A 276,343-nucleotide genomic window follows, 5' to 3' on the forward strand; every position below is an offset into this window, starting at 1 on the left:
AGGGATGGTGCCAAGGAAAAAGCTGTGAAAGCTGCCATGTTGTTGCACTTTTGTACTCCCCTTGGGATGCCTTGAACAGCTGCAGTGTGCCTGGAGCCCAGGGCTTCCTAGTTTTAAAAATCCTAGCCCTAGGCCTAAGCCTAACAGTAACCCTGGGAAGGTAAATCAGCCTGGTGTTAGGCTTCTTGCCAAGGAAAAAGCCGTGAAAGCAGCCATGTTGTGGCACTTTTGCACTCCCTTTTGGATGCCTTTCACAGCTGCAGTGTGCCTGGAACTCAGGGCTTCCTGATTTTAAAAATCCTAGCCCTAGGCCGAACCCCAACCCTAAGACGAGAAAGGCAAATCAGCCAGGAATTAGGCATGTCCCCAAGGAAAAAGCTGTGGAGGCAGGCATGTTGTGGTACTTTTGCGCTCTTCTTGGCTAGTCCTTCGCAGCTGCTGTGTTCTTGGAACTCAGGGCTTTCTGGTTAATAGAGCCCTTACCCTAGGCGTAACTCAAACCTTAAGCCTAGGAAGGAAAATCAGCCTATGGTTCGGGATGGTCTCATGGAAATATCAGTGGTGGCAGCCAAGTTGCGTCACTTTTGCGCTCCCCTTGGGATGCCTTTCGCAGCTGCAGTGTGCCTGGAGCCCAGGGCTTCCTGGTTTTAAAAGTCCTAGGCCTAAGCCTAACAGTAACCCTAGGAAGGTAAATCAGCCGGGTATTAGGGTTCTTCCTAAGGGAAAAGCCGTGAAAGCAGCCATGTTGTGGCACTTCTGCACTCCCTTTGGGATGCCTTTGGCAGATGAAGTAAGCCTGGAACTCAGGGCTTCCTGGTTAAAAAACTCCAAACCTAGGCTGAACCCTAACCCTAACCCTAGGCAGATAAATCAGCCTAGGTATAGGGATGGTGCCAAGGAAAAAGCTGTGAAAGCTGCCATGTTGTAGCACTTTTGTACTCCCCTTGGGATGCCTTGAACAGCTGCAGTGTGCCTGGAGCCCAGGGCTTCCTAGTTTTAAAAATCCTAGCCCTAGGCCTAAGCCTAGCAGTAACCCTGGGAAGGCAAATCAGCCTGGTGTTAGGCTTCTTGCCAAGGAAAAAGCCGTGAAAGCAGCCATGTTGTGGCACTTTTGCACTCCCTTTTGGATGCCTTTCACAGCTGCAGTGTGCCTGGAACTCAGGGCTTCCTGATTTTAAAAATCCTAGCCCTAGGCCGAACCCCAACCCTAAGACGAGAAAGGCAAATCAGCCAGGAATTAGGCATGTCCCCAAGGAAAAAGCTGTGGAGGCAGGCATGTTGTGGTACTTTTGCGCTCTTCTTGGCTAGTCCTTCGCAGCTGCTGTGTTCTTGGAACTCAGGGCTTTCCTTTCTGGTTAATAGACCCTTACCCTAGGCGTAACTCAAACCTTAACCCTAGGAAGGAAAATCAGCCTATGGTTCGGGATGGTCTCATGGAAATATCAGTGGTGGCAGCCAAGTTGCGTCACTTTTGCGCTCCCCTTGGGATGCCTTTCGCAGCTGCAGTGTGCCTGGAGCCCAGGGCTTCCTGGTTTTAAAAGTCCTAGGCCTAAGCCTAACAGTAACCCTAGGAAGGTAAATCAGCCGGGTATTAGGGTTCTTCCTAAGGGAAAAGCCGTGAAAGCAGCCATGTTGTGGCACTTCTGCACTCCCTTTGGGATGCCTTTGGCAGATGAAGTAAGCCTGGAACTCAGGGCTTCCTGGTTAAAGAAATCCGAGCCCTAGGCTGGACCCTAACCCTAACCCTAGGCAGATAAATCAGCCTAGGTATAGGGATGGTGCCAAGGAAAAAGCTGTGAAAGCTGCCATGTTGTAGCACTTTTGTACTCCCCTTGGGATGCCTTGAACAGCTGCAGTGTGCCTGGAGCCCAGGGCTTCCTAGTTTTAAAAATCCTAGCCCTAGGCCTAAGCCTAACAGTAACCCTGGGAAGGTAAATCAGCCTGGTGTTAGGCTTCTTGCCAAGGAAAAAGCCGTGAAAGCAGCCATGTTGTGGCACTTTTGCACTCCCTTTTGGATGCCTTTCACAGCTGCAGTGTGCCTGGAACTCAGGGCTTCCTGATTTTAAAAATCCTAGCCCTAGGCCGAACCCCAACCCTAAGACGAGAAAGGCAAATCAGCCAGGAATTAGGCATGTCCCCAAGGAAAAAGCTGTGGAGGCAGGCATGTTGTGGTACTTTTGCGCTCTTCTTGGCTAGTCCTTCGCAGCTGCTGTGTTCTTGGAACTCAGGGCTTTCTGGTTAATAGAGCCCTTACCCTAGGCGTAACTCAAACCTTAACCCTAGGAAGGAAAATCAACCTATGGTTCGGGATGGTCTCATGGAAATATCAGTGGTGGCAGCCAAGTTGCGTCACTTTTGCGCTCCCCTTGGGATGCCTTTCGCAGCTGCAGTGTGCCTGGAGCCCAGGGCTTCCTGGTTTTAAAAGTCCTAGGCCTAAGCCTAACAGTAACCCTAGGAAGGTAAATCAGCCGGGTATTAGGGTTCTTCCTAAGGGAAAAGCCGTGAAAGCAGCCATGTTGTGGCACTTCTGCACTCCCTTTGGGATGCCTTTGGCAGATGAAGTAAGCCTGGAACTCAGGGCTTCCTGGTTAAAGAAATCCAAGCCCTAGGCTGAACCCTAACCCTAACACTAGGCAGATAAATCAGCCTAGGTATAGGGATGGTGCCAAGGAAAAAGCTGTGAAAGCTGCCATGTTGTTGCACTTTTGTACTCCCCTTGGGATGCCTTGAACAGCTGCAGTGTGCCTGGAGCCCAGGGCTTCCTAGTTTTAAAAATCCTAGCCCTAGGCCTAAGCCTAACAGTAACCCTGGGAAGGTAAATCAGCCTGGTGTTAGGCTTCTTGCCAAGGAAAAAGCCGTGAAAGCAGCCATGTTGTGGCACTTTTGCACTCCCTTTTGGATGCCTTTCACAGCTGCAGTGTGCCTGGAACTCAGGGCTTCCTGATTTTAAAAATCCTAGCCCTAGGCCGAACCCCAACCCTAAGACGAGAAAGGCAAATCAGCCAGGAATTAGGCATGTCCCCAAGGAAAAAGCTGTGGAGGCAGGCATGTTGTGGTACTTTTGCACTCTTCTTGGCTAGTCCTTCGCAGCTGCTGTGTTCTTGGAACTCAGGGCTTTCTGGTTAATAGAGCCCTTACCCTAGGCGTAACTCAAACCTTAACCCTAGGAAGGAAAATCAGCCTATGGTTCGGGATGCTCTCATGGAAATATCAGTGGTGGCAGCCAAGTTGCGTCACTTTTGCGCTCCCCTTGGGATGCCTTTCGCAGCTGCAGTGTGCCTGGAGCCCAGGGCTTCCTGGTTTTAAAAGTCCTAGGCCTAAGCCTAACAGTAACCCTAGGAAGGTAAATCAGCCGGGTATTAGGGTTCTTCCTAAGGGAAAAGCCGTGAAAGCAGCCATGTTGTGGCACTTCTGCACTCCCTTTGGGATGCCTTTGGCAGATGAAGTAAGCCTGGAACTCAGGGCTTCCTGGTTAAAGAAATCCGAGCCCTAGGCTGAACCCTAACCCTAACCCTAGGCAGATAAATCAGCCTAGGTATAGGGATGGTGCCAAGGAAAAAGCTGTGAAAGCTGCCATGTTGTTGCACTTTTGTACTCCCCTTGGGATGCCTTGAACAGCTGCAGTGTGCCTGGAGCCCAGGGCTTCCTAGTTTTAAAAATCCTAGCCCTAGGCCTAAGCCTAACAGTAACCCTGGGAAGGTAAATCAGCCTGGTGTTAGGCTTCTTGCCAAGGAAAAAGCCGTGAAAGCAGCCATGTTGTGGCACTTTTGCACTCCCTTTTGGATGCCTTTCACAGCTGCAGTGTGCCTGGAACTCAGGGCTTCCTGATTTTAAAAATCCTAGCCCTAGGCCGAACCCCAACCCTAAGACGAGAAAGGCAAATCAGCCAGGAATTAGGCATGTCCCCAAGGAAAAAGCTGTGGAGGCAGGCATGTTGTGGTACTTTTGCGCTCTTCTTGGCTAGTCCTTCGCAGCTGCTGTGTTCTTGGAACTCAGGGCTTTCTGGTTAATAGAGCCCTTACCCTAGGCGTAACTCAAACCTTAAGCCTAGGAAGGAAAATCAGCCTATGGTTCGGGATGGTCTCATGGAAATATCAGTGGTGGCAGCCAAGTTGCGTCACTTTTGCGCTCCCCTTGGGATGCCTTTCGCAGCTGCAGTGTGCCTGGAGCCCAGGGCTTCCTGGTTTTAAAAGTCCTAGGCCTAAGCCTAACAGTAACCCTAGGAAGGTAAATCAGCCGGGTATTAGGGTTCTTCCTAAGGGAAAAGCCGTGAAAGCAGCCATGTTGTGGCACTTCTGCACTCCCTTTGGGATGCCTTTGGCAGATGAAGTAAGCCTGGAACTCAGGGCTTCCTGGTTAAAGAAATCCGAGCCCTAGGCTGAACCCTAACCCTAACCCTAGGCAGATAAATCAGCCTAGGTATAGGGATGGTGCCAAGGAAAAAGCTGTGAAAGCTGCCATGTTGTTGCACTTTTGTACTCCCCTTGGGATGCCTTGAACAGCTGCAGTGTGCCTGGAGCCCAGGGCTTCCTAGTTTTAAAAATCCTAGCCCTAGGCCTAAGCCTAACAGTAACCCTGGGAAGGTAAATCAGCCTGGTGTTAGGCTTCTTGCCAAGGAAAAAGCCGTGAAAGCAGCCATGTTGTGGCACTTTTGCACTCCCTTTTGGATGCCTTTCACAGCTGCAGTGTGCCTGGAACTCAGGGCTTCCTGATTTTAAAAATCCTAGCCCTAGGCCGAACCCCAACCCTAAGACGAGAAAGGCAAATCAGCCAGGAATTAGGCATGTCCCCAAGGAAAAAGCTGTGGAGGCAGGCATGTTGTGGTACTTTTGCGCTCTTCTTGGCTAGTCCTTCGCAGCTGCTGTGTTCTTGGAACTCAGGGCTTTCTGGTTAATAGAGCCCTTACCCTAGGCGTAACTCAAACCTTAAGCCTAGGAAGGAAAATCAGCCTATGGTTCGGGATGGTCTCATGGAAATATCAGTGGTGGCAGCCAAGTTGCGTCACTTTTGCGCTCCCCTTGGGATGCCTTTCGCAGCTGCAGTGTGCCTGGAGCCCAGGGCTTCCTGGTTTTAAAAGTCCTAGGCCTAAGCCTAACAGTAACCCTAGGAAGGTAAATCAGCCGGGTATTAGGGTTCTTCCTAAGGGAAAAGCCGTGAAAGCAGCCATGTTGTGGCACTTCTGCACTCCCTTTGGGATGCCTTTGGCAGATGAAGTAAGCCTGGAACTCAGGGCTTCCTGGTTAAAGAAATCCGAGCCCTAGGCTGAACCCTAACCCTAACCCTAGGCAGATAAATCAGCCTAGGTATAGGGATGGTGCCAAGGAAAAAGCTTTGAAAGCTGCCATGTTGTTGCACTTTTGTACTCCCCTTGGGATGCCTTGAACAGCTGCAGTGTGCCTGGAGCCCAGGGCTTCCTAGTTTTAAAAATCCTAGCCCTAGGCCTAAGCCTAACAGTAACCCTGGGAAGGTAAATCAGCCTGGTGTTAGGCTTCTTGCCAAGGAAAAAGCCGTGAAAGCAGCCATGTTGTGGCACTTTTGCACTCCCTTTAGGATGCCTTTCACAGCTGCAGTGTGCCTGGAACTCAGGGCTTCCTGATTTTAAAAATCCTAGCCCTAGGCCGAACCCCAACCCTAAGACGAGAAAGGCAAATCAGCCAGGAATTAGGCATGTCCCCAAGGAAAAAGCTGTGGAGGCAGGCATGTTGTGGTACTTTGGCGCTCTTCTTGGCTAGTCCTTCGCAGCTGCTGTGTTCTTGGAACTCAGGGCTTTCTGGTTAATAGAACACTTACCCTAGGCGTAACTCAAACCTTAAGCCTAGGAAGGAAAATCAGCCTATGGTTCGGGATGGTCTCATGGAAATATCAGTGGTGGCAGCCAAGTTGCGTCACTTTTGCGCTCCCCTTGGGATGCCTTTCGCAGCTGCAGTGTGCCTGGAGCCCAGGGCTTCCTGGTTTTAAAAGTCCTAGGCCTAAGCCTAACAGTAACCCTAGGAAGGTAAATCAGCCGGGTATTAGGGTTCTTCCTAAGGGAAAAGCCGTGAAAGCAGCCATGTTGTGGCACTTCTGCACTCCCTTTGGGATGCCTTTGGCAGATGAAGTAAGCCTGGAACTCAGGGCTTCCTGGTTAAAGAAATCCAAGCCCTAGGCTGAACCCTAACCCTAACCCTAGGCAGATAAATCAGCCTAGGTATAGGGATGGTGCCAAGGAAAAAGCTGTGAAAGCTGCCATGTTGTAGCACTTTTGTACTCCCCTTGGGATGCCTTGAACAGCTGCAGTGTGTCTGGAGCCCAGGGCTTCCTAGTTTTAAAAATCCTAGCCCTAGACCTAAGCCTAGCAGTAACCCTGGGAAGGCAAATCAGCCTGGTGTTAGGCTTCTTGCCAAGGAAAAAGCCGTGAAAGCAGCCATGTTGTGGCACTTTTGCACTCCCTTTTGGATGCCTTTCACAGCTGCAGTGTGCCTGGAACTCAGGGCTTCCTGATTTTAAAAATCCTAGCCCTAGGCCGAACCCCAACCCTAAGACGAGAAAGGCAAATCAGCCAGGAATTAGGCATGTCCCCAAGGAAAAAGCTGTGGAGGCAGGCATGTTGTGGTACTTTTGCGCTCTTCTTGGCTAGTCCTTCGCAGCTGCTGTGTTCTTGGAACTCAGGGCTTTCTTTTCTGGTTAATAGACCCTTACCCTAGGCGTAACTCAAACCTTAACCCTAGGAAGGAAAATCAGCCTATGGTTCGGGATGGTCTCATGGAAATATCAGTGGTGGCAGCCAAGTTGCGTCACTTTTGCGCTCCCCTTGGGATGCCTTTCGCAGCTGCAGTGTGCCTGGAGCCCAGGGCTTCCTGGTTTTAAAAGTCCTAGGCCTAAGCCTAACAGTAACCCTAGGAAGGTAAATCAGCTGGGTATTAGGGTTCTTCCTAAGGGAAAAGCCGTGAAAGCAGCCATGTTGTGGCACTTCTGCACTCCCTTTGGGATGCCTTTGGCAGATGAAGTAAGCCTGGAACTCAGGGCTTCCTGGTTAAAGAAATCCAAGCCCTAGGCTGAACCCTAACCCTAACCCTAGGCAGATAAATCAGCCTAGGTATAGGGATGGTGCCAAGGAAAAAGCTGTGAAAGCTGCCATGTTGTTGCACTTTTGTACTCCCCTTGGGATGCCTTGAACAGCTGCAGTGTGCCTGGAGCCAAGGGCTTCCTAGTTTTAAAAATCCTAGCCCTAGGCCTAAGCCTAACAGTAACCCTGGGAAGGTAAATCAGCCTGGTGTTAGGCTTCTTGCCAAGGAAAAAGCCGTGAAAGCAGCCATGTTGTGGCACTTTTGCACTCCCTTTTGGATGCCTTTCACAGCTGCAGTGTGCCTGGAACTCAGGGCTTCCTGATTTTAAAAATCCTAGCCCTAGGCCGAACCCCAACCCTAAGACGAGAAAGGCAAATCAGCCAGGAATTAGGCATGTCCCCAAGGAAAAAGCTGTGGAGGCAGGCATGTTGTGGTACTTTTGCGCTCTTCTTGGCTAGTCCTTCGCAGCTGCTGTGTTCTTGGAACTCAGGGCTTTCTGGTTAATAGAGCCCTTACCCTAGGCGTAACTCAAACCTTAAGCCTAGGAAGGAAAATCAACCTATGGTTCGGGATGGTCTCATGGAAATATCAGTGGTGGCAGCCAAGTTGCGTCACTTTTGCGCTCCCCTTGGGATGCCTTTCGCAGCTGCAGTGTGCCTGGAGCCCAGGGCTTCCTGGTTTTAAAAGTCCTAGGCCTAAGCCTAACAGTAACCCTAGGAAGGTAAATCAGCCGGGTATTAGGGTTCTTCCTAAGGGAAAAGCCGTGAAAGCAGCCATGTTGTGGCACTTCTGCACTCCCTTTGGGATGCCTTTGGCAGATGAAGTAAGCCTGGAACTCAGGGCTTCCTGGTTAAAGAAATCCGAGCCCTAGGCTGAACCCTAACCCTAACCCTAGGCAGATAAATCAGCCTAGGTATAGGGATGGTGCCAAGGAAAAAGCTGTGAAAGCTGCCATGTTGTAGCACTTTTGTACTCCCCTTGGGATGCCTTGAACAGCTGCAGTGTGCCTGGAGCCCAGGGCTTCCTAGTTTTAAAAATCCTAGCCCTAGGCCTAAGCCTAACAGTAACCCTGGGAAGGTAAATCAGCCTGGTGTTAGGCTTCTTGCCAAGGAAAAAGCCGTGAAAGCAGCCATGTTGTGGCACTTTTGCACTCCCTTTTGGATGCCTTTCACAGCTCCAGTGTGCCTGGAACTCAGGGCTTCCTAATTTTAAAAATCCTAGCCCTAGGCCGAACCCCAACCCTAAGACGAGAAAGGCAAATCAGCCAGGAATTAGGCATGTCCCCAAGGAAAAAGCTGTGGAGGCAGGCATGTTGTGCTACTTTTGCGCTCTTCTTGGCTAGTCCTTCGCAGCTGCTGTGTTCTTGGAACTCAGGGCTTTCTGGTTAATAGAGCCCTTACCCTAGGCGTAACTCAAACCTTAAGCCTAGGAAGGAAAATCAGCCTATGGTTCGGGATGGTCTCATGGAAATATCAGTGGTGGCAGCCAAGTTGCGTCACTTTTGCGCTCCCCTTGGGATGCCTTTCGCAGCTGCAGTGTGCCTGGAGCCCAGGGCTTCCTGGTTTTAAAAGTCCTAGGCCTAAGCCTAACAGTAACCCTAGGAAGGTAAATCAGCCGGGTATTAGGGTTCTTCCTAAGGGAAAAGCCGTGAAAGCAGCCATGTTGTGGCACTTCTGCACTCCCTTTGGGATGCCTTTGGCAGATGAAGTAAGCCTGGAACTCAGGGCTTCCTGGTTAAAGAAATCCGAGCCCTAGGCTGAAGCCTAACCCTAACCCTAGGCAGATAAATCAGCCTAGGTATAGGGATGGTGCCAAGGAAAAAGCTTTGAAAGCTGCCATGTTGTTGCACTTTTGTACTCCCCTTGGGATGCCTTGAACAGCTGCAGTGTGCCTGGAGCCAAGGGCTTCCTAGTTTTAAAAATCCTAGCCCTAGGCCTAAGCCTAACAGTAACCCTGGGAAGGTAAATCAGCCTGGTGTTAGGCTTCTTGCCAAGGAAAAAGCCGTGAAAGCAGCCATGTTGTGGCACTTTTGCACTCCCTTTTGGATGCCTTTCACAGCTGCAGTGTGCCTGGAACTCAGGGCTTCCTGATTTTAAAAATCCTAGCCCTAGGCCGAACCCCAACCCTAAGACGAGAAAGGCAAATCAGCCAGGAATTAGGCATGTCCCCAAGGAAAAAGCTGTGGAGGCAGGCATGTTGTGGTACTTTTGCGCTCTTCTTGGCTAGTCCTTCGCAGCTGCTGTGTTCTTGGAACTCAGGGCTTTCTGGTTAATAGAGCCCTTACCCTAGGCGTAACTCAAACCTTAACACTAGGAAGGAAAATCAACCTATGGTTCGGGATGGTCTCATGGAAATATCAGTGGTGGCAGCCAAGTTGCGTCACTTTTGCGCTCCCCTTGGGATTCCTTTCGCAGCTGCAGTGTGCCTGGAGCCCAGGGCTTCCTGGTTTTAAAAGTCCTAGGCCTAAGCCTAACAGTAACCCTAGGAAGGTAAATCAGCCGGGTATTAGGGTTCTTCCTAAGGGAAAAGCCGTGAAAGCAGCCATGTTGTGGCACTTCTGCACTCCCTTTGGGATGCCTTTGGCAGATGAAGTAAGCCTGGAACTCAGGGCTTCCTGGTTAAAGAAATCCAAGCCCTAGGCTGAAGCCTAACCCTAACCCTAGGCAGATAAATCAGCCTAGGTATAGGGATGGTGCCAAGGAAAAAGCTGTGAAAGCTGCCATGTTGTTGCACTTTTGTACTCCCCTTGGGATGCCTTGAACAGCTGCAGTGTGCCTGGAGCCCAGGGCTTCCTAGTTTTAAAAATCCTTGCCCTAGGCCTAAGCCTAACAGTAACCCTGGGAAGGTAAATCAGCCTGGTGTTAGGCTTCTTGCCAAGGAAAAAGCCGTGAAAGCAGCCATGTTGTGGCACTTTTGCACTCCCTTTTGGATGCCTTTCACAGCTGCAGTGTGCCTGGAACTCAGGGCTTCCTGATTTTAAAAATCCTAGCCCTAGGCCGAACCCCAACCCTAAGACGAGAAAGGCAAATCAGCCAGGAATTAGGCATGTCCCCAAGGAAAAAGCTGTGGAGGCAGGCATGTTGTGGTACTTTTGCGCTCTTCTTGGCTAGTCCTTCGCAGCTGCTGTGTTCTTGGAACTCAGGGCTTTCTGGTTAATAGAGCCCTTACCCTAGGCGTAACTCAAACCTTAACCCTAGGAAGGAAAATCAGCCTATGGTTCGGGATGGTCTCATGGAAATATCAGTGGTGGCAGCCAAGTTGCGTCACTTTTGCGCTCCCCTTGGGATGCCTTTCGCAGCTGCAGTGTGCCTGGAGCCCAGGGCTTCCTGGTTTTAAAAGTCCTAGGCCTAAGCCTAACAGTAACCCTAGGAAGGTAAATCAGCCGGGTATTAGGGTTCTTCCTAAGGGAAAAGCCGTGAAAGCAGCCATGTTGTGGCACTTCTGCACTCCCTTTGGGATGCCTTTGGCAGATGAAGTAAGCCTGGAACTCAGGGCTTCCTGGTTAAAGAAATCCAAGCCCTAGGCTGAACCCTAACCCTAACCCTAGGCAGATAAATCAGCCTAGGTATATGGATGGTGCCAAGGAAAAAGCTGTGAAAGCTGCCATGTTGTTGCACTTTTGTACTCCCCTTGGGATGCCTTGAACAGCTGCAGTGTGCCTGGAGCCCAGGGCTTCCTAGTTTTAAAAATCCTAGCCCTAGGCCTAAGCCTAACAGTAACCCTGGGAAGGCAAATCAGCCTGGTGTTAGGCTTCTTGCCAAGGAAAAAGCCGTGAAAGCAGCCATGTTGTGGCACTTTTGCACTCCCTTTTGGATGCCTTTCACAGCTGCAGTGTGCCTGGAACTCAGGGCTTCCTGATTTTAAAAATCCTAGCCCTAGGCCGAACCCCAACCCTAAGACGAGAAAGGCAAATCAGCCAGGAATTAGGCATGTCCCCAAGGAAAAAGCTGTGGAGGCAGGCATGTTGTGGTACTTTTGCGCTCTTCTTGGCTAGTCCTTCGCAGCTGCTGTGTTCTTGGAACTCAGGGCTTTCTGGATAATGGAGCCCTTACCCTAGGCGTAACTCAAACCTTAACCCTAGGAAGGAAAATTAGCCTATGGTTCGGGATGGTCTCATGGAAATATCAGTGGTGGCAGCCAAGTTGCGTCACTTTTGCGCTCCCCTTGGGATGCCTTTCGCAGCTGCAGTGTGCCTGGAGCCCAGGGCTTCCTGGTTTTAAAAGTCCTAGGCCTAAGCCTAACAGTAACCCTGGGAAGGTAAATCAGCCGGGTATTAGGGCTCTTCCTAAGGGAAAAGCCGTGAAAGCAGCCATGTTGTGGCACTTCTGCACTCCCTTTGGGATGCCTTTGGCAGATGAAGTAAGCCTGGAACTCAGGGCTTCCTGGTTAAAGAAATCACAGCCCTAGGCTGAAGCCTAACCCTAACCCTAGGCAGATAAATCAGCCTAGGTATAGGGATGGTGCCAAGGAAAAAGCTGTGAAAGCTGCCATGTTGTAGCACTTTTGTACTCCCCTTGGGATGCCTTGAACAGCTGCAGTGTGCCTGGAGCCCAGGGCTTCCTAGTTTTAAAAATCCTAGCCCTAGGCCTAAGCCTAACAGTAACCCTGGGAAGGTAAATCAGCCTGGTGTTAGGCTTCTTGCCAAGGAAAAAGCCGTGAAAGCAGCCATGTTGTGGCACTTTTGCACTCCCTTTTGGATGCCTTTCACAGCTGCAGTGTGCCTGGAACTCAGGGCTTCCTGATTTTAAAAATCCTAGCCCTAGGCCGAACCCCAACCCTAAGACGAGAAAGGCAAATCAGCCAGGAATTAGGCATGTCCCCAAGGAAAAAGCTGTGGAGGCAGGCATGTTGTGGTACTTTTGCGCTCTTCTTGGCTAGTCCTTCGCAGCTGCTGTGTTCTTGGAACTCAGGGCTTTCTGGTTAATAGAGCCCTTACCCTAGGCGTAACTCAAACCTTAACCCTAGGAAGGAAAATCAGCCTATGGTTCGGGATGGTCTCATGGAAATATCAGTGGTGGCAGCCAAGTTGCGTCACTTTTGCGCTCCCCTTGGGATGCCTTTCGCAGCTGCAGTGTGCCTGGAGCCCAGGGCTTCCTGGTTTTAAAAGTCCTAGGCCTAAGCCTAACAGTAACCCTAGGAAGGTAAATCAGCCGGGTATTAGGGTTCTTCCTAAGGGAAAAGCCGTGAAAGCAGCCATGTTGTGGCACTTCTGCACTCCCTTTGGGATGCCTTTGGCAGATGAAGTAAGCCTGGAACTCAGGGCTTCCTGGTTAAAGAAATCCAAGCCCTAGGCTGAACCCTAACCCTAACCCTAGGCAGATAAATCAGCCTAGGTATAGGGATGGTGCCAAGGAAAAAGCTGTGAAAGCTGCCATGTTGTTGCACTTTTGTACTCCCCTTGGGATGCCTTGAACAGCTGCAGTGTGCCTGGAGCCCAGGGCTTCCTAGTTTTAAAAATCCTAGCCCTAGGCCTAAGCCTAACAGTAACCCTGGGAAGGGAAATCAGCCTGGTGTTAGGCTTCTTGCCAAGGAAAAAGCCGTGAAAGCAGCCATGTTGTGGCACTTTTGCACTCCCTTTTGGATGCCTTTCACAGCTGCAGTGTGCCTGGAACTCAGGGCTTCCTGATTTTAAAAATCCTAGCCCTAGGCCGAACCCCAACCCTAAGACGAGAAAGGCAAATCAGCCAGGAATTAGGCATGTCCCCAAGGAAAAAGCTGTGGAGGCAGACATGTTGTGGTACTTTTGCGCTCTTCTTGGCTAGTCCTTCGCAGCTGCTGTGTTCTTGGAACTCAGGGCTTTCTGGTTAATGGAGCCCTTACCCTAGGCGTAACTCAAACCTTAACCCTAGGAAGGAAAATTAGCCTATGGTTCGGGATGGTCTCATGGAAATATCAGTGGTGGCAGCCAAGTTGCGTCACTTTTGCGCTCCCCTTGGGATGCCTTTCGCAGCTGCAGTGTGCCTGGAGCCCAGGGCTTCCTGGTTTTAAAAGTCCTAGGCCTAAGCCTAACAGTAACCCTGGGAAGGTATATCAGCCGGGTATTAGGGTTCTTCCTAAGGGAAAAGCCGTGAAAGCAGCCATGTTGTGGCACTTCTGCACTCCCTTTGGGATGCCTTTGGCAGATGAAGTAAGCCTGGAACTCAGGGCTTCCTGGTCAAAGAAATCCAAGCCCTAGGCTGAAGCCTAACCCTAACCCTAGGCAGATAAATCAGCCTAGGTATAGGGATGGTGCCAAGGAAAAAGCTGTGAAAGCTGCCATGTTGTAGCACTTTTGTACTCCCCTTGGGATGCCTTGAACAGCTGCAGTGTGCCTGGAGCCCAGGGCTTCCTAGTTTTAAAAATCCTAGCCCTAGGCCTAAGCCTAACAGTAACCCTGGGAAGGTAAATCAGCCTGGTGTTAGGCTTCTTGCCAAGGAAAAAGCCGTGAAAGCAGCCATGTTGTGCCACTTTTGCACTCCCTTTTGGATGCCTTTCACAGCTGCAGTGTGCCTGGAACTCAGGGCTTCCTGATTTTAAAAATCCTAGCCCTAGGCCGAACCCCAACCCTAAGACGAGAAAGGCAAATCAGCCAGGAATTAGGCATGTCCCCAAGGAAAAAGCTGTGGAGGCAGGCATGTTGTGGTACTTTTGCGCTCTTCTTGGCTAGTCCTTCGCAGCTGCTGTGTTCTTGGAACTCAGGGCTTTCTGGTTAATAGAGCCCTTACCCTAGGCGTAACTCAAACCTTAACCCTAGGAAGGAAAATCAACCTATGGTTCGGGATGGTCTCATGGAAATATCAGTGGTGGCAGCCAAGTTGCGTCACTTTTGCGCTCCCCTTGGGATGCCTTTCGCAGCTGCAGTGTGCCTGGAGCCCAGGGCTTCCTGGTTTTAAAAGTCCTAGGCCTAAGCCTAACAGTAACCCTAGGAAGGTAAATCAGCCGGGTATTAGGGTTCTTCCTAAGGGAAAAGCCGTGAAAGCAGCCATGTTGTGGCACTTCTGCACTCCCTTTGGGATGCCTTTGGCAGATGAAGTAAGCCTGGAACTCAGGGCTTCCTGGTTAAAGAAATCCAAGCCCTAGGCTGAACCCTAACCCTAACCCTAGGCAGATAAATCAGCCTAGGTATAGGGATGGTGCCAAGGAAAAAGCTGTGAAAGCTGCCATGTTGTTGCACTTTTGTACTCCCCTTGGGATGCCTTGAACAGCTGCAGTGTGCCTGGAGCCCAGGGCTTCCTAGTTTTAAAAATCCTAGCCCTAGGCCTAAGCCTAACAGTAACCCTGGGAAGGCAAATCAGCCTGGTGTTAGGCTTCTTGCCAAGGAAAAAGCCGTGAAAGCAGCCATGTTGTGGCACTTTTGCACTCCCTTTTGGATGCCTTTCACAGCTGCAGTGTGCCTGGAACTCAGGGCTTCCTGATTTTAAAAATCCTAGCCCTAGGCCGAACCCCAACCCTAAGACGAGAAAGGCAAATCAGCCAGGAATTAGGCATGTCCCCAAGGAAAAAGCTGTGGAGGCAGGCATGTTGTGGTACTTTTGCGCTCTTCTTGGCTAGTCCTTCGCAGCTGCTGTGTTCTTGGAACTCAGGGCTTTCTGGATAATGGAGCCCTTACCCTAGGCGTAACTCAAACCTTAACCCTAGGAAGGAAAATTAGCCTATGGTTCGGGATGGTCTCATGGAAATATCAGTGGTGGCAGCCAAGTTGCGTCACTTTTGCGCTCCCCTTGGGATGCCTTTCGCAGCTGCAGTGTGCCTGGAGCCCAGGGCTTCCTGGTTTTAAAAGTCCTAGGCCTAAGCCTAACAGTAACCCTGGGAAGGTAAATCAGCCGGGTATTAGGGTTCTTCCTAAGGGAAAAGCCGTGAAAGCAGCCATGTTGTGGCACTTCTGCACTCCCTTTGGGATGCCTTTGGCAGATGAAGTAAGCCTGGAACTCAGGGCTTCCTGGTTAAAGAAATCACAGCCCTAGGCTGAACCCTAACCCTAACCCTAGGCAGATAAATCAGCCTAGGTATAGGGATGGTGCCAAGGAAAAAGCTGTGAAAGCTGCCATGTTGTAGCACTTTTGTACTCCCCTTGGGATGCCTTGAACAGCTGCAGTGTGCCTGGAGCCCAGGGCTTCCTAGTTTTAAAAATCCTAGCCCTAGGCCTAAGCCTAACAGTAACCCTGGGAAGGTAAATCAGCCTGGTGTTAGGCTTCTTGCCAAGGAAAAAGCCGTGAAAGCAGCCATGTTGTGGCACTTTTGCACTCCCTTTTGGATGCCTTTCACAGCTGCAGTGTGCCTGGAACTCAGGGCTTCCTGATTTTAAAAATCCTAGCCCTAGGCCGAACCCCAACCCTAAGACGAGAAAGGCAAATCAGCCAGGAATTAGGCATGTCCCCAAGGAAAAAGCTGTGGAGGCAGGCATGTTGTGGTACTTTTGCGCTCTTCTTGGCTAGTCCTTCGCAGCTGCTGTGTTCTTGGAACTCAGGGCTTTCTGGTTAATAGAGCCCTTACCCTAGGCGTAACTCAAACCTTAACCCTAGGAAGGAAAATCAGCCTATGGTTCGGGATGGTCTCATGGAAATATCAGTGGTGGCAGCCAAGTTGCGTCACTTTTGCGCTCCCCTTGGGATGCCTTTCGCAGCTGCAGTGTGCCTGGAGCCCAGGGCTTCCTGGTTTTAAAAGTCCTAGGCCTAAGCCTAACAGTAACCCTAGGAAGGTAAATCAGCCGGGTATTAGGGTTCTTCCTAAGGGAAAAGCCGTGAAAGCAGCCATGTTGTGGCACTTCTGCACTCCCTTTGGGATGCCTTTGGCAGATGAAGTAAGCCTGGAACTCAGGGCTTCCTGGTTAAAGAAATCCAAGCCCTAGGCTGAACCCTAACCCTAACCCTAGGCAGATAAATCAGCCTAGGTATATGGATGGTGCCAAGGAAAAAGCTTTGAAAGCTGCCATGTTGTTGCACTTTTGTACTCCCCTTGGGATGCCTTGAACAGCTGCAGTGTGCCTGGAGCCCAGGGCTTCCTAGTTTTAAAAATCCTAGCCCTAGGCCTAAGCCTAACAGTAACCCTGGGAAGGGAAATCAGCCTGGTGTTAGGCTTCTTGCCAAGGAAAAAGCCGTGAAAGCAGCCATGTTGTGGCACTTTTGCACTCCCTTTTGGATGCCTTTCACAGCTGCAGTGTGCCTGGAACTCAGGGCTTCCTGATTTTAAAAATCCTAGCCCTAGGCCGAACCCCAACCCTAAGACGAGAAAGGCAAATCAGCCAGGAATTAGGCATGTCCCCAAGGAAAAAGCTGTGGAGGCAGACATGTTGTGGTACTTTTGCGCTCTTCTTGGCTAGTCCTTCGCAGCTGCTGTGTTCTTGGAACTCAGGGCTTTCTGGTTAATGGAGCCCTTACCCTAGGCGTAACTCAAACCTTAACCCTAGGAAGGAAAATTAGCCTATGGTTCGGGATGGTCTCATGGAAATATCAGTGGTGGCAGCCAAGTTGCGTCACTTTTGCGCTCCCCTTGGGATGCCTTTCGCAGCTGCAGTGTGCCTGGAGCCCAGGGCTTCCTGGTTTTAAAAGTCCTAGGCCTAAGCCTAACAGTAACCCTGGGAAGGTATATCAGCCGGGTATTAGGGTTCTTCCTAAGGGAAAAGCCGTGAAAGCAGCCATGTTGTGGCACTTCTGCACTCCCTTTGGGATGCCTTTGGCAGATGAAGTAAGCCTGGAACTCAGGGCTTCCTGGTTAAAGAAATCACAGCCCTAGGCTGAAGCCTAACCCTAACCCTAGGCAGATAAATCAGCCTAGGTATAGGGATGGTGCCAAGGAAAAAGCTGTGAAAGCTGCCATGTTGTAGCACTTTTGTACTCCCCTTGGGATGCCTTGAACAGCTGCAGTGTGCCTGGAGCCCAGGGCTTCCTAGTTTTAAAAATCCTAGCCCTAGGCCTAAGCCTAACAGTAACCCTGGGAAGGGAAATCAGCCTGGTGTTAGGCTTCTTGCCAAGGAAAAAGCCGTGAAAGCAGCCATGTTGTGCCACTTTTGCACTCCCTTTTGGATGCCTTTCACAGCTGCAGTGTGCCTGGAACTCAGGGCTTCCTGATTTTAAAAATCCTAGCCCTAGGCCGAACCCCAACCCTAAGACGAGAAAGGCAAATCAGCCAGGAATTAGGCATGTCCCCAAGGAAAAAGCTGTGGAGGCAGGCATGTTGTGGTACTTTTGCGCTCTTCTTGGCTAGTCCTTCGCAGCTGCTGTGTTCTTGGAACTCAGGGCTTTCTGGTTAATAGAGCCCTTACCCTAGGCGTAACTCAAACCTTAACCCTAGGAAGGAAAATCAACCTATGGTTCGGGATGGTCTCATGGAAATATCAGTGGTGGCAGCCAAGTTGCGTCACTTTTGCGCTCCCCTTGGGATGCCTTTCGCAGCTGCAGTGTGCCTGGAGCCCAGGGCTTCCTGGTTTTAAAAGTCCTAGGCCTAAGCCTAACAGTAACCCTAGGAAGGTAAATCAGCCGGGTATTAGGGTTCTTCCTAAGGGAAAAGCCGTGAAAGCAGCCATGTTGTGGCACTTCTGCACTCCCTTTGGGATGCCTTTGGCAGATGAAGTAAGCCTGGAACTCAGGGCTTCCTGGTTAAAGAAATCCAAGCCCTAGGCTGAACCCTAACCCTAACACTAGGCAGATAAATCAGCCTAGGTATAGGGATGGTGCCAAGGAAAAAGCTGTGAAAGCTGCCATGTTGTTGCACTTTTGTACTCCCCTTGGGATGCCTTGAACAGCTGCAGTGTGCCTGGAGCCCAGGGCTTCCTAGTTTTAAAAATCCTAGCCCTAGGCCTAAGCCTAACAGTAACCCTGGGAAGGTAAATCAGCCTGGTGTTAGGCTTCTTGCCAAGGAAAAAGCCGTGAAAGCAGCCATGTTGTGGCACTTTTGCACTCCCTTTTGGATGCCTTTCACAGCTGCAGTGTGCCTGGAACTCAGGGCTTCCTGATTTTAAAAATCCTAGCCCTAGGCCGAACCCCAACCCTAAGACGAGAAAGGCAAATCAGCCAGGAATTAGGCATGTCCCCAAGGAAAAAGCTGTGGAGGCAGGCATGTTGTGGTACTTTTGCGCTCTTCTTGGCTAGTCCTTCGCAGCTGCTGTGTTCTTGGAACTCAGGGCTTTCTGGTTAATAGAGCCCTTACCCTAGGCGTAACTCAAACCTTAACCCTAGGAAGGAAAATCAGCCTATGGTTCGGGATGCTCTCATGGAAATATCAGTGGTGGCAGCCAAGTTGCGTCACTTTTGCGCTCCCCTTGGGATGCCTTTCGCAGCTGCAGTGTGCCTGGAGCCCAGGGCTTCCTGGTTTTAAAAGTCCTAGGCCTAAGCCTAACAGTAACCCTAGGAAGGTAAATCAGCCGGGTATTAGGGTTCTTCCTAAGGGAAAAGCCGTGAAAGCAGCCATGTTGTGGCACTTCTGCACTCCCTTTGGGATGCCTTTGGCAGATGAAGTAAGCCTGGAACTCAGGGCTTCCTGGTTAAAGAAATCCAAGCCCTAGGCTGAACCCAAACCCTAACACTAGGCAGATAAATCAGCCTAGGTATATGGATGGTGCCAAGGAAAAAGCTGTGAAAGCTGCCATGTTGTTGCACTTTTGTACTCCCCTTGGGATGCCTTGAACAGCTGCAGTGTGCCTGGAGCCCAGGGCTTCCTAGTTTTAAAAATCCTAGCCCTAGGCCTAAGCCTAACAGTAACCCTGGGAAGGGAAATCAGCCTGGTGTTAGGCTTCTTGCCAAGGAAAAAGCCGTGAAAGCAGCCATGTTGTGGCACTTTTGCACTCCCTTTTGGATGCCTTTCACAGCTGCAGTGTGCCTGGAACTCAGGGCTTCCTGATTTTAAAAATCCTAGCCCTAGGCCGAACCCCAACCCTAAGACGAGAAAGGCAAATCAGCCAGGAATTAGGCATGTCCCCAAGGAAAAAGCTGTGGAGGCAGACATGTTGTGGTACTTTTGCGCTCTTCTTGGCTAGTCCTTCGCAGCTGCTGTGTTCTTGGAACTCAGGGCTTTCTGGTTAATAGAGCCCTTACCCTAGGCGTAACTCAAACCTTAACCCTAGGAAGGAAAATTAGCCTATGGTTCGGGATGGTCTCATGGAAATATCAGTGGTGGCAGCCAAGTTGCGTCACTTTTGCGCTCCCCTTGGGATGCCTTTCGCAGCTGCAGTGTGCCTGGAGCCCAGGGCTTCCTGGTTTTAAAAGTCCTAGGCCTAAGCCTAACAGTAACCCTAGGAAGGTAAATCAGCCGGGTATTAGGGTTCTTCCTAAGGGAAAAGCCGTGAAAGCAGCCATGTTGTGGCACTTCTGCACTCCCTTTGGGATGCCTTTGGCAGATGAAGTAAGCCTGGAACTCAGGGCTTCCTGGTTAAAGAAATCCAAGCCCTAGGCTGAAGCCTAACCCTAACCCTAGGCAGATAAATCAGCCTAGGTATAGGGATGGTGCCAAGGAAAAAGCTGTGAAAGCTGCCATGTTGTTGCACTTTTGTACTCCCCTTGGGATGCCTTGAACAGCTGCAGTGTGCCTGGAGCCCAGGGCTTCCTAGTTTTAAAAATCCTAGCCCTAGGCCTAAGCCTAACAGTAACCCTGGGAAGGTAAATCAGCCTGGTGTTAGGCTTCTTGCCAAGGAAAAAGCCGTGAAAGCAGCCATGTTGTGGCACTTTTGCACTCCCTTTTGGATGCCTTTCACAGCTGCAGTGTGCCTGGAACTCAGGGCTTCCTGATTTTAAAAATCCTAGCCCTAGGCCGAACCCCAACCCTAAGACGAGAAAGGCAAATCAGCCAGGAATTAGGCATGTCCCCAAGGAAAAAGCTGTGGAGGCAGGCATGTTGTGGTACTTTTGCGCTCTTCTTGGCTAGTCCTTCGCAGCTGCTGTGTTCTTGGAACTCAGGGCTTTCTGGTTAATAGAGCCCTTACCCTAGGCGTAACTCAAACCTTAAGCCTAGGAAGGAAAATCAACCTATGGTTCGGGATGGTCTCATGGAAATATCAGTGGTGGCAGCCAAGTTGCGTCACTTTTGCGCTCCCCTTGGGATGCCTTTCGCAGCTGCAGTGTGCCTGGAGCCCAGGGCTTCCTGGTTTTAAAAGTCCTAGGCCTAAGCCTAACAGTAACCCTAGGAAGGTAAATCAGCCGGGTATTAGGGTTCTTCCTAAGGGAAAAGCCGTGAAAGCAGCCATGTTGTGGCACTTCTGCACTCCCTTTGGGATGCCTTTGGCAGATGAAGTAAGCCTGGAACTCAGGGCTTCCTGGTTAAAGAAATCCAAGCCCTAGGCTGAACCCTAACCCTAACACTAGGCAGATAAATCAGCCTAGGTATAGGGATGGTGCCAAGGAAAAAGCTGTGAAAGCTGCCATGTTGTTGCACTTTTGTACTCCCCTTGGGATGCCTTGAACAGCTGCAGTGTGCCTGGAGCCCAGGGCTTCCTAGTTTTAAAAATCCTAGCCCTAGGCCTAAGCCTAACAGTAACCCTGGGAAGGTAAATCAGCCTGGTGTTAGGCTTCTTGCCAAGGAAAAAGCCGTGAAAGCAGCCATGTTGTGGCACTTTTGCACTCCCTTTTGGATGCCTTTCACAGCTGCAGTGTGCCTGGAACTCAGGGCTTCCTGATTTTAAAAATCCTAGCCCTAGGCCGAACCCCAACCCTAAGACGAGAAAGGCAAATCAGCCAGGAATTAGGCATGTCCCCAAGGAAAAAGCTGTGGAGGCAGGCATGTTGTGGTACTTTTGCGCTCTTCTTGGCTAGTCCTTCGCAGCTGCTGTGTTCTTGGAACTCAGGGCTTTCTGGTTAATAGAGCCCTTACCCTAGGCGTAACTCAAACCTTAAGCCTAGGAAGGAAAATCAGCCTATGGTTCGGGATGGTCTCATGGAAATATCAGTGGTGGCAGCCAAGTTGCGTCACTTTTGCGCTCCCCTTGGGATGCCTTTCGCAGCTGCAGTGTGCCTGGAGCCCAGGGCTTCCTGGTTTTAAAAGTCCTAGGCCTAAGCCTAACAGTAACCCTAGGAAGGTAAATCAGCCGGGTATTAGGGTTCTTCCTAAAAGAAAAGCCGTGAAAGCAGCCATGTTGTAGCACTTTTGTACTCCCCTTGGGATGCCTTGAGCAGCTGCAGTGTGCCTGGAGCCCAGGGCTTCCTAGTTTTAAAAATCCTAGCCCTAGGCCTAAGCCTAACAGTAACCCTGGGAAGGTAAATCAGCCTGGTGTTAGGCTTCTTGCCAAGGAAAAAGCCGTGAAAGCAGCCATGTTGTGGCACTTTTGCACTCCCTTTTGGATGCCTTTCACAGCTGCAGTGTGCCTGGAACTCAGGGCTTCCTGATTTTAAAAATCCTAGCCCTAGGCCGAACCCCAACCCTAAGACGAGAAAGGCAAATCAGCCAGGAATTAGGCATGTCCCCAAGGAAAAAGCTGTGGAGGCAGGCATGTTGTGGTACTTTTGCGCTCTTCTTGGCTAGTCCTTCGCAGCTGCTGTGTTCTTGGAACTCAGGGCTTTCTGGTTAATAGAGCCCTTACCCTAGGCGTAACTCAAACCTTAAGCCTAGGAAGGAAAATCAACATATGGTTCGGGATGGTCTCATGGAAATATCAGTGGTGGCAGCCAAGTTGCGTCACTTTTGCGCTCCCCTTGGGATGCCTTTCGCAGCTGCAGTGTGCCTGGAGCCCAGGGCTTCCTGGTTTTAAAAGTCCTAGGCCTAAGCCTAACAGTAACCCTAGGAAGGTAAATCAGCCGGGTATTAGGGTTCTTCCTAAGGGAAAAGCTGTGAAAGCAGCCATGTTGTGGCACTTCTGCACTCCCTTTGGGATGCCTTTGGCAGATGAAGTAAGCCTGGAACTCAGGGCTTCCTGGTTAAAGAAATCCAAGCCCTAGGCTGAACCCTAACCCTAACCCTAGGCAGATAAATCAGCCTAGGTATAGGGATGGTGCCAAGGAAAAAGCTGTGAAAGCTGCCATGTTGTTGCACTTTTGTACTCCCCTTGGGATGCCTTGAACAGCTGCAGTGTTCCTGGAGCCAAGGGCTTCCTAGTTTTAAAAATCCTAGCCCTAGGCCTAAGCCTAACAGTAACCCTGGGAAGGTAAATCAGCCTGGTGTTAGGCTTCTTGCCAAGGAAAAAGCCGTGAAAGCAGCCATGTTGTGGCACTTTTGCACTCCCTTTTGGATGCCTTTCACAGCTGCAGTGTGCCTGGAACTCAGGGCTTCCTGATTTTAAAAATCCTAGCCCTAGGCCGAACCCCAACCCTAAGACGAGAAAGGCAAATCAGCCAGGAATTAGGCATGTCCCCAAGGAAAAAGCTGTGGAGGCAGGCATGTTGTGGTACTTTTGCGCTCTTCTTGGCTAGTCCTTCGCAGCTGCTGTGTTCTTGGAACTAAGGGCTTTCAGGTTAATAGAGCCCTTACCCTAGGCGTAACTCAAACCTTAACCCTAGGAAGGAAAATCAGCCTATGGTTCGGGATGCTCTCATGGAAATATCAGTGTTGGCAGCCAAGTTGCGTCCCTTTTGCGCTCCCCTTGGGATGCCTTTCGCAGCTGCAGTGTGCCTGGAGCCCAGGGCTTCCTGGTTTTAAAAGTCCTAGGCCTAAGCCTAACAGTAACCCTAGGAAGGTAAATCAGCCGGGTATTAGGGTTCTTCCTAAGGGAAAAGCCGTGAAAGCAGCCATGTTGTGGCACTTCTGCACTCCCTTTGGGATGCCTTTGGCAGATGAAGTAAGCCTGGAACTCAGGGCTTCCTGGTTAAAGAAATCCAAGCCCTAGGCTGAACCCTAACCCTAACCCTAGGCAGATAAATCAGCCTAGGTATAGGGATGGTGCCAAGGAAAAAGCTGTGAAAGCTGCCATGTTGTTGCACTTTTGTACTCCCCTTGGGATGCCTTGAAGACCTGCAGTGTGTCTGGAGCCCAGGGCTTCCTAGTTTTAAAAATCCTAGCCCTAGGCCTAAGCCTAACAGTAACCCTGGGAAGGCAAATCAGCCTGGTGTTAGGCTTCTTGCCAAGGAAAAAGCCGTGAAAGCAGCCATGTTGTGGCACTTTTGCACTCCCTTTTGGATGCCTTTCACAGCTCCAGTGTGCCTGGAACTCAGGGCTTCCTGATTTTAAAAATCCTAGCCCTAGGCCGAACCCCAACCCTAAGACGAGAAAGGCAAATCAGCCAGGAATTAGGCATGTCCCCAAGGAAAAAGCTGTGGAGGCAGGCATGTTGTGGTACTTTTGCGCTCTTCTTGGCTAGTCCTTCGCAGCTGCTGTGTTCTTGGAACTCAGGGCTTTCTGGTTAATAGAGCCCTTACCCTAGGCGTAACTCAAACCTTAACCCTAGGAAGGAAAATCAGCCTATGGTTCGGGATGGTCTCATGGAAATATCAGTGGTGGCAGCCAAGTTGCGTCACTTTTGCGCTCCCCTTGGGATGCCTTTCGCAGCTGCAGTGTGCCTGGAGCCCAGGGCTTCCTGGTTTTAAAAGTCCTAGGCCTAAGCCTAACAGTAACCCTAGGAAGGTAAATCAGCCAGGTATTAGGGTTCTTCCTAAGGGAAAAGCCGTGAAAGCAGCCATGTTGTGGCACTTCTGCACTCCCTTTGGGATGCCTTTGGCAGATGAAGTAAGCCTGGAACTCAGGGCTTCCTGGTTAAAGAAATCCAAGCCCTAGGCTGAAGCCTAACCCTAACCCTAGGCAGATAAATCAGCCTAGGTATAGGGATGGTGCCAAGGAAAAAGCTGTGAAAGCTGCCATGTTGTAGCACTTTTGTACTCCCCTTGGGATGCCTTGAACAGCTGCAGTGTGCCCGGAGCCCAGGGCTTCCTAGTTTTAAAAATCCTAGCCCTAGGCCTAAGCCTAACAGTAACCCTGGGAAGGTAAATCAGCCTGGTGTTAGGCTTCTTGCCAAGGAAAAAGCCGTGAAAGCAGCCATGTTGTGGCACTTTTGCACTCCCTTTTGGATGCCTTTCACAGCTCCAGTGTGCCTGGAACTCAGGGCTTCCTGATTTTAAAAATCCTAGCCCTAGGCCGAACCCCAACCCTAAGACGAGAAAGGCAAATCAGCCAGGAATTAGGCATGTCCCCAAGGAAAAAGCTGTGGAGGCAGGCATGTTGTGCTACTTTTGCGTTCTTCTTGGCTAGTCCTTCGCAGCTGCTGTGTTCTTGGAACTCAGGGCATCTGGTTAATAGAGCCCTTACCCTAGGCGTAACTCAAACCTTAACCCTAGGAAGGAAAATCAGCCTATGGTTCGGGATGGTCTCATGGAAATATCAGTGGTGGCAGCCAAGTTGCGTCACTTTTGCGCTCCCCTTGGGATGCCTTTCGCAGCTGCAGTGTGCCTGGAGCCCAGGGCTTCCTGGTTTTAAAAGTCCTAGACCTAAGCCTAACAGTAACCCTAGGAAGGTAAATCAGCCGGGTATTAGGGTTCTTCCTAAGGGAAAAGCCGTGAAAGCAGCCATGTTGTGGCACTTCTGCACTCCCTTTGGGATGCCTTTGGCAGATGAAGTAAGCCTGGAACTCAGGGCTTCCTGGTTAAAGAAATCCAAGCCCTAGGCTGAAGCCTAACCCTAACCCTAGGCAGATAAATCAGCCTAGGTATAGGGATGGTGCCAAGGAAAAAGCTGTGAAAGCTGCCATGTTGTTGCACTTTTGTACTCCCCTTGGGATGCCTTGAACAGCTGCAGTGTGCCTGGAGCCCAGGGCTTCCTAGTTTTAAAAATCCTAGCCCTAGGCCTAAGCCTAACAGTAACCCTGGGAAGGTAAATCAGCCTGGTGTTAGGCTTCTTGCCAAGGAAAAAGCCGTGAAAGCAGCCATGTTGTGGCACTTTTGCACTCCCTTTTGGATGCCTTTCACAGCTGCAGTGTGCCTGGAACTCAGGGCTTCCTGATTTTAAAAATCCTAGCCCTAGGCCGAACCCCAACCCTAAGACGAGAAAGGCAAATCAGCCAGGAATTAGGCATGTCCCCAAGGAAAAAGCTGTGGAGGCAGGCATGTTGTGGTACTTTTGCGCTCTTCTTGGCTAGTCCTTCGCAGCTGCTGTGTTCTTGGAACTCAGGGCTTTCTGGTTAATAGAGCCCTTACCCTAGGCGTAACTCAAACCTTAACCCTAGGAAGGAAAATCAGCCTATGGTTCGGGATGGTCTCATGGAAATATCAGTGGTGGCAGCCAAGTTGCGTCACTTTTGCGCTCCCCTTGGGATGCCTTTCGCAGCTGCAGTGTGCCTGGAGCCCAGGGCTTCCTGGTTTTAAAAGTCCTAGGCCTAAGCCTAACAGTAACCCTAGGAAGGTAAATCAGCCGGGTATTAGGGTTCTTCCTAAGGGAAAAGCCGTGAAAGCAGCCATGTTGTGGCACTTCTGCACTCCCTTTGGGATGCCTTTGGCAGATGAAGTAAGCCTGGAACTCAGGGCTTCCTGGTTAAAGAAATCCAAGCCCTAGGCTGAAGCCTAACCCTAACCCTAGGCAGATAAATCAGCCTAGGTATAGGGATGGTGCCAAGGAAAAAGCTGTGAAAGCTGCCATGTTGTTGCACTTTTGTACTCCCCTTGGGATGCCTTGAACAGCTGCAGTGTGCCTGGAGCCCAGGGCTTCCTAGTTTTAAAAATCCTAGCCCTAGGCCTAAGCCTAACAGTAACCCTGGGAAGGTAAATCAGCCTGGTGTTAGGCTTCTTGCCAAGGAAAAAGCCGTGAAAGCAGCCATGTTGTGGCACTTTTGCACTCCCTTTTGGATGCCTTTCACAGCTGCAGTGTGCCTGGAACTCAGGGCTTCCTGATTTTAAAAATCCTAGCCCTAGGCCGAACCCCAACCCTAAGACGAGAAAGGCAAATCAGCCAGGAATTAGGCATGTCCCCAAGGAAAAAGCTGTGGAGGCAGGCATGTTGTGGTACTTTTGCGCTCTTCTTGGCTAGTCCTTCGCAGCTGCTGTGTTCTTGGAACTCAGGGCTTTCTGGTTAATAGACCCTTACCCTAGGCGTAACTCAAACCTTAACCCTAGGAAGGAAAATCAGCCTATGGTTCGGGATGGTCTCATGGAAATATCAGTGGTGGCAGCCAAGTTGCGTCACTTTTGCGCTCCCCTTGGGATGCCTTTTGCAGCTGCAGTGTGCCTGGAGCCCAGGGCTTCCTGGTTTTAAAAGTCCTAGGCCTAAGCCTAACAGTAACCCTAGGAAGGTAAATCAGCCGGGTATTAGGGTTCTTCCTAAGGGAAAAGCCGTGAAAGCAGCCATGTTGTGGCACTTCTGCACTCCCTTTGGGATGCCTTTGGCAGATGAAGTAAGCCTGGAACTCAGGGCTTCCTGGTTAAAAAACTCCAAGCCCTAGGCTGAACCCTAACCCTAACCCTAGGCAGATAAATCAGCCTAGGTATAGGGATGGTGCCAAGGAAAAAGCTGTGAGAGCTGCCATGTTGTAGCACTTTTGTACTCCCCTTGGGATGCCTTGAACAGCTGCAGTGTGCCTGGAGCCCAGGGCTTCCTAGTTTTAAAAATCCTAGCCCTAGGCCTAAGCCTAACAGTAACCCTGGGAAGGGAAATCAGCCTGGTGTTAGGCTTCTTGCCAAGGAAAAAGCCGTGAAAGCAGCCATGTTGTGGCACTTTTGCACTCCCTTTTGGATGCCTTTCACAGCTGCAGTGTGCCTGGAACTCAGGGCTTCCTGATTTTAAAAATCCTAGCCCTAGGCCGAACCCCAACCCTAAGACGAGAAAGGCAAATCAGCCAGGAATTAGGCATGTCCCCAAGGAAAAAGCTGTGGAGGCAGGCATGTTGTGGTACTTTTGCGCTCTTCTTGGCTAGTCCTTCGCAGCTGCTGTGTTCTTGGAACTCAGGGCTTTCTGGTTAATAGAGCCCTTACCCTAGGCGTAACTCAAACCTTAAGCCTAGGAAGGAAAATCAGCCTATGGTTCGGGATGGTCTCATGGAAATATCAGTGGTGGCAGCCAAGTTGCGTCACTTTTGCGCTCCCCTTGGGATGCCTTTCGCAGCTGCAGTGTGCCTGGAGCCCAGGGCTTCCTGGTTTTAAAAGTCCTAGGCCTAAGCCTAACAGTAACCCTAGGAAGGTAAATCAGCCGGGTATTAGGGTTCTTCCTAAGGGAAAAGCCGTGAAAGCAGCCATGTTGTGGCACTTCTGCACTCCCTTTGGGATGCCTTTGGCAGATGAAGTAAGCCTGGAACTCAGGGCTTCCTGGTTAAAGAAATCACAGCCCTAGGCTGAACCCTAACCCTAACCCTAGGCAGATAAATCAGCCTAGGTATAGGGATGGTGCCAAGGAAAAAGCTGTGAAAGCTGCCATGTTGTTGCACTTTTGTACTCCCCTTGGGATGCCTTGAACAGCTGCAGTGTGCCTGGAGCCCAGGGCTTCCTAGTTTTAAAAATCCTAGCCCTAGGCCTAAGCCTAACAGTAACCCTGGGAAGGTAAATCAGCCTGGTGTTAGGCTTCTTGCCAAGGAAAAAGCCGTGAAAGCAGCCATGTTGTGGCACTTTTGCACTCCCTTTTGGATGCCTTTCACAGCTGCAGTGTGCCTGGAACTCAGGGCTTCCTGATTTTAAAAATCCTAGCCCTAGGCCGAACCCCAACCCTAAGACGAGAAAGGCAAATCAGCCAGGAATTAGGCATGTCCCCAAGGAAAAAGCTGTGGAGGCAGGCATGTTGTGGTACTTTTGCGCTCTTCTTGGCTAGTCCTTCGCAGCTGCTGTGTTCTTGGAACTCAGGGCTTTCTGGTTAATAGACCCTTACCCTAGGCGTAACTCAAACCTTAACCCTAGGAAGGAAAATCAGCCTATGGTTCGGGATGGTCTCATGGAAATATCAGTGGTGGCAGCCAAGTTGCGTCACTTTTGCGCTCCCCTTGGGATGCCTTTCGCAGCTGCAGTGTGCCTGGAGCCCAGGGCTTCCTGGTTTTAAAAGTCCTAGGCCTAAGCCTAACAGTAACCCTAGGAAGGTAAATCAGCCGGGTATTAGGGTTCTTCCTAAGGGAAAAGCCGTGAAAGCAGCCATGTTGTGGCACTTCTGCACTCCCTTTGGGATGCCTTTGGCAGATGAAGTAAGCCTGGAACTCAGGGCTTCCTGGTTAAAAAACTCCAAACCTAGGCTGAACCCTAACCCTAACCCTAGGCAGATAAATCAGCCTAGGTATAGGGATGGTGCCAAGGAAAAAGCTGTGAAAGCTGCCATGTTGTAGCACTTTTGTACTCCCCTTGGGATGCCTTGAACAGCTGCAGTGTGCCTGGAGCCCAGGGCTTCCTAGTTTTAAAAATCCTAGCCCTAGGCCTAAGCCTAGCAGTAACCCTGGGAAGGCAAATCAGCCTGGTGTTAGGCTTCTTGCCAAGGAAAAAGCCGTGAAAGCAGCCATGTTGTGGCACTTTTGCACTCCCTTTTGGATGCCTTTCACAGCTGCAGTGTGCCTGGAACTCAGGGCTTCCTGATTTTAAAAATCCTAGCCCTAGGCCGAACCCCAACCCTAAGACGAGAAAGGCAAATCAGCCAGGAATTAGGCATGTCCCCAAGGAAAAAGCTGTGGAGGCAGGCATGTTGTGGTACTTTTGCGCTCTTCTTGGCTAGTCCTTCGCAGCTGCTGTGTTCTTGGAACTCAGGGCTTTCCTTTCTGGTTAATAGACCCTTACCCTAGGCGTAACTCAAACCTTAACCCTAGGAAGGAAAATCAGCCTATGGTTCGGGATGGTCTCATGGAAATATCAGTGGTGGCAGCCAAGTTGCGTCACTTTTGCGCTCCCCTTGGGATGCCTTTCGCAGCTGCAGTGTGCCTGGAGCCCAGGGCTTCCTGGTTTTAAAAGTCCTAGGCCTAAGCCTAACAGTAACCCTAGGAAGGTAAATCAGCCGGGTATTAGGGTTCTTCCTAAGGGAAAAGCCGTGAAAGCAGCCATGTTGTGGCACTTCTGCACTCCCTTTGGGATGCCTTTGGCAGATGAAGTAAGCCTGGAACTCAGGGCTTCCTGGTTAAAGAAATCCGAGCCCTAGGCTGGACCCTAACCCTAACCCTAGGCAGATAAATCAGCCTAGGTATAGGGATGGTGCCAAGGAAAAAGCTGTGAAAGCTGCCATGTTGTAGCACTTTTGTACTCCCCTTGGGATGCCTTGAACAGCTGCAGTGTGCCTGGAGCCCAGGGCTTCCTAGTTTTAAAAATCCTAGCCCTAGGCCTAAGCCTAACAGTAACCCTGGGAAGGTAAATCAGCCTGGTGTTAGGCTTCTTGCCAAGGAAAAAGCCGTGAAAGCAGCCATGTTGTGGCACTTTTGCACTCCCTTTTGGATGCCTTTCACAGCTGCAGTGTGCCTGGAACTCAGGGCTTCCTGATTTTAAAAATCCTAGCCCTAGGCCGAACCCCAACCCTAAGACGAGAAAGGCAAATCAGCCAGGAATTAGGCATGTCCCCAAGGAAAAAGCTGTGGAGGCAGGCATGTTGTGGTACTTTTGCGCTCTTCTTGGCTAGTCCTTCGCAGCTGCTGTGTTCTTGGAACTCAGGGCTTTCTGGTTAATAGAGCCCTTACCCTAGGCGTAACTCAAACCTTAAGCCTAGGAAGGAAAATCAGCCTATGGTTCGGGATGGTCTCATGGAAATATCAGTGGTGGCAGCCAAGTTGCGTCACTTTTGCGCTCCCCTTGGGATGCCTTTCGCAGCTGCAGTGTGCCTGGAGCCCAGGGCTTCCTGGTTTTAAAAGTCCTAGGCCTAAGCCTAACAGTAACCCTAGGAAGGTAAATCAGCCGGGTATTAGGGTTCTTCCTAAGGGAAAAGCCGTGAAAGCAGCCATGTTGTGGCACTTCTGCACTCCCTTTGGGATGCCTTTGGCAGATGAAGTAAGCCTGGAACTCAGGGCTTCCTGGTTAAAGAAATCCGAGCCCTAGGCTGAACCCTAACCCTAACCCTAGGCAGATAAATCAGCCTAGGTATAGGGATGGTGCCAAGGAAAAAGCTGTGAAAGCTGCCATGTTGTTGCACTTTTGTACTCCCCTTGGGATGCCTTGAACAGCTGCAGTGTGCCTGGAGCCCAGGGCTTCCTAGTTTTAAAAATCCTAGCCCTAGGCCTAAGCCTAACAGTAACCCTGGGAAGGTAAATCAGCCTGGTGTTAGGCTTCTTGCCAAGGAAAAAGCCGTGAAAGCAGCCATGTTGTGGCACTTTTGCACTCCCTTTTGGATGCCTTTCACAGCTGCAGTGTGCCTGGAACTCAGGGCTTCCTGATTTTAAAAATCCTAGCCCTAGGCCGAACCCCAACCCTAAGACGAGAAAGGCAAATCAGCCAGGAATTAGGCATGTCCCCAAGGAAAAAGCTGTGGAGGCAGGCATGTTGTGGTACTTTTGCGCTCTTCTTGGCTAGTCCTTCGCAGCTGCTGTGTTCTTGGAACTCAGGGCTTTCTGGTTAATAGAGCCCTTACCCTAGGCGTAACTCAAACCTTAAGCCTAGGAAGGAAAATCAGCCTATGGTTCGGGATGGTCTCATGGAAATATCAGTGGTGGCAGCCAAGTTGCGTCACTTTTGCGCTCCCCTTGGGATGCCTTTCGCAGCTGCAGTGTGCCTGGAGCCCAGGGCTTCCTGGTTTTAAAAGTCCTAGGCCTAAGCCTAACAGTAACCCTAGGAAGGTAAATCAGCCGGGTATTAGGGTTCTTCCTAAGGGAAAAGCCGTGAAAGCAGCCATGTTGTGGCACTTCTGCACTCCCTTTGGGATGCCTTTGGCAGATGAAGTAAGCCTGGAACTCAGGGCTTCCTGGTTAAAGAAATCCGAGCCCTAGGCTGAACCCTAACCCTAACCCTAGGCAGATAAATCAGCCTAGGTATAGGGATGGTGCCAAGGAAAAAGCTGTGAAAGCTGCCATGTTGTTGCACTTTTGTACTCCCCTTGGGATGCCTTGAACAGCTGCAGTGTGCCTGGAGCCCAGGGCTTCCTAGTTTTAAAAATCCTAGCCCTAGGCCTAAGCCTAACAGTAACCCTGGGAAGGTAAATCAGCCTGGTGTTAGGCTTCTTGCCAAGGAAAAAGCCGTGAAAGCAGCCATGTTGTGGCACTTTTGCACTCCCTTTTGGATGCCTTTCACAGCTGCAGTGTGCCTGGAACTCAGGGCTTCCTGATTTTAAAAATCCTAGCCCTAGGCCGAACCCCAACCCTAAGACGAGAAAGGCAAATCAGCCAGGAATTAGGCATGTCCCCAAGGAAAAAGCTGTGGAGGCAGGCATGTTGTGGTACTTTTGCGCTCTTCTTGGCTAGTCCTTCGCAGCTGCTGTGTTCTTGGAACTCAGGGCTTTCTGGTTAATAGAGCCCTTACCCTAGGCGTAACTCAAACCTTAAGCCTAGGAAGGAAAATCAGCCTATGGTTCGGGATGGTCTCATGGAAATATCAGTGGTGGCAGCCAAGTTGCGTCACTTTTGCGCTCCCCTTGGGATGCCTTTCGCAGCTGCAGTGTGCCTGGAGCCCAGGGCTTCCTGGTTTTAAAAGTCCTAGGCCTAAGCCTAACAGTAACCCTAGGAAGGTAAATCAGCCGGGTATTAGGGTTCTTCCTAAGGGAAAAGCCGTGAAAGCAGCCATGTTGTGGCACTTCTGCACTCCCTTTGGGATGCCTTTGGCAGATGAAGTAAGCCTGGAACTCAGGGCTTCCTGGTTAAAGAAATCCGAGCCCTAGGCTGAACCCTAACCCTAACCCTAGGCAGATAAATCAGCCTAGGTATAGGGATGGTGCCAAGGAAAAAGCTGTGAAAGCTGCCATGTTGTTGCACTTTTGTACTCCCCTTGGGATGCCTTGAACAGCTGCAGTGTGCCTGGAGCCCAGGGCTTCCTAGTTTTAAAAATCCTAGCCCTAGGCCTAAGCCTAACAGTAACCCTGGGAAGGTAAATCAGCCTGGTGTTAGGCTTCTTGCCAAGGAAAAAGCCGTGAAAGCAGCCATGTTGTGGCACTTTTGCACTCCCTTTTGGATGCCTTTCACAGCTGCAGTGTGCCTGGAACTCAGGGCTTCCTGATTTTAAAAATCCTAGCCCTAGGCCGAACCCCAACCCTAAGACGAGAAAGGCAAATCAGCCAGGAATTAGGCATGTCCCCAAGGAAAAAGCTGTGGAGGCAGGCATGTTGTGGTACTTTTGCGCTCTTCTTGGCTAGTCCTTCGCAGCTGCTGTGTTCTTGGAACTCAGGGCTTTCTGGTTAATAGAGCCCTTACCCTAGGCGTAACTCAAACCTTAAGCCTAGGAAGGAAAATCAGCCTATGGTTCGGGATGGTCTCATGGAAATATCAGTGGTGGCAGCCAAGTTGCGTCACTTTTGCGCTCCCCTTGGGATGCCTTTCGCAGCTGCAGTGTGCCTGGAGCCCAGGGCTTCCTGGTTTTAAAAGTCCTAGGCCTAAGCCTAACAGTAACCCTAGGAAGGTAAATCAGCCGGGTATTAGGGTTCTTCCTAAGGGAAAAGCCGTGAAAGCAGCCATGTTGTGGCACTTCTGCACTCCCTTTGGGATGCCTTTGGCAGATGAAGTAAGCCTGGAACTCAGGGCTTCCTGGTTAAAAAACTCCAAACCTAGGCTGAACCCTAACCCTAACCCTAGGCAGATAAATCAGCCTAGGTATAGGGATGGTGCCAAGGAAAAAGCTGTGAAAGCTGCCATGTTGTAGCACTTTTGTACTCCCCTTGGGATGCCTTGAACAGCTGCAGTGTGCCTGGAGCCCAGGGCTTCCTAGTTTTAAAAATCCTAGCCCTAGGCCTAAGCCTAGCAGTAACCCTGGGAAGGCAAATCAGCCTGGTGTTAGGCTTCTTGCCAAGGAAAAAGCCGTGAAAGCAGCCATGTTGTGGCACTTTTGCACTCCCTTTTGGATGCCTTTCACAGCTGCAGTGTGCCTGGAACTCAGGGCTTCCTGATTTTAAAAATCCTAGCCCTAGGCCGAACCCCAACCCTAAGACGAGAAAGGCAAATCAGCCAGGAATTAGGCATGTCCCCAAGGAAAAAGCTGTGGAGGCAGGCATGTTGTGGTACTTTTGCGCTCTTCTTGGCTAGTCCTTCGCAGCTGCTGTGTTCTTGGAACTCAGAGCTTTCCTTTCTGGTTAATAGACCCTTACCCTAGGCGTAACTCAAACCTTAACCCTAGGAAGGAAAATCAGCCTATGGTTCGGGATGGTCTCATGGAAATATCAGTGGTGGCAGCCAAGTTGCGTCACTTTTGCGCTCCCCTTGGGATGCCTTTCGCAGCTGCAGTGTGCCTGGAGCCCAGGGCTTCCTGGTTTTAAAAGTCCTAGGCCTAAGCCTAACAGTAACCCTAGGAAGGTAAATCAGCCGGGTATTAGGGTTCTTCCTAAGGGAAAAGCCGTGAAAGCAGCCATGTTGTGGCACTTCTGCACTCCCTTTGGGATGCCTTTGGCAGATGAAGTAAGCCTGGAACTCAGGGCTTCCTGGTTAAAGAAATCCGAGCCCTAGGCTGGACCCTAACCCTAACCCTAGGCAGATAAATCAGCCTAGGTATAGGGATGGTGCCAAGGAAAAAGCTGTGAAAGCTGCCATGTTGTAGCACTTTTGTACTCCCCTTGGGATGCCTTGAACAGCTGCAGTGTGCCTGGAGCCCAGGGCTTCCTAGTTTTAAAAATCCTAGCCCTAGGCCTAAGCCTAACAGTAACCCTGGGAAGGTAAATCAGCCTGGTGTTAGGCTTCTTGCCAAGGAAAAAGCCGTGAAAGCAGCCATGTTGTGGCACTTTTGCACTCCCTTTTGGATGCCTTTCACAGCTGCAGTGTGCCTGGAACTCAGGGCTTCCTGATTTTAAAAATCCTAGCCCTAGGCCGAACCCCAACCCTAAGACGAGAAAGGCAAATCAGCCAGGAATTAGGCATGTCCCCAAGGAAAAAGCTGTGGAGGCAGGCATGTTGTGGTACTTTTGCGCTCTTCTTGGCTAGTCCTTCGCAGCTGCTGTGTTCTTGGAACTCAGGGCTTTCTGGTTAATAGAGCCCTTACCCTAGGCGTAACTCAAACCTTAAGCCTAGGAAGGAAAATCAGCCTATGGTTCGGGATGGTCTCATGGAAATATCAGTGGTGGCAGCCAAGTTGCGTCACTTTTGCGCTCCCCTTGGGATGCCTTTCGCAGCTGCAGTGTGCCTGGAGCCCAGGGCTTCCTGGTTTTAAAAGTCCTAGGCCTAAGCCTAACAGTAACCCTAGGAAGGTAAATCAGCCGGGTATTAGGGTTCTTCCTAAGGGAAAAGCCGTGAAAGCAGCCATGTTGTGGCACTTCTGCACTCCCTTTGGGATGCCTTTGGCAGATGAAGTAAGCCTGGAACTCAGGGCTTCCTGGTTAAAGAAATCCGAGCCCTAGGCTGAACCCTAACCCTAACCCTAGGCAGATAAATCAGCCTAGGTATAGGGATGGTGCCAAGGAAAAAGCTGTGAAAGCTGCCATGTTGTTGCACTTTTGTACTCCCCTTGAGATGCCTTGAACAGCTGCAGTGTGCCTGGAGCCCAGGGCTTCCTAGTTTTAAAAATCCTAGCCCTAGGCCTAAGCCTAACAGTAACCCTGGGAAGGTAAATCAGCCTGGTGTTAGGCTTCTTGCCAAGGAAAAAGCCGTGAAAGCAGCCATGTTGTGGCACTTTTGCACTCCCTTTTGGATGCCTTTCACAGCTGCAGTGTGCCTGGAACTCAGGGCTTCCTGATTTTAAAAATCCTAGCCCTAGGCCGAACCCCAACCCTAAGACGAGAAAGGCAAATCAGCCAGGAATTAGGCATGTCCCCAAGGAAAAAGCTGTGGAGGCAGGCATGTTGTGGTACTTTTGCGCTCTTCTTGGCTAGTCCTTCGCAGCTGCTGTGTTCTTGGAACTCAGGGCTTTCTGGTTAATAGAGCCCTTACCCTAGGCGTAACTCAAACCTTAAGCCTAGGAAGGAAAATCAGCCTATGGTTCGGGATGGTCTCATGGAAATATCAGTGGTGGCAGCCAAGTTGCGTCACTTTTGCGCTCCCCTTGGGATGCCTTTCGCAGCTGCAGTGTGCCTGGAGCCCAGGGCTTCCTGGTTTTAAAAGTCCTAGGCCTAAGCCTAACAGTAACCCTAGGAAGGTAAATCAGCCGGGTATTAGGGTTCTTCCTAAGGGAAAAGCCGTGAAAGCAGCCATGTTGTGGCACTTCTGCACTCCCTTTGGGATGCCTTTGGCAGATGAAGTAAGCCTGGAACTCAGGGCTTCCTGGTTAAAGAAATCCGAGCCCTAGGCTGAACCCTAACCCTAACCCTAGGCAGATAAATCAGCCTAGGTATAGGGATGGTGCCAAGGAAAAAGCTGTGAAAGCTGCCATGTTGTTGCACTTTTGTACTCCCCTTGGGATGCCTTGAACAGCTGCAGTGTGCCTGGAGCCCAGGGCTTCCTAGTTTTAAAAATCCTAGCCCTAGGCCTAAGCCTAACAGTAACCCTGGGAAGGTAAATCAGCCTGGTGTTAGGCTTCTTGCCAAGGAAAAAGCCGTGAAAGCAGCCATGTTGTGGCACTTTTGCACTCCCTTTTGGATGCCTTTCACAGCTGCAGTGTGCCTGGAACTCAGGGCTTCCTGATTTTAAAAATCCTAGCCCTAGGCCGAACCCCAACCCTAAGACGAGAAAGGCAAATCAGCCAGGAATTAGGCATGTCCCCAAGGAAAAAGCTGTGGAGGCAGGCATGTTGTGGTACTTTTGCGCTCTTCTTGGCTAGTCCTTCGCAGCTGCTGTGTTCTTGGAACTCAGGGCTTTCTGGTTAATAGAGCCCTTACCCTAGGCGTAACTCAAACCTTAAGCCTAGGAAGGAAAATCAGCCTATGGTTCGGGATGGTCTCATGGAAATATCAGTGGTGGCAGCCAAGTTGCGTCACTTTTGCGCTCCCCTTGGGATGCCTTTCGCAGCTGCAGTGTGCCTGGAGCCCAGGGCTTCCTGGTTTTAAAAGTCCTAGGCCTAAGCCTAACAGTAACCCTAGGAAGGTAAATCAGCCGGGTATTAGGGTTCTTCCTAAGGGAAAAGCCGTGAAAGCAGCCATGTTGTGGCACTTCTGCACTCCCTTTGGGATGCCTTTGGCAGATGAAGTAAGCCTGGAACTCAGGGCTTCCTGGTTAAAGAAATCCGAGCCCTAGGCTGAACCCTAACCCTAACCCTAGGCAGATAAATCAGCCTAGGTATAGGGATGGTGCCAAGGAAAAAGCTGTGAAAGCTGCCATGTTGTTGCACTTTTGTACTCCCCTTGGGATGCCTTGAACAGCTGCAGTGTGCCTGGAGCCCAGGGCTTCCTAGTTTTAAAAATCCTAGCCCTAGGCCTAAGCCTAACAGTAACCCTGGGAAGGTAAATCAGCCTGGTGTTAGGCTTCTTGCCAAGGAAAAAGCCGTGAAAGCAGCCATGTTGTGGCACTTTTGCACTCCCTTTTGGATGCCTTTCACAGCTGCAGTGTGCCTGGAACTCAGGGCTTCCTGATTTTAAAAATCCTAGCCCTAGGCCGAACCCCAACCCTAAGACGAGAAAGGCAAATCAGCCAGGAATTAGGCATGTCCCCAAGGAAAAAGCTGTGGAGGCAGGCATGTTGTGGTACTTTTGCGCTCTTCTTGGCTAGTCCTTCGCAGCTGCTGTGTTCTTGGAACTCAGGGCTTTCTGGTTAATAGAGCCCTTACCCTAGGCGTAACTCAAACCTTAAGCCTAGGAAGGAAAATCAGCCTATGGTTCGGGATGGTCTCATGGAAATATCAGTGGTGGCAGCCAAGTTGCGTCACTTTTGCGCTCCCCTTGGGATGCCTTTCGCAGCTGCAGTGTGCCTGGAGCCCAGGGCTTCCTGGTTTTAAAAGTCCTAGGCCTAAGCCTAACAGTAACCCTAGGAAGGTAAATCAGCCGGGTATTAGGGTTCTTCCTAAGGGAAAAGCCGTGAAAGCAGCCATGTTGTGGCACTTCTGCACTCCCTTTGGGATGCCTTTGGCAGATGAAGTAAGCCTGGAACTCAGGGCTTCCTGGTTAAAGAAATCCGAGCCCTAGGCTGAACCCTAACCCTAACCCTAGGCAGATAAATCAGCCTAGGTATAGGGATGGTGCCAAGGAAAAAGCTGTGAAAGCTGCCATGTTGTTGCACTTTTGTACTCCCCTTGGGATGCCTTGAACAGCTGCAGTGTGCCTGGAGCCCAGGGCTTCCTAGTTTTAAAAATCCTAGCCCTAGGCCTAAGCCTAACAGTAACCCTGGGAAGGTAAATCAGCCTGGTGTTAGGCTTCTTGCCAAGGAAAAAGCCGTGAAAGCAGCCATGTTGTGGCACTTTTGCACTCCCTTTTGGATGCCTTTCACAGCTGCAGTGTGCCTGGAACTCAGGGCTTCCTGATTTTTAAAATCCTAGCCCTAGGCCGAACCCCAACCCTAAGACGAGAAAGGCAAATCAGCCAGGAATTAGGCATGTCCCCAAGGAAAAAGCTGTGGAGGCAGGCATGTTGTGGTACTTTTGCGCTCTTCTTGGCTAGTCCTTCGCAGCTGCTGTGTTCTTGGAACTCAGGGCTTTCTGGTTAATAGAGCCCTTACCCTAGGCGTAACTCAAACCTTAAGCCTAGGAAGGAAAATCAGCCTATGGTTCGGGATGGTCTCATGGAAATATCAGTGGTGGCAGCCAAGTTGCGTCACTTTTGCGCTCCCCTTGGGATGCCTTTCGCAGCTGCAGTGTGCCTGGAGCCCAGGGCTTCCTGGTTTTAAAAGTCCTAGGCCTAAGCCTAACAGTAACCCTAGGAAGGTAAATCAGCCGGGTATTAGGGTTCTTCCTAAGGGAAAAGCCGTGAAAGCAGCCATGTTGTGGCACTTCTGCACTCCCTTTGGGATGCCTTTGGCAGATGAAGTAAGCCTGGAACTCAGGGCTTCCTGGTTAAAGAAATCCAAGCCCTAGGCTGAAGCCTAACCCTAACCCTAGGCAGATAAATCAGCCTAGGTATAGGGATGGTGCCAAGGAAAAAGCTGTGAAAGCTGCCATGTTGTAGCACTTTTGTACTCCCCTTGGGATGCCTTGAACAGCTGCAGTGTGCCTGGAGCCCAGGGCTTCCTAGTTTTAAAAATCCTAGCCCTAGGCCTAAGCCTAACAGTAACCCTGGGAAGGTAAATCAGCCTGGTGTTAGGCTTCTTGCCAAGGAAAAAGCCGTGAAAGCAGCCATGTTGTGGCACTTTTGCACTCCCTTTTGGATGCCTTTCACAGCTGCAGTGTGCCTGGAACTCAGGGCTTCCTGATTTTAAAAATCCTAGCCCTAGGCCGAACCCCAACCCTAAGACGAGAAAGGCAAATCAGCCAGGAATTAGGCATGTCCCCAAGGAAAAAGCTGTGGAGGCAGGCATGTTGTGGTACTTTTGCGCTCTTCTTGGCTAGTCCTTCGCAGCTGCTGTGTTCTTGGAACTCAGGGCTTTCTGGTTAATAGAGCCCTTACCCTAGGCGTAACTCAAACCTTAAGCCTAGGAAGGAAAATCAGCCTATGGTTCGGGATGGTCTCATGGAAATATCAGTGGTGGCAGCCAAGTTGCGTCACTTTTGCGCTCCCCTTGGGATGCCTTTCGCAGCTGCAGTGTGCCTGGAGCCCAGGGCTTCCTGGTTTTAAAAGTCCTAGGCCTAAGCCTAACAGTAACCCTAGGAAGGTAAATCAGCCGGGTATTAGGGTTCTTCCTAAGGGAAAAGCCGTGAAAGCAGCCATGTTGTGGCACTTCTGCACTCCCTTTGGGATGCCTTTGGCAGATGAAGTAAGCCTGGAACTCAGGGCTTCCTGGTTAAAGAAATCCGAGCCCTAGGCTGAACCCTAACCCTAACCCTAGGCAGATAAATCAGCCTAGGTATAGGGATGGTGCCAAGGAAAAAGCTGTGAAAGCTGCCATGTTGTTGCACTTTTGTACTCCCCTTGGGATGCCTTGAACAGCTGCAGTGTGCCTGGAGCCCAGGGCTTCCTAGTTTTAAAAATCCTAGCCCTAGGCCTAAGCCTAACAGTAACCCTGGGAAGGTAAATCAGCCTGGTGTTAGGCTTCTTGCCAAGGAAAAAGCCGTGAAAGCAGCCATGTTGTGGCACTTTTGCACTCCCTTTTGGATGCCTTTCACAGCTGCAGTGTGCCTGGAACTCAGGGCTTCCTGATTTTAAAAATCCTAGCCCTAGGCCGAACCCCAACCCTAAGACGAGAAAGGCAAATCAGCCAGGAATTAGGCATGTCCCCAAGGAAAAAGCTGTGGAGGCAGGCATGTTGTGGTACTTTTGCGCTCTTCTTGGCTAGTCCTTCGCAGCTGCTGTGTTCTTGGAACTCAGGGCTTTCTGGTTAATAGAGCCCTTACCCTAGGCGTAACTCAAACCTTAAGCCTAGGAAGGAAAATCAGCCTATGGTTCGGGATGGTCTCATGGAAATATCAGTGGTGGCAGCCAAGTTGCGTCACTTTTGCGCTCCCCTTGGGATGCCTTTCGCAGCTGCAGTGTGCCTGGAGCCCAGGGCTTCCTGGTTTTAAAAGTCCTAGGCCTAAGCCTAACAGTAACCCTAGGAAGGTAAATCAGCCGGGTATTAGGGTTCTTCCTAAGGGAAAAGCCGTGAAAGCAGCCATGTTGTGGCACTTCTGCACTCCCTTTGGGATGCCTTTGGCAGATGAAGTAAGCCTGGAACTCAGGGCTTCCTGGTTAAAGAAATCCGAGCCCTAGGCTGAACCCTAACCCTAACCCTAGGCAGATAAATCAGCCTAGGTATAGGGATGGTGCCAAGGAAAAAGCTGTGAAAGCTGCCATGTTGTTGCACTTTTGTACTCCCCTTGGGATGCCTTGAACAGCTGCAGTGTGCCTGGAGCCCAGGGCTTCCTAGTTTTAAAAATCCTAGCCCTAGGCCTAAGCCTAACAGTAACCCTGGGAAGGTAAATCAGCCTGGTGTTAGGCTTCTTGCCAAGGAAAAAGCCGTGAAAGCAGCCATGTTGTGGCACTTTTGCACTCCCTTTTGGATGCCTTTCACAGCTGCAGTGTGCCTGGAACTCAGGGCTTCCTGATTTTAAAAATCCTAGCCCTAGGCCGAACCCCAACCCTAAGACGAGAAAGGCAAATCAGCCAGGAATTAGGCATGTCCCCAAGGAAAAAGCTGTGGAGGCAGGCATGTTGTGGTACTTTTGCGCTCTTCTTGGCTAGTCCTTCGCAGCTGCTGTGTTCTTGGAACTCAGGGCTTTCTGGTTAATAGAGCCCTTACCCTAGGCGTAACTCAAACCTTAAGCCTAGGAAGGAAAATCAGCCTATGGTTCGGGATGGTCTCATGGAAATATCAGTGGTGGCAGCCAAGTTGCGTCACTTTTGCGCTCCCCTTGGGATGCCTTTCGCAGCTGCAGTGTGCCTGGAGCCCAGGGCTTCCTGGTTTTAAAAGTCCTAGGCCTAAGCCTAACAGTAACCCTAGGAAGGTAAATCAGCCGGGTATTAGGGTTCTTCCTAAGGGAAAAGCCGTGAAAGCAGCCATGTTGTGGCACTTCTGCACTCCCTTTGGGATGCCTTTGGCAGATGAAGTAAGCCTGGAACTCAGGGCTTCCTGGTTAAAGAAATCCGAGCCCTAGGCTGAACCCTAACCCTAACCCTAGGCAGATAAATCAGCCTAGGTATAGGGATGGTGCCAAGGAAAAAGCTGTGAAAGCTGCCATGTTGTTGCACTTTTGTACTCCCCTTGGGATGCCTTGAACAGCTGCAGTGTGCCTGGAGCCCAGGGCTTCCTAGTTTTAAAAATCCTAGCCCTAGGCCTAAGCCTAACAGTAACCCTGGGAAGGTAAATCAGCCTGGTGTTAGGCTTCTTGCCAAGGAAAAAGCCGTGAAAGCAGCCATGTTGTGGCACTTTTGCACTCCCTTTTGGATGCCTTTCACAGCTGCAGTGTGCCTGGAACTCAGGGCTTCCTGATTTTAAAAATCCTAGCCCTAGGCCGAACCCCAACCCTAAGACGAGAAAGGCAAATCAGCCAGGAATTAGGCATGTCCCCAAGGAAAAAGCTGTGGAGGCAGGCATGTTGTGGTACTTTTGCGCTCTTCTTGGCTAGTCCTTCGCAGCTGCTGTGTTCTTGGAACTCAGGGCTTTCTGGTTAATAGAGCCCTTACCCTAGGCGTAACTCAAACCTTAAGCCTAGGAAGGAAAATCAGCCTATGGTTCGGGATGGTCTCATGGAAATATCAGTGGTGGCAGCCAAGTTGCGTCACTTTTGCGCTCCCCTTGGGATGCCTTTCGCAGCTGCAGTGTGCCTGGAGCCCAGGGCTTCCTGGTTTTAAAAGTCCTAGGCCTAAGCCTAACAGTAACCCTAGGAAGGTAAATCAGCCGGGTATTAGGGTTCTTCCTAAGGGAAAAGCCGTGAAAGCAGCCATGTTGTGGCACTTCTGCACTCCCTTTGGGATGCCTTTGGCAGATGAAGTAAGCCTGGAACTCAGGGCTTCCTGGTTAAAGAAATCCGAGCCCTAGGCTGAACCCTAACCCTAACCCTAGGCAGATAAATCAGCCTAGGTATAGGGATGGTGCCAAGGAAAAAGCTGTGAAAGCTGCCATGTTGTTGCACTTTTGTACTCCCCTTGGGATGCCTTGAACAGCTGCAGTGTGCCTGGAGCCCAGGGCTTCCTAGTTTTAAAAATCCTAGCCCTAGGCCTAAGCCTAACAGTAACCCTGGGAAGGTAAATCAGCCTGGTGTTAGGCTTCTTGCCAAGGAAAAAGCCGTGAAAGCAGCCATGTTGTGGCACTTTTGCACTCCCTTTTGGATGCCTTTCACAGCTGCAGTGTGCCTGGAACTCAGGGCTTCCTGATTTTAAAAATCCTAGCCCTAGGCCGAACCCCAACCCTAAGACGAGAAAGGCAAATCAGCCAGGAATTAGGCATGTCCCCAAGGAAAAAGCTGTGGAGGCAGGCATGTTGTGGTACTTTTGCGCTCTTCTTGGCTAGTCCTTCGCAGCTGCTGTGTTCTTGGAACTCAGGGCTTTCTGGTTAATAGAGCCCTTACCCTAGGCGTAACTCAAACCTTAAGCCTAGGAAGGAAAATCAGCCTATGGTTCGGGATGGTCTCATGGAAATATCAGTGGTGGCAGCCAAGTTGCGTCACTTTTGCGCTCCCCTTGGGATGCCTTTCGCAGCTGCAGTGTGCCTGGAGCCCAGGGCTTCCTGGTTTTAAAAGTCCTAGGCCTAAGCCTAACAGTAACCCTAGGAAGGTAAATCAGCCGGGTATTAGGGTTCTTCCTAAGGGAAAAGCCGTGAAAGCAGCCATGTTGTGGCACTTCTGCACTCCCTTTGGGATGCCTTTGGCAGATGAAGTAAGCCTGGAACTCAGGGCTTCCTGGTTAAAGAAATCCGAGCCCTAGGCTGAACCCTAACCCTAACCCTAGGCAGATAAATCAGCCTAGGTATAGGGATGGTGCCAAGGAAAAAGCTTTGAAAGCTGCCATGTTGTTGCACTTTTGTACTCCCCTTGGGATGCCTTGAACAGCTGCAGTGTGCCTGGAGCCCAGGGCTTCCTAGTTTTAAAAATCCTAGCCCTAGGCCTAAGCCTAACAGTAACCCTGGGAAGGTAAATCAGCCTGGTGTTAGGCTTCTTGCCAAGGAAAAAGCCGTGAAAGCAGCCATGTTGTGGCACTTTTGCACTCCCTTTAGGATGCCTTTCACAGCTGCAGTGTGCCTGGAACTCAGGGCTTCCTGATTTTAAAAATCCTAGCCCTAGGCCGAACCCCAACCCTAAGACGAGAAAGGCAAATCAGCCAGGAATTAGGCATGTCCCCAAGGAAAAAGCTGTGGAGGCAGGCATGTTGTGGTACTTTGGCGCTCTTCTTGGCTAGTCCTTCGCAGCTGCTGTGTTCTTGGAACTCAGGGCTTTCTGGTTAATAGAACACTTACCCTAGGCGTAACTCAAACCTTAAGCCTAGGAAGGAAAATCAGCCTATGGTTCGGGATGGTCTCATGGAAATATCAGTGGTGGCAGCCAAGTTGCGTCACTTTTGCGCTCCCCTTGGGATGCCTTTCGCAGCTGCAGTGTGCCTGGAGCCCAGGGCTTCCTGGTTTTAAAAGTCCTAGGCCTAAGCCTAACAGTAACCCTAGGAAGGTAAATCAGCCGGGTATTAGGGTTCTTCCTAAGGGAAAAGCCGTGAAAGCAGCCATGTTGTGGCACTTCTGCACTCCCTTTGGGATGCCTTTGGCAGATGAAGTAAGCCTGGAACTCAGGGCTTCCTGGTTAAAGAAATCCAAGCCCTAGGCTGAACCCTAACCCTAACCCTAGGCAGATAAATCAGCCTAGGTATAGGGATGGTGCCAAGGAAAAAGCTGTGAAAGCTGCCATGTTGTAGCACTTTTGTACTCCCCTTGGGATGCCTTGAACAGCTGCAGTGTGTCTGGAGCCCAGGGCTTCCTAGTTTTAAAAATCCTAGCCCTAGACCTAAGCCTAGCAGTAACCCTGGGAAGGCAAATCAGCCTGGTGTTAGGCTTCTTGCCAAGGAAAAAGCCGTGAAAGCAGCCATGTTGTGGCACTTTTGCACTCCCTTTTGGATGCCTTTCACAGCTGCAGTGTGCCTGGAACTCAGGGCTTCCTGATTTTAAAAATCCTAGCCCTAGGCCGAACCCCAACCCTAAGACGAGAAAGGCAAATCAGCCAGGAATTAGGCATGTCCCCAAGGAAAAAGCTGTGGAGGCAGGCATGTTGTGGTACTTTTGCGCTCTTCTTGGCTAGTCCTTCGCAGCTGCTGTGTTCTTGGAACTCAGGGCTTTCTTTTCTGGTTAATAGACCCTTACCCTAGGCGTAACTCAAACCTTAACCCTAGGAAGGAAAATCAGCCTATGGTTCGGGATGGTCTCATGGAAATATCAGTGGTGGCAGCCAAGTTGCGTCACTTTTGCGCTCCCCTTGGGATGCCTTTCGCAGCTGCAGTGTGCCTGGAGCCCAGGGCTTCCTGGTTTTAAAAGTCCTAGGCCTAAGCCTAACAGTAACCCTAGGAAGGTAAATCAGCTGGGTATTAGGGTTCTTCCTAAGGGAAAAGCCGTGAAAGCAGCCATGTTGTGGCACTTCTGCACTCCCTTTGGGATGCCTTTGGCAGATGAAGTAAGCCTGGAACTCAGGGCTTCCTGGTTAAAGAAATCCAAGCCCTAGGCTGAACCCTAACCCTAACCCTAGGCAGATAAATCAGCCTAGGTATAGGGATGGTGCCAAGGAAAAAGCTGTGAAAGCTGCCATGTTGTTGCACTTTTGTACTCCCCTTGGGATGCCTTGAACAGCTGCAGTGTGCCTGGAGCCCAGGGCTTCCTAGTTTTAAAAATCCTAGCCCTAGGCCTAAGCCTAACAGTAACCCTGGGAAGGTAAATCAGCCTGGTGTTAGGCTTCTTGCCAAGGAAAAAGCCGTGAAAGCAGCCATGTTGTGGCACTTTTGCACTCCCTTTTGGATGCCTTTCACAGCTGCAGTGTGCCTGGAACTCAGGGCTTCCTGATTTTAAAAATCCTAGCCCTAGGCCGAACCCCAACCCTAAGACGAGAAAGGCAAATCAGCCAGGAATTAGGCATGTCCCCAAGGAAAAAGCTGTGGAGGCAGGCATGTTGTGGTACTTTTGCGCTCTTCTTGGCTAGTCCTTCGCAGCTGCTGTGTTCTTGGAACTCAGGGCTTTCTGGTTAATAGAGCCCTTACCCTAGGCGTAACTCAAACCTTAAGCCTAGGAAGGAAAATCAGCCTATGGTTCGGGATGGTCTCATGGAAATATCAGTGGTGGCAGCCAAGTTGCGTCACTTTTGCGCTCCCCTTGGGATGCCTTTCGCAGCTGCAGTGTGCCTGGAGCCCAGGGCTTCCTGGTTTTAAAAGTCCTAGGCCTAAGCCTAACAGTAACCCTAGGAAGGTAAATCAGCCGGGTATTAGGGTTCTTCCTAAGGGAAAAGCCGTGAAAGCAGCCATGTTGTGGCACTTCTGCACTCCCTTTGGGATGCCTTTGGCAGATGAAGTAAGCCTGGAACTCAGGGCTTCCTGGTTAAAGAAATCCGAGCCCTAGGCTGAACCCTAACCCTAACCCTAGGCAGATAAATCAGCCTAGGTATAGGGATGGTGCCAAGGAAAAAGCTTTGAAAGCTGCCATGTTGTTGCACTTTTGTACTCCCCTTGGGATGCCTTGAACAGCTGCAGTGTGCCTGGAGCCCAGGGCTTCCTAGTTTTAAAAATCCTAGCCCTAGGCCTAAGCCTAACAGTAACCCTGGGAAGGTAAATCAGCCTGGTGTTAGGCTTCTTGCCAAGGAAAAAGCCGTGAAAGCAGCCATGTTGTGGCACTTTTGCACTCCCTTTAGGATGCCTTTCACAGCTGCAGTGTGCCTGGAACTCAGGGCTTCCTAATTTTAAAAATCCTAGCCCTAGGCCGAACCCCAACCCTAAGACGAGAAAGGCAAATCAGCCAGGAATTAGGCATGTCCCCAAGGAAAAAGCTGTGGAGGCAGGCATGTTGTGGTACTTTGGCGCTCTTCTTGGCTAGTCCTTCGCAGCTGCTGTGTTCTTGGAACTCAGGGCTTTCTGGTTAATAGAACACTTACCCTAGGCGTAACTCAAACCTTAAGCCTAGGAAGGAAAATCAGCCTATGGTTCGGGATGGTCTCATGGAAATATCAGTGGTGGCAGCCAAGTTGCGTCACTTTTGCGCTCCCCTTGGGATGCCTTTCGCAGCTGCAGTGTGCCTGGAGCCCAGGGCTTCCTGGTTTTAAAAGTCCTAGGCCTAAGCCTAACAGTAACCCTAGGAAGGTAAATCAGCCGGGTATTAGGGTTCTTCCTAAGGGAAAAGCCGTGAAAGCAGCCATGTTGTGGCACTTCTGCACTCCCTTTGGGATGCCTTTGGCAGATGAAGTAAGCCTGGAACTCAGGGCTTCCTGGTTAAAGAAATCCAAGCCCTAGGCTGAACCCTAACCCTAACCCTAGGCAGATAAATCAGCCTAGGTATAGGGATGGTGCCAAGGAAAAAGCTGTGAAAGCTGCCATGTTGTAGCACTTTTGTACTCCCCTTGGGATGCCTTGAACAGCTGCAGTGTGCCTGGAGCCAAGGGCTTCCTAGTTTTAAAAATCCTAGCCCTAGGCCTAAGCCTAACAGTAACCCTGGGAAGGTAAATCAGCCTGGTGTTAGGCTTCTTGCCAAGGAAAAAGCCGTGAAAGCAGCCATGTTGTGGCACTTTTGCACTCCCTTTTGGATGCCTTTCACAGCTGCAGTGTGCCTGGAACTCAGGGCTTCCTGATTTTAAAAATCCTAGCCCTAGGCCGAACCCCAACCTTAAGACGAGAAAGGCAAATCAGCCAGGAATTAGGCATGTCCCCAAGGAAAAAGCTGTGGAGGCAGGCATGTTGTGGTACTTTGGCGCTCTTCTTGGCTAGTCCTTCGCAGCTGCTGTGTTCTTGGAACTCAGGGCTTTCTGGTTAATAGAGCCCTTACCCTAGGCGTAACTCAAACCTTAAGCCTAGGAAGGAAAATCAGCCTATGGTTCGGGATGGTCTCATGGAAATATCAGTGGTGGCAGCCAAGTTGCGTCACTTTTGCGCTCCCCTTGGGATGCCTTTCGCAGCTGCAGTGTGCCTGGAGCCCAGGGCTTCCTGGTTTTAAAAGTCCTAGGCCTAAGCCTAACAGTAACCCTAGGAAGGTAAATCAGCCGGGTATTAGGGTTCTTCCTAAGGGAAAAGCCGTGAAAGCAGCCATGTTGTGGCACTTCTGCACTCCCTTTGGGATGCCTTTGGCAGATGAAGTAAGCCTGGAACTCAGGGCTTCCTGGTTAAAGAAATCCGAGCCCTAGGCTGAACCCTAACCCTAACCCTAGGCAGATAAATCAGCCTAGGTATAGGGATGGTGCCAAGGAAAAAGCTGTGAAAGCTGCCATGTTGTAGCACTTTTGTACTCCCCTTGGGATGCCTTGAACAGCTGCAGTGTGCCTGGAGCCCAGGGCTTCCTAGTTTTAAAAATCCTAGCCCTAGGCCTAAGCCTAACAGTAACCCTGGGAAGGTAAATCAGCCTGGTGTTAGGCTTCTTGCCAAGGAAAAAGCCGTGAAAGCAGCCATGTTGTGGCACTTTTGCACTCCCTTTTGGATGCCTTTCACAGCTGCAGTGTGCCTGGAACTCAGGGCTTCCTGATTTTAAAAATCCTAGCCCTAGGCCGAACCCCAACCCTAAGACGAGAAAGGCAAATCAGCCAGGAATTAGGCATGTCCCCAAGGAAAAAGCTGTGGAGGCAGGCATGTTGTGGTACTTTTGCGCTCTTCTTGGCTAGTCCTTCGCAGCTGCTGTGTTCTTGGAACTCAGGGCTTTCTGGTTAATAGAGCCCTTACCCTAGGCGTAACTCATACCTTAAGCCTAGGAAGGAAAATCAGCCTATGGTTCGGGATGGTCTCATGGAAATATCAGTGGTGGCAGCCAAGTTGCGTCACTTTTGCGCTCCCCTTGGGATGCCTTTCGCAGCTGCAGTGTGCCTGGAGCCCAGGGCTTCCTGGTTTTAAAAGTCCTAGGCCTAAGCCTAACAGTAACCCTAGGAAGGTAAATCAGCCGGGTATTAGGGTTCTTCCTAAGGGAAAAGCCGTGAAAGCAGCCATGTTGTGGCACTTCTGCACTCCCTTTGGGATGCCTTTGGCAGATGAAGTAAGCCTGGAACTCAGGGCTTCCTGGTTAAAGAAATCCAAGCCCTAGGCTGAAGCCTAACCCTAACCCTAGGCAGATAAATCAGCCTAGGTATAGGGATGGTGCCAAGGAAAAAGCTGTGAAAGCTGCCATGTTGTAGCACTTTTGTACTCCCCTTGGGATGCCTTGAACAGCTGCAGTGTGCCTGGAGCCCAGGGCTTCCTAGTTTTAAAAATCCTAGCCCTAGGCCTAAGCCTAACAGTAACCCTGGGAAGGGAAATCAGCCTGGTGTTAGGCTTCTTGCCAAGGAAAAAGCCGTGAAAGCAGCCATGTTGTGGCACTTTTGCACTCCCTTTTGGATGCCTTTCACAGCTGCAGTGTGCCTGGAACTCAGGGCTTCCTGATTTTAAAAATCCTAGCCCTAGGCCGAACCCCAACCCTAAGACGACAAAGGCAAATCAGCCAGGAATTAGGCATGTCCCCAAGGAAAAAGCTGTGGAGGCAGGCATGTTGTGGTACTTTTGCGCTCTTCTTGGCTAGTCCTTCGCAGCTGCTGTGTTCTTGGAACTCAGGGCTTTCTGGTTAATAGAGCCCTTACCCTAGGCGTAACTCAAACCTTAAGCCTAGGAAGGAAAATCAGCCTATGGTTCGGGATGGTCTCATGGAAATATCAGTGGTGGCAGCCAAGTTGCGTCACTTTTGCGCTCCCCTTGGGATGCCTTTCGCAGCTGCAGTGTGCCTGGAGCCCAGGGCTTCCTGGTTTTAAAAGTCCTAGGCCTAAGCCTAACAGTAACCCTAGGAAGGTAAATCAGCCGGGTATTAGGGTTCTTCCTAAGGGAAAAGCCGTGAAAGCAGCCATGTTGTGGCACTTCTGCACTCCCTTTGGGATGCCTTTGGCAGATGAAGTAAGCCTGGAACTCAGGGCTTCCTGGTTAAAGAAATCCAAGCCCTAGGCTGAAGCCTAACCCTAACCCTAGGCAGATAAATCAGCCTAGGTATAGGGATGGTGCCAAGGAAAAAGCTGTGAAAGCTGCCATGTTGTAGCACTTTTGTACTCCCCTTGGGATGCCTTGAACAGCTGCAGTGTGCCTGGAGCCCAGGGCTTCCTAGTTTTAAAAATCCTAGCCCTAGGCCTAAGCCTAACAGTAACCCTGGGAAGGTAAATCAGCCTGGTGTTAGGCTTCTTGCCAAGGAAAAAGCCGTGAAAGCAGCCATGTTGTGGCACTTTTGCACTCCCTTTTGGATGCCTTTCACAGCTGCAGTGTGCCTGGAACTCAGGGCTTCCTGATTTTAAAAATCCTAGCCCTAGGCCGAACCCCAACCTTAAGACGAGAAAGGCAAATCAGCCAGGAATTAGGCATGTCCCCAAGGAAAAAGCTGTGGAGGCAGGCATGTTGTGGTACTTTGGCGCTCTTCTTGGCTAGTCCTTCGCAGCTGCTGTGTTCTTGGAACTCAGGGCTTTCTGGTTAATAGAGCCCTTACCCTAGGCGTAACTCAAACCTTAAGCCTAGGAAGGAAAATCAGCCTATGGTTCGGGATGGTCTCATGGAAATATCAGTGGTGGCAGCCAAGTTGCGTCACTTTTGCGCTCCCCTTGGGATGCCTTTCGCAGCTGCAGTGTGCCTGGAGCCCAGGGCTTCCTGGTTTTAAAAGTCCTAGGCCTAAGCCTAACAGTAACCCTAGGAAGGTAAATCAGCCGGGTATTAGGGTTCTTCCTAAGGGAAAAGCCGTGAAAGCAGCCATGTTGTGGCACTTCTGCACTCCCTTTGGGATGCCTTTGGCAGATGAAGTAAGCCTGGAACTCAGGGCTTCCTGGTTAAAGAAATCCGAGCCCTAGGCTGAACCCTAACCCTAACCCTAGGCAGATAAATCAGCCTAGGTATAGGGATGGTGCCAAGGAAAAAGCTGTGAAAGCTGCCATGTTGTAGCACTTTTGTACTCCCCTTGGGATGCCTTGAACAGCTGCAGTGTGCCTGGAGCCCAGGGCTTCCTAGTTTTAAAAATCCTAGCCCTAGGCCTAAGCCTAACAGTAACCCTGGGAAGGTAAATCAGCCTGGTGTTAGGCTTCTTGCCAAGGAAAAAGCCGTGAAAGCAGCCATGTTGTGGCACTTTTGCACTCCCTTTTGGATGCCTTTCACAGCTGCAGTGTGCCTGGAACTCAGGGCTTCCTGATTTTAAAAATCCTAGCCCTAGGCCGAACCCCAACCCTAAGACGAGAAAGGCAAATCAGCCAGGAATTAGGCATGTCCCCAAGGAAAAAGCTGTGGAGGCAGGCATGTTGTGGTACTTTTGCGCTCTTCTTGGCTAGTCCTTCGCAGCTGCTGTGTTCTTGGAACTCAGGGCTTTCTGGTTAATAGAGCCCTTACCCTAGGCGTAACTCATACCTTAAGCCTAGGAAGGAAAATCAGCCTATGGTTCGGGATGGTCTCATGGAAATATCAGTGGTGGCAGCCAAGTTGCGTCACTTTTGCGCTCCCCTTGGGATGCCTTTCGCAGCTGCAGTGTGCCTGGAGCCCAGGGCTTCCTGGTTTTAAAAGTCCTAGGCCTAAGCCTAACAGTAACCCTAGGAAGGTAAATCAGCCGGGTATTAGGGTTCTTCCTAAGGGAAAAGCCGTGAAAGCAGCCATGTTGTGGCACTTCTGCACTCCCTTTGGGATGCCTTTGGCAGATGAAGTAAGCCTGGAACTCAGGGCTTCCTGGTTAAAGAAATCCGAGCCCTAGGCTGAAGCCTAACCCTAACCCTAGGCAGATAAATCAGCCTAGGTATAGGGATGGTGCCAAGGAAAAAGCTGTGAAAGCTGCCATGTTGTAGCACTTTTGTACTCCCCTTGGGATGCCTTGAACAGCTGCAGTGTGCCTGGAGCCCAGGGCTTCCTAGTTTTAAAAATCCTAGCCCTAGGCCTAAGCCTAACAGTAACCCTGGGAAGGGAAATCAGCCTGGTGTTAGGCTTCTTGCCAAGGAAAAAGCCGTGAAAGCAGCCATGTTGTGGCACTTTTGCACTCCCTTTTGGATGCCTTTCACAGCTGCAGTGTGCCTGGAACTCAGGGCTTCCTGATTTTAAAAATCCTAGCCCTAGGCCGAACCCCAACCCTAAGACGACAAAGGCAAATCAGCCAGGAATTAGGCATGTCCCCAAGGAAAAAGCTGTGGAGGCAGGCATGTTGTGGTACTTTTGCGCTCTTCTTGGCTAGTCCTTCGCAGCTGCTGTGTTCTTGGAACTCAGGGCTTTCTGGTTAATAGAGCCCTTACCCTAGGCGTAACTCAAACCTTAACCCTAGGAAGGAAAATCAGCCTATGGTTCGGGATGGTCTCATGGAAATATCAGTGGTGGCAGCCAAGTTGCGTCACTTTTGCGCTCCCCTTGGGATGCCTTTCGCAGCTGCAGTGTGCCTGGAGCCCAGGGCTTCCTGGTTTTAAAAGTCCTAGGCCTAAGCCTAACAGTAACCCTAGGAAGGTAAATCAGCCGGGTATTAGGGTTCTTCCTAAGGGAAAAGCCGTGAAAGCAGCCATGTTGTGGCACTTCTGCACTCCCTTTGGGATGCCTTTGGCAGATGAAGTAAGCCTGGAACTCAGGGCTTCCTGGTTAAAGAAATCCGAGCCCTAGGCTGAAGCCTAACCCTAACCCTAGGCAGATAAATCAGCCTAGGTATAGGGATGGTGCCAAGGAAAAAGCTGTGAAAGCTGCCATGTTGTAGCACTTTTGTACTCCCCTTGGGATGCCTTGAACAGCTGCAGTGTGCCTGGAGCCCAGGGCTTCCTAGTTTTAAAAATCCTAGCCCTAGGCCTAAGCCTAACAGTAACCCTGGGAAGGTAAATCAGCCTGGTGTTAGGCTTCTTGCCAAGGAAAAAGCCGTGAAAGCAGCCATGTTGTGGCACTTTTGCACTCCCTTTTGGATGCCTTTCACAGCTGCAGTGTGCCTGGAACTCAGGGCTTCCTGATTTTAAAAATCCTAGCCCTAGGCCGAACCCCAACCTTAAGACGAGAAAGGCAAATCAGCCAGGAATTAGGCATGTCCCCAAGGAAAAAGCTGTGGAGGCAGGCATGTTGTGGTACTTTGGCGCTCTTCTTGGCTAGTCCTTCGCAGCTGCTGTGTTCTTGGAACTCAGGGCTTTCTGGTTAATAGAGCCCTTACCCTAGGCGTAACTCAAACCTTAAGCCTAGGAAGGAAAATCAGCCTATGGTTCGGGATGGTCTCATGGAAATATCAGTGGTGGCAGCCAAGTTGCGTCACTTTTGCGCTCCCCTTGGGATGCCTTTCGCAGCTGCAGTGTGCCTGGAGCCCAGGGCTTCCTGGTTTTAAAAGTCCTAGGCCTAAGCCTAACAGTAACCCTAGGAAGGTAAATCAGCCGGGTATTAGGGTTCTTCCTAAGGGAAAAGCCGTGAAAGCAGCCATGTTGTGGCACTTCTGCACTCCCTTTGGGATGCCTTTGGCAGATGAAGTAAGCCTGGAACTCAGGGCTTCCTGGTTAAAGAAATCCGAGCCCTAGGCTGAACCCTAACCCTAACCCTAGGCAGATAAATCAGCCTAGGTATAGGGATGGTGCCAAGGAAAAAGCTGTGAAAGCTGCCATGTTGTAGCACTTTTGTACTCCCCTTGGGATGCCTTGAACAGCTGCAGTGTGCCTGGAGCCCAGGGCTTCCTAGTTTTAAAAATCCTAGCCCTAGGCCTAAGCCTAACAGTAACCCTGGGAAGGTAAATCAGCCTGGTGTTAGGCTTCTTGCCAAGGAAAAAGCCGTGAAAGCAGCCATGTTGTGGCACTTTTGCACTCCCTTTTGGATGCCTTTCACAGCTGCAGTGTGCCTGGAACTCAGGGCTTCCTGATTTTAAAAATCCTAGCCCTAGGCCGAACCCCAACCCTAAGACGAGAAAGGCAAATCAGCCAGGAATTAGGCATGTCCCCAAGGAAAAAGCTGTGGAGGCAGGCATGTTGTGGTACTTTTGCGCTCTTCTTGGCTAGTCCTTCGCAGCTGCTGTGTTCTTGGAACTCAGGGCTTTCTGGTTAATAGAGCCCTTACCCTAGGCGTAACTCATACCTTAAGCCTAGGAAGGAAAATCAGCCTATGGTTCGGGATGGTCTCATGGAAATATCAGTGGTGGCAGCCAAGTTGCGTCACTTTTGCGCTCCCCTTGGGATGCCTTTCGCAGCTGCAGTGTGCCTGGAGCCCAGGGCTTCCTGGTTTTAAAAGTCCTAGGCCTAAGCCTAACAGTAACCCTAGGAAGGTAAATCAGCCGGGTATTAGGGTTCTTCCTAAGGGAAAAGCCGTGAAAGCAGCCATGTTGTGGCACTTCTGCACTCCCTTTGGGATGCCTTTGGCAGATGAAGTAAGCCTGGAACTCAGGGCTTCCTGGTTAAAGAAATCCAAGCCCTAGGCTGAAGCCTAACCCTAACCCTAGGCAGATAAATCAGCCTAGGTATAGGGATGGTGCCAAGGAAAAAGCTGTGAAAGCTGCCATGTTGTAGCACTTTTGTACTCCCCTTGGGATGCCTTGAACAGCTGCAGTGTGCCTGGAGCCCAGGGCTTCCTAGTTTTAAAAATCCTAGCCCTAGGCCTAAGCCTAACAGTAACCCTGGGAAGGGAAATCAGCCTGGTGTTAGGCTTCTTGCCAAGGAAAAAGCCGTGAAAGCAGCCATGTTGTGGCACTTTTGCACTCCCTTTTGGATGCCTTTCACAGCTGCAGTGTGCCTGGAACTCAGGGCTTCCTGATTTTAAAAATCCTAGCCCTAGGCCGAACCCCAACCCTAAGACGACAAAGGCAAATCAGCCAGGAATTAGGCATGTCCCCAAGGAAAAAGCTGTGGAGGCAGGCATGTTGTGGTACTTTTGCGCTCTTCTTGGCTAGTCCTTCGCAGCTGCTGTGTTCTTGGAACTCAGGGCTTTCTGGTTAATAGAGCCCTTACCCTAGGCGTAACTCAAACCTTAACCCTAGGAAGGAAAATCAGCCTATGGTTCGGGATGGTCTCATGGAAATATCAGTGGTGGCAGCCAAGTTGCGTCACTTTTGCGCTCCCCTTGGGATGCCTTTCGCAGCTGCAGTGTGCCTGGAGCCCAGGGCTTCCTGGTTTTAAAAGTCCTAGGCCTAAGCCTAACAGTAACCCTAGGAAGGTAAATCAGCCGGGTATTAGGGTTCTTCCTAAGGGAAAAGCCGTGAAAGCAGCCATGTTGTGGCACTTCTGCACTCCCTTTGGGATGCCTTTGGCAGATGAAGTAAGCCTGGAACTCAGGGCTTCCTGGTTAAAGAAATCCAAGCCCTAGGCTGAAGCCTAACCCTAACCCTAGGCAGATAAATCAGCCTAGGTATAGGGATGGTGCCAAGGAAAAAGCTGTGAAAGCTGCCATGTTGTAGCACTTTTGTACTCCCCTTGGGATGCCTTGAACAGCTGCAGTGTGCCTGGAGCCCAGGGCTTCCTAGTTTTAAAAATCCTAGCCCTAGGCCTAAGCCTAACAGTAACCCTGGGAAGGTAAATCAGCCTGGTGTTAGGCTTCTTGCCAAGGAAAAAGCCGTGAAAGCAGCCATGTTGTGGCACTTTTGCACTCCCTTTTGGATGCCTTTCACAGCTGCAGTGTGCCTGGAACTCAGGGCTTCCTGATTTTAAAAATCCTAGCCCTAGGCCGAACCCCAACCCTAAGACGAGAAAGGCAAATCAGCCAGGAATTAGGCATGTCCCCAAGGAAAAAGCTGTGGAGGCAGGCATGTTGTGCTACTTTTGCGCTCTTCTTGGCTAGTCCTTCGCAGCTGCTGTGTTCTTGGAACTCAGGGCTTTCTGGTTAATAGAGCCCTTACCCTAGGCGTAACTCAAACCTTAACCCTAGGAAGGAAAATCAGCCTATGGTTCGGGATGGTCTCATGGAAATATCAGTGGTGGCAGCCAAGTTGCGTCACTTTTGCGCTCCCCTTGGGATGCCTTTCGCAGCTGCAGTGTGCCTGGAGCCCAGGGCTTCCTGGTTTTAAAAGTCCTAGGCCTAAGCCTAACAGTAACCCTAGGAAGGTAAATCAGCCGGGTATTAGGGTTCTTCCTAAGGGAAAAGCCGTGAAAGCAGCCATGTTGTGGCACTTCTGCACTCCCTTTGGGATGCCTTTGGCAGATGAAGTAAGCCTGGAACTCAGGGCTTCCTGGTTAAAGAAATCCAAGCCCTAGGCTGAAGCCTAACCCTAACCCTAGGCAGATAAATCAGCCTAGGTATAGGGATGGTGCCAAGGAAAAAGCTGTGAAAGCTGCCATGTTGTAGCACTTTTGTACTCCCCTTGGGATGCCTTGAACAGCTGCAGTGTGCCTGGAGCCCAGGGCTTCCTAGTTTTAAAAATCCTAGCCCTAGGCCTAAGCCTAACAGTAACCCTGGGAAGGGAAATCAGCCTGGTGTTAGGCTTCTTGCCAAGGAAAAAGCCGTGAAAGCAGCCATGTTGTGGCACTGTTGCACTCCCTTTTGGATGCCTTTCACAGCTGCAGTGTGCCTGGAACTCAGGGCTTCCTGATTTTAAAAATCCCAGCCCTAGGCCGAACCCCAACCCTAAGACGAGAAAGGCAAATCAGCCAGGAATTAGGTATGTCCCCAAGGAAAAAGCTGTGGAGGCAGGCATGTTGTGGTACTTTTGCGCTCTTCTTGGCTAGTCCTTCGCAGCTGCTGTGTTCTTGGAACTCAGGGCTTTCTGGTTAATAGAGCCCTTACCCTAGGCGTAACTCAAACCTTAACCCTAGGAAGGAAAATCAGCCTATGGTTCGGGATGGTCTCATGGAAATATCAGTGGTGGCAGCCAAGTTGCGTCACTTTTGCGCTCCCCTTGGGATGCCTTTCGCAGCTGCAGTGTGCCTGGAGCCCAGGGCTTCCTGGTTTTAAAAGTCCTAGGCCTAAGCCTAACAGTAACCCTAGGAAGGTAAATCAGCCGGGTATTAGGGTTCTTCCTAAGGGAAAAGCCGTGAAAGCAGCCATGTTGTGGCACTTCTGCACTCCCTTTGGGATGCCTTTGGCAGATGAAGTAAGCCTGGAACTCAGGGCTTCCTGGTTAAAGAAATCCAAGCCCTAGGCTGAAGCCTAACCCTAACCCTAGGCAGATAAATCAGCCTAGGTATAGGGATGGTGCCAAGGAAAAAGCTGTGAAAGCTGCCATGTTGTAGCACTTTTGTACTCCCCTTGGGATGCCTTGAACAGCTGCAGTGTGCCTGGAGCCCAGGGCTTCCTAGTTTTAAAAATCCTAGCCCTAGGCCTAAGCCTAACAGTAACCCTGGGAAGGTAAATCAGCCTGGTGTTAGGCTTCTTGCCAAGGAAAAAGCCGTGAAAGCAGCCATGTTGTGGCACTTTTGCACTCCCTTTTGGATGCCTTTCACAGCTGCAGTGTGCCTGGAACTCAGGGCTTCCTGATTTTAAAAATCCTAGCCCTAGGCCGAACCCCAACCCTAAGACGAGAAAGGCAAATCAGCCAGGAATTAGGCATGTCCCCAAGGAAAAAGCTGTGGAGGCAGGCATGTTGTGCTACTTTTGCGCTCTTCTTGGCTAGTCCTTCGCAGCTGCTGTGTTCTTGGAACTCAGGGCTTTCTGGTTAATAGAGCCCTTACCCTAGGCGTAACTCAAACCTTAACCCTAGGAAGGAAAATCAGCCTATGGTTCGGGATGATCTCATGGAAATATCATTGGTGGCAGCCAAGTTGCGTCACTTTTGCGCTCCCCTTGGGATGCCTTTCGCAGCTGCAGTGTGCCTGGAGCCCAGGGCTTCCTGGTTTTAAAAGTCCTAGGCCTAAGCCTAACAGTAACCCTAGGAAGGTAAATCAGCCGGGTATTAGGGTTCTTCCTAAGGGAAAAGCCGTGAAAGCAGCCATGTTGTGGCACTTCTGCACTCCCTTTGGGATGCCTTTGGCAGATGAAGTAAGCCTGGAACTCAGGGCTTCCTGGTTAAAGAAATCCAAGCCCTAGGCTGAAGCCTAACCCTAACCCTAGGCAGATAAATCAGCCTAGGTATAGGGATGGTGCCAAGGAAAAAGCTGTGAAAGCTGCCATGTTGTAGCACTTTTGTACTCCCCTTGGGATGCCTTGAACAGCTGCAGTGTGCCTGGAGCCAAGGGCTTCCTAGTTTTAAAAATCCTAGCCCTAGGCCTAAGCCTAACAGTAACCCTGGGAAGGGAAATCAGCCTGGTGTTAGGCTTCTTGCCAAGGAAAAAGCCGTGAAAGCAGCCATGTTGTGGCACTTTTGCACTCCCTTTTGGATGCCTTTCACAGCTGCAGTGTGCCTGGAACTCAGGGCTTCCTGATTTTAAAAATCCTAGCCCTAGGCCGAACCCCAACCCTAAGACGAGAAAGGCAAATCAGCCAGGAATTAGGCATGTCCCCAAGGAAAAAGCTGTGGAGGCAGGCATGTTGTGGTACTTTTGCGCTCTTCTTGGCTAGTCCTTCGCAGCTGCTGTGTTCTTGGAACTCAGGGCTTTCTGGTTAATAGAGCCCTTACCCTAGGCGTAACTCAAACTTTAAGCCTAGGAAGGAAAATCAGCCTATGGTTCGGGATGGTCTCATGGAAATATCAGTGGTGGCAGCCAAGTTGCGTCACTTTTGCGCTCCCCTTGGGATGCCTTTCGCAGCTGCAGTGTGCCTGGAGCCCAGGGCTTCCTGGTTTTAAAAGTCCTAGGCCTAAGCCTAACAGTAACCCTAGGAAGGTAAATCAGCCGGGTATTAGGGTTCTTCCTAAGGGAAAAGCCGTGAAAGCAGCCATGTTGTGGCACTTCTGCACTCCCTTTGGGATGCCTTTGGCAGATGAAGTAAGCCTGGAACTCAGGGCTTCCTGGTTAAAGAAATCCAAGCCCTAGGCTGAAGCCTAACCCTAACCCTAGGCAGATAAATCAGCCTAGGTATAGGGATGGTGCCAAGGAAAAAGCTGTGAAAGCTGCCATGTTGTAGCACTTTTGTACTCCCCTTGGGATGCCTTGAACAGCTGCAGTGTGCCTGGAGCCCAGGGCTTCCTAGTTTTAAAAATCCTAGCCCTAGGCCTAAGCCTAACAGTAACCCTGGGAAGGTAAATCAGCCTGGTGTTAGGCTTCTTGCCAAGGAAAAAGCCGTGAAAGCAGCCATGTTGTGGCACTTTTGCACTCCCCTTGGGATGCCTTGAACAGCTGCAGTGTCCCTGGAGCCCAGGGCTTCCTAGTTTTAAAAATCCTAGCCCTAGGCCTAAGCCTAACAGTAACCCTGGGAAGGTAAATCAGCCTGGTGTTAGGCTTCTTGCCAAGGAAAAAGCCGTGAAAGCAGCCATGTTGTGGTACTTTTGCACTCTCTTTTGGACGCCTTTCACAGCTGCAGTGTGCCTGGAACTCAGGGCTTCCTGATTTTAAAAATCCTAGCCCTAGGCCGAACCCCAACCCTAAGACGAGAAAGGCAAATCAGCCAGGAATTAGGCATGTCCCCAAGGAAAAAGCTGTGGAGGCAGGCATGTTGTGGTACTTTTGCGCTCTTCTTGGCTAGTCCTTCGCAGCTGCTGTGTTCTTGGAACTCAGGGCTTTCTGGTTAATAGAGCCCTTACCCTAGGCGTAACTCAAACCTTAAGCCTAGGAAGGAAAATCAGCCTATGGTTCGGGATGGTCTCATGGAAATATCAGTGGTGGCAGCCAAGTTGCGTCACTTTTGCGCTCCCCTTGGGATGCCTTTCGCAGCTGCAGTGTGCCTGGAGCCCAGGGCTTCCTGGTTTTAAAAGTCCTAGGCCTAAGCCTAACAGTAACCCTAGGAAGGTAAATCAGCCGGGTATTAGGGTTCTTCCTAAGGGAAAAGCCGTGAAAGCAGCCATGTTGTGGCACTTCTGCACTCCCTTTGGGATGCCTTTGGCAGATGAAGTAAGCCTGGAACTCAGGGCTTCCTGGTTAAAGAAATCCAAGCCCTAGGCTGAACCCTAACCCTAACCCTAGGCAGATAAATCAGCCTAGGTATAGGGATGGTGCCAAGGAAAAAGCTGTGAAAGCTGCCATGTTGTAGCACTTTTGTACTCCCCTTGGGATGCCTTGAACAGCTGCAGTGTGCCTGGAGCCCAGGGCTTCCTAGTTTTAAAAATCCTAGCCCTAGGCCTAAGCCTAACAGTAACCCTGGGAAGGTAAATCAGCCTGGTGTTAGGCTTCTTGCCAAGGAAAAAGCCATGAAAGCAGCCATGTTGTGGCACTTTTGCACTCCCTTTTGGATGCCTTTCACAGCTGCAGTGTGCCTGGAACTCAGGGCTTCCTGATTTTAAAAATCCTAGCCCTAGGCCGAACCCCAACCCTAAGACGAGAAAGGCAAATCAGCCAGGAATTAGGCATGTCCCCAAGGAAAAAGCTGTGGAGGCAGGCATGTTGTGGTACTTTTGCGCTCTTCTTGGCTAGTCCTTCGCAGCTGCTGTGTTCTTGGAACTCAGGGCTTTCTGGTTAATAGAGCCCTTACCCTAGGCGTAACTCAAACCTTAACCCTAGGAAGGAAAATCAGCCTATGGTTTGGGATGGTCTCATGGAAATATCAGTGGTGGCAGCCAAGTTGCGTCACTTTTGCGCTCCCCTTGGGATGCCTTTCGCAGCTGCAGTGTGCCTGGAGCCCAGGGCTTCCTGGTTTTAAAAGTCCTAGGCCTAAGCCTAACAGTAACCCTAGGAAGGTAAATCAGCCGGGTATTAGGGTTCTTCCTAAGGGAAAAGCCGTGAAAGCAGCCATGTTGTGGCACTTCTGCACTCCCTTTGGGATGCCTTTGGCAGATGAAGTAAGCCTGGAACTCAGGGCTTCCTGGTTAAAGAAATCCAAGCCCTAGGCTGAAGCCTAACCCTAACCCTAGGCAGATAAATCAGCCTAGGTATAGGGATGGTGCCAAGGAAAAAGCTGTGAAAGCTGCCATGTTGTAGCACTTTTGTACTCCCCTTGGGATGCCTTGAACAGCTGCAGTGTGCCTGGAGCCCAGGGCTTCCTAGTTTTAAAAATCCTAGCCCTAGGCCTAAGCCTAACAGTAACCCTGGGAAGGTAAATCAGCCTGGTGTTAGGCTTCTTGCCAAGGAAAAAGCCGTGAAAGCAGCCATGTTGTGGCACTTTTGCACTCCCCTTGGGATGCCTTGAACAGCTGCAGTGTGCCTGGAGCCCAGGGCTTCCTAGTTTTAAAAATCCTAGCCCTAGGCCTAAGCCTAACAGTAACCCTGGGAAGGTAAATCAGCCTGGTGTTAGGCTTCTTGCCAAGGAAAAAGCCGTGAAAGCAGCCATGTTGTGGCACTTTTGCACTCCCTTTTGGACGCCTTTCACAGCTCCAGTGTGCCTGGAACTCAGGGCTTCCTGATTTTAAAAATCCTAGCCCTAGGCCGAACCCCAACCCTAAGACGAGAAAGGCAAATCAGCCAGGAATTAGGCATGTCCCCAAGGAAAAAGCTGTGGAGGCAGGCATGTTGTGGTACTTTTGCGCTCTTCTTGGCTAGTCCTTCGCAGCTGCTGTGTTCTTGGAACTCAGGGCTTTCTGGTTAATAGAGCCCTTACCCTAGGCGTAACTCAAACCTTAAGCCTAGGAAGGAAAATCAGCCTATGGTTCGGGATGGTCTCATGGAAATATCAGTGGTGGCAGCCAAGTTGCGTCACTTTTGCGCTCCCCTTGGGATGCCTTTCGCAGCTGCAGTGTGCCTGGAGCCCAGGGCTTCCTGGTTTTAAAAGTCCTAGGCCTAAGCCTAACAGTAACCCTAGGAAGGTAAATCAGCCGGGTATTAGGGTTCTTCCTAAGGGAAAAGCCGTGAAAGCAGCCATGTTGTGGCACTTCTGCACTCCCTTTGGGATGCCTTTGGCAGATGAAGTAAGCCTGGAACTCAGGGCTTCCTGGTTAAAGAAATCCAAGCCCTAGGCTGAAGCCTAACCCTAACCCTAGGCAGATAAATCAGCCTAGGTATAGGGATGGTGCCAAGGAAAAAGCTGTGAAAGCTGCCATGTTGTAGCACTTTTGTACTCCCCTTGGGATGCCTTGAACAGCTGCAGTGTGCCTGGAGCCCAGGGCTTCCTAGTTTTAAAAATCCTAGCCCTAGGCCTAAGCCTAACAGTAACCCTGGGAAGGTAAATCAGCCTGGTGTTAGGCTTCTTGCCAAGGAAAAAGCCGTGAAAGCAGCCATGTTGTGGCACTTTTGCACTCCCTTTTGGATGCCTTTCACAGCTGCAGTGTGCCTGGAACTCAGGGCTTCCTGATTTTAAAAATCCTAGCCCTAGGCCGAACCCCAACCCTAAGACGAGAAAGGCAAATCAGCCAGGAATTAGGCATGTCCCCAAGGAAAAAGCTGTGGAGGCAGGCATGTTGTGGTACTTTTGCGCTCTTCTTGGCTAGTCCTTCGCAGCTGCTGTGTTCTTGGAACTCAGGGCTTCCTGATTTTAAAAATCCTAGCCCTAGGCCGAACCCCAACCCTAAGACGAGAAAGGCAAATCAGCCAGGAATTAGGCATGTCCCCAAGGAAAAAGCTGTGGAGGCAGGCATGTTGTGCTACTTTTGCGCTCTTCTTGGCTAGTCCTTCGCAGCTGCTGTGTTCTTGGAACTCAGGGCTTTCTGGTTAATAGAGCCCTTACCCTAGGCGTAACTCAAACCTTAACCCTAGGAAGGAAAATCAGCCTATGGTTCGGGATGGTCTCATGGAAATATCAGTGGTGGCAGCCAAGTTGCGTCACTTTTGCGCTCCCCTTGGGATGCCTTTCGCAGCTGCAGTGTGCCTGGAGCCCAGGGCTTCCTGGTTTTAAAAGTCCTAGGCCTAAGCCTAACAGTAACCCTAGGAAGGTAAATCAGCCGGGTATTAGGGTTCTTCCTAAGGGAAAAGCCGTGAAAGCAGCCATGTTGTGGCACTTCTGCACTCCCTTTGGGATGCCTTTGGCAGATGAAGTAAGCCTAGAACTCAGGGCTTCCTGGTTAAAGAAATCCAAGCCCTAGGCTGAAGCCTAACCCTAACCCTAGGCAGATAAATCAGCCTAGGTATAGGGATGGTGCCAAGGAAAAAGCTGTGAAAGCTGCCATGTTGTAGCACTTTTGTACTCCCCTTGGGATGCCTTGAACAGCTGCAGTGTGCCTGGAGCCCAGGGCTTCCTAGTTTTAAAAATCCTAGCCCTAGGCCTAAGCCTAACAGTAACCCTGGGAAGGTAAATCAGCCTGGTGTTAGGCTTCTTGCCAAGGAAAAAGCCGTGAAAGCAGCCATGTTGTGGCACTTTTGCACTCCCTTTTGGATGCCTTTCACAGCTGCAGTGTGCCTGGAACTCAGGGCTTCCTGATTTTAAAAATCCTAGCCCTAGGCCGAACCCCAACCCTAAGACGAGAAAGGCAAATCAGCCAGGAATTAGGCATGTCCCCAAGGAAAAAGCTGTGGAGGCAGGCATGTTGTGGTACTTTTGCGCTCTTCTTGGCTAGTCCTTCGCAGCTGCTGTGTTCTTGGAACTCAGGGCTTTCTGGTTAATAGAGCCCTTACCCTAGGCGTAACTCAAACCTTAAGCCTAGGAAGGAAAATCAGCCTATGGTTCGGGATGGTCTCATGGAAATATCAGTGGTGGCAGCCAAGTTGCGTCACTTTTGCGCTCCCCTTGGGATGCCTTTCGCAGCTGCAGTGTGCCTGGAGCCCAGGGCTTCCTGGTTTTAAAAGTCCTAGGCCTAAGCCTAACAGTAACCCTAGGAAGGTAAATCAGCCGGGTATTAGGGTTCTTCCTAAGGGAAAAGCCGTGAAAGCAGCCATGTTGTGGCACTTCTGCACTCCCTTTGGGATGCCTTTGGCAGATGAAGTAAGCCTGGAACTCAGGGCTTCCTGGTTAAAGAAATCCAAGCCCTAGGCTGAAGCCTAACCCTAACCCTAGGCAGATAAATCAGCCTAGGTATAGGGATGGTGCCAAGGAAAAAGCTGTGAAAGCTGCCATGTTGTAGCACTTTTGTACTCCCCTTGGGATGCCTTGAACAGCTGCAGTGTGCCTGGAGCTAAGGGCTTCCTAGTTTTAAAAATCCTAGCCCTAGGCCTAAGCCTAACAGTAACCCTGGGAAGGTAAATCAGCCTGGTGTTAGGCTTCTTGCCAAGGAAAAAGCCGTGAAAGCAGCCATGTTGTGGCACTTTTGCACTCCCTTTTGGATGCCTTTCACAGCTGCAGTGTGCCTGGAACTCAGGGCTTCCTGATTTTAAAAATCCTAGCCCTAGGCCGAACCCCAACCCTAAGACGAGAAAGGCAAATCAGCCAGGAATTAGGCATGTCCCCAAGGAAAAAGCTGTGGAGGCAGGCATGTTGTGGTACTTTTGCGCTCTTCTTGGGTAGTCCTTCGCAGCTGCTGTGTTCTTGGAACTCAGGGCTTCCTGATTTTAAAAATCCTAGCCCTAGGCCGAACCCCAACCCTAAGACGAGAAAGGCAAATCAGCCAGGAATTAGGCATATCCCCAAGGAAAAAGCTGTGGAGGCAGGCATGTTGTGGTACTTTTGCGCTCTTCTTGGCTAGTCCTTCGCAGCTGCTGTGTTCTTGGAACTCAGGGCTTTCTGGTTAATAGAGCCCTTACCCTAGGCGTAACTCAAACCTTAAGCCTAGGAAGGAAAATCAGCCTATGGTTCGGGATGGTCTCATGGAAATATCAGTGGTGGCAGCCAAGTTGCGTCACTTTTGCGCTCCCCTTGGGATGCCTTTCGCAGCTGCAGTGTGCCTGGAGCCCAGGGCTTCCTGGTTTTAAAAGTCCTAGGCCTAAGCCTAACAGTAACCCTAGGAAGGTAAATCAGCCGGGTATTAGGGTTCTTCCTAAGGGAAAAGCCGTGAAAGCAGCCATGTTGTGGCACTTCTGCACTCCCTTTGGGATGCCTTTGGCAGATGAAGTAAGCCTGGAACTCAGGGCTTCCTGGTTAAAGAAATCCAAGCCCTAGGCTGAAGCCTAACCCTAACCCTAGGCAGATAAATCAGCCTAGGTATAGGGATGGTGCCAAGGAAAAAGCTGTGAAAGCTGCCATGTTGTAGCACTTTTGTACTCCCCTTGGGATGCCTTGAACAGCTGCAGTGTGCCTGGAGCCCAGGGCTTCCTAGTTTTAAAAATCCTAGCCCTAGGCCTAAGCCTAACAGTAGCCCTGGGAAGGTAAATCAGCCTGGTGTTAGGCTTCTTGCCAAGGAAAAAGCCGTGAAAGCAGCCATGTTGTGGCACTTTTGCACTCCCTTTTGGATGCCTTTCACAGCTGCAGTGTGCCTGGAACTCAGGGCTTCCTGATTTTAAAAATCCTAGCCCTAGGCCGAACCCCAACCCTAAGACGAGAAAGGCAAATCAGCCAGGAATTAGGCATGTCCCCAAGGAAAAAGCTGTGGAGGCAGGCATGTTGTGCTACTTTTGCGCTCTTCTTGGCTAGTCCTTCGCAGCTGCTGTGTTCTTGGAACTCAGGGCTTTCTGGTTAATAGAGCCCTTACCCTAGGCGTAACTCAAACCTTAACCCTAGGAAGGAAAATCAGCCTATGGTTCGGGATGGTCTCATGGAAATATCAGTGGTGGCAGCCAAGTTGCATCACTTTTGCGCTCCCCTTGGGATGCCTTTCGCAGCTGCAGTGTGCCTGGAGCCCAGGGCTTCCTGGTTTTAAAAGTCCTAGGCCTAAGCCTAACAGTAACCCTAGGAAGGTAAATCAGCCGGGTATTAGGGTTCTTCCTAAGGGAAAAGCCATGAAAGCAGCCATGTTGTGGCACTTCTGCACTCCCTTTGGGATGCCTTTGGCAGATGAAGTAAGCCTGGAACTCAGGGCTTCCTGGTTAAAGAAATCCAAGCCCTAGGCTGAAGCCTAACCCTAACCCTAGGCAGATAAATCAGCCTAGGTATAGGGATGGTGCCAAGGAAAAAGCTGTGAAAGCTGCCATGTTGTAGCACTTTTGTACTCCCCTTGGGATGCCTTGAACAGCTGCAGTGTGTCTGGAGCCCAGGGCTTCCTAGTTTTAAAAATCCTAGCCCTAGGCCTAAGCCTAACAGTAACCCTGGGAAGGCAAATCAGCCTGGTGTTAGGCTTCTTGCCAAGGAAAAAGCCGTGAAAGCAGCCATGTTGTGGCACTTTTGCACTCCCTTTTGGATGCCTTTCACAGCTGCAGTGTGCCTGGAACTCAGGGCTTCCTGATTTTAAAAATCCTAGCCCTAGGCCGAACCCCAACCCTAAGACGAGAAAGGCAAATCAGCCAGGAATTAGGCATGTCCCCAAGGAAAAAGCTGTGGAGGCAGGCATGTTGTGGTACTTTTGCGCTCTTCTTGGCTAGTCCTTCGCAGCTGCTGTGTTCTTGGAACTCAGGGCTTTCTGGTTAATAGAGCCCTTACCCTAGGCGTAACTCAAACCTTAAGCCTAGGAAGGAAAATCAGCCTATGGTTCGGGATGGTCTCATGGAAATATCAGTGGTGGCAGCCAAGTTGCGTCACTTTTGCGCTCCCCTTGGGATGCCTTTCGCAGCTGCAGTGTGCCTGGAGCCCAGGGCTTCCTGGTTTTAAAAGTCCTAGGCCTAAGCCTAACAGTAACCCTAGGAAGGTAAATCAGCCGGGTATTAGGGTTCTTCCTAAGGGAAAAGCCGTGAAAGCAGCCATGTTGTGGCACTTCTGCACTCCCTTTGGGATGCCTTTGGCAGATGAAGTAAGCCTGGAACTCAGGGCTTCCTGGTTAAAGAAATCCAAGCCCTAGGCTGAAGCCTAACCCTAACCCTAGGCAGATAAATCAGCCTAGGTATAGGGATGGTGCCAAGGAAAAAGCTGTGAAAGCTGCCATGTTGTAGCACTTTTGTACTCCCCTTGGGATGCCTTGAACAGCTGCAGTGTGCCTGGAGCTAAGGGCTTCCTAGTTTTAAAAATCCTAGCCCTAGGCCTAAGCCTAACAGTAACCCTGGGAAGGTAAATCAGCCTGGTGTTAGGCTTCTTGCCAAGGAAAAAGCCGTGAAAGCAGCCATGTTGTGGCACTTTTGCACTCCCTTTTGGATGCCTTTCACAGCTGCAGTGTGCCTGGAACTCAGGGCTTCCTGATTTTAAAAATCCTAGCCCTAGGCCGAACCCCAACCCTAAGACGAGAAAGGCAAATCAGCCAGGAATTAGGCATGTCCCCAAGGAAAAAGCTGTGGAGGCAGGCATGTTGTGGTACTTTTGCGCTCTTCTTGGCTAGTCCTTCGCAGCTGCTGTGTTCTTGGAACTCAGGGCTTTCTGGTTAATAGAGCCCTTACCCTAGGCGTAACTCAAACCTTAAGCCTAGGAAGGAAAATCAGCCTATGGTTCGGGATGGTCTCATGGAAATATCAGTGGTGGCAGCCAAGTTGCGTCACTTTTGCGCTCCCCTTGGGATGCCTTTCGCAGCTGCAGTGTGCCTGGAGCCCAGGGCTTCCTGGTTTTAAAAGTCCTAGGCCTAAGCCTAACAGTAACCCTAGGAAGGTAAATCAGCCGGGTATTAGGGTTCTTCCTAAGGGAAAAGCCGTGAAAGCAGCCATGTTGTGGCACTTCTGCACTCCCTTTGGGATGCCTTTGGCAGATGAAGTAAGCCTGGAACTCAGGGCTTCCTGGTTAAAGAAATCCAAGCCCTAGGCTGAACCCTAACCCTAACCCTAGGCAGATAAATCAGCCTAGGTATAGGGATGGTGCCAAGGAAAAAGCTGTGAAAGCTGCCATGTTGTTGCACTTTTGTACTCCCCTTGGGATGCCTTGAACAGCTGCAGTGTGCCTGGAGCCCAGGGCTTCCTAGTTTTAAAAATCCTAGCCCTAGGCCTAAGCCTAACAGTAACCCTGGGAAGGTAAATCAGCCTGGTGTTAGGCTTCTTGCCAAGGAAAAAGCCGTGAAAGCAGCCATGTTGTGGCACTTTTGCACTCCCTTTTGGATGCCTTTCACAGCTGCAGTGTGCCTGGAACTCAGGGCTTCCTGATTTTAAAAATCCTAGCCCTAGGCCGAACCCCAACCCTAAGACGAGAAAGGCAAATCAGCCAGGAATTAGGCATGTCCCCAAGGAAAAAGCTGTGGAGGCAGGCATGTTGTGCTACTTTTGCGCTCTTCTTGGCTAGTCCTTCGCAGCTGCTGTGTTCTTGGAACTCAGGGCTTTCTGGTTAATAGAGCCCTTACCCTAGGCGTAACTCAAACCTTAAGCCTAGGAAGGAAAATCAGCCTATGGTTCGGGATGGTCTCATGGAAATATCAGTGGTGGCAGCCAAGTTGCGTCACTTTTGCGCTCCCCTTGGGATGCCTTTCGCAGCTGCAGTGTGCCTGGAGCCCAGGGCTTCCTGGTTTTAAAAGTCCTAGGCCTAAGCCTAACAGTAACCCTAGGAAGGTAAATCAGCCGGGTATTAGGGTTCTTCCTAAGGGAAAAGCCGTGAAAGCAGCCATGTTGTGGCACTTCTGCACTCCCTTTGGGATGCCTTTGGCAGATGAAGTAAGCCTGGAACTCAGGGCTTCCTGGTTAAAGAAATCCAAGCCCTAGGCTGAAGCCTAACCCTAACCCTAGGCAGATAAATCAGCCTAGGTATAGGGATGGTGCCAAGGAAAAAGCTGTGAAAGCTGCCATGTTGTTGCACTTTTGTACTCCCCTTGGGATGCCTTGAACAGCTGCAGTGTGCCTGGAGCCCAGGGCTTCCTAGTTTTAAAAATCCTAGCCCTAGGCCTAAGCCTAACAGTAACCCTGGGAAGGTAAATCAGCCTGGTGTTAGGCTTCTTGCCAAGGAAAAAGCCGTGAAAGCAGCCATGTTGTGGCACTTTTGCACTCCCTTTTGGATGCCTTTCACAGCTCCAGTGTGCCTGGAACTCAGGGCTTCCTGATTTTAAAAATCCTAGCCCTAGGCCGAACCCCAACCCTAAGACGAGAAAGGCAAATCAGCCAGGAATTAGGCATGTCCCCAAGGAAAAAGCTGTGGAGGCAGGCATGTTGTGGTACTTTTGCGCTCTTCTTGGCTAGTCCTTCGCAGCTGCTGTGTTCTTGGAACTCAGGGCTTTCTGGTTAATAGAGCCCTTACCCTAGGCGTAACTCAAACCTTAAGCCTAGGAAGGAAAATCAGCCTATGGTTCGGGATGGTCTCATGGAAATATCAGTGGTGGCAGCCAAGTTGCGTCACTTTTGCGCTCCCCTTGGGATGCCTTTCGCAGCTGCAGTGTGCCTGGAGCCCAGGGCTTCCTGGTTTTAAAAGTCCTAGGCCTAAGCCTAACAGTAACCCTAGGAAGGTAAATCAGCCGGGTATTAGGGTTCTTCCTAAGGGAAAAGCCGTGAAAGCAGCCATGTTGTGGCACTTCTGCACTCCCTTTGGGATGCCTTTGGCAGATGAAGTAAGCCTGGAACTCAGGGCTTCCTGGTTAAAGAAATCCAAGCCCTAGGCTGAAGCCTAACCCTAACCCTAGGCAGATAAATCAGCCTAGGTATAGGGATGGTGCCAAGGAAAAAGCTGTGAAAGCTGCCATGTTGTAGCACTTTTGTACTCCCCTTGGGATGCCTTGAACAGCTGCAGTGTGCCTGGAGCCCAGGGCTTCCTAGTTTTAAAAATCCTAGCCCTAGGCCTAAGCCTAACAGTAACCCTGGGAAGGTAAATCAGCCTGGTGTTAGGCTTCTTGCCAAGGAAAAAGCCGTGAAAGCAGCCATGTTGTGGCACTTTTGCACTCCCTTTTGGATGCCTTTCACAGCTGCAGTGTGCCTGGAACTCAGGGCTTCCTGATTTTAAAAATCCTAGCCCTAGGCCGAACCCCAACCCTAAGACGAGAAAGGCAAATCAGCCAGGAATTAGGCATGTCCCCAAGGAAAAAGCTGTGGAGGCAGGCATGTTGTGCTACTTTTGCGCTCTTCTTGGCTAGTCCTTCGCAGCTGCTGTGTTCTTGGAACTCAGGGCTTTCTGGTTAATAGAGCCCTTACCCTAGGCGTAACTCAAACCTTAACCCTAGGAAGGAAAATCAGCCTATGGTTCGGGATGGTCTCATGGAAATATCAGTGGTGGCAGCCAAGTTGCGTCACTTTTGCGCTCCCCTTGGGATGCCTTTCGCAGCTGCAGTGTGCCTGGAGCCCAGGGCTTCCTGGTTTTAAAAGTCCTAGGCCTAAGCCTAACAGTAACCCTAGGAAGGTAAATCAGCCGGGTATTAGGGTTCTTCCTAAGGGAAAAGCCGTGAAAGCAGCCATGTTGTGGCACTTCTGCACTCCCTTTGGGATGCCTTTGGCAGATGAAGTAAGCCTGGAACTCAGGGCTTCCTGGTTAAAAAACTCCAAGCCCTAGGCTGAACCCTAACCCTAACCCTAGGCAGATAAATCAGCCTAGGTATAGGGATGGTGCCAAGGAAAAAGCTGTGAGAGCTGCCATGTTGTAGCACTTTTGTACTCCCCTTGGGATGCCTTGAACAGCTGCAGTGTGCCTGGAGCCCAGGGCTTCCTAGTTTTAAAAATCCTAGCCCTAGGCCTAAGCCTAACAGTAACCCTGGGAAGGGAAATCAGCCTGGTGTTAGGCTTCTTGCCAAGGAAAAAGCCGTGAAAGCAGCCATGTTGTGGCACTTTTGCACTCCCTTTTGGATGCCTTTCACAGCTGCAGTGTGCCTGGAACTCAGGGCTTCCTGATTTTAAAAATCCTAGCCCTAGGCCGAACCCCAACCCTAAGACGAGAAAGGCAAATCAGCCAGGAATTAGGCATGTCCCCAAGGAAAAAGCTGTGGAGGCAGGCATGTTGTGGTACTTTTGCGCTCTTCTTGGCTAGTCCTTCGCAGCTGCTGTGTTCTTGGAACTCAGGGCTTTCTGGTTAATAGAGCCCTTACCCTAGGCGTAACTCAAACCTTAAGCCTAGGAAGGAAAATCAGCCTATGGTTCGGGATGGTCTCATGGAAATATCAGTGGTGGCAGCCAAGTTGCGTCACTTTTGCGCTCCCCTTGGGATGCCTTTCGCAGCTGCAGTGTGCCTGGAGCCCAGGGCTTCCTGGTTTTAAAAGTCCTAGGCCTAAGCCTAACAGTAACCCTAGGAAGGTAAATCAGCCGGGTATTAGGGTTCTTCCTAAGGGAAAAGCCGTGAAAGCAGCCATGTTGTGGCACTTCTGCACTCCCTTTGGGATGCCTTTGGCAGATGAAGTAAGCCTGGAACTCAGGGCTTCCTGGTTAAAGAAATCACAGCCCTAGGCTGAACCCTAACCCTAACCCTAGGCAGATAAATCAGCCTAGGTATAGGGATGGTGCCAAGGAAAAAGCTGTGAAAGCTGCCATGTTGTTGCACTTTTGTACTCCCCTTGGGATGCCTTGAACAGCTGCAGTGTGCCTGGAGCCCAGGGCTTCCTAGTTTTAAAAATCCTAGCCCTAGGCCTAAGCCTAACAGTAACCCTGGGAAGGTAAATCAGCCTGGTGTTAGGCTTCTTGCCAAGGAAAAAGCCGTGAAAGCAGCCATGTTGTGGCACTTTTGCACTCCCTTTTGGATGCCTTTCACAGCTGCAGTGTGCCTGGAACTCAGGGCTTCCTGATTTTAAAAATCCTAGCCCTAGGCCGAACCCCAACCCTAAGACGAGAAAGGCAAATCAGCCAGGAATTAGGCATGTCCCCAAGGAAAAAGCTGTGGAGGCAGGCATGTTGTGGTACTTTTGCGCTCTTCTTGGCTAGTCCTTCGCAGCTGCTGTGTTCTTGGAACTCAGGGCTTTCTGGTTAATAGAGCCCTTACCCTAGGCGTAACTCAAACCTTAAGCCTAGGAAGGAAAATCAGCCTATGGTTCGGGATGGTCTCATGGAAATATCAGTGGTGGCAGCCAAGTTGCGTCACTTTTGCGCTCCCCTTGGGATGCCTTTCGCAGCTGCAGTGTGCCTGGAGCCCAGGGCTTCCTGGTTTTAAAAGTCCTAGGCCTAAGCCTAACAGTAACCCTAGGAAGGTAAATCAGCCGGGTATTAGGGTTCTTCCTAAGGGAAAAGCCGTGAAAGCAGCCATGTTGTGGCACTTCTGCACTCCCTTTGGGATGCCTTTGGCAGATGAAGTAAGCCTGGAACTCAGGGCTTCCTGGTTAAAGAAATCCAAGCCCTAGGCTGAAGCCTAACCCTAACCCTAGGCAGATAAATCAGCCTAGGTATAGGGATGGTGCCAAGGAAAAAGCTGTGAAAGCTGCCATGTTGTAGCACTTTTGTACTCCCCTTGGGATGCCTTGAACAGCTGCAGTGTGCCTGGAGCCCAGGGCTTCCTAGTTTTAAAAATCCTAGCCCTAGGCCTAAGCCTAACAGTAACCCTGGGAAGGTAAATCAGCCTGGTGTTAGGCTTCTTGCCAAGGAAAAAGCCGTGAAAGCAGCCATGTTGTGGCACTTTTGCACTCCCTTTTGGATGCCTTTCACAGCTGCAGTGTGCCTGGAACTCAGGGCTTCCTGATTTTAAAAATCCTAGCCCTAGGCCGAACCCCAACCCTAAGACGAGAAAGGCAAATCAGCCAGGAATTAGGCATGTCCCCAAGGAAAAAGCTGTGGAGGCAGGCATGTTGTGCTACTTTTGCGCTCTTCTTGGCTAGTCCTTCGCAGCTGCTGTGTTCTTGGAACTCAGGGCTTTCTGGTTAATAGAGCCCTTACCCTAGGCGTAACTCAAACCTTAACCCTAGGAAGGAAAATCAGCCTATGGTTCGGGATGGTCTCATGGAAATATCAGTGGTGGCAGCCAAGTTGCGTCACTTTTGCGCTCCCCTTGGGATGCCTTTCGCAGCTGCAGTGTGCCTGGAGCCCAGGGCTTCCTGGTTTTAAAAGTCCTAGGCCTAAGCCTAACAGTAACCCTAGGAAGGTAAATCAGCCGGGTATTAGGGTTCTTCCTAAGGGAAAAGCCGTGAAAGCAGCCATGTTGTGGCACTTCTGCACTCCCTTTGGGATGCCTTTGGCAGATGAAGTAAGCCTGGAACTCAGGGCTTCCTGGTTAAAAAACTCCAAGCCCTAGGCTGAACCCTAACCCTAACCCTAGGCAGATAAATCAGCCTAGGTATAGGGATGGTGCCAAGGAAAAAGCTGTGAGAGCTGCCATGTTGTAGCACTTTTGTACTCCCCTTGGGATGCCTTGAACAGCTGCAGTGTGCCTGGAGCCCAGGGCTTCCTAGTTTTAAAAATCCTAGCCCTAGGCCTAAGCCTAACAGTAACCCTGGGAAGGGAAATCAGCCTGGTGTTAGGCTTCTTGCCAAGGAAAAAGCCGTGAAAGCAGCCATGTTGTGGCACTTTTGCACTCCCTTTTGGATGCCTTTCACAGCTGCAGTGTGCCTGGAACTCAGGGCTTCCTGATTTTAAAAATCCTAGCCCTAGGCCGAACCCCAACCCTAAGACGAGAAAGGCAAATCAGCCAGGAATTAGGCATGTCCCCAAGGAAAAAGCTGTGGAGGCAGGCATGTTGTGGTACTTTTGCGCTCTTCTTGGCTAGTCCTTCGCAGCTGCTGTGTTCTTGGAACTCAGGGCTTTCTGGTTAATAGAGCCCTTACCCTAGGCGTAACTCAAACCTTAAGCCTAGGAAGGAAAATCAGCCTATGGTTCGGGATGGTCTCATGGAAATATCAGTGGTGGCAGCCAAGTTGCGTCACTTTTGCGCTCCCCTTGGGATGCCTTTCGCAGCTGCAGTGTGCCTGGAGCCCAGGGCTTCCTGGTTTTAAAAGTCCTAGGCCTAAGCCTAACAGTAACCCTAGGAAGGTAAATCAGCCGGGTATTAGGGTTCTTCCTAAGGGAAAAGCCGTGAAAGCAGCCATGTTGTGGCACTTCTGCACTCCCTTTGGGATGCCTTTGGCAGATGAAGTAAGCCTGGAACTCAGGGCTTCCTGGTTAAAGAAATCACAGCCCTAGGCTGAACCCTAACCCTAACCCTAGGCAGATAAATCAGCCTAGGTATAGGGATGGTGCCAAGGAAAAAGCTGTGAAAGCTGCCATGTTGTTGCACTTTTGTACTCCCCTTGGGATGCCTTGAACAGCTGCAGTGTGCCTGGAGCCCAGGGCTTCCTAGTTTTAAAAATCCTAGCCCTAGGCCTAAGCCTAACAGTAACCCTGGGAAGGTAAATCAGCCTGGTGTTAGGCTTCTTGCCAAGGAAAAAGCCGTGAAAGCAGCCATGTTGTGGCACTTTTGCACTCCCTTTTGGATGCCTTTCACAGCTGCAGTGTGCCTGGAACTCAGGGCTTCCTGATTTTAAAAATCCTAGCCCTAGGCCGAACCCCAACCCTAAGACGAGAAAGGCAAATCAGCCAGGAATTAGGCATGTCCCCAAGGAAAAAGCTGTGGAGGCAGGCATGTTGTGGTACTTTTGCGCTCTTCTTGGCTAGTCCTTCGCAGCTGCTGTGTTCTTGGAACTCAGGGCTTTCTGGTTAATAGACCCTTACCCTAGGCGTAACTCAAACCTTAAGCCTAGGAAGGAAAATCAGCCTATGGTTCGGGATGGTCTCATGGAAATATCAGTGGTGGCAGCCAAGTTGCGTCACTTTTGCGCTCCCCTTGGGATGCCTTTCGCAGCTGCAGTGTGCCTGGAGCCCAGGGCTTCCTGGTTTTAAAAGTCCTAGGCCTAAGCCTAACAGTAACCCTAGGAAGGTAAATCAGCCGGGTATTAGGGTTCTTCCTAAGGGAAAAGCCGTGAAAGCAGCCATGTTGTGGCACTTCTGCACTCCCTTTGGGATGCCTTTGGCAGATGAAGTAAGCCTGGAACTCAGGGCTTCCTGGTTAAAGAAATCCAAGCCCTAGGCTGAAGCCTAACCCTAACCCTAGGCAGATAAATCAGCCTAGGTATAGGGATGGTGCCAAGGAAAAAGCTGTGAAAGCTGCCATGTTGTAGCACTTTTGTACTCCCCTTGGGATGCCTTGAACAGCTGCAGTGTGCCTGGAGCCCAGGGCTTCCTAGTTTTAAAAATCCTAGCCCTAGGCCTAAGCCTAACAGTAACCCTGGGAAGGTAAATCAGCCTGGTGTTAGGCTTCTTGCCAAGGAAAAAGCCGTGAAAGCAGCCATGTTGTGGCACTTTTGCACTCCCTTTTGGATGCCTTTCACAGCTGCAGTGTGCCTGGAACTCAGGGCTTCCTGATTTTAAAAATCCTAGCCCTAGGCCGAACCCCAACCCTAAGACGAGAAAGGCAAATCAGCCAGGAATTAGGCATGTCCCCAAGGAAAAAGCTGTGGAGGCAGGCATGTTGTGGTACTTTTGCGCTCTTCTTGGCTAGTCCTTCGCAGCTGCTGTGTTCTTGGAACTCAGGGCTTTCTGGTTAATAGAGCCCTTACCCTAGGCGTAACTCAAACCTTAACCCTAGGAAGGAAAATCAACCTATGGTTCGGGATGGTCTCATGGAAATATCAGTGGTGGCAGCCAAGTTGCGTCACTTTTGCGCTCCCCTTGGGATGCCTTTCGCAGCTGCAGTGTGCCTGGAGCCCAGGGCTTCCTGGTTTTAAAAGTCCTAGGCCTAAGCCTAACAGTAACCCTAGGAAGGTAAATCAGCCGGGTATTAGGGTTCTTCCTAAGGGAAAAGCCGTGAAAGCAGCCATGTTGTGGCACTTCTGCACTCCCTTTGGGATGCCTTTGGCAGATGAAGTAAGCCTGGAACTCAGGGCTTCCTGGTTAAAGAAATCCAAGCCCTAGGCTGAACCCTAACCCTAACCCTAGGCAGATAAATCAGCCTAGGTATAGGGATGGTGCCAAGGAAAAAGCTGTGAAAGCTGCCATGTTGTTGCACTTTTGTACTCCCCTTGGGATGCCTTGAACAGCTGCAGTGTGCCTGGAGCCCAGGGCTTCCTAGTTTTAAAAATCCTAGCCCTAGGCTTAAGCCTAACAGTAACCCTGGGAAGGTAAATCAGCCTGGTGTTAGGCTTCTTGCCAAGGAAAAAGCCGTGAAAGCAGCCATGTTGTGGCACTTTTGCACTCCCTTTTGGACGCCTTTCACAGCTCCAGTGTGCCTGGAACTCAGGGCTTCCTGATTTTAAAAATCCTAGCCCTAGGCCGAACCCCAACCCTAAGACGAGAAAGGCAAATCAGCCAGGAATTAGGCATGTCCCCAAGGAAAAAGCTGTGGAGGCAGGCATGTTGTGGTACTTTTGCGCTCTTCTTGGCTAGTCCTTCGCAGCTGCTGTGTTCTTGGAACTCAGGGCTTTCTGGTTAATAGAGCCCTTACCCTAGGCGTAACTCAAACCTTAACCCTAGGAAGGAAAATCAGCCTATGGTTCGGGATGGTCTCATGGAAATATCAGTGGTGGCAGCCAAGTTGCGTCACTTTTGCGCTCCCCTTGGGATGCCTTTCGCAGCTGCAGTGTGCCTGGAGCCCAGGGCTTCCTGGTTTTAAAAGTCCTAGGCCTAAGCCTAACAGTAACCCTAGGAAGGTAAATCAGCCGGGTATTAGGGTTCTTCCTAAGGGAAAAGCCGTGAAAGCAGCCATGTTGTGGCACTTCTGCACTCCCTTTGGGATGCCTTTGGCAGATGAAGTAAGCCTGGAACTCAGGGCTTCCTGGTTAAAGAAATCCAAGCCCTAGGCTGAACCCTAACCCTAACCCTAGGCAGATAAATCAGCCTAGGTATAGGGATGGTGCCAAGGAAAAAGCTGTGAAAGCTGCCATGTTGTAGCACTTTTGTACTCCCCTTGGGATGCCTTGAACAGCTGCAGTGTGCCTGGAGCCCAGGGCTTCCTAGTTTTAAAAATCCTAGCCCTAGGCCTAAGCCTAACAGTAACCCTGGGAAGGTAAATCAGCCTGGTGTTAGGCTTCTTGCCAAGGAAAAAGCCGTGAAAGCAGCCATGTTGTGGCACTTTTGCACTCCCCTTGGGATGCCTTGAACAGCTGCAGTGTGCCTGGAGCCCAGGGCTTCCTAGTTTTAAAAATCCTAGCCCTAGGCCTAAGCCTAACAGTAACCCTGGGAAGGTAAATCAGCCTGGTGTTAGGCTTCTTGCCAAGGAAAAAGCCGTGAAAGCAGCCATGTTGTGGCACTTTTGCACTCCCTTTTGGATGCCTTTCACAGCTGCAGTGTGCCTGGAACTCAGGGCTTCCTGATTTTAAAAATCCTAGCCCTAGGCCGAACCCCAACCCTAAGACGAGAAAGGCAAATCAGCCAGGAATTAGGCATGTCCCCAAGGAAAAAGCTGTGGAGGCAGGCATGTTGTGGTACTTTTGCGCTCTTCTTGGCTAGTCCTTCGCAGCTGCTGTGTTCTTGGAACTCAGGGCTTTCTGGTTAATAGAGCCCTTACCCTAGGCGTAACTCAAACCTTAAGCCTAGGAAGGAAAATCAGCCTATGGTTCGGGATGGTCTCATGGAAATATCAGTGGTGGCAGCCAAGTTGCGTCACTTTTGCGCTCCCCTTGGGATGCCTTTCGCAGCTGCAGTGTGCCTGGAGCCCAGGGCTTCCTGGTTTTAAAAGTCCTAGGCCTAAGCCTAACAGTAACCCTAGGAAGGTAAATCAGCCGGGTATTAGGGTTCTTCCTAAGGGAAAAGCCGTGAAAGCAGCCATGTTGTGGCACTTCTGCACTCCCTTTGGGATGCCTTTGGCAGATGAAGTAAGCCTGGAACTCAGGGCTTCCTGGTTAAAGAAATCCAAGCCCTAGGCTGAACCCTAACCCTAACCCTAGGCAGATAAATCAGCCTAGGTATAGGGATGGTGCCAAGGAAAAAGCTGTGAAAGCTGCCATGTTGTAGCACTTTTGTACTCCCCTTGGGATGCCTTGAACAGCTGCAGTGTGCCTGGAGCCCAGGGCTTCCTAGTTTTAAAAATCCTAGCCCTAGGCCTAAGCCTAACAGTAACCCTGGGAAGGGAAATCAGCCTGGTGTTAGGCTTCTTGCCAAGGAAAAAGCCGTGAAAGCAGCCATGTTGTGGCACTTTTGCACTCCCCTTGGGATGCCTTGAACAGCTGCAGTGTGCCTGGAGCCCAGGGCTTCCTAGTTTTAAAAATCCTAGCCCTAGGCCTAAGCCTAACAGTAACCCTGGGAAGGTAAATCAGCCTGGTGTTAGGCTTCTTGCCAAGGAAAAAGCCGTGAAAGCAGCCATGTTGTGGCACTTTTGCACTCCCTTTTGGACGCCTTTCACAGCTGCAGTGTGCCTGGAACTCAGGGCTTCCTGATTTTAAAAATCCTAGCCCTAGGCCGAACCCCAACCCTAAGACGAGAAAGGCAAATCAGCCAGGAATTAGGCATGTCCCCAAGGAAAAAGCTGTGGAGGCAGGCATGTTGTGGTACTTTTGCGCTCTTCTTGGCTAGTCCTTCGCAGCTGCTGTGTTCTTGGAACTCAGGGCTTTCTGGTTAATAGAGCCCTTACCCTAGGCGTAACTCAAACCTTAACCCTAGGAAGGAAAATCAGCCTATGGTTCGGGATGGTCTCATGGAAATATCAGTGGTGGCAGCCAAGTTGCGTCACTTTTGCGCTCCCCTTGGGATGCCTTTCGCAGCTGCAGTGTGCCTGGAGCCCAGGGCTTCCTGGTTTTAAAAGTCCTAGGCCTAAGCCTAACAGTAACCCTAGGAAGGTAAATCAGCCGGGTATTAGGGTTCTTCCTAAGGGAAAAGCCGTGAAAGCAGCCATGTTGTGGCACTTCTGCACTCCCTTTGGGATGCCTTTGGCAGATGAAGTAAGCCTGGAACTCAGGGCTTCCTGGTTAAAGAAATCCAAGCCCTAGGCTGAAGCCTAACCCTAACCCTAGGCAGATAAATCAGCCTAGGTATAGGGATGGTGCCAAGGAAAAAGCTGTGAAAGCTGCCATGTTGTAGCACTTTTGTACTCCCCTTGGGATGCCTTGAACAGCTGCAGTGTGCCTGGAGCCCAGGGCTTCCTAGTTTTAAAAATCGTAGCCCTAGGCCTAAGCCTAACAGTAACCCTGGGAAGGTAAATCAGCCTGGTGTTAGGCTTCTTGCCAAGGAAAAAGCCGTGAAAGCAGCCATGTTGTGGCACTTTTGCACTCCCTTTTGGATGCCTTTCACAGCTGCAGTGTGCCTGGAACTCAGGGCTTCCTGATTTTAAAAATCCTAGCCCTAGGCCGAACCCCAACCCTAAGACGAGAAAGGCAAATCAGCCAGGAATTAGGCATGTCCCCAAGGAAAAAGCTGTGGAGGCAGGCATGTTGTGGTACTTTTGCGCTCTTCTTGGCTAGTCCTTCGCAGCTGCTGTGTTCTTGCAACTCAGGGCTTTCTGGTTAATAGAGCCCTTACCCTAGGCGTAACTCAAACCTTAAGCCTAGGAAGGAAAATCAGCCTATGGTTCGGGATGGTCTCATGGAAATATCAGTGGTGGCAGCCAAGTTGCGTCACTTTTGCGCTCCCCTTGGGATGCCTTTCGCAGCTGCAGTGTGCCTGGAGCCCAGGGCTTCCTGGTTTTAAAAGTCCTAGGCCTAAGCCTAACAGTAACCCTAGGAAGGTAAATCAGCCGGGTATTAGGGTTCTTCCTAAGGGAAAAGCCGTGAAAGCAGCCATGTTGTGGCACTTCTGCACTCCCTTTGGGATGCCTTTGGCAGATGAAGTAAGCCTGGAACTCAGGGCTTCCTGGTTAAAGAAATCCAAGCCCTAGGCTGAACCCTAACCCTAACCCTAGGCAGATAAATCAGCCTAGGTATAGGGATGGTGCCAAGGAAAAAGCTGTGAAAGCTGCCATGTTGTAGCACTTTTGTACTCCCCTTGGGATGCCTTGAACAGCTGCAGTGTGCCTGGAGCCCAGGGCTTCCTAGTTTTAAAAATCCTAGCCCTAGGCCTAAGCCTAACAGTAACCCTGGGAAGGTAAATCAGCCTGGTGTTAGGCTTCTTGCCAAGGAAAAAGCCGTGAAAGCAGCCATGTTGTGGCACTTTTGCACTCCCTTTTGGATGCCTTTCACAGCTGCAGTGTGCCTGGAACTCAGGGCTTCCTGATTTTAAAAATCCTAGCCCTAGGCCGAACCCCAACCCTAAGACGAGAAAGGCAAATCAGCCAGGAATTAGGCATGTCCCCAAGGAAAAAGCTGTGGAGGCAGGCATGTTGTGGTACTTTTGCGCTCTTCTTGGCTAGTCCTTCGCAGCTGCTGTGTTCTTGCAACTCAGGGCTTTCTGGTTAATAGAGCCCTTACCCTAGGCGTAACTCAAACCTTAAGCCTAGGAAGGAAAATCAGCCTATGGTTCGGGATGGTCTCATGGAAATATCAGTGGTGGCAGCCAAGTTGCGTCACTTTTGCGCTCCCCTTGGGATGCCTTTCGCAGCTGCAGTGTGCCTGGAGCCCAGGGCTTCCTGGTTTTAAAAGTCCTAGGCCTAAGCCTAACAGTAACCCTAGGAAGGTAAATCAGCCGGGTATTAGGGTTCTTCCTAAGGGAAAAGCCGTGAAAGCAGCCATGTTGTGGCACTTCTGCACTCCCTTTGGGATGCCTTTGGCAGATGAAGTAAGCCTGGAACTCAGGGCTTCCTGGTTAAAGAAATCCAAGCCCTAGGCTGAAGCCTAACCCTAACCCTAGGCAGATAAATCAGCCTAGGTATAGGGATGGTGCCAAGGAAAAAGCTGTGAAAGCTGCCATGTTGTAGCACTTTTGTACTCCCCTTGGGATGCCTTGAACAGCTGCAGTGTGCCTGGAGCCCAGGGCTTCCTAGTTTTAAAAATCCTAGCCCTAGGCCTAAGCCTAACAGTAACCCTGGGAAGGGAAATCAGCCTGGTGTTAGGCTTCTTGCCAAGGAAAAAGCCGTGAAAGCAGCCATGTTGTGGCACTTTTGCACTCCCTTTTGGATGCCTTTCACAGCTGCAGTGTGCCTGGAACTCAGGGCTTCCTGATTTTAAAAATCCTAGCCCTAGGCCGAACCCCAACCCTAAGACGAGAAAGGCAAATCAGCCAGGAATTAGGCATGTCCCCAAGGAAAAAGCTGTGGAGGCAGGCATGTTGTGGTACTTTTGCGCTCTTCTTGGCTAGTCCTTCGCAGCTGCTGTGTTCTTGGAACTCAGGGCTTTCTGGTTAATAGAGCCCTTACCCTAGGCGTAACTCAAACCTTAAGCCTAGGAAGGAAAATCAGCCTATGGTTCGGGATGGTCTCATGGAAATATCAGTGGTGGCAGCCAAGTTGCGTCACTTTTGCGCTCCCCTTGGGATGCCTTTCGCAGCTGCAGTGTGCCTGGAGCCCAGGGCTTCCTGGTTTTAAAAGTCCTAGGCCTAAGCCTAACAGTAACCCTAGGAAGGTAAATCAGCCGGGTATTAGGGTTCTTCCTAAGGGAAAAGCCGTGAAAGCAGCCATGTTGTGGCACTTCTGCACTCCCTTTGGGATGCCTTTGGCAGATGAAGTAAGCCTGGAACTCAGGGCTTCCTGGTTAAAGAAATCCAAGCCCTAGGCTGAAGCCTAACCCTAACCCTAGGCAGATAAATCAGCCTAGGTATAGGGATGGTGCCAAGGAAAAAGCTGTGAAAGCTGCCATGTTGTAGCACTTTTGTACTCCCCTTGGGATGCCTTGAACAGCTGCAGTGTGCCTGGAGCCCAGGGCTTCCTAGTTTTAAAAATCCTAGCCCTAGGCCTAAGCCTAACAGTAACCCTGGGAAGGTAAATCAGCCTGGTGTTAGGCTTCTTGCCAAGGAAAAAGCCGTGAAAGCAGCCATGTTGTGGCACTTTTGCACTCCCCTTGGGATGCCTTGAACAGCTGCAGTGTGCCTGGAGCCCAGGGCTTCCTAGTTTTAAAAATCCTAGCCCTAGGCCTAAGCCTAACAGTAACCCTGGGAAGGTAAATCAGCCTGGTGTTAGGCTTCTTGCCAAGGAAAAAGCCGTGAAAGCAGCCATGTTGTGGCACTTTTGCACTCCCTTTTGGATGCCTTTCACAGCTCCAGTGTGCCTGGAACTCAGGGCTTCCTGATTTTAAAAATCCTAGCCCTAGGCCGAACCCCAACCCTAAGACGAGAAAGGCAAATCAGCCAGGAATTAGGCATGTCCCCAAGGAAAAAGCTGTGGAGGCAGACATGTTGTGGTACTTTTGCGCTCTTCTTGGCTAGTCCTTCGCAGCTGCTGTGTTCTTGGAACTCAGGGCTTTCTGGTTAATAGAGCCCTTACCCTAGGCGTAACTCAAACCTTAAGCCTAGGAAGGAAAATCAGCCTATGGTTCGGGATGGTCTCATGGAAATATCAGTGGTGGCAGCCAAGTTGCGTCACTTTTGCGCTCCCCTTGGGATGCCTTTCGCAGCTGCAGTGTGCCTGGAGCCCAGGGCTTCCTGGTTTTAAAAGTCCTAGGCCTAAGCCTAACAGTAACCCTAGGAAGGTAAATCAGCCGGGTATTAGGGTTCTTCCTAAGGGAAAAGCCGTGAAAGCAGCCATGTTGTGGCACTTCTGCACTCCCTTTGGGATGCCTTTGGCAGATGAAGTAAGCCTGGAACTCAGGGCTTCCTGGTTAAAGAAATCCAAGCCCTAGGCTGAAGCCTAACCCTAACCCTAGGCAGATAAATCAGCCTAGGTATAGGGATGGTGCCAAGGAAAAAGCTGTGAAAGCTGCCATGTTGTAGCACTTTTGTACTCCCCTTGGGATGCCTTGAACAGCTGCAGTGTGCCTGGAGCCCAGGGCTTCCTAGTTTTAAAAATCCTAGCCCTAGGCCTAAGCCTAACAGTAACCCTGGGAAGGTAAATCAGCCTGGTGTTAGGCTTCTTGCCAAGGAAAAAGCCGTGAAAGCAGCCATGTTGTGGCACTTTTGCACTCCCTTTTGGATGCCTTTCACAGCTCCAGTGTGCCTGGAACTCAGGGCTTCCTGATTTTAAAAATCCTAGCCCTAGGCCGAACCCCAACCCTAAGACGAGAAAGGCAAATCAGCCAGGAATTAGGCATGTCCCCAAGGAAAAAGCTGTGGAGGCAGGCATGTTGTGGTACTTTTGCGCTCTTCTTGGGTAGTCCTTCGCAGCTGCTGTGTTCTTGGAACTCAGGGCTTTCTGGTTAATAGAGCCCTTACCCTAGGCGTAACTCAAACCTTAACCCTAGGAAGGAAAATCAGCCTATGGTTCGGGATGGTCTCATGGAAATATCAGTGGTGGCAGCCAAGTTGCGTCACTTTTGCGCTCCCCTTGGGATGCCTTTCGCAGCTGCAGTGTGCCTGGAGCCCAGGGCTTCCTGGTTTTAAAAGTCCTAGGCCTAAGCCTAACAGTAACCCTAGGAAGGTAAATCAGCCGGGTATTAGGGTTCTTCCTAAGGGAAAAGCCGTGAAAGCAGCCATGTTGTGGCACTTCTGCACTCCCTTTGGGATGCCTTTGGCAGATGAAGTAAGCCTGGAACTCAGGGCTTCCTGGTTAAAGAAATCCAAGCCCTAGGCTGAAGCCTAACCCTAACCCTAGGCAGATAAATCAGCCTAGGTATAGGGATGGTGCCAAGGAAAAAGCTGTGAAAGCTGCCATGTTGTAGCACTTTTGTACTCCCCTTGGGATGCCTTGAACAGCTGCAGTGTGCCTGGAGCCCAGGGCTTCCTAGTTTTAAAAATCCTAGCCCTAGGCCTAAGCCTAACAGTAACCCTGGGAAGGGAAATCAGCCTGGTGTTAGGCTTCTTGCCAAGGAAAAAGCCGTGAAAGCAGCCATGTTGTGGCACTTTTGCACTCCCTTTTGGATGCCTTTCACAGCTGCAGTGTGCCTGGAACTCAGGGCTTCCTGATTTTAAAAATCCTAGCCCTAGGCCGAACCCCAACCCTAAGACGAGAAAGGCAAATCAGCCAGGAATTAGGCATGTCCCCAAGGAAAAAGCTGTGGAGGCAGGCATGTTGTGGTACTTTTGCGCTCTTCTTGGCTAGTCCTTCGCAGCTGCTGTGTTCTTGGAACTCAGGGCTTTCTGGTTAATAGAGCCCTTACCCTAGGCGTAACTCAAACCTTAAGCCTAGGAAGGAAAATCAGCCTATGGTTCGGGATGGTCTCATGGAAATATCAGTGGTGGCAGCCAAGTTGCGTCACTTTTGCGCTCCCCTTGGGATGCCTTTCGCAGCTGCAGTGTGCCTGGAGCCCAGGGCTTCCTGGTTTTAAAAGTCCTAGGCCTAAGCCTAACAGTAACCCTAGGAAGGTAAATCAGCCGGGTATTAGGGTTCTTCCTAAGGGAAAAGCCGTGAAAGCAGCCATGTTGTGGCACTTCTGCACTCCCTTTGGGATGCCTTTGGCAGATGAAGTAAGCCTGGAACTCAGGGCTTCCTGGTTAAAGAAATCCAAGCCCTAGGCTGAAGCCTAACCCTAACCCTAGGCAGATAAATCAGCCTAGGTATAGGGATGGTGCCAAGGAAAAAGCTGTGAAAGCTGCCATGTTGTAGCACTTTTGTACTCCCCTTGGGATGCCTTGAACAGCTGCAGTGTGCCTGGAGCCCAGGGCTTCCTAGTTTTAAAAATCCTAGCCCTAGGCCTAAGCCTAACAGTAACCCTGGGAAGGTAAATCAGCCTGGTGTTAGGCTTCTTGCCAAGGAAAAAGCCGTGAAAGCAGCCATGTTGTGGCACTTTTGCACTCCCTTTTGGATGCCTTTCACAGCTGCAGTGTGCCTGGAACTCAGGGCTTCCTGATTTTAAAAATCCTAGCCCTAGGCCGAACCCCAACCCTAAGACGAGAAAGGCAAATCAGCCAGGAATTAGGCATGTCACCAAGGAAAAAGCTGTGGAGGCAGGCATGTTGTGGTACTTTTGCGCTCTTCTTGGCTAGTCCTTCGCAGCTGCTGTGTTCTTGGAACTCAGGGCTTTCTGGTTAATAGAGCCCTTACCCTAGGCGTAACTCAAACCTTAAGCCTAGGAAGGAAAATCAGCCTATGGTTCGGGATGGTCTCATGGAAATATCAGTGGTGGCAGCCAAGTTGCGTCACTTTTGCGCTCCCCTTGGGATGCCTTTCGCAGCTGCAGTGTGCCTGGAGCCCAGGGCTTCCTGGTTTTAAAAGTCCTAGGCCTAAGCCTAACAGTAACCCTAGGAAGGTAAATCAGCCGGGTATTAGGGTTCTTCCTAAGGGAAAAGCCGTGAAAGCAGCCATGTTGTGGCACTTCTGCACTCCCTTTGGGATGCCTTTGGCAGATGAAGTAAGCCTGGAACTCAGGGCTTCCTGGTTAAAGAAATCCAAGCCCTAGGCTGAAGCCTAACCCTAACCCTAGGCAGATAAATCAGCCTAGGTATAGGGATGGTGCCAAGGAAAAAGCTGTGAAAGCTGCCATGTTGTAGCACTTTTGTACTCCCCTTGGGATGCCTTGAACAGCTGCAGTGTGCCTGGAGCCCAGGGCTTCCTAGTTTTAAAAATCCTAGCCCTAGGCCTAAGCCTAACAGTAACCCTGGGAAGGTAAATCAGCCTGGTGTTAGGCTTCTTGCCAAGGAAAAAGCCGTGAAAGCAGCCATGTTGTGGCACTTTTGCACTCCCTTTTGGATGCCTTTCACAGCTGCAGTGTGCCTGGAACTCAGGGCTTCCTGATTTTAAAAATCCTAGCCCTAGGCCGAACCCCAACCCTAAGACGAGAAAGGCAAATCAGCCAGGAATTAGGCATGTCCCCAAGGAAAAAGCTGTGGAGGCAGGCATGTTGTGGTACTTTTGCGCTCTTCTTGGCTAGTCCTTCGCAGCTGCTGTGTTCTTGGAACTCAGGGCTTTCTGGTTAATAGAGCCCTTACCCTAGGCGTAACTCAAACCTTAAGCCTAGGAAGGAAAATCAACCTATGGTTCGGGATGGTCTCATGGAAATATCAGTGGTGGCAGCCAAGTTGCGTCACTTCTGCGCTCCCCTTGGGATGCCTTTCGCAGCTGCAGTGTGCCTGGAGCCCAGGGCTTCCTGGTTTTAAAAGTCCTAGGCCTAAGCCTAACAGTAACCCTAGGAAGGTAAATCAGCCGGGTATTAGGGTTTTTCCTAAGGGAAAAGCCGTGAAAGCAGCCATGTTGTGGCACTTCTGCACTCCCTTTGGGATGCCTTTGGCAGATGAAGTAAGCCTGGAACTCAGGGCTTCCTGGTTAAAGAAATCCAAGCCCTAGGCTGAACCCTAACCCTAACCCTAGGCAGATAAATCAGCCTAGGTATAGGGATGGTGCCAAGGAAAAAGCTGTGAAAGCTGCCATGTTGTTGCACTTTTGTACTCCCCTTGGGATGCCTTGAACAGCTGCAGTGTGCCTGGAGCCCAGGGCTTCCTAGTTTTAAAAATCCTAGCCCTAGGCCTAAGCCTAACAGTAACCCTGGGAAGGTAAATCAGCCTGGTGTTAGACTTCTTGCCAAGGAAAAAGCCGTGAAAGCAGCCATGTTGTGGCACTTTTGCACTCCCTTTTGGATGCCTTTCACAGCTGCAGTGTGCCTGGAACTCAGGGCTTCCTGATTTTAAAAATCCTAGCCCTAGGCCGAACCCCAACCCTAAGACGAGAAAGGCAAATCAGCCAGGAATTAGGCATGTCCCCAAGGAAAAAGCTGTGGAGGCAGGCATGTTGTGGTACTTTTGCGCTCTTCTTGGCTAGTCCTTCGCAGCTGCTGTGTTCTTGGAACTCAGGGCTTTCTGGTTAATAGAGCCCTTACCCTAGGCGTAACTCAAACCTTAACCCTAGGAAGGAAAATCAGCCTATGGTTCGGGATGGTCTCATGGAAATATCAGTGGTGGCAGCCAAGTTGCGTCACTTTTGCGCTCCCCTTGGGATGCCTTTCGCAGCTGCAGTGTGCCTGGAGCCCAGGGCTTCCTGGTTTTAAAAGTCCTAGGCCTAAGCCTAACAGTAACCCTAGGAAGGTAAATCAGCCGGGTATTAGGGTTCTTCCTAAGGGAAAAGCCGTGAAAGCAGCCATGTTGTGGCACTTCTGCACTCCCTTTGGGATGCCTTTGGCAGATGAAGTAAGCCTGGAACTAAGGGCTTCCTGGTTAAAGAAATCCAAGCCCTAGGCTGAAGCCTAACCCTAACCCTAGGCAGATAAATCAGCCTAGGTATAGGGATGGTGCCAAGGAAAAAGCTGTGAAAGCTGCCATGTTGTAGCACTTTTGTACTCCCCTTGGGATGCCTTGAACAGCTGCAGTGTGCCTGGAGCCCAGGGCTTCCTAGTTTTAAAAATCCTAGCCCTAGGCCTAAGCCTAACAGTAACCCTGGGAAGGTAAATCAGCCTGGTGTTAGGCTTCTTGCCAAGGAAAAAGCCGTGAAAGCAGCCATGTTGTGGCACTTTTGCACTCCCTTTTGGATGCCTTTCACAGCTGCAGTGTGCCTGGAACTCAGGGCTTCCTGATTTTAAAAATCCTAGCCCTAGGCCGAACCCCAACCCTAAGACGAGAAAGGCAAATCAGCCAGGAATTAGGCATGTCACCAAGGAAAAAGCTGTGGAGGCAGGCATGTTGTGGTACTTTTGCGCTCTTCTTGGCTAGTCCTTCGCAGCTGCTGTGTTCTTGGAACTCAGGGCTTTCTGGTTAATAGAGCCCTTACCCTAGGCGTAACTCAAACCTTAAGCCTAGGAAGGAAAATCAGCCTATGGTTCGGGATGGTCTCATGGAAATATCAGTGGTGGCAGCCAAGTTGCGTCACTTTTGCGCTCCCCTTGGGATGCCTTTCGCAGCTGCAGTGTGCCTGGAGCCCAGGGCTTCCTGGTTTTAAAAGTCCTAGGCCTAAGCCTAAGAGTAACCCTAGGAAGGTAAATCAGCCGGGTATTAGGGTTCTTCCTAAGGGAAAAGCCGTGAAAGCAGCCATGTTGTGGCACTTCTGCACTCCCTTTGGGATGCCTTTGGCAGATGAAGTAAGCCTGGAACTCAGGGCTTCCTGGTTAAAGAAATCCAAGCCCTAGGCTGAAGCCTAACCCTAACCCTAGGCAGATAAATCAGCCTAGGTATAGGGATGGTGCCAAGGAAAAAGCTGTGAAAGCTGCCATGTTGTTGCACTTTTGTACTCCCCTTGGGATGCCTTGAACAGCTGCAGTGTGCCTGGAGCCCAGGGCTTCCTAGTTTTAAAAATCCTAGCCCTAAGCCTAAGCCTAACAGTAACCCTGGGAAGGTAAATCAGCCTGGTGTTAGACTTCTTGCCAAGGAAAAAGCCGTGAAAGCAGCCATGTTGTGCCACTTTTGCACTCCCTTTTGGATGCCTTTCACAGCTGCAGTGTGCCTGGAACTCAGGGCTTCCTGATTTTAAAAATCCTAGCCCTAGGCCGAACCCCAACCCTAAGACGAGAAAGGCAAATCAGCCAGGAATTAGGCATGTCCCCAAGGAAAAAGCTGTGGAGGCAGGCATGTTGTGGTACTTTTGCGCTCTTCTTGGCTAGTCCTTCGCAGCTGCTGTGTTCTTGGAACTCAGGGCTTTCTGGTTAATAGAGCCCTTACCCTAGGCGTAACTCAAACCTTAACCCTAGGAAGGAAAATCAGCCTATGGTTCGGGATGGTCTCATGGAAATATCAGTGGTGGCAGCCAAGTTGCGTCACTTTTGCGCTCCCCTTGGGATGCCTTTCGCAGCTGCAGTGTGCCTGGAGCCCAGGGCTTCCTGGTTTTAAAAGTCCTAGGCCTAAGCCTAACAGTAACCCTAGGAAGGTAAATCAGCCGGGTATTAGGGTTCTTCCTAAGGGAAAAGCCGTGAAAGCAGCCATGTTGTGGCACTTCTGCACTCCCTTTGGGATGCCTTTGGCAGATGAAGTAAGCCTGGAACTCAGGGCTTCCTGGTTAAAGAAATCCAAGCCCTAGGCTGAACCCTAACCCTAACCCTAGGCAGATAAATCAGCCTAGGTATAGGGATGGTGCCAAGGAAAAAGCTGTGAAAGCGTCCATGTTGTTGCACTTTTGTACTCCCCTTGGGATGCCTTGAACAGCTGCAGTGTGCCTGGAGCTAAGGGCTTCCTAGTTTTAAAAATCCTAGCCCTAGGCCTAAGCCTAACAGTAACCCTGGGAAGGGAAATCAGCCTGGTGTTAGGCTTCTTGCCAAGGAAAAAGCCGTGAAAGCAGCCATGTTGTGGCACTTTTGCACTCCCTTTTGGATGCCTTTCACAGCTGCAGTGTGCCTGGAACTCAGGGCTTCCTGATTTTAAAAATCCTAGCCCTAGGCCGAACCCCAACCCTAAGACGAGAAAGGCAAATCAGCCAGGAATTAGGCATGTCCCCAAGGAAAAAGCTGTGGAGGCAGGCATGTTGTGGTACTTTTGCGCTCTTCTTGGCTAGTCCTTCGCAGCTGCTGTGTTCTTGCAACTCAGGGCTTTCTGGTTAATAGAGCCCTTACCCTAGGCGTAACTCAAACCTTAAGCCTAGGAAGGAAAATCAGCCTATGGTTCGGGATGGTCTCATGGAAATATCAGTGGTGGCAGCCAAGTTGCGTCACTTTGCGCTCCCCTTGGGATGCCTTTCGCAGCTGCAGTGTGCCTGGAGCCCAGGGCTTACTGGTTTTAAAAGTCCTAGGCCTAAGCCTAACAGTAACCCTAGGAAGGTAAATCAGCCGGGTATTAGGGTTCTTCCTAAGGGAAAAGCCGTGAAAGCAGCCATGTTGTGGCACTTCTGCACTCCCTTTGGGATGCCTTTGGCAGATGAAGTAAGCCTGGAACTCAGGGCTTCCTGGTTAAAGAAATCCAAGCCCTAGGCTGAAGCCTAACCCTAACCCTAGGCAGATAAATCAGCCTAGGTATAGGGATGGTGCCAAGGAAAAAGCTGTGAAAGCTGCCATGTTGTTGCACTTTTGTACTCCCCTTGGGATGCCTTGAACAGCTGCAGTGTGCCTGGAGCTAAGGGCTTCCTAGTTTTAAAAATCCTAGCCCTAGGCCTAAGCCTAACAGTAACCCTGGGAAGGTAAATCAGCCTGGTGTTAGGCTTCTTGCCAAGGAAAAAGCCGTGAAAGCAGCCATGTTGTGGCACTTTTGCACTCCCTTTTGGATGCCTTTCACAGCTCCAGTGTGCCTGGAACTCAGGGCTTCCTGATTTTAAAAATCCTAGCCCTAGGCCGAACCCCAACCCTAAGACGAGAAAGGCAAATCAGCCAGGAATTAGGCATGTCCCCAAGGAAAAAGCTGTGGAGGCAGGCATGTTGTGGTACTTTTGCGCTCTTCTTGGCTAGTCCTTCGCAGCTGCTGTGTTCTTGGAACTCAGGGCTTTCTGGTTAATAGAGCCCTTACCCTAGGCGTAACTCAAACCTTAACCCTAGGAAGGAAAATCAGCCTATGGTTCGGGATGGTCTCATGGAAATATCAGTGGTGGCAGCCAAGTTGCGTCACTTTTGCGCTCCCCTTGGGATGCCTTTCGCAGCTGCAGTGTGCCTGGAGCCCAGGGCTTCCTGGTTTTAAAAGTCCTAGGCCTAAGCCTAACAGTAACCCTAGGAAGGTAAATCAGCCGGGTATTAGGGTTCTTCCTAAGGGAAAAGCCGTGAAAGCAGCCATGTTGTGGCACTTCTGCACTCCCTTTGGGATGCCTTTGGCAGATGAAGTAAGCCTGGAACTCAGGGCTTCCTGGTTAAAGAAATCCAAGCCCTAGGCTGAACCCTAACCCTAACCCTAGGCAGATAAATCAGCCTAGGTATAGGGATGGTGCCAAGGAAAAAGCTGTGAAAGCGTCCATGTTGTTGCACTTTTGTACTCCCCTTGGGATGCCTTGAACAGCTGCAGTGTGCCTGGAGCTAAGGGCTTCCTAGTTTTAAAAATCCTAGCCCTAGGCCTAAGCCTAACAGTAACCCTGGGAAGGTAAATCAGCCTGGTGTTAGGCTTCTTGCCAAGGAAAAAGCCGTGAAAGCAGCCATGTTGTGGCACTTTTGCACTCCCTTTTGGATGCCTTTCACAGCTGCAGTGTGCCTGGAACTCAGGGCTTCCTGATTTTAAAAATCCTAGCCCTAGGCCGAACCCCAACCCTAAGACGAGAAAGGCAAATCAGCCAGGAATTAGGCATGTCCCCAAGGAAAAAGCTGTGGAGGCAGGCATGTTGTGGTACTTTTGCGCTCTTCTTGGCTAGTCCTTCGCAGCTGCTGTGTTCTTGGAACTCAGGGCTTTCTGGTTAATAGAGCCCTTACCCTAGGCGTAACTCAAACCTTAAGCCTAGGAAGGAAAATCAGCCTATGGTTCGGGATGGTCTCATGGAAATATCAGTGGTGGCAGCCAAGTTGCGTCACTTTGCGCTCCCCTTGGGATGCCTTTCGCAGCTGCAGTGTGCCTGGAGCCCAGGGCTTCCTGGTTTTAAAAGTCCTAGGCCTAAGCCTAACAGTAACCCTAGGAAGGTAAATCAGCCGGGTATTAGGGTTCTTCCTAAGGGAAAAGCCGTGAAAGCAGCCATGTTGTGGCACTTCTGCACTCCCTTTGGGATGCCTTTGGCAGATGAAGTAAGCCTGGAACTCAGGGCTTCCTGGTTAAAGAAATCCAAGCCCTAGGCTGAAGCCTAACCCTAACCCTAGGCAGATAAATCAGCCTAGGTATAGGGATGGTGCCAAGGAAAAAGCTGTGAAAGCTGCCATGTTGTTGCACTTTTGTACTCCCCTTGGGATGCCTTGAACAGCTGCAGTGTGCCTGGAGCTAAGGGCTTCCTAGTTTTAAAAATCCTAGCCCTAGGCCTAAGCCTAACAGTAACCCTGGGAAGGTAAATCAGCCTGGTGTTAGGCTTCTTGCCAAGGAAAAAGCCGTGAAAGCAGCCATGTTGTGGCACTTTTGCACTCCCTTTTGGATGCCTTTCACAGCTGCAGTGTGCCTGGAACTCAGGGCTTCCTGATTTTAAAAATCCTAGCCCTAGGCCGAACCCCAACCCTAAGACGAGAAAGGCAAATCAGCCAGGAATTAGGCATGTCCCCAAGGAAAAAGCTGTGGAGGCAGGCATGTTGTGGTACTTTGGCGCTCTTCTTGGCTAGTCCTTCGCAGCTGCTGTTTTCTTGGAACTCAGGGCTTTCTGGTTAATAGAGCCCTTACCCTAGGCGTAACTCAAACCTTAACCCTAGGAAGGAAAATCAGCCTATGGTTCGGGATGGTCTCATGGAAATATCAGTGGTGGCAGCCAAGTTGCGTCACTTTTGCGCTCCCCTTGGGATGCCTTTCGCAGCTGCAGTGTGCCTGGAGCCCAGGGCTTCCTGGTTTTAAAAGTCCTAGGCCTAAGCCTAACAGTAACCCTAGGAAGGTAAATCAGCCGGGTATTAGGGTTCTTCCTAAGGGAAAAGCCGTGAAAGCAGCCATGTTGTGGCACTTCTGCACTCCCTTTGGGATGCCTTTGGCAGATGAAGTAAGCCTGGAACTCAGGGCTTCCTGGTTAAAGAAATCCAAGCCCTAGGCTGAAGCCTAACCCTAACCCTAGGCAGATAAATCAGCCTAGGTATAGGGATGGTGCCAAGGAAAAAGCTGTGAAAGCTGCCATGTTGTAGCACTTTTGTACTCCCCTTGGGATGCCTTGAACAGCTGCAGTGTGCCTGGAGCTAAGGGCTTCCTAGTTTTAAAAATCCTAGCCCTAGGCCTAAGCCTAACAGTAACCCTGGGAAGGGAAATCAGCCTGGTGTTAGGCTTCTTGCCAAGGAAAAAGCCGTGAAAGCAGCCATGTTGTGGCACTTTTGCACTCCCTTTTGGATGCCTTTCACAGCTCCAGTGTGCCTGGAACTCAGGGCTTCCTGATTTTAAAAATCCTAGCCCTAGGCCGAACCCCAACCCTAAGACGAGAAAGGCAAATCAGCCAGGAATTAGGCATGTCCCCAAGGAAAAAGCTGTGGAGGCAGGCATGTTGTGGTACTTTTGCGCTCTTCTTGGCTAGTCCTTCGCAGCTGCTGTGTTCTTGGAACTCAGGGCTTTCTGGTTAATAGAGCCCTTACCCTAGGCGTAACTCAAACCTTAAGCCTAGGAAGGAAAATCAGCCTATGGTTCGGGATGGTCTCATGGAAATATCAGTGGTGGCAGCCAAGTTGCGTCACTTTTGCGCTCCCCTTGGGATGCCTTTCGCAGCTGCAGTGTGCCTGGAGCCCAGGGCTTCCTGGTTTTAAAAGTCCTAGGCCTAAGCCTAACAGTAACCCTAGGAAGGTAAATCAGCCGGGTATTAGGGTTCTTCCTAAGGGAAAAGCCGTGAAAGCAGCCATGTTGTGGCACTTCTGCACTCCCTTTGGGATGCCTTTGGCAGATGAAGTAAGCCTGGAACTCAGGGCTTCCTGGTCAAAGAAATCCAAGCCCTAGGCTGAAGCCTAACCCTAACCCTAGGCAGATAAATCAGCCTAGGTATAGGGATGGTGCCAAGGAAAAAGCTGTGAAAGCTGCCATGTTGTAGCACTTTTGTACTCCCCTTGGGATGCCTTGAACAGCTGCAGTGTGCCTGGAGCCCAGGGCTTCCTAGTTTTAAAAATCCTAGCCCTAGGCCTAAGCCTAACAGTAACCCTGGGAAGGTAAATCAGCCTGGTGTTAGGCTTCTTGCCAAGGAAAAAGCCGTGAAAGCAGCCATGTTGTGGCACTTTTGCACTCCCTTTTGGATGCCTTTCACAGCTGCAGTGTGCCTGGAACTCAGGGCTTCCTGATTTTAAAAATCCTAGCCCTAGGCCGAACCCCAACCCTAAGACGAGAAAGGCAAATCAGCCAGGAATTAGGCATGTCCCCAAGGAAAAAGCTGTGGAGGCAGGCATGTTGTGGTACTTTTGCGCTCTTCTTGGCTAGTCCTTCGCAGCTGCTGTGTTCTTGGAACTCAGGGCTTTCTGGTTAATAGAGCCCTTACCCTAGGCGTAACTCAAACCTTAAGCCTAGGAAGGAAAATCAGCCTATGGTTCGGGATGGTCTCATGGAAATATCAGTGGTGGCAGCCAAGTTGCGTCACTTTTGCGCTCCCCTTGGGATGCCTTTCGCAGCTGCAGTGTGCCTGGAGCCCAGGGCTTCCTGGTTTTAAAAGTCCTAGGCCTAAGCCTAACAGTAACCCTAGGAAGGTAAATCAGCCGGGTATTAGGGTTCTTCCTAAGGGAAAAGCCGTGAAAGCAGCCATGTTGTGGCACTTCTGCACTCCCTTTGGGATGCCTTTGGCAGATGAAGTAAGCCTGGAACTCAGGGCTTCCTGGTTAAAGAAATCCAAGCCCTAGGCTGAACCCTAACCCTAACCCTAGGCAGATAAATCAGCCTAGGTATAGGGATGGTGCCAAGGAAAAAGCTGTGAAAGCTGCCATGTTGTAGCACTTTTGTACTCCCCTTGGGATGCCTTGAACAGCTGCAGTGTGTCTGGAGCCCAGGGCTTCCTAGTTTTAAAAATCCTAGCCCTAGGCCTAAGCCTAACAGTAACCCTGGGAAGGGAAATCAGCCTGGTGTTAGGCTTCTTGCCAAGGAAAAAGCCGTGAAAGCAGCCATGTTGTGGCACTTTTGCACTCCCTTTTGGATGCCTTTCACAGCTGCAGTGTGCCTGGAACTCAGGGCTTCCTGATTTTAAAAATCCTAGCCCTAGGCCGAACCCCAACCCTAAGACGAGAAAGGCAAATCAGCCAGGAATTAGGCATGTCCCCAAGGAAAAAGCTGTGGAGGCAGGCATGTTGTGGTACTTTTGCGCTCTTCTTGGCTAGTCCTTCGCAGCTGCTGTGTTCTTGGAACTCAGGGCTTTCTGGTTAATAGAGCCCTTACCCTAGGCGTAACTCAAACCTTAAGCCTAGTAAGGAAAATCAACCTATGGTTCGGGATGGTCTCATGGAAATATCAGTGGTGGCAGCCAAGTTGCGACACTTTTGCGCTCCCCTTGGGATGCCTTTTGCAGCTGCAGTGTGCCTGGAGCCCAGGGCTTCCTGGTTTTAAAAGTCCTAGGCCTAAGCCTAACAGTAACCCTAGGAAGGTAAATCAGCCGGGTATTAGGGTTCTTCCTAAGGGAAAAGCCGTGAAAGCAGCCATGTTGTGGCACTTCTGCACTCCCTTTGGGATGCCTTTGGCAGATGAAGTAAGCCTGGAACTCAGGGCTTCCTGGTTAAAGAAATCCAAGCCCTAGGCTGAACCCTAACCCTAACCCTAGGCAGATAAATCAGCCTAGGTATAGGGATGGTGCCAAGGAAAAAGCTATGAAAGCTGCCATGTTGTAGCACTTTTGTACTCCCCTTGGGATGCCTTGAACAGCTGCAGTGTGCCTGGAGCCAAGGGCTTCCTAGTTTTAAAAATCCTAGCCCTAGGCCTAAGCCTAACAGTAACCCTGGGAAGGCAAATCAGCCTGGTGTTAGGCTTCTTGCCAAGGAAAAAGCCGTGAAAGCAGCCATGTTGTGGCACTTTTGCACTCCCTTTTGGATGCCTTTCACAGCTGCAGTGTGCCTGGAACTCAGGGCTTCCTGATTTTAAAAATCCTAGCCCTAGGCCGAACCCCAACCCTAAGACGAGAAAGGCAAATCAGCCAGGAATTAGGCATGTCCCCAAGGAAAAAGCTGTGGAGGCAGGCATGTTGTGGTACTTTTGCGCTCTTCTTGGCTAGTCCTTCGCAGCTGCTGTGTTCTTGGAACTCAGGGCTTTCTGGTTAATAGAGCCCTTACCCTAGGCGTAACTCAAACCTTAACCCTAGGAAGGAAAATCAGCCTATGGTTCGGGATGGTCTCATGGAAATATCAGTGGTGGCAGCCAAGTTGCGTCACTTTTGCGCTCCCCTTGGGATGCCTTTTGCAGCTGCAGTGTGCCTGGAGCCCAGGGCTTCCTGGTTTTAAAAGTCCTAGGCCTAAGCCTAACAGTAACCCTAGGAAGGTAAATCAGCCGGGTATTAGGGTTCTTCCTAAGGGAAAAGCCGTGAAAGCAGCCATGTTGTGGCACTTCTGCACTCCCTTTGGGATGCCTTTGGCAGATGAAGTAAGCCTGGAACTCAGGGCTTCCTGGTTAAAGAAATCCAAGCCCTAGGCTGAACCCTAACCCTAACCCTAGGCAGATAAATCAGCCTAGGTATAGGGATGGTGCCAAGGAAAAAGCTATGAAAGCTGCCATGTTGTAGCACTTTTGTACTCCCCTTGGGATGCCTTGAACAGCTGCAGTGTGCCTGGAGCCAAGGGCTTCCTAGTTTTAAAAATCCTAGCCCTAGGCCTAAGCCTAACAGTAACCCTGGGAAGGCAAATCAGCCTGGTGTTAGGCTTCTTGCCAAGGAAAAAGCCGTGAAAGCAGCCATGTTGTGGCACTTTTGCACTCCCTTTTGGATGCCTTTCACAGCTGCAGTGTGCCTGGAACTCAGGGCTTCCTGATTTTAAAAATCCTAGCCCTAGGCCGAACCCCAACCCTAAGACGAGAAAGGCAAATCAGCCAGGAATTAGGCATGTCCCCAAGGAAAAAGCTGTGGAGGCAGGCATGTTGTGGTACTTTTGCGCTCTTCTTGGCTAGTCCTTCGCAGCTGCTGTGTTCTTGGAACTCAGGGCTTTCTGGTTAATAGAGCCCTTACCCTAGGCGTAACTCAAACCTTAACCCTAGGAAGGAAAATCAACCTATGGTTCGGGATGGTCTCATGGAAATATCAGTGGTGGCAGCCAAGTTGCGTCACTTTTGCGCTCCCCTTGGGATGCCTTTCGCAGCTGCAGTGTGCCTGGAGCCCAGGGCTTCCTGGTTTTAAAAGTCCTAGGCCTAAGCCTAACAGTAACCCTAGGAAGGTAAATCAGCCGGGTATTAGGGTTCTTCCTAAGGGAAAAGCCGTGAAAGCAGCCATGTTGTGGCACTTCTGCACTCCCTTTGGGATGCCTTTGGCAGATGAAGTAAGCCTGGAACTCAGGGCTTCCTGGTTAAAGAAATCCGAGCCCTAGGCTGAAGCCTAACCCTAACCCTAGGCAGATATATCAGCCTAGGTATAGGGATGGTGCCAAGGAAAAAGCTGTGAAAGCTGCCATGTTGTAGCACTTTTGTACTCCCCTTGGGATGCCTTGAACAGCTGCAGTGTGCCTGGAGCCCAGGGCTTCCTAGTTTTAAAAATCCTAGCCCTAGGCCTAAGCCTAACAGTAACCCTGGGAAGGTAAATCAGCCTGGTGTTAGGCTTCTTGCCAAGGAAAAAGCCGTGAAAGCAGCCATGTTGTGGCACTTTTGCACTCCCTTTTGGATGCCTTTCACAGCTGCAGTGTGCCTGGAACTCAGGGCTTCCTGATTTTAAAAATCCTAGCCCTAGGCCGAACCCCAACCCTAAGACGAGAAAGGCAAATCAGCCAGGAATTAGGCATGTCCCCAAGGAAAAAGCTGTGGAGGCAGGCATGTTGTGGTACTTTTGCGCTCTTCTTGTCTAGTCCTTCGCAGCTGCTGTGTTCTTGGAACTCAGGGCTTTCTGGTTAATAGAGCCCTTACCCTAGGCGTAACTCAAACCTTAACCCTAGGAAGGAAAATCAACCTATGGTTCGGGATGGTCTCATGGAAATATCAGTGGTGGCAGCCAAGTTGCGTCACTTTTGCGCTCCCCTTGGGATGCCTTTCGCAGCTGCAGTGTGCCTGGAGCCCAGGGCTTCCTGGTTTTAAAAGTCCTAGACCTAAGCCTAACAGTAACCCTAGGAAGGTAAATCAGCCGGGTATTAGGGTTCTTCGTAAGGGAAAAGCCGTGAAAGCAGCCATGTTGTGGCACTTCTGCACTCCCTTTGGGATGCCTTTGGCAGATGAAGTAAGCCTGGAACTCAGGGCTTCCTGGTTAAAAAACTCCAAGCCCTAGGCTGAACCCTAACCCTAACCCTAGGCAGATAAATCAGCCTAGGTATAGGGATGGTGCCAAGGAAAAAGCTGTGAAAGCTGCCATGTTGTAGCACTTTTGTACTCCCCTTGGGATGCCTTGAACAGCTGCAGTGTGTCTGGAGCCCAGGGCTTCCTAGTTTTAAAAATCCTAGCCCTAGGCCTAAGCCTAACAGTAACCCTGGGAAGGTAAATCAGCTTGGTGTTAGGCTTCTTGCCAAGGAAAAAGCCGTGAAAGCAGCCATGTTGTGGCACTTTTGCACTCCCTTTTGGATGCCTTTCACAGCTGCAGTGTGCCTGGAACTCAGGGCTTCCTGATTTTAAAAATCCTAGCCCTAGGCCGAACCCCAACCCTAAGACGAGAAAGGCAAATCAGCCAGGAATTAGGCATGTCCCCAAGGAAAAAGCTGTGGAGGCAGGCATGTTGTGGTACTTTTGCGCTCTTCTTGGCTAGTCCTTCGCAGCTGCTGTGTTCTTGGAACTCAGGGCTTTCTGGTTAATAGACCCTTACCCTAGGCGTAACTCAAACCTTAACCCTAGGAAGGAAAATCAGCCTATGGTTCGGGATGGTCTCATGGAAATATCAGTGGTGGCAGCCAAGTTGCGTCACTTTTGCGCTCCCCTTGGGATGCCTTTTGCAGCTGCAGTGTGCCTGGAGCCCAGGGCTTCCTGGTTTTAAAAGTCCTAGGCCTAAGGCTAACAGTAACCCTAGGAAGGTAAATCAGCCGGGTATTAGGGTTCTTCCTAAGGGAAAAGCCGTGAAAGCAGCCATGTTGTGGCACTTCTGCACTCCCTTTGGGATGCCTTTGGCAGATGAAGTAAGCCTGGAACTCAGGGCTTCCTGGTTAAAGAAATCCAAGCCCTAGGCTGAAGCCTAACCCTAACCCTAGGCAGATAAATCAGCCTAGGTATAGGGATGGTGCCAAGGAAAAAGCTGTGAAAGCTGCCATGTTGTAGCACTTTTGTACTCCCCTTGGGATGCCTTGAACAGCTGCAGTGTGCCTGGAGCCCAGGGCTTCCTAGTTTTAAAAATCCTAGCCCTAGGCCTAAGCCTAACAGTAACCCTGGGAAGGTAAATCAGCCTGGTGTTAGGCTTCTTGCCAAGGAAAAAGCCGTGAAAGCAGCCATGTTGTGGCACTTTTGCACTCCCTTTTGGATGCCTTTCACAGCTGCAGTGTGCCTGGAACTCAGGGCTTCCTGATTTTAAAAATCCTAGCCCTAGGCCGAACCCCAACCCTAAGACGAGAAAGGCAAATCAGCCAGGAATTAGGCATGTCCCCAAGGAAAAAGCTGTGGAGGCAGACATGTTGTGGTACTTTTGCGCTCTTCTTGGCTAGTCCTTCGCAGCTGCTGTGTTCTTGGAACTCAGGGCTTTCTGGTTAATAGAGCCCTTACCCTAGGCATAACTCAAACCTTAACCCTAGGAAGGAAAATCAACCTATGGTTCGGGATGGTCTCATGGAAATATCAGTGGTGGCAGCCAAGTTGCGTCACTTTTGCGCTCCCCTTGGGATGCCTTTCGCAGCTGCAGTGTGCCTGGAGCCCAGGGCTTCCTGGTTTTAAAAGTCCTAGGCCTAAGCCTAACAGTAACCCTAGGAAGGTAAATCAGCCGGGTATTAGGGTTCTTCCTAAGGGAAAAGCCGTGAAAGCAGCCATGTTGTGGCACTTCTGCACTCCCTTTGGGATGCCTTTGGCAGATGAAGTAAGCCTGGAACTCAGGGCTTCCTGGTTAAAGAAATCCAAGCCCTAGGCTGAACCCTAACCCTAACCCTAGGCAGATAAATCAGCCTAGGTATATGGATGGTGCAAAGGAAAAAGCTGTGAAAGCTGCCATGTTGTAGCACTTTTGTACTCCCCTTGGGATGCCTTGAACAGCTGCAGTGTGCCTGGAGCCCAGGGCTTCCTAGTTTTAAAAATCCTAGCCCTAGGCCTAAGCCTAACAGTAACCCTGGGAAGGTAAATCAGCCTGGTGTTAGGCTTCTTGCCAAGGAAAAAGCCGTGAAAGCAGCCATGTTGTGGCACTTTTGCACTCCCTTTTGGATGCCTTTCACAGCTGCAGTGTGCCTGGAACTCAGGGCTTCCTGATTTTAAAAATCCTAGCCCTAGGCCGAACCACAACCCTAAGACGAGAAAGGCAAATCAGCCAGGAATTAGGCATGTCCCCAAGGAAAAGCTGTGGAGGCAGGCATGTTGTGGTACTTTTGCGCTCTTCTTGGCTAGTCCTTCGCAGCTGCTGTGTTCTTGCAACTCAGGGCTTTCTGGTTAATAGAGCCCTTACCCTAGGCGTAACTCAAACCTTAAGCCTAGGAAGGAAAATCAACCTATGGTTCGGGATGGTCTCATGGAAATATCAGTGGTGGCAGCCAAGTTGCGTCACTTTTGCGCTCCCCTTGGGATGCCTTTCGCAGCTGCAGTGTGCCTGGAGCCCAGGGCTTCCTGGTTTTAAAAGTCCTAGGCCTAAGCCTAACAGTAACCCTAGGAAGGTAAATCAGCCGGGTATTAGGGTTCTTCCTAAGGGAAAAGCCGTGAAAGCAGCCATGTTGTGGCACTTCTGCACTCCCTTTGGGATGCCTTTGGCAGATGAAGTAAGCCTGGAACTCAGGGCTTCCTGGTTAAAAAACTCCAAGCCCTAGGCTGAACCCTAACCCTAACCCTAGGCAGATAAATCAGCCTAGGTATAGGGATGGTGCCAAGGAAAAAGCTGTGAAAGCTGCCATGTTGTAGCACTTTTGTACTCCCCTTGGGATGCCTTGAACAGCTGCAGTGTGCCTGGAGCCCAGGGCTTCCTAGTTTTAAAAATCCTAGCCCTAGGCCTAAGCCTAACAGTAACCCTGGGAAGGGAAATCAGCCTGGTGTTAGGCTTCTTGCCAAGGAAAAAGCCGTGAAAGCAGCCATGTTGTGGCACTTTTGCACTCCCTTTTGGATGCCTTTCACAGCTGCAGTGTGCCTGGAACTCAGGGCTTCCTGATTTTAAAAATCCTAGCCCTAGGCCGAACCCCAACCCTAAGACGAGAAAGGCAAATCAGCCAGGAATTAGGCATGTCCCCAAGGAAAAAGCTGTGGAGGCAGGCATGTTGTGGTACTTTGGCGCTCTTCTTGGCTAGTCCTTCGCAGCTGCTGTGTTCTTGGAACTCAGGGCTTTCTGGTTAATAGACCCTTACCCTAGGCGTAACTCAAACCTTAACCCTAGGAAGGAAAATCAGCCTATGGTTCGGGATGGTCTCATGGAAATATCAGTGGTGGCAGCCAAGTTGCGTCACTTTTGCGCTCCCCTTGGGATGCCTTTCGCAGCTGCAGTGTGCCTGGAGCCCAGGGCTTCCTGGTTTTAAAAGTCCTAGGCCTAAGCCTAACAGTAACCCTAGGAAGGTAAATCAGCCGGGTATTAGGGTTCTTCCTAAGGGAAAAGCCGTGAAAGCAGCCATGTTGTGGCACTTCTGCACTCCCTTTGGGATGCCTTTGGCAGATGAAGTAAGCCTGGAACTCAGGGCTTCCTGGTTAAAGAAATCCAAGCCCTAGGCTGAAGCCTAACCCTAACCCTAGGCAGATAAATCAGCCTAGGTATAGGGATGGTGCCAAGGAAAAAGCTGTGAAAGCTGCCATGTTGTAGCACTTTTGTACTCCCCTTGGGATGCCTTGAACAGCTGCAGTGTGCCTGGAGCCCAGGGCTTCCTAGTTTTAAAAATCCTAGCCCTAGGCCTAAGCCTAACAGTAACCCTGGGAAGGTAAATCAGCCTGGTGTTAGGCTTCTTGCCAAGGAAAAAGCCGTGAAAGCAGCCATGTTGTGGCACTTTTGCACTCCCTTTTGGATGCCTTTCACAGCTCCAGTGTGCCTGGAACTCAGGGCTTCCTGATTTTAAAAATCCTAGCCCTAGGCCGAACCCCAACCCTAAGACGAGAAAGGCAAATCAGCCAGGAATTAGGCATGTCCCCAAGGAAAAAGCTGTGGAGGCAGACATGTTGTGGTACTTTTGCGCTCTTCTTGGCTAGTCCTTCGCAGCTGCTGTGTTCTTGGAACTCAGGGCTTTCTGGTTAATAGAGCCCTTACCCTAGGCGTAACTCAAACCTTAAGCCTAGGAAGGAAAATCAGCCTATGGTTCGGGATGGTCTCATGGAAATATCAGTGGTGGCAGCCAAGTTGCGTCACTTTTGCGCTCCCCTTGGGATGCCTTTCGCAGCTGCAGTGTGCCTGGAGCCCAGGGCTTCCTGGTTTTAAAAGTCCTAGGCCTAAGCCTAACAGTAACCCTAGGAAGGTAAATCAGCCGGGTATTAGGGTTCTTCCTAAGGGAAAAGCCGTGAAAGCAGCCATGTTGTGGCACTTCTGCACTCCCTTTGGGATGCCTTTGGCAGATGAAGTAAGCCTGGAACTCAGGGCTTCCTGGTTAAAGAAATCCAAGCCCTAGGCTGAACCCTAACCCTAACCCTAGGCAGATAAATCAGCCTAGGTATAGGGATGGTGCCAAGGAAAAAGCTGTGAAAGCTGCCATGTTGTAGCACTTTTGTACTCCCCTTGGGATGCCTTGAACAGCTGCAGTGTGCCTGGAGCCCAGGGCTTCCTAGTTTTAAAAATCCTAGCCCTAGGCCTAAGCCTAACAGTAACCCTGGGAAGGTAAATCAGCCTGGTGTTAGGCTTCTTGCCAAGGAAAAAGCTGTGAAAGCAGCCATGTTGTGGCACTTTTGCACTCCCTTTTGGATGCCTTTCACAGCTGCAGTGTGCCTGGAACTCAGGGCTTCCTGATTTTAAAAATCCTAGCCCTAGGCCGAACCCCAACCCTAAGACGAGAAAGGCAAATCAGCCAGGAATTAGGCATGTCCCCAAGGAAAAAGCTGTGGAGGCAGGCATGTTGTGCTACTTTTGCGCTCTTCTTGGCTAGTCCTTCGCAGCTGCTGTGTTCTTGGAACTCAGGGCTTTCTGGTTAATAGAGCCCTTACCCTAGGCGTAACTCAAACCTTAACCCTAGGAAGGAAAATCAGCCTATGGTTCGGGATGGTCTCATGGAAATATCAGTGGTGGCAGCCAAGTTGCGTCACTTTTGCGCTCCCCTTGGGATGCCTTTCGCAGCTGCAGTGTGCCTGGAGCCCAGGGCTTCCTGGTTTTAAAAGTCCTAGGCCTAAGCCTAACAGTAACCCTAGGAAGGTAAATCAGCCGGGTATTAGGGTTCTTCGTAAGGGAAAAGCCGTGAAAGCAGCCATGTTGTGGCACTTCTGCACTCCCTTTGGGATGCCTTTGGCAGATGAAGTAAGCCTGGAACTCAGGGCTTCCTGGTTAAAGAAATCCAAGCCCTAGGCTGAACCCTAACCCTAACCCTAGGCAGATAAATCAGCCTAGGTATATGGATGGTGCCAAGGAAAAAGCTGTGAAAGCTGCCATGTTGTAGCACTTTTGTACTCCCCTTGGGATGCCTTGAACAGCTGCAGTGTGCCTGGAGCCCAGGGCTTCCTAGTTTTAAAAATCCTAGCCCTAGGCCTAAGCCTAACAGTAACCCTGGGAAGGTAAATCAGCCTGGTGTTAGGCTTCTTGCCAAGGAAAAAGCCGTGAAAGCAGCCATGTTGTGGCACTTTTGCACTCCCTTTTGGATGCCTTTCACAGCTGCAGTGTGCCTGGAACTCAGGGCTTCCTGATTTTAAAAATCCTAGCCCTAGGCCGAACCCCAACCCTAAGACGAGAAAGGCAAATCAGCCAGGAATTAGGCATGTCCCCAAGGAAAAGCTGTGGAGGCAGGCATGTTGTGGTACTTTTGCGCTCTTCTTGGCTAGTCCTTCGCAGCTGCTGTGTTCTTGGAACTCAGGGCTTTCTGGTTAATAGAGCCCTTACCCTAGGCGTAACTCAAACCTTAAGCCTAGGAAGGAAAATCAACCTATGGTTCGGGATGGTCTCATGGAAATATCAGTGGTGGCAGCCAAGTTGCGTCACTTTTGCGCTCCCCTTGGGATGCCTTTCGCAGCTGCAGTGTGCCTGGAGCCCAGGGCTTCCTGGTTTTAAAAGTCCTAGGCCTAAGCCTAACAGTAACCCTAGGAAGGTAAATCAGCCGGGTATTAGGGTTCTTCCTAAGGGAAAAGCCGTGAAAGCAGCCATGTTGTGGCACTTCTGCACTCCCTTTGGGATGCCTTTGGCAGATGAAGTAAGCCTGGAACTCAGGGCTTCCTGGTTAAAAAACTCCAAGCCCTAGGCTGAAGCCTAACCCTAACCCTAGGCAGATAAATCAGCCTAGGTATAGGGATGGTGCCAAGGAAAAAGCTGTGAAAGCTGCCATGTTGTAGCACTTTTGTACTCCCCTTGGGATGCCTTGAACAGCTGCAGTGTGCCTGGAGCCCAGGGCTTCCTAGTTTTAAAAATCCTAGCCCTAGGCCTAAGCCTAACAGTAACCCTGGGAAGGGAAATCAGCCTGGTGTTAGGCTTCTTGCCAAGGAAAAAGCCGTGAAAGCAGCCATGTTGTGGCACTTTTGCACTCCCTTTTGGATGCCTTTCACAGCTGCAGTGTGCCTGGAACTCAGGGCTTCCTGATTTTAAAAATCCTAGCCCTAGGCCGAACCCCAACCCTAAGACGAGAAAGGCAAATCAGCCAGGAATTAGGCATGTCCCCAAGGAAAAAGCTGTGGAGGCAGGCATGTTGTGGTACTTTTGCGCTCTTCTTGGCTAGTCCTTCGCAGCTGCTGTGTTCTTGGAACTCAGGGCTTTCTGGTTAATAGACCCTTACCCTAGGCGTAACTCAAACCTATACCCTAGGAAGGAAAATCAGCCTATGGTTCGGGATGGTCTCATGGAAATATCAGTGGTGGCAGCCAAGTTGCGTCACTTTTGCGCTCCCCTTGGGATGCCTTTCGCAGCTGCAGTGTGCCTGGAGCCCAGGGCTTCCTGGTTTTAAAAGTCCTAGGCCTAAGCCTAACAGTAACCCTAGGAAGGTAAATCAGCCGGGTATTAGGGTTCTTCCTAAGGGAAAAGCCGTGAAAGCAGCCATGTTGTGGCACTTCTGCACTCCCTTTGGGATGCCTTTGGCAGATGAAGTAAGCCTGGAACTCAGGGCTTCCTGGTTAAAGAAATCCAAGCCCTAGGCTGAAGCCTAACCCTAACCCTAGGCAGATAAATCAGCCTAGGTATAGGGATGGTGCCAAGGAAAAAGCTGTGAAAGCTGCCATGTTGTAGCACTTTTGTACTCCCCTTGGGATGCCTTGAACAGCTGCAGTGTGCCTGGAGCCCAGGGCTTCCTAGTTTTAAAAATCCTAGCCCTAGGCCTAAGCCTAACAGTAACCCTGGGAAGGTAAATCAGCCTGGTGTTAGGCTTCTTGCCAAGGAAAAAGCCGTGAAAGCAGCCATGTTGTGGCACTTTTGCACTCCCTTTTGGATGCCTTTCACAGCTCCAGTGTGCCTGGAACTCAGGGCTTCCTGATTTTAAAAATCCTAGCCCTAGGCCGAACCCCAACCCTAAGACGAGAAAGGCAAATCAGCCAGGAATTAGGCATGTCCCCAAGGAAAAAGCTGTGGAGGCAGACATGTTGTGGTACTTTTGCGCTCTTCTTGGCTAGTCCTTCGCAGCTGCTGTGTTCTTGGAACTCAGGGCTTTCTGGTTAATAGAGCCCTTACCCTAGGCGTAACTCAAACCTTAAGCCTAGGAAGGAAAATCAGCCTATGGTTCGGGATGGTCTCATGGAAATATCAGTGGTGGCAGCCAAGTTGCGTCACTTTTGCGCTCCCCTTGGGATGCCTTTCGCAGCTGCAGTGTGCCTGGAGCCCAGGGCTTCCTGGTTTTAAAAGTCCTAGGCCTAAGCCTAACAGTAACCCTAGGAAGGTAAATCAGCCGGGTATTAGGGTTCTTCCTAAGGGAAAAGCCGTGAAAGCAGCCATGTTGTGGCACTTCTGCACTCCCTTTGGGATGCCTTTGGCAGATGAAGTAAGCCTGGAACTCAGGGCTTCCTGGTTAAAGAAATCCAAGCCCTAGGCTGAACCCTAACCCTAACCCTAGGCAGATAAATCAGCCTAGGTATATGGATGGTGCCAAGGAAAAAGCTGTGAAAGCTGCCATGTTGTAGCACTTTTGTACTCCCCTTGGGATGCCTTGAACAGCTGCAGTGTGCCTGGAGCCCAGGGCTTCCTAGTTTTAAAAATCCTAGCCCTAGGCCTAAGCCTAACAGTAACCCTGGGAAGGTAAATCAGCCTGGTGTTAGGCTTCTTGCCAAGGAAAAAGCCGTGAAAGCAGCCATGTTGTGGCACTTTTGCACTCCCTTTTGGATGCCTTTCACAGCTGCAGTGTGCCTGGAACTCAGGGCTTCCTGATTTTAAAAATCCTAGCCCTAGGCCGAACCCCAACCCTAAGACGAGAAAGGCAAATCAGCCAGGAATTAGGCATGTCCCCAAGGAAAAAGCTGTGGAGGCAGGCATGTTGTGGTACTTTTGCGCTCTTCTTGGCTAGTCCTTCGCAGCTGCTGTGTTCTTGGAACTCAGGGCTTTCTGGTTAATAGACCCTTACCCTAGGCGTAACTCAAACCTTAAGCCTAGGAAGGAAAATCAACCTATGGTTCGGGATGGTCTCATGGAAATATCAGTGGTGGCAGCCAAGTTGCGTCACTTTTGCGCTCCCCTTGGGATGCCTTTCGCAGCTGCAGTGTGCCTGGAGCCCAGGGCTTCCTGGTTTTAAAAGTCCTAGGCCTAAGCCTAACAGTAACCCTAGGAAGGTAAATCAGCCGGGTATTAGGGTTCTTCGTAAGGGAAAAGCAGTGAAAGCAGCCATGTTGTGGCACTTCTGCACTCCCTTTGGGATGCCTTTGGCAGATGAAGTAAGCCTGGAACTCAGGGCTTCCTGGTTAAAGAAATCCAAGCCCTAGGCTGAAGCCTAACCCTAACCCTAGGCAGATAAATCAGCCTAGGTATAGGGATGGTGCCAAGGAAAAAGCTGTGAAAGCTGCCATGTTGTAGCACTTTTGTACTCCCCTTGGGATGCCTTGAACAGCTGCAGTGTGCCTGGAGCCCAGGGCTTCCTAGTTTTAAAAATCCTAGCCCTAGGCCTAAGCCTAACAGTAACCCTGGGAAGGTAAATCAGCCTGGTGTTAGGCTTCTTGCCAAGGAAAAAGCTGTGAAAGCAGCCATGTTGTGGCACTTTTGCACTCCCTTTTGGATGCCTTTCACAGCTGCAGTGTGCCTGGAACTCAGGGCTTCCTGATTTTAAAAATCCTAGCCCTAGGCCGAACCCCAACCCTAAGACGAGAAAGGCAAATCAGCCAGGAATTAGGCATGTCCCCAAGGAAAAAGCTGTGGAGGCAGGCATGTTGAGGCACTTTTGCGCTCTTCTTGGCTAGTCCTTCGCAGCTGCTGTGTTCTTGGAACTCAGGGCTTTCTGGTTAATAGACCCTTACCCTAGGCGTAACTCAAACCTTAACCCTAGGAAGGAAAATCAGCCTATGGTTCGGGATGGTCTCATGGAAATATCAGTGGTGGCAGCCAAGTTGCGTCACTTTTGCGCTCCCCTTGGGATGCCTTTCGCAGCTGCAGTGTGCCTGGAGCCCAGGGCTTCCTGGTTTTAAAAGTCCTAGGCCTAAGCCTAACAGTAACCCTAGGAAGGTAAATCAGCCGGGTATTAGGGTTCTTCCTAAGGGAAAAGCCGTGAAAGCAGCCATGCTGTGGCACTTCTGCACTCCCTTTGGGATGCCTTTGGCAGATGAAGTAAGCCTGGAACTCAGGGCTTCCTGGTTAAAGAAATCCAAGCCCTAGGCTGAAGCCTAACCCTAACCCTAGGCAGATAAATCAGCCTAGGTATATGGATGGTGCCAAGGAAAAAGCTGTGAAAGCTGCCATGTTGTAGCACTTTTGTACTCCCCTTGGGATGCCTTGAACAGCTGCAGTGTGCCTGGAGCCCAGGGCTTCCTAGTTTTAAAAATCCTAGCCCTAGGCCTAAGCCTAACAGTAACCCTGGGAAGGTAAATCAGCCTGGTGTTAGGCTTCTTGCCAAGGAAAAAGCCGTGAAAGCAGCCATGTTGTGGCACTTTTGCACTCCCTTTTGGATGCCTTTCACAGCTGCAGTGTGCCTGGAACTCAGGGCTTCCTGATTTTAAAAATCCTAGCCCTAGGCCGAACCACAACCCTAAGACGAGAAAGGCAAATCAGCCAGGAATTAGGCATGTCCCCAAGGAAAAGCTGTGGAGGCAGGCATGTTGTGGTACTTTTGCGCTCTTCTTGGCTAGTCCTTCGCAGCTGCTGTGTTCTTGGAACTCAGGGCTTTCTGGTTAATAGAGCCCTTACCCTAGGCGTAACTCAAACCTTAACCCTAGGAAAATCAACCTATGGTTCGGGATGGTCTCATGGAAATATCAGTGGTGGCAGCCAAGTTGCGTCACTTTTGCGCTCCCCTTGGGATGCCTTTCGCAGCTGCAGTGTGCCTGGAGCCCAGGGCTTCCTGGTTTTAAAAGTCCTAGGCCTAAGCCTAACAGTAACCCTAGGAAGGTAAATCAGCCGGGTATTAGGGTTCTTCCTAAGGGAAAAGCCGTGAAAGCAGCCATGTTGTGGCACTTCTGCACTCCCTTTGGGATGCCTTTGGCAGATGAAGTAAGCCTGGAACTCAGGGCTTCCTGGTTAAAAAACTCCAAGCCCTAGGCTGAAGCCTAACCCTAACCCTAGGCAGATAAATCAGCCTAGGTATAGGGATGGTGCCAAGGAAAAAGCTGTGAAAGCTGCCATGTTGTAGCACTTTTGTACTCCCCTTGGGATGCCTTGAACAGCTGCAGTGTGCCTGGAGCCCAGGGCTTCCTAGTTTTAAAAATCCTAGCCCTAGGCCTAAGCCTAACAGTAACCCTGGGAAGGTAAATCAGCCTGGTGTTAGGCTTCTTGCCAAGGAAAAAGCCGTGAAAGCAGCCATGTTGTGGCACTTTTGCACTCCCTTTTGGATGCCTTTCACAGCTGCAGTGTGCCTGGAACTCAGGGCTTCCTGATTTTAAAAATCCTAGCCCTAGGCCGAACCCCAACCCTAAGACGAGAAAGGCAAATCAGCCAGGAATTAGGCATGTCCCCAAGGAAAAAGCTGTGGAGGCAGGCATGTTGTGGTACTTTTGCGCTCTTCTTGGCTAGTCCTTCGCAGCTGCTGTGTTCTTGGAACTCAGGGCTTTCTGGTTAATAGACCCTTACCCTAGGCGTAACTCAAACCTTAACCCTAGGAAGGAAAATCAGCCTATGGTTCGGGATGGTCTCATGGAAATATCAGTGGTGGCAGCCAAGTTGCGTCACTTTTGCGCTCCCCTTGGGATGCCTTTCGCAGCTGCAGTGTGCCTGGAGCCCAGGGCTTCCTGGTTTTAAAAGTCCTAGGCCTAAGCCTAACAGTAACCCTAGGAAGGTAAATCAGCCGGGTATTAGGGTTCTTCCTAAGGGAAAAGCCGTGAAAGCAGCCATGTTGTGGCACTTCTGCACTCCCTTTGGGATGCCTTTGGCAGATGAAGTAAGCCTGGAACTCAGGGCTTCCTGGTTAAAGAAATCCAAGCCCTAGGCTGAAGCCTAACCCTAACCCTAGGCAGATAAATCAGCCTAGGTATAGGGATGGTGCCAAGGAAAAAGCTGTGAAAGCTGGCATGTTGTAGCACTTTTGTACTCCCCTTGGGATGCCTTGAACAGCTGCAGTGTACCTGGAGCCAAGGGCTTCCTAGTTTTAAAAATCCTAGCCCTAGGCCTAAGCCTAACAGTAACCCTGGGAAGGTAAATCAGCCTGGTGTTAGGCTTCTTGCCAAGGAAAAAGCCGTGAAAGCAGCCATGTTGTGGCACTTTTGCACTCCCTTTTGGATGCCTTTCACAGCTGCAGTGTGCCTGGAACTCAGGGCTTCCTGATTTTAAAAATCCTAGCCCTAGGCCGAACCCCAACCCTAAGACGAGAAAGGCAAATCAGCCAGGAATTAGGCATGTCCCCAAGGAAAAAGCTGTGGAGGCAGGCATGTTGTGCTACTTTTGCGCTCTTCTTGGCTAGTCCTTCGCAGCTGCTGTGTTCTTGGAACTCAGGGCTTTCTGGTTAATAGAGCCCTTACCCTAGGCGTAACTCAAACCTTAACCCTAGGAAGGAAAATCAGCCTATGGTTCGGGATGGTCTCATGGAAATATCAGTGGTGGCAGCCAAGTTGCGTCACTTTTGCGCTCCCCTTGGGATGCCTTTCGCAGCTGCAGTGTGCCTGGAGCCCAGGGCTTCCTGGTTTTAAAAGTCCTAGGCCTAAGCCTAACAGTAACCCTAGGAAGGTAAATCAGCCGGGTATTAGGGTTCTTCCTAAGGGAAAAGCCGTGAAAGCAGCCATGTTGTGGCACTTCTGCACTCCCTTTGGGATGCCTTTGGCAGATGAAGTAAGCCTGGAACTCAGGGCTTCCTGGTTAAAGAAATCCAAGCCCTAGGCTGAACCCTAACCCTAACCCTAGGCAGATAAATCAGCCTAGGTATATGGATAGTGCCAAGGAAAAAGCTGTGAAAGCTGCCATGTTGTAGCACTTTTGTACTCCCCTTGGGATGCCTTGAACAGCTGCAGTGTGCCTGGAGCCCAGGGCTTCCTAGTTTTAAAAATCCTAGCCCTAGGCCTAAGCCTAACAGTAACCCTGGGAAGGTAAATCAGCCTGGTGTTAGGCTTCTTGCCAAGGAAAAAGCCGTGAAAGCAGCCATGTTGTGGCACTTTTGCACTCCCTTTTGGATGCCTTTCACAGCTGCAGTGTGCCTGGAACTCAGGGCTTCCTGATTTTAAAAATCCTAGCCCTAGGCCGAACCACAACCCTAAGACGAGAAAGGCAAATCAGCCAGGAATTAGGCATGTCCCCAAGGAAAAGCTGTGGAGACAGGCATGTTGTGGTACTTTTGCGCTCTTCTTGGCTAGTCCTTCGCAGCTGCTGTGTTCTTGGAACTCAGGGCTTTCTGGTTAATAGAGCCCTTACCCTAGGCGTAACTCAAACCTTAAGCCTAGGAAGGAAAATCAACCTATGGTTCGGGATGGTCTCATGGAAATATCAGTGGTGGCAGCCAAGTTGCGTCACTTTTGCGCTCCCCTTGGGATGCCTTTCGCAGCTGCAGTGTGCCTGGAGCCCAGGGCTTCCTGGTTTTAAAAGTCCTAGGCCTAAGCCTAACAGTAACCCTAGGAAGGTAAATCAGCCGGGTATTAGGGTTCTTCCTAAGGGAAAAGCCGTGAAAGCAGCCATGTTGTGGCACTTCTGCACTCCCTTTGGGATGCCTTTGGCAGATGAAGTAAGCCTGGAACTCAGGGCTTCCTGGTTAAAAAACTCCAAGCCCTAGGCTGAAGCCTAACCCTAACCCTAGGCAGATAAATCAGCCTAGGTATAGGGATGGTGCCAAGGAAAAAGCTGTGAAAGCTGGCATGTTGTAGCACTTTTGTACTCCCCTTGGGATGCCTTGAACAGCTGCAGTGTGCCTGGAGCCCAGGGCTTCCTAGTTTTAAAAATCCTAGCCCTAGGCCTAAGCCTAACAGTAACCCTGGGAAGGTAAATCAGCCTGGTGTTAGGCTTCTTGCCAAGGAAAAAGCCGTGAAAGCAGCCATGTTGTGGCACTTTTGCACTCCCTTTTGGATGCCTTTCACAGCTGCAGTGTGCCTGGAACTCAGGGCTTCCTGATTTTAAAAATCCTAGCCCTAGGCCGAACCCCAACCCTAAGACGAGAAAGGCAAATCAGCCAGGAATTAGGCATGTCCCCAAGGAAAAAGCTGTGGAGGCAGGCATGTTGTGGTACTTTTGCGCTCTTCTTGGCTAGTCCTTCGCAGCTGCTGTGTTCTTGGAACTCAGGGCTTTCTGGTTAATAGAGCCCTTACCCTAGGCGTAACTCAAACCTTAACCCTAGGAAGGAAAATCAACCTATGGTTCGGGATGGTCTCATGGAAATATCAGTGGTGGCAGCCAAGTTGCGTCACTTTTGCGCTCCCCTTGGGATGCCTTTCGCAGCTGCAGTGTGCCTGGAGCCCAGGGCTTCCTGGTTTTAAAAGTCCTAGACCTAAGCCTAACAGTAACCCTAGGAAGGTAAATCAGCCGGGTATTAGGGTTCTTCCTAAGGGAAAAGCCGTGAAAGCAGCCATGTTGTGGCACTTCTGCACTCCCTTTGGGATGCCTTTGGCAGATGAAGTAAGCCTCGAACTCAGGGCTTCCTGGTTAAAGAAATCCAAGCCCTAGGCTGAAGCCTAACCCTAACTCTAGGCAGATAAATCAGCCTAGGTATAGGGATGGTGCCAAGGAAAAAGCTTTGAAAGCTGCCATGTTGTTGCACTTTTGTACTCCCCTTGGGATGCCTTGAACAGCTGCAGTGTGCCTGGAGCCCAGGGCTTCCTAGTTTTAAAAATCCTAGCCCTAGGCCTAAGCCTAACAGTAACCCTGGGAAGGTAAATCAGCCTGGTGTTAGGCTTCTTGCCAAGGAAAAAGCCGTGAAAGCAGCCATGTTGTGGCACTTTTGCACTCCCTTTTGGATGCCTTTCACAGCTCCAGTGTGCCTGGAAATCAGGGCTTCCTGATTTTAAAAATCCTAGCCCTAGGCCGAACCCCAACCCTAAGACGAGAAAGGCAAATCAGCCAGGAATTAGGCATGTCCCCAAGGAAAAAGCTGTGGAGGCAGACATGTTGTGGTACTTTTGCGCTCTTCTTGGCTAGTCCTTCGCAGCTGCTGTGTTCTTGGAACTCAGGGCTTTCTGGTTAATAGAGCCCTTACCCTAGGCGTAACTCAAACCTTAACCCTAGGAAGGAAAATTAGCCTATGGTTCGGGATGGTCTCATGGAAATATCAGTGGTGGCAGCCAAGTTGCGTCACTTTTGCGTTCCCCTTGGGATGCCTTTCGCAGCTGCAGTGTGCCTGGAGCCCAGGGCTTCCTGGTTTTAAAAGTCCTAGGCCTAAGCCTAAGAGTAACCCTAGGAAGGTAAATCAGCCGGGTATTAGGGTTCTTCCTAAGGGAAAAGCCGTGAAAGCAGCCATGTTGTGGCACTTCTGCACTCCCTTTGGGATGCCTTTGGCAGATGAAGTAAGCCTGGAACTCAGGGCTTCCTGGTCAAAGAAATCCAAGCCCTAGGCTGGACCCTAACCCTAACACTAGGCAGATAAATCAGCCTAGGTATAGGGATGGTGCCAAGGAAAAAGCTGTGAAAGCTGCCATGTTGTAGCACTTTTGTACTCCCCTTGGGATGCCTTGAACAGCTGCAGTGTGCCTGGAGCCCAGGGCTTCCTAGTTTTAAAAATCCTAGCCCTAGGCCTAAGCCTAACAGTAACCCTGGGAAGGTAAATCAGCCTGGTGTTAGGCTTCTTGCCAAGGAAAAAGCCGTGAAAGCAGCCATGTTGTGGCACTTTTGCACTCCCTTTTGGATGCCTTTCACAGCTGCAGTGTGCCTGGAACTCAGGGCTTCCTGATTTTAAAAATCCTAGCCCTAGGCCGAACCCCAACCCTAAGACGAGAAAGGCAAATCAGCCAGGAATTAGGCATGTCCCCAAGGAAAAAGCTGTGGAGGCAGACATGTTGTGGTACTTTTGCGCTCTTCTTGGCTAGTCCTTCGCAGCTGCTGTGTTCTTGGAACTCAGGGCTTTCTGGTTAATAGAGCCCATACCCTAGGCGTAACTCAAACCTTAACCCTAGGAAGGAAAATCAACCTATGGTTCGGGATGGTCTCATGGAAATATCAGTGGTGGCAGCCAAGTTGCGTCACTTTTGCGCTCCCCTTGGGATGCCTTTCGCAGCTGCAGTGTGCCTGGAGCCCAGGGCTTCCTGGTTTTAAAAGTCCTAGACCTAAGCCTAACAGTAACCCTAGGAAGGTAAATCAGCCGGGTATTAGGGTTCTTCCTAAGGGAAAAGCCGTGAAAGCAGCCATGTTGTGGCACTTCTGCACTCCCTTTGGGATGCCTTTGGCAGATGAAGTAAGCCTGGAACTCAGGGCTTCCTGGTTAAAAAACTCCAAGCCCTAGGCTGAAGCCTAACCCTAACCCTAGGCAGATAAATCAGCCTAGGTATAGGGATGGTGCCAAGGAAAAAGCTGTGAAAGCTGCCATGTTGTAGCACTTTTGTTCTCCCCTTGGGATGCCTTGAACAGCTGCAGTGTGCCTGGAGCCCAGGGCTTCCTAGTTTTAAAAATCCTAGCCCTAGGCCTAAGCCTAACAGTAACCCTGGGAAGGTAAATCAGCCTGGTGTTAGGCTTCTTGCCAAGGAAAAAGCCGTGAAAGCAGCCATGTTGTGGCACTTTTGCACTCCCTTTTGGATGCCTTTCACAGCTCCAGTGTGCCTGGAACTCAGGGCTTCCTGATTTTAAAAATCCTAGCCCTAGGCCGAACCCCAACCCTAAGACGAGAAAGGCAAATCAGCCAGGAATTAGGCATGTCCCCAAGGAAAAAGCTGTGGAGGCAGACATGTTGTGGTACTTTTGCGCTCTTCTTGGCTAGTCCTTCGCAGCTGCTGTGTTCTTGGAACTCAGGGCTTTCTGGTTAATAGAGCCCTTACCCTAGGCGTAACTCAAACCTTAAGCCTAGGAAGGAAAATCAGCCTATGGTTCGGGATGGTCTCATGGAAATATCAGTGGTGGCAGCCAAGTTGCGTCACTTTTGCGCTCCCCTTGGGATGCCTTTCGCAGCTGCAGTGTGCCTGGAGCCCAGGGCTTCCTGGTTTTAAAAGTCCTAGGCCTAAGCCTAACAGTAACCCTAGGAAGGTAAATCAGCCGGGTATTAGGGTTCTTCCTAAGGGAAAAGCCGTGAAAGCAGCCATGTTGTGGCACTTCTGCACTCCCTTTGGGATGCCTTTGGCAGATGAAGTAAGCCTGGAACTCAGGGCTTCCTGGTCAAAGAAATCCAAGCCCTAGGCTGAACCCTAACCCTAACCCTAGGCAGATAAATCAGCCTAGGTATAGGGATGGTGCCAAGGAAAAAGCTGTGAAAGCTGCCATGTTGTAGCACTTTTGTACTCCCCTTGGGATGCCTTGAACAGCTGCAGTGTGCCTGGAGCCAAGGGCTTCCTAGTTTTAAAAATCCTAGCCCTAGGCCTAAGCCTAACAGTAACCCTGGGAAGGTAAATCAGCCTGGTGTTAGGCGTCTTGCCAAGGAAAAAGCCGTGAAAGCAGCCATGTTGTGGCACTTTTGCACTCCCTTTTGGATGCCTTTCACAGCTCCAGTGTGCCTGGAACTCAGGGCTTCCTGATTTTAAAAATCCTAGCCCTAGGCCGAACCCCAACCCTAAGATGAGAAAGGCAAATCAGCCAGGAATTAGGCATGTCCCCAAGGAAAAAGCTGTGGAGGCAGGCATGTTGTGGTACTTTTGCGCTCTTCTTGGCTAGTCCTTCGCAGCTGCTGTGTTCTTGGAACTCAGGGCTTTCTGGTTAATAGAGCCCTTACCCTAGGCGTAACTCAAACCTTAACCCTAGGAAGAAAAATCAGCCTATGGTTCGGGATGGTCTCATGGAAATATCAGTGGTGGCAGCCAAGTTGCGTCACTTTTGCGCTCCCCTTGGGATGCCTTTCGCAGCTGCAGTGTGCCTGGAGCCCAGGGCTTCCTGGTTTTAAAAGTCCTAGGCCTAAGCCTAACAGTAACCCTAGGAAGGTAAATCAGCCGGGTATTAGGGTTCTTCCTAAGGGAAAAGCCGTGAAAGCAGCCATGTTGTGGCACTTCTGCACTCCCTTTGGGATGCCTTTGGCAGATGAAGTAAGCCTGGAACTCAGGGCTTCCTGGTCAAAGAAATCCAAGCCCTAGGCTGGACCCTAACCCTAACACTAGGCAGATAAATCAGCCTAGGTATAGGGATGGTGCCAAGGAAAAAGCTGTGAAAGCTGCCATGTTGTAGCACTTTTGTACTCCCCTTGGGATGCCTTGAACAGCTGCAGTGTGCCTGGAGCCCAGGGCTTCCTAGTTTTAAAAATCCTAGCCCTAGGCCTAAGCCTAACAGTAACCCTGGGAAGGTAAATCAGCCTGGTGTTAGGCTTCTTGCCAAGGAAAAAGCCGTGAAAGCAGCCATGTTGTGGCACTTTTGCACTCCCTTTTGGATGCCTTTCACAGCTGCAGTGTGCCTGGAACTCAGGGCTTCCTGATTTTAAAAATCCTAGCCCTAGGCCGAACCCCAACCCTAAGACGAGAAAGGCAAATCAGCCAGGAATTAGGCATGTCCCCAAGGAAAAAGCTGTGGAGGCAGGCATGTTGTGGTACTTTGGCGCTCTTCTTGGCTAGTCCTTCGCAGCTGCTGTGTTCTTGGAACTCAGGGCTTTCTGGTTAATAGAGCCCTTACCCTAGGCGTAACTCAAACCTTAACCCTAGGAAGGAAAATCAGCCTATGGTTCGGGATGGTCTCATGGAAATATCAGTGGTGGCAGCCAAGTTGCGTCACTTTTGCGCTCCCCTTGGGATGCCTTTCGCAGCTGCAGTGTGCCTGGAGCCCAGGGCTTCCTAGTTTTAAAAGTCCTAGGCCTAAGCCTAACAGTAACCCTAGGAAGGTAAATCAGCCGGGTATTAGGGTTCTTCCTAAGGGAAAAGCCGTGAAAGCAGCCATGTTGTGGCACTTTTGCACTCCCTTTTGGATGCCTTTCACAGCTGCAGTGTGCCTGGGACTCAGGGCTTCCTGATTTTAAAAATCCTAGCCCTAGGCCGAACCCCAACCCTAAGACGAGAAAGGCAAATCAGCCAGGAATTAGGCATGTCCCCAAGGAAAAAGCTGTGGAGGCAGACATGTTGTGGTACTTTTGCGCTCTTCTTGGCTAGTCCTTCGCAGCTGCTGTGTTCTTGGAACTCAGGGCTTTCTGGTTAATAGAGCCCATACCCTAGGCGTAACTCAAACCTTAACCCTAGGAAGGAAAATTAGCCTATGGTTCGGGATGGTCTCATGGAAATATCAGTGGTGGCAGCCAAGTTGCGTCACTTTTGCGCTCCCCTTGGGATGCCTTTCGCAGCTGCAGTGTGCCTGGAGCCCAGGGCTTCCTGGTTTTAAAAGTCCTAGGCCTAAGCCTAACAGTAACCCTAGGAAGGTAAATCAGCCGGGTATTAGGGTTCTTCCTAAGGGAAAAGCCGTGAAAGCAGCCATGTTGTGGCACTTCTGCACTCCCTTTGGGATGCCTTTGGCAGATGAAGTAAGCCTGGATCTCAGGGCTTCCTGGTCAAAGAAATCCAAGCCCTAGGCTGAACCCTAACCCTAACCCTAGGCAGATAAATCAGCCTAGGTATAGGGATGGTGCCAAGGAAAAAGCTGTGAAAGCTGCCATGTTGTAGCACTTTTGTACTCCCCTTGGGATGCCTTGAACAGCTGCAGTGTGCCTGGAGCCCAGGGCTTCCTAGTTTTAAAAATCCTAGCCCTAGGCCTAAGCCTAACAGTAACCCTGGGAAGGTAAATCAGCCTGGTGTTAGGCTTCTTGCCAAGGAAAAAGCCGTGAAAGCAGCCATGTTGTGGCACTTTTGCACTCCCTTTTGGATGCCTTTCACAGCTGCAGTGTGCCTGGAACTCAGGGCTTCCTGATTTTAAAAATCCTAGCCCTAGGCCGAACCCCAACCCTAAGACGAGAAAGGCAAATCAGCCAGGAATTAGGCATGTCCCCAAGGAAAAGCTGTGGAGGCAGGCATGTTGTGGTACTTTTGCGCTCTTCTTGGCTAGTCCTTCGCAGCTGCTGTGTTCTTGGAACTCAGGGCTTTCTGGTTAATAGAGCCCTTACCCTAGGCGTAACTCAAACCTTAACCCTAGGAAGGAAAATTAGCCTATGGTTCGGGATGGTCTCATGGAAATATCAGTGGTGGCAGCCAAGTTGCGTCACTTTTGCGCTCCCCTTGGGATGCCTTTCGCAGCTGCAGTGTGCCTGGAGCCCAGGGCTTCCTGGTTTTAAAAGTCCTAGGCCTAAGCCTAACAGTAACCCTAGGAAGGTAAATCAGCCGGGTATTAGGGTTCTTCCTAAGGGAAAAGCCGTGAAAGCAGCCATGTTGTGGCACTTCTGCACTCCCTTTGGGATGCCTTTGGCAGATGAAGTAAGCCTGGAACTCAGGGCTTCCTGGTTAAAAAACTCCAAGCCCTAGGCTGAAGCCTAACCCTAACCCTAGGCAGATAAATCAGCCTAGGTATAGGGATGGTGCCAAGGAAAAAGCTGTGAAAGCTGCCATGTTGTAGCACTTTTGTTCTCCCCTTGGGATGCCTTGAACAGCTGCAGTGTGCCTGGAGCCCAGGGCTTCCTAGTTTTAAAAATCCTAGCCCTAGGCCTAAGCCTAACAGTAACCCTGGGAAGGTAAATCAGCCTGGTGTTAGGCTTCTTGCCAAGGAAAAAGCCGTGAAAGCAGCCATGTTGTGGCACTTTTGCACTCCCTTTTGGATGCCTTTCACAGCTCCAGTGTGCCTGGAACTCAGGGCTTCCTGATTTTAAAAATCCTAGCCCTAGGCCGAACCCCAACCCTAAGACGAGAAAGGCAAATCAGCCAGGAATTAGGCATGTCCCCAAGGAAAAAGCTGTGGAGGCAGACATGTTGTGGTACTTTTGCGCTCTTCTTGGCTAGTCCTTCGCAGCTGCTGTGTTCTTGGAACTCAGGGCTTTCTGGTTAATAGAGCCCTTACCCTAGGCGTAACTCAAACCTTAAGCCTAGGAAGGAAAATCAGCCTATGGTTCGGGATGGTCTCATGGAAATATCAGTGGTGGCAGCCAAGTTGCGTCACTTTTGCGCTCCCCTTGGGATGCCTTTCGCAGCTGCAGTGTGCCTGGAGCCCAGGGCTTCCTGGTTTTAAAAGTCCTAGGCCTAAGCCTAACAGTAACCCTAGGAAGGTAAATCAGCCGGGTATTAGGGTTCTTCCTAAGGGAAAAGCCGTGAAAGCAGCCATGTTGTGGCACTTCTGCACTCCCTTTGGGATGCCTTTGGCAGATGAAGTAAGCCTGGAACTCAGGGCTTCCTGGTCAAAGAAATCCAAGCCCTAGGCTGAACCCTAACCCTAACCCTAGGCAGATAAATCAGCCTAGGTATAGGGATGGTGCCAAGGAAAAAGCTGTGAAAGCTGCCATGTTGTTGCACTTTTGTACTCCCCTTGGGATGCCTTGAACAGCTGCAGTGTGCCTGGAGCCAAGGGCTTCCTAGTTTTAAAAATCCTAGCCCTAGGCCTAAGCCTAACAGTAACCCTGGGAAGGTAAATCAGCCTGGTGTTAGGCGTCTTGCCAAGGAAAAAGCCGTGAAAGCAGCCATGTTGTGGCACTTTTGCACTCCCTTTTGGATGCCTTTCACAGCTCCAGTGTGCCTGGAACTCAGGGCTTCCTGATTTTAAAAATCCTAGCCCTAGGCCGAACCCCAACCCTAAGATGAGAAAGGCAAATCAGCCAGGAATTAGGCATGTCCCCAAGGAAAAAGCTGTGGAGGCAGGCATGTTGTGGTACTTTTGCGCTCTTCTTGGCTAGTCCTTCGCAGCTGCTGTGTTCTTGGAACTCAGGGCTTTCTGGTTAATAGAGCCCTTACCCTAGGCGTAACTCAAACCTTAACCCTAGGAAGAAAAATCAGCCTATGGTTCGGGATGGTCTCATGGAAATATCAGTGGTGGCAGCCAAGTTGCGTCACTTTTGCGCTCCCCTTGGGATGCCTTTCGCAGCTGCAGTGTGCCTGGAGCCCAGGGCTTCCTGGTTTTAAAAGTCCTAGGCCTAAGCCTAACAGTAACCCTAGGAAGGTAAATCAGCCGGGTATTAGGGTTCTTCCTAAGGGAAAAGCCGTGAAAGCAGCCATGTTGTGGCACTTCTGCACTCCCTTTGGGATGCCTTTGGCAGATGAAGTAAGCCTGGAACTCAGGGCTTCCTGGTTAAAGAAATCCAAGCCCTAGGCTGAAGCCTAACCCTAACCCTAGGCAGATAAATCAGCCTAGGTATAGGGATGGTGCCAAGGAAAAAGCTGTGAAAGCTGCCATGTTGTTGCACTTTTGTACTCCCCTTGGGATGCCTTGAACAGCTGCAGTGTGCCCGGAGCCCAGGGCTTCCTAGTTTTAAAAATCCTAGCCCTAGGCCTAAGCCTAACAGTAACCCTGGGAAGGGAAATCAGCCTGGTGTTAGGCTTCTTGCCAAGGAAAAAGCCGTGAAAGCAGCCATGTTGTGGCACTTTTGCACTCCCTTTTGGATGCCTTTCACAGCTGCAGTGTGCCTGGAACTCAGGGCTTCCTGATTTTAAAAATCCTAGCCCTAGGCCGAACTCCAACCCTAAGACGAGAAAGGCAAATCAGCCAGGAATTAGGCATGTCCCCAAGGAAAAAGCTGTGGAGGCAGGCATGTTGTGCTACTTTTGCGCTCTTCTTGGCTAGTCCTTCGCAGCTGCTGTGTTCTTGGAACTCAGGGCTTTCTGGTTAATAGAGCCCTTACCCTAGGCGTAACTCAAACCTTAACCCTAGGAAGGAAAATCAGCCTATGGTTCGGGATGGTCTCATGGAAATATCAGTGGTGGCAGCCAAGTTGCGTCACTTTTGCGCTCCCCTTGGGATGCCTTTCGCAGCTGCAGTGTGCCTGGAGCCCAGGGCTTCCTGGTTTTAAAAGTCCTAGACCTAAGCCTAACAGTAACCCTAGGAAGGTAAATCAGCCGGGTATTAGGGTTCTTCCTAAGGGAAAAGCCGTGAAAGCAGCCATGTTGTGGCACTTCTGCACTCCCTTTGGGATGCCTTTGGCAGATGAAGTAAGCCTGGAACTCAGGGCTTCCTGGTTAAAGAAATCCAAGCCCTAGGCTGAAGCCTAACCCTAACCCTAGGCAGATAAATCAGCCTAGGTATAGGGATGGTGCCAAGGAAAAAGCTGTGAAAGCTGCCATGTTGTTGCACTTTTGTACTCCCCTTGGGATGCCTTGAACAGCTGCAGTGTGCCTGGAGCCCAGGGCTTCCTAGTTTTAAAAATCCTAGCCCTAGGCCTAAGCCTAACAGTAACCCTGGGAAGGTAAATCAGCCTGGTGTTAGGCTTCTTGCCAAGGAAAAAGCCGTGAAAGCAGCCATGTTGTGGCACTTTTGCACTCCCTTTTCGATGCCTTTCACAGCTCCAGTGTGCCTGGAACTCAGGGCTTCCTGATTTTAAAAATCCTAGCCCTAGGCCGAACCCCAACCCTAAGACGAGAAAGGCAAATCAGCCAGGAATTAGGCATGTCCCCAAGGAAAAAGCTGTGGAGGCAGGCATGTTGTGGTACTTTTGCGCTCTTCTTGGCTAGTCCTTCGCAGCTGCTGTGTTCTTGGAACTCAGGGCTTTCTGGTTAATAGAGCCCTTACCCTAGGCGTAACTCAAACTTTAACCCTAGGAAGGAAAATCAGCCTATGGTTCGGGATGGTCTCATGGAAATATCAGTGGTGGCAGCCAAGTTGCGTCACTTTTGCGCTCCCCTTGGGATGCCTTTCGCAGCTGCAGTGTGCCTGGAGCCCAGGGCTTCCTGGTTTTAAAAGTCCTAGACCTAAGCCTAACAGTAACCCTAGGAAGGTAAATCAGCCGGGTATTAAGGTTCTTCCTAAGGGAAAAGCCGTGAAAGCAGCCATGTTGTGGCACTTCTGCACTCCCTTTGGGATGCCTTTGGCAGATGAAGTAAGCCTGGAACTCAGGGCTTCCTGGTCAAAGAAATCCAAGCCCTAGGCTGAACCCTAACCCTAACCCTAGGCAGATAAATCAGCCTAGGTATAGGGATGGTGCCAAGGAAAAAGCTGTGAAAGCTGCCATGTTGTTGCACTTTTGTACTCCCCTTGGGATGCCTGGAACAGCTGCAGTGTGCCTGGAGCCCAGGGCTTCCTAGTTTTAAAAATCCTAGCCCTAGGCCTAAGCCTAACAGTAACCCTGGGAAGGTAAATCAGCCTGGTGTTAGGCTTCTTGCCAAGGAAAAAGCCGTGAAAGCAGCCATGTTGTGGCACTTTTGCACTCCCTTTTGGATGCCTTTCACAGCTGCAGTGTGCCTGGAACTCAGGGCTTCCTGATTTTAAAAATCCTAGCCCTAGGCCGAACCCCAACCCTAAGACGAGAAAGGCAAATCAGCCAGGAATTAGGCATGTCCCCAAGGAAAAAGCTGTGGAGGCAGGCATGTTGTGGTACTTTTGCGCTCTTCTTGGCTAGTCCTTCGCAGCTGCTGTGTTCTTGGAACTCAGGGCTTTCTGGTTAATAGAGCCCTTACCCTAGGCGTAACTCAAACCTTAACCCTAGGAAGGAAAATCAGCCTATGGTTCGGGATGGTCTCATGGAAATATCAGTGGTGGCAGCCAAGTTGCGTCACTTTTGCGCTCCCCTTGGGATGCCTTTCGCAGCTGCAGTGTGCCTGGAGCCCAGGGCTTCCTGGTTTTAAAAGTCCTAGGCCTAAGGCTAACAGTAACCCTAGGAAGGTAAATCAGCCGGGTATTAGGGTTCTTCCTAAGGGAAAAGCCGTGAAAGCAGCCATGTTGTGGCACTTCTGCACTCCCTTTGGGATGCCTTTGGCAGATGAAGTAAGCCTGGAACTCAGGGCTTCCTGGTTAAAGAAATCCAAGCCCTAGGCTGAACCCTAACCCTAACCCTAGGCAGATAAATCAGCCTAGGTATAGGGATGGTGCCAAGGAAAAAGCTGTGAAAGCTGCCATGTTGTTGCACTTTTGTACTCCCCTTGGGATGCCTTGAACAGCTGCAGTGTGTCTGGAGCCCAGGGCTTCCTAGTTTTAAAAATCCTAGCCCTAGGCCTAAGCCTAACAGTAACCCTGGGAAGGCAAATCAGCCTGGTGTTAGGCTTCTTGCCAAGGAAAAAGCCGTGAAAGCAGCCATGTTGTGGCACTTTTGCACTCCCTTTTGGATGCCTTTCACAGCTGCAGTGTGCCTGGAACTCAGGGCTTCCTGATTTTAAAAATCCTAGCCCTAGGCCGAACCCCAACCCTAAGACGAGAAAGGCAAATCAGCCAGGAATTAGGCATGTCCCCAAGGAAAAAGCTGTGGAGGCAGGCATGTTGTGGTACTTTTGCGCTCTTCTTGGCTAGTCCTTCGCAGCTGCTGTGTTCTTGGAACTCAGGGCTTTCTGGTTAATAGAGCCCTTACCCTAGGCGTAACTCAAACCTTAACCCTAGGAAGGAAAATCAGCCTATGGTTCGGGATGGTCTCATGGAAATATCAGTGGTGGCAGCCAAGTTGCGTCACTTTTGCGCTCCCCTTGGCATGCCTTTCGCAGCTGCAGTGTGCCTGGAGCCCAGGGCTTCCTGGTTTTAAAAGTCCTAGACCTAAGCCTAACAGTAACCCTAGGAAGGTAAATCAGCCGGGTATTAGGGTTCTTCCTAAGGGAAAAGCCGTGAAAGCAGCCATGTTGTGGCACTTCTGCACTCCCTTTGGGATGCCTTTGGCAGATGAAGTAAGCCTGGAACTCAGGGCTTCCTGGTTAAAGAAATCCAAGCCCTAGGCTGAACCCTAACCCTAACCCTAGGCAGATAAATCAGCCTAGGTATAGGGATGGTGCCAAGGAAAAAGCTGTGAAAGCTGCCATGTTGTAGCACTTTTGTACTCCCCTTGGGATGCCTTGAACAGCTGCAGTGTGCCTGGAGCCCAGGGCTTCCTAGTTTTAAAAATCCTAGCCCAAGGCCTAAGCCTAACAGTAACCATAGGAAGGTAAATCAGCCTGGTGTTAGGCTTCTTGCCAAGGAAAAAGCCGTGAAAGCAGCCATGTTGTGGCACTTTTGCACTCCCTTTTGGATGCCTTTCACAGCTGCAGTGTGCCTGGAACTCAGGGCTTCCTGATTTTAAAAATCCTAGCCCTAGGCCGAACCCCAACCCTAAGACGAGAAAGGCAAATCAGCCAGGAATTAGGCATGTCCCCAAGGAAAAAGCTGTGGAGGCAGGCATGTTGTGGTACTTTTGCGCTCTTCTTGGCTAGTCCTTCGCAGCTGCTGTGTTCTTGGAACTCAGGGCTTTCTGGTTAATAGAGCCCTTACCCTAGGCGTAACTCAAACCTTAACCCTAGGAAGGAAAATCAGCCTATGGTTCGGGATGGTCTCATGGAAATATCAGTGGTGGCAGCCAAGTTGCGTCACTTTTGCGCTCCCCTTGGGATGCCTTTCGCAGCTGCAGTGTGCCTGGAGCCCAGGGCTTCCTGGTTTTAAAAGTCCTAGACCTAAGCCTAACAGTAACGCTAGGAAGGTAAATCAGCCGGGTATTAGGGTTCTTCCTAAGGGAAAAGCCGTGAAAGCAGCCATGTTGTGGCACTTCTGCACTCCCTTTGGGATGCCTTTGGCAGATGAAGTAAGCCTGGAACTCAGGGCTTCCTGGTTAAAGAAATCCAAGCCCTAGGCTGAACCCTAACCCTAACCCTAGGCAGATAAATCAGCCTAGGTATAGGGATGGTGCCAAGGAAAAAGCTGTGAAAGCTGCCATGTTGTAGCACTTTTGTACTCCCCTTGGGATGCCTTGAACAGCTGCAGTGTGCCTGGAGCCAAGGGCTTCCTAGTTTTAAAAATCCTAGCCCTAGGCCTAAGCCTAACAGTAACCCTGGGAAGGTAAATCAGCCTGGTGTTAGGCTTCTTGCCAAGGAAAAAGCCGTGAAAGCAGCCATGTTGTGGCACTTTTGCACTCCCTTTTGGATGCCTTTCACAGCTGCAGTGTGCCTGGAACTCAGGGCTTCCTGATTTTAAAAATCCTAGCCCTAGGCCGAACCCCAACCCTAAGACGAGAAAGGCAAATCAGCCAGGAATTAGGCATGTCCCCAAGGAAAAAGCTGTGGAGGCAGGCATGTTGTGGTACTTTTGCACTCTTCTTGGCTAGTCCTTCGCAGCTGCTGTGTTCTTGGAACTCAGGGCTTTCTGGTTAATAGAGCCCTTACCCTAGGCGTAACTCAAACCTTAAGCCTAGGAAGGAAAATCAACCTATGGTTCGGGATGGTCTCATGGAAATATCAGTGGTGGCAGCCAAGTTGCGTCACTTTTGCGCTCCCCTTGGGATGCCTTTCGCAGCTGCAGTGTGCCTGGAGCCCAGGGCTTCCTGGTTTTAAAAGTCCTAGGCCTAAGCCTAACAGTAACCCTAGGAAGGTAAATCAGCCGGGTATTAGGGTTCTTCCTAAGGGAAAAGCCGTGAAAGCAGCCATGTTGTGGCACTTCTGCACTCCCTTTGGGATGCCTTTGGCAGATGAAGTAAGCCTGGAACTCAGGGCTTCCTGGTTAAAGAAATCCAAGCCCTAGGCTGAACCCTAACCCTAACCCTAGGCAGATAAATCAGCCTAGGTATAGGGATGGTGCCAAGGAAAAAGCTGTGAAAGCTGGCATGTTGTAGCACTTTTGTACTCCCCTTGGGATGCCTTGAACAGCTGCAGTGTGCCTGGAGCCCAGGGCTTCCTAGTTTTAAAAATCCTAGCCCTAGGCCTAAGCCTAACAGTAACCCTGGGAAGGGAAATCAGCCTGGTGTTAGGCTTCTTGCCAAGGAAAAAGCAGTGAAAGCAGCCATGTTGTGGCACTTTTGCACTCCCTTTTGGATGCCTTTCACAGCTGCAGTGTGCCTGGAACTCAGGGCTTCCTGATTTTAAAAATCCTAGCCCTAGGCCGAACCCCAACCCTAAGACGAGAAAGGCAAATCAGCCAGGAATTAGGCATGTCCCCAAGGAAAAAGCTGTGGAGGCAGGCATGTTGTGGTACTTTTGCACTCTTCTTGGCTAGTCCTCCGCAGCTGCTGTGTTCTTGGAACTCAGGGCTTTCTGGTTAATAGAGCCCTTACCCTAGGCGTAACTCAAACCTTAAGCCTAGGAAGGAAAATCAACCTATGGTTCGGGATGGTCTCATGGAAATATCAGTGGTGGCAGCCAAGTTGCGTCACTTTTGCGCTCCCCTTGGGATGCCTTTCGCAGCTGCAGTGTGCCTGGAGCCCAGGGCTTCCTGGTTTTAAAAGTCCTAGACCTAAGCCTAGCAGTAACCCTAGGAAGGTAAATCAGCCGGGTATTAGGGTTCTTCCTAAGGGAAAAGCCGTGAAAGCAGCCATGTTGTGGCACTTCTGCACTCCCTTTGGGATGCCTTTGGCAGATGAAGTAAGCCTGGAACTCAGGGCTTCCTGGTCAAAGAAATCCAAGCCCTAGGCTGAAGCCTAACCCTAACCCTAGGCAGATAAATCAGCCTAGGTATAGGGATGGTGCCAAGGAAAAAGCTGTGAAAGCTGCCATGTTGTAGCACTTTTGTACTCCCCTTGGGATGCCTTGAACAGCTGCAGTGTGTCTGGAGCCCAGGGCTTCCTAGTTTTAAAAATCCTAGCCCTAGGCCTAAGCCTAACAGTAACCCTGGGAAGGGAAATCAGCCTGGTGTTAGGCTTCTTGCCAAGGAAAAAGCCGTGAAAGCAGCCATGTTGTGGCACTTTTGCACTCCCTTTTGGATGCCTTTCACAGCTCCAGTGTGCCTGGAACTCAGGGCTTCCTGATTTTAAAAATCCTAGCCCTAGGCCGAACCCCAACCCTAAGACGAGAAAGGCAAATCAGCCAGGAATTAGGCATGTCCCCAAGGAAAAAGCTGTGGAGGCAGGCATGTTGTGGTACTTTTGCGCTCTTCTTGGCTAGTCCTTCGCAGCTGCTGTGTTCTTGGAACTCAGGGCTTTCTGGTTAATAGAGCCCTTACCCTAGGCGTAACTCAAACCTTAACCCTAGGAAGGAAAATCAACCTATGGTTCGGGATGGTCTCATGGAAATATCAGTGGTGGCAGCCAAGTTGCGTCACTTTTGCGCTCCCCTTGGGATGCCTTTCGCAGCTGCAGTGTGCCTGGAGCCCAGGGCTTCCTGGTTTTAAAAGTCCTAGACCTAAGCCTAACAGTAACCCTAGGAAGGTAAATCAGCCGGGTATTAGGGTTCTTCCTAAGGGAAAAGCCGTGAAAGCAGCCATGTTGTGGCACTTCTGCACTCCCTTTGGGATGCCTTTGGCAGATGAAGTAAGCCTGGAACTCAGGGCTTCCTGGTTAAAAAACTCCAAGCCCTAGGCTGAACCCTAACCCTAACCCTAGGCAGATAAATCAGCCTAGGTATAGGGATGGTGCCAAGGAAAAAGCTGTGAAAGCTGCCATGTTGTTGCACTTTTGTACTCCCCTTGGGATGCCTTGAACAGCTGCAGTGTGCCTGGAGCCCAGGGCTTCCTAGTTTTAAAAATCCTAGCCCTAGGCCTAAGCCTAACAGTAACCCTGGGAAGGTAAATCAGCCTGGTGTTAGGCTTCTTGCCAAGGAAAAAGCCGTGAAAGCAGCCATGTTGTGGCACTTTTGCACTCCCTTTTGGATGCCTTTCACAGCTGCAGTGTGCCTGGAACTCAGGGCTTCCTGATTTTAAAAATCCTAGCCCTAGGCCGAACCCCAACCCTAAGACGAGAAAGGCAAATCAGCCAGGAATTAGGCATGTCCCCAAGGAAAAAGCTGTGGAGGCAGGCATGTTGTGCTACTTTTGCGCTCTTCTTGGCTAGTCCTTCGCAGCTGCTGTGTTCTTGGAACTCAGGGCTTTCTGGTTAATAGAACCCTTACCCTAGGCGTAACTCAAACCTTAAGCCTAGGAAGGAAAATCAGCCTATGGTTCGGGATGGCCTCATGGAAATATCAGTGGTGGCAGCCAAGTTGCGTCACTTTTGCGCTCCCCTTGGGATGCCTTTCGCAGCTGCAGTGTGCCTGGAGCCCAGGGCTTCCTGGTTTTAAAAGTCCTAGACCTAAGCCTAACAGTAACCCTAGGAAGGTAAATCAGCCGGGTATTAAGGTTCTTCCTAAGGGAAAAGCCGTGAAAGCAGCCATGTTGTGGCACTTCTGCACTCCCTTTGGGATGCCTTTGGCAGATGAAGTAAGCCTGGAACTCAGGGCTTCCTGGTCAAAGAAATCCAAGCCCTAGGCTGAACCCTAACCCTAACCCTAGGCAGATAAATCAGCCTAGGTATAGGGATGGTGCCAAGGAAAAAGCTGTGAAAGCTGCCATGTTGTTGCACTTTTGTACTCCCCTTGGGATGCCTTGAACAGCTGCAGTGTGCCTGGAGCCCAGGGCTTCCTAGTTTTAAAAATCCTAGCCCTAGGCCTAAGCCTAACAGTAACCCTGGGAAGGTAAATCAGCCTGGTGTTAGGCTTCTTGCCAAGGAAAAAGCCGTGAAAGCAGCCATGTTGTGGCACTTTTGCACTCCCTTTTGGATGCCTTTCACAGCTGCAGTGTGCCTGGAACTCAGGGCTTCCTGATTTTAAAAATCCTAGCCCTAGGCCGAACCCCAACCCTAAGACGAGAAAGGCAAATCAGCCAGGAATTAGGCATGTCCCCAAGGAAAAAGCTGTGGAGGCAGACATGTTGTGGTACTTTTGCGCTCTTCTTGGCTAGTCCTTCGCAGCTGCTGTGTTCTTGGAACTCAGGGCTTTCTGGTTAATAGAGCCCTTACCCTAGGCGTAACTCAAACCTTAACCCTAGGAAGGAAAATCAGCCTATGGTTCGGGATGGTCTCATGGAAATATCAGTGGTGGCAGCCAAGTTGCGTCACTTTTGCGCTCCCCTTGGGATGCCTTTCGCAGCTGCAGTGTGCCTGGAGCCCAGGGCTTCCTGGTTTTAAAAGTCCTAGGCCTAAGCCTAACAGTAACCCTAGGAAGGTAAATCAGCCGGGTATTAGGGTTCTTCCTAAGGGAAAAGCCGTGAAAGCAGCCATGTTGTGGCACTTCTGCACTCCCTTTGGGATGCCTTTGGCAGATGAAGTAAGCCTGGAACTCAGGGCTTCCTGGTTAAAGAAATCCAAGCCCTAGGCTGAACCCTAACCCTAACCCTAGGCAGATAAATCAGCCTAGGTATAGGGATGGTGCCAAGGAAAAAGCTGTGAAAGCTGCCATGTTGTAGCACTTTTGTACTCCCCTTGGGATGCCTTGAACAGCTGCAGTGTGCCTGGAGCCCAGGGCTTCCTAGTTTTAAAAATCCTAGCCCTAGGCCTAAGCCTAACAGTAACCCTGGGAAGGTAAATCAGCCTGGTGTTAGGCTTCTTGCCAAGGAAAAAGCCGTGAAAGCAGCCATGTTGTGGCACTTTTGCACTCCCTTTTGGATGCCTTTCACAGCTGCAGTGTGCCTGGAACTCAGGGCTTCCTGATTTTAAAAATCCTAGCCCTAGGCCGAACCACAACCCTAAGACGAGAAAGGCAAATCAGCCAGGAATTAGGCATGTCCCCAAGGAAAAAGCTGTGGAGGCAGGCATGTTGTGGTACTTTTGCGCTCTTCTTGGCTAGTCCTTCGCAGCTGCTGTGTTCTTGGAACTCAGGGCTTTCTGGTTAATAGACCCTTACCCTAGGCGTAACTCAAACCTTAACCCTAGGAAGGAAAATCAGCCTATGGTTCGGGATGGTCTCATGGAAATATCAGTGGTGGCAGCCAAGTTGCGTCACTTTTGCGCTCCCCTTGGGATGCCTTTTGCAGCTGCAGTGTGCCTGGAGCCCAGGGCTTCCTGGTTTTAAAAGTCCTAGGCCTAAGGCTAACAGTAACCCTAGGAAGGTAAATCAGCCGGGTATTAGGGTTCTTCCTAAGGGAAAAGCCGTGAAAGCAGCCATGTTGTGGCACTTCTGCACTCCCTTTGGGATGCCTTTGGCAGATGAAGTAAGCCTGGAACTCAGGGCTTCCTGGTTAAAGAAATCCAAGCCCTAGGCTGAACCCTAACCCTAACCCTAGGCAGATAAATCAGCCTAGGTATAGGGATGGTGCCAAGGAAAAAGCTGTGAAAGCTGCCATGTTGTTGCACTTTTGTACTCCCCTTGGGATGCCTTGAACAGCTGCAGTGTGTCTGGAGCCCAGGGCTTCCTAGTTTTAAAAATCCTAGCCCTAGGCCTAAGCCTAACAGTAACCCTGGGAAGGTAAATCAGCCTGGTGTTAGGCTTCTTGCCAAGGAAAAAGCCGTGAAAGCAGCCATGTTGTGGCACTTTTGCACTCCCTTTTGGATGCCTTTCACAGCTCCAGTGTGCCTGGAACTCAGGGCTTCCTGATTTTAAAAATCCTAGCCCTAGGCCGAACCCCAACCCTAAGACGAGAAAGGCAAATCAGCCAGGAATTAGGCATGTCCCCAAGGAAAAAGCTGTGGAGGCAGGCATGTTGTGGTACTTTTGCGCTCTTCTTGGCTAGTCCTTCGCAGCTGCTGTGTTCTTGGAACTCAGGGCTTTCTGGTTAATAGAGCCCTTACCCTAGGCGTAACTCAAACCTTAAGCCTAGGAAGGAAAATCAACCTATGGTTCGGGATGGTCTCATGGAAATATCAGTGGTGGCAGCCAAGTTGCGTCACTTTTGCGCTCCCCTTGGGATGCCTTTCGCAGCTGCAGTGTGCCTGGAGCCCAGGGCTTCCTGGTTTTAAAAGTCCTAGACCTAAGCCTAACAGTAACCCTAGGAAGGTAAATCAGCCGGGTATTAGGGTTCTTCCTAAGGGAAAAGCCGTGAAAGCAGCCATGTTGTGGCACTTCTGCACTCCCTTTGGGATGCCTTTGGCAGATGAAGTAAGCCTGGAACTCAGGGCTTCCTGGTCAAAGAAATCCAAGCCCTAGGCTGAAGCCTAACCCTAACCCTAGGCAGATAAATCAGCCTAGGTATAGGGATGGTGCCAAGGAAAAAGCTGTGAAAGCTGCCATGTTGTTGCACTTTTGTACTCCCCTTGGGATGCCTTGAACAGCTGCAGTGTGCCTGGAGCCCAGGGCTTCCTAGTTTTAAAAATCCTAGCCCTAGGCCTAAGCCTAACAGTAACCCTGGGAAGGTAAATCAGCCTGGTGTTAGGCTTCTTGCCAATGAAAAAGCCGTGAAAGCAGCCATGTTGTGGCACTTTTGCACTCCCTTTTGGATGCCTTTCACAGCTGCAGTGTGCCTGGAACTCAGGGCTTCCTGATTTTAAAAATCCTAGCCCTAGGCCGAACCCCAACCCTAAGACGAGAAAGGCAAATCAGCCAGGAATTAGGCATGTCCCCAAGGAAAAAGCTGTGGAGGCAGGCATGTTGTGGTACTTTTGCGCTCTTCTTGGCTAGTCCTTCGCAGCTGCTGTGTTCTTGGAACTCAGGGCTTTCTGGTTAATAGAGCCCTTACCCTAGGCGTAACTCAAACCTTAACCCTAGGAAGGAAAATCAGCCTATGGTTCGGGATGGTCTCATGGAAATATCAGTGGTGGCAGCCAAGTTGCGTCACTTTTGCGCTCCCCTTGGGATGCCTTTCGCAGCTGCAGTGTGCCTGGAGCCCAGGGCTTCCTGGTTTTAAAAGTCCTAGACCTAAGCCTAACAGTAACCCTAGGAAGGTAAATCAGCCGGGTATTAGGGTTCTTCCTAAGGGAAAAGCCGTGAAAGCAGCCATGTTGTGGCACTTCTGCACTCCCTTTGGGATGCCTTTGGCAGATGAAGTAAGCCTGGAACTCAGGGCTTCCTGGTTAAAGAAATCCAAGCCCTAGGCTGAAGCCTAACCCTAACCCTAGGCAGATAAATCAGCCTAGGTATAGGGATGGTGCCAAGGAAAAAGCTGTGAAAGCTGCCATGTTGTAGCACTTTTGTACTCCCCTTGGGATGCCTTGAACAGCTGCAGTGTGCCTGGAGCCCAGGGCTTCCTAGTTTTAAAAATCCTAGCCCTAGGCCTAAGCCTAACAGTAACCCTGGGAAGGTAAATCAGCCTGGTGTTAGGCTTCTTGCCAAGGAAAAAGCCGTGAAAGCAGCCATGTTGTGGCACTTTTGCACTCCCTTTTGGATGCCTTTCACAGCTCCAGTGTGCCTGGAACTCAGGGCTTCCTGATTTTAAAAATCCTAGCCCTAGGCCGAACCCCAACCCTAAGACGAGAAAGGCAAATCAGCCAGGAATTAGGCATGTCCCCAAGGAAAAAGCTGTGGAGGCAGGCATGTTGTGGTACTTTTGCGCTCTTCTTGGCTAGTCCTTCGCAGCTGCTGTGTTCTTGGAACTCAGGGCTTTCTGGTTAATAGAGCCCTTACCCTAGGCGTAACTCAAACTTTAACCCTAGGAAGGAAAATCAGCCTATGGTTCGGGATGGTCTCATGGAAATATCAGTGGTGGCAGCCAAGTTGCGTCACTTTTGCGCTCCCCTTGGGATGCCTTTCGCAGCTGCAGTGTGCCTGGAGCCCAGGGCTTCCTGGTTTTAAAAGTCCTAGACCTAAGCCTAACATTAACCCTAGGAAGGTAAATCAGCCGGGTATTAGGGTTCTTCCTAAGGGAAAAGCCGTGAAAGCAGCCATGTTGTGGCACTTCTGCACTCCCTTTGGGATGCCTTTGGCAGATGAAGTAAGCCTGGAACTCAGGGCTTCCTGGTCAAAGAAATCCAAGCCCTAGGCTGAAGCCTAACCCTAACCCTAGGCAGATAAATCAGCCTAGGTATAGGGATGGTGCCAAGGAAAAAGCTGTGAAAGCTGCCATGTTGTTGCACTTTTGTACTCCCCTTGGGATGCCTTGAACAGCTGCAGTGTGCCTGGAGCCCAGGGCTTCCTAGTTTTAAAAATCCTAGCCCTAGGCCTAAGCCTAACAGTAACCCTGGGAAGGTAAATCAGCCTGGTGTTAGGCTTCTTGCCAATGAAAAAGCCGTGAAAGCAGCCATGTTGTGGCACTTTTGCACTCCCTTTTGGATGCCTTTCACAGCTGCAGTGTGCCTGGAACTCAGGGCTTCCTGATTTTAAAAATCCTAGCCCTAGGCCGAACCCCAACCCTAAGACGAGAAAGGCAAATCAGCCAGGAATTAGGCATGTCCCCAAGGAAAAAGCTGTGGAGGCAGACATGTTGTGGTACTTTTGCGCTCTTCTTGGCTAGTCCTTCGCAGCTGCTGTGTTCTTGGAACTCAGGGCTTTCTGGTTAATAGAGCCCTTACCCTAGGTGTAACTCAAACCTTAAGCCTAGGAAGGAAAATCAACCTATGGTTCGGGATGGTCTCATGGAAATATCAGTGGTGGCAGCCAAGTTGCGTCACTTTTGTGCTCCCCTTGGGATGCCTTGAACAGCTGCAGTGTGCCTGGAGCCCAGGGCTTCCTGGTTTTAAAAGTCCTAGGCCTAAGCCTAACAGTAACCCTAGGAAGGTAAATCAGCCGGGTATTAGGGTTCTTCCTAAGGGAAAAGCCGTGAAAGCAGCCATGTTGTGGCACTTCTGCACTCCCTTTGGGATGCCTTTGGCAGATGAAGTAAGCCTGGAACTCAGGGCTTCCTGGTTAAAGAAATCCAAGCCCTAGGCTGAACCCTAACCCTAACCCTAGGCAGATAAATCAGCCTAGGTATAGGGATGGTGCCAAGGAAAAAGCTGTGAAAGCTGCCATGTTGTAGCACTTTTGTACTCCCCTTGGGATGCCTTGAACAGCTGCAGTGTGCCTGGAGCCCAGGGCTTCCTAGTTTTAAAAATCCTAGCCCTAGGCCTAAGCCTAACAGTAACCCTGGGAAGGTAAATCAGCCTGGTGTTAGGCTTCTTGCCAAGGAAAAAGCCGTGAAAGCAGCCATGTTGTGGCACTTTTGCACTCCCTTTTGGATGCCTTTCACAGCTGCAGTGTGCCTGGAACTCAGGGCTTCCTGATTTTAAAAATCCTAGCCCTAGGCCGAACCCCAACCCTAAGACGAGAAAGGCAAATCAGCCAGGAATTAGGCATGTCCCCAAGGAAAAAGCTGTGGAGGCAGGCATGTTGTGGTACTTTTGCGCTCTTCTTGGCTAGTCCTTCGCAGCTGCTGTGTTCTTGGAACTCAGGGCTTTCTGGTTAATAGAGCCCTTACCCTAGGCGTAACTCAAACCTTAACCCTAGGAAGGAAAATCAGCCTATGGTTCGGGATGGTCTCATGGAAATATCAGTGGTGGCAGCCAAGTTGCGTCACTTTTGCGCTCCCCTTGGGATGGCTTTCGCAGCTGCAGTGTGCCTGGAGCCCAGGGCTTCCTGGTTTTAAAAGTCCTAGACCTAAGCCTAACAGTAACCCTAGGAAGGTAAATCAGCCGGGTATTAGGGTTCTTCCTAAGGGAAAAGCCGTGAAAGCAGCCATGTTGTGGCACTTCTGCACTCCCTTTGGGATGCCTTTGGCAGATGAAGTAAGCCTGGAACTCAGGGCTTCCTGGTTAAAGAAATCCAAGCCCTAGGCTGAAGCCTAACCCTAACCCTAGGCAGATAAATCAGCCTAGGTATAGGGATGGTGCCAAGGAAAAAGCTGTGAAAGCTGCCATGTTGTTGCACTTTTGTACTCCCCTTGGGATGCCTGGAACAGCTGCAGTGTGCCTGGAGCCCAGGGCTTCCTAGTTTTAAAAATCCTAGCCCTAGGCCTAAGCCTAACAGTAACCCTGGGAAGGTAAATCAGCCTGGTGTTAGGCTTCTTGCCAAGGAAAAAGCCGTGAAAGCAGCCATGTTGTGGCACTTTTGCACTCCCTTTTGGATGCCTTTCACAGCTGCAGTGTGCCTGGAACTCAGGGCTTCCTGATTTTAAAAATCCTAGCCCTAGGCCAAACCCCAACCCTAAGACGAGAAAGGCAAATCAGCCAGGAATTAGGCATGTCCCCAAGGAAAAAGCTGTGGAGGCAGGCATGTTGTGGTATTTTTGCGCTCTTCTTGGCTAGTCCTTCGCAGCTGCTGTGTTCTTGGAACTCAGGGCTTTCTGGTTAATAGAGCCCTTACCCTAGGCGTAACTCAAACCTTAACCCTAGGAAGGAAAATCAGCCTATGGTTCGGGATGGTCTCATGGAAATATCAGTGGTGGCAGCCAAGTTGCGTCACTTTTGCGCTCCCCTTGGGATGCCTTTCGCAGCTGCAGTGTGCCTGGAGCCCAGGGCTTCCTGGTTTTAAAAGTCCTAGGCCTAAGCCTAACAGTAAACCTAGGAAGGTAAATCAGCCGGGTATTAGGGTTCTTCGTAAGGGAAAAGCCGTGAAAGCAGCCATGTTGTGGCACTTCTGCACTCCCTTTGGGATGCCTTTGGCAGATGAAGTAAGCCTGGAACTCAGGGCTTCCTGGTTAAAGAAATCCAAGCCCTAGGCTGAAGCCTAACCCTAACCCTAGGCAGATAAATCAGCCTAGGTATAGGGATGGTGCCAAGGAAAAAGCTGTGAAAGCTGCCATGTTGTAGCACTTTTGTACTCCCCTTGGGATGCCTTGAACAGCTGCAGTGTGCCTGGAGCCCAGGGCTTCCTAGTTTTAAAAATCCTAGCCCTAGGCCTAAGCCTAACAGTAACCCTGGGAAGGCAAATCAGCCTGGTGTTAGGCTTCTTGCCAAGGAAAAAGCCGTGAAAGCAGCCATGTTGTGGCACTTTTGCACTCCCTTTTGGATGCCTTTCACAGCTGCAGTGTGCCTGGAACTCAGGGCTTCCTGATTTTAAAAATCCTAGCCCTAGGCCAAACCCCAACCCTAAGACGAGAAAGGCAAATCAGCCAGGAATTAGGCATGTCCCCAAGGAAAAAGCTGTGGAGGCAGGCATGTTGTGGTACTTTTGCGCTCTTCTTGGCTAGTCCTTCGCAGCTGCTGTGTTCTTGGAACTCAGGGCTTTCTGGTTAATAGAGCCCTTACCCTAGGCGTAACTCAAACCTTAACCCTAGGAAGGAAAATCAGCCTATGGTTCGGGATGGTCTCATGGAAATATCAGTGGTGGCAGCCAAGTTGCGTCACTTTTGCGCTCCCCTTGGGATGCCTTTCGCAGCTGCAGTGTGCCTGGAGCCCAGGGCTTCCTGGTTTTAAAAGTCCTAGGCCTAAGCCTAACAGTAACCCTAGGAAGGTAAATCAGCCGGGTATTAGGGTTCTTCCTAAGGGAAAAGCCGTGAAAGCAGCCATGTTGTGGCACTTCTGCACTCCCTTTGGGATGCCTTTGGCAGATGAAGTAAGCCTGGAACTCAGGGCTTCCTGGTTAAAGAAATCCAAGCCCTAGGCTGAAGCCTAACCCTAACCCTAGGCAGATAAATCAGCCTAGGTATAGGGATGGTGCCAAGGAAAAAGCTGTGAAAGCTGCCATGTTGTAGCACTTTTGTACTCCCCTTGGGATGCCTTGAACAGCTGCAGTGTGCCTGGAGCCCAGGGCTTCCTAGTTTTAAAAATCCTAGCCCTAGGCCTAAGCCTAACAGTAACCCTGGGAAGGTAAATCAGCCTGGTGTTAGGCTTCTTGCCAAGGAAAAAGCCGTGAAAGCAGCCATGTTGTGGCACTTTTGCACTCCCTTTTGGATGCCTTTCACAGCTCCAGTGTGCCTGGAACTCAGGGCTTCCTGATTTTAAAAATCCTAGCCCTAGGCCGAACCCCAACCCTAAGACGAGAAAGGCAAATCAGCCAGGAATTAGGCATGTCCCCAAGGAAAAAGCTGTGGAGGCAGGCATGTTGTGGTACTTTTGCGCTCTTCTTGGCTAGTCCTTCGCAGCTGCTGTGTTCTTGGAACTCAGGGCTTTCTGGTTAATAGAGCCCTTACCCTAGGCGTAACTCAAACCTTAACCCTAGGAAGGAAAATCAGCCTATGTTTCGGGATGCTCTCATGGAAATATCAGTGGTGGCAGCCAAGTTGCGTCACTTTTGCGCTCCCCTTGGGATGCCTTTCGCAGCTGCAGTGTGCCTGGAGCCCAGGGCTTCCTGGTTTTAAAAGTCCTAGGCCTAAGCCTACAGTAACCCTAGGAAGGTAAATCAGCCGGGTATTAGGGTTCTTCCTAAGGGAAAAGCCGTGAAAGCAGCCATGTTGTGGCACTTCTGCACTCCCTTTGGGATGCCTTTGGCAGATGAAGTAAGCCTGGAACTCAGGGCTTCCTGGTCAAAGAAATCCAAGCCCTAGGCTGAAGCCTAACCCTAACCCTAGGCAGATAAATCAGCCTAGGTATAGGGATGGTGCCAAGGAAAAAGCTGTGAAAGCTGCCATGTTGTTGCACTTTTGTACTCCCCTTGGGATGCCTGGAACAGCTGCAGTGTGCCTGGAGCCCAGGGCTTCCTAGTTTTAAAAATCCTAGCCCTAGGCCTAAGCCTAACAGTAACCCTGGGAAGGTAAATCAGCCTGGTGTTAGGCTTCTTGCCAAGGAAAAAGCCGTGAAAGCAGCCATGTTGTGGCACTTTTGCACTCCCTTTTGGATGCCTTTCACAGCTGCAGTGTGCCTGGAACTCAGGGCTTCCTGATTTTAAAAATCCTAGCCCTAGGCCAAACCCCAACCCTAAGACGAGAAAGGCAAATCAGCCAGGAATTAGGCATGTCCCCAAGGAAAAAGCTGTGGAGGCAGGCATGTTGTGGTACTTTTGCGCTCTTCTTGGCTAGTCCTTCGCAGCTGCTGTGTTCTTGGAACTCAGGGCTTTCTGGTTAATAGAGCCCTTACCCTAGGCGTAACTCAAACCTTAACCCTAGGAAGGAAAATCAGCCTATGGTTCGGGATGGTCTCATGGAAATATCAGTGGTGGCAGCCAAGTTGCGTCACTTTTGCGCTCCCCTTGGGATGCCTTTCGCAGCTGCAGTGTGCCTGGAGCCCAGGGCTTCCTGGTTTTAAAAGTCCTAGGCCTAAGCCTAACAGTAACCCTAGGAAGGTAAATCAGCCGGGTATTAGGGTTCTTCCTAAGGGAAAAGCCGTGAAAGCAGCCATGTTGTGGCACTTCTGCACTCCCTTTGGGATGCCTTTGGCAGATGAAGTAAGCCTGGAACTCAGGGCTTCCTGGTTAAAGAAATCCAAGCCCTAGGCTGAAGCCTAACCCTAACCCTAGGCAGATAAATCAGCCTAGGTATAGGGATGGTGCCAAGGAAAAAGCTGTGAAAGCTGCCATGTTGTAGCACTTTTGTACTCCCCTTGGGATGCCTTGAACAGCTGCAGTGTGCCTGGAGCCCAGGGCTTCCTAGTTTTAAAAATCCTAGCCCTAGGCCTAAGCCTAACAGTAACCCTGGGAAGGTAAATCAGCCTGGTGTTAGGCTTCTTGCCAAGGAAAAAGCCGTGAAAGCAGCCATGTTGTGGCACTTTTGCACTCCCTTTTGGATGCCTTTCACAGCTGCAGTGTGCCTGGAACTCAGGGCTTCCTGATTTTAAAAATCCTAGCCCTAGGCCGAACCCCAACCCTAAGACGAGAAAGGCAAATCAGCCAGGAATTAGGCATGTCCCCAAGGAAAAAGCTGTGGAGGCAGGCATGTTGTGGTACTTTTGCGCTCTTCTTGGCTAGTCCTTCGCAGCTGCTGTGTTCTTGGAACTCAGGGCTTTCTGGTTAATAGAGCCCTTACCCTAGGCGTAACTCAAACCTTAACCCTAGGAAGGAAAATCAGCCTATGGTTCGGGATGGTCTCATGGAAATATCAGTGGTGGCAGCCAAGTTGCGTCACTTTTGCGCTCCCCTTGGGATGCCTTTCGCAGCTGCAGTGTGCCTGGAGCCCAGGGCTTCCTGGTTTTAAAAGTCCTAGGCCTAAGCCTAACAGTAACCCTAGGAAGGTAAATCAGCCGGGTATTAGGGTTCTTCCTAAGGGAAAAGCCGTGAAAGCAGCCATGTTGTGGCACTTCTGCACTCCCTTTGGGATGCCTTTGGCAGATGAAGTAAGCCTGGAACTCAGGGCTTCCTGGTTAAAGAAATCCAAGCCCTAGGCTGAACCCTAACCCTAACCCTAGGCAGATAAATCAGCCTAGGTATAGGGATGGTGCCAAGGAAAAAGCTGTGAAAGCTGCCATGTTGTAGCACTTTTGTACTCCGCTTGGGATGCCTTGAACAGCTGCAGTGTGCCTGGAGCTAAGGGCTTCCTAGTTTTAAAAATCCTAGCCCTAGGCCTAAGCCTAACAGTAACCCTGGGAAGGTAAATCAGCCTGGTGTTAGGCTTCTTGCCAAGGAAAAAGCCGTGAAAGCAGCCATGTTGTGGCACTTTTGCACTCCCTTTTGGATGCCTTTCACAGCTGCAGTGTGCCTGGAACTCAGGGCTTCCTGATTTTAAAAATCCTAGCCCTAGGCCGAACCCCAACCCTAAGACGAGAAAGGCAAATCAGCCAGGAATTAGGCATGTCCCCAAGGAAAAAGCTGTGGAGGCAGGCATGTTGTGGTACTTTTGCGCTCTTCTTGGCTAGTCCTTCGCAGCTGCTGTGTTCTTGGAACTCAGGGCTTTCTGGTTAATAGAGCCCTTACCCTAGGCGTAACTCAAACCTTAACCCTAGGAAGGAAAATCAGCCTATGGTTCGGGATGCTCTCATGGAAATATCAGTGGTGGCAGCCAAGTTGCGTCACTTTTGCGCTCCCCTTGGGATGCCTTTCGCAGCTGCAGTGTGCCTGGAGCCCAGGGCTTCCTGGTTTTAAAAGTCCTAGGCCTAAGCCTACAGTAACCCTAGGAAGGTAAATCAGCCGGGTATTAGGGTTCTTCCTAAGGGAAAAGCCATGAAAGCAGCCATGTTGTGGCACTTCTGCACTCCCTTTGGGATGCCTTTGGCAGATGAAGTAAGCCTGGAACTCAGGGCTTCCTGGTTAAAAAACTCCAAGCCCTAGGCTGAAGCCTAACCCTAACCCTAGGCAGATAAATCAGCCTAGGTATAGGGATGGTGCCAAGGAAAAAGCTGTGAAAGCTGCCATGTTGTAGCACTTTTGTACTCCCCTTGGGATGCCTTGAACAGCTGCAGTGTGCCTGGAGCCCAGGGCTTCCTAGTTTTAAAAATCCTAGCCCTAGGCCTAAGCCTAACAGTAACCCTGGGAAGGCAAATCAGCCTGGTGTTAGGCTTCTTGCCAAGGAAAAAGCCGTGAAAGCAGCCATGTTGTGGCACTTTTGCACTCCCTTTTGGATGCCTTTCACAGCTGCAGTGTGCCTGGAACTCAGGGCTTCCTGATTTTAAAAATCCTAGCCCTAGGCCGAACCCCAACCCTAAGACGAGAAAGGCAAATCAGCCAGGAATTAGGCATGTCCCCAAGGAAAAAGCTGTGGAGGCAGGCATGTTGTGGTACTTTTGCGCTCTTCTTGGCTAGTCCTTCGCAGCTGCTGTGTTCTTGGAACTCAGGGCTTTCTGGTTAATAGACCCTTACCCTAGGCGTAACTCAAACCTTAACCCTAGGAAGGAAAATCAGCCTATGGTTCGGGATGCTCTCATGGAAATATCAGTGGTGGCAGCCAAGTTGCGTCACTTTTGCGCTCCCCTTGGGATGCCTTTCGCAGCTGCAGTGTGCCTGGAGCCCAGGGCTTCCTGGTTTTAAAAGTCCTAGGCCTAAGCCTAACAGTAACCCTAGGAAGGTAAATCAGCCGGGTATTAGGGTTCTTCCTAAGGGAAAAGCCGTGAAAGCAGCCATGTTGTGGCACTTCTGCACTCCCTTTGGGATGCCTTTGGCAGATGAAGTAAGCCTGGAACTCAGGGCTTCCTGGTTAAAGAAATCCAAGCCCTAGGCTGAAGCCTAACCCTAACCCTAGGCAGATAAATCAGCCTAGGTATAGGGATGGTGCCAAGGAAAAAGCTGTGAAAGCTGCCATGTTGTAGCACTTTTGTACTCCCCTTGGGATGCCTTGAACAGCTGCAGTGTGCCTGGAGCCCAGGGCTTCCTAGTTTTAAAAATCCTAGCCCTAGGCCTAAGCCTAACAGTAACCCTGGGAAGGTAAATCAGCCTGGTGTTAGGCTTCTTGCCAAGGAAAAAGCCGTGAAAGCAGCCATGTTGTGGCACTTTTGCACTCCCTTTTGGATGCCTTTCACAGCTGCAGTGTGCCTGGAACTCAGGGCTTCCTGATTTTAAAAATCCTAGCCCTAGGCCGAACCCCAACCCTAAGACGAGAAAGGCAAATCAGCCAGGAATTAGGCATGTCCCCAAGGAAAAAGCTGTGGAGGCAGGCATGTTGTGGTACTTTTGCGCTCTTCTTGGCTAGTCCTTCGCAGCTGCTGTGTTCTTGGAACTCAGGGCTTTCTGGTTAATAGAGCCCTTACCCTAGGCGTAACTCAAACCTTAACCCTAGGAAGGAAAATCAGCCTATGGTTCGGGATGCTCTCATGGAAATATCAGTGGTGGCAGCCAAGTTGCGTCACTTTTGCGCTCCCCTTGGGATGCCTTTCGCAGCTGCAGTGTGCCTGGAGCCCAGGGCTTCCTGGTTTTAAAAGTCCTAGGCCTAAGCCTACAGTAACCCTAGGAAGGTAAATCAGCCGGGTATTAGGGTTCTTCCTAAGGGAAAAGCCATGAAAGCAGCCATGTTGTGGCACTTCTGCACTCCCTTTGGGATGCCTTTGGCAGATGAAGTAAGCCTGGAACTCAGGGCTTCCTGGTTAAAAAACTCCAAGCCCTAGGCTGAAGCCTAACCCTAACCCTAGGCAGATAAATCAGCCTAGGTATAGGGATGGTGCCAAGGAAAAAGCTGTGAAAGCTGCCATGTTGTAGCACTTTTGTACTCCCCTTGGGATGCCTTGAACAGCTGCAGTGTGCCTGGAGCCCAGGGCTTCCTAGTTTTAAAAATCCTAGCCCTAGGCCTAAGCCTAACAGTAACCCTGGGAAGGGAAATCAGCCTGGTGTTAGGCTTCTTGCCAAGGAAAAAGCCGTGAAAGCAGCCATGTTGTGGCACTTTTGCACTCCCTTTTGGATGCCTTTCACAGCTCCAGTGTGCCTGGAACTCAGGGCTTCCTGATTTTAAAAATCCTAGCCCTAGGCCGAACCCCAACCCTAAGACGAGAAAGGCAAATCAGCCAGGAATTAGGCATGTCCCCAAGGAAAAAGCTGTGGAGGCAGGCATGTTGTGGTACTTTTGCGCTCTTCTTGGCTAGTCCTTCGCAGCTGCTGTGTTCTTGGAACTCAGGGCTTTCTGGTTAATAGACCCTTACCCTAGGCGTAACTCAAACCTTAACCCTAGGAAGGAAAATCAGCCTATGGTTCGGGATGGTCTCATGGAAATATCAGTGGTGGCAGCCAAGTTGCGTCACTTTTGCGCTCCCCTTGGGATGCCTTTCGCAGCTGCAGTGTGCCTGGAGCCCAGGGCTTCCTGGTTTTAAAAGTCCTAGGCCTAAGCCTAACAGTAACCCTAGGAAGGTAAATCAGCCGGGTATTAGGGTTCTTCCTAAGGGAAAAGCCGTGAAAGCAGCCATGTTGTGGCACTTCTGCACTCCCTTTGGGATGCCTTTGGCAGATGAAGTAAGCCTGGAACTCAGGGCTTCCTGGTTAAAGAAATCCAAGCCCTAGGCTGAAGCCTAACCCTAACCCTAGGCAGATAAATCAGCCTAGGTATAGGGATGGTGCCAAGGAAAAAGCTGTGAAAGCTGCCATGTTGTAGCACTTTTGTACTCCCCTTGGGATGCCTTGAACAGCTGCAGTGTGCCTGGAGCCCAGGGCTTCCTAGTTTTAAAAATCCTAGCCCTAGGCCTAAGCCTAACAGTAACCCTGGGAAGGTAAATCAGCCTGGTGTTAGGCTTCTTGCCAAGGAAAAAGCCGTGAAAGCAGCCATGTTGTGGCACTTTTGCACTCCCTTTTGGATGCCTTTCACAGCTGCAGTGTGCCTGGAACTCAGGGCTTCCTGATTTTAAAAATCCTAGCCCTAGGCCGAACCCCAACCCTAAGACGAGAAAGGCAAATCAGCCAGGAATTAGGCATGTCCCCAAGGAAAAAGCTGTGGAGGCAGGCATGTTGTGGTACTTTTGCGCTCTTCTTGGCTAGTCCTTCGCAGCTGCTGTGTTCTTGGAACTCAGGGCTTTCTGGTTAATAGAGCCCTTACCCTAGGCGTAACTCAAACCTTAACCCTAGGAAGGAAAATCAGCCTATGGTTCGGGATGGTCTCATGGAAATATCAGTGGTGGCAGCCAAGTTGCGTCACTTTTGCGCTCCCCTTGGGATGCCTTTCGCAGCTGCAGTGTGCCTGGAGCCCAGGGCTTCCTGGTTTTAAAAGTCCTAGGCCTAAGCCTAACAGTAACCCTAGGAAGGTAAATCAGCCGGGTATTAGGGTTCTTCCTAAGGGAAAAGCCGTGAAAGCAGCCATGTTGTGGCACTTCTGCACTCCCTTTGGGATGCCTTTGGCAGATGAAGTAAGCCTGGAACTCAGGGCTTCCTGGTTAAAGAAATCCAAGCCCTAGGCTGAAGCCTAACCCTAACCCTAGGCAGATAAATCAGCCTAGGTATAGGGATGGTGCCAAGGAAAAAGCTGTGAAAGCTGGCATGTTGTAGCACTTTTGTACTCCCCTTGGGATGCCTTGAACAGCTGCAGTGTGTCTGGAGCCCAGGGCTTCCTAGTTTTAAAAATCCTAGCCCTAGGCCTAAGCCTAACAGTAACCCTGGGAAGGGAAATCAGCCTGGTGTTAGGCTTCTTGCCAAGGAAAAAGCCATGAAAGCAGCCATGTTGTGGCACTTTTGCACTCCCTTTTGGATGCCTTTCACAGCTGCAGTGTGCCTGGAACTCAGGGCTTCCTGATTTTAAAAATCCTAGCCCTAGGCCGAACCCCAACCCTAAGACGAGAAAGGCAAATCAGCCAGGAATTAGGCATGTCCCCAAGGAAAAAGCTGTGGAGGCAGGCATGTTGTGGTACTTTTGCGCTCTTCTTGGCTAGTCCTTCGCAGCTGCTGTGTTCTTGGAACTCAGGGCTTTCTGGTTAATAGAGCCCTTACCCTAGGCGTAACTCAAACCTTAACCCTAGGAAGGAAAATCAGCCTATGGTTCGGGATGGTCTCATGGAAATATCAGTGGTGGCAGCCAAGTTGCGTCACTTTTGCGCTCCCCTTGGGATGCCTTTCGCAGCTGCAGTGTGCCTGGAGCCCAGGGCTTCCTGGTTTTAAAAGTCCTAGGCCTAAGCCTAACAGTAACCCTAGGAAGGTAAATCAGCCGGGTATTAGGGTTCTTCCTAAGGGAAAAGCCGTGAAAGCAGCCATGTTGTGGCACTTCTGCACTCCCTTTGGGATGCCTTTGGCAGATGAAGTAAGCCTGGAACTCAGGGCTTCCTGGTTAAAGAAATCCAAGCCCTAGGCTGAAGCCTAACCCTAACCCTAGGCAGATAAATCAGCCTAGGTATAGGGATGGTGCCAAGGAAAAAGCTGTGAAAGCTGCCATGTTGTTGCACTTTTGTACTCCCCTTGGGATGCCTTGAACAGCTGCAGTGTGCCTGGAGCTAAGGGCTTCCTAGTTTTAAAAATCCTAGCCCTAGGCCTAAGCCTAACAGTAACCCTGGGAAGGGAAATCAGCCTGGTGTTAGGCTTCTTGCCAAGGAAAAAGCCGTGAAAGCAGCCATGTTGTGGCACTTCTGCACTCCCTTTGGGATGCCTTTGGCAGATGAAGTAAGCCTGGAACTCAGGGCTTCCTGGTTAAAGAAATCCAAGCCCTAGGCTGAACCCTAACCCTAACCCTAGGCAGATAAATCAGCCTAGGTATAGGGATGGTGCCAAGGAAAAAGCTGTGAAAGCTGCCATGTTGTAGCACTTTTGTACTCCGCTTGGGATGCCTTGAACAGCTGCAGTGTGCCTGGAGCTAAGGGCTTCCTAGTTTTAAAAATCCTAGCCCTAGGCCTAAGCCTAACTAACCCTGGGAAGGTAAATCAGCCTGGTGTTAGGCTTCTTGCCAAGGAAAAAGCCGTGAAAGCAGCCATGTTGTGGCACTTTTGCACTCCCTTTTGGATGCCTTTCACAGCTGCAGTGTGCCTGGAACTCAGGGCTTCCTGATTTTAAAAATCCTAGCCCTAGGCCGAACCCCAACCCTAAGACGAGAAAGGCAAATCAGCCAGGAATTAGGCATGTCCCCAAGGAAAAAGCTGTGGAGGCAGGCATGTTGTGGTACTTTTGCGCTCTTCTTGGCTAGTCCTTCGCAGCTGCTGTGTTCTTGGAACTCAGGGCTTTCTGGTTAATAGAGCCCTTACCCTAGGCGTAACTCAAACCTTAACCCTAGGAAGGAAAATCAGCCTATGGTTCGGGATGCTCTCATGGAAATATCAGTGGTGGCAGCCAAGTTGCGTCACTTTTGCGCTCCCCTTGGGATGCCTTTCGCAGCTGCAGTGTGCCTGGAGCCCAGGGCTTCCTGGTTTTAAAAGTCCTAGGCCTAAGCCTACAGTAACCCTAGGAAGGTAAATCAGCCGGGTATTAGGGTTCTTCCTAAGGGAAAAGCCATGAAAGCAGCCATGTTGTGGCACTTCTGCACTCCCTTTGGGATGCCTTTGGCAGATGAAGTAAGCCTGGAACTCAGGGCTTCCTGGTTAAAAAACTCCAAGCCCTAGGCTGAAGCCTAACCCTAACCCTAGGCAGATAAATCAGCCTAGGTATAGGGATGGTGCCAAGGAAAAAGCTGTGAAAGCTGCCATGTTGTAGCACTTTTGTACTCCCCTTGGGATGCCTTGAACAGCTGCAGTGTGCCTGGAGCCCAGGGCTTCCTAGTTTTAAAAATCCTAGCCCTAGGCCTAAGCCTAACAGTAACCCTGGGAAGGGAAATCAGCCTGGTGTTAGGCTTCTTGCCAAGGAAAAAGCCGTGAAAGCAGCCATGTTGTGGCACTTTTGCACTCCCTTTTGGATGCCTTTCACAGCTGCAGTGTGCCTGGAACTCAGGGCTTCCTGATTTTAAAAATCCTAGCCCTAGGCCGAACCCCAACCCTAAGACGAGAAAGGCAAATCAGCCAGGAATTAGGCATGTCCCCAAGGAAAAAGCTGTGGAGGCAGGCATGTTGTGGTACTTTTGCGCTCTTCTTGGCTAGTCCTTCGCAGCTGCTGTGTTCTTGGAACTCAGGGCTTTCTGGTTAATAGACCCTTACCCTAGGCGTAACTCAAACCTTAACCCTAGGAAGGAAAATCAGCCTATGGTTCGGGATGGTCTCATGGAAATATCAGTGGTGGCAGCCAAGTTGCGTCACTTTTGCGCTCCCCTTGGGATGCCTTTCGCAGCTGCAGTGTGCCTGGAGCCCAGGGCTTCCTGGTTTTAAAAGTCCTAGGCCTAAGCCTAACAGTAACCCTAGGAAGGTAAATCAGCCGGGTATTAGGGTTCTTCCTAAGGGAAAAGCCGTGAAAGCAGCCATGTTGTGGCACTTCTGCACTCCCTTTGGGATGCCTTTGGCAGATGAAGTAAGCCTGGAACTCAGGGCTTCCTGGTTAAAGAAATCCAAGCCCTAGGCTGAAGCCTAACCCTAACCCTAGGCAGATAAATCAGCCTAGGTATAGGGATGGTGCCAAGGAAAAAGCTGTGAAAGCTGCCATGTTGTAGCACTTTTGTACTCCCCTTGGGATGCCTTGAACAGCTGCAGTGCGCCTGGAGCCCAGGGCTTCCTAGTTTTAAAAATCCTAGCCCTAGGCCTAAGCCTAACAGTAACCCTGGGAAGGTAAATCAGCCTGGTGTTAGGCTTCTTGCCAAGGAAAAAGCCGTGAAAGCAGCCATGTTGTGGCACTTTTGCACTCCCTTTTGGATGCCTTTCACAGCTGCAGTGTGCCTGGAACTCAGGGCTTCCTGATTTTAAAAATCCTAGCCCTAGGCCGAACCCCAACCCTAAGACGAGAAAGGCAAATCAGCCAGGAATTAGGCATGTCCCCAAGGAAAAAGCTGTGGAGGCAGGCATGTTGTGGTACTTTTGCGCTCTTCTTGGCTAGTCCTTCGCAGCTGCTGTGTTCTTGGAACTCAGGGCTTTCTGGTTAATAGAGCCCTTACCCTAGGCGTAACTCAAACCTTAACCCTAGGAAGGAAAATCAGCCTATGGTTCGGGATGGTCTCATGGAAATATCAGTGGTGGCAGCCAAGTTGCGTCACTTTTGCGCTCCCCTTGGGATGCCTTTCGCAGCTGCAGTGTGCCTGGAGCCCAGGGCTTCCTGGTTTTAAAAGTCCTAGGCCTAAGCCTAACAGTAACCCTAGGAAGGTAAATCAGCCGGGTATTAGGGTTCTTCCTAAGGGAAAAGCCGTGAAAGCAGCCATGTTGTGGCACTTCTGCACTCCCTTTGGGATGCCTTTGGCAGATGAAGTAAGCCTGGAACTCAGGGCTTCCTGGTTAAAGAAATCCAAGCCCTAGGCTGAACCCTAACCCTAACCCTAGGCAGATAAATCAGCCTAGGTATAGGGATGGTGCCAAGGAAAAAGCTGTGAAAGCTGGCATGTTGTAGCACTTTTGTACTCCCCTTGGGATGCCTTGAACAGCTGCAGTGTGTCTGGAGCCCAGGGCTTCCTAGTTTTAAAAATCCTAGCCCTAGGCCTAAGCCTAACAGTAACCCTGGGAAGGGAAATCAGCCTGGTGTTAGGCTTCTTGCCAAGGAAAAAGCCATGAAAGCAGCCATGTTGTGGCACTTTTGCACTCCCTTTTGGATGCCTTTCACAGCTCCAGTGTGCCTGGAACTCAGGGCTTCCTGATTTTAAAAATCCTAGCCCTAGGCCGAACCCCAACCCTAAGACGAGAAAGGCAAATCAGCCAGGAATTAGGCATGTCCCCAAGGAAAAAGCTGTGGAGGCAGGCATGTTGTGGTACTTTTGCGCTCTTCTTGGCTAGTCCTTCGCAGCTGCTGTGTTCTTGGAACTCAGGGCTTTCTGGTTAATAGAGCCCTTACCCTAGGCGTAACTCAAACCTTAACCCTAGGAAGGAAAATCAGCCTATGGTTCGGGATGGTCTCATGGAAATATCAGTGGTGGCAGCCAAGTTGCGTCACTTTTGCGCTCCCCTTGGGATGCCTTTCGCAGCTGCAGTGTGCCTGGAGCCCAGGGCTTCCTGGTTTTAAAAGTCCTAGGCCTAAGCCTAACAGTAACCCTAGGAAGGTAAATCAGCCGGGTATTAGGGTTCTTCCTAAGGGAAAAGCCGTGAAAGCAGCCATGTTGTGGCACTTCTGCACTCCCTTTGGGATGCCTTTGGCAGATGAAGTAAGCCTGGAACTCAGGGCTTCCTGGTTAAAGAAATCCAAGCCCTAGGCTGAAGCCTAACCCTAACCCTAGGCAGATAAATCAGCCTAGGTATAGGGATGGTGCCAAGGAAAAAGCTGTGAAAGCTGCCATGTTGTTGCACTTTTGTACTCCCCTTGGGATGCCTTGAACAGCTGCAGTGTGCCTGGAGCTAAGGGCTTCCTAGTTTTAAAAATCCTAGCCCTAGGCCTAAGCCTAACAGTAACCCTGGGAAGGTAAATCAGCCTGGTGTTAGGCTTCTTGCCAAGGAAAAAGCAGTGAAAGCAGCCATGTTGTGGCACTTTTGCACTCCCTTTTGGATGCCTTTCACAGCTGCAGTGTGCCTGGAACTCAGGGCTTCCTGATTTTAAAAATCCTAGCCCTAGGCCGAACCCCAACCCTAAGACGAGAAAGGCAAATCAGCCAGGAATTAGGCATGTCCCCAAGGAAAAAGCTGTGGAGGCAGGCATGTTGTGGTACTTTTGCACTCTTCTTGGCTAGTCCTCCGCAGCTGCTGTGTTCTTGGAACTCAGGGCTTTCTGGTTAATAGAGCCCTTACCCTAGGCGTAACTCAAACCTTAAGCCTAGGAAGGAAAATCAACCTATGGTTCGGGATGGTCTCATGGAAATATCAGTGGTGGCAGCCAAGTTGCGTCACTTTTGCGCTCCCCTTGGGATGCCTTTCGCAGCTGCAGTGTGCCTGGAGCCCAGGGCTTCCTGGTTTTAAAAGTCCTAGACCTAAGCCTAGCAGTAACCCTAGGAAGGTAAATCAGCCGGGTATTAGGGTTCTTCCTAAGGGAAAAGCCGTGAAAGCAGCCATGTTGTGGCACTTCTGCACTCCCTTTGGGATGCCTTTGGCAGATGAAGTAAGCCTGGAACTCAGGGCTTCCTGGTCAAAGAAATCCAAGCCCTAGGCTGAAGCCTAACCCTAACCCTAGGCAGATAAATCAGCCTAGGTATAGGGATGGTGCCAAGGAAAAAGCTGTGAAAGCTGGCATGTTGTAGCACTTTTGTACTCCCCTTGGGATGCCTTGAACAGCTGCAGTGTGCCTGGAGCCCAGGGCTTCCTAGTTTTAAAAATCCTAGCCCTAGGCCTAAGCCTAACAGTAACCCTGGGAAGGGAAATCAGCCTGGTGTTAGGCTTCTTGCCAAGGAAAAAGCCGTGAAAGCAGCCATGTTGTGGCACTTTTGCACTCCCTTTTGGATGCCTTTCACAGCTGCAGTGTGCCTGGAACTCAGGGCTTCCTGATTTTAAAAATCCTAGCCCTAGCCCGAACCCCAACCCTAAGACGAGAAAGGCAAATCAGCCAGGAATTAGGCATGTCCCCAAGGAAAAAGCTGTGGAGGCAGGCATGTTGTGGTACTTTTGCGCTCTTCTTGGCTAGTCCTTCGCAGCTGCTGTGTTCTTGGAACTCAGGGCTTTCTGGTTAATAGAGCCCTTACCCTAGGCGTAACTCAAACCTTAACCCTAGGAAGGAAAATCAACCTATGGTTCGGGATGGTCTCATGGAAATATCAGTGGTGGCAGCCAAGTTGCATCACTTTTGCGCTCCCCTTGGGATGCCTTTCGCAGCTGCAGTGTGCCTGGAGCCCAGGGCTTCCTGGTTTTAAAAGTCCTAGGCCTAAGCCTAACAGTAACCCTAGGAAGGTAAATCAGCCGGGTATTAGGGTTCTTCCTAAGGGAAAAGCCGTGAAAGCAGCCATGTTGTGGCACTTCTGCACTCCCTTTGGGATGCCTTTGGCAGATGAAGTAAGCCTGGAACTCAGGGCTTCCTGGTCAAAGAAATCCAAGCCCTAGGCTGAACCCTAACCCTAACCCTAGGCAGATAAATCAGCCTAGGTATAGGGATGGTGCCAAGGAAAAAGCTGTGAAAGCTGCCATGTTGTTGCACTTTTGTACTCCCCTTGGGATGCCTGGAACAGCTGCAGTGTGCCTGGAGCCCAGGGCTTCCTAGTTTTAAAAATCCTAGCCCTAGGCCTAAGCCTAACAGTAACCCTGGGAAGGTAAATCAGCCTGGTGTTAGGCTTCTTGCCAAGGAAAAAGCCGTGAAAGCAGCCATGTTGTGGCACTTTTGCACTCCCTTTTGGATGCCTTTCACAGCTGCAGTGTGCCTGGAACTCAGGGCTTCCTGATTTTAAAAATCCTAGCCCTAGGCCGAACCCCAACCCTAAGACGAGAAAGGCAAATCAGCCAGGAATTAGGCATGTCCCCAAGGAAAAAGCTGTGGAGGCAGGCATGTTGTGGTACTTTTGCGCTCTTCTTGGCTAGTCCTTCGCAGCTGCTGTGTTCTTGGAACTCAGGGCTTTCTGGTTAATAGAGCCCTTACCCTAGGCGTAACTCAAACCTTAACCCTAGGAAGGAAAATCAGCCTATGGTTCAGGATGGTCTCATGGAAATATCAGTGGTGGCAGCCAAGTTGCGTCACTTTTGCGCTCCCCTTGGGATGCCTTTCGCAGCTGCAGTGTGCCTGGAGCCCAGGGCTTCCTGGTTTTAAAAGTCCTAGGCCTAAGGCTAACAGTAACCCTAGGAAGGTAAATCAGCCGGGTATTAGGGTTCTTCCTAAGGGAAAAGCCGTGAAAGCAGCCATGTTGTGGCACTTCTGCACTCCCTTTGGGATGCCTTTGGCAGATGAAGTAAGCCTGGAACTCAGGGCTTCCTGGTTAAAGAAATCCAAGCCCTAGGCTGAACCCTAACCCTAACCCTAGGCAGATAAATCAGCCTAGGTATAGGGATGGTGCCAAGGAAAAAGCTGTGAAAGCTGCCATGTTGTTGCACTTTTGTACTCCCCTTGGGATGCCTTGAACAGCTGCAGTGTGCCTGGAGCTAAGGGCTTCCTAGTTTTAAAAATCCTAGCCCTAGGCCTAAGCCTAACAGTAACCCTGGGAAGGTAAATCAGCCTGGTGTTAGGCTTCTTGCCAAGGAAAAAGCCGTGAAAGCAGCCATGTTGTGGCACTTTTGCACTCCCTTTTGGATGCCTTTCACAGCTCCAGTGTGCCTGGAACTCAGGGCTTCCTGATTTTAAAAATCCTAGCCCTAGGCCGAACCCCAACCCTAAGACGAGAAAGGCAAATCAGCCAGGAATTAGGCATGTCCCCAAGGAAAAAGCTGTGGAGGCAGGCATGTTGTGGTACTTTTGCACTCTTCTTGGCTAGTCCTTCGCAGCTGCTGTGTTCTTGGAACTCAGGGCTTTCTGGTTAATAGAGCCCTTACCCTAGGCGTAACTCAAACCTTAAGCCTAGGAAGGAAAATCAACCTATGGTTCGGGATGGTCTCATGGAAATATCAGTGGTGGCAGCCAAGTTGCGTCACTTTTGCGCTCCCCTTGGGATGCCTTTCGCAGCTGCAGTGTGCCTGGAGCCCAGGGCTTCCTGGTTTTAAAAGTCCTAGACCTAAGCCTAGCAGTAACCCTAGGAAGGTAAATCAGCCGGGTATTAGGGTTCTTCCTAAGGGAAAAGCCGTGAAAGCAGCCATGTTGTGGCACTTCTGCACTCCCTTTGGGATGCCTTTGGCAGATGAAGTAAGCCTGGAACTCAGGGCTTCCTGGTCAAAGAAATCCAAGCCCTAGGCTGAAGCCTAACCCTAACCCTAGGCAGATAAATCAGCCTAGGTATAGGGATGGTGCCAAGGAAAAAGCTGTGAAAGCTGCCATGTTGTTGCACTTTTGTACTCCCCTTGGGATGCCTTGAACAGCTGCAGTGTGTCTGGAGCCCAGGGCTTCCTAGTTTTAAAAATCCTAGCCCTAGGCCTAAGCCTAACAGTAACCCTGGGAAGGGAAATCAGCCTGGTGTTAGGCTTCTTGCCAAGGAAAAAGCCGTGAAAGCAGCCATGTTGTGGCACTTTTGCACTCCCTTTTGGATGCCTTTCACAGCTGCAGTGTGCCTGGAACTCAGGGCTTCCTGATTTTAAAAATCCTAGCCCTAGGCCGAACCCCAACCCTAAGACGAGAAAGGCAAATCAGCCAGGAATTAGGCATGTCCCCAAGGAAAAAGCTGTGGAGGCAGGCATGTTGTGGTACTTTTGCGCTCTTCTTGGCTAGTCCTTCGCAGCTGCTGTGTTCTTGGAACTCAGGGCTTTCTGGTTAATAGAGCCCTTACCCTAGGCGTAACTCAAACCTTAACCCTAGGAAGGAAAATCAACCTATGGTTCGGGATGGTCTCATGGAAATATCAGTGGTGGCAGCCAAGTTGCATCACTTTTGCGCTCCCCTTGGGATGCCTTTCGCAGCTGCAGTGTGCCTGGAGCCCAGGGCTTCCTGGTTTTAAAAGTCCTAGGCCTAAGCCTAACAGTAACACTAGGAAGGTAAATCAGCCGGGTATTAGGGTTCTTCCTAAGGGAAAAGCCGTGAAAGCAGCCATGTTGTGGCACTTCTGCACTCCCTTTGGGATGCCTTTGGCAGATGAAGTAAGCCTGGAACTCAGGGCTTCCTGGTTAAAGAAATCCAAGCCCTAGGCTGAACCCTAACCCTAACCCTAGGCAGATAAATCAGCCTAGGTATAGGGATGGTGCCAAGGAAAAAGCTGTGAAAGCTGCCATGTTGTAGCACTTTTGTACTCCCCTTGGGATGCCTTGAACAGCTGCAGTGTGCCTGGAGCCCAGGGCTTCCTAGTTTTAAAAATCCTAGCCCTAGGCCTAAGCCTAACAGTAACCCTAGGAAGGTAAATCAGCCTGGTGTTAGGCTTCTTGCCAAGGAAAAAGCCGTGAAAGCAGCCATGTTGTGGCACTTTTGCACTCCCTTTTGGATGCCTTTCACAGCTGCAGTGTCCCAGGAACTCAGGGCTTCCTGATTTTAAAAATCCTAGCCCTAGGCCGAACCCCAACCCTAAGACGAGAAAGGCAAATCAGCCAGGAATTAGGCATGTCCCCAAGGAAAAAGCTGTGGAGGCAGGCATGTTGTGGTACTTTTGCGCTCTTCTTGGCTAGTCCTTCGCAGCTGCTGTGTTCTTGGAACTCAGGGCTTTCTGGTTAATAGAGCCCTTACCCTAGGCGTAACTCAAACCTTAACCCTAGGAAGGAAAATCAGCCTATGGTTCGGGATGGTCTCATGGAAATATCAGTGGTGGCAGCCAAGTTGCGTCACTTTTGCGCTCCCCTTGGGATGCCTTTCGCAGCTGCAGTGTGCCTGGAGCCCAGGGCTTCCTGGTTTTAAAAGTCCTAGGCCTAAGCCTAACAGTAACCCTAGGAAGGTAAATCAGCCGGGTATTAGGGTTCTTCCTAAGGGAAAAGCCGTGAAAGCAGCCATGTTGTGGCACTTCTGCACTCCCTTTGGGATGCCTTTGGCAGATGAAGTAAGCCTGGAACTCAGGGCTTCCTGGTTAAAGAAATCCAAGCCCTAGGCTGAACCCTAACCCTAACCCTAGGCAGATAAATCAGCCTAGGTATAGGGATGGTGCCAAGGAAAAAGCTGTGAAAGCTGCCATGTTGTAGCACTTTTGTACTCCCCTTGGGATGCCTGGAACAGCTGCAGTGTGCCTGGAGCCAAGGGCTTCCTAGTTTTAAAAATCCTAGCCCTAGGCCTAAGCCTAACAGTAACCCTGGGAAGGTAAATCAGCCTGGTGTTAGGCTTCTTGCCAAGGAAAAAGCCGTGAAAGCAGCCATGTTGTGGCACTTTTGCACTCCCTTTTGGATGCCTTTCACAGCTGCAGTGTGCCTGGAACTCAGGGCTTCCTGATTTTAAAAATCCTAGCCCTAGGCCGAACCCCAACCCTAAGACGAGAAAGGCAAATCAGCCAGGAATTAGGCATGTCCCCAAGGAAAAAGCTGTGGAGGCAGGCATGTTGTGGTACTTTTGCGCTCTTCTTGGCTAGTCCTTCGCAGCTGCTGTGTTCTTGGAACTCAGGGCTTTCTGGTTAATAGAGCCCTTACCCTAGGCGTAACTCAAACCTTAAGCCTAGGAAGGAAAATCAACCTATGGTTCGGGATGGTCTCATGGAAATATCAGTGGTGGCAGCCAAGTTGCGTCACTTTTGCGCTCCCCTTGGGATGCCTTTCGCAGCTGCAGTGTGCCTGGAGCCCAGGGCTTCCTGGTTTTAAAAGTCCTAGGCCTAAGCCTAACAGTAACCCTAGGAAGGTAAATCAGCCGGGTATTAGGGTTCTTCCTAAGGGAAAAGCCGTGAAAGCAGCCATGCTGTGGCACTTCTGCACTCCCTTTGGGATGCCTTTGGCAGATGAAGTAAGCCTGGAACTCAGGGCTTCCTGGTCAAAGAAATCCAAGCCCTAGGCTGAACCCTAACCCTAACCCTAGGCAGATAAATCAGCCTAGGTATAGGGATGGTGCCAAGGAAAAAGCTGTGAAAGCTGCCATGTTGTTGCACTTTTGTACTCCCCTTGGGATGCCTGGAAAAGCTGCAGTGTGCCTGGAGCCCAGGGCTTCCTAGTTTTAAAAATCCTAGCCCTAGGCCTAAGCCTAACAGTAACCCTGGGAAGGTAAATCAGCCTGGTGTTAGGCTTCTTGCCAAGGAAAAAGCCGTGAAAGCAGCCATGTTGTGGCACTTTTGCACTCCCTTTTGGATGCCTTTCACAGCTGCAGTGTGCCTGGAACTCAGGGCTTCCTGATTTTAAAAATCCTAGCCCTAGGCCGAACCCCAACCCTAAGACGAGAAAGGCAAATCAGCCATGAATTAGGCATGTCCCCAAGGAAAAAGCTGTGGAGGCAGGCATGTTGTGGTACTTTTGCGCTCTTCTTGGCTAGTCCTTCGCAGCTGCTGTGTTCTTGGAACTCAGGGCTTTCTGGTTAATAGAGCCCTTACCCTAGGCGTAACTCAAACTTTAACCCTAGGAAGGAAAATCAGCCTATGGTTCGGGATGGTCTCATGGAAATATCAGTGGTGGCAGCCAAGTTGCGTCACTTTTGCGCTCCCCTTGGGATGCCTTTCGCAGCTGCAGTGTGCCTGGAGCCCAGGGCTTCCTGGTTTTAAAAGTCCTAGACCTAAGCCTAACAGTAACCCTAGGAAGGTAAATCAGCCGGGTATTAGGGTTCTTCCTAAGGGAAAAGCCGTGAAAGCAGCCATGTTGTGGCACTTCTGCACTCCCTTTGGGATGCCTTTGGCAGATGAAGTAAGCCTGGAACTCAGGGCTTCCTGGTCAAAGAAATCCAAGCCCTAGGCTGAAGCCTAACCCTAACCCTAGGCAGATAAATCAGCCTAGGTATAGGGATGGTGCCAAGGAAAAAGCTGTGAAAGCTGCCATGTTGTTGCGCTTTTGTACTCCGCTTGGGATGCCTTGAACAGCTGCAGTGTGCCTGGAGCCCAGGGCTTCCTAGTTTTAAAAATCCTAGCCCTAGGCCTAAGCCTAACAGTAACCCTGGGAAGGTAAATCAGCCTGGTGTTAGGCTTCTTGCCAAGGAAAAAGCCGTGAAAGCAGCCATGTTGTGGCACTTTTGCACTCCCTTTTGGATGCCTTTCACAGCTGCAGTGTGCCTGGAACTCAGGGCTTCCTGATTTTAAAAATCCTAGCCCTAGGCCGAACCCCAACCCTAAGACGAGAAAGGCAAATCAGCCAGGAATTAGGCATGTCCCCAAGGAAAAAGCTGTGGAGGCAGGCATGTTGTGGTACTTTTGCGCTCTTCTTGGCTAGTCCTTCGCAGCTGCTGTGTTCTTGGAACTCAGGGCTTTCTGGTTAATAGAGCCCTTACCCTAGGCGTAACTCAAACCTTAAGCCTAGGAAGGAAAATCAACCTATGGTTCGGGATGGTCTCATGGAAATATCAGTGGTGGCAGCCAAGTTGCGTCACTTTTGCGCTCCCCTTGGGATGCCTTTCGCAGCTGCAGTGTGCCTGGAGCCCAGGGCTTCCTGGTTTTAAAAGTCCGAGGCCTAAGCCTAACAGTAACCCTAGGAAGGTAAATCAGCCGGGTATTAGGGTTCTTCCTAAGGGAAAAGCCGTGAAAGCAGCCATGTTGTGGCACTTCTGCACTCCCTTTGGGATGCCTTTGGCAGATGAAGTAAGCCTGGAACTCAGGGCTTCCTGGTTAAAGAAATCCAAGCCCTAGGCTGAAGCCTAACCCTAACACTAGGCAGATAAATCAGCCTAGGTATAGGGATGGTGCCAAGGAAAAAGCTGTGAAAGCTGCCATGTTGTTGCACTTTTGTACTCCCCTTGGGATGCCTTGAACAGCTGCAGTGTGCCTGGAGCCCAGGGCTTCCTAGTTTTAAAAATCCTACCCCTAGGCCTAAGCCTAACTGTAACCCTGGGAAGGTAAATCAGCCTGGTGTTAGGCTTCTTGCCAAGGAAAAAGCCGTGAAAGCAGCCATGTTGTGGCACTTTTGCACTCCCTTTTGGATGCCTTTCACAGCTGCAGTGTGCCTGGAACTCAGGGCTTCCTGATTTTAAAAATCCTAGCCCTAGGCCGAACCCCAACCCTAAGACGAGAAAGGCAAATCAGCCAGGAATTAGGCATGTCCCCAAGGAAAAAGCTGTGGAGGCAGGCATGTTGTGGTACTTTTGCGCTCTTCTTGGCTAGTCCTTCGCAGCTGCTGTGTTCTTGGAACTCAGGGCTTTCTGGTTAATAGAGCCCTTACCCTAGGCGTAACTCAAACCTTAACCCTAGGAAGGAAAATCAGCCTATGGTTCGGGATGCTCTCATGGAAATATCAGTGGTGGCAGCCAAGTTGCGTCACTTTTGCGCTCCCCTTGGGATGCCTTTCGCAGCTGCAGTGTGCCTGGAGCCCAGGGCTTCCTGGTTTTAAAAGTCCTAGGCCTAAGCCTAACAGTAACCCTAGGAAGGTAAATCAGCCGGGTATTAGGGTTCTTCCTAAGGGAAAAGCCGTGAAAGCAGCCATGTTGTGGCACTTCTGCACTCCCTTTGGGATGCCTTTGGCAGATGAAGTAAGCCTGGAACTCAGGGCTTCCTGGTTAAAGAAATCCAAGCCCTAGGCTGAAGCCTAACCCTAACACTAGGCAGATAAATCAGCCTAGGTATAGGGATGGTGCCAAGGAAAAAGCTGTGAAAGCTGCCATGTTGTTGCACTTTTGTACTCCCCTTGGGATGCCTTGAACAGCTGCAGTGTGCCTGGAGCCAAGGGCTTCCTAGTTTTAAAAATCCTAGCCCTAGGCCTAAGCCTAACAGTAACCCTGGGAAGGTAAATCAGCCTGGTGTTAGGCTTCTTGCCAAGGAAAAAGCCGTGAAAGCAGCCATGTTGTGGCACTTTTGCACTCCCTTTTGGATGCCTTTCACAGCTGCAGTGTGCCTGGAACTCAGGGCTTCCTGATTTTAAAAATCCTAGCCCTAGGCCGAACCCCAACCCTAAGACGAGAAAGGCAAATCAGCCATGAATTAGGCATGTCCCCAAGGAAAAAGCTGTGGAGGCAGGCATGTTGTGGTACTTTTGCGCTCTTCTTGGCTAGTCCTTCGCAGCTGCTGTGTTCTTGGAACTCAGGGCTTTCTGGTTAATAGACCCTTAGCCTAGGCGTAACTCAAACCTTAACCCTAGGAAGGAAAATCAGCCTATGGTTCGGGATGGTCTCATGGAAATATCAGTGGTGGCAGCCAAGTTGCGTCACTTTTGCGCTCCCCTTGGGATGCCTTTCACAGCTGCAGTGTGCCTGGAGCCCAGGGCTTCCTGGTTTTAAAAGTCCTAGACCTAAGCCTAACAGTAACCCTAGGAAGGTAAATCAGCCGGGTATTAGGGTTCTTCGTAAGGGAAAAGCCGTGAAAGCAGCCATGTTGTGGCACTTCTGCACTCCCTTTGGGATGCCTTTGGCAGATGAAGTAAGCCTGGAACTCAGGGCTTCCTGGTTAAAGAAATCCAAGCCCTAGGCTGAAGCCTAACCCTAACCCTAGGCAGATAAATCAGCCTAGGTATAGGGATGGTGCCAAGGAAAAAGCTGTGAAAGCTGCCATGTTGTTGCACTTTTGTACTCCCCTTGGGATGCCTTGAACAGCTGCAGTGTGCCTGGAGCCCAGGGCTTCCTAGTTTTAAAAATCCTAGCCCTAGGCCTAAGCCTAACAGTAACCCTAGGAAGGTAAATCAGCCGGGTATTAGGGTTCTTCCTAAGGGAAAAGCCGTGAAAGCAGCCATGTTGTGGCACTTTTGCACTCCCTTTTGGATGCCTTTCACAGCTGCAGTGTGCCTGGAACTCAGGGCTTCCTGATTTTAAAAATCCTAGCCCTAGGCCGAACCCCAACCCTAAGACGAGAAAGGCAAATCAGCCAGGAATTAGGCATGTCCCCAAGGAAAAAGCTGTGGAGGCAGGCATGTTGTGGTACTTTTGCGCTCTTCTTGGCTAGTCCTTCGCAGCTGCTGTGTTCTTGGAACTCAGGGCTTTCTGGTTAATAGAGCCCTTACCCTAGGCGTAACTCAAACCTTAACCCTAGGAAGGAAAATCAGCCTATGGTTCGGGATGGTCTCATGGAAATATCAGTGGTGGCAGCCAAGTTGCGTCACTTTTGCGCTCCCCTTGGGATGCCTTTCGCAGCTGCAGTGTGCCTGGAGCCCAGGGCTTCCTGGTTTTAAAAGTCCTAGGCCTAAGCCTAACAGTAACGCTAGGAAGGTAAATCAGCCGGGTATTAGGGTTCTTCCTAAGGGAAAAGCCGTGAAAGCAGCCATGTTGTGGCACTTCTGCACTCCCTTTGGGATGCCTTTGGCAGATGAAGTAAGCCTGGAACTCAGGGCTTCCTGGTCAAAGAAATCCAAGCCCTAGGCTGAAGCCTAACCCTAACCCTAGGCAGATAAATCAGCCTAGGTATAGGGATGGTGCCAAGGAAAAAGCTGTGAAAGCTGCCATGTTGTTGCACTTTTGTACTCCCCTTGGGATGCCTTGAACAGCTGCAGTGTGCCTGGAGCCCAGGGCTTCCTAGTTTTAAAAATCCTAGCCCTAGGCCTAAGCCTAACTGTAACCCTGGGAAGGTAAATCAGCCTGGTGTTAGGCTTCTTGCCAAGGAAAAAGCCGTGAAAGCAGCCATGTTGTGGCACTTTTGCACTCCCTTTTGGATGCCTTTCACAGCTGCAGTGTGCCTGGAACTCAGGGCTTCCTGATTTTAAAAATCCTAGCCCTAGGCCGAACCCCAACCCTAAGACGAGAAAGGCAAATCAGCCAGGAATTAGGCATGTCCCCAAGGAAAAAGCTGTGGAGGCAGGCATGTTGTGGTACTTTTGCGCTCTTCTTGGCTAGTCCTTCGCAGCTGCTGTGTTCTTGGAACTCAGGGCTTTCTGGTTAATAGAGCCCTTACCCTAGGCGTAACTCAAACCTTAACCCTAGGAAGGAAAATCAGCCTATGGTTCGGGATGCTCTCATGGAAATATCAGTGGTGGCAGCCAAGTTGCGTCACTTTTGCGCTCCCCTTGGGATGCCTTTCGCAGCTGCAGTGTGCCTGGAGCCCAGGGCTTCCTGGTTTTAAAAGTCCTAGGCCTAAGCCTAACAGTAACCCTAGGAAGGTAAATCAGCCGGGTATTAGGGTTCTTCCTAAGGGAAAAGCCGTGAAAGCAGCCATGTTGTGGCACTTCTGCACTCCCTTTGGGATGCCTTTGGCAGATGAAGTAAGCCTGGAACTCAGGGCTTCCTGGTCAAAGAAATCCAAGCCCTAGGCTGAAGCCTAACCCTAACACTAGGCAGATAAATCAGCCTAGGTATAGGGATGGTGCCAAGGAAAAAGCTGTGAAAGCTGCCATGTTGTTGCACTTTTGTACTCCCCTTGGGATGCCTTGAACAGCTGCAGTGTGCCTGGAGCCCAGGGCTTCCTAGTTTTAAAAATCCTAGCCCTAGGCCTAAGCCTAACAGTAACCCTGGGAAGGTAAATCAGCCTGGTGTTAGGCTTCTTGCCAAGGAAAAAGCCGTGAAAGCAGCCATGTTGTGGCACTTTTGCACTCCCTTTTGGATGCCTTTCACAGCTCCAGTGTGCCTGGAACTCAGGGCTTCCTGATTTTAAAAATCCTAGCCCTAGGCCGAACCCCAACCCTAAGACGAGAAAGGCAAATCAGCCAGGAATTAGGCATGTCCCCAAGGAAAAAGCTGTGGAGGCAGGCATGTTGTGGTACTTTTGCGCTCTTCTTGGCTAGTCCTTCGCAGCTGCTGTGTTCTTGGAACTCAGGGCTTTCTGGTTAATAGAGCCCTTACCCTAGGCGTAACTCAAACCTTAACCCTAGGAAGGAAAATCAACCTATGGTTCGGGATGGTCTCATGGAAATATCAGTGGTGGCAGCCAAGTTGCGTCACTTTTGCGCTCCCCTTGGGATGCCTTTCGCAGCTGCAGTGTGCCTGGAGCCCAGGGCTTCCTGGTTTTAAAAGTCCTAGGCCTAAGCCTAACAGTAACCCTAGGAAGGTAAATCAGCCGGGTATTAGGGTTCTTCCTAAGGGAAAAGCCGTGAAAGCAGCCATGTTGTGGCACTTCTGCACTCCCTTTGGGATGCCTTTGGCAGATGAAGTAAGCCTGGAACTCAGGGCTTCCTGGTTAAAGAAATCCAAGCCCTAGGCTGAAGCCTAACCCTAACACTAGGCAGATAAATCAGCCTAGGTATAGGGATGGTGCCAAGGAAAAAGCTGTGAAAGCTGCCATGTTGTTGCACTTTTGTACTCCCCTTGGGATGCCTTGAACAGCTGCAGTGTGCCTGGAGCCCAGGGCTTCCTAGTTTTAAAAATCCTAGCCCTAGGCCTAAGCCTAACAGTAACCCTGGGAAGGTAAATCAGCCTGGTGTTAGGCTTCTTGCCAAGGAAAAAGCCGTGAAAGCAGCCATGTTGTGGCACTTTTGCACTCCCTTTTGGATGCCTTTCACAGCTCCAGTGTGCCTGGAACTCAGGGCTTCCTGATTTTAAAAATCCTAGCCCTAGGCCGAACCCCAACCCTAAGAACGAGAAAGGCAAATCAGCCAGGAATTAGGCATGTCCCCAAGGAAAAAGCTGTGGAGGCAGGCATGTTGTGCTACTTTTGCGCTCTTCTTGGCTAGTCCTTCGCAGCTGCTGTGTTCTTGGAACTCAGGGCTTTCTGGTTAATAGACCCTTAGCCTAGGCGTAACTCAAACCTTAACCCTAGGAAGGAAAATCAGCCTATGGTTCGGGATGGTCTCATGGAAATATCAGTGGTGGCAGCCAAGTTGCGTCACTTTTGCGCTCCCCTTGGGATGCCTTTCGCAGCTGCAGTGTGCCTGGAGCCCAGGGCTTCCTGGTTTTAAAAGTCCTAGACCTAAGCCTAACAGTAACCCTAGGAAGGTAAATCAGCCGGGTATTAGGGTTCTTCGTAAGGGAAAAGCCGTGAAAGCAGCCATGTTGTGGCACTTCTGCACTCCCTTTGGGATGCCTTTGGCAGATGAAGTAAGCCTGGAACTCAGGGCTTCCTGGTTAAAGAAATCCAAGCCCTAGGCTGAACCCTAACCCTAACCCTAGGCAGATAAATCAGCCTAGGTATAGGGATGGTGCCAAGGAAAAAGCTGTGAAAGCTGCCATGTTGTTGCACTTTTGTACTCCCCTTGGGATGCCTTGAACAGCTGCAGTGTGCCTGGAGCCTAGGGCTTCCTAGTTTTAAAAATCCTAGCCCTAGGCCTAAGCCTAACAGTAACCCTAGGAAGGTAAATCAGCCGGGTATTAGGGTTCTTCCTAAGGGAAAAGCCGTGAAAGCAGCCATGTTGTGGCACTTTTGCACTCCCTTTTGGATGCCTTTCACAGCTGCAGTGTGCCTGGAACTCAGGGCTTCCTGATTTTAAAAATCCTAGCCCTAGGCCGAACCCCAACCCTAAGACGAGAAAGGCAAATCAGCCAGGAATTAGGCATGTCCCCAAGGAAAAAGCTGTGGAGGCAGGCATGTTGTGGTACTTTTGCGCTCTTCTTGGCTAGTCCTTCGCAGCTGCTGTGTTCTTGGAACTCAGGGCTTTCTGGTTAATAGAGCCCTTACCCTAGGCGTAACTCAAACCTTAACCCTAGGAAGGAAAATCAGCCTATGGTTCGGGATGCTCTCATGGAAATATCAGTGGTGGCAGCCAAGTTGCGTCACTTTTGCGCTCCCCTTGGGATGCCTTTCGCAGCTGCAGTGTGCCTGGAGCCCAGGGCTTCCTGGTTTTAAAAGTCCTAGGCCTAAGCCTAACAGTAACCCTAGGAAGGTAAATCAGCCGGGTATTAGGGTTCTTCCTAAGGGAAAAGCCGTGAAAGCAGCCATGTTGTGGCACTTCTGCACTCCCTTTGGGATGCCTTTGGCAGATGAAGTAAGCCTGGAACTCAGGGCTTCCTGGTTAAAGAAATCCAAGCCCTAGGCTGAAGCCTAACCCTAACCCTAGGCAGATAAATCAGCCTAGGTATAGGGATGGTGCCAAGGAAAAAGCTGTGAAAGCTGCCATGTTGTAGCACTTTTGTACTCCCCTTGGGATGCCTTGAACAGCTGCAGTGTGCCTGGAGCCCAGGGCTTCCTAGTTTTAAAAATCCTAGCCCTAGGCCTAAGCCTAACAGTAACCCTGGGAAGGGAAATCAGCCTGGTGTTAGGCTTCTTGCCAAGGAAAAAGCCGTGAAAGCAGCCATGTTGTGGCACTTTTGCACTCCCTTTTGGATGCCTTTCACAGCTGCAGTGTGCCTGGAACTCAGGGCTTCCTGATTTTAAAAATCCTAGCCCTAGGCCGAACCCCAACCCTAAGACGAGAAAGGCAAATCAGCCAGGAATTAGGCATGTCCCCAAGGAAAAAGCTGTGGAGGCAGGCATGTTGTGGTACTTTTGCGCTCTTCTTGGCTAGTCCTTCGCAGCTGCTGTGTTCTTGGAACTCAGGGCTTTCTGGTTAATAGAGCCCTTACCCTAGGCGTAACTCAAACCTTAACCCTAGGAAGGAAAATCAGCCTATGGTTCGGGATGCTCTCATGGAAATATCAGTGGTGGCAGCCAAGTTGCGTCACTTTTGCGCTCCCCTTGGGATGCCTTTCGCAGCTGCAGTGTGCCTGGAGCCCAGGGCTTCCTGGTTTTAAAAGTCCTAGGCCTAAGCCTAACAGTAACCCTAGGAAGGTAAATCAGCCGGGTATTAGGGTTCTTCCTAAGGGAAAAGCCGTGAAAGCAGCCATGTTGTGGCACTTCTGCACTCCCTTTGGGATGCCTTTGGCAGATGAAGTAAGCCTGGAACTCAGGGCTTCCTGGTCAAAGAAATCCAAGCCCTAGGCTGAAGCCTAACCCTAACCCTAGGCAGATAAATCAGCCTAGGTATAGGGATGGTGCCAAGGAAAAAGCTGTGAAAGCTGCCATGTTGTTGCACTTTTGTACTCCCCTTGGGATGCCTTGAACAGCTGCAGTGTGCCTGGAGCCCAGGGCTTCCTAGTTTTAAAAATCCTAGCCCTAGGCCTAAGCCTAACAGTAACCCTGGGAAGGTAAATCAGCCTGGTGTTAGGCTTCTTGCCAAGGAAAAAGCCGTGAAAGCAGCCATGTTGTGGCACTTTTGCACTCCCTTTTGGATGCCTTTCACAGCTCCAGTGTGCCTGGAACTCAGGGCTTCCTGATTTTAAAAATCCTAGCCCTAGGCCGAACCCCAACCCTAAGACGAGAAAGGCAAATCAGCCAGGAATTAGGCATGTCCCCAAGGAAAAAGCTGTGGAGGCAGGCATGTTGTGGTACTTTTGCGCTCTTCTTGGCTAGTCCTTCGCAGCTGCTGTGTTCTTGGAACTCAGGGCTTTCTGGTTAATAGAGCCCTTACCCTAGGCGTAACTCAAACCTTAACCCTAGGAAGGAAAATCAACCTATGGTTCGGGATGGTCTCATGGAAATATCAGTGGTGGCAGCCAAGTTGCGTCACTTTTGCGCTCCCCTTGGGATGCCTTTCGCAGCTGCAGTGTGCCTGGAGCCCAGGGCTTCCTGGTTTTAAAAGTCCTAGGCCTAAGCCTAACAGTAACCCTAGGAAGGTAAATCAGCCGGGTATTAGGGTTCTTCCTAAGGGAAAAGCCGTGAAAGCAGCCATGTTGTGGCACTTCTGCACTCCCTTTGGGATGCCTTTGGCAGATGAAGTAAGCCTGGAACTCAGGGCTTCCTGGTTAAAGAAATCCAAGCCCTAGGCTGAAGCCTAACCCTAACCCTAGGCAGATAAATCAGCCTAGGTATAGGGATGGTGCCAAGGAAAAAGCTGTGAAAGCTGCCATGTTGTTGCACTTTTGTACTCCCCTTGGGATGCCTTGAACAGCTGCAGTGTGCCTGGAGCCCAGGGCTTCCTAGTTTTAAAAATCCTAGCCCTAGGCCTAAGCCTAACAGTAACCCTGGGAAGGTAAATCAGCCTGGTGTTAGGCTTCTTGCCAAGGAAAAAGCCGTGAAAGCAGCCATGTTGTGGCACTTTTGCACTCCCTTTTGGATGCCTTTCACAGCTCCAGTGTGCCTGGAACTCAGGGCTTCCTGATTTTAAAAATCCTAGCCCTAGGCCGAACCCCAACCCTAAGAACGAGAAAGGCAAATCAGCCAGGAATTAGGCATGTCCCCAAGGAAAAAGCTGTGGAGGCAGGCATGTTGTGCTACTTTTGCGCTCTTCTTGGCTAGTCCTTCGCAGCTGCTGTGTTCTTGGAACTCAGGGCTTTCTGGTTAATAGACCCTTAGCCTAGGCGTAACTCAAACCTTAACCCTAGGAAGGAAAATCAGCCTATGGTTCGGGATGGTCTCATGGAAATATCAGTGGTGGCAGCCAAGTTGCGTCACTTTTGCGCTCCCCTTGGGATGCCTTTCGCAGCTGCAGTGTGCCTGGAGCCCAGGGCTTCCTGGTTTTAAAAGTCCTAGACCTAAGCCTAACAGTAACCCTAGGAAGGTAAATCAGCCGGGTATTAGGGTTCTTCGTAAGGGAAAAGCCGTGAAAGCAGCCATGTTGTGGCACTTCTGCACTCCCTTTGGGATGCCTTTGGCAGATGAAGTAAGCCTGGAACTCAGGGCTTCCTGGTTAAAGAAATCCAAGCCCTAGGCTGAACCCTAACCCTAACCCTAGGCAGATAAATCAGCCTAGGTATAGGGATGGTGCCAAGGAAAAAGCTGTGAAAGCTGCCATGTTGTTGCACTTTTGTACTCCCCTTGGGATGCCTTGAACAGCTGCAGTGTGCCTGGAGCCCAGGGCTTCCTAGTTTTAAAAATCCTAGCCCTAGGCCTAAGCCTAACAGTAACCCTAGGAAGGTAAATCAGCCGGGTATTAGGGTTCTTCCTAAGGGAAAAGCCGTGAAAGCAGCCATGTTGTGGCACTTTTGCACTCCCTTTTGGATGCCTTTCACAGCTGCAGTGTGCCTGGAACTCAGGGCTTCCTGATTTTAAAAATCCTAGCCCTAGGCCGAACCCCAACCCTAAGACGAGAAAGGCAAATCAGCCAGGAATTAGGCATGTCCCCAAGGAAAAAGCTGTGGAGGCAGGCATGTTGTGGTACTTTTGCGCTCTTCTTGGCTAGTCCTTCGCAGCTGCTGTGTTCTTGGAACTCAGGGCTTTCTGGTTAATAGAGCCCTTACCCTAGGCGTAACTCAAACCTTAACCCTAGGAAGGAAAATCAGCCTATGGTTCGGGATGGTCTCATGGAAATATCAGTGGTGGCAGCCAAGTTGCGTCACTTTTGCGCTCCCCTTGGGATGCCTTTCGCAGCTGCAGTGTGCCTGGAGCCCAGGGCTTCCTGGTTTTAAAAGTCCTAGGCCTAAGCCTAACAGTAACCCTAGGAAGGTAAATCAGCCGGGTATTAGGGTTCTTCCTAAGGGAAAAGCCGTGAAAGCAGCCATGTTGTGGCACTTCTGCACTCCCTTTGGGATGCCTTTGGCAGATGAAGTAAGCCTGGAACTCAGGGCTTCCTGGTCAAAGAAATCCAAGCCCTAGGCTGAAGCCTAACCCTAACCCTAGGCAGATAAATCAGCCTAGGTATAGGGATGGTGCCAAGGAAAAAGCTGTGAAAGCTGCCATGTTGTTGCACTTTTGTACTCCCCTTGGGATGCCTTGAACAGCTGCAGTGTGCCTGGAGCCCAGGGCTTCCTAGTTTTAAAAATCCTAGCCCTAGGCCTAAGCCTAACAGTAACCCTGGGAAGGTAAATCAGCCTGGTGTTAGGCTTCTTGCCAAGGAAAAAGCCGTGAAAGCAGCCATGTTGTGGCACTTTTGCACTCCCTTTTGGATGCCTTTCACAGCTGCAGTGTGCCTGGAACTCAGGGCTTCCTGATTTTAAAAATCCTAGCCCTAGGCCGAACCCCAACCCTAAGACGAGAAAGGCAAATCAGCCAGGAATTAGGCATGTCCCCAAGGAAAAAGCTGTGGAGGCAGGCATGTTGTGGTACTTTTGCGCTCTTCTTGGCTAGTCCTTCGCAGCTGCTGTGTTCTTGGAACTCAGGGCTTTCTGGTTAATAGAGCCCTTACCCTAGGCGTAACTCAAACCTTAACCCTAGGAAGGAAAATCAGCCTATGGTTCGGGATGGTCTCATGGAAATATCAGTGGTGGCAGCCAAGTTGCGTCACTTTTGCGCTCCCCTTGGGATGCCTTTCGCAGCTGCAGTGTGCCTGGAGCCCAGGGCTTCCTGGTTTTAAAAGTCCTAGGCCTAAGCCTAACAGTAACCCTAGGAAGGTAAATCAGCCGGGTATTAGGGTTCTTCCTAAGGGAAAAGCCGTGAAAGCAGCCATGTTGTGGCACTTCTGCACTCCCTTTGGGATGCCTTTGGCAGATGAAGTAAGCCTGGAACTCAGGGCTTCCTGGTTAAAGAAATCCAAGCCCTAGGCTGAAGCCTAACCCTAATCCTAGGCAGATAAATCAGCCTAGGTATAGGGATGGTGCCAAGGAAAAAGCTGTGAAAGCTGCCATGTTGTTGCACTTTTGTACTCCCCTTGGGATGCCTTGAACAGCTGCAGTGTGCCTGGAGCTAAGGGCTTCCTAGTTTTAAAAATCCTAGCCCTAGGCCTAAGCCTAACAGTAACCCTGGGAAGGTAAATCAGCCTGGTGTTAGGCTTCTTGCCAAGGAAAAAGCCGTGAAAGCAGCCATGTTGTGGCACTTTTGCACTCCCTTTTGGATGCCTTTCACAGCTCCAGTGTGCCTGGAACTCAGGGCTTCCTGATTTTAAAAATCCTAGCCCTAGGCCGAACCCCAACCCTAAGACGAGAAAGGCAAATCAGCCAGGAATTAGGCATGTCCCCAAGGAAAAAGCTGTGGAGGCAGGCATGTTGTGGTACTTTTGCGCTCTTCTTGGCTAGTCCTTCGCAGCTGCTGTGTTCTTGGAACTCAGGGCTTTCTGGTTAATAGAGCCCTTACCCTAGGCGTAACTCAAACCTTAACCCTAGGAAGGAAAATCAACCTATGGTTCGGGATGGTCTCATGGAAATATCAGTGGTGGCAGCCAAGTTGCGTCACTTTTGCGCTCCCCTTGGGATGCCTTTCGCAGCTGCAGTGTGCCTGGAGCCCAGGGCTTCCTGGTTTTAAAAGTCCTAGGCCTAAGCCTAACAGTAACCCTAGGAAGGTAAATCAGCCGGGTATTAGGGTTCTTCCTAAGGGAAAAGCCGTGAAAGCAGCCATGTTGTGGCACTTCTGCACTCCCTTTGGGATGCCTTTGGCAGATGAAGTAAGCCTGGAACTCAGGGCTTCCTGGTTAAAGAAATCCAAGCCCTAGGCTGAAGCCTAACCCTAACACTAGGCAGATAAATCAGCCTAGGTATAGGGATGGTGCCAAGGAAAAAGCTGTGAAAGCTGCCATGTTGTTGCACTTTTGTACTCCCCTTGGGATGCCTTGAACAGCTGCAGTGTGCCTGGAGCCCAGGGCTTCCTAGTTTTAAAAATCCTAGCCCTAGGCCTAAGCCTAACTGTAACCCTGGGAAGGTAAATCAGCCTGGTGTTAGGCTTCTTGCCAAGGAAAAAGCCGTGAAAGCAGCCATGTTGTGGCACTTTTGCACTCCCTTTTGGATGCCTTTCACAGCTGCAGTGTGCCTGGAACTCAGGGCTTCCTGATTTTAAAAATCCTAGCCCTAGGCCGAACCCCAACCCTAAGACGAGAAAGGCAAATCAGCCAGGAATTAGGCATGTCCCCAAGGAAAAAGCTGTGGAGGCAGGCATGTTGTGGTACTTTTGCGCTCTTCTTGGCTAGTCCTTCGCAGCTGCTGTGTTCTTGCAACTCAGGGCTTTCTGGTTAATAGAGCCCTTACCCTAGGCGTAACTCAAACCTTAACCCTAGGAAGGAAAATCAGCCTATGGTTCGGGATGCTCTCATGGAAATATCAGTGGTGGCAGCCAAGTTGCGTCACTTTTGCGCTCCCCTTGGGATGCCTTTCGCAGCTGCAGTGTGCCTGGAGCCCAGGGCTTCCTGGTTTTAAAAGTCCTAGGCCTAAGCCTAACAGTAACCCTAGGAAGGTAAATCAGCCGGGTATTAGGGTTCTTCCTAAGGGAAAAGCCATGAAAGCAGCCATGTTGTGGCACTTCTGCACTCCCTTTGGGATGCCTTTGGCAGATGAAGTAAGCCTGGAACTCAGGGCTTCCTGGTCAAAGAAATCCAAGCCCTAGGCTGAAGCCTAACCCTAACCCTAGGCAGATAAATCAGCCTAGGTATAGGGATGGTGCCAAGGAAAAAGCTGTGAAAGCTGCCATGTTGTTGCACTTTTGTACTCCCCTTGGGATGCCTTGAACAGCTGCAGTGTGCCTGGAGCCCAGGGCTTCCTAGTTTTAAAAATCCTAGCCCTAGGCCTAAGCCTAACAGTAACCCTGGGAAGGTAAATCAGCCTGGTGGTAGGCTTCTTGCCAAGGAAAAAGCCGTGAAAGCAGCCATGTTGTGGCACTTTTGCACTCCCTTTTGGATGCCTTTCACAGCTGCAGTGTGCCTGGAACTCAGGGCTTCCTGATTTTAAAAATCCTAGCCCTAGGCCGAACCCCAACCCTAAGACGAGAAAGGCAAATCAGCCAGGAATTAGGCATGTCCCCAAGGAAAAAGCTGTGGAGGCAGGCATGTTGTGGTACTTTTGCGCTCTTCTTGGCTAGTCCTTCGCAGCTGCTGTGTTCTTGGAACTCAGGGCTTTCTGGTTAATAGAGCCCTTACCCTAGGCGTAACTCAAACCTTAACCCTAGGAAGGAAAATCAACCTATGGTTCGGGATGGTCTCATGGAAATATCAGTGGTGGCAGCCAAGTTGCGTCACTTTTGCGCTCCCCTTGGGATGCCTTTCGCAGCTGCAGTGTGCCTGGAGCCCAGGGCTTCCTGGTTTTAAAAGTCCTAGGCCTAAGCCTAACAGTAACCCTAGGAAGGTAAATCAGCCGGGTATTAGGGTTCTTCCTAAGGGAAAAGCCGTGAAAGCAGCCATGTTGTGGCACTTCTGCACTCCCTTTGGGATGCCTTTGGCAGATGAAGTAAGCCTGGAACTCAGGGCTTCCTGGTTAAAGAAATCCAAGCCCTAGGCTGAAGCCTAACCCTAACACTAGGCAGATAAATCAGCCTAGGTATAGGGATGGTGCCAAGGAAAAAGCTGTGAAAGCTGCCATGTTGTTGCACTTTTGTACTCCCCTTGGGATGCCTTGAACAGCTGCAGTGTGCCTGGAGCCCAGGGCTTCCTAGTTTTAAAAATCCTAGCCCTAGGCCTAAGCCTAACAGTAACCCTGGGAAGGTAAATCAGCCTGGTGTTAGGCTTCTTGCCAAGGAAAAAGCCGTGAAAGCAGCCATGTTGTGGCACTTTTGCACTCCCTTTTGGATGCCTTTCACAGCTGCAGTGTGCCTGGAACTCAGGGCTTCCTGATTTTAAAAATCCTAGCCCTAGGCCGAACCCCAACCCTAAGACGAGAAAGGCAAATCAGCCAGGAATTAGGCATGTCCCCAAGGAAAAAGCTGTGGAGGCAGGCATGTTGTGGTACTTTTGCGCTCTTCTTGGCTAGTCCTTCGCAGCTGCTGTGTTCTTGGAACTCAGGGCTTTCTGGTTAATAGACCCTTACCCTAGGCGTAACTCAAACCTTAACCCTAGGAAGGAAAATCAGCCTATGGTTCGGGATGCTCTCATGGAAATATCAGTGGTGGCAGCCAAGTTGCGTCACTTTTGCGCTCCCCTTGGGATGCCTTTCGCAGCTGCAGTGTGCCTGGAGCCCAGGGCTTCCTGGTTTTAAAAGTCCTAGGCCTAAGGCTAACAGTAACCCTAGGAAGGTAAATCAGCCGGGTATTAGGGTTCTTCCTAAGGGAAAAGCCGTGAAAGCAGCCATGTTGTGGCACTTCTGCACTCCCTTTGGGATGCCTTTGGCAGATGAAGTAAGCCTGGAACTCAGGGCTTCCTGGTCAAAGAAATCCAAGCCCTAGGCTGAAGCCTAACCCTAACCCTAGGCAGATAAATCAGCCTAGGTATAGGGATGGTGCCAAGGAAAAAGCTGTGAAAGCTGCCATGTTGTAGCACTTTTGTACTCCCCTTGGGATGCCTTGAACAGCTGCAGTGTGCCTGGAGCCCAGGGCTTCCTAGTTTTAAAAATCCTAGCCCTAGGCCTAAGCCTAACAGTAACCCTGGGAAGGGAAATCAGCCTGGTGTTAGGCTTCTTGCCAAGGAAAAAGCCGTGAAAGCAGCCATGTTGTGGCACTTTTGCACTCCCTTTTGGATGCCTTTCACAGCTCCACTGTGCCTGGAACTCAGGGCTTCCTGATTTTAAAAATCCTAGCCCTAGGCCGAACCCCAACCCTAAGACGAGAAAGGCAAATCAGCCAGGAATTAGGCATGTCCCCAAGGAAAAAGCTGTGGAGGCAGGCATGTTGTGGTACTTTTGCGCTCTTCTTGGCTAGTCCTTCGCAGCTGCTGTGTTCTTGGAACTCAGGGCTTTCTGGTTAATAGAGCCCTTACCCTAGGCGTAACTCAAACCTTAACCCTAGGAAGGAAAATCAGCCTATGGTTCGGGATGGTCTCATGGAAATATCAGTGGTGGCAGCCAAGTTGCGTCACTTTTGCGCTCCCCTTGGGATGCCTTTCGCAGCTGCAGTGTGCCTGGAGCCCAGGGCTTCCTGGTTTTAAAAGTCCTAGGCCTAAGCCTAACAGTAACCCTAGGAAGGTAAATCAGCCGGGTATTAGGGTTCTTCCTAAGGGAAAAGCCGTGAAAGCAGCCATGTTGTGGCACTTCTGCACTCCCTTTGGGATGCCTTTGGCAGATGAAGTAAGCCTGGAACTCAGGGCTTCCTGGTTAAAGAAATCCAAGCCCTAGGCTGAAGCCTAACCCTAACCCTAGGCAGATAAATCAGCCTAGGTATAGGGATGGTGCCAAGGAAAAAGCTGTGAAAGCTGCCATGTTGTTGCACTTTTGTACTCCCCTTGGGATGCCTTGAACAGCTGCAGTGTGCCTGGAGCTAAGGGCTTCCTAGTTTTAAAAATCCTAGCCCTAGGCCTAAGCCTAACAGTAACCCTGGGAAGGTAAATCAGCCTGGTGTTAGGCTTCTTGCCAAGGAAAAAGCCGTGAAAGCAGCCATGTTGTGGCACTTTTGCACTCCCTTTTGGATGCCTTTCACAGCTCCAGTGTGCCTGGAACTCAGGGCTTCCTGATTTTAAAAATCCTAGCCCTAGGCCGAACCCCAACCCTAAGACGAGAAAGGCAAATCAGCCAGGAATTAGGCATGTCCCCAAGGAAAAAGCTGTGGAGGCAGGCATGTTGTGGTACTTTTGCGCTCTTCTTGGCTAGTCCTTCGCAGCTGCTGTGTTCTTGGAACTCAGGGCTTTCTGGTTAATAGAGCCCTTACCCTAGGCGTAACTCAAACCTTAAGCCTAGGAAGGAAAATCAACCTATGGTTCGGGATGGTCTCATGGAAATATCAGTGGTGGCAGCCAAGTTGCGTCACTTTTGCGCTCCCCTTGGGATGCCTTTCGCAGCTGCAGTGTGCCTGGAGCCCAGGGCTTCCTGGTTTTAAAAGTCCTAGGCCTAAGCCTAACAGTAACCCTAGGAAGGTAAATCAGCCGGGTATTAGGGTTCTTCCTAAGGGAAAAGCCGTGAAAGCAGCCATGTTGTGGCACTTCTGCACTCCCTTTGGGATGCCTTTGGCAGATGAAGTAAGCCTGGAACTCAGGGCTTCCTGGTTAAAGAAATCCAAGCCCTAGGCTGAAGCCTAACCCTAACACTAGGCAGATAAATCAGCCTAGGTATAGGGATGGTGCCAAGGAAAAAGCTGTGAAAGCTGCCATGTTGTTGCACTTTTGTACTCCCCTTGGGATGCCTTGAACAGCTGCAGTGTGCCTGGAGCTAAGGGCTTCCTAGTTTTAAAAATCCTAGCCCTAGGCCTAAGCCTAACTGTAACCCTGGGAAGGTAAATCAGCCTGGTGTTAGGCTTCTTGCCAAGGAAAAAGCCGTGAAACAGCCATGTTGTGGCACTTTTGCACTCCCTTTTGGATGCCTTTCACAGCTGCAGTGTGCCTGGAACTCAGGGCTTCCTGATTTTAAAAATCCTAGCCCTAGGCCGAACCCCAACCCTAAGACGAGAAAGGCAAATCAGCCAGGAATTAGGCATGTCCCCAAGGAAAAAGCTGTGGAGGCAGGCATGTTGTGGTACTTTTGCGCTCTTCTTGGCTAGTCCTTCGCAGCTGCTGTGTTCTTGGAACTCAGGGCTTTCTGGTTAATAGAGCCCTTACCCTAGGCGTAACTCAAACCTTAACCCTAGGAAGGAAAATCAGCCTATGGTTCGGGATGCTCTCATGGAAATATCAGTGGTGGCAGCCAAGTTGCGTCACTTTTGCGCTCCCCTTGGGATGCCTTTCGCAGCTGCAGTGTGCCTGGAGCCCAGGGCTTCCTGGTTTTAAAAGTCCTAGGCCTAAGCCTAACAGTAACCCTAGGAAGGTAAATCAGCCGGGTATTAGGGTTCTTCCTAAGGGAAAAGCCGTGAAAGCAGCCATGTTGTGGCACTTCTGCACTCCCTTTGGGATGCCTTTGGCAGATGAAGTAAGCCTGGAACTCAGGGCTTCCTGGTCAAAGAAATCCAAGCCCTAGGCTGAAGCCTAACCCTAACCCTAGGCAGATAAATCAGCCTAGGTATAGGGATGGTGCCAAGGAAAAAGCTGTGAAAGCTGCCATGTTGTTGCACTTTTGTACTCCCCTTGGGATGCCTTGAACAGCTGCAGTGTGCCTGGAGCCCAGGGCTTCCTAGTTTTAAAAATCCTAGCCCTAGGCCTAAGCCTAACAGTAACCCTGGGAAGGTAAATCAGCCTGGTGTTAGGCTTCTTGCCAAGGAAAAAGCCGTGAAAGCAGCCATGTTGTGGCACTTTTGCACTCCCTTTTGGATGCCTTTCACAGCTCCAGTGTGCCTGGAACTCAGGGCTTCCTGATTTTAAAAATCCTAGCCCTAGGCCGAACCCCAACCCTAAGACGAGAAAGGCAAATCAGCCAGGAATTAGGCATGTCCCCAAGGAAAAAGCTGTGGAGGCAGGCATGTTGTGGTACTTTTGCGCTCTTCTTGGCTAGTCCTTCGCAGCTGCTGTGTTCTTGGAACTCAGGGCTTTCTGGTTAATAGAGCCCTTACCCTAGGCGTAACTCAAACCTTAACCCTAGGAAGGAAAATCAGCCTATGGTTCGGGATGGTCTCATGGAAATATCAGTGGTGGCAGCCAAGTTGCGTCACTTTTGCGCTCCCCTTGGGATGCCTTTCGCAGCTGCAGTGTGCCTGGAGCCCAGGGCTTCCTGGTTTTAAAAGTCCTAGGCCTAAGCCTAACAGTAACCCTAGGAAGGTAAATCAGCCGGGTATTAGGGTTCTTCCTAAGGGAAAAGCCGTGAAAGCAGCCATGTTGTGGCACTTCTGCACTCCCTTTGGGATGCCTTTGGCAGATGAAGTAAGCCTGGAACTCAGGGCTTCCTGGTTAAAGAAATCCAAGCCCTAGGCTGAAGCCTAACCCTAACACTAGGCAGATAAATCAGCCTAGGTATAGGGATGGTGCCAAGGAAAAAGCTGTGAAAGCTGCCATGTTGTTGCACTTTTGTACTCCCCTTGGGATGCCTTGAACAGCTGCAGTGTGCCTGGAGCCCAGGGCTTCCTAGTTTTAAAAATCCTAGCCCTAGGCCTAAGCCTAACAGTAACCCTGGGAAGGTAAATCAGCCTGGTGTTAGGCTTCTTGCCAAGGAAAAAGCCGTGAAAGCAGCCATGTTGTGGCACTTTTGCACTCCCTTTTGGATGCCTTTCACAGCTGCAGTGTGCCTGGAACTCAGGGCTTCCTGATTTTAAAAATCCTAGCCCTAGGCCGAACCCCAACCCTAAGACGAGAAAGGCAAATCAGCCAGGAATTAGGCATGTCCCCAAGGAAAAAGCTGTGGAGGCAGGCATGTTGTGGTACTTTTGCGCTCTTCTTGGCTAGTCCTTCGCAGCTGCTGTGTTCTTGGAACTCAGGGCTTTCTGGTTAATAGAGCCCTTACCCTAGGCGTAACTCAAACCTTAACCCTAGGAAGGAAAATCAGCCTATGGTTCGGGATGGTCTCATGGAAATATCAGTGGTGGCAGCCAAGTTGCGTCACTTTTGCGCTCCCCTTGGGATGCCTTTCGCAGCTGCAGTGTGCCTGGAGCCCAGGGCTTCCTGGTTTTAAAAGTCCTAGGCCTAAGCCTAACAGTAACCCTAGGAAGGTAAATCAGCCGGGTATTAGGGTTCTTCGTAAGGGAAAAGCCGTGAAAGCAGCCATGTTGTGGCACTTCTGCACTCCCTTTGGGATGCCTTTGGCAGATGAAGTAAGCCTGGAACTCAGGGCTTCCTGGTCAAAGAAATCCAAGCCCTAGGCTGAAGCCTAACCCTAACCCTAGGCAGATAAATCAGCCTAGGTATAGGGATGGTGCCAAGGAAAAAGCTGTGAAAGCTGCCATGTTGTTGCACTTTTGTACTCCCCTTGGGATGCCTTGAACAGCTGCAGTGTGCCTGGAGCCCAGGGCTTCCTAGTTTTAAAAATCCTAGCCCTAGGCCTAAGCCTAACAGTAACCCTGGGAAGGTAAATCAGCCTGGTGTTAGGCTTCTTGCCAAGGAAAAAGCCGTGAAAGCAGCCATGTTGTTGCACTTTTGTACTCCCCTTGGGATGCCTTGAACAGCTGCAGTGTGCCTGGAGCTAAGGGCTTCCTAGTTTTAAAAATCCTAGCCCTAGGCCTAAGCCTAACAGTAACCCTGGGAAGGTAAATCAGCCTGGTGTTAGGCGTCTTGCCAAGGAAAAAGCCGTGAAAGCAGCCATGTTGTGGCACTTTTGCACTCCCTTTTGGATGCCTTTCACAGCTGCAGTGTGCCTGGAACTCAGGGCTTCCTGATTTTAAAAATCCTAGCCCTAGGCCGAACCCCAACCCTAAGACGAGAAAGGCAAATCAGCCAGGAATTAGGCATGTCCCCAAGGAAAAAGCTGTGGAGGCAGGCATGTTGTGGTACTTTTGCGCTCTTCTTGGCTAGTCCTTCGCAGCTGCTGTGTTCTTGGAACTCAGGGCTTTCTGGTTAATAGAGCCCTTACCCTAGGCGTAACTCAAACCTTAACCCTAGGAAGGAAAATCAACCTATGGTTCGGGATGGTCTCATGGAAATATCAGTGGTGGCAGCCAAGTTGCGTCACTTTTGCGCTCCCCTTGGGATGCCTTTCGCAGCTGCAGTGTGCCTGGAGCCCAGGGCTTCCTGGTTTTAAAAGTCCTAGGCCTAAGCCTAACAGTAACCCTAGGAAGGTAAATCAGCCGGGTATTAGGGTTCTTCCTAAGGGAAAAGCCGTGAAAGCAGCCATGTTGTGGCACTTCTGCACTCCCTTTGGGATGCCTTTGGCAGATGAAGTAAGCCTGGAACTCAGGGCTTCCTGGTTAAAGAAATCCAAGCCCTAGGCTGAAGCCTAAACCTAACCCTAGGCAGATAAATCAGCCTAGGTATAGGGATGGTGCCAAGGAAAAAGCTGTGAAAGCTGCCATGTTGTTGCACTTTTGTACTCCCCTTGGGATGCCTTGAACAGCTGCAGTGTGCCTGGAGCCCAGGGCTTCCTAGTTTTAAAAATCCTAGCCCTAGGCCTAAGCCTAACTGTAACCCTGGGAAGGTAAATCAGCCTGGTGTTAGGCTTCTTGCCAAGGAAAAAGCCGTGAAAGCAGCCATGTTGTGGCACTTTTGCACTCCCTTTTGGATGCCTTTCACAGCTGCAGTGTGCCTGGAACTCAGGGCTTCCTGATTTTAAAAATCCTAGCCCTAGGCCGAACCCCAACCCTAAGACGAGAAAGGCAAATCAGCCAGGAATTAGGCATGTCCCCAAGGAAAAAGCTGTGGAGGCAGGCATGTTGTGGTACTTTTGCGCTCTTCTTGGCTAGTCCTTCGCAGCTGCTGTGTTCTTGGAACTCAGGGCTTTCTGGTTAATAGAGCCCTTACCCTAGGCGTAACTCAAACCTTAACCCTAGGAAGGAAAATCAACCTATGGTTCGGGATGCTCTCATGGAAATATCAGTGGTGGCAGCCAAGTTGCGTCACTTTTGCGCTCCCCTTGGGATGCCTTTCGCAGCTGCAGTGTGCCTGGAGCCCAGGGCTTCCTGGTTTTAAAAGTCCTAGGCCTAAGCCTAACAGTAACCCTAGGAAGGTAAATCAGCCGGGTATTAGGGTTCTTCCTAAGGGAAAAGCCGTGAAAGCAGCCATGTTGTGGCACTTCTGCACTCCCTTTGGGATGCCTTTGGCAGATGAAGTAAGCCTGGAACTCAGGGCTTCCTGGTTAAAGAAATCCAAGCCCTAGGCTGAACCCTAACCCTAACCCTAGGCAGATAAATCAGCCTAGGTATAGGGATGGTGCCAAGGAAAAAGCTGTGAAAGCTGCCATGTTGTAGCACTTTTGTACTCCCCTTGGGATGCCTTGAACAGCTGCAGTGTGCCTGGAGCCAAGGGCTTCCTAGTTTTAAAAATCCTAGCCCTAGGCCTAAGCCTAACAGTAACCCTGGGAAGGTAAATCAGCCTGGTGTTAGGCTTCTTGCCAAGGAAAAAGCCGTGAAAGCAGCCATGTTGTGGCACTTTTGCACTCCCTTTTGGATGCCTTTCACAGCTCCAGTGTGCCTGGAACTCAGGGCTTCCTGATTTTAAAAATCCTAGCCCTAGGCCGAACCCCAACCCTAAGACGAGAAAGGCAAATCAGCCAGGAATTAGGCATGTCCCCAAGGAAAAAGCTGTGGAGGCAGGCATGTTGTGGTACTTTTGCGCTCTTCTTGGCTAGTCCTTCGCAGCTGCTGTGTTCTTGGAACTCAGGGCTTTCTGGTTAATAGAGCCCTTACCCTAGGCGTAACTCAAACCTTAACCCTAGGAAGGAAAATCAACCTATGGTTCGGGATGGTCTCATGGAAATATCAGTGGTGGCAGCCAAGTTGCGTCACTTTTGCGCTCCCCTTGGGATGCCTTTCGCAGCTGCAGTGTGCCTGGAGCCCAGGGCTTCCTGGTTTTAAAAGTCCTAGGCCTAAGCCTAACAGTAACCCTAGGAAGGTAAATCAGCCGGGTATTAGGGTTCTTCCTAAGGGAAAAGCCGTGAAAGCAGCCATGTTGTGGCACTTCTGCACTCCCTTTGGGATGCCTTTGGCAGATGAAGTAAGCCTGGAACTCAGGGCTTCCTGGTTAAAGAAATCCAAGCCCTAGGCTGAAGCCTAACCCTAACCCTAGGCAGATAAATCAGCCTAGGTATAGGGATGGTGCCAAGGAAAAAGCTGTGAAAGCTGCCATGTTGTAGCACTTTTGTACTCCCCTTGGGATGCCTTGAACAGCTGCAGTGTGCCTGGAGCCAAGGGCTTCCTAGTTTTAAAAATCCTAGCCCTAGGCCTAAGCCTAACAGTAACCCTGGGAAGGTAAATCAGCCTGGTGTTAGGCTTCTTGCCAAGGAAAAAGCCGTGAAAGCAGCCATGTTGTGGCACTTTTGCACTCCCTTTTGGATGCCTTTCACAGCTGCAGTGTGCCTGGAACTCAGGGCTTCCTGATTTTAAAAATCCTAGCCCTAGGCCGAACCCCAACCCTAAGACGAGAAAGGCAAATCAGCCAGGAATTAGGCATGTCCCCAAGGAAAAAGCTGTGGAGGCAGGCATGTTGTGGTACTTTTGCGCTCTTCTTGGCTAGTCCTTCGCAGCTGCTGTGTTCTTGGAACTCAGGGCTTTCTGGTTAATAGAGCCCTTACCCTAGGCGTAACTCAAACCTTAAGCCTAGGAAGGAAAATCAACCTATGGTTCGGGATGGTCTCATGGAAATATCAGTGGTGGCAGCCAAGTTGCGTCACTTTTGCGCTCCCCTTGGGATGCCTTTCGCAGCTGCAGTGTGCCTGGAGCCCAGGGCTTCCTGGTTTTAAAAGTCCTAGACCTAAGCCTAACAGTAACCCTAGGAAGGTAAATCAGCCGGGTATTAGGGTTCTTCCTAAGGGAAAAGCCGTGAAAGCAGCCATGTTGTGGCACTTCTGCACTCCCTTTGGGATGCCTTTGGCAGATGAAGTAAGCCTGGAACTCAGGGCTTCCTGGTCAAAGAAATCCAAGCCCTAGGCTGAAGCCTAACCCTAACCCTAGGCAGATAAATCAGCCTAGGTATAGGGATGGTGCCAAGGAAAAAGCTGTGAAAGCTGCCATGTTGTTGCACTTTTGTACTCCCCTTGGGATGCCTGGAACAGCTGCAGTGTGCCTGGAGCCCAGGGCTTCCTAGTTTTAAAAATCCTAGCCCTAGGCCTAAGCCTAACTGTAACCCTGGGAAGGTAAATCAGCCTGGTGTTAGGCTTCTTGCCAAGGAAAAAGCCGTGAAAGCAGCCATGTTGTGGCACTTTTGCACTCCCTTTTGGATGCCTTTCACAGCTCCAGTGTGCCTGGAACTCAGGGCTTCCTGATTTTAAGAATCCTAGCCCTAGGCCGAACCCCAACCCTAAGACGAGAAAGGCAAATCAGCCAGGAATTAGGCATGTCCCCAAGGAAAAAGCTGTGGAGGCAGGCATGTTGTGGTACTTTTGCGCTCTTCTTGGCTAGTCCTTCGCAGCTGCTGTGTTCTTGGAACTCAGGGCTTTCTGGTTAATAGAGCCCTTACCCTAGGCGTAACTCAAACCTTAAGCCTAGGAAGGAAAATCAACCTATGGTTCGGGATGGTCTCATGGAAATATCAGTGGTGGCAGCCAAGTTGCGTCACTTTTGCGCTCCCCTTCGGATGCCTTTCGCAGCTGCAGTGTGCCTGGAGCCCAGGGCTTCCTGGTTTTAAAAGTCCTAGACCTAAGCCTAACAGTAAGACTAGGAAGGTAAATCAGCCGGGTATTAGGGTTCTTCCTAAGGGAAAAGCCGTGAAAGCAGCCATGTTGTGGCACTTCTGCACTCCCTTTGGGATGCCTTTGGCAGATGAAGTAAGCCTGGAACTCAGGGCTTCCTGGTTAAAGAAATCCAAGCCCTAGGCTGAACACTAACCCTAACCCTAGGCAGATAAATCAGCCTAGGTATAGGGATGGTGCCAAGGAAAAAGCTGTGAAAGCTGCCATGTTGTAGCACTTTTGTAATCCCCTTGGGATGCCTTGAACAGCTGCAGTGTGCCTGGAGCCCAGGGCTTCCTAGTTTTAAAAATCCTAGCCCTAGGCCTAAGCCTAACAGTAACCCTGGGAAGGTAAATCAGCCTGGTGTTAGGCTTCTTGCCAAGGAAAAAGCCGTGAAAGCAGCCATGTTGTGGCACTTTTGCACTCCCTTTTGGATGCCTTTCACAGCTGCAGTGTGCCTGGAACTCAGGGCTTCCTGATTTTAAAAATCCTAGCCCTAGGCCGAACCCCAACCCTAAGACGAGAAAGGCAAATCAGCCAGGAATTAGGCATGTCCCCAAGGAAAAAGCTGTGGAGGCAGGCATGTTGTGGTACTTTTGCGCTCTTCTTGGCTAGTCCTTCGCAGCTGCTGTGTTCTTGGAACTCAGGGCTTTCTGGTTAATAGAGCCCTTACCCTAGGCGTAACTCAAACCTTAACCCTAGGAAGGAAAATCAACCTATGGTTCGGGATGGTCTCATGGAAATATCAGTGGTGGCAGCCAAGTTGCGTCACTTTTGCGCTCCCCTTGGGATGCCTTTCGCAGCTGCAGTGTGCCTGGAGCCCAGGGCTTCCTGGTTTTAAAAGTCCTAGGCCTAAGCCTAACAGTAACACTAGGAAGGTAAATCAGCCGGGTATTAGGGTTCTTCCTAAGGGAAAAGCCGTGAAAGCAGCCATGTTGTGGCACTTCTGCACTCCCTTTGGGATGCCTTTGGCAGATGAAGTAAACCTGGAACTCAGGGCTTCCTGGTTAAAGAAATCCAAGCCCTAGGCTGAACCCTAACCCTAACACTAGGCAGATAAATCAGCCTAGGTATAGGGATGGTGCCAAGGAAAAAGCTGTGAAAGCTGCCATGTTGTTGCACTTTTGTACTCCCCTTGGGATGCCTTGAACAGCTGCAGTGTGCCTGGAGCCCAGGGCTTCCTAGTTTTAAAAATCCTAGCCCTAGGCCTAAGCCTAACAGTAACCCTGGGAAGGTAAATCAGCCTGGTGTTAGGCTTCTTGCCAAGGAAAAAGCCGTGAAAGCAGCCATGTTGTGGCACTTTTGCACTCCCTTTTGGATGCCTTTCACAGCTGCAGTGTGCCTGGAACTCAGGGCTTCCTGATTTTAAAAATCCTAGCCCTAGGCCGAACCCCAACCCTAAGACGAGAAAGGCAAATCAGCCAGGAATTAGGCATGTCCCCAAGGAAAAAGCTGTGGAGGCAGGCATGTTGTGGTACTTTTGCGCTCTTCTTGGCTAGTCCTTCGCAGCTGCTGTGTTCTTGGAACTCAGGGCTTTCTGGTTAATAGACCCTTACCCTAGGCGTAACTCAAACCTTAACCCTAGGAAGGAAAATCAGCCTATGGTTCGGGATGGTCTCATGGAAATATCAGTGGTGGCAGCCAAGTTGCGTCACTTTTGCGCTCCCCTTGGGATGCCTTTCGCAGCTGCAGTGTGCCTGGAGCCCAGGGCTTCCTGGTTTTAAAAGTCCTAGACCTAAGCCTAACAGTAACCCTAGGAAGGTAAATCAGCCGGGTATTAGGGTTCTTCCTAAGGGAAAAGCCGTGAAAGCAGCCATGTTGTGGCACTTCTGCACTCCCTTTGGGATGCCTTTGGCAGATGAAGTAAGCCTGGAACTCAGGGCTTCCTGGTTAAAGAAATCCAAGCCCTAGGCTGAACCCTAACCCTAGGCAGATAAATCAGCCTAGGTATAGGGATGGTGCCAAGGAAAAAGCTGTGAAAGCTGCCATGTTGTAGCACTTTTGTACTCCCCTTGGGATGCCTTGAACAGCTGCAGTGTGCCTGGAGCCCAGGGCTTCCTAGTTTTAAAAATCCTAGCCCTAGGCCTAAGCCTAACAGTAACTCTGGGAAGGCAAATCAGCCTGGTGTTAGGCTTCTTGCCAAGGAAAAAGCCGTGAAAGCAGCCATGTTGTGGCACTTTTGCACTCCCTTTTGGATGCCTTTCACAGCTGCAGTGTGCCTGGAACTCAGGGCTTCCTGATTTTAAAAATCCTAGCCCTAGGCCGAACCCCAACCCTAAGACGAGAAAGGCAAATCAGCCAGGAATTAGGCATGTCCACAAGGAAAAAGCTGTGGAGGCAGGCATGTTGTGCTACTTTTGCGCTCTTCTTGGCTAGTCCTTCGCAGCTGCTGTGTTCTTGGAACTCAGGGCTTTCTGGTTAATAGACCCTTACCCTAGGCGTAACTCAAACCTTAACCCTAGGAAGGAAAATCAGCCTATGGTTCGGGATGGTCTCATGGAAATATCAGTGGTGGCAGCCAAGTTGCGTCACTTTTGCGCTCCCCTTGGGATGCCTTTCGCAGCTGCAGTGTGCCTGGAGCCCAGGGCTTCCTGGTTTTAAAAGTCCTAGACCTAAGCCTAACAGTAACCCTAGGAAGGTAAATCAGCCGGGTATTAGGGTTCTTCCTAAGGGAAAAGCCGTGAAAGCAGCCATGTTGTGGCACTTCTGCACTCCCTTTGGGATGCCTTTGGCAGATGAAGTAAGCCTGGAACTCAGGGCTTCCTGGTTAAAGAAATCCAAGCCCTAGGCTGAACCCTAACCCTAGGCAGATAAATCAGCCTAGGTATAGGGATGGTGCCAAGGAAAAAGCTGTGAAAGCTGCCATGTTGTAGCACTTTTGTACTCCCCTTGGGATGCCTTGAACAGCTGCAGTGTGCCTGGAGCCCAGGGCTTCCTAGTTTTAAAAATCCTAGCCCTAGGCCTAAGCCTAACAGTAACTCTGGGAAGGCAAATCAGCCTGGTGTTAGGCTTCTTGCCAAGGAAAAAGCCGTGAAAGCAGCCATGTTGTGGCACTTTTGCACTCCCTTTTGGATGCCTTTCACAGCTGCAGTGTGCCTGGAACTCAGGGCTTCCTGATTTTAAAAATCCTAGCCCTAGGCCGAACCCCAACCCTAAGACGAGAAAGGCAAATCAGCCAGGAATTAGGCATGTCCCCAAGGAAAAAGCTGTGGAGGCAGGCATGTTGTGCTACTTTTGCGCTCTTCTTGGCTAGTCCTTCGCAGCTGCTGTGTTCTTGGAACTCAGGGCTTTCTGGTTAATAGAGCCCTTACCCTAGGCGTAACTCAAACCTTAAGCCTAGGAAGGAAAATCAACCTATGGTTCGGGATGGTCTCATGGAAATATCAGTGGTGGCAGCCAAGTTGCGTCACTTTTGCGCTCCCCTTGGGATGCCTTTCGCAGCTGCAGTGTGCCTGGAGCCCAGGGCTTCCTGGTTTTAAAAGTCCTAGGCCTAAGGCTAACAGTAACCCTAGGAAGGTAAATCAGCCGGGTATTAGGGTTCTTCCTAAGGGAAAAGCCGTGAAAGCAGCCATGTTGTGGCACTTCTGCACTCCCTTTGGGATGCCTTTGGCAGATGAAGTAAGCCTGGAACTCAGGGCTTCCTGGTCAAAGAAATCCAAGCCCTAGGCTGAAGCCTAACCCTAACCCTAGGCAGATAAATCAGCCTAGGTATAGGGATGGTGCCAAGGAAAAAGCTGTGAAAGCTGCCATGTTGTTGCACTTTTGTACTCCCCTTGGGATGCCTTGAACAGCTGCAGTGTGCCTGGAGCCCAGGGCTTCCTAGTTTTAAAAATCCTAGCCCTAGGCCTAAGCCTAACAGTAACCCTAGGAAGGTAAATCAGCCTGGTGTTAGGCTTCTTGCCAAGGAAAAAGCCGTGAAAGCAGCCATGTTGTGGCACTTTTGCACTCCCTTTTGGATGCCTTTCACAGCTCCAGTGTGCCTGGAACTCAGGGCTTCCTGATTTTAAAAATCCTAGCCCTAGGCCGAACCCCAACCCTAAGACGAGAAAGGCAAATCAGCCAGGAATTAGGCATGTCCCCAAGGAAAAAGCTGTGGAGGCAGGCATGTTGTGGTACTTTTGCGCTCTTCTTGGCTAGTCCTTCGCAGCTGCTGTGTTCTTGGAACTCAGGGCTTTCTGGTTAATAGACCCTTACCCTAGGCGTAACTCAAACCTTAAGCCTAGGAAGGAAAATCAGCCTATGGTTCGGGATGGTCTCATGGAAATATCAGTGGTGGCAGCCAAGTTGCGTCACTTTTGCGCTCCCCTTGGGATGCCTTTCGCAGCTGCAGTGTGCCTGGAGCCCAGGGCTTCCTGGTTTTAAAAGTCCTAGACCTAAGCCTAACAGTAACCCTAGGAAGGTAAATCAGCCGGGTATTAGGGTTCTTCATAAGGGAAAAGCCGTGAAAGCAGCCATGTTGTGGCACTTCTGCACTCCCTTTGGGATGCCTTTGGCAGATGAAGTAAGCCTGGAACTCAGGGCTTCCTGGTTAAAGAAATCCAAGCCCTAGGCTGAACCCTAACCCTAACCCTAGGCAGATAAATCAGCCTAGGTATAGGGATGGTGCCAAGGAAAAAGCTGTGAAAGCTGCCATGTTGTAGCACTTTTGTACTCCCCTTGGGATGCCTTGAACAGCTGCAGTGTGCCTGGAGCCAAGGGCTTCCTAGTTTTAAAAATCCTAGCCCTAGGCCTAAGCCTAACAGTAACCCTGGGAAGGTAAATCAGCCTGGTGTTAGGCTTCTTGCCAAGGAAAAAGCCGTGAAAGCAGCCATGTTGTGGCACTTTTGCACTCCCTTTTGGATGCCTTTCACAGCTGCAGTGTGCCTGGAACTCAGGGCTTCCTGATTTTAAAAATCCTAGCCCTAGGCCGAAACCCAACCCTAAGACGAGAAAGGCAAATCAGCCAGGAATTAGGCATGTCCCCAAGGAAAAAGCTGTGGAGGCAGGCATGTTGTGGTACTTTTGCGCTCTTCTTGGCTAGTCCTTCGCAGCTGCTGTGTTCTTGGAACTCAGGGCTTTCTGGTTAATAGACCCTTAGCCTAGGCGTAACTCAAACCTTAACCCTAGGAAGGAAAATCAGCCTATGGTTCGGGATGGTCTCATGGAAATATCAGTGGTGGCAGCCAAGTTGCGTCACTTTTGCGCTCCCCTTGGGATGCCTTTCGCAGCTGCAGTGTGCCTGGAGCCCAGGGCTTCCTGGTTTTAAAAGTCCTAGACCTAAGCCTAACAGTAACCCTAGGAAGGTAAATCAGCCGGGTATTAGGGTTCTTCGTAAGGGAAAAGCCGTGAAAGCAGCCATGTTGTGGCACTTCTGCACTCCCTTTGGGATGCCTTTGGCAGATGAAGTAAGCCTGGAACTCAGGGCTTCCTGGTTAAAGAAATCCAAGCCCTAGGCTGAACCCTAACCCTAACCCTAGGCAGATAAATCAGCCTAGGTATAGGGATGGTGCCAAGGAAAAAGCTGTGAAAGCTGCCATGTTGTAGCACTTTTGTACTCCCCTTGGGATGCCTTGAACAGCTGCAGTGTGCCTGGAGCCCAGGGCTTCCTAGTTTTAAAAATCCTAGCCCTAGGCCTAAGCCTAACAGTAACCCTGGGAAGGTAAATCAGCCTGGTGTTAGGCTTCTTGCCAAGGAAAAAGCCGTGAAAGCAGCCATGTTGTGGCACTTTTGCACTCCCTTTTGGATGCCTTTCACAGCTCCAGTGTGCCTGGAACTCAGGGCTTCCTGATTTTAAAAATCCTAGCCCTAGGCCGAACCCCAACCCTAAGACGAGAAAGGCAAATCAGCCAGGAATTAGGCATGTCCCCAAGGAAAAAGCTGTGGAGGCAGGCATGTTGTGGTACTTTTGCGCTCTTCTTGGCTAGTCCTTCGCAGCTGCTGTGTTCTTGGAACTCAGGGCTTTCTGGTTAATAGAGCCCTTACCCTAGGCGTAACTCAAACCTTAAGCCTAGGAAGGAAAATCAGCCTATGGTTCGGGATGGTCTCATGGAAATATCAGTGGTGGCAGCCAAGTTGCGTCACTTTTGCGCTCCCCTTGGGATGCCTTTCGCAGCTGCAGTGTGCCTGGAGCCCAGGGCTTCCTGGTTTTAAAAGTCCTAGACCTAAGCCTAACAGTAACCCTAGGAAGGTAAATCAGCCGGGTATTAGGGTTCTTCATAAGGGAAAAGCCGTGAAAGCAGCCATGTTGTGGCACTTCTGCACTCCCTTTGGGATGCCTTTGGCAGATGAAGTAAGCCTGGAACTCAGGGCTTCCTGGTTAAAGAAATCCAAGCCCTAGGCTGAACCCTAACCCTAACCCTAGGCAGATAAATCAGCCTAGGTATAGGGATGGTGCCAAGGAAAAAGCTGTGAAAGCTGCCATGTTGTAGCACTTTTGTACTCCCCTTGGGATGCCTTGAACAGCTGCAGTGTGCCTGGAGCCAAGGGCTTCCTAGTTTTAAAAATCCTAGCCCTAGGCCTAAGCCTAACAGTAACCCTGGGAAGGTAAATCAGCCTGGTGTTAGGCTTCTTGCCAAGGAAAAAGCCGTGAAAGCAGCCATGTTGTGGCACTTTTGCACTCCCTTTTGGATGCCTTTCACAGCTGCAGTGTGCCTGGAACTCAGGGCTTCCTGATTTTAAAAATCCTAGCCCTAGGCCGAAACCCAACCCTAAGACGAGAAAGGCAAATCAGCCAGGAATTAGGCATGTCCCCAAGGAAAAAGCTGTGGAGGCAGGCATGTTGTGGTACTTTTGCGCTCTTCTTGGCTAGTCCTTCGCAGCTGCTGTGTTCTTGGAACTCAGGGCTTTCTGGTTAATAGACCCTTAGCCTAGGCGTAACTCAAACCTTAACCCTAGGAAGGAAAATCAGCCTATGGTTCGGGATGGTCTCATGGAAATATCAGTGGTGGCAGCCAAGTTGCGTCACTTTTGCGCTCCCCTTGGGATGCCTTTCGCAGCTGCAGTGTGCCTGGAGCCCAGGGCTTCCTGGTTTTAAAAGTCCTAGACCTAAGCCTAACAGTAACCCTAGGAAGGTAAATCAGCCGGGTATTAGGGTTCTTCGTAAGGGAAAAGCCGTGAAAGCAGCCATGTTGTGGCACTTCTGCACTCCCTTTGGGATGCCTTTGGCAGATGAAGTAAGCCTGGAACTCAGGGCTTCCTGGTTAAAGAAATCCAAGCCCTAGGCTGAACCCTAACCCTAACCCTAGGCAGATAAATCAGCCTAGGTATAGGGATGGTGCCAAGGAAAAAGCTGTGAAAGCTGCCATGTTGTAGCACTTTTGTACTCCCCTTGGGATGCCTTGAACAGCTGCAGTGTGCCTGGAGCCCAGGGCTTCCTAGTTTTAAAAATCCTAGCCCTAGGCCTAAGCCTAACAGTAACCCTGGGAAGGGAAATCAGCCTGGTGTTAGGCTTCTTGCCAAGGAAAAAGCCGTGAAAGCAGCCATGTTGTGGCACTTTTGCACTCCCTTTTGGATGCCTTTCACAGCTGCAGTGTGCCTGGAACTCAGGGCTTCCTGATTTTAAAAATCCTAGCCCTAGGCCGAAACCCAACCCTAAGACGAGAAAGGCAAATCAGCCAGGAATTAGGCATGTCCCCAAGGAAAAAGCTGTGGAGGCAGGCATGTTGTGGTACTTTTGCGCTCTTCTTGGCTAGTCCTTCGCAGCTGCTGTGTTCTTGGAACTCAGGGCTTTCTGGTTAATAGACCCTTAGCCTAGGCGTAACTCAAACCTTAACCCTAGGAAGGAAAATCAGCCTATGGTTCGGGATGGTCTCATGGAAATATCAGTGGTGGCAGCCAAGTTGCGTCACTTTTGCGCTCCCCTTGGGATGCCTTTCGCAGCTGCAGTGTGCCTGGAGCCCAGGGCTTCCTGGTTTTAAAAGTCCTAGACCTAAGCCTAACAGTAACCCTAGGAAGGTAAATCAGCCGGGTATTAGGGTTCTTCCTAAGGGAAAAGCCGTGAAAGCAGCCATGTTGTGGCACTTCTGCACTCCCTTTGGGATGCCTTTGGCAGATGAAGTAAGCCTGGAACTCAGGGCTTCCTGGTCAAAGAAATCCAAGCCCTAGGCTGAAGCCTAACCCTAACCCTAGGCAGATAAATCAGCCTAGGTATAGGGATGGTGCCAAGGAAAAAGCTGTGAAAGCTGCCATGTTGTTGCACTTTTGTACTCCCCTTGGGATGCCTTGAACAGCTGCAGTGTGCCTGGAGCCCAGGGCTTCCTAGTTTTAAAAATCCTAGCCCTAGGCCTAAGCCTAACAGTAACCCTGGGAAGGGAAATCAGCCTGGTGTTAGGCTTCTTGCCAAGGAAAAAGCCGTGAAAGCAGCCATGTTGTGGCACTTTTGCACTCCCTTTTGGATGCCTTTCACAGCTGCAGTGTGCCTGGAACTCAGGGCTTCCTGATTTTAAGAATCCTAGCCCTAGGCCGAACCCCAACCCTAAGACGAGAAAGGCAAATCAGCCAGGAATTAGGCATGTCCCCAAGGAAAAAGCTGTGGAGGCAGGCATGTTGTGGTACTTTTGCGCTCTTCTTGGCTAGTCCTTCGCAGCTGCTGTGTTCTTGGAACTCAGGGCTTTCTGGTTAATAGAGCCCTTACCCTAGGCGTAACTCAAACCTTAAGCCTAGGAAGGAAAATCAACCTATGGTTCGGGATGGTCTCATGGAAATATCAGTGGTGGCAGCCAAGTTGCGTCACTTTTGCGCTCCCCTTGGGATGCCTTTCGCAGCTGCAGTGTGCCTGGAGCCCAGGGCTTCCTGGTTTTAAAAGTCCTAGGCCTAAGCCTAACAGTAACACTAGGAAGGTAAATCAGCCGGGTATTAGGGTTCTTCCTAAGGGAAAAGCCGTGAAAGCAGCCATGTTGTGGCACTTCTGCACTCCCTTTGGGATGCCTTTGGCAGATGAAGTAAGCCTGGAACTCAGGGCTTCCTGGTTAAAGAAATCCAAGCCCTAGGCTGAAGCCTAACCCTAACCCTAGGCAGATAAATCAGCCTAGGTATAGGGATGGTGCCAAGGAAAAAGCTGTGAAAGCTGCCATGTTGTAGCACTTTTGTACTCCCCTTGGGATGCCTTGAACAGCTGCAGTGTGCCTGGAGCCCAGGGCTTCCTAGTTTTAAAAATCCTAGCCCTAGGCCTAAGCCTAACAGTAACTCTGGGAAGGCAAATCAGCCTGGTGTTAGGCTTCTTGCCAAGGAAAAAGCCGTGAAAGCAGCCATGTTGTGGCACTTTTGCACTCCCTTTTGGATGCCTTTCACAGCTGCAGTGTGCCTGGAACTCAGGGCTTCCTGATTTTAAAAATCCTAGCCCTAGGCCGAACCCCAACCCTAAGACGAGAAAGGCAAATCAGCCAGGAATTAGGCATGTCCCCAAGGAAAAAGCTGTGGAGGCAGGCATGTTGTGGTACTTTTGCGCTCTTCTTGGCTAGTCCTTCGCAGCTGCTGTGTTCTTGGAACTCAGGGCTTTCTGGTTAATAGAGCCCTTACCCTAGGCGTAACTCAAACCTTAAGCCTAGGAAGGAAAATCAACCTATGGTTCGGGATGGTCTCATGGAAATATCAGTGGTGGCAGCCAAGTTGCGTCACTTTTGCGCTCCCCTTGGGATGCCTTTCGCAGCTGCAGTGTGCCTGGAGCCCAGGGCTTCCTGGTTTTAAAAGTCCTAGGCCTAAGCCTAACAGTAACCCTAGGAAGGTAAATCAGCCGGGTATTAGGGTTCTTCCTAAGGGAAAAGCCGTGAAAGCAGCCATGTTGTGGCACTTCTGCACTCCCTTTGGGATGCCTTTGGCAGATGAAGTAAGCCTGGAACTCAGGGCTTCCTGGTTAAAGAAATCCAAGCCCTAGGCTGAAGCCTAACCCTAACACTAGGCAGATAAATCAGCCTAGGTATAGGGATGGTGCCAAGGAAAAAGCTGTGAAAGCTGCCATGTTGTTGCACTTTTGTACTCCCCTTGGGATGCCTTGAACAGCTGCAGTGTGCCTGGAGCCCAGGGCTTCCTAGTTTTAAAAATCCTAGCCCTAGGCCTAAGCCTAACAGTAACCCTGGGAAGGTAAATCAGCCTGGTGTTAGGCTTCTTGCCAAGGAAAAAGCCGTGAAAGCAGCCATGTTGTGGCACTTTTGCACTCCCTTTTGGATGCCTTTCACAGCTGCAGTGTGCCTGGAACTCAGGGCTTCCTGATTTTAAAAATCCTAGCCCTAGGCCGAACCCCAACCCTAAGACGAGAAAGGCAAATCAGCCAGGAATTAGGCATGTCCCCAAGGAAAAAGCTGTGGAGGCAGGCATGTTGTGGTACTTTTGCGCTCTTCTTGGCTAGTCCTTCGCAGCTGCTGTGTTCTTGGAACTCAGGGCTTTCTGGTTAATAGACCCTTACCCTAGGCGTAACTCAAACCTTAACCCTAGGAAGGAAAATCAGCCTATGGTTCGGGATGGTCTCATGGAAATATCAGTGGTGGCAGCCAAGTTGCGTCACTTTTGCGCTCCCCTTGGGATGCCTTTCGCAGCTGCAGTGTGCCTGGAGCCCAGGGCTTCCTGGTTTTAAAAGTCCTAGACCTAAGCCTAACAGTAACCCTAGGAAGGTAAATCAGCCGGGTATTAGGGTTCTTCATAAGGGAAAAGCCGTGAAAGCAGCCATGTTGTGGCACTTCTGCACTCCCTTTGGGATGCCTTTGGCAGATGAAGTAAGCCTGGAACTCAGGGCTTCCTGGTTAAAGAAATCCAAGCCCTAGGCTGAACCCTAACCCTAGGCAGATAAATCAGCCTAGGTATAGGGATGGTGCCAAGGAAAAAGCTGTGAAAGCTGCCATGTTGTAGCACTTTTGTACTCCCCTTGGGATGCCTTGAACAGCTGCAGTGTGCCTGGAGCCAAGGGCTTCCTAGTTTTAAAAATCCTAGCCCTAGGCCTAAGCCTAACAGTAACTCTGGGAAGGCAAATCAGCCTGGTGTTAGGCTTCTTGCCAAGGAAAAAGCCGTGAAAGCAGCCATGTTGTGGCACTTTTGCACTCCCTTTTGGATGCCTTTCACAGCTGCAGTGTGCCTGGAACTCAGGGCTTCCTGATTTTAAAAATCCTAGCCCTAGGCCGAACCCCAACCCTAAGACGAGAAAGGCAAATCAGCCAGGAATTAGGCATGTCCCCAAGGAAAAAGCTGTGGAGGCAGGCATGTTGTGGTACTTTTGCGCTCTTCTTGGCTAGTCCTTCGCAGCTGCTGTGTTCTTGGAACTCAGGGCTTTCTGGTTAATAGACCCTTACCCTAGGCGTAACTCAAACCTTAAGCCTAGGAAGGAAAATCAGCCTATGGTTCGGGATGGTCTCATGGAAATATCAGTGGTGGCAGCCAAGTTGCGTCACTTTTGCGCTCCCCTTGGGATGCCTTTCGCAGCTGCAGTGTGCCTGGAGCCCAGGGCTTCCTGGTTTTAAAAGTCCTAGACCTAAGCCTAACAGTAACCCTAGGAAGGTAAATCAGCCGGGTATTAGGGTTCTTCATAAGGGAAAAGCCGTGAAAGCAGCCATGTTGTGGCACTTCTGCACTCCCTTTGGGATGCCTTTGGCAGATGAAGTAAGCCTGGAACTCAGGGCTTCCTGGTTAAAGAAATCCAAGCCCTAGGCTGAACCCTAACCCTAACCCTAGGCAGATAAATCAGCCTAGGTATAGGGATGGTGCCAAGGAAAAAGCTGTGAAAGCTGCCATGTTGTAGCACTTTTGTACTCCCCTTGGGATGCCTTGAACAGCTGCAGTGTGCCTGGAGCCAAGGGCTTCCTAGTTTTAAAAATCCTAGCCCTAGGCCTAAGCCTAACAGTAACCCTGGGAAGGGAAATCAGCCTGGTGTTAGGCTTCTTGCCAAGGAAAAAGCCGTGAAAGCAGCCATGTTGTGGCACTTTTGCACTCCCTTTTGGATGCCTTTCACAGCTCCAGTGTGCCTGGAACTCAGGGCTTCCTGATTTTAAAAATCCTAGCCCTAGGCCGAAACCCAACCCTAAGACGAGAAAGGCAAATCAGCCAGGAATTAGGCATGTCCCCAAGGAAAAAGCTGTGGAGGCAGGCATGTTGTGGTACTTTTGCGCTCTTCTTGGCTAGTCCTTCGCAGCTGCTGTGTTCTTGGAACTCAGGGCTTTCTGGTTAATAGACCCTTACCCTAGGCGTAACTCAAACCTTAACCCTAGGAAGGAAAATCAGCCTATGGTTCGGGATGGTCTCATGGAAATATCAGTGGTGGCAGCCAAGTTGCGTCACTTTTGCGCTCCCCTTGGGATGCCTTTCGCAGCTGCAGTGTGCCTGGAGCCCAGGGCTTCCTGGTTTTAAAAGTCCTAGACCTAAGCCTAACAGTAACCCTAGGAAGGTAAATCAGCCGGGTATTAGGGTTCTTCCTAAGGGAAAAGCCGTGAAAGCAGCCATGTTGTGGCACTTCTGCACTCCCTTTGGGATGCCTTTGGCAGATGAAGTAAGCCTGGAACTCAGGGCTTCCTGGTTAAAGAAATCCAAGCCCTAGGCTGAACCCTAACCCTAACCCTAGGCAGATAAATCAGCCTAGGTATAGGGATGGTGCCAAGGAAAAAGCTGTGAAAGCTGCCATGTTGTTGCACTTTTGTACTCCCCTTGGGATGCCTTGAACAGCTGCAGTGTGCCTGGAGCCCAGGGCTTCCTAGTTTTAAAAATCCTAGCCCTAGGCCTAAGCCTAACAGTAACCCTGGGAAGGTAAATCAGCCTGGTGTTAGGCTTCTTGCCAAGGAAAAAGCCGTGAAAGCAGCCATGTTGTGGCACTTTTGCACTCCCTTTTGGATGCCTTTCACAGCTCCAGTGTGCCTGGAACTCAGGGCTTCCTGATTTTAAAAATCCTAGCCCTAGGCCGAACCCCAACCCTAAGACGAGAAAGGCAAATCAGCCAGGAATTAGGCATGTCCCCAAGGAAAAAGCTGTGGAGGCAGGCATGTTGTGGTACTTTTGCGCTCTTCTTGGCTAGTCCTTCGCAGCTGCTGTGTTCTTGGAACTCAGGGCTTTCTGGTTAATAGAGCCCTTACCCTAGGCGTAACTCAAACCTTAAGCCTAGGAAGGAAAATCAACCTATGGTTCGGGATGGTCTCATGGAAATATCAGTGGTGGCAGCCAAGTTGCGTCACTTTTGCGCTCCCCTTGGGATGCCTTTCGCAGCTGCAGTGTGCCTGGAGCCCAGGGCTTCCTGGTTTTAAAAGTCCTAGGCCTAAGCCTAACAGTAACACTAGGAAGGTAAATCAGCCGGGTATTAGGGTTCTTCCTAAGGGAAAAGCCGTGAAAGCAGCCATGTTGTGGCACTTCTGCACTCCCTTTGGGATGCCTTTGGCAGATGAAGTAAGCCTGGAACTCAGGGCTTCCTGGTTAAAGAAATCCAAACCCTAGGCTGAAGCCTAACCCTAACCCTAGGCAGATAAATCAGCCTAGGTATAGGGATGGTGCCAAGGAAAAAGCTGTGAAAGCTGCCATGTTGTAGCACTTTTGTACTCCCCTTGGGATGCCTTGAACAGCTGCAGTGTGCCTGGAGCCCAGGGCTTCCTAGTTTTAAAAATCCTAGCCCTAGGCCTAAGCCTAACAGTAACTCTGGGAAGGCAAATCAGCCTGGTGTTAGGCTTCTTGCCAAGGAAAAAGCCGTGAAAGCAGCCATGTTGTGGCACTTTTGCACTCCCTTTTGGATGCCTTTCACAGCTGCAGTGTGCCTGGAACTCAGGGCTTCCTGATTTTAAAAATCCTAGCCCTAGGCCGAACCCCAACCCTAAGACGAGAAAGGCAAATCAGCCAGGAATTAGGCATGTCCCCAAGGAAAAAGCTGTGGAGGCAGGCATGTTGTGGTACTTTTGCGCTCTTCTTGGCTAGTCCTTCGCAGCTGCTGTGTTCTTGGAACTCAGGGCTTTCTGGTTAATAGAGCCCTTACCCTAGGCGTAACTCAAACCTTAACCCTAGGAAGGAAAATCAGCCTATGGTTCGGGATGGTCTCATGGAAATATCAGTGGTGGCAGCCAAGTTGCATCACTTTTGCGCTCCCCTTGGGATGCCTTTCGCAGCTGCAGTGTGCCTGGAGCCCAGGGCTTCCTGGTTTTAAAAGTCCTAGGCCTAAGCCTAACAGTAACACTAGGAAGGTAAATCAGCCGGGTATTAGGGTTCTTCCTAAGGGAAAAGCCGTGAAAGCAGCCATGTTGTGGCACTTCTGCACTCCCTTTGGGATGCCTTTGGCAGATGAAGTAAGCCTGGAACTCAGGGCTTCCTGGTTAAAGAAATCCAAGCCCTAGGCTGAAGCCTAACCCTAACCCTAGGCAGATAAATCAGCCTAGGTATAGGGATGGTGCCAAGGAAAAAGCTGTGAAAGCTGCCATGTTGTTGCACTTTTGTACTCCCCTTGGGATGCCTTGAACAGCTGCAGTGTGCCTGGAGCTAAGGGCTTCCTAGTTTTAAAAATCCTAGCCCTAGGCCTAAGCCTAACAGTAACCCTGGGAAGGTAAATCAGCCTGGTGTTAGGCTTCTTGCCAAGGAAAAAGCCGTGAAAGCAGCCATGTTGTGGCACTTTTGCACTCCCTTTTGGATGCCTTTCACAGCTGCAGTGTGCCTGGAACTCAGGGCTTCCTGATTTTAAAAATCCTAGCCCTAGGCCGAAACCCAACCCTAAGACGAGAAAGGCAAATCAGCCAGGAATTAGGCATGTCCCCAAGGAAAAAGCTGTGGAGGCAGGCATGTTGTGGTACTTTTGCGCTCTTCTTGGCTAGTCCTTCGCAGCTGCTGTGTTCTTGGAACTCAGGGCTTTCTGGTTAATAGAGCCCTTACCCTAGGCGTAACTCAAACCTTAAGCCTAGGAAGGAAAATCAACCTATGGTTCGGGATGGTCTCATGGAAATATCAGTGGTGGCAGCCAAGTTGCGTCACTTTTGCGCTCCCCTTGGGATGCCTTTCGCAGCTGCAGTGTGCCTGGAGCCCAGGGCTTCCTGGTTTTAAAAGTCCTAGGCCTAAGCCTAACAGTAACCCTAGGAAGGTAAATCAGCCGGGTATTAGGGTTCTTCCTAAGGGAAAAGCCGTGAAAGCAGCCATGTTGTGGCACTTCTGCACTCCCTTTGGGATGCCTTTGGCAGATGAAGTAAGCCTGGAACTCAGGGCTTCCTGGTTAAAGAAATCCAAGCCCTAGGCTGAAGCCTAACCCTAACCCTAGGCAGATAAATCAGCCTAGGTATAGGGATGGTGCCAAGGAAAAAGCTGTGAAAGCTGCCATGTTGTAGCACTTTTGTACTCCCCTTGGGATGCCTTGAACAGCTGCAGTGTGCCTGGAGCCCAGGGCTTCCTAGTTTTAAAAATCCTAGCCCTAGGCCTAAGCCTAACAGTAACCCTAGGAAGGTAAATCAGCCTGGTGTTAGGCTTCTTGCCAAGGAAAAAGCCGTGAAAGCAGCCATGTTGTGGCACTTTTGCACTCCCTTTTGGATGCCTTTCACAGCTGCAGTGTGCCTGGAACTCAGGGCTTCCTGATTTTAAAAATCCTAGCCCTAGGCCGAACCCCAACCCTAAGACGAGAAAGGCAAATCAGCCAGGAATTAGGCATGTCCCCAAGGAAAAAGCTGTGGAGGCAGGCATGTTGTGGTACTTTTGCGCTCTTCTTGGCTAGTCCTTCGCAGCTGCTGTGTTCTTGGAACTCAGGGCTTTCTGGTTAATAGACCCTTAGCCTAGGCGTAACTCAAACCTTAACCCTAGGAAGGAAAATCAGCCTATGGTTCGGGATGGTCTCATGGAAATATCAGTGGTGGCAGCCAAGTTGCGTCACTTTTGCGCTCCCCTTGGGATGCCTTTCGCAGCTGCAGTGTGCCTGGAGCCCAGGGCTTCCTGGTTTTAAAAGTCCTAGGCCTAAGCCTAACAGTAACCCTAGGAAGGTAAATCAGCCGGGTATTAGGGTTCTTCATAAGGGAAAAGCCGTGAAAGCAGCCATGTTGTGGCACTTCTGCACTCCCTTTGGGATGCCTTTGGCAGATGAAGTAAGCCTGGAACTCAGGGCTTCCTGGTTAAAGAAATCCAAGCCCTAGGCTGAACCCTAACCCTAGGCAGATAAATCAGCCTAGGTATAGGGATGGTGCCAAGGAAAAAGCTGTGAAAGCTGCCATGTTGTAGCACTTTTGTACTCCCCTTGGGATGCCTTGAACAGCTGCAGTGTGCCTGGAGCCAAGGGCTTCCTAGTTTTAAAAATCCTAGCCCTAGGCCTAAGCCTAACAGTAACCCTGGGAAGGTAAATCAGCCTGGTGTTAGGCTTCTTGCCAAGGAAAAAGCCGTGAAAGCAGCCATGTTGTGGCACTTTTGCACTCCCTTTTGGATGCCTTTCACAGCTGCAGTGTGCCTGGAACTCAGGGCTTCCTGATTTTAAAAATCCTAGCCCTAGGCCGAACCCCAACCCTAAGACGAGAAAGGCAAATCAGCCAGGAATTAGGCATGTCCCCAAGGAAAAAGCTGTGGAGGCAGGCATGTTGTGGTACTTTTGCGCTCTTCTTGGCTAGTCCTTCGCAGCTGCTGTGTTCTTGGAACTCAGGGCTTTCTGGTTAATAGAGCCCTTACCCTAGGCGTAACTCAAACCTTAACCCTAGGAAGGAAAATCAACCTATGGTTCGGGATGGTCTCATGGAAATATCAGTGGTGGCAGCCAAGTTGCGTCACTTTTGCGCTCCCCTTGGGATGCCTTTCGCAGCTGCAGTGTGCCTGGAGCCCAGGGCTTCCTGGTTTTAAAAGTCCTAGACCTAAGCCTAACAGTAACCCTAGGAAGGTAAATCAGCCGGGTATTAGGGTTCTTCCTAAGGGAAAAGCCGTGAAAGCAGCCATGTTGTGGCACTTCTGCACTCCCTTTGGGATGCCTTTGGCAGATGAAGTAAGCCTGGAACTCAGGGCTTCCTGGTCAAAGAAATCCAAGCCCTAGGCTGAACCCTAACCCTAACCCTAGGCAGATAAATCAGCCTAGGTATAGGGATGGTGCCAAGGAAAAAGCTGTGAAAGCTGCCATGTTGTTGCACTTTTGTACTCCCCTTGGGATGCCTTGAACAGCTGCAGTGTGCCTGGAGCCCAGGGCTTCCTAGTTTTAAAAATCCTAGCCCTAGGCCTAAGCCTAACAGTAACTCTGGGAAGGCAAATCAGCCTGGTGTTAGGCTTCTTGCCAAGGAAAAAGCCGTGAAAGCAGCCATGTTGTGGCACTTTTGCACTCCCTTTTGGATGCCTTTCACAGCTGCAGTGTGCCTGGAACTCAGGGCTTCCTGATTTTAAAAATCCTAGCCCTAGGCCGAACCCCAACCCTAAGACGAGAAAGGCAAATCAGCCAGGAATTAGGCATGTCCCCAAGGAAAAAGCTGTGGAGGCAGGCATGTTGTGGTACTTTTGCGCTCTTCTTGGCTAGTCCTTCGCAGCTGCTGTGTTCTTGGAACTCAGGGCTTTCTGGTTAATAGAGCCCTTACCCTAGGCGTAACTCAAACCTTTACCCTAGGAAGGAAAATCAACCTATGGTTCGGGATGGTCTCATGGAAATATCAGTGGTGGCAGCCAAGTTGCGTCACTTTTGCGCTCCCCTTGGGATGCCTTTCGCAGCTGCAGTGTGCCTGGAGCCCAGGGCTTCCTGGTTTTAAAAGTCCTAGGCCTAAGCCTAACAGTAACACTAGGAAGGTAAATCAGCCGGGTATTAGGGTTCTTCCTAAGGGAAAAGCCGTGAAAGCAGCCATGTTGTGGCACTTCTGCACTCCCTTTGGGATGCCTTTGGCAGATGAAGTAAGCCTGGAACTCAGGGCTTCCTGGTTAAAGAAATCCAAGCCCTAGGCTGAAGCCTAACCCTAACCCTAGGCAGATAAATCAGCCTAGGTATAGGGATGGTGCCAAGGAAAAAGCTGTGAAAGCTGCCATGTTGTTGCACTTTTGTACTCCCCTTGGGATGCCTTGAACAGCTGCAGTGTGCCTGGAGCCCAGGGCTTCCTAGTTTTAAAAATCCTAGCCCTAGGCCTAAGCCTAACAGTAACCCTGGGAAGGTAAATCAGCCTGGTGTTAGGCTTCTTGCCAAGGAAAAAGCCGTGAAAGCAGCCATGTTGTGGCACTTTTGCACTCCCTTTTGGATGCCTTTCACAGCTGCAGTGTGCCTGGAACTCAGGGCTTCCTGATTTTAAAAATCCTAGCCCTAGGCCGAACCCCAACCCTAAGACGAGAAAGGCAAATCAGCCAGGAATTAGGCATGTCCCCAAGGAAAAAGCTGTGGAGGCAGGCATGTTGTGGTACTTTTGCGCTCTTCTTGGCTAGTCCTTCGCAGCTGCTGTGTTCTTGGAACTCAGGGCTTTCTGGTTAATAGACCCTTAGCCTAGGCGTAACTCAAACCTTAAGCCTAGGAAGGAAAATCAGCCTATGGTTCGGGATGGTCTCATGGAAATATCAGTGGTGGCAGCCAAGTTGCGTCACTTTTGCGCTCCCCTTGGGATGCCTTTCGCAGCTGCAGTGTGCCTGGAGCCCAGGGCTTCCTGGTTTTAAAAGTCCTAGGCCTAAGCCTAACAGTAACCCTAGGAAGGTAAATCAGCCGGGTATTAGGGTTCTTCGTAAGGGAAAAGCCGTGAAAGCAGCCATGTTGTGGCACTTCTGCACTCCCTTTGGGATGCCTTTGGCAGATGAAGTAAGCCTGGAACTCAGGGCTTCCTGGTCAAAGAAATCCAAGCCCTAGGCTGAACCCTAACCCTAACCCTAGGCAGATAAATCAGCCTAGGTATAGGGATGGTGCCAAGGAAAAAGCTGTGAAAGCTGCCATGTTGTAGCACTTTTGTACTCCCCTTGGGATGCCTTGAACAGCTGCAGTGTGCCTGGAGCCAAGGGCTTCCTAGTTTTAAAAATCCTAGCCCTAGGCCTAAGCCTAACAGTAACCCTGGGAAGGTAAATCAGCCTGGTGTTAGGCTTCTTGCCAAGGAAAAAGCCGTGAAAGCAGCCATGTTGTGGCACTTTTGCACTCCCTTTTGGATGCCTTTCACAGCTGCAGTGTGCCTGGAACTCAGGGCTTCCTGATTTTAAAAATCCTAGCCCTAGGCCGAACCCCAACCCTAAGACGAGAAAGGCAAATCAGCCAGGAATTAGGCATGTCCCCAAGGAAAAAGCTGTGGAGGCAGGCATGTTGTGGTACTTTTGCGCTCTTCTTGGCTAGTCCTTCGCAGCTGCTGTGTTCTTGGAACTCAGGGCTTTCTGGTTAATAGAGCCCTTACCCTAGGCGTAACTCAAACCTTAACCCTAGGAAGGAAAATCAACCTATGGTTCGGGATGGTCTCATGGAAATATCAGTGGTGGCAGCCAAGTTGCGTCACTTTTGCGCTCCCCTTGGGATGCCTTTCGCAGCTGCAGTGTGCCTGGAGCCCAGGGCTTCCTGGTTTTAAAAGTCCTAGGCCTAAGCCTAACAGTAACACTAGGAAGGTAAATCAGCCGGGTATTAGGGTTCTTCCTAAGGGAAAAGCCGTGAAAGCAGCCATGTTGGGGCACTTCTGCACTCCCTTTGGGATGCCTTTGGCAGATGAAGTAAGCCTGGAACTCAGGGCTTCCTGGTCAAAGAAATCCAAGCCCTAGGCTGAACCCTAACCCTAACCCTAGGCAGATAAATCAGCCTAGGTATAGGGATGGTGCCAAGGAAAAAGCTGTGAAAGCTGCCATGTTGTTGCACTTTTGTACTCCCCTTGGGATGCCTGGAACAGCTGCAGTGTGCCTGGAGCCCAGGGCTTCCTAGTTTTAAAAATCCTAGCCCTAGGCCTAAGCCTAACAGTAACCCTGGGAAGGTAAATCAGCCTGGTGTTAGGCTTCTTGCCAAGGAAAAAGCCGTGAAAGCAGCCATGTTGTGGCACTTTTGCACTCCCTTTTGGATGCCTTTCACAGCTGCAGTGTGCCTGGAACTCAGGGCTTCCTGATTTTAAAAATCCTAGCCCTAGGCCGAACCCCAACCCTAAGACGAGAAAGGCAAATCAGCCAGGAATTAGGCATGTCCCCAAGGAAAAAGCTGTGGAGGCAGGCATGTTGTGGTACTTTTGCGCTCTTCTTGGCTAGTCCTTCGCAGCTGCTGTGTTCTTGGAACTCAGGGCTTTCTGGTTAATAGAGCCCTTACCCTAGGCGTAACTCAAACCTTAAGCCTAGGAAGGAAAATCAACCTATGGTTCGGGATGGTCTCATGGAAATATCAGTGGTGGCAGCCAAGTTGCGTCACTTTTGTGCTCCCCTTGGGATGCCTTTCGCAGCTGCAGTGTGCCTGGAGCCCAGGGCTTCCTGGTTTTAAAAGTCCTAGGCCTAAGCCTAACAGTAACCCTAGGAAGGTAAATCAGCCGGGTATTAGGGTTCTTCCTAAGGGAAAAGCCGTGAAAGCAGCCATGTTGTGGCACTTCTGCACTCCCTTTGGGATGCCTTTGGCAGATGAAGTAAGCCTGGAACTCAGGGCTTCCTGGTTAAAGAAATCCAAGCCCTAGGCTGAAGCCTAACCCTAACCCTAGGCAGATAAATCAGCCTAGGTATAGGGATGGTGCCAAGGAAAAAGCTGTGAAAGCTGCCATGTTGTAGCACTTTTGTACTCCCCTTGGGATGCCTTGAACAGCTGCAGTGTGCCTGGAGCCCAGGGCTTCCTAGTTTTAAAAATCCTAGCCCTAGGCCTAAGCCTAACAGTAACCCTGGGAAGGCAAATCAGCCTGGTGTTAGGCTTCTTGCCAAGGAAAAAGCCGTGAAAGCAGCCATGTTGTGGCACTTTTGCACTCCCTTTTGGATGCCTTTCACAGCTGCAGTGTGCCTGGAACTCAGGGCTTCCTGATTTTAAAAATCCTAGCCCTAGGCCGAACCCCAACCCTAAGACGAGAAAGGCAAATCAGCCAGGAATTAGGCATGTCCCCAAGGAAAAAGCTGTGGAGGCAGGCATGTTGTGGTACTTTTGCGCTCTTCTTGGCTAGTCCTTCGCAGCTGCTGTGTTCTTGGAACTCAGGGCTTTCTGGTTAATAGAGCCCTTACCCTAGGCGTAACTCAAACCTTAACCCTAGGAAGGAAAATCAGCCTATGGTTCGGGATGGTCTCATGGAAATATCAGTGGTGGCAGCCAAGTTGCGTCACTTTTGCGCTCCCCTTGGGATGCCTTTCGCAGCTGCAGTGTGCCTGGAGCCCAGGGCTTCCTGGTTTTAAAAGTCCTAGACCTAAGCCTAACAGTAACCCTAGGAAGGTAAATCAGCCGGGTATTAGGGTTCTTCCTAAGGGAAAAGCCGTGAAAGCAGCCATGTTGTGGCACTTCTGCACTCCCTTTGGGATGCCTTTGGCAGATGAAGTAAGCCTGGAACTCAGGGCTTCCTGGTTAAAGAAATCCAAGCCCTAGGCTGAACCCTAACCCTAACCCTAGGCAGATAAATCAGCCTAGGTATAGGGATGGTGCCAAGGAAAAAGCTGTGAAAGCTGCCATGTTGTAGCACTTTTGTACTCCCCTTGGGATGCCTTGAACAGCTGCAGTGTGCCTGGAGCCCAGGGCTTCCTAGTTTTAAAAATCCTAGCCCTAGGCCTAAGCCTAACAGTAACCCTAGGAAGGTAAATCAGCCGGGTATTAGGGTTCTTCCTAAGGGAAAAGCCGTGAAAGCAGCCATGTTGTGGCACTTTTGCACTCCCTTTTGGATGCCTTTCACAGCTGCAGTGTGCCTGGAACTCAGGGCTTCCTGATTTTAAAAATCCTAGCCCTAGGCCGAACCCCAACCCTAAGACGAGAAAGGCAAATCAGCCAGGAATTAGGCATGTCCCCAAGGAAAAAGCTGTGGAGGCAGGCATGTTGTGGTACTTTTGCGCTCTTCTTGGCTAGTCCTTCGCAGCTGCTGTGTTCTTGGAACTCAGGGCTTTCTGGTTAATAGAGCCCTTACCCTAGGCGTAACTCAAACCTTAACCCTAGGAAGGAAAATCAGCCTATGGTTCGGGATGGTCTCATGGAAATATCAGTGGTGGCAGCCAAGTTGCGTCACTTTTGCGCTCCCCTTGGGATGCCTTTCGCAGCTGCAGTGTGCCTGGAGCCCAGGGCTTCCTGGTTTTAAAAGTCCTAGGCCTAAGCCTAACAGTAACACTAGGAAGGTAAATCAGCCGGGTATTAGGGTTCTTCCTAAGGGAAAAGCCGTGAAAGCAGCCATGTTGTGGCACTTCTGCACTCCCTTTGGGATGCCTTTGGCAGATGAAGTAAGCCTGGAACTCAGGGCTTCCTGGTTAAAGAAATCCAAGCCCTAGGCTGAACCCTAACCCTAACCCTAGGCAGATAAATCAGCCTAGGTATAGGGATGGTGCCAAGGAAAAAGCTGTGAAAGCTGCCATGTTGTAGCACTTTTGTACTCCCCTTGGGATGCCTTGAACAGCTGCAGTGTGCCTGGAGCTAAGGGCTTCCTAGTTTTAAAAATCCTAGCCCTAGGCCTAAGCCTAACAGTAACCCTGGGAAGGTAAATCAGCCTGGTGTTAGGCTTCTTGCCAAGGAAAAAGCCGTGAAAGCAGCCATGTTGTGGCACTTTTGCACTCCCTTTTGGACGCCTTTCACAGCTCCAGTGTGCCTGGAACTCAGGGCTTCCTGATTTTAAAAATCCTAGCCCTAGGCCGAACCCCAACCCTAAGACGAGAAAGGCAAATCAGCCAGGAATTAGGCATGTCCCCAAGGAAAAAGCTGTGGAGGCAGGCATGTTGTGGTACTTTTGCACTCTTCTTGGCTAGTCCTTCGCAGCTGCTGTGTTCTTGGAACTCAGGGCTTTCTGGTTAATAGAGCCCTTACCCTAGGCGTAACTCAAACCTTAACCCTAGGAAGGAAAATCAGCCTATGGTTCGGGATGGTCTCATGGAAATATCAGTGGTGGCAGCCAAGTTGCGTCACTTTTGCGCTCCCCTTGGGATGCCTTTCGCAGCTGCAGTGTGCCTGGAGCCCAGGGCTTCCTGGTTTTAAAAGTCCTAGGCCTAAGCCTAACAGTAACCCTAGGAAGGTAAATCAGCCGGGTATTAGGGTTCTTCGTAAGGGAAAAGCCGTGAAAGCAGCCATGTTGTAGCACTTCTGCACTCCCTTTGGGATGCCTTTGGCAGATGAAGTAAGCCTGGAACTCAGGGCTTCCTGGTTAAAAAACTCCAAGCCCTAGGCTGAACCCTAACCCTAACCCTAGGCAGATAAATCAGCCTAGGTATAGGGATGGTGCCAAGGAAAAAGCTGTGAAAGCTGCCATGTTGTTGCACTTTTGTACTCCCCTTGGGATGCCTTGAACAGCTGCAGTGTGCCTGGAGCCAAGGGCTTCCTAGTTTTAAAAATCCTAGCCCTAGGCCTAAGCCTAACAGTAACCCTGGGAAGGCAAATCAGCCTGGTGTTAGGCTTCTTGCCAAGGAAAAAGCCGTGAAAGCAGCCATGTTGTGGCACTTTTGCACTCCCTTTTGGATGCCTTTCACAGCTGCAGTGTGCCTGGAACTCAGGGCTTCCTGATTTTAAAAATCCTAGCCCTAGGCCGAACCCCAACCCTAAGACGAGAAAGGCAAATCAGCCAGGAATTAGGCATGTCCCCAAGGAAAAAGCTGTGGAGGCAGGCATGTTGTGGTACTTTTGCACTCTTCTTGGCTAGTCCTTCGCAGCTGCTGTGTTCTTGGAACTCAGGGCTTTCTGGTTAATAGAGCCCTTACCCTAGGCGTAACTCAAACCTTAACCCTAGGAAGGAAAATCAGCCTATGGTTCGGGATGGTCTCATGGAAATATCAGTGGTGGCAGCCAAGTTGCGTCACTTTTGCGCTCCCCTTGGGATGCCTTTCGCAGCTGCAGTGTGCCTGGAGCCCAGGGCTTCCTGGTTTTAAAAGTCCTAGGCCTAAGCCTAACAGTAACCCTAGGAAGGTAAATCAGCCGGGTATTAGGGTTCTTCGTAAGGGAAAAGCCGTGAAAGCAGCCATGTTGTAGCACTTCTGCACTCCCTTTGGGATGCCTTTGGCAGATGAAGTAAGCCTGGAACTCAGGGCTTCCTGGTTAAAAAACTCCAAGCCCTAGGCTGAACCCTAACCCTAACCCTAGGCAGATAAATCAGCCTAGGTATAGGGATGGTGCCAAGGAAAAAGCTGTGAAAGCTGCCATGTTGTTGCACTTTTGTACTCCCCTTGGGATGCCTTGAACAGCTGCAGTGTGCCTGGAGCCAAGGGCTTCCTAGTTTTAAAAATCCTAGCCCTAGGCCTAAGCCTAACAGTAACCCTGGGAAGGGAAATCAGCCTGGTGTTAGGCTTCTTGCCAAGGAAAAAGCCGTGAAAGCAGCCATGTTGTGGCACTTTTGCACTCCCTTTTGGATGCCTTTCACAGCTGCAGTGTGCCTGGAACTCAGGGCTTCCTGATTTTAAAAATCCTAGCCATAGGCCGAACCCCAACACTAAGACGAGAAAGGCAAATCAGCCAGGAATTAGGCATGTCCCCAAGGAAAAAGCTGTGGAGGCAGGCATGTTGTGGTACTTTTGCGCTCTTCTTGGCTAGTCCTTCGCAGCTGCTGTGTTCTTGGAACTCAGGGCTTTCTGGTTAATAGAGCCCTTACCCTAGGCGTAACTCAAACCTTAACCCTAGGAAGGAAAATCAGCCTATGGTTCGGGATGGTCTCATGGAAATATCAGTGGTGGCAGCCAAGTTGCGTCACTTTTGCGCTCCCCTTGGGATGCCTTTCGCAGCTGCAGTGTGCCTGGAGCCCAGGGCTTCCTGGTTTTAAAAGTCCTAGGCCTAAGCCTAACAGTAACACTAGGAAGGTAAATCAGCCGGGTATTAGGGTTCTTCCTAAGGGAAAAGCCGTGAAAGCAGCCATGTTGTGGCACTTCTGCACTCCCTTTGGGATGCCTTTGGCAGATGAAGTAAGCCTGGAACTCAGGGCTTCCTGGTTAAAGAAATCCAAGCCCTAGGCTGAAGCCTAACCCTAACCCTAGGCAGATAAATCAGCCTAGGTATAGGGATGGTGCCAAGGAAAAAGCTGTGAAAGCTGCCATGTTGTAGCACTTTTGTACTCCCCTTGGGATGCCTTGAACAGCTGCAGTGTGCCTGGAGCTAAGGGCTTCCTAGTTTTAAAAATCCTAGCCCTAGGCCTAAGCCTAACAGTAACCCTGGGAAGGTAAATCAGCCTGGTGTTAGGCTTCTTGCCAAGGAAAAAGCCGTGAAAGCAGCCATGTTGTGGCACTTTTGCACTCCCTTTTGGATGCCTTTCACAGCTGCAGTGTGCCTGGAACTCAGGGCTTCCTGATTTTAAAAATCCTAGCCCTAGGCCGAAACCCAACCCTAAGACGAGAAAGGCAAATCAGCCAGGAATTAGGCATGTCCCCAAAGAAAAAAGCTGTGGAGGCAGGCATGTTGTGGTACGTTTGCGCTCTTCTTGGCTAGTCCTTCGCAGCTGCTGTGTTCTTGGAACTCAGGGCTTTCTGGTTAATAGAGCCCTTACCCTAGGCGTAACTCAAACCTTAACCCTAGGAAGGAAAATCAGCCTATGGTTCGGGATGGTCTCATGGAAATATCAGTGGTGGCAGCCAAGTTGCGTCACTTTTGCGCTCCCCTTGGGATGCCTTTCGCAGCTGCAGTGTGCCTGGAGCCCAGGGCTTCCTGGTTTTAAAAGTCCTAGGCCTAAGCCTAACAGTAACCCTAGGAAGGTAAATCAGCCGGGTATTAGGGTTCTTCGTAAGGGAAAAGCCGTGAAAGCAGCCATGTTGTGGCACTTCTGCACTCCCTTTGGGATGCCTTTGGCAGATGAAGTAAGCCTGGAACTCAGGGCTTCCTGGTTAAAAAACTCCAAGCCCTAGGCTGAACCCTAACCCTAACCCTAGGCAGATAAATCAGCCTAGGTATAGGGATGGTGCCAAGGAAAAAGCTGTGAAAGCTGCCATGTTGTTGCACTTTTGTACTCCCCTTGGGATGCCTTGAACAGCTGCAGTGTGCCTGGAGCCCAGGGCTTCCTAGTTTTAAAAATCCTAGCCCTAGGCCTAAGCCTAACAGTAACCCTGGGAAGGGAAATCAGCCTGGTGTTAGGCTTCTTGCCAAGGAAAAAGCCGTGAAAGCAGCCATGTTGTGGCACTTTTGCACTCCCTTTTGGATGCCTTTCACAGCTGCAGTGTGCCTGGAACTCAGGGCTTCCTGATTTTAAAAATCCTAGCCCTAGGCCGAAACCCAACCCTAAGACGAGAAAGGCAAATCAGCCAGGAATTAGGCATGTCCCCAAGGAAAAAGCTGTGGAGGCAGGCATGTTGTGGTACTTTTGCGCTCTTCTTGGCTAGTCCTTCGCAGCTGCTGTGTTCTTGCAACTCAGGGCTTTCTGGTTAATAGAGCCCTTACCCTAGGCGTAACTCAAACCTTAACCCTAGGAAGGAAAATCAGCCTATGGTTCGGGATGGTCTCATGGAAATATCAGTGGTGGCAGCCAAGTTGCGTCACTTTTGCGCTCCCCTTCGGATGCCTTTCGCAGCTGCAGTGTGCCTGGAGCCCAGGGCTTCCTGGTTTTAAAAGTCCTAGGCCTAAGCCTAACAGTAACACTAGGAAGGTAAATCAGCCGGGTATTAGGGTTCTTCCTAAGGGAAAAGCCGTGAAAGCAGCCATGTTGTGGCACTTCTGCACTCCCTTTGGGATGCCTTTGGCAGATGAAGTAAGCCTGGAACTCAGGGCTTCCTGGTCAAAGAAATCCAAGCCCTAGGCTGAACCCTAACCCTAACCCTAGGCAGATAAATCAGCCTAGGTATAGGGATGGTGCCAAGGAAAAAGCTGTGAAAGCTGCCATGTTGTTGCACTTTTGTACTCCCCTTGGGATGCCTTGAACAGCTGCAGTGTGCCTGGAGCCCAGGGCTTCCTAGTTTTAAAAATCCTAGCCCTAGGCCTAAGCCTAACAGTAACCCTGGGAAGGTAAATCAGCCTGGTGTTAGGCTTCTTGCCAAGGAAAAAGCCGTGAAAGCAGCCATGTTGTGGCACTTTTGCACTCCCTTTTGGATGCCTTTCACAGCTGCAGTGTGCCTGGAACTCAGGGCTTCCTGATTTTAAAAATCCTAGCCCTAGGCCGAACCCCAACCCTAAGACGAGAAAGGCAAATCAGCCAGGAATTAGGCATGTCCCCAAGGAAAAAGCTGTGGAGGCAGGCATGTTGTGGTACTTTTGCGCTCTTCTTGGCTAGTCCTTCGCAGCTGCTGTGTTCTTGGAACTCAGGGCTTTCTGGTTAATAGAGCACTTACCCTAGGCGTAACTCAAACCTTAAGCCTAGGAAGGAAAATCAACCTATGGTTCGGGATGGTCTCATGGAAATATCAGTGGTGGCAGCCAAGTTGCGTCACTTTTGCGCTCCCCTTGGGATGCCTTTCGCAGCTGCAGTGTGCCTGGAGCCCAGGGCTTCCTGGTTTTAAAAGTCCTAGACCTAAGCCTAACAGTAACCCTAGGAAGGTAAATCAGCCGGGTATTAGGGTTCTTCCTAAGGGAAAAGCCGTGAAAGCAGCCATGTTGTGGCACTTCTGCACTCCCTTTGGGATGCCTTTGGCAGATGAAGTAAGCCTGGAACTCAGGGCTTCCTGGTTAAAGAAATCCAAGCCCTAGGCTGAAGCCTAACCCTAACCCTAGGCAGATAAATCAGCCTAGGTATAGGGATGGTGCCAAGGAAAAAGCTGTGAAAGCTGCCATGTTGTTGCACTTTTGTACTCCCCTTGGGATGCCTTGAACAGCTGCAGTGTGCCTGGAGCCCAGGGCTTCCTAGTTTTAAAAATCCTAGCCCTAGGCCTAAGCCTAACAGTAACCCTGGGAAGGTAAATCAGCCTGGTGTTAGGCTTCTTGCCAAGGAAAAAGCCGTGAAAGCAGCCATGTTGTGGCACTTTTGCACTCCCTTTTGGATGCCTTTCACAGCTGCAGTGTGCCTGGAACTCAGGGCTTCCTGATTTTAAAAATCCTAGCCCTAGGCCGAACCCCAACCCTAAGACGAGAAAGGCAAATCAGCCAGGAATTAGGCATGTCCCCAAGGAAAAAGCTGTGGAGGCAGGCATGTTGTGGTACTTTTGCGCTCTTCTTGGCTAGTCCTTCGCAGCTGCTGTGTTCTTGGAACTCAGGGCTTTCTGGTTAATAGAGCCCTTACCCTAGGCGTAACTCAAACCTTAACCCTAGGAAGGAAAATCAACCTATGGTTCGGGATGGTCTCATGGAAATATCAGTGGTGGCAGCCAAGTTGCGTCACTTTTGCGCTCCCCTTGGGATGCCTTTCGCAGCTGCAGTGTGCCTGGAGCCCAGGGCTTCCTGGTTTTAAAAGTCCTAGGCCTAAGCCTAACAGTAACCCTAGGAAGGTAAATCAGCCGGGTATTAGGGTTCTTCCTAAGGGAAAAGCCGTGAAAGCAGCCATGTTGTGGCACTTCTGCACTCCCTTTGGGATGCCTTTGGCAGATGAAGTAAGCCTGGAACTCAGGGCTTCCTGGTTAAAGAAATCCAAGCCCTAGGCTGAACCCTAACCCTAACCCTAGGCAGATAAATCAGCCTAGGTATAGGGATGGTGCCAAGGAAAAAGCTGTGAAAGCTGCCATGTTGTAGCACTTTTGTACTCCCCTTGGGATGCCTTGAACAGCTGCAGTGTGCCTGGAGCCCAGGGCTTCCTAGTTTTAAAAATCCTAGCCCTAGGCCTAAGCCTAACAGTAACCCTGGGAAGGTAAATCAGCCTGGTGTTAGGCTTCTTGCCAAGGAAAAAGCCGTGAAAGCAGCCATGTTGTGGCACTTTTGCACTCCCTTTTGGATGCCTTTCACAGCTGCAGTGTGCCTGGAACTCAGGGCTTCCTGATTTTAAAAATCCTAGCCCTAGGCCGAACCCCAACCCTAAGACGAGAAAGGCAAATCAGCCAGGAATTAGGCATGTCCCCAAGGAAAAAGCTGTGGAGGCAGGCATGTTGTGGTACTTTTGCGCTCTTCTTGGCTAGTCCTTCGCAGCTGCTGTGTTCTTGGAACTCAGGGCTTTCTGGTTAATAGAGCACTTACCCTAGGCGTAACTCAAACCTTAAGCCTAGGAAGGAAAATCAACCTATGGTTCGGGATGGTCTCATGGAAATATCAGTGGTGGCAGCCAAGTTGCGTCACTTTTGCGCTCCCCTTGGGATGCCTTTCGCAGCTGCAGTGTGCCTGGAGCCCAGGGCTTCCTGGTTTTAAAAGTCCTAGACCTAAGCCTAACAGTAACCCTAGGAAGGTAAATCAGCCGGGTATTAGGGTTCTTCCTAAGGGAAAAGCCGTGAAAGCAGCCATGTTGTGGCACTTCTGCACTCCCTTTGGGATGCCTTTGGCAGATGAAGTAAGCCTGGAACTCAGGGCTTCCTGGTCAAAGAAATCCAAGCCCTAGGCTGAAGCCTAACCCTAACCCTAGGCAGATAAATCAGCCTAGGTATAGGGATGGTGCCAAGGAAAAAGCTGTGAAAGCTGCCATGTTGTTGCACTTTTGTACTCCCCTTGGGATGCCTGGAACAGCTGCAGTGTGCCTGGAGCCCAGGGCTTCCTAGTTTTAAAAATCCTAGCCCTAGGCCTAAGCCTAACAGTAACCCTGGGAAGGGAAATCAGCCTGGTGTTAGGCTTCTTGCCAAGGAAAAAGCCGTGAAAGCAGCCATGTTGTGGCACTTTTGCACTCCCTTTTGGATGCCTTTCACAGCTGCAGTGTGCCTGGAACTCAGGGCTTCCTGATTTTAAGAATCCTAGCCCTAGGCCGAACCCCAACCCTAAGACGAGAAAGGCAAATCAGCCAGGAATTAGGCATGTCCCCAAGGAAAAAGCTGTGGAGGCAGGCATGTTGTGGTACTTTGGCGCTCTTCTTGGCTAGTCCTTCGCAGCTGCTGTGTTCTTGGAACTCAGGGCTTTCTGGTTAATAGAGCCCTTACCCTAGGCGTAACTCAAACCTTAACCCTAGGAAGGAAAATCAACCTATGGTTCGGGATGGTCTCATGGAAATATCAGTGGTGGCAGCCAAGTTGCGTCACTTTTGCGCTCCCCTTGGGATGCCTTTCGCAGCTGCAGTGTGCCTGGAGCCCAGGGCTTCCTGGTTTTAAAAGTCCTAGGCCTAAGCCTAACAGTAACACTAGGAAGGTAAATCAGCCGGGTATTAGGGTTCTTCCTAAGGGAAAAGCCGTGAAAGCAGCCATGTTGTGGCACTTCTGCACTCCCTTTGGGATGCCTTTGGCAGATGAAGTAAGCCTGGAACTCAGGGCTTCCTGGTTAAAGAAATCCAAGCCCTAGGCTGAACACTAACCCTAACCCTAGGCAGATAAATCAGCCTAGGTATAGGGATGGTGCCAAGGAAAAAGCTGTGAAAGCTGCCATGTTGTAGCACTTTTGTACTCCCCTTGGGATGCCTTGAACAGCTGCAGTGTGCCTGGAGCCCAGGGCTTCCTAGTTTTAAAAATCCTAGCCCTAGGCCTAAGCCTAACAGTAACTCTGGGAAGGCAAATCAGCCTGGTGTTAGGCTTCTTGCCAAGGAAAAAGCCGTGAAAGCAGCCATGTTGTGGCACTTTTGCACTCCCTTTTGGATGCCTTTCACAGCTGCAGTGTGCCTGGAACTCAGGGCTTCCTGATTTTAAGAATCCTAGCCCTAGGCCGAACCCCAACCCTAAGACGAGAAAGGCAAATCAGCCAGGAATTAGGCATGTCCCCAAGGAAAAAGCTGTGGAGGCAGGCATGTTGTGGTACTTTGGCGCTCTTCTTGGCTAGTCCTTCGCAGCTGCTGTGTTCTTGGAACTCAGGGCTTTCTGGTTAATAGAGCCCTTACCCTAGGCGTAACTCAAACCTTAACCCTAGGAAGGAAAATCAACCTATGGTTCGGGATGGTCTCATGGAAATATCAGTGGTGGCAGCCAAGTTGCGTCACTTTTGCGCTCCCCTTGGGATGCCTTTCGCAGCTGCAGTGTGCCTGGAGCCCAGGGCTTCCTGGTTTTAAAAGTCCTAGGCCTAAGCCTAACAGTAACACTAGGAAGGTAAATCAGCCGGGTATTAGGGTTCTTCCTAAGGGAAAAGCCGTGAAAGCAGCCATGTTGTGGCACTTCTGCACTCCCTTTGGGATGCCTTTGGCAGATGAAGTAAGCCTGGAACTCAGGGCTTCCTGGTTAAAGAAATCCAAGCCCTAGGCTGAACACTAACCCTAACCCTAGGCAGATAAATCAGCCTAGGTATAGGGATGGTGCCAAGGAAAAAGCTGTGAAAGCTGCCATGTTGTAGCACTTTTGTACTCCCCTTGGGATGCCTTGAACAGCTGCAGTGTGCCTGGAGCCCAGGGCTTCCTAGTTTTAAAAATCCTAGCCCTAGGCCTAAGCCTAACAGTAACTCTGGGAAGGCAAATCAGCCTGGTGTTAGGCTTCTTGCCAAGGAAAAAGCCGTGAAAGCAGCCATGTTGTGGCACTTTTGCACTCCCTTTTGGATGCCTTTCACAGCTGCAGTGTGCCTGGAACTCAGGGCTTCCTGATTTTAAAAATCCTAGCCCTAGGCCGAACCCCAACCCTAAGACGAGAAAGGCAAATCAGCCAGGAATTAGGCATGTCCCCAAGGAAAAAGCTGTGGAGGCAGGCATGTTGTGGTACTTTTGCGCTCTTCTTGGCTAGTCCTTCGCAGCTGCTGTGTTCTTGGAACTCAGGGCTTTCTGGTTAATAGAGCCCTTACCCTAGGCGTAACTCAAACCTTAACCTTAGGATGGAAAATCAACCTATGGTTCGGGATGGTCTCATGGAAATATCAGTGGTGGCAGCCAAGTTGCGTCACTTTTGCGCTCCCCTTGGGATGCCTTTCGCAGCTGCAGTGTGCCTGGAGCCCAGGGCTTCCTGGTTTTAAAAGTCCTAGGCCTAAGCCTAACAGTAACCCTAGGAAGGTAAATCAGCCGGGTATTAGGGTTCTTCCTAAGGGAAAAGCCGTGAAAGCAGCCATGTTGTGGCACTTCTGCACTCCCTTTGGGATGCCTTTGGCAGATGAAGTAAGCCTGGAACTCAGGGCTTCCTGGTTAAAGAAATCCAAGCCCTAGGCTGAACCCTAACCCTAACCCTAGGCAGATAAATCAGCCTAGGTATAGGGATGGTGCCAAGGAAAAAGCTGTGAAAGCTGCCATGTTGTAGCACTTTTGTACTCCCCTTGGGATGCCTTGAACAGCTGCAGTGTGCCTGGAGCCCAGGGCTTCCTAGTTTTAAAAATCCTAGCCCTAGGCCTAAGCCTAACAGTAACTCTGGGAAGGCAAATCAGCCTGGTGTTAGGCTTCTTGCCAAGGAAAAAGCCGTGAAAGCAGCCATGTTGTGGCACTTTTGCACTCCCTTTTGGATGCCTTTCACAGCTGCAGTGTGCCTGGAACTCAGGGCTTCCTGATTTTAAAAATCCTAGCCCTAGGCCGAACCCCAACCCTAAGACGAGAAAGGCAAATCAGCCAGGAATTAGGCATGTCCCCAAGGAAAAAGCTGTGGAGGCAGGCATGTTGTGGTACTTTTGCGCTCTTCTTGGCTAGTCCTTCGCAGCTGCTGTGTTCTTGGAACTCAGGGCTTTCTGGTTAATAGAGCCCTTACCCTAGGCGTAACTCAAACCTTAACCTTAGGATGGAAAATCAACCTATGGTTCGGGATGGTCTCATGGAAATATCAGTGGTGGCAGCCAAGTTGCGTCACTTTTGCGCTCCCCTTGGGATGCCTTTCGCAGCTGCAGTGTGCCTGGAGCCCAGGGCTTCCTGGTTTTAAAAGTCCTAGGCCTAAGCCTAACAGTAACCCTAGGAAGGTAAATCAGCCGGGTATTAGGGTTCTTCCTAAGGGAAAAGCCGTGAAAGCAGCCATGTTGTGGCACTTCTGCACTCCCTTTGGGATGCCTTTGGCAGATGAAGTAAGCCTGGAACTCAGGGCTTCCTGGTTAAAGAAATCCAAGCCCTAGGCTGAACCCTAACCCTAACCCTAGGCAGATAAATCAGCCTAGGTATAGGGATGGTGCCAAGGAAAAAGCTGTGAAAGCTGCCATGTTGTTGCACTTTTGTACTCCCCTTGGGATGCCTTGAACAGCTGCAGTGTGCCTGGAGCCAAGGGCTTCCTAGTTTTAAAAATCCTAGCCCTAGGCCTAAGCCTAACAGTAACCCTGGGAAGGGAAATCAGCCTGGTGTTAGGCTTCTTGCCAAGGAAAAAGCCGTGAAAGCAGCCATGTTGTGGCACTTTTGCACTCCCTTTTGGATGCCTTTCACAGCTGCAGTGTGCCTGGAACTCAGGGCTTCCTGATTTTAAAAATCCTAGCCCTAGGCCGAACCCCAACCCTAAGACGAGAAAGGCAAATCAGCCAGGAATTAGGCATGTCCCCAAGGAAAAAGCTGTGGAGGCAGGCATGTTGTGGTACTTTGGCGCTCTTCTTGGCTAGTCCTTCGCAGCTGCTGTGTTCTTGGAACTCAGGGCTTTCTGGTTAATAGAGCACTTACCCTAGGCGTAACTCAAACCTTAACCCTAGGAAGGAAAATCAGCCTATGGTTCGGGATGGTCTCATGGAAATATCAGTGGTGGCAGCCAAGTTGCGTCACTTTTGCGCTCCCCTTGGGATGCCTTTCGCAGCTGCAGTGTGCCTGGAGCCCAGGGCTTCCTGGTTTTAAAAGTCCTAGACCTAAGCCTAACAGTAACCCTAGGAAGGTAAATCAGCCGGGTATTAGGGTTCTTCCTAAGGGAAAAGCCGTGAAAGCAGCCATGTTGTGGCACTTCTGCACTCCCTTTGGGATGCCTTTGGCAGATGAAGTAAGCCTGGAACTCAGGGCTTCCTGGTCAAAGAAATCCAAGCCCTAGGCTGAAGCCTAACCCTAACCCTAGGCAGATAAATCAGCCTAGGTATAGGGATGGTGCCAAGGAAAAAGCTGTGAAAGCTGCCATGTTGTTGCACTTTTGTACTCCCCTTGGGATGCCTGGAACAGCTGCAGTGTGCCTGGAGCCCAGGGCTTCCTAGTTTTAAAAATCCTAGCCCTAGGCCTAAGCCTAACAGTAACCCTGGGAAGGGAAATCAGCCTGGTGTTAGGCTTCTTGCCAAGGAAAAAGCCGTGAAAGCAGCCATGTTGTGGCACTTTTGCACTCCCTTTTGGATGCCTTTCACAGCTGCAGTGTGCCTGGAACTCAGGGCTTCCTGATTTTAAGAATCCTAGCCCTAGGCCGAACCCCAACCCTAAGACGAGAAAGGCAAATCAGCCAGGAATTAGGCATGTCCCCAAGGAAAAAGCTGTGGAGGCAGGCATGTTGTGGTACTTTGGCGCTCTTCTTGGCTAGTCCTTCGCAGCTGCTGTGTTCTTGGAACTCAGGGCTTTCTGGTTAATAGAGCCCTTACCCTAGGCGTAACTCAAACCTTAACCCTAGGAAGGAAAATCAACCTATGGTTCGGGATGGTCTCATGGAAATATCAGTGGTGGCAGCCAAGTTGCGTCACTTTTGCGCTCCCCTTGGGATGCCTTTCGCAGCTGCAGTGTGCCTGGAGCCCAGGGCTTCCTGGTTTTAAAAGTCCTAGGCCTAAGCCTAACAGTAACACTAGGAAGGTAAATCAGCCGGGTATTAGGGTTCTTCCTAAGGGAAAAGCCGTGAAAGCAGCCATGTTGTGGCACTTCTGCACTCCCTTTGGGATGCCTTTGGCAGATGAAGTAAGCCTGGAACTCAGGGCTTCCTGGTTAAAGAAATCCAAGCCCTAGGCTGAACACTAACCCTAACCCTAGGCAGATAAATCAGCCTAGGTATAGGGATGGTGCCAAGGAAAAAGCTGTGAAAGCTGCCATGTTGTAGCACTTTTGTACTCCCCTTGGGATGCCTTGAACAGCTGCAGTGTGCCTGGAGCCCAGGGCTTCCTAGTTTTAAAAATCCTAGCCCTAGGCCTAAGCCTAACAGTAACTCTGGGAAGGCAAATCAGCCTGGTGTTAGGCTTCTTGCCAAGGAAAAAGCCGTGAAAGCAGCCATGTTGTGGCACTTTTGCACTCCCTTTTGGATGCCTTTCACAGCTGCAGTGTGCCTGGAACTCAGGGCTTCCTGATTTTAAAAATCCTAGCCCTAGGCCGAACCCCAACCCTAAGACGAGAAAGGCAAATCAGCCAGGAATTAGGCATGTCCCCAAGGAAAAAGCTGTGGAGGCAGGCATGTTGTGGTACTTTTGCGCTCTTCTTGGCTAGTCCTTCGCAGCTGCTGTGTTCTTGGAACTCAGGGCTTTCTGGTTAATAGAGCCCTTACCCTAGGCGTAACTCAAACCTTAACCTTAGGATGGAAAATCAACCTATGGTTCGGGATGGTCTCATGGAAATATCAGTGGTGGCAGCCAAGTTGCGTCACTTTTGCGCTCCCCTTGGGATGCCTTTCGCAGCTGCAGTGTGCCTGGAGCCCAGGGCTTCCTGGTTTTAAAAGTCCTAGGCCTAAGGCTAACAGTAACCCTAGGAAGGTAAATCAGCCGGGTATTAGGGTTCTTCCTAAGGGAAAAGCCGTGAAAGCAGCCATGTTGTGGCACTTCTGCACTCCCTTTGGGATGCCTTTGGCAGATGAAGTAAGCCTGGAACTCAGGGCTTCCTGGTTAAAGAAATCCAAGCCCTAGGCTGAACCCTAACCCTAACCCTAGGCAGATAAATCAGCCTAGGTATAGGGATGGTGCCAAGGAAAAAGCTGTGAAAGCTGCCATGTTGTTGCACTTTTGTACTCCCCTTGGGATGCCTTGAACAGCTGCAGTGTGCCTGGAGCCAAGGGCTTCCTAGTTTTAAAAATCCTAGCCCTAGGCCTAAGCCTAACAGTAACCCTGGGAAGGGAAATCAGCCTGGTGTTAGGCTTCTTGCCAAGGAAAAAGCCGTGAAAGCAGCCATGTTGTGGCACTTTTGCACTCCCTTTTGGATGCCTTTCACAGCTCCAGTGTGCCTGGAACTCAGGGCTTCCTGATTTTAAAAATCCTAGCCCTAGGCCGAACCCCAACCCTAAGACGAGAAAGGCAAATCAGCCAGGAATTAGGCATGTCCCCAAGGAAAAAGCTGTGGAGGCAGGCATGTTGTGGTACTTTTGCGCTCTTCTTGGCTAGTCCTTCGCAGCTGCTGTGTTCTTGGAACTCAGGGCTTTCTGGTTAACAGAGCACTTACCCTAGGCATAACTCAAACCTTAACCCTAGGAAGGAAAATCAGCCTATGGTTCGGGATGGTCTCATGGAAATATCAGTGGTGGCAGCCAAGTTGCGTCACTTTTGCGCTCCCCTTGGGATGCCTTTCGCAGCTGCAGTGTGCCTGGAGCCCAGGGCTTCCTGGTTTTAAAAGTCCTAGGCCTAAGCCTAACAGTAACCCTAGGAAGGTAAATCAGCCGGGTATTAGGGTTCTTCCTAAGGGAAAAGCCGTGAAAGCAGCCATGTTGTGGCACTTCTGCACTCCCTTTGGGATGCCTTTGGCAGATGAAGTAAGCCTGGAACTCAGGGCTTCCTGGTTAGAGAAATCCAAGCCCTAGGCTGAACCCTAACCCTAACCCTAGGCAGATAAATCAGCCTAGGTATAGGGATGGTGCCAAGGAAAAAGCTGTGAAAGCTGCCATGTTGTAGCACTTTTGTACTCCCCTTGGGATGCCTTGAACAGCTGCAGTGTGCCTGGAGCCCAGGGCTTCCTAGTTTTAAAAATCCTAGCCCTAGGCCTAAGCCTAACAGTAACTCTGGGAAGGCAAATCAGCCTGGTGTTAGGCTTCTTGCCAAGGAAAAAGCCGTGAAAGCAGCCATGTTGTGGCACTTTTGCACTCCCTTTTGGATGCCTTTCACAGCTGCAGTGTGCCTGGAACTCAGGGCTTCCTGATTTTAAAAATCCTAGCCCTAGGCCGAACCCCAACCCTAAGACGAGAAAGGCAAATCAGCCAGGAATTAGGCATGTCCCCAAGGAAAAAGCTGTGGAGGCAGGCATGTTGTGGTACTTTTGCGCTCTTCTTGGCTAGTCCTTCGCAGCTGCTGTGTTCTTGGAACTCAGGGCTTTCTGGTTAATAGAGCCCTTACCCTAGGCGTAACTCAAACCTTAACCTTAGGATGGAAAATCAACCTATGGTTCGGGATGGTCTCATGGAAATATCAGTGGTGGCAGCCAAGTTGCGTCACTTTTGCGCTCCCCTTGGGATGCCTTTCGCAGCTGCAGTGTGCCTGGAGCCCAGGGCTTCCTGGTTTTAAAAGTCCTAGGCCTAAGCCTAACAGTAACCCTAGGAAGGTAAATCAGCCGGGTATTAGGGTTCTTCCTAAGGGAAAAGCCGTGAAAGCAGCCATGTTGTGGCACTTCTGCACTCCCTTTGGGATGCCTTTGGCAGATGAAGTAAGCCTGGAACTCAGGGCTTCCTGGTTAAAGAAATCCAAGCCCTAGGCTGAACCCTAACCCTAACCCTAGGCAGATAAATCAGCCTAGGTATAGGGATGGTGCCAAGGAAAAAGCTGTGAAAGCTGCCATGTTGTTGCACTTTTGTACTCCCCTTGGGATGCCTTGAACAGCTGCAGTGTGCCTGGAGCCAAGGGCTTCCTAGTTTTAAAAATCCTAGCCCTAGGCCTAAGCCTAACAGTAACCCTGGGAAGGCAAATCAGCCTGGTGTTAGGCTTCTTGCCAAGGAAAAAGCCGTGAAAGCAGCCATGTTGTGGCACTTTTGCACTCCCTTTTGGATGCCTTTCACAGCTCCAGTGTGCCTGGAACTCAGGGCTTCCTGATTTTAAAAATCCTAGCCCTAGGCCGAACCCCAACCCTAAGACGAGAAAGGCAAATCAGCCAGGAATTAGGCATGTCCCCAAGGAAAAAGCTGTGGAGGCAGGCATGTTGTGGTACTTTTGCGCTCTTCTTGGCTAGTCCTTCGCAGCTGCTGTGTTCTTGGAACTCAGGGCTTTCTGGTTAATAGAGCACTTACCCTAGGCATAACTCAAACCTTAACCCTAGGAAGGAAAATCAGCCTATGGTTCGGGATGGTCTCATGGAAATATCAGTGGTGGCAGCCAAGTTGCGTCACTTTTGCGCTCCCCTTGGGATGCCTTTCGCAGCTGCAGTGTGCCTGGAGCCCAGGGCTTCCTGGTTTTAAAAGTCCTAGGCCTAAGCCTAACAGTAACCCTAGGAAGGTAAATCAGCCGGGTATTAGGGTTCTTCCTAAGGGAAAAGCCGTGAAAGCAGCCATGTTGTGGCACTTCTGCACTCCCTTTGGGATGCCTTTGGCAGATGAAGTAAGCCTGGAACTCAGGGCTTCCTGGTTAGAGAAATCCAAGCCCTAGGCTGAACCCTAACCCTAACCCTAGGCAGATAAATCAGCCTAGGTATAGGGATGGTGCCAAGGAAAAAGCTGTGAAAGCTGCCATGTTGTTGCACTTTTGTACTCCCCTTGGGATGCCTTGAACAGCTGCAGTGTGCCTGGAGCCCAGGGCTTCCTAGTTTTAAAAATCCTAGCCCTAGGCCTAAGCCTAACAGTAACCCTGGGAAGGGAAATCAGCCTGGTGTTAGGCTTCTTGCCAAGGAAAAAGCCGTGAAAGCAGCCATGTTGTGGCACTTTTGCACTCCCTTTTGGATGCCTTTCACAGCTGCAGTGTGCCTGGAACTCAGGGCTTCCTGATTTTAAAAATCCTAGCCCTAGGCCGAACCCCAACCCTAAGACGAGAAAGGCAAATCAGCCAGGAATTAGGCATGTCCCCAAGGAAAAATCTGTGGAGGCAGGCATGTTGTGGTACTTTGGCGCTCTTCTTGGCTAGTCCTTCGCAGCTGCTGTGTTCTTGGAACTCAGGGCTTTCTGGTTAATAGAGCCCTTACCCTAGGCGTAACTCAAACCTTAACCCTAGGAAGGAAAATCAACCTATGGTTCGGGATGGTCTCATGGAAATATCAGTGGTGGCAGCCAAGTTGCGTCACTTTTGCGCTCCCCTTGGGATGCCTTTCGCAGCTGCAGTGTGCCTGGAGCCCAGGGCTTCCTGGTTTTAAAAGTCCTAGGCCTAAGCCTAACAGTAACCCTAGGAAGGTAAATCAGCCGGGTATTAGGGTTCTTCCTAAGGGAAAAGCCGTGAAAGCAGCCATGTTGTGGCACTTCTGCACTCCCTTTGGGATGCCTTTGGCAGATGAAGTAAGCCTGGAACTCAGGGCTTCCTGGTTAAAGAAATCCAAGCCCTAGGCTGAACCCTAACCCTAACACTAGGCAGATAAATCAGCCTAGGTATAGGGATGGTGCCAAGGAAAAAGCTGTGAAAGCTGCCATGTTGTAGCACTTTTGTACTCCCCTTGGGATGCCTTGAACAGCTGCAGTGTGCCTGGAGCCAAGGGCTTCCTAGTTTTAAAAATCCTAGCCCTAGGCCTAAGCCTAACAGTAACCCTGGGAAGGTAAATCAGCCTGGTGTTAGGCTTCTTGCCAAGGAAAAAGCCGTGAAAGCAGCCATGTTGTGGCACTTTTGCACTCCCTTTTGGATGCCTTTCACAGCTGCAGTGTGCCTGGAACTCAGGGCTTCCTGATTTTAAAAATCCTAGCCCTAGGCCGAACCCCAACCCTAAGACGAGAAAGGCAAATCAGCCAGGAATTAGGCATGTCCCCAAGGAAAAAGCTGTGGAGGCAGGCATGTTGTGGTACTTTTGCGCTCTTCTTGGCTAGTCCTTCGCAGCTGCTGTGTTCTTGGAACTCAGGGCTTTCTGGTTAATAGAGCCCTTACCCTAGGCGTAACTCAAACCTTAACCCTAGGAAGGAAAATCAACCTATGGTTCGGGATGGTCTCATGGAAATATCAGTGGTGGCAGCCAAGTTGCGTCACTTTTGCGCTCCCCTTGGGATGCCTTTCGCAGCTGCAGTGTGCCTGGAGCCCAGGGCTTCCTGGTTTTAAAAGTCCTAGGCCTAAGCCTAACAGTAACCCTAGGAAGGTTAATCAGCCGGGTATTAGGGTTCTTCCTAAGGGAAAAGCCGTGAAAGCAGCCATGTTGTGGCACTTCTGCACTCCCTTTGGGATGCCTTTGGCAGATGAAGTAAGCCTGGAACTCAGGGCTTCCTGGTTAAAGAAATCCAAGCCCTAGGCTGAACCCTAACCCTAACCCTAGGCAGATAAATCAGCCTAGGTATAGGGATGGTGCCAAGGAAAAAGCTGTGAAAGCTGCCATGTTGTTGCACTTTTGTACTCCCCTTGGGATGCCTTGAACAGCTGCAGTGTGCCTGGAGCTAAGGGCTTCCTAGTTTTAAAAATCCTAGCCCTAGGCCTAAGCCTAACAGTAACCCTGGGAAGGGAAATCAGCCTGGTGTTAGGCTTCTTGCCAAGGAAAAAGCCGTGAAAGCAGCCATGTTGTGGCACTTTTGCACTCCCTTTTGGATGCCTTTCACAGCTGCAGTGTCCCAGGAACTCAGGGCTTCCTGATTTTAAAAATCCTAGCCCTAGGCCGAACCCCAACCCTAAGACGAGAAAGGCAAATCAGCCAGGAATTAGGCATGTCCCCAAGGAAAAAGCTGTGGAGGCAGGCATGTTGTGGTACTTTTGCGCTCTTCTTGGCTAGTCCTTCGCAGCTGCTGTGTTCTTGGAACTCAGGGCTTTCTGGTTAATAGAGCCCTTACCCTAGGCGTAACTCAAACCTTAACCCTAGGAAGGAAAATCAACCTATGGTTCGGGATGGTCTCATGGAAATATCAGTGGTGGCAGCCAAGTTGCGTCACTTTTGCGCTCCCCTTGGGATGCCTTTCGCAGCTGCAGTGTGCCTGGAGCCCAGGGCTTCCTGGTTTTAAAAGTCCTAGGCCTAAGCCTAACAGTAACCCTAGGAAGGTTAATCAGCCGGGTATTAGGGTTCTTCCTAAGGGAAAAGCCGTGAAAGCAGCCATGTTGTGGCACTTCTGCACTCCCTTTGGGATGCCTTTGGCAGATGAAGTAAGCCTGGAACTCAGGGCTTCCTGGTCAAAGAAATCCAAGCCCTAGGCTGAACCCTAACCCTAACCCTAGGCAGATAAATCAGCCTAGGTATAGGGATGGTGCCAAGGAAAAAGCTGTGAAAGCTGCCATGTTGTAGCACTTTTGTACTCCCCTTGGGATGCCTTGAACGGCTGCAGTGTGCCTGGAGCCAAGGGCTTCCTAGTTTTAAAAATCCTAGCCCTAGGCCTAAGCCTAACAGTAACCCTGGGAAGGTAAATCAGCCTGGTGTTAGGCTTCTTGCCAAGGAAAAAGCCGTGAAAGCAGCCATGTTGTGGCACTTTTGCACTCCCTTTTGGATGCCTTTCACAGCTGCAGTGTGCCTGGAACTCAGGGCTTCCTGATTTTAAAAATCCTAGCCCTAGGCCGAACCCCAACCCTAAGACGAGAAAGGCAAATCAGCCAGGAATTAGGCATGTCCCCAAGGAAAAAGCTGTGGAGGCAGGCATGTTGTGGTACTTTTGCGCTCTTCTTGGCTAGTCCTTCGCAGCTGCTGTGTTCTTGGAACTCAGGGCTTTCTGGTTAATAGAGCCCTTACCCTAGGCGTAACTCAAACCTTAACCCTAGGAAGGAAAATCAGCCTATGGTTCGGGATGGTCTCATGGAAATATCAGTGGTGGCAGCCAAGTTGCGTCACTTTTGCGCTCCCCTTGGGATGCCTTTCGCAGCTGCAGTGTGCCTGGAGCCCAGGGCTTCCTGGTTTTAAAAGTCCTAGGCCTAAGCCTAACAGTAACCCTAGGAAGGTAAATCAGCCGGGTATTAGGGTTCTTCCTAAGGGAAAAGCCGTGAAAGCAGCCATGTTGTGGCACTTCTGCACTCCCTTTGGGATGCCTTTGGCAGATGAAGTAAGCCTGGAACTCAGGGCTTCCTGGTTAAAGAAATCCAAGCCCTAGGCTGAACCCTAACCCTAACCCTAGGCAGATAAATCAGCCTAGGTATAGGGATGGTGCCAAGGAAAAAGCTGTGAAAGCTGCCATGTTGTTGCACTTTTGTACTCCCCTTGGGATGCCTTGAACAGCTGCAGTGTGCCTGGAGCCAAGGGCTTCCTAGTTTTAAAAATCCTAGCCCTAGGCCTAAGCCTAACAGTAACCCTGGGAAGGGAAATCAGCCTGGTGTTAGGCTTCTTGCCAAGGAAAAAGCCGTGAAAGCAGCCATGTTGTGGCACTTTTGCACTCCCTTTTGGATGCCTTTCACAGCTGCAGTGTGCCTGGAACTCAGGGCTTCCTGATTTTAAAAATCCTAGCCCTAGGCCGAACCCCAACCCTAAGACGAGAAAGGCAAATCAGCCAGGAATTAGGCATGTCCCCAAGGAAAAAGCTGTGGAGGCAGGCATGTTGTGGTACTTTGGCGCTCTTCTTGGCTAGTCCTTCGCAGCTGCTGTGTTCTTGGAACTCAGGGCTTTCTGGTTAATAGAGCCCTTACCCTAGGCGTAACTCAAACCTTAACCCTAGGAAGGAAAATCAGCCTATGGTTCGGGATGGTCTCATGGAAATATCAGTGGTGGCAGCCAAGTTGCGTCACTTTTGCGCTCCCCTTGGGATGCCTTTCGCAGCTGCAGTGTGCCTGGAGCCCAGGGCTTCCTGGTTTTAAAAGTCCTAGGCCTAAGCCTAACAGTAACCCTAGGAAGGTAAATCAGCCGGGTATTAGGGTTCTTCCTAAGGGAAAAGCCGTGAAAGCAGCCATGTTGTGGCACTTCTGCACTCCCTTTGGGATGCCTTTGGCAGATGAAGTAAGCCTGGAACTCAGGGCTTCCTGGTCAAAGAAATCCAAGCCCTAGGCTGAAGCCTAACCCTAACCCTAGGCAGATAAATCAGCCTAGGTATAGGGATGGTGCCAAGGAAAAAGCTGTGAAAGCTGCCATGTTGTTGCACTTTTGTACTCCCCTTGGGATGCCTGGAACAGCTGCAGTGTGCCTGGAGCCCAGGGCTTCCTAGTTTTAAAAATCCTAGCCCTAGGCCTAAGCCTAACAGTAACCCTGGGAAGGGAAATCAGCCTGGTGTTAGGCTTCTTGCCAAGGAAAAAGCCGTGAAAGCAGCCATGTTGTGGCACTTTTGCACTCCCTTTTGGATGCCTTTCACAGCTCCAGTGTGCCTGGAACTCAGGGCTTCCTGATTTTAAAAATCCTAGCCCTAGGCCGAACCCCAACCCTAAGACGAGAAAGGCAAATCAGCCAGGAATTAGGCATGTCCCCAAGGAAAAATCTGTGGAGGCAGGCATGTTGTGGTACTTTGGCGCTCTTCTTGGCTAGTCCTTCGCAGCTGCTGTGTTCTTGGAACTCAGGGCTTTCTGGTTAATAGAGCCCTTACCCTAGGCGTAACTCAAACCTTAACCCTAGGAAGGAAAATCAACCTATGGTTCGGGATGGTCTCATGGAAATATCAGTGGTGGCAGCCAAGTTGCGTCACTTTTGCGCTCCCCTTGGGATGCCTTTCGCAGCTGCAGTGTGCCTGGAGCCCAGGGCTTCCTGGTTTTAAAAGTCCTAGGCCTAAGCCTAACAGTAACCCTAGGAAGGTAAATCAGCCGGGTATTAGGGTTCTTCCTAAGGGAAAAGCCGTGAAAGCAGCCATGTTGTGGCACTTCTGCACTCCCTTTGGGATGCCTTTGGCAGATGAAGTAAGCCTGGAACTCAGGGCTTCCTGGTTAAAGAAATCCAAGCCCTAGGCTGAACCCTAACCCTAACACTAGGCAGATAAATCAGCCTAGGTATAGGGATGGTGCCAAGGAAAAAGCTGTGAAAGCTGCCATGTTGTTGCACTTTTGTACTCCCCTTGGGATGCCTTGTAGGCTGCAGTGTGCCTGGAGCCAAGGGCTTCCTAGTTTTAAAAATCCTAGCCCTAGGCCTAAGCCTAACAGTAACCCTGGGAAGGTAAATCAGCCTGGTGTTAGGCTTCTTGCCAAGGAAAAAGCCGTGAAAGCAGCCATGTTGTGGCACTTTTGCACTCCCTTTTGGATGCCTTTCACAGCTGCAGTGTGCCTGGAACTCAGGGCTTCCTGATTTTAAAAATCCTAGCCCTAGGCCGAACCCCAACCCCAAGACGAGAAAGGCGAATCAGCCAGGAATTAGGCATGTCCCCAAGGAAAAAGCTGTGGAGGCAGGCATGTTGTGGTACTTTTGCGCTCTTCTTGGCTAGTCCTTCGCAGCTGCTGTGTTCTTGGAACTCAGGGCTTTCTGGTTAATAGAGCCCTTACCCTAGGCGTAACTCAAACCTTAACCCTAGGAAGGAAAATCAGCCTATGGTTCGGGATGGTCTCATGGAAATATCAGTGGTGGCAGCCAAGTTGCGTCACTTTTGCGCTCCCCTTGGGATGCCTTTCGCAGCTGCAGTGTGCCTGGAGCCCAGGGCTTCCTGGTTTTAAAAGTCCTAGGCCTAAGCCTAACAGTAACCCTAGGAAGGTAAATCAGCCGGGTATTAGGGTTCTTCCTAAGGGAAAAGCCGTGAAAGCAGCCATGTTGTGGCACTTCTGCACTCCCTTTGGGATGCCTTTGGCAGATGAAGTAAGCCTGGAACTCAGGGCTTCCTGGTTAAAGAAATCCAAGCCCTAGGCTGAACCCTAACCCTAACCCTAGGCAGATAAATCAGCCTAGGTATAGGGATGGTGCCAAGGAAAAAGCTGTGAAAGCTGCCATGTTGTTGCACTTTTGTACTCCCCTTGGGATGCCTTGAACAGCTGCAGTGTGCCTGGAGCCAAGGGCTTCCTAGTTTTAAAAATCCTAGCCCTAGGCCTAAGCCTAACAGTAACCCTGGGAAGGTAAATCAGCCTGGTGTTAGGCTTCTTGCCAAGGAAAAAGCCGTGAAAGCAGCCATGTTGTGGCACTTTTGCACTCCCTTTTGGATGCCTTTCACAGCTGCAGTGTCCCAGGAACTCAGGGCTTCCTGATTTTAAAAATCCTAGCCCTAGGCCGAACCCCAACCCTAAGACGAGAAAGGCAAATCAGCCAGGAATTAGGCATGTCCCCAAGGAAAAAGCTGTGGAGGCAGGCATGTTGTGGTACTTTTGCGCTCTTCTTGGCTAGTCCTTCGCAGCTGCTGTGTTCTTGGAACTCAGGGCTTTCTGGTTAATAGAGCCCTTACCCTAGGCGTAACTCAAACCTTAACCCTAGGAAGGAAAATCAACCTATGGTTCGGGATGGTCTCATGGAAATATCAGTGGTGGCAGCCAAGTTGCGTCACTTTTGCGCTCCCCTTGGGATGCCTTTCGCAGCTGCAGTGTGCCTGGAGCCCAGGGCTTCCTGGTTTTAAAAGTCCTAGGCCTAAGCCTAACAGTAACCCTAGGAAGGTAAATCAGCCGGGTATTAGGGTTCTTCCTAAGGGAAAAGCCGTGAAAGCAGCCATGTTGTGGCACTTCTGCACTCCCTTTGGGATGCCTTTGGCAGATGAAGTAAGCCTGGAACTCAGGGCTTCCTGGTCAAAGAAATCCAAGCCCTAGGCTGAAGCCTAACCCTAACCCTAGGCAGATAAATCAGCCTAGGTATAGGGATGGTGCCAAGGAAAAAGCTGTGAAAGCTGCCATGTTGTTGCACTTTTGTACTCCCCTTGGGATGCCTTGAACAGCTGCAGTGTGCCTGGAGCCCAGGGCTTCCTAGTTTTAAAAATCCTAGCCCTAGGCCTAAGCCTAACAGTAACCCTGGGAAGGTAAATCAGCCTGGTGTTAGGCTTCTTGCCAAGGAAAAAGCCGTGAAAGCAGCCATGTTGTAGCACTTTTGTACTCCCCTTGGGATGCCTTGTAGGCTGCAGTGTGCCTGGAGCCCAGGGCTTCCTAGTTTTAAAAATCCTAGCCCTAGGCCTAAGCCTAACAGTAACCCTGGGAAGGTAAATCAGCCTGGTGTTAGGCTTCTTGCCAAGGAAAAAGCCGTGAAAGCAGCCATGTTGTGGCACTTTTGCACTCCCTTTTGGATGCCTTTCACAGCTGCAGTGTGCCTGGAACTCAGGGCTTCCTGATTTTAAAAATCCTAGCCCTAGGCCGAACCCCAACCCTAAGACGAGAAAGGCAAATCAGCCAGGAATTAGGCATGTCCCCAAGGAAAAAGCTGTGGAGGCAGGCATGTTGTGGTACTTTTGCGCTCTTCTTGGCTAGTCCTTCGCAGCTGCTGTGTTCTTGGAACTCAGGGCTTTCTGGTTAATAGAGCCCTTACCCTAGGCGTAACTCAAACCTTAACCCTAGGAAGGAAAATCAGCCTATGGTTCGGGATGGTCTCATGGAAATATCAGTGGTGGCAGCCAAGTTGCGTCACTTTTGCGCTCCCCTTGGGATGCCTTTCGCAGCTGCAGTGTGCCTGGAGCCCAGGGCTTCCTGGTTTTAAAAGTCCTAGGCCTAAGCCTAACAGTAACCCTAGGAAGGTTAATCAGCCGGGTATTAGGGTTCTTCGTAAGGGAAAAGCCGTGAAAGCAGCCATGTTGTGGCACTTCTGCACTCCCTTTGGGATGCCTTTGGCAGATGAAGTAAGCCTGGAACTCAGGGCTTCCTGGTCAAAGAAATCCAAGCCCTAGGCTGAACCCTAACCCTAACCCTAGGCAGATAAATCAGCCTAGGTATAGGGATGGTGCCAAGGAAAAAGCTGTGAAAGCTGCCATGTTGTAGCACTTTTGTACTCCCCTTGGGATGCCTTGAACGGCTGCAGTGTGCCTGGAGCCAAGGGCTTCCTAGTTTTAAAAATCCTAGCCCTAGGCCTAAGCCTAACAGTAACCCTGGGAAGGTAAATCAGCCTGGTGTTAGGCTTCTTGCCAAGGAAAAAGCCGTGAAAGCAGCCATGTTGTGGCACTTTTGCACTCCCTTTTGGATGCCTTTCACAGCTGCAGTGTGCCTGGAACTCAGGGCTTCCTGATTTTAAAAATCCTAGCCCTAGGCCGAACCCCAACCCTAAGACGAGAAAGGCAAATCAGCCAGGAATTAGGCATGTCCCCAAGGAAAAAGCTGTGGAGGCAGGCATGTTGTGGTACTTTTGCGCTCTTCTTGGCTAGTCCTTCGCAGCTGCTGTGTTCTTGGAACTCAGGGCTTTCTGGTTAATAGAGCCCTTACCCTAGGCGTAACTCAAACCTTAACCCTAGGAAGGAAAATCAACCTATGGTTCGGGATGGTCTCATGGAAATATCAGTGGTGGCAGCCAAGTTGCGTCACTTTTGCGCTCCCCTTGGGATGCCTTTGCAGCTGCAGTGTGCCTGGAGCCCAGGGCTTCCTGGTTTTAAAAGTCCTAGGCCTAAGCCTAACAGTAACCCTAGGAAGGTAAATCAGCCGGGTATTAGGGTTCTTCCTAAGGGAAAAGCCGTGAAAGCAGCCATGTTGTGGCACTTCTGCACTCCCTTTGGGATGCCTTTGGCAGATGAAGTAAGCCTGGAACTCAGGGCTTCCTGGTCAAAGAAATCCAAGCCCTAGGCTGAAGCCTAACCCTAACCCTAGGCAGATAAATCAGCCTAGGTATAGGGATGGTGCCAAGGAAAAAGCTGTGAAAGCTGCCATGTTGTTGCACTTTTGTACTCCCCTTGGGATGCCTTGAACAGCTGCAGTGTGCCTGGAGCCCAGGGCTTCCTAGTTTTAAAAATCCTAGCCCTAGGCCTAAGCCTAACAGTAACCCTGGGAAGGTAAATCAGCCTGGTGTTAGGCTTCTTGCCAAGGAAAAAGCCGTGAAAGCAGCCATGTTGTGGCACTTTTGCACTCCCTTTTGGATGCCTTTCACAGCTGCAGTGTGCCTGGAACTCAGGGCTTCCTGATTTTAAAAATCCTAGCCCTAGGCCGAACCCCAACCCTAAGACGAGAAAGGCAAATCAGCCAGGAATTAGGCATGTCCCCAAGGAAAAAGCTGTGGAGGCAGGCATGTTGTGGTACTTTTGCGCTCTTCTTGGCTAGTCCTTCGCAGCTGCTGTGTTCTTGGAACTCAGGGCTTTCTGGTTAATAGAGCCCTTACCCTAGGCGTAACTCAAACCTTAACCCTAGGAAGGAAAATCAGCCTATGGTTCGGGATGGTCTCATGGAAATATCAGTGGTGGCAGCCAAGTTGCGTCACTTTTGCGCTCCCCTTGGGATGCCTTTCGCAGCTGCAGTGTGCCTGGAGCCCAGGGCTTCCTGGTTTTAAAAGTCCTAGGCCTAAGCCTAACAGTAACCCTAGGAAGGTAAATCAGCCGGGTATTAGGGTTCTTCCTAAGGGAAAAGCCGTGAAAGCAGCCATGTTGTGGCACTTCTGCACTCCCTTTGGGATGCCTTTGGCAGATGAAGTAAGCCTGGAACTCAGGGCTTCCTGGTCAAAGAAATCCAAGCCCTAGGCTGAAGCCTAACCCTAACCCTAGGCAGATAAATCAGCCTAGGTATAGGGATGGTGCCAAGGAAAAAGCTGTGAAAGCTGCCATGTTGTTGCACTTTTGTACTCCCCTTGGGATGCCTTGAACAGCTGCAGTGTGCCTGGAACTCAGGGCTTCCTGATTTTAAAAATCCTAGCCCTAGGCCGAACCCCAACCCTAAGACGAGAAAGGCAAATCAGCCAGGAATTAGGCATGTCCCCAAGGAAAAAGCTGTGGAGGCAGGCATGTTGTGGTACTTTTGCGCTCTTCTTGGCTAGTCCTTCGCAGCTGCTGTGTTCTTGGAACTCAGGGCTTTCTGGTTAATAGAGCCCTTACCCTAGGCGTAACTCAAACCTTAACCCTAGGAAGGAAAATCAGCCTATGGTTCGGGATGGTCTCATGGAAATATCAGTGGTGGCAGCCAAGTTGCGTCACTTTTGCGCTCCCCTTGGGATGCCTTTCGCAGCTGCAGTGTGCCTGGAGCCCAGGGCTTCCTGGTTTTAAAAGTCCTAGGCCTAAGCCTAACAGTAACCCTAGGAAGGTAAATCAGCCGGGTATTAGGGTTCTTCCTAAGGGAAAAGCCGTGAAAGCAGCCATGTTGTGGCACTTCTGCACTCCCTTTGGGATGCCTTTGGCAGATGAAGTAAGCCTGGAACTCAGGGCTTCCTGGTCAAAGAAATCCAAGCCCTAGGCTGAACCCTAACCCTAACCCTAGGCAGATAAATCAGCCTAGGTATAGGGATGGTGCCAAGGAAAAAGCTGTGAAAGCTGCCATGTTGTTGCACTTTTGTACTCCCCTTGGGATGCCTGGAACAGCTGCAGTGTGCCTGGAGCCCAGGGCTTCCTAGTTTTAAAAATCCTAGCCCTAGGCCTAAGCCTAACAGTAACCCTGGGAAGGGAAATCAGCCTGGTGTTAGGCTTCTTGCCAAGGAAAAAGCCGTGAAAGCAGCCATGTTGTGGCACTTTTGCACTCCCTTTTGGATGCCTTTCACAGCTCCAGTGTGCCTGGAACTCAGGGCTTCCTGATTTTAAAAATCCTAGCCCTAGGCCGAACCCCAACCCTAAGACGAGAAAGGCAAATCAGCCAGGAATTAGGCATGTCCCCAAGGAAAAATCTGTGGAGGCAGGCATGTTGTGGTACTTTGGCGCTCTTCTTGGCTAGTCCTTCGCAGCTGCTGTGTTCTTGGAACTCAGGGCTTTCTGGTTAATAGAGCCCTTACCCTAGGCGTAACTCAAACCTTAACCCTAGGAAGGAAAATCAGCCTATGGTTCGGGATGGTCTCATGGAAATATCAGTGGTGGCAGCCAAGTTGCGTCACTTTTGCGCTCCCCTTGGGATGCCTTTCGCAGCTGCAGTGTGCCTGGAGCCCAGGGCTTCCTGGTTTTAAAAGTCCTAGGCCTAAGCCTAACAGTAACCCTAGGAAGGTAAATCAGCCGGGTATTAGGGTTCTTCCTAAGGGAAAAGCCGTGAAAGCAGCCATGTTGTGGCACTTCTGCACTCCCTTTGGGATGCCTTTGGCAGATGAAGTAAGCCTGGAACTCAGGGCTTCCTGGTTAAAGAAATCCAAGCCCTAGGCTGAACCCTAACCCTAACACTAGGCAGATAAATCAGCCTAGGTATAGGGATGGTGCCAAGGAAAAAGCTGTGAAAGCTGCCATGTTGTTGCACTTTTGTACTCCCCTTGGGATGCCTTGTAGGCTGCAGTGTGCCTGGAGCTAAGGGCTTCCTAGTTTTAAAAATCCTAGCCCTAGGCCTAAGCCTAACAGTAACCCTGGGAAGGTAAATCAGCCTGGTGTTAGGCTTCTTGCCAAGGAAAAAGCCGTGAAAGCAGCCATGTTGTGGCACTTTTGCACTCCCTTTTGGATGCCTTTCACAGCTCCAGTGTGCCTGGAACTCAGGGCTTCCTGATTTTAAAAATCCTAGCCCTAGGCCGAACCCCAACCCCAAGACGAGAAAGGCGAATCAGCCAGGAATTAGGCATGTCCCCAAGGAAAAAGCTGTGGAGGCAGGCATGTTGTGGTACTTTTGCGCTCTTCTTGGCTAGTCCTTCGCAGCTGCTGTGTTCTTGGAACTCAGGGCTTTCTGGTTAATAGAGCCCTTACCCTAGGCGTAACTCAAACCTTAACCCTAGGAAGGAAAATCAGCCTATGGTTCGGGATGGTCTCATGGAAATATCAGTGGTGGCAGCCAAGTTGCGTCACTTTTGCGCTCCCCTTGGGATGCCTTTCGCAGCTGCAGTGTGCCTGGAGCCCAGGGCTTCCTGGTTTTAAAAGTCCTAGGCCTAAGCCTAACAGTAACCCTAGGAAGGTTAATCAGCCGGGTATTAGGGTTCTTCCTAAGGGAAAAGCCGTGAAAGCAGCCATGTTGTGGCACTTCTGCACTCCCTTTGGGATGCCTTTGGCAGATGAAGTAAGCCTGGAACTCAGGGCTTCCTGGTTAAAGAAATCCAAGCCCTAGGCTGAACCCTAACCCTAACCCTAGGCAGATAAATCAGCCTAGGTATAGGGATGGTGCCAAGGAAAAAGCTGTGAAAGCTGCCATGTTGTTGCACTTTTGTACTCCCCTTGGGATGCCTTGAACAGCTGCAGTGTGCCTGGAGCCAAGGGCTTCCTAGTTTTAAAAATCCTAGCCCTAGGCCTAAGCCTAACAGTAACCCTGGGAAGGTAAATCAGCCTGGTGTTAGGCTTCTTGCCAAGGAAAAAGCCGTGAAAGCAGCCATGTTGTGGCACTTTTGCACTCCCTTTTGGATGCCTTTCACAGCTGCAGTGTCCCAGGAACTCAGGGCTTCCTGATTTTAAAAATCCTAGCCCTAGGCCGAACCCCAACCCTAAGACGAGAAAGGCAAATCAGCCAGGAATTAGGCATGTCCCCAAGGAAAAAGCTGTGGAGGCAGGCATGTTGTGCTACTTTTGCGCTCTTCTTGGCTAGTCCTTCGCAGCTGCTGTGTTCTTGGAACTCAGGGCTTTCTGGTTAATAGAGCCCTTACCCTAGGCGTAACTCAAACCTTAACCCTAGGAAGGAAAATCAACCTATGGTTCGGGATGGTCTCATGGAAATATCAGTGGTGGCAGCCAAGTTGCGTCACTTTTGCGCTCCCCTTGGGATGCCTTTCGCAGCTGCAGTGTGCCTGGAGCCCAGGGCTTCCTGGTTTTAAAAGTCCTAGGCCTAAGCCTAACAGTAACCCTAGGAAGGTAAATCAGCCGGGTATTAGGGTTCTTCCTAAGGGAAAAGCCGTGAAAGCAGCCATGTTGTGGCACTTCTGCACTCCCTTTGGGATGCCTTTGGCAGATGAAGTAAGCCTGGAACTCAGGGCTTCCTGGTCAAAGAAATCCAAGCCCTAGGCTGAAGCCTAACCCTAACCCTAGGCAGATAAATCAGCCTAGGTATAGGGATGGTGCCAAGGAAAAAGCTGTGAAAGCTGCCATGTTGTTGCACTTTTGTACTCCCCTTGGGATGCCTTGAACAGCTGCAGTGTGCCTGGAGCCCAGGGCTTCCTAGTTTTAAAAATCCTAGCCCTAGGCCTAAGCCTAACAGTAACCCTGGGAAGGTAAATCAGCCTGGTGTTAGGCTTCTTGCCAAGGAAAAAGCCGTGAAAGCAGCCATGTTGTAGCACTTTTGTACTCCCCTTGGGATGCCTTGTAGGCTGCAGTGTGCCTGGAGCCCAGGGCTTCCTAGTTTTAAAAATCCTAGCCCTAGGCCTAAGCCTAACAGTAACCCTGGGAAGGTAAATCAGCCTGGTGTTAGGCTTCTTGCCAAGGAAAAAGCCGTGAAAGCAGCCATGTTGTGGCACTTTTGCACTCCCTTTTGGATGCCTTTCACAGCTGCAGTGTGCCTGGAACTCAGGGCTTCCTGATTTTAAAAATCCTAGCCCTAGGCCGAACCCCAACCCTAAGACGAGAAAGGCAAATCAGCCAGGAATTAGGCATGTCCCCAAGGAAAAAGCTGTGGAGGCAGGCATGTTGTGGTACTTTTGCGCTCTTCTTGGCTAGTCCTTCGCAGCTGCTGTGTTCTTGGAACTCAGGGCTTTCTGGTTAATAGAGCCCTTACCCTAGGCGTAACTCAAACCTTAACCCTAGGAAGGAAAATCAGCCTATGGTTCGGGATGGTCTCATGGAAATATCAGTGGTGGCAGCCAAGTTGCGTCACTTTTGCGCTCCCCTTGGGATGCCTTTCGCAGCTGCAGTGTGCCTGGAGCCCAGGGCTTCCTGGTTTTAAAAGTCCTAGGCCTAAGCCTAACAGTAACCCTAGGAAGGTTAATCAGCCGGGTATTAGGGTTCTTCCTAAGGGAAAAGCCGTGAAAGCAGCCATGTTGTGGCACTTCTGCACTCCCTTTGGGATGCCTTTGGCAGATGAAGTAAGCCTGGAACTCAGGGCTTCCTGGTCAAAGAAATCCAAGCCCTAGGCTGAACCCTAACCCTAACCCTAGGCAGATAAATCAGCCTAGGTATAGGGATGGTGCCAAGGAAAAAGCTGTGAAAGCTGCCATGTTGTAGCACTTTTGTACTCCCCTTGGGATGCCTTGAACGGCTGCAGTGTGCCTGGAGCCAAGGGCTTCCTAGTTTTAAAAATCCTAGCCCTAGGCCTAAGCCTAACAGTAACCCTGGGAAGGTAAATCAGCCTGGTGTTAGGCTTCTTGCCAAGGAAAAAGCCGTGAAAGCAGCCATGTTGTGGCACTTTTGCACTCCCTTTTGGATGCCTTTCACAGCTGCAGTGTGCCTGGAACTCAGGGCTTCCTGATTTTAAAAATCCTAGCCCTAGGCCGAACCCCAACCCTAAGACGAGAAAGGCAAATCAGCCAGGAATTAGGCATGTCCCCAAGGAAAAAGCTGTGGAGGCAGGCATGTTGTGGTACTTTTGCGCTCTTCTTGGCTAGTCCTTCGCAGCTGCTGTGTTCTTGGAACTCAGGGCTTTCTGGTTAATAGAGCCCTTACCCTAGGCGTAACTCAAACCTTAACCCTAGGAAGGAAAATCAGCCTATGGTTCGGGATGGTCTCATGGAAATATCAGTGGTGGCAGCCAAGTTGCGTCACTTTTGCGCTCCCCTTGGGATGCCTTTGCAGCTGCAGTGTGCCTGGAGCCCAGGGCTTCCTGGTTTTAAAAGTCCTAGGCCTAAGCCTAACAGTAACCCTAGGAAGGTAAATCAGCCGGGTATTAGGGTTCTTCCTAAGGGAAAAGCCGTGAAAGCAGCCATGTTGTGGCACTTCTGCACTCCCTTTGGGATGCCTTTGGCAGATGAAGTAAGCCTGGAACTCAGGGCTTCCTGGTCAAAGAAATCCAAGCCCTAGGCTGAAGCCTAACCCTAACCCTAGGCAGATAAATCAGCCTAGGTATAGGGATGGTGCCAAGGAAAAAGCTGTGAAAGCTGCCATGTTGTTGCACTTTTGTACTCCCCTTGGGATGCCTTGAACAGCTGCAGTGTGCCTGGAGCCCAGGGCTTCCTAGTTTTAAAAATCCTAGCCCTAGGCCTAAGCCTAACAGTAACCCTGGGAAGGTAAATCAGCCTGGTGTTAGGCTTCTTGCCAAGGAAAAAGCCGTGAAAGCAGCCATGTTGTGGCACTTTTGCACTCCCTTTTGGATGCCTTTCACAGCTGCAGTGTGCCTGGAACTCAGGGCTTCCTGATTTTAAAAATCCTAGCCCTAGGCCGAACCCCAACCCTAAGACGAGAAAGGCAAATCAGCCAGGAATTAGGCATGTCCCCAAGGAAAAAGCTGTGGAGGCAGGCATGTTGTGGTACTTTTGCGCTCTTCTTGGCTAGTCCTTCGCAGCTGCTGTGTTCTTGGAACTCAGGGCTTTCTGGTTAATAGAGCCCTTACCCTAGGCGTAACTCAAACCTTAACCCTAGGAAGGAAAATCAACCTATGGTTCGGGATGGTCTCATGGAAATATCAGTGGTGGCAGCCAAGTTGCGTCACTTTTGCGCTCCCCTTGGGATGCCTTTCGCAGCTGCAGTGTGCCTGGAGCCCAGGGCTTCCTGGTTTTAAAAGTCCTAGACCTAAGCCTAACAGTAACCCTAGGAAGGTAAATCAGCCGGGTATTAGGGTTCTTCCTAAGGGAAAAGCCGTGAAAGCAGCCATGTTGTGGCACTTCTGCACTCCCTTTGGGATGCCTTTGGCAGATGAAGTAAGCCTGGAACTCAGGGCTTCCTGGTCAAAGAAATCCAAGCCCTAGGCTGAAGCCTAACCCTAACCCTAGGCAGATAAATCAGCCTAGGTATAGGGATGGTGCCAAGGAAAAAGCTGTGAAAGCTGCCATGTTGTTGCACTTTTGTACTCCCCTTGGGATGCCTGGAACAGCTGCAGTGTGCCTGGAGCCCAGGGCTTCCTAGTTTTAAAAATCCTAGCCCTAGGCCTAAGCCTAACAGTAACCCTGGGAAGGTAAATCAGCCTGGTGTTAGGCTTCTTGCCAAGGAAAAAGCCGTGAAAGCAGCCATGTTGTGGCACTTTTGCACTCCCTTTTGGATGCCTTTCACAGCTGCAGTGTCCCAGGAACTCAGGGCTTCCTGATTTTAAAAATCCTAGCCCTAGGCCGAACCCCAACCCTAAGACGAGAAAGGCAAATCAGCCAGGAATTAGGCATGTCCCCAAGGAAAAAGCTGTGGAGGCAGGCATGTTGTGGTACTTTTGCGCTCTTCTTGGCTAGTCCTTCGCAGCTGCTGTGTTCTTGGAACTCAGGGCTTTCTGGTTAATAGAGCCCTTACCCTAGGCGTAACTCAAACCTTAACCCTAGGAAGGAAAATCAACCTATGGTTCGGGATGGTCTCATGGAAATATCAGTGGTGGCAGCCAAGTTGCGTCACTTTTGCGCTCCCCTTCGGATGCCTTTCGCAGCTGCAGTGTGCCTGGAGCCCAGGGCTTCCTGGTTTTAAAAGTCCTAGGCCTAAGCCTAACAGTAACACTAGGAAGGTAAATCAGCCGGGTATTAGGGTTCTTCCTAAGGGAAAAGCCGTGAAAGCAGCCATGTTGTGGCACTTCTGCACTCCCTTTGGGATGCCTTTGGCAGATGAAGTAAGCCTGGAACTCAGGGCTTCCTGGTTAAAGAAATCCAAGCCCTAGGCTGAACACTAACCCTAACCCTAGGCAGATAAATCAGCCTAGGTATAGGGATGGTGCCAAGGAAAAAGCTGTGAAAGCTGCCATGTTGTAGCACTTTTGTACTCCCCTTGGGATGCCTTGAACAGCTGCAGTGTGCCTGGAGCCCAGGGCTTCCTAGTTTTAAAAATCCTAGCCCTAGGCCTAAGCCTAACAGTAACTCTGGGAAGGCAAATCAGCCTGGTGTTAGGCTTCTTGCCAAGGAAAAAGCCGTGAAAGCAGCCATGTTGTGGCACTTTTGCACTCCCTTTTGGATGCCTTTCACAGCTGCAGTGTGCCTGGAACTCAGGGCTTCCTGATTTTAAAAATCCTAGCCCTAGGCCGAACCCCAACCCTAAGACGAGAAAGGCAAATCAGCCAGGAATTAGGCATGTCCCCAAGGAAAAAGCTGTGGAGGCAGGCATGTTGTGGTACTTTTGCGCTCTTCTTGGCTAGTCCTTCGCAGCTGCTGTGTTCTTGGAACTCAGGGCTTTCTGGTTAATAGAGCCCTTACCCTAGGCGTAACTCAAACCTTAACCCTAGGAAGGAAAATCAGCCTATGGTTCGGGATGGTCTCATGGAAATATCAGTGGTGGCAGCCAAGTTGCGTCACTTTTGCGCTCCCCTTGGGATGCCTTTCGCAGCTGCAGTGTGCCTGGAGCCCAGGGCTTCCTGGTTTTAAAAGTCCTAGGCCTAAGCCTAACAGTAACCCTAGGAAGGTAAATCAGCCGGGTATTAGGGTTCTTCCTAAGGGAAAAGCCGTGAAAGCAGCCATGTTGTGGCACTTCTGCACTCCCTTTGGGATGCCTTTGGCAGATGAAGTAAGCCTGGAACTCAGGGCTTCCTGGTTAAAGAAATCCAAGCCCTAGGCTGAAGCCTAACCCTAACCCTAGGCAGATAAATCACCCTAGGTATAGGGATGGTGCCAAGGAAAAAGCTGTGAAAGCTGCCATGTTGTTGCACTTTTGTACTCCCCTTGGGATGCCTTGAACAGCTGCAGTGTGCCTGGAGCTAAGGGCTTCCTAGTTTTAAAAATCCTAGCCCTAGGCCTAAGCCTAACAGTAACCCTGGGAAGGTAAATCAGCCTGGTGTTAGGCTTCTTGCCAAGGAAAAAGCCGTGAAAGCAGCCATGTTGTGGCACTTTTGCACTCCCTTTTGGATGCCTTTCACAGCTGCAGTGTGCCTGGAACTCAGGGCTTCCTGATTTTAAAAATCCTAGCCCTAGGCCGAACCCCAACCCTAAGACGAGAAAGGCAAATCAGCCAGGAATTAGGCATGTCCCCAAGGAAAAAGCTGTGGAGGCAGGCATGTTGTGGTACTTTGGCGCTCTTCTTGGCTAGTCCTTCGCAGCTGCTGTGTTCTTGGAACTCAGGGCTTTCTGGTTAATAGAGCCCTTACCCTAGGCGTAACTCAAACCTTAACCCTAGGAAGGAAAATCAACCTATGGTTCGGGATGGTCTCATGGAAATATCAGTGGTGGCAGCCAAGTTGCGTCACTTTTGCGCTCCCCTTGGGATGCCTTTGCAGCTGCAGTGTGCCTGGAGCCCAGGGCTTCCTGGTTTTAAAAGTCCTAGGCCTAAGCCTAACAGTAACCCTAGGAAGGTAAATCAGCCGGGTATTAGGGTTCTTCCTAAGGGAAAAGCCGTGAAAGCAGCCATGTTGTGGCACTTCTGCACTCCCTTTGGGATGCCTTTGGCAGATGAAGTAAGCCTGGAACTCAGGGCTTCCTGGTTAAAAAACTCCAAGCCCTAGGCTGAACCCTAACCCTAACCCTAGGCAGATAAATCAGCCTAGGTATAGGGATGGTGCCAAGGAAAAAGCTGTGAAAGCTGCCATGTTGTAGCACTTTTGTACTCCCCTTGGGATGCCTTGAACAGCTGCAGTGTGCCTGGAGCCCAGGGCTTCCTAGTTTTAAAAATCCTAGCCCTAGGCCTAAGCCTAACAGTAACCCTGGGAAGGAAAATCAGCCTGGTGTTAGGCTTCTTGCCAAGGAAAAAGCCGTGAAAGCAGCCATGTTGTGGCACTTTTGCACTCCCTTTTGGATGCCTTTCACAGCTGCAGTGTGCCTGGAACTCAGGGCTTCCTGATTTTAAAAATCCTAGCCCTAGGCCGAACCCCAACCCTAAGACGAGAAAGGCAAATCAGCCAGGAATTAGGCATGTCCCCAAGGAAAAAGCTGTGGAGGCAGGCATGTTGTGGTACTTTTGCGCTCTTCTTGGCTAGTCCTTCGCAGCTGCTGTGTTCTTGGAACTCAGGGCTTTCTGGTTAATAGAGCCCTTACCCTAGGCGTAACTCAAACCTTAACCTTAGGATGGAAAATCAACCTATGGTTCGGGATGGTCTCATGGAAATATCAGTGGTGGCAGCCAAGTTGCGTCACTTTTGCGCTCCCCTTGGGATGCCTTTCGCAGCTGCAGTGTGCCTGGAGCCCAGGGCTTCCTGGTTTTAAAAGTCCTAGGCCTAAGCCTAACAGTAACCCTAGGAAGGTAAATCAGCCGGGTATTAGGGTTCTTCCTAAGGGAAAAGCCGTGAAAGCAGCCATGTTGTGGCACTTCTGCACTCCCTTTGGGATGCCTTTGGCAGATGAAGTAAGCCTGGAACTCAGGGCTTCCTGGTTAAAGAAATCCAAGCCCTAGGCTGAACCCTAACCCTAACCCTAGGCAGATAAATCAGCCTAGGTATAGGGATGGTGCCAAGGAAAAAGCTGTGAAAGCTGCCATGTTGTTGCACTTTTGTACTCCCCTTGGGATGCCTTGAACAGCTGCAGTGTGCCTGGAGCCAAGGGCTTCCTAGTTTTAAAAATCCTAGCCCTAGGCCTAAGCCTAACAGTAACCCTGGGAAGGGAAATCAGCCTGGTGTTAGGCTTCTTGCCAAGGAAAAAGCCGTGAAAGCAGCCATGTTGTGGCACTTTTGCACTCCCTTTTGGATGCCTTTCACAGCTGCAGTGTGCCTGGAACTCAGGGCTTCCTGATTTTAAAAATCCTAGCCCTAGGCCGAACCCCAACCCTAAGACGAGAAAGGCAAATCAGCCAGGAATTAGGCATGTCCCCAAGGAAAAAGCTGTGGAGGCAGGCATGTTGTGGTACTTTTGCGCTCTTCTTGGCTAGTCCTTCGCAGCTGCTGTGTTCTTGGAACTCAGGGCTTTCTGGTTAATAGAGCCCTTACCCTAGGCGTAACTCAAACCTTAACCCTAGGAAGGAAAATCAGCCTATGGTTCGGGATGGTCTCATGGAAATATCAGTGGTGGCAGCCAAGTTGCGTCACTTTTGCGCTCCCCTTGGGATGCCTTTCGCAGCTGCAGTGTGCCTGGAGCCCAGGGCTTCCTGGTTTTAAAAGTCCTAGGCCTAAGCCTAACAGTAACCCTAGGAAGGTAAATCAGCCGGGTATTAGGGTTCTTCCTAAGGGAAAAGCCGTGAAAGCAGCCATGTTGTGGCACTTCTGCACTCCCTTTGGGATGCCTTTGGCAGATGAAGTAAGCCTGGAACTCAGGGCTTCCTGGTTAAAGAAATCCAAGCCCTAGGCTGAAGCCTAACCCTAACCCTAGGCAGATAAATATGCCTAGGTATAGGGATGGTGCCAAGGAAAAAGCTGTGAAAGCTGCCATGTTGTTGCACTTTTGTACTCCCCTTGGGATGCCTTGAACAGCTGCAGTGTGCCTGGAGCCCAGGGCTTCCTAGTTTTAAAAATCCTAGCCCTAGGCCTAAGCCTAACAGTAACCCTGGGAAGGCAAATCAGCCTGGTGTTAGGCTTCTTGCCAAGGAAAAAGCCGTGAAAGCAGCCATGTTGTGGCACTTTTGCACTCCCTTTTGGATGCCTTTCACAGCTGCAGTGTGCCTGGAACTCAGGGCTTCCTGATTTTAAAAATCCTAGCCCTAGGCCGAACCCCAACCCTAAGACGAGAAAGGCAAATCAGCCAGGAATTAGGCATGTCCCCAAGGAAAAATCTGTGGAGGCAGGCATGTTGTGGTACTTTGGCGCTCTTCTTGGCTAGTCCTTCGCAGCTGCTGTGTTCTTGGAACTCAGGGCTTTCTGGTTAATAGAGCCCTTACCCTAGGCGTAACTCAAACCTTAACACTAGGAAGGAAAATCAACCTATGGTTCGGGATGGTCTCATGGAAATATCAGTGGTGGCAGCCAAGTTGCGTCACTTTTGCGCTCCCCTTGGGATGCCTTTCGCAGCTGCAGTGTGCCTGGAGCCCAGGGCTTCCTGGTTTTAAAAGTCCTAGGCCTAAGCCTAACAGTAACCCTAGGAAGGTAAATCAGCCGGGTATTAGGGTTCTTCCTAAGGGAAAAGCCGTGAAAGCAGCCATGTTGTGGCACTTCTGCACTCCCTTTGGGATGCCTTTGGCAGATGAAGTAAGCCTGGAACTCAGGGCTTCCTGGTCAAAGAAATCCAAGCCCTAGGCTGAAGCCTAACCCTAACCCTAGGCAGATAAATCAGCCTAGGTATAGGGATGGTGCCAAGGAAAAAGCTGTGAAAGCTGCCATGTTGTTGCACTTTTGTACTCCCCTTGGGATGCCTGGAACAGCTGCAGTGTGCCTGGAGCCCAGGGCTTCCTAGTTTTAAAAATCCTAGCCCTAGGCCTAAGCCTAACAGTAACCCTGGGAAGGTAAATCAGCCTGGTGTTAGGCTTCTTGCCAAGGAAAAAGCCGTGAAAGCAGCCATGTTGTGGCACTTTTGCACTCCCTTTTGGATGCCTTTCACAGCTGCAGTGTCCCAGGAACTCAGGGCTTCCTGATTTTAAAAATCCTAGCCCTAGGCCGAACCCCAACCCTAAGACGAGAAAGGCAAATCAGCCAGGAATTAGGCATGTCCCCAAGGAAAAAGCTGTGGAGGCAGGCATGTTGTGGTACTTTTGCGCTCTTCTTGGCTAGTCCTTCGCAGCTGCTGTGTTCTTGGAACTCAGGGCTTTCTGGTTAATAGAGCCCTTACCCTAGGCGTAACTCAAACCTTAACCCTAGGAAGGAAAATCAACCTATGGTTCGGGATGGTCTCATGGAAATATCAGTGGTGGCAGCCAAGTTGCGTCACTTTTGCGCTCCCCTTGGGATGCCTTTCGCAGCTGCAGTGTGCCTGGAGCCCAGGGCTTCCTGGTTTTAAAAGTCCTAGGCCTAAGCCTAACAGTAACACTAGGAAGGTAAATCAGCCGGGTATTAGGGTTCTTCCTAAGGGAAAAGCCGTGAAAGCAGCCATGTTGTGGCACTTCTGCACTCCCTTTGGGATGCCTTTGGCAGATGAAGTAAGCCTGGAACTCAGGGCTTCCTGGTTAAAGAAATCCAAGCCCTAGGCTGAACACTAACCCTAACCCTAGGCAGATAAATCAGCCTAGGTATAGGGATGGTGCCAAGGAAAAAGCTGTGAAAGCTGCCATGTTGTAGCACTTTTGTACTCCCCTTGGGATGCCTTGAACAGCTGCAGTGTGCCTGGAGCCCAGGGCTTCCTAGTTTTAAAAATCCTAGCCCTAGGCCTAAGCCTAACAGTAACTCTGGGAAGGCAAATCAGCCTGGTGTTAGGCTTCTTGCCAAGGAAAAAGCCGTGAAAGCAGCCATGTTGTGGCACTTTTGCACTCCCTTTTGGATGCCTTTCACAGCTGCAGTGTGCCTGGAACTCAGGGCTTCCTGATTTTAAAAATCCTAGCCCTAGGCCGAACCCCAACCCTAAGACGAGAAAGGCAAATCAGCCAGGAATTAGGCATGTCCCCAAGGAAAAAGCTGTGGAGGCAGGCATGTTGTGGTACTTTTGCGCTCTTCTTGGCTAGTCCTTCGCAGCTGCTGTGTTCTTGGAACTCAGGGCTTTCTGGTTAATAGAGCCCTTACCCTAGGCGTAACTCAAACCTTAACCCTAGGAAGGAAAATCAGCCTATGGTTCGGGATGGTCTCATGGAAATATCAGTGGTGGCAGCCAAGTTGCGTCACTTTTGCGCTCCCCTTGGGATGCCTTTCGCAGCTGCAGTGTGCCTGGAGCCCAGGGCTTCCTGGTTTTAAAAGTCCTAGGCCTAAGCCTAACAGTAACCCTAGGAAGGTAAATCAGCCGGGTATTAGGGTTCTTCCTAAGGGAAAAGCCGTGAAAGCAGCCATGTTGTGGCACTTCTGCACTCCCTTTGGGATGCCTTTGGCAGATGAAGTAAGCCTGGAACTCAGGGCTTCCTGGTTAAAGAAATCCAAGCCCTAGGCTGAAGCCTAACCCTAACCCTAGGCAGATAAATCACCCTAGGTATAGGGATGGTGCCAAGGAAAAAGCTGTGAAAGCTGCCATGTTGTTGCACTTTTGTACTCCCCTTGGGATGCCTTGAACAGCTGCAGTGTGCCTGGAGCTAAGGGCTTCCTAGTTTTAAAAATCCTAGCCCTAGGCCTAAGCCTAACAGTAACCCTGGGAAGGTAAATCAGCCTGGTGTTAGGCTTCTTGCCAAGGAAAAAGCCGTGAAAGCAGCCATGTTGTGGCACTTTTGCACTCCCTTTTGGATGCCTTTCACAGCTGCAGTGTGCCTGGAACTCAGGGCTTCCTGATTTTAAAAATCCTAGCCCTAGGCCGAACCCCAACCCTAAGACGAGAAAGGCAAATCAGCCAGGAATTAGGCATGTCCCCAAGGAAAAAGCTGTGGAGGCAGGCATGTTGTGGTACTTTGGCGCTCTTCTTGGCTAGTCCTTCGCAGCTGCTGTGTTCTTGGAACTCAGGGCTTTCTGGTTAATAGAGCCCTTACCCTAGGCGTAACTCAAACCTTAACCCTAGGAAGGAAAATCAACCTATGGTTCGGGATGGTCTCATGGAAATATCAGTGGTGGCAGCCAAGTTGCGTCACTTTTGCGCTCCCCTTGGGATGCCTTTCGCAGCTGCAGTGTGCCTGGAGCCCAGGGCTTCCTGGTTTTAAAAGTCCTAGGCCTAAGCCTAACAGTAACCCTAGGAAGGTAAATCAGCCGGGTATTAGGGTTCTTCGTAAGGGAAAAGCCGTGAAAGCAGCCATGTTGTGGCACTTCTGCACTCCCTTTGGGATGCCTTTGGCAGATGAAGTAAGCCTGGAACTCAGGGCTTCCTGGTTAAAAAACTCCAAGCCCTAGGCTGAACCCTAACCCTAACCCTAGGCAGATAAATCAGCCTAGGTATAGGGATGGTGCCAAGGAAAAAGCTGTGAAAGCTGCCATGTTGTAGCACTTTTGTACTCCCCTTGGGATGCCTTGAACAGCTGCAGTGTGCCTGGAGCCCAGGGCTTCCTAGTTTTAAAAATCCTAGCCCTAGGCCTAAGCCTAACAGTAACCCTGGGAAGGAAAATCAGCCTGGTGTTAGGCTTCTTGCCAAGGAAAAAGCCGTGAAAGCAGCCATGTTGTGGCACTTTTGCACTCCCTTTTGGATGCCTTTCACAGCTGCAGTGTGCCTGGAACTCAGGGCTTCCTGATTTTAAAAATCCTAGCCCTAGGCCGAACCCCAACCCTAAGACGAGAAAGGCAAATCAGCCAGGAATTAGGCATGTCCCCAAGGAAAAAGCTGTGGAGGCAGGCATGTTGTGGTACTTTTGCGCTCTTCTTGGCTAGTCCTTCGCAGCTGCTGTGTTCTTGGAACTCAGGGCTTTCTGGTTAATAGAGCCCTTACCCTAGGCGTAACTCAAACCTTAACCTTAGGATGGAAAATCAACCTATGGTTCGGGATGGTCTCATGGAAATATCAGTGGTGGCAGCCAAGTTGCGTCACTTTTGCGCTCCCCTTGGGATGCCTTTCGCAGCTGCAGTGTGCCTGGAGCCCAGGGCTTCCTGGTTTTAAAAGTCCTAGGCCTAAGCCTAACAGTAACCCTAGGAAGGTAAATCAGCCGGGTATTAGGGTTCTTCCTAAGGGAAAAGCCGTGAAAGCAGCCATGTTGTGGCACTTCTGCACTCCCTTTGGGATGCCTTTGGCAGATGAAGTAAGCCTGGAACTCAGGGCTTCCTGGTTAAAGAAATCCAAGCCCTAGGCTGAAGCCTAACCCTAACCCTAGGCAGATAAATCAGCCTAGGTATAGGGATGGTGCCAAGGAAAAAGCTGTGAAAGCTGCCATGTTGTTGCACTTTTGTACTCCCCTTGGGATGCCTTGAACAGCTGCAGTGTGCCTGGAGCCCAGGGCTTCCTAGTTTTAAAAATCCTAGCCCTAGGCCTAAGCCTAACAGTAACCCTGGGAAGGCAAATCAGCCTGGTGTTAGGCTTCTTGCCAAGGAAAAAGCCGTGAAAGCAGCCATGTTGTGGCACTTTTGCACTCCCTTTTGGATGCCTTTCACAGCTCCAGTGTGCCTGGAACTCAGGGCTTCCTGATTTTAAAAATCCTAGCCCTAGGCCGAACCCCAACCCTAAGACGAGAAAGGCAAATCAGCCAGGAATTAGGCATGTCCCCAAGGAAAAATCTGTGGAGGCAGGCATGTTGTGGTACTTTGGCGCTCTTCTTGGCTAGTCCTTCGCAGCTGCTGTGTTCTTGGAACTCAGGGCTTTCTGGTTAATAGAGCCCTTACCCTAGGCGTAACTCAAACCTTAACCCTAGGAAGGAAAATCAACCTATGGTTCGGGATGGTCTCATGGAAATATCAGTGGTGGCAGCCAAGTTGCGTCACTTTTGCGCTCCCCTTGGGATGCCTTTCGCAGCTGCAGTGTGCCTGGAGCCCAGGGCTTCCTGGTTTTAAAAGTCCTAGGCCTAAGCCTAACAGTAACCCTAGGAAGGTAAATCAGCCGGGTATTAGGGTTCTTCCTAAGGGAAAAGCCGTGAAAGCAGCCATGTTGTGGCACTTCTGCACTCCCTTTGGGATGCCTTTGGCAGATGAAGTAAGCCTGGAACTCAGGGCTTCCTGGTTAAAGAAATCCAAGCCCTAGGCTGAAGCCTAACCCTAACACTAGGCAGATAAATCAGCCTAGGTATAGGGATGGTGCCAAGGAAAAAGCTGTGAAAGCTGCCATGTTGTAGCACTTTTGTACTCCCCTTGGGATGCCTTGTAGGCTGCAGTGTGCCTGGAGCCAAGGGCTTCCTAGTTTTAAAAATCCTAGCCCTAGGCCTAAGCCTAACAGTAACCCTGGGAAGGTAAATCAGCCTGGTGTTAGGCTTCTTGCCAAGGAAAAAGCCGTGAAAGCAGCCATGTTGTGGCACTTTTGCACTCCCTTTTGGATGCCTTTCACAGCTGCAGTGTGCCTGGAACTCAGGGCTTCCTGATTTTAAAAATCCTAGCCCTAGGCCGAACCCCAACCCCAAGACGAGAAAGGCGAATCAGCCAGGAATTAGGCATGTCCCCAAGGAAAAAGCTGTGGAGGCAGGCATGTTGTGCTACTTTTGCGCTCTTCTTGGCTAGTCCTTCGCAGCTGCTGTGTTCTTGGAACTCAGGGCTTTCTGGTTAATAGAGCCCTTACCCTAGGCGTAACTCAAACCTTAACCCTAGGAAGGAAAATCAGCCTATGGTTCGGGATGGTCTCATGGAAATATCAGTGGTGGCAGCCAAGTTGCGTCACTTTTGCGCTCCCCTTGGGATGCCTTTCGCAGCTGCAGTGTGCCTGGAGCCCAGGGCTTCCTGGTTTTAAAAGTCCTAGGCCTAAGCCTAACAGTAACCCTAGGAAGGTTAATCAGCCGGGTATTAGGGTTCTTCCTAAGGGAAAAGCCGTGAAAGCAGCCATGTTGTGGCACTTCTGCACTCCCTTTGGGATGCCTTTGGCAGATGAAGTAAGCCTGGAACTCAGGGCTTCCTGGTTAAAGAAATCCAAGCCCTAGGCTGAACCCTAACCCTAACCCTAGGCAGATAAATCAGCCTAGGTATAGGGATGGTGCCAAGGAAAAAGCTGTGAAAGCTGCCATGTTGTTGCACTTTTGTACTCCCCTTGGGATGCCTTGAACAGCTGCAGTGTGCCTGGAGCCAAGGGCTTCCTAGTTTTAAAAATCCTAGCCCTAGGCCTAAGCCTAACAGTAACCCTGGGAAGGTAAATCAGCCTGGTGTTAGGCTTCTTGCCAAGGAAAAAGCCGTGAAAGCAGCCATGTTGTGGCACTTTTGCACTCCCTTTTGGATGCCTTTCACAGCTGCAGTGTCCCAGGAACTCAGGGCTTCCTGATTTTAAAAATCCTAGCCCTAGGCCGAACCCCAACCCTAAGACGAGAAAGGCAAATCAGCCAGGAATTAGGCATGTCCCCAAGGAAAAAGCTGTGGAGGCAGGCATGTTGTGGTACTTTGGCGCTCTTCTTGGCTAGTCCTTCGCAGCTGCTGTGTTCTTGGAACTCAGGGCTTTCTGGTTAATAGAGCCCTTACCCTAGGCGTAACTCAAACCTTAACCCTAGGAAGGAAAATCAACCTATGGTTCGGGATGGTCTCATGGAAATATCAGTGGTGGCAGCCAAGTTGCGTCACTTTTGCGCTCCCCTTGGGATGCCTTTCGCAGCTGCAGTGTGCCTGGAGCCCAGGGCTTCCTGGTTTTAAAAGTCCTAGGCCTAAGCCTAACAGTAACCCTAGGAAGGTAAATCAGCCGGGTATTAGGGTTCTTCCTAAGGGAAAAGCCGTGAAAGCAGCCATGTTGTGGCACTTCTGCACTCCCTTTGGGATGCCTTTGGCAGATGAAGTAAGCCTGGAACTCAGGGCTTCCTGGTCAAAGAAATCCAAGCCCTAGGCTGAAGCCTAACCCTAACCCTAGGCAGATAAATCAGCCTAGGTATAGGGATGGTGCCAAGGAAAAAGCTGTGAAAGCTGCCATGTTGTTGCACTTTTGTACTCCGCTTGGGATGCCTTGAACAGCTGCAGTGTGCCTGGAGCCCAGGGCTTCCTAGTTTTAAAAATCCTAGCCCTAGGCCTAAGCCTAACAGTAACCCTGGGAAGGTAAATCAGCCTGGTGTTAGGCTTCTTGCCAAGGAAAAAGCCGTGAAAGCAGCCATGTTGTAGCACTTTTGTACTCCCCTTGGGATGCCTTGTAGGCTGCAGTGTGCCTGGAGCCCAGGGCTTCCTAGTTTTAAAAATCCTAGCCCTAGGCCTAAGCCTAACAGTAACCCTGGGAAGGTAAATCAGCCTGGTGTTAGGCTTCTTGCCAAGGAAAAAGCCGTGAAAGCAGCCATGTTGTGGCACTTTTGCACTCCCTTTTGGATGCCTTTCACAGCTGCAGTGTCCCAGGAACTCAGGGCTTCCTGATTTTAAAAATCCTAGCCCTAGGCCGAACCCCAACCCTAAGACGAGAAAGGCAAATCAGCCAGGAATTAGGCATGTCCCCAAGGAAAAAGCTGTGGAGGCAGGCATGTTGTGGTACTTTTGCGCTCTTCTTGGCTAGTCCTTCGCAGCTGCTGTGTTCTTGGAACTCAGGGCTTTCTGGTTAATAGAGCCCTTACCCTAGGCGTAACTCAAACCTTAACCCTAGGAAGGAAAATCAACCTATGGTTCGGGATGGTCTCATGGAAATATCAGTGGTGGCAGCCAAGTTGCGTCACTTTTGCGCTCCCCTTGGGATGCCTTTCGCAGCTGCAGTGTGCCTGGAGCCCAGGGCTTCCTGGTTTTAAAAGTCCTAGGCCTAAGCCTAACAGTAACCCTAGGAAGGTTAATCAGCCGGGTATTAGGGTTCTTCCTAAGGGAAAAGCCGTGAAAGCAGCCATGTTGTGGCACTTCTGCACTCCCTTTGGGATGCCTTTGGCAGATGAAGTAAGCCTGGAACTCAGGGCTTCCTGGTCAAAGAAATCCAAGCCCTAGGCTGAACCCTAACCCTAACCCTAGGCAGATAAATCAGCCTAGGTATAGGGATGGTGCCAAGGAAAAAGCTGTGAAAGCTGCCATGTTGTAGCACTTTTGTACTCCCCTTGGGATGCCTTGAACGGCTGCAGTGTGCCTGGAGCCAAGGGCTTCCTAGTTTTAAAAATCCTAGCCCTAGGCCTAAGCCTAACAGTAACCCTGGGAAGGTAAATCAGCCTGGTGTTAGGCTTCTTGCCAAGGAAAAAGCCGTGAAAGCAGCCATGTTGTGGCACTTTTGCACTCCCTTTTGGATGCCTTTCACAGCTGCAGTGTGCCTGGAACTCAGGGCTTCCTGATTTTAAAAATCCTAGCCCTAGGCCGAACCCCAACCCTAAGACGAGAAAGGCAAATCAGCCAGGAATTAGGCATGTCCCCAAGGAAAAAGCTGTGGAGGCAGGCATGTTGTGGTACTTTTGCGCTCTTCTTGGCTAGTCCTTCGCAGCTGCTGTGTTCTTGGAACTCAGGGCTTTCTGGTTAATAGAGCCCTTACCCTAGGCGTAACTCAAACCTTAACCCTAGGAAGGAAAATCAGCCTATGGTTCGGGATGGTCTCATGGAAATATCAGTGGTGGCAGCCAAGTTGCGTCACTTTTGCGCTCCCCTTGGGATGCCTTTGCAGCTGCAGTGTGCCTGGAGCCCAGGGCTTCCTGGTTTTAAAAGTCCTAGGCCTAAGCCTAACAGTAACCCTAGGAAGGTAAATCAGCCGGGTATTAGGGTTCTTCCTAAGGGAAAAGCCGTGAAAGCAGCCATGTTGTGGCACTTCTGCACTCCCTTTGGGATGCCTTTGGCAGATGAAGTAAGCCTGGAACTCAGGGCTTCCTGGTTAAAGAAATCCAAGCCCTAGGCTGAACCCTAACCCTAACCCTAGGCAGATAAATCAGCCTAGGTATAGGGATGGTGCCAAGGAAAAAGCTGTGAAAGCTGCCATGTTGTTGCACTTTTGTACTCCCCTTGGGATGCCTTGAACAGCTGCAGTGTGCCTGGAGCCCAGGGCTTCCTAGTTTTAAAAATCCTAGCCCTAGGCCTAAGCCTAACAGTAACCCTGGGAAGGTAAATCAGCCTGGTGTTGGGCTTCTTGCCAAGGAAAAAGCCGTGAAAGCAGCCATGTTGTGGCACTTTTGCACTCCCTTTTGGATGCCTTTCACAGCTGCAGTGTGCCTGGAACTCAGGGCTTCCTGATTTTAAAAATCCTAGCCCTAGGCCGAACCCCAACCCTAAGACGAGAAAGGCAAATCAGCCAGGAATTAGGCATGTCCCCAAGGAAAAAGCTGTGGAGGCAGGCATGTTGTGGTACTTTTGCGCTCTTCTTGGCTAGTCCTTCGCAGCTGCTGTGTTCTTGGAACTCAGGGCTTTCTGGTTAATAGAGCCCTTACCCTAGGCGTAACTCAAACCTTAAGCCTAGGAAGGAAAATCAACCTATGGTTCGGGATGGTCTCATGGAAATATCAGTGGTGGCAGCCAAGTTGCGTCACTTTTGCGCTCCCCTTGGGATGCCTTTCGCAGCTGCAGTGTGCCTGGAGCCCAGGGCTTCCTGGTTTTAAAAGTCCTAGACCTAAGCCTAACAGTAACCCTAGGAAGGTAAATCAGCCGGGTATTAGGGTTCTTCCTAAGGGAAAAGCCGTGAAAGCAGCCATGTTGTGGCACTTCTGCACTCCCTTTGGGATGCCTTTGGCAGATGAAGTAAGCCTGGAACTCAGGGCTTCCTGGTCAAAGAAATCCAAGCCCTAGGCTGAAGCCTAACCCTAACCCTAGGCAGATAAATCAGCCTAGGTATAGGGATGGTGCCAAGGAAAAAGCTGTGAAAGCTGCCATGTTGTTGCACTTTTGTACTCCCCTTGGGATGCCTGGAACAGCTGCAGTGTGCCTGGAGCCCAGGGCTTCCTAGTTTTAAAAATCCTAGCCCTAGGCCTAAGCCTAACAGTAACCCTGGGAAGGTAAATCAGCCTGGTGTTAGGCTTCTTGCCAAGGAAAAAGCCGTGAAAGCAGCCATGTTGTGGCACTTTTGCACTCCCTTTTGGATGCCTTTCACAGCTGCAGTGTCCCAGGAACTCAGGGCTTCCTGATTTTAAAAATCCTAGCCCTAGGCCGAACCCCAACCCTAAGACGAGAAAGGCAAATCAGCCAGGAATTAGGCATGTCCCCAAGGAAAAAGCTGTGGAGGCAGGCATGTTGTGGTACTTTTGCGCTCTTCTTGGCTAGTCCTTCGCAGCTGCTGTGTTCTTGGAACTCAGGGCTTTCTGGTTAATAGAGCCCTTACCCTAGGCGTAACTCAAACCTTAACCCTAGGAAGGAAAATCAACCTATGGTTCGGGATGGTCTCATGGAAATATCAGTGGTGGCAGCCAAGTTGCGTCACTTTTGCGCTCCCCTTCGGATGCCTTTCGCAGCTGCAGTGTGCCTGGAGCCCAGGGCTTCCTGGTTTTAAAAGTCCTAGGCCTAAGCCTAACAGTAACACTAGGAAGGTAAATCAGCCGGGTATTAGGGTTCTTCCTAAGGGAAAAGCCGTGAAAGCAGCCATGTTGTGGCACTTCTGCACTCCCTTTGGGATGCCTTTGGCAGATGAAGTAAGCCTGGAACTCAGGGCTTCCTGGTTAAAGAAATCCAAGCCCTAGGCTGAACACTAACCCTAACCCTAGGCAGATAAATCAGCCTAGGTATAGGGATGGTGCCAAGGAAAAAGCTGTGAAAGCTGCCATGTTGTAGCACTTTTGTACTCCCCTTGGGATGCCTTGAACAGCTGCAGTGTGCCTGGAGCCCAGGGCTTCCTAGTTTTAAAAATCCTAGCCCTAGGCCTAAGCCTAACAGTAACTCTGGGAAGGCAAATCAGCCTGGTGTTAGGCTTCTTGCCAAGGAAAAAGCCGTGAAAGCAGCCATGTTGTGGCACTTTTGCACTCCCTTTTGGATGCCTTTCACAGCTGCAGTGTGCCTGGAACTCAGGGCTTCCTGATTTTAAAAATCCTAGCCCTAGGCCGAACCCCAACCCTAAGACGAGAAAGGCAAATCAGCCAGGAATTAGGCATGTCCCCAAGGAAAAAGCTGTGGAGGCAGGCATGTTGTGGTACTTTTGCGCTCTTCTTGGCTAGTCCTTCGCAGCTGCTGTGTTCTTGGAACTCAGGGCTTTCTGGTTAATAGAGCCCTTACCCTAGGCGTAACTCAAACCTTAAGCCTAGGAAGGAAAATCAGCCTATGGTTCGGGATGGTCTCATGGAAATATCAGTGGTGGCAGCCAAGTTGCGTCACTTTTGCGCTCCCCTTGGGATGCCTTTCGCAGCTGCAGTGTGCCTGGAGCCCAGGGCTTCCTGGTTTTAAAAGTCCTAGGCCTAAGCCTAACAGTAACCCTAGGAAGGTAAATCAGCCGGGTATTAGGGTTCTTCCTAAGGGAAAAGCCGTGAAAGCAGCCATGTTGTGGCACTTCTGCACTCCCTTTGGGATGCCTTTGGCAGATGAAGTAAGCCTGGAACTCAGGGCTTCCTGGTTAAAGAAATCCAAGCCCTAGGCTGAAGCCTAACCCTAACCCTAGGCAGATAAATCAGCCTAGGTATAGGGATGGTGCCAAGGAAAAAGCTGTGAAAGCTGCCATGTTGTTGCACTTTTGTACTCCCCTTGGGATGCCTTGAACAGCTGCAGTGTGCCTGGAGCTAAGGGCTTCCTAGTTTTAAAAATCCTAGCCCTAGGCCTAAGCCTAACAGTAACCCTGGGAAGGTAAATCAGCCTGGTGTTAGGCTTCTTGCCAAGGAAAAAGCCGTGAAAGCAGCCATGTTGTGGCACTTTTGCACTCCCTTTTGGATGCCTTTCACAGCTGCAGTGTGCCTGGAACTCAGGGCTTCCTGATTTTAAAAATCCTAGCCCTAGGCCGAACCCCAACCCTAAGACGAGAAAGGCAAATCAGCCAGGAATTAGGCATGTCCCCAAGGAAAAAGCTGTGGAGGCAGGCATGTTGTGGTACTTTTGCGCTCTTCTTGGCTAGTCCTTCGCAGCTGCTGTGTTCTTGGAACTCAGGGCTTTCTGGTTAATAGAGCCCTTACCCTAGGCGTAACTCAAACCTTAACCCTAGGAAGGAAAATCAACCTATGGTTCGGGATGGTCTCATGGAAATATCAGTGGTGGCAGCCAAGTTGCGTCACTTTTGCGCTCCCCTTGGGATGCCTTTCGCAGCTGCAGTGTGCCTGGAGCCCAGGGCTTCCTGGTTTTAAAAGTCCTAGGCCTAAGCCTAACAGTAACCCTAGGAAGGTAAATCAGCCGGGTATTAGGGTTCTTCCTAAGGGAAAAGCCGTGAAAGCAGCCATGTTGTGGCACTTCTGCACTCCCTTTGGGATGCCTTTGGCAGATGAAGTAAGCCTGGAACTCAGGGCTTCCTGGTTAAAAAACTCCAAGCCCTAGGCTGAACCCTAACCCTAACCCTAGGCAGATAAATCAGCCTAGGTATAGGGATGGTGCCAAGGAAAAAGCTGTGAAAGCTGCCATGTTGTAGCACTTTTGTACTCCCCTTGGGATGCCTTGAACAGCTGCAGTGTGCCTGGAGCCCAGGGCTTCCTAGTTTTAAAAATCCTAGCCCTAGGCCTAAGCCTAACAGTAACCCTGGGAAGGAAAATCAGCCTGGTGTTAGGCTTCTTGCCAAGGAAAAAGCCGTGAAAGCAGCCATGTTGTGGCACTTTTGCACTCCCTTTTGGATGCCTTTCACAGCTGCAGTGTGCCTGGAACTCAGGGCTTCCTGATTTTAAAAATCCTAGCCCTAGGCCGAACCCCAACCCTAAGACGAGAAAGGCAAATCAGCCAGGAATTAGGCATGTCCCCAAGGAAAAAGCTGTGGAGGCAGGCATGTTGTGGTACTTTTGCACTCTTCTTGGCTAGTCCTTCGCAGCTGCTGTGTTCTTGGAACTCAGGGCTTTCTGGTTAATAGAGCCCTTACCCTAGGCGTAACTCAAACCTTAACCTTAGGATGGAAAATCAACCTATGGTTCGGGATGGTCTCATGGAAATATCAGTGGTGGCAGCCAAGTTGCGTCACTTTTGCGCTCCCCTTGGGATGCCTTTCGCAGCTGCAGTGTGCCTGGAGCCCAGGGCTTCCTGGTTTTAAAAGTCCTAGGCCTAAGCCTAACAGTAACCCTAGGAAGGTAAATCAGCCGGGTATTAGGGTTCTTCCTAAGGGAAAAGCCGTGAAAGCAGCCATGTTGTGGCACTTCTGCACTCCCTTTGGGATGCCTTTGGCAGATGAAGTAAGCCTGGAACTCAGGGCTTCCTGGTTAAAGAAATCCAAGCCCTAGGCTGAACCCTAACCCTAACCCTAGGCAGATAAATCAGCCTAGGTATAGGGATGGTGCCAAGGAAAAAGCTGTGAAAGCTGCCATGTTGTTGCACTTTTGTACTCCCCTTGGGATGCCTTGAACAGCTGCAGTGTGCCTGGAGCCAAGGGCTTCCTAGTTTTAAAAATCCTAGCCCTAGGCCTAAGCCTAACAGTAACCCTGGGAAGGGAAATCAGCCTGGTGTTAGGCTTCTTGCCAAGGAAAAAGCCGTGAAAGCAGCCATGTTGTGGCACTTTTGCACTCCCTTTTGGATGCCTTTCACAGCTCCAGTGTGCCTGGAACTCAGGGCTTCCTGATTTTAAAAATCCTAGCCCTAGGCCGAACCCCAACCCTAAGACGAGAAAGGCAAATCAGCCAGGAATTAGGCATGTCCCCAAGGAAAAAGCTGTGGAGGCAGGCATGTTGTGGTACTTTTGCGCTCTTCTTGGCTAGTCCTTCGCAGCTGCTGTGTTCTTGGAACTCAGGGCTTTCTGGTTAATAGAGCCCTTACCCTAGGCGTAACTCAAACCTTAACCCTAGGAAGGAAAATCAGCCTATGGTTCGGGATGGTCTCATGGAAATATCAGTGGTGGCAGCCAAGTTGCGTTACTTTTGCGCTCCCCTTGGGATGCCTTTCGCAGCTGCAGTGTGCCTGGAGCCCAGGGCTTCCTGGTTTTAAAAGTCCTAGGCCTAAGCCTAACAGTAACCCTAGGAAGGTAAATCAGCCGGGTATTAAGGTTCTTCCTAAGGGAAAAGCCGTGAAAGCAGCCATGTTGTGGCACTTCTGCACTCCCTTTGGGATGCCTTTGGCAGATGAAGTAAGCCTGGAACTCAGGGCTTCCTGGTTAAAGAAATCCAAGCCCTAGGCTGAAGCCTAACCCTAACCCTAGGCAGATAAATCAGCCTAGGTATAGGGATGGTGCCAAGGAAAAAGCTGTGAAAGCTGCCATGTTGTAGCACTTTTGTACTCCCCTTGGGATGCCTTGAACAGCTGCAGTGTGCCTGGAGCCCAGGGCTTCCTAGTTTTAAAAATCCTAGCCCTAGGCCTAAGCCTAACAGTAACCCTGGGAAGGCAAATCAGCCTGGTGTTAGGCTTCTTGCCAAGGAAAAAGCCGTGAAAGCAGCCATGTTGTGGCACTTTTGCACTCCCTTTTGGATGCCTTTCACAGCTGCAGTGTGCCTGGAACTCAGGGCTTCCTGATTTTAAAAATCCTAGCCCTAGGCCGAACCCCAACCCTAAGACGAGAAAGGCAAATCAGCCAGGAATTAGGCATGTCCCCAAGGAAAAAGCTGTGGAGGCAGGCATGTTGTGGTACTTTGGCGCTCTTCTTGGCTAGTCCTTCGCAGCTGCTGTGTTCTTGGAACTCAGGGCTTTCTGGTTAATAGAGCCCTTACCCTAGGCGTAACTCAAACCTTAACCCTAGGAAGGAAAATCAACCTATGGTTCGGGATGGTCTCATGGAAATATCAGTGGTGGCAGCCAAGTTGCGTCACTTTTGCGCTCCCCTTGGGATGCCTTTCGCAGCTGCAGTGTGCCTGGAGCCCAGGGCTTCCTGGTTTTAAAAGTCCTAGGCCTAAGCCTAACAGTAACCCTAGGAAGGTAAATCAGCCGGGTATTAGGGTTCTTCCTAAGGGAAAAGCCGTGAAAGCAGCCATGTTGTGGCACTTCTGCACTCCCTTTGGGATGCCTTTGGCAGATGAAGTAAGCCTGGAACTCAGGGCTTCCTGGTTAAAGAAATCCAAGCCCTAGGCTGAAGCCTAACCCTAACACTAGGCAGATAAATCAGCCTAGGTATAGGGATGGTGCCAAGGAAAAAGCTGTGAAAGCTGCCATGTTGTAGCACTTTTGTACTCCCCTTGGGATGCCTTGTAGGCTGCAGTGTGCCTGGAGCCAAGGGCTTCCTAGTTTTAAAAATCCTAGCCCTAGGCCTAAGCCTAACAGTAACCCTGGGAAGGGAAATCAGCCTGGTGTTAGGCTTCTTGCCAAGGAAAAAGCCGTGAAAGCAGCCATGTTGTGGCACTTTTGCACTCCCTTTTGGATGCCTTTCACAGCTGCAGTGTGCCTGGAACTCAGGGCTTCCTGATTTTAAAAATCCTAGCCCTAGGCCGAACCCCAACCCTAAGACGAGAAAGGCGAATCAGCCAGGAATTAGGCATGTCCCCAAGGAAAAAGCTGTGGAGGCAGGCATGTTGTGGTACTTTTGCGCTCTTCTTGGCTAGTCCTTCGCAGCTGCTGTGTTCTTGGAACTCAGGGCTTTCTGGTTAATAGAGCCCTTACCCTAGGCGTAACTCAAACCTTAACCCTAGGAAGGAAAATCAACCTATGGTTCGGGATGGTCTCATGGAAATATCAGTGGTGGCAGCCAAGTTGCGTCACTTTTGCGCTCCCCTTGGGATGCCTTTTGCAGCTGCAGTGTGCCTGGAGCCCAGGGCTTCCTGGTTTTAAAAGTCCTAGGCCTAAGCCTAACAGTAACCCTAGGAAGGTAAATCAGCCGGGTATTAGGGTTCTTCCTAAGGGAAAAGCCGTGAAAGCAGCCATGTTGTGGCACTTCTGCACTCCCTTTGGGATGCCTTTGGCAGATGAAGTAAGCCTGGAACTCAGGGCTTCCTGGTTAAAGAAATCCAAGCCCTAGGCTGAACCCTAACCCTAACCCTAGGCAGATAAATCAGCCTAGGTATAGGGATGGTGCCAAGGAAAAAGCTGTGAAAGCTGCCATGTTGTTGCACTTTTGTACTCCCCTTGGGATGCCTTGAACAGCTGCAGTGTGCCTGGAGCCAAGGGCTTCCTAGTTTTAAAAATCCTAGCCCTAGGCCTAAGCCTAACAGTAACCCTGGGAAGGCAAATCAGCCTGGTGTTAGGCTTCTTGCCAAGGAAAAAGCCGTGAAAGCAGCCATGTTGTGGCACTTTTGCACTCCCTTTTGGATGCCTTTCACAGCTGCTGTGTCCCAGGAACTCAGGGCTTCCTGATTTTAAAAATCCTAGCCCTAGGCCGAACCCCAACCCTAAGACGAGAAAGGCAAATCAGCCAGGAATTAGGCATGTCCCCAAGGAAAAAGCTGTGGAGGCAGGCATGTTGTGGTACTTTTGCGCTCTTCTTGGCTAGTCCTTCGCAGCTGCTGTGTTCTTGGAACTCAGGGCTTTCTGGTTAATAGAGCCCTTACCCTAGGCGTAACTCAAACCTTAACCCTAGGAAGGAAAATCAACCTATGGTTCGGGATGGTCTCATGGAAATATCAGTGGTGGCAGCCAAGTTGCGTCACTTTTGCGCTCCCCTTGGGATGCCTTTCGCAGCTGCAGTGTGCCTGGAGCCCAGGGCTTCCTGGTTTTAAAAGTCCTAGGCCTAAGCCTAACAGTAACCCTAGGAAGGTAAAACAGCCGGGTATTAGGGTTCTTCCTAAGGGAAAAGCCGTGAAAGCAGCCATGTTGTGGCACTTCTGCACTCCCTTTGGGATGCCTTTGGCAGATGAAGTAAGCCTGGAACTCAGGGCTTCCTGGTCAAAGAAATCCAAGCCCTAGGCTGAACCCTAACCCTAACCCTAGGCAGATAAATCAGCCTAGGTATAGGGATGGTGCCAAGGAAAAAGCTGTGAAAGCTGCCATGTTGTAGCACTTTTGTACTCCCCTTGGGATGCCTTGAACGGCTGCAGTGTGCCTGGAGCCAAGGGCTTCCTAGTTTTAAAAATCCTAGCCCTAGGCCTAAGCCTAACAGTAACCCTGGGAAGGTAAATCAGCCTGGTGTTAGGCTTCTTGCCAAGGAAAAAGCCGTGAAAGCAGCCATGTTGTGGCACTTTTGCACTCCCTTTTGGATGCCTTTCACAGCTGCAGTGTGCCTGGAACTCAGGGCTTCCTGCTTTTAAAAATCCTAGCCCTAGGCCGAACCCCAACCCTAAGACGAGAAAGGCAAATCAGCCAGGAATTAGGCATGTCCCCAAGGAAAAAGCTGTGGAGGCAGGCATGTTGTGGTACTTTTGCGCTCTTCTTGGCTAGTCCTTCGCAGCTGCTGTGTTCTTGGAACTCAGGGCTTTCTGGTTAATAGAGCCCTTACCCTAGGCGTAACTCAAACCTTAACCCTAGGAAGGAAAATCAACCTATGGTTCGGGATGGTCTCATGGAAATATCAGTGGTGGCAGCCAAGTTGCGTCACTTTTGCGCTCCCCTTGGGATGCCTTTCGCAGCTGCAGTGTGCCTGGAGCCCAGGGCTTCCTGGTTTTAAAAGTCCTAGGCCTAAGCCTAACAGTAACCCTAGGAAGGTAAATCAGCCGGGTATTAGGGTTCTTCCTAAGGGAAAAGCCGTGAAAGCAGCCATGTTGTGGCACTTCTGCACTCCCTTTGGGATGCCTTTGGCAGATGAAGTAAGCCTGGAACTCAGGGCTTCCTGGTTAAAGAAATCCAAGCCCTAGGCTGAAGCCTAACCCTAACCCTAGGCAGATAAATCAGCCTAGGTATAGGGATGGTGCCAAGGAAAAAGCTGTGAAAGCTGCCATGTTGTAGCACTTTTGTACTCCCCTTGGGATGCCTTGAACAGCTGCAGTGTGCCTGGAGCCCAGGGCTTCCTAGTTTTAAAAATCCTAGCCCTAGGCCTAAGCCTAACAGTAACCCTGGGAAGGCAAATCAGCCTGGTGTTAGGCTTCTTGCCAAGGAAAAAGCCGTGAAAGCAGCCATGTTGTGGCACTTTTGCACTCCCTTTTGGATGCCTTTCACAGCTGCAGTGTGCCTGGAACTCAGGGCTTCCTGATTTTAAAAATCCTAGCCCTAGGCCGAACCCCAACCCTAAGACGAGAAAGGCAAATCAGCCAGGAATTAGGCATGTCCCCAAGGAAAAAGCTGTGGAGGCAGGCATGTTGTGCTACTTTTGCGCTCTTCTTGGCTAGTCCTTCGCAGCTGCTGTGTTCTTGGAACTCAGGGCTTTCTGGTTAATAGAGCCCTTACCCTAGGCGTAACTCAAACCTTAACCCTAGGAAGGAAAATCAACCTATGGTTCGGGATGGTCTCATGGAAATATCAGTGGTGGCAGCCAAGTTGCGTCACTTTTGCGCTCCCCTTGGGATGCCTTTCGCAGCTGCAGTGTGCCTGGAGCCCAGGGCTTCCTGGTTTTAAAAGTCCTAGGCCTAAGCCTAACAGTAACCCTAGGAAGGTTAATCAGCCGGGTATTAGGGTTCTTCCTAAGGGAAAAGCCGTGAAAGCAGCCATGTTGTGGCACTTCTGCACTCCCTTTGGGATGCCTTTGGCAGATGAAGTAAGCCTGGAACTCAGGGCTTCCTGGTTAAAGAAATCCAAGCCCTAGGCTGAAGCCTAACCCTAACACTAGGCAGATAAATCAGCCTAGGTATAGGGATGGTGCCAAGGAAAAAGCTGTGAAAGCTGCCATGTTGTTGCACTTTTGTACTCCCCTTGGGATGCCTTGAACAGCTGCAGTGTGCCTGGAGCCCAGGGCTTCCTAGTTTTAAAAATCCTAGCCCTAGGCCTAAGCCTAACAGTAACCCTGGGAAGGCAAATCAGCCTGGTGTTAGGCTTCTTGCCAAGGAAAAAGCCGTGAAAGCAGCCATGTTGTGGCACTTTTGCACTCCCTTTTGGATGCCTTTCACAGCTGCAGTGTGCCTGGAACTCAAGGCTTCCTGATTTTAAAAATCCTAGCCCTAGGCCGAACCCCAACCCTAAGACGAGAAAGGCAAATCAGCCAGGAATTAGGCATGTCCCCAAGGAAAAAGCTGTGGAGGCAGGCATGTTGTGGTACTTTTGCGCTCTTCTTGGCTAGTCCTTCGCAGCTGCTGTGTTCTTGGAACTCAGGGCTTTCTGGTTAATAGAGCCCTTACCCTAGGCGTAACTCAAACCTTAACCCTAGGAAGGAAAATCAACCTATGGTTCGGGATGGTCTCATGGAAATATCAGTGGTGGCAGCCAAGTTGCGTCACTTTTGCGCTCCCCTTGGGATGCCTTTCGCAGCTGCAGTGTGCCTGGAGCCCAGGGCTTCCTGGTTTTAAAAGTCCTAGGCCTAAGCCTAACAGTAACCCTAGGAAGGTAAATCAGCCGGGTATTAGGGTTCTTCCTAAGGGAAAAGCCGTGAAAGCAGCCATGTTGTGGCACTTCTGCACTCCCTTTGGGATGCCTTTGGCAGATGAAGTAAGCCTGGAACTCAGGGCTTCCTGGTTAAAGAAATCCAAGCCCTAGGCTGAACCCTAACCCTAACCCTAGGCAGATAAATCAGCCTAGGTATAGGGATGGTGCCAAGGAAAAAGCTGTGAAAGCTGCCATGTTGTAGCACTTTTGTACTCCCCTTGGGATGCCTTGAACAGCTGCAGTGTGCCTGGAGCCCAGGGCTTCCTAGTTTTAAAAATCCTAGCCCTAGGCCTAAGCCTAACAGTAACCCTGGGAAGGGAAATCAGCCTGGTGTTAGGCTTCTTGCCAAGGAAAAAGCCGTGAAAGCAGCCATGTTGTGGCACTTTTGCACTCCCTTTTGGATGCCTTTCACAGCTGCAGTGTGCCTGGAACTCAGGGCTTCCTGATTTTAAAAATCCTAGCCCTAGGCCGAACCCCAACCCTAAGACGAGAAAGGCAAATCAGCCAGGAATTAGGCATGTCCCCAAGGAAAAAGCTGTGGAGGCAGGCATGTTGTGGTACTTTTGCGCTCTTCTTGGCTAGTCCTTCGCAGCTGCTGTGTTCTTGGAACTCAGGGCTTTCTGGTTAATAGAGCCCTTACCCTAGGCGTAACTCAAACCTTAAGCCTAGGAAGGAAAATCAGCCTATGGTTCGGGATGGTCTCATGGAAATATCAGTGGTGGCAGCCAAGTTGCGTCACTTTTGCGCTCCCCTTGGGATGCCTTTCGCAGCTGCAGTGTGCCTGGAGCCCAGGGCTTCCTGGTTTTAAAAGTCCTAGGCCTAAGCCTAACAGTAACCCTAGGAAGGTAAATCAGCCGGGTATTAGGGTTCTTCCTAAGGGAAAAGCCGTGAAAGCAGCCATGTTGTGGCACTTCTGCACTCCCTTTGGGATGCCTTTGGCAGATGAAGTAAGCCTGGAACTCAGGGCTTCCTGGTTAAAGAAATCCAAGCCCTAGGCTGAACCCTAACCCTAACCCTAGGCAGATAAATCAGCCTAGGTATAGGGATGGTGCCAAGGAAAAAGCTGTGAAAGCTGCCATGTTGTTGCACTTTTGTACTCCCCTTGGGATGCCTTGAACAGCTGCAGTGTGCCTGGAGCCAAGGGCTTCCTAGTTTTAAAAATCCTAGCCCTAGGCCTAAGCCTAACAGTAACCCTGGGAAGGGAAATCAGCCTGGTGTTAGGCTTCTTGCAAAGGAAAAAGCCGTGAAAGCAGCCATGTTGTGGCACTTTTGCACTCCCTTTTGGATGCCTTTCACAGCTGCAGTGTGCCTGGAACTCAGGGCTTCCTGATTTTAAAAATCCTAGCCCTAGGCCGAACCCCAACCCTAAGACGAGAAAGGCAAATCAGCCAGGAATTAGGCATGTCCCCAAGGAAAAAGCTGTGGAGGCAGGCATGTTGTGGTACTTTTGCGCTCTTCTTGGCTAGTCCTTCGCAGCTGCTGTGTTCTTGGAACTCAGGGCTTTCTGGTTAATAGAGCCCTTACCCTAGGCGTAACTCAAACCTTAACCCTAGGAAGGAAAATCAACCTATGGTTCGGGATGGTCTCATGGAAATATCAGTGGTGGCAGCCAAGTTGCGTCACTTTTGCGCTCCCCTTGGGATGCCTTTCGCAGCTGCAGTGTGCCTGGAGCCCAGGGCTTCCTGGTTTTAAAAGTCCTAGGCCTAAGCCTAACAGTAACCCTAGGAAGGTAAATCAGCCGGGTATTAGGGTTCTTCCTAAGGGAAAAGCCGTGAAAGCAGCCATGTTGTGGCACTTCTGCACTCCCTTTGGGATGCCTTTGGCAGATGAAGTAAGCCTGGAACTCAGGGCTTCCTGGTTAAAGAAATCCAAGCCCTAGGCTGAACCCTAACCCTAACCCTAGGCAGATAAATCAGCCTAGGTATAGGGATGGTGCCAAGGAAAAAGCTGTGAAAGCTGCCATGTTGTTGCACTTTTGTACTCCCCTTGGGATGCCTTGAACAGCTGCAGTGTGCCTGGAGCCAAGGGCTTCCTAGTTTTAAAAATCCTAGCCCTAGGCCTAAGCCTAACAGTAACCCTGGGAAGGGAAATCAGCCTGGTGTTAGGCTTCTTGCAAAGGAAAATGCCGTGAAAGCAGCCATGTTGTGGCACTTTTGCACTCCCTTTTGGATGCCTTTCACAGCTCCAGTGTGCCTGGAACTCAGGGCTTCCTGATTTTAAAAATCCTAGCCCTAGGCCGAACCCCAACCCTAAGACGAGAAAGGCAAATCAGCCAGGAATTAGGCATGTCCCCAAGGAAAAAGCTGTGGAGGCAGGCATGTTGTGGTACTTTTGCGCTCTTCTTGGCTAGTCCTTCGCAGCTGCTGTGTTCTTGGAACTCAGGGCTTTCTGGTTAATAGAGCCCTTACCCTAGGCGTAACTCAAACCTTAAGCCTAGGAAGGAAAATCAACCTATGGTTCGGGATGGTCTCATGGAAATATCAGTGGTGGCAGCCAAGTTGCGTCACTTTTGCGCTCCCCTTGGGATGCCTTTCGCAGCTGCAGTGTGCCTGGAGCCCAGGGCTTCCTGGTTTTAAAAGTCCTAGGCCTAAGCCTAACAGTAACCCTAGGAAGGTAAATCAGCCGGGTATTAGGGTTCTTCCTAAGGGAAAAGCCGTGAAAGCAGCCATGTTGTGGCACTTCTGCACTCCCTTTGGGATGCCTTTGGCAGATGAAGTAAGCCTGGAACTCAGGGCTTCCTGGTTAAAGAAATCCAAGCCCTAGACTGAAGCCTAACCCTAACACTAGGCAGATAAATCAGCCTAGGTATAGGGATGGTGCCAAGGAAAAAGCTGTGAAAGCTGCCATGTTGTAGCACTTTTGTACTCCCCTTGGGATGCCTTGAACAGCTGCAGTGTGCCTGGAGCCCAGGGCTTCCTGGTTTTAAAAGTCCTAGCCCTAGGCCTAAGCCTAACAGTAACCCTGGGAAGGTAAATCAGCCTGGTGTTAGGCTTCTTGCCAAGGAAAAAGCCGTGAAAGCAGCCATGTTGTGGCACTTTTGCACTCCCTTTTGGATGCCTTTCACAGCTGCAGTGTGCCTGGAACTCAGGGCTTCCTGATTTTAAAAATCCTAGCCCTAGGCCGAACCCCAACCCTAAGACGAGAAAGGCAAATCAGCCAGGAATTAGGCATGTCCCCAAGGAAAAAGCTGTGGAGGCAGGCATGTTGTGGTACTTTTGCGCTCTTCTTGGCTAGTCCTTCGCAGCTGCTGTGTTCTTGGAACTCAGGGCTTTCTGGTTAATAGAGCCCTTACCCTAGGCGTAACTCAAACCTTAACCCTAGGAAGGAAAATCAACCTATGGTTCGGGATGGTCTCATGGAAATATCAGTGGTGGCAGCCAAGTTGCGTCACTTTTGCGCTCCCCTTGGGATGCCTTTCGCAGCTGCAGTGTGCCTGGAGCCCAGGGCTTCCTGGTTTTAAAAGTCCTAGGCCTAAGCCTAACAGTAACCCTAGGAAGGTAAATCAGCCGGGTATTAGGGTTCTTCCTAAGGGAAAAGCCGTGAAAGCAGCCATGTTGTGGCACTTCTGCACTCCCTTTGGGATGCCTTTGGCAGATGAAGTAAGCCTGGAACTCAGGGCTTCCTGGTTAAAGAAATCCAAGCCCTAGGCTGAACCCTAACCCTAACCCTAGGCAGATAAATCAGCCTAGGTATAGGGATGGTGCCAAGGAAAAAGCTGTGAAAGCTGCCATGTTGTAGCACTTTTGTACTCCCCTTGGGATGCCTTGAACAGCTGCAGTGTGCCTGGAGCCCAGGGCTTCCTGGTTTTAAAAGTCCTAGACCTAGCCGAACAGTAACCCTAGGAAGGTAAATCAGCCGGGTATTAGGGTTCTTCCTAAGGGAAAAGCCGTGAAAGCAGCCATGTTGTGGCACTTCTGCACTCCCTTTGGGATGCCTTTGGCAGATGAAGTAAGCCTGGAACTCAGGGCTTCCTGATTTTAAAAATCCTAGCCCTAGGCCGAACCCCAACCCTAAGACGAGAAAGGCAAATCAGCCAGGAATTAGGCATGTCCCCAAGGAAAAAGCTGTGGAGGCAGGCATGTTGTGGTACTTTTGCGCTCTTCTTGGCTAGTCATTTGCAGCTGCTGTGTTCTTGGAACTCAGGGCTTTCTGGTTAATAGAACCCTTACCCTAGGCGTAACTCAAACCTTAACCCTAGGAAGGAAAATCAACCTATGGTTCGGGATGGTCTCATGGAAATATCAGTGGTGGCAGCCAAGTTGCGTCACTTTTGCGCTCCCCTTGGGATGCCTTTCGCAGCTGCAGTGTGCCTGGAGCCCAGGGCTTCCTGGTTTTAAAAGTCCTAGGCCTAAGCCTAACAGTAACCCTAGGAAGGTAAATCAGCCGGGTATTAGGGTTCTTCCTAAGGGAAAAGCCGTGAAAGCAGCCATGTTGTGGCACTTCTGCACCCCCTTTGGGATGCCTTTGGCAGGTGAAGTAAGCCTGGAACTCAGGGCTTCCTGGTTAAAGAAATCCAAACCCTAGGCTGAACCCTAACCCTAACCCTAGGCAGATAAATCAGCCTAGGTATAGGGATGGTGCCAAGGAAAAAGCTGTGAAAGCTGCCATGTTGTAGCACTTTTGTACTCCCCTTGGGATGCCTTGAACAGCTGCAGTGTGCCTGGAGCCCAGGGCTTCCTAGTTTTAAAAATCCTAGCCCTAGGCCTAAGCCTAACAGTAACCCTGGGAAGGTAAATCAGCCTGGTGTTAGGCTTCTTGCCAAGGAAAAAGCCGTGAAAGCAGCCATGTTGTGGCACTTTTGCACTCCCTTTTGGATGCCTTTCACAGCTGCAGTGTGCCTGGAACTCAGGGCTTCCTGATTTTAAAAATCCTAGCCCTAGGCCGAACCCCAACCCTAAGACGAGAAAGGCAAATCAGCCAGGAATTAGGCATGTCCCCAAGGAAAAAGCTGTGGAGGCAGGCATGTTGTGGTACTTTTGCGCTCTTCTTGGCTAGTCCTTCGCAGCTGCTGTGTTCTTGGAACTCAGGGCTTTCTGGTTAATAGAGCCCTTACCCTAGGCATAACTCAAACCTTAACCCTAGGAAGGAAAATCAACCTATGGTTCGGGATGGTCTCATGGAAATATCAGTGGTGGCAGCCAAGTTGCGTCACTTTTGCGCTCCCCTTGGGATGCCTTTCGCAGCTGCAGTGTGCCTGGAGCCCAGGGCTTCCTGGTTTTAAAAGTCCTAGGCCTAAGCCTAACAGTAACCCTAGGAAGGTAAATCAGCCGGGTATTAGGGTTCTTCCTAAGGGAAAAGCCGTGAAAGCAGCCATGTTGTGGCACTTCTGCACTCCCTTTGGGATGCCTTTGGCAGATGAAGTAAGCCTGGAACTCAGGGCTTCCTGGTTAAAGAAATCCAAGCCCTAGGCTGAACCCTAACCCTAACCCTAGGCAGATAAATCAGCCTAGGTATAGGGATGGTGCCAAGGAAAAAGCTGTGAAAGCTGCCATGTTGTAGCACTTTTGTACTCCCCTTGGGATGCCTTGAACAGCTGCAGTGTGCCTGGAGCCCTGGGCTTCCTAATTTTAAAAATCCTAGCCCTAGGCCTAAGCCTAACAGTAACCCTGGGAAGGTAAATCAGCCTGGTGTTAGGCTTCTTGCCAAGGAAAAAGCCGTGAAAGCAGCCATGTTGTGGCACTTTTGCACTCCCTTTTGGATGCCTTTCACAGCTGCAGTGTGCCTGGAACTCAGGGCTTCCTGATTTTAAAAATCCTAGCCCTAGGCCGAACCCCAACCCTAAGACGAGAAAGGCAAATCAGCCAGGAATTAGGCATGTCCCCAAGGAAAAAGCTGTGGAGGCAGGCATGTTGTGCTACTTTTGCGCTCTTCTTGGCTAGTCCTTCGCAGCTGCTGTGTTCTTGGAACTCAGGGCTTTCTGGTTAATAGAGCCCTTACCCTAGGCGTAACTCAAACCTTAACCCTAGGAAGGAAAATCAACCTATGGTTCGGGATGGTCTCATGGAAATATCAGTGGTGGCAGCCAAGTTGCGTCACTTTTGCGCTCCCCTTGGGATGCCTTTCGCAGCTGCAGTGTGCCTGGAGCCCAGGGCTTCCTGGTTTTAAAAGTCCTAAACCTAGCCGAACAGTAACCCTAGGAAGGTAAATCAGCCGGGTATTAGGGTTCTTCCTAAGGGAAAAGCCGTGAAAGCAGCCATGTTGTGGCACTTCTGCACTCCCTTTGGGATGCCTTTGGCAGATGAAGTAAGCCTGGAACTCAGGGCTTCCTGGTTAAAGAAATCCAAGCCCTAGGCTGAACCCTAACCCTAACCCTAGGCAGATAAATCAGCCTAGGTATAGGGATGGTGCCAAGGAAAAAGCTGTGAAAGCTGCCATGTTGTAGCACTTTTGTACTCCCCTTGGGATGCCTTGAACAGCTGCAGTGTGTCTGGAGCTAAGGGCTTCCTAGTTTTAAAAATCCTAGCCCTAGGCCTAAGCCTAACAGTAACCCTGGGAAGTCAAATCAGCCTGGTGTTAGGCTTCTTGCCAAGGAAAAAGCCGTGAAAGCAGCCATGTTGTGGCACTTTTGCACTCCCTTTTGGATGCCTTTCACAGCTCCAGTGTGCCTGCAACTCAGGGCTTCCTGATTTTAAAAATCCTAGCCCTAGGCCGAACCCCAACCCTAAGACGAGAAAGGCAAATCAGCCAGGAATTAGGCATGTCCCCAAGGAAAAAGCTGTGGAGGCAGGCATGTTGTGGTACTTTTGCGCTCTTCTTGGCTAGTCCTTCGCAGCTGCTGTGTTCTTGGAACTCAGGGCTTTCTGGTTAATAGAGCCCTTACCCTAGGCGTAACTCAAACCTTAACCCTAGGAAGGAAAATCAACCTATGGTTCGGGATGCTCTCATGGAAATATCAGTGGTGGCAGCCAAGTTGCGTCACTTTTGCGCTCCCCTTGGGATGCCTTTCGCAGCTGCAGTGTGCCTGGAGCCCAGGGCTTCCTGGTTTTAAAAGTCCTAGGCCTAAGCCTAACAGTAACCCTAGGAAGGTAAATCAGCCGGGTATTAGGGTTCTTCCTAAGGGAAAAGCCGTGAAAGCAGCCATGTTGTGGCACTTCTGCACTCCCTTTGGGATGCCTTTGGCAGATGAAGTAAGCCTGGAACTCAGGGCTTCCTGGTTAAAGAAATCCAAGCCCTAGGCTGAAGCCTAACCCTAACCCTAGGCAGATAAATCAGCCTAGGTATAGGGATGGTGCCAAGGAAAAAGCTGTGAAAGCTGCCATGTTGTAGCACTTTTGTACTCCCCTTGGGATGCCTTGAACAGCTGCAGTGTGCCTGGAGCCCAGGGCTTCCTAGTTTTAAAAATCCTAGCCCTAGGCCTAAGCCTAACAGTAACCCTGGGAAGGCAAATCAGCCTGGTGTTAGGCTTCTTGCCAAGGAAAAAGCCGTGAAAGCAGCCATGTTGTGGCACTTTTGCACTCACTTTTGGATGCCTTTCACAGCTGCAGTGTGCCTGGAACTCAGGGCTTCCTGATTTTAAAAATCCTAGCCCTAGGCCGAACCCCAACCCTAAGACGAGAAAGGCAAATCAGCCAGGAATTAGGCATGTCCCCAAGGAAAAAGCTGTGGAGGCAGGCATGTTGTGGTACTTTTGCGCTCTTCTTGGCTAGTCCTTCGCAGCTGCTGTGTTCTTGGAACTCAGGGCTTTCTGGTTAATAGAGCCCTTACCCTAGGCGTAACTCAAACCTTAACCCTAGGAAGGAAAATCAACCTATGGTTCGGGATGGTCTCATGGAAATATCAGTGGTGGCAGCCAAGTTGCGTCACTTTTGCGCTCCCCTTGGGATGCCTTTCGCAGCTGCAGTGTGCCTGGAGCCCAGGGCTTCCTGGTTTTAAAAGTCCTAGGCCTAAGCCTAACAGTAACCCTAGGAAGGTAAATCAGCCGGGTATTAGGGTTCTTCCTAAGGGAAAAGCCGTGAAAGCAGCCATGTTGTGGCACTTCTGCACTCCCTTTGGGATGCCTTTGGCAGATGAAGTAAGCCTGGAACTCAGGGCTTCCTGGTTAAAGAAATCCAAGCCCTAGGCTGAAGCCTAACCCTAACCCTAGGCAGATAAATCAGCCTAGGTATAGGGATGGTGCCAAGGAAAAAGCTGTGAAAGCTGCCATGTTGTAGCACTTTTGTACTCCCCTTGGGATGCCTTGAACAGCTGCAGTGTGCCTGGAGCCCAGGGCTTCCTAGTTTTAAAAATCCTAGCCCTAGGCCTAAGCCTAACAGTAACCCTGGGAAGGTAAATCAGCCTGGTGTTAGGCTTCTTGCCAAGGAAAAAGCCGTGAAAGCAGCCATGTTGTGGCACTTTTGCACTCCCTTTTGGATGCCTTTCACAGCTGCAGTGTGCCTGGAACTCAGGGCTTCCTGATTTTAAAAATCCTAGCCCTAGGCCGAACCCCAACCCTAAGACGAGAAAGGCAAATCAGCCAGGAATTAGGCATGTCCCCAAGGAAAAAGCTGTGGAGGCAGGCATGTTGTGGTACTTTTGCGCTCTTCTTGGCTAGTCCTTTGCAGCTGCTGTGTTCTTGGAACTCAGGGCTTTCTGGTTAATAGAGCCCTTACCCTAGGCATAACTCAAACCTTAACCCTAGGAAGGAAAATCAACCTATGGTTCGGGATGGTCTCATGGAAATATCAGTGGTGGCAGCCAAGTTGCGTCACTTTTGCGCTCCCCTTGGGATGCCTTTCGCAGCTGCAGTGTGCCTGGAGCCCAGGGCTTCCTGGTTTTAAAAGTCCTAGGCCTAAGCCTAACAGTAACCCTAGGAAGGTAAATCAGCCGGGTATTAGGGTTCTTCCTAAGGGAAAAGCCGTGAAAGCAGCCATGTTGTGGCACTTCTGCACTCCCTTTGGGATGCCTTTGGCAGATGAAGTAAGCCTGGAACTCAGGGCTTCCTGGTTAAAGAAATCCAAGCCCTAGGCTGAACCCTAACCCTAACCCTAGGCAGATAAATCAGCCTAGGTATAGGGATGGTGCCAAGGAAAAAGCTGTGAAAGCTGCCATGTTGTAGCACTTTTGTACTCCCCTTGGGATGCCTTGAACAGCTGCAGTGTGCCTGGAGCCCAGGGCTTCCTGGTTTTAAAAGTCCTAGACCTAGCCGAACAGTAACCCTAGGAAGGTAAATCAGCCGGGTATTAGGGTTCTTCCTAAGGGAAAAGCCGTGAAAGCAGCCATGTTGTGGCACTTCTGCACTCCCTTTGGGATGCCTTTGGCAGATGAAGTAAGCCTGGAACTCAGGGCTTCCTGGTTAAAGAAATCCAAACCCTAGGCTGAACCCTAACCCTAACCCTAGGCAGATAAATCAGCCTAGGTATAGGGATGGTGCCAAGGAAAAAGCTGTGAAAGCTGCCATGTTGTAGCACTTTTGTACTCCCCTTGGGATGCCTTGAACAGCTGCAGTGTGCCTGGAGCCCAGGGCTTCCTAGTTTTAAAAATCCTAGCCCTAGGCCTAAGCCTAACAGTAACCCTGGGAAGGTAAATCAGCCTGGTGTTAGGCTTCTTGCCAAGGAAAAAGCCGTGAAAGCAGCCATGTTGTGGCACTTTTGCACTCCCTTTTGGATGCCTTTCACAGCTGCAGTGTGCCTGGAACTCAGGGCTTCCTGATTTTAAAAATCCTAGCCCTAGGCCGAACCCCAACCCTAAGACGAGAAAGGCAAATCAGCCAGGAATTAGGCATGTCCCCAAGGAAAAAGCTGTGGAGGCAGGCATGTTGTGGTACTTTTGCGCTCTTCTTGGCTAGTCCTTCGCAGCTGCTGTGTTCTTGGAACTCAGGGCTTTCTGGTTAATAGAACACTTACCCTAGGCATAACTCAAACCTTAACCCTAGGAAGGAAAATCAACCTATGGTTCGGGATGGTCTCATGGAAATATCAGTGGTGGCAGCCAAGTTGCGTCACTTTTGCGCTCCCCTTGGGATGCCTTTCGCAGCTGCAGTGTGCCTGGAGCCCAGGGCTTCCTGGTTTTAAAAGTCCTAGGCCTAAGCCTAACAGTAACCCTAGGAAGGTAAATCAGCCGGGTATTAGGGTTCTTCCTAAGGGAAAAGCCGTGAAAGCAGCCATGTTGTGGCACTTCTGCACTCCCTTTGGGATGCCTTTGGCAGATGAAGTAAGCCTGGAACTCAGGGCTTCCTGGTTAAAGAAATCCAAGCCCTAGGCTGAAGCCTAACCCTAACCCTAGGCAGATAAATCAGCCTAGGTATAGGGATGGTGCCAAGGAAAAAGCTGTGAAAGCTGCCATGTTGTAGCACTTTTGTACTCCCCTTGGGATGCCTTGAACAGCTGCAGTGTGCCTGGAGCCCAGGGCTTCCTAGTTTTAAAAATCCTAGCCCTAGGCCTAAGCCTAACAGTAACCCTGGGAAGGGAAATCAGCCTGGTGTTAGGCTTCTTGCCAAGGAAAAAGCCGTGAAAGCAGCCATGTTGTGGCACTTTTGCACTCCCTTTTGGATGCCTTTCACAGCTGCAGTGTGCCTGGAACTCAGGGCTTCCTGATTTTAAAAATCCTAGCCCTAGGCCGAACCCCAACCCTAAGACGAGAAAGGCAAATCAGCCAGGAATTAGGCATGTCCCCAAGGAAAAAGCTGTGGAGGCAGGCATGTTGTGGTACTTTTGCGCTCTTCTTGGCTAGTCATTTGCAGCTGCTGTGTTCTTGGAACTCAGGGCTTTCTGGTTAATAGAGCCCTTACCCTAGGCGTAACTCAAACCTTAAGCCTAGGAAGGAAAATCAACCTATGGTTCGGGATGGTCTCATGGAAATATCAGTGGTGGCAGCCAAGTTGCGTCACTTTTGCGCTCCCCTTGGGATGCCTTTCGCAGCTGCAGTGTGCCTGGAGCCCAGGGCTTCCTGGTTTTAAAAGTCCTAGGCCTAAGCCTAACAGTAACCCTAGGAAGGTAAATCAGCCGGGTATTAGGGTTCTTCCTAAGGGAAAAGCCGTGAAAGCAGCCATGTTGTGGCACTTCTGCACTCCCTTTGGGATGCCTTTGGCAGATGAAGTAAGCCTGGAACTCAGGGCTTCCTGGTTAAAGAAATCCAAGCCCTAGGCTGAAGCCTAACCCTAACCCTAGGCAGATAAATCAGCCTAGGTATAGGGATGGTGCCAAGGAAAAAGCTGTGAAAGCTGCCATGTTGTAGCACTTTTGTACTCCCCTTGGGATGCCTTGAACAGCTGCAGTGTGCCTGGAGCCCAGGACTTCCAAGTTTTAAAAATCCTAGCCCTAGGCCTAAGCCTAACAGTAACCCTGGGAAGGTAAATCAGCCTGGTGTTAGGCTTCTTGCCAAGGAAAAAGCCGTGAAAGCAGCCATGTTGTGGCACTTTTGCACTCCCTTTTGGATGCCTTTCACAGCTGCAGTGTGCCTGGAACTCAGGGCTTCCTGATTTTAAAAATCCTAGCCCTAGGCCGAACCCCAACCCCAAGACGAGAAAGGCAAATCAGCCAGGAATTAGGCATGTCCCCAAGGAAAAAGCTGTGGAGGCAGGCATGTTGTGGTACTTTTGCGCTCTTCTTGGCTAGTCCTTCGCAGCTGCTGTGTTCTTGGAACTCAGGGCTTTCTGGTTAATAGAGCCCTTACCCTAGGCATAACTCAAACCTTAACCCTAGGAAGGAAAATCAACCTATGGTTCGGGATGGTCTCATGGAAATATCAGTGGTGGCAGCCAAGTTGCGTCACTTTTGCGCTCCCCTTGGGATGCCTTTCGCAGCTGCAGTGTGCCTGGAGCCCAGGGCTTCCTGGTTTTAAAAGTCCTAGGCCTAAGCCTAACAGTAACCCTAGGAAGGTAAATCAGCCGGGTATTAGGGTTCTTCCTAAGGGAAAAGCCGTGAAAGCAGCCATGTTGTGGCACTTCTGCACTCCCTTTGGGATGCCTTTGGCAGATGAAGTAAGCCTGGAACTCAGGGCTTCCTGGTTAAAGAAATCCAAGCCCTAGGCTGAAGCCTAACCCTAACCCTAGGCAGATAAATCAGCCTAGGTATAGGGATGGTGCCAAGGAAAAAGCTGTGAAAGCTGCCATGTTGTTGCACTTTTGTACTCCCCTTGGGATGCCTTGAACAGCTGCAGTGTGCCTGGAGCCCAGGGCTTCCTGGTTTTAAAAGTCCTAGACCTAGCCGAACAGTAACCCTAGGAAGGTAAATCAGCCGGGTATTAGGGTTCTTCCTAAGGGAAAAGCCGTGAAAGCAGCCATGTTGTGGCACTTCTGCACTCCCTTTGGGATGCCTTTGGCAGATGAAGTAAGCCTGGAACTCAGGGCTTCCTGGTTAAAGAAATCCAAACCCTAGGCTGAACCCTAACCCTAACCCTAGGCAGATAAATCAGCCTAGGTATAGGGATGGTGCCAAGGAAAAAGCTGTGAAAGCTGCCATGTTGTAGCACTTTTGTACTCCCCTTGGGATGCCTTGAACAGCTGCAGTGTGCCTGGAGCCCAGGGCTTCCTAGTTTTAAAAATCCTAGCCCTAGGCCTAAGCCTAACAGTAACCCTGGGAAGGGAAATCAGCCTGGTGTTAGGCTTCTTGCCAAGGAAAAAGCCGTGAAAGCAGCCATGTTGTGGCACTTTTGCACTCCCTTTTGGATGCCTTTCACAGCTGCAGTGTGCCTGGAACTCAGGGCTTCCTGATTTTAAAAATCCTAGCCCTAGGCCGAACCCCAACCCTAAGACGAGAAAGGCAAATCAGCCAGGAATTAGGCATGTCCCCAAGGAAAAAGCTGTGGAGGCAGGCATGTTGTGCTACTTTTGCGCTCTTCTTGGCTAGTCCTTCGCAGCTGCTGTGTTCTTGGAACTCAGGGCTTTCTGGTTAATAGAGCCCTTACCCTAGGCATAACTCAAACCTTAACCCTAGGAAGGAAAATCAACCTATGGTTCGGGATGGTCTCATGGAAATATCAGTGGTGGCAGCCAAGTTGCGTCACTTTTGCGCTCCCCTTGGGATGCCTTTCGCAGCTGCAGTGTGCCTGGAGCCCAGGGCTTCCTGGTTTTAAAAGTCCTAGGCCTAAGCCTAACAGTAACCCTCAGAAGGTAAATCAGCCGGGTATTAGGGTTCTTCCTAAGGGAAAAGCCGTGAAAGCAGCCATGTTGTGGCACTTCTGCACTCCCTTTGGGATGCCTTTGGCAGATGAAGTAAGCCTGGAACTCAGGGCTTCCTGGTTAAAGAAATCCAAGCCCTAGGCTGAAGCCTAACCCTAACCCTAGGCAGATAAATCAGCCTAGGTATAGGGATGGTGCCAAGGAAAAAGCTGTGAAAGCTGCCATGTTGTAGCACTTTTGTACTCCCCTTGGGATGCCTTGAACAGCTGCAGTGTGCCTGGAGCCCAGGGCTTCCTAGTTTTAAAAATCCTAGCCCTAGGCCTAAGCCTAACAGTAACCCTGGGAAGGTAAATCAGCCTGGTGTTAGGCTTCTTGCCAAGGAAAAAGCCGTGAAAGCAGCCATGTTGTGGCACTTTTGCACTCCCTTTTGGATGCCTTTCACAGCTGCAGTGTGCCTGGAACTCAGGGCTTCCTGATTTTAAAAATCCTAGCCCTAGGCCGAACCCCAACCCTAAGACGAGAAAGGCAAATCAGCCAGGAATTAGGCATGTCCCCAAGGAAAAAGCTGTGGAGGCAGGCATGTTGTGCTACTTTTGCGCTCTTCTTGGCTAGTCCTTCGCAGCTGCTGTGTTCTTGGAACTCAGGGCTTTCTGGTTAATAGAGCCCTTACCCTAGGCGTAACTCAAACCTTAACCCTAGGAAGGAAAATCAACCTATGGTTCGGGATGGTCTCATGGAAATATCAGTGGTGGCAGCCAAGTTGCGTCACTTTTGCGCTCCCCTTGGGATGCCTTTCGCAGCTGCAGTGTGCCTGGAGCCCAGGGCTTCCTGGTTTTAAAAGTCCTAGGCCTAAGCCTAACAGTAACCCTAGGAAGGTAAATCAGCCGGGTATTAGGGTTCTTCCTAAGGGAAAAGCCGTGAAAGCAGCCATGTTGTGGCACTTCTGCACTCCCTTTGGGATGCCTTTGGCAGATGAAGTAAGCCTGGAACTCAGGGCTTCCTGGTTAAAGAAATCCAAGCCCTAGGCTGAAGCCTAACCCTAACCCTAGGCAGATAAATCAGCCTAGGTATAGGGATGGTGCCAAGGAAAAAGCTGTGAAAGCTGCCATGTTGTAGCACTTTTGTACTCCCCTTGGGATGCCTTGAACAGCTGCAGTGTGCCTGGAGCCCAGGGCTTCCTAGTTTTAAAAATCCTAGCCCTAGGCCTAAGCCTAACAGTAACCCTGGGAAGGGAAATCAGCCTGGTGTTAGGCTTCTTGCCAAGGAAAAAGCCGTGAAAGCAGCCATGTTGTGGCACTTTTGCACTCCCTTTTGGATGCCTTTCACAGCTGCAGTGTGCCTGGAACTCAGGGCTTCCTGATTTTAAAAATCCTAGCCCTAGGCCGAACCCCAACCCTAAGACGAGAAAGGCAAATCAGCCAGGAATTAGGCATGTCCCCAAGGAAAAAGCTGTGGAGGCAGGCATGTTGTGGTACTTTTGCGCTCTTCTTGGCTAGTCATTTGCAGCTGCTGTGTTCTTGGAACTCAGGGCTTTCTGGTTAATAGAGCCCTTACCCTAGGCGTAACTCAAACCTTAAGCCTAGGAAGGAAAATCAACCTATGGTTCGGGATGGTCTCATGGAAATATCAGTGGTGGCAGCCAAGTTGCGTCACTTTTGCGCTCCCCTTGGGATGCCTTTCGCAGCTGCAGTGTGCCTGGAGCCCAGGGCTTCCTGGTTTTAAAAGTCCTAGGCCTAAGCCTAAGAGTAACCCTAGGAAGGTAAATCAGCCGGGTATTAGGGTTCTTCCTAAGGGAAAAGCCGTGAAAGCAGCCATGTTGTGGCACTTCTGCACTCCCTTTGGGATGCCTTTGGCAGGTGAAGTAAGCCTGGAACTCAGGGCTTCCTGGTTAAAGAAATCCAAACCCTAGGCTGAACCCTAACCCTAACCCTAGGCAGATAAATCAGCCTAGGTATAGGGATGGTGCCAAGGAAAAAGCTGTGAAAGCTGCCATGTTGTAGCACTTTTGTACTCCCCTTGGGATGCCTTGAACAGCTGCAGTGTGCCTGGAGCCCAGGGCTTCCTAGTTTTAAAAATCCTAGCCCTAGGCCTAAGCCTAACAGTAACCCTGGGAAGGGAAATCAGCCTGGTGTTAGGCTTCTTGCCAAGGAAAAAGCCGTGAAAGCAGCCATGTTGTGGCACTTTTGCACTCCCTTTTGGATGCCTTTCACAGCTGCAGTGTGCCTGGAACTCAGGGCTTCCTGATTTTAAAAATCCTAGCCCTAGGCCGAACCCCAACCCTAAGACGAGAAAGGCAAATCAGCCAGGAATTAGGCATGTCCCCAAGGAAAAAGCTGTGGAGGCAGGCATGTTGTGCTACTTTTGCGCTCTTCTTGGCTAGTCCTTCGCAGCTGCTGTGTTCTTGGAACTCAGGGCTTTCTGGTTAATAGAGCCCTTACCCTAGGCATAACTCAAACCTTAACCCTAGGAAGGAAAATCAACCTATGGTTCGGGATGGTCTCATGGAAATATCAGTGGTGGCAGCCAAGTTGCGTCACTTTTGCGCTCCCCTTGGGATGCCTTTCGCAGCTGCAGTGTGCCTGGAGCCCAGGGCTTCCTGGTTTTAAAAGTCCTAGGCCTAAGCCTAACAGTAACCCTAGGAAGGTAAATCAGCCGGGTATTAGGGTTCTTCCTAAGGGAAAAGCCGTGAAAGCAGCCATGTTGTGGCACTTCTGCACTCCCTTTGGGATGCCTTTGGCAGATGAAGTAAGCCTGGAACTCAGGGCTTCCTGGTTAAAGAAATCCAAGCCCTAGGCTGAAGCCTAACCCTAACCCTAGGCAGATAAATCAGCCTAGGTATAGGGATGGTGCCAAGGAAAAAGCTGTGAAAGCTGCCATGTTGTAGCACTTTTGTACTCCCCTTGGGATGCCTTGAACAGCTGCAGTGTGTCTGGAGCTAAGGGCTTCCTAGTTTTAAAAATCCTAGCCCTAGGCCTAAGCCTAACAGTAACCCTGGGAAGTCAAATCAGCCTGGTGTTAGGCTTCTTGCCAAGGAAAAAGCCGTGAAAGCAGCCATGTTGTGGCACTTTTGCACTCCCTTTTGGATGCCTTTCACAGCTCCAGTGTGCCTGGAACTCAGGGCTTCCTGATTTTAAAAATCCTAGCCCTAGGCCGAACCCCAACCCTAAGACGAGAAAGGCAAATCAGCCAGGAATTAGGCATGTCCCCAAGGAAAAATCTGTGGAGGCAGGCATGTTGTGGTACTTTTGCGCTCTTCTTGGCTAGTCCTTCGCAGCTGCTGTGTTCTTGGAACTCAGGGCTTTCTGGTTAATAGAGCCCTTACCCTAGGCGTAACTCAAACCTTAACCCTAGGAAGGAAAATCAACCTATGGTTCGGGATGGTCTCATGGAAATATCAGTGGTGGCAGCCAAGTTGCGTCACTTTTGCGCTCCCCTTGGGATGCCTTGAACAGCTGCAGTGTGCCTGGAGCCCAGGGCTTCCTGGTTTTAAAAGTCCTAGACCTAGCCGAACAGTAACCCTAGGAAGGTAAATCAGCCGGGTATTAGGGTTCTTCCTAAGGGAAAAGCCGTGAAAGCAGCCATGTTGTGGCACTTCTGCACTCCCTTTGGGATGCCTTTGGCAGATGAAGTAAGCCTGGAACTCAGGGCTTCCTGGTTAAAGAAATCCAAACCCTAGGCTGAACCCTAACCCTAACCCTAGGCAGATAAATCAGCCTAGGTATAGGGATGGTGCCAAGGAAAAAGCTGTGAAAGCTGCCATGTTGTAGCACTTTTGTACTCCCCTTGGGATGCCTTGAACAGCTGCAGTGTGCCTGGAGCCCAGGGCTTCCTAGTTTTAAAAATCCTAGCCCTAGGCCTAAGCCTAACAGTAACCCTGGGAAGGTAAATCAGCCTGGTGTTAGGCTTCTTGCCAAGGAAAAAGCCGTGAAAGCAGCCATGTTGTGGCACTTTTGCACTCCCTTTTGGATGCCTTTCACAGCTGCAGTGTGCCTGGAACTCAGGGCTTCCTGATTTTAAAAATCCTAGCCCTAGGCCGAACCCCAACCCTAAGACGAGAAAGGCAAATCAGCCAGGAATTAGGCATGTCCCCAAGGAAAAAGCTGTGGAGGCAGGCATGTTGTGCTACTTTTGCGCTCTTCTTGGCTAGTCCTTCGCAGCTGCTGTGTTCTTGGAACTCAGGGCTTTCTGGTTAATAGAGCCCTTACCCTAGGCATAACTCAAACCTTAACCCTAGGAAGGAAAATCAACCTATGGTTCGGGATGGTCTCATGGAAATATCAGTGGTGGCAGCCAAGTTGCGTCACTTTTGCGCTCCCCTTGGGATGCCTTTCGCAGCTGCAGTGTGCCTGGAGCCCAGGGCTTCCTGGTTTTAAAAGTCCTAGGCCTAAGCCTAACAGTAACCCTAGGAAGGTAAATCAGCCGGGTATTAGGGTTCTTCCTAAGGGAAAAGCCGTGAAAGCAGCCATGTTGTGGCACTTCTGCACTCCCTTTGGGATGCCTTTGGCAGATGAAGTAAGCCTGGAACTCAGGGCTTCCTGGTTAAAGAAATCCAAGCCCTAGGCTGAAGCCTAACCCTAACCCTAGGCAGATAAATCAGCCTAGGTATAGGGATGGTGCCAAGGAAAAAGCTGTGAAAGCTGCCATGTTGTAGCACTTTTGTACTCCCCTTGGGATGCCTTGAACAGCTGCAGTGTGCCTGGAGCCCAGGGCTTCCTAGTTTTAAAAATCCTAGCCCTAGGCCTAAGCCTAACAGTAACCCTGGGAAGGGAAATCAGCCTGGTGTTAGGCTTCTTGCCAAGGAAAAAGCCGTGAAAGCAGCCATGTTGTGGCACTTTTGCACTCCCTTTTGGATGCCTTTCACAGCTGCAGTGTGCCTGGAACTCAGGGCTTCCTGATTTTAAAAATCCTAGCCCTAGGCCGAACCCCAACCCTAAGACGAGAAAGGCAAATCAGCCAGGAATTAGGCATGTCCCCAAGGAAAAAGCTGTGGAGGCAGGCATGTTGTGGTACTTTTGCGCTCTTCTTGGCTAGTCATTTGCAGCTGCTGTGTTCTTGGAACTCAGGGCTTTCTGGTTAATAGAGCCCTTACCCTAGGCGTAACTCAAACCTTAAGCCTAGGAAGGAAAATCAACCTATGGTTCGGGATGGTCTCATGGAAATATCAGTGGTGGCAGCCAAGTTGCGTCACTTTTGCGCTCCCCTTGGGATGCCTTTCGCAGCTGCAGTGTGCCTGGAGCCCAGGGCTTCCTGGTTTTAAAAGTCCTAGGCCTAAGCCTAACAGTAACCCTAGGAAGGTAAATCAGCCGGGTATTAGGGTTCTTCCTAAGGGAAAAGCCGTGAAAGCAGCCATGTTGTGGCACTTCTGCACTCCCTTTGGGATGCCTTTGGCAGATGAAGTAAGCCTGGAACTCAGGGCTTCCTGGTTAAAGAAATCCAAGCCCTAGGCTGAAGCCTAATCCTAACCCTAGGCAGATAAATCAGCCTAGGTATAGGGATGGTGCCAAGGAAAAAGCTGTGAAAGCTGCCATGTTGTAGCACTTTTGTACTCCCCTTGGGATGCCTTGAACAGCTGCAGTGTGCCTGGAGCCCAGGACTTCCAAGTTTTAAAAATCCTAGCCCTAGGCCTAAGCCTAACAGTAACCCTGGGAAGGTAAATCAGCCTGGTGTTAGGCTTCTTGCCAAGGAAAAAGCCGTGAAAGCAGCCATGTTGTGGCACTTTTGCACTCCCTTTTGGATGCCTTTCACAGCTGCAGTGTGCCTGGAACTCAGGGCTTCCTGATTTTAAAAATCCTAGCCCTAGGCCGAACCCCAACCCCAAGACGAGAAAGGCAAATCAGCCAGGAATTAGGCATGTCCCCAAGGAAAAAGCTGTGGAGGCAGGCATGTTGTGGTACTTTTGCGCTCTTCTTGGCTAGTCCTTCGCAGCTGCTGTGTTCTTGGAACTCAGGGCTTTCTGGTTAATAGAGCCCTTACCCTAGGCATAACTCAAACCTTAACCCTAGGAAGGAAAATCAACCTATGGTTCGGGATGGTCTCATGGAAATATCAGTGGTGGCAGCCAAGTTGCGTCACTTTTGCGCTCCCCTTGGGATGCCTTTCGCAGCTGCAGTGTGCCTGGAGCCCAGGGCTTCCTGGTTTTAAAAGTCCTAGGCCTAAGCCTAACAGTAACCCTAGGAAGGTAAATCAGCCGGGTATTAGGGTTCTTCCTAAGGGAAAAGCCGTGAAAGCAGCCATGTTGTGGCACTTCTGCACTCCCTTTGGGATGCCTTTGGCAGATGAAGTAAGCCTGGAACTCAGGGCTTCCTGGTTAAAGAAATCCAAGCCCTAGGCTGAAGCCTAACCCTAACCCTAGGCAGATAAATCAGCCAAGGTATAGGGATGGTGCCAAGGAAAAAGCTGTGAAAGCTGCCATGTTGTTGCACTTTTGTACTCCCCTTGGGATGCCTTGAACAGCTGCAGTGTGCCTGGAGCCCAGGGCTTCCTGGTTTTAAAAGTCCTAGACCTAGCCGAACAGTAACCCTAGGAAGGTAAATCAGCCGGGTATTAGGGTTCTTCCTAAGGGAAAAGCCGTGAAAGCAGCCATGTTGTGGCACTTCTGCACTCCCTTTGGGATGCCTTTGGCAGATGAAGTAAGCCTGGAACTCAGGGCTTCCTGGTTAAAGAAATCCAAACCCTAGGCTGAACCCTAACCCTAACCCTAGGCAGATAAATCAGCCTAGGTATAGGGATGGTGCCAAGGAAAAAGCTGTGAAAGCTGCCATGTTGTAGCACTTTTGTACTCCCCTTGGGATGCCTTGAACAGCTGCAGTGTGCCTGGAGCCCAGGGCTTCCTAGTTTTAAAAATCCTAGCCCTAGGCCTAAGCCTAACAGTAACCCTGGGAAGGGAAATCAGCCTGGTGTTAGGCTTCTTGCCAAGGAAAAAGCCGTGAAAGCAGCCATGTTGTGGCACTTTTGCACTCCCTTTTGGATGCCTTTCACAGCTGCAGTGTGCCTGGAACTCAGGGCTTCCTGATTTTAAAAATCCTAGCCCTAGGCCGAACCCCAACCCTAAGACGAGAAAGGCAAATCAGCCAGGAATTAGGCATGTCCCCAAGGAAAAAGCTGTGGAGGCAGGCATGTTGTGCTACTTTTGCGCTCTTCTTGGCTAGTCCTTCGCAGCTGCTGTGTTCTTGGAACTCAGGGCTTTCTGGTTAATAGAGCCCTTACCCTAGGCATAACTCAAACCTTAACCCTAGGAAGGAAAATCAACCTATGGTTCGGGATGGTCTCATGGAAATATCAGTGGTGGCAGCCAAGTTGCGTCACTTTTGCGCTCCCCTTGGGATGCCTTTCGCAGCTGCAGTGTGCCTGGAGCCCAGGGCTTCCTGGTTTTAAAAGTCCTAGGCCTAAGCCTAACAGTAACCCTCAGAAGGTAAATCAGCCGGGTATTAGGGTTCTTCCTAAGGGAAAAGCCGTGAAAGCAGCCATGTTGTGGCACTTCTGCACTCCCTTTGGGATGCCTTTGGCAGATGAAGTAAGCCTGGAACTCAGGGCTTCCTGGTTAAAGAAATCCAAGCCCTAGGCTGAAGCCTAACCCTAACCCTAGGCAGATAAATCAGCCTAGGTATAGGGATGGTGCCAAGGAAAAAGCTGTGAAAGCTGCCATGTTGTAGCACTTTTGTACTCCCCTTGGGATGCCTTGAACAGCTGCAGTGTGCCTGGAGCCCAGGGCTTCCTAGTTTTAAAAATCCTAGCCCTAGGCCTAAGCCTAACAGTAACCCTGGGAAGGGAAATCAGCCTGGTGTTAGGCTTCTTGCCAAGGAAAAAGCCGTGAAAGCAGCCATGTTGTGGCACTTTTGCACTCCCTTTTGGATGCCTTTCACAGCTGCAGTGTGCCTGGAACTCAGGGCTTCCTGATTTTAAAAATCCTAGCCCTAGGCCGAACCCCAACCCTAAGACGAGAAAGGCAAATCAGCCAGGAATTAGGCATGTCCCCAAGGAAAAAGCTGTGGAGGCAGGCATGTTGTGCTACTTTTGCGCTCTTCTTGGCTAGTCCTTCGCAGCTGCTGTGTTCTTGGAACTCAGGGCTTTCTGGTTAATAGAGCCCTTACCCTAGGCGTAACTCAAACCTTAACCCTAGGAAGGAAAATCAACCTATGGTTCGGGATGGTCTCATGGAAATATCAGTGGTGGCAGCCAAGTTGCGTCACTTTTGCGCTCCCCTTGGGATGCCTTTCGCAGCTGCAGTGTGCCTGGAGCCCAGGGCTTCCTGGTTTTAAAAGTCCTAGGCCTAAGCCTAACAGTAACCCTAGGAAGGTAAATCAGCCGGGTATTAGGGTTCTTCCTAAGGGAAAAGCCGTGAAAGCAGCCATGTTGTGGCACTTCTGCACTCCCTTTGGGATGCCTTTGGCAGATGAAGTAAGCCTGGAACTCAGGGCTTCCTGGTTAAAGAAATCCAAGCCCTAGGCTGAAGCCTAACCCTAACCCTAGGCAGATAAATCAGCCTAGGTATAGGGATGGTGCCAAGGAAAAAGCTGTGAAAGCTGCCATGTTGTAGCACTTTTGTACTCCCCTTGGGATGCCTTGAACAGCTGCAGTGTGCCTGGAGCCCAGGGCTTCCTAGTTTTAAAAATCCTAGCCCTAGGCCTAAGCCTAACAGTAACCCTGGGAAGGGAAATCAGCCTGGTGTTAGGCTTCTTGCCAAGGAAAAAGCCGTGAAAGCAGCCATGTTGTGGCACTTTTGCACTCCCTTTTGGATGCCTTTCACAGCTGCCGTGTGCCTGGAACTCAGGGCTTCCTGATTTTAAAAATCCTAGCCCTAGGCCGAACCCCAACCCTAAGACGAGAAAGGCAAATCAGCCAGGAATTAGGCATGTCCCCAAGGAAAAAGCTGTGGAGGCAGGCATGTTGTGGTACTTTTGCGCTCTTCTTGGCTAGTCATTTGCAGCTGCTGTGTTCTTGGAACTCAGGGCTTTCTGGTTAATAGAGCCCTTACCCTAGGCGTAACTCAAACCTTAAGCCTAGGAAGGAAAATCAACCTATGGTTCGGGATGGTCTCATGGAAATATCAGTGGTGGCAGCCAAGTTGCGTCACTTTTGCGCTCCCCTTGGGATGCCTTTC

The sequence above is a fragment of the Ammospiza nelsoni genome, chromosome 33 (assembly GCF_027579445.1).
Source record: "Ammospiza nelsoni isolate bAmmNel1 chromosome 33, bAmmNel1.pri, whole genome shotgun sequence".
Lineage (NCBI taxonomy): Eukaryota > Metazoa > Chordata > Aves > Passeriformes > Passerellidae > Ammospiza > Ammospiza nelsoni.